At 41.2% G+C, this 288,358-nt stretch overlaps 2 protein-coding genes across 5 annotated transcripts; one reads left to right on the plus strand and one right to left on the minus strand.

Moving 5' to 3' along the window:
• Positions 1 to 33,344: 33,344 nt before the first annotated feature.
• Positions 33,345 to 87,322, minus strand: PLPPR4 (phospholipid phosphatase related 4). The gene is made up of 7 exons (XM_030573000.1): positions 86,708 to 87,322; positions 68,774 to 68,959; positions 57,864 to 57,993; positions 54,161 to 54,356; positions 48,680 to 48,737; positions 46,809 to 46,982; positions 33,345 to 37,111 (listed from the first exon to the last, which is right to left on the minus strand). The coding sequence occupies exons 1-7, from the start codon at positions 86,783 to 86,785 to the stop codon at positions 35,774 to 35,776; spliced, it is 2,160 nt and encodes a 719-aa protein (XP_030428860.1). The 5' UTR covers positions 86,786 to 87,322; the 3' UTR covers positions 33,345 to 35,773.
• On the plus strand, positions 81,110 to 237,264 carry PLPPR5 (phospholipid phosphatase related 5). Of its 4 annotated transcripts, none has more exons than XM_030573019.1 (7): positions 81,110 to 81,183; positions 161,299 to 161,373; positions 182,909 to 183,097; positions 208,904 to 209,036; positions 212,274 to 212,524; positions 227,768 to 227,887; positions 236,944 to 237,264. In XM_030573019.1, the coding sequence occupies exons 2-7, from the start codon at positions 161,305 to 161,307 to the stop codon at positions 236,974 to 236,976; spliced, it is 795 nt and encodes a 264-aa protein (XP_030428879.1). In that variant the 5' UTR covers positions 81,110 to 81,183; positions 161,299 to 161,304; the 3' UTR covers positions 236,977 to 237,264. The 4 variants fall into 4 exon arrangements, with proteins under 4 accessions (XP_030428879.1, XP_030428875.1, XP_030428876.1 ...); XM_030573015.1 differs by lacking the exon at positions 81,110 to 81,183 and adding an exon at positions 224,916 to 225,092; XM_030573016.1 differs by lacking the exons at positions 81,110 to 81,183; positions 161,299 to 161,373 and adding an exon at positions 224,916 to 225,092 and having other exon boundaries at positions 182,850 to 183,097.
• Positions 237,265 to 288,358: the final 51,094 nt, after the last annotated feature.

Raw genomic sequence — 288,358 nt, forward strand, 5'->3', positions numbered from 1 at the left:
ACCATTCTCAAAGATGTCACACCTTGCCTGACCTTCCCACCAAGGAAGATGCAAATATGTTTCCTAGATGAGCGGGAAGGTATGATTCTCCATTGCCTTGCATTTTATAGAGTCATTCACACCTGTGCAAAATGGGTGTAAAATGCTACCATTCTGATCTGATACTGGTTTACATCCATTCTGGTTAAACCTTCCAACATAGGAGAAAAGTACGTCCACCATAAGTGGACCTGTGCTGTTCCTTCAAAGCCCCAGGCACAGGGAATGTGCTGGGGGACATGTGGGAGCAGAAGGAGGAGACTCTATAACCCTGAGTCATACAAAAATATAGGCTGCTCCAATCTGGCAAGCCTGTAATAGGTAGCTCATGTAAAACAACTGTAAACTAGAGCAGCTTTCAGGGTTGCTCTAATTTGCTCCATCCCCAAATCAAGATAATACAAAGGTGATTTAAAGCCACCTTTGCCTCCTTACCCTTGGGCTGCATATTCTATGATGTTAAATAAAAATGCAACAGGCATGCTATGTAAATATTAAAGATAACATCTGATTATTTAGGTCAAATTGTGATGTACCTTGTTATTCTGGCATCCATGCCAACTCCCGATGCAGTTTTAACTAAGCTGCTTGAAAAAGCTAACATATGTCCTTTTTTTACAGCTCTCACTTGCTATAAATGCTCTTCATATTTGAGAGAGCTAAGATTATCTTTTTATGCTAAAGGTTCAATCTGTTCTTCATTTTTATAAGTTTGTAACTTAGATGATGATGATTTTCTATACCAGGAAATAACACCATCTGAATTATATATATATATGTATGTATGTACTGTGCTATAAAGTATCATAGTGCATTCAGATGCCTTTAGATCAAATCTTTTTACTATATTCTTTGTATCTCAGCAATGTCTGTATGCTTATGTTAATGTAAAGTATTAGCAATAGTGTATGTGGTGGGGGTGGGTTACAGTTTGCTTATTAAGTAAACAGATGAGAATAGGATTAGGAGAAGTGGCGGACGTGACTACTAAAATATATGTGCCCTCATTATTTTGGCTATTTTTTGTATTGTATTAAATCTTCAGTATATTAGTTGCACATATTTATTACAGTATTCTATAGGAAATATAAACTCCAGCACGTCAGCTGTTCTTTCACCTTCGTGCAAATGCTTACCGTCTCGGCAGAACTTCAAAAAATAATTATCAACAATCCAAGAGAAAATAAACAAAATATCAGTGGATGGAAATAATTGACTCAATTCAGTATTTAAATTTGAATTTTATGAATTGGTACAAGATACACAAAGTGTGCCCACAAGTGTGAATACTACATTTTGTATTGTTGCTACATTATATATCTGTGTGAGATGGGAATCAAGGTCTATTGGTTAGAACTCTGGACTGGCAATTAGGATGAAGTTTAAGGCTTGGTCTATGCTACATTCTTACTTGGGTATAACTACATTGCTCACGGGTATGACAAATCCATATCCCTGAGTGATGTAGTTATCCCAGTCTTAATGCCCTGTCAGGAGTGTGCAGAGAAATAATAATGTGGCCACTTTTTGAGGGCCACTTTCTCTGCCGCCCTGTGGCCTGAGGAGTTGGTCCCCTCGTCCATGCGGCCAGAGTTGCTGACTCAAGCCCTGTGGCTGTACGAGCTCTCTCTCCCCTCCTCCTCCTACTCCAGAGGAGTTCTGTGCCTCAGCCCTGCTGATTGGGGGGGAGAGAGGTAGTCTGTGCCCTTGCTTGCTCCCTGTGCATGCCCCTGCCCTCTGTGTAGACAGTGCTATGTTGGCGGGAGCGCTGCTTCTGTCGACATAGCTACCGCCTCTTGAGGAGGTGGAGTTAAGTAGACAGGAGCGCTCTCTCTCATTGCCTTAGAGCACCTTCACCAAATGTGCTACTGCAGCGTAGCTGCATCAGTACAGCTGTGCCAAAGTAAATCTGTAGTATAGACCTGCCCCTAGCCTCTGCTCTGCCAGGGACTTTGTTTTGACTTTGGGAACTTCATCATCTGTGTACGTCAGGTGTCCTATCTGTAATGTATATATTATGCTACTGTATATATCTCAAGGGGAGTAGTGAGAATTAATGTTCATAATGTGCCTTTGATCCTTGGATAAAGTGTTCTTTAGAGGTGCAATTATTGCAATAAGTTTAAAATAAATGGAGAGATTGGTGAATGCATACTAAAGACAACTGAAAAGCAAGACCCCTTCATTATCATAGGGTGAAGGAATACACATACATGCTTATCCATACGTGCAGCCCAGAACTCATGACTTTGAACAACTCTGAACTAAAGGAGATGCTCTTTTAGGGCATTAAATAGAATGAATTTGTGGAAACTAGGGATGTAAATAAAGTTTAAAAATAGTAACTATGTAACATATTAAAATTTTATCGGTTAAACGGTTAAATCTTGAGTTCACATAGAGGGGGAACTAGGGTGCGCGAGGTGCTGTAGCACCCCCACATTTTATGTGGGGCTCCACTGCTGGCCCCACGCCCCCCAGCAGTCCAAGAATGCCTCTGGCACCAAGCGATAAGTCATTCTGTGTGTGTCTGTATTTAAATAGTTCTGACAAAAACATTATTACAGTGTGGATGTACAGCTAAGCCATGGTAAGACAACCAACTATTCCATGCAATCAGCTATCTTTAAAATAATTTCTATAGTTAGAACCTCATTTAGTAAAACTCTTAAGCACATGCCTAAATGTAAGCATGTGGTTAAGTCTCAGTACAGATTCACCAATCCATCATAAACAACATGACAGTTCATTGCCTGTGTAAAGTTTTAAAATGAGTATTTAATCAATAGCCTATTGATTATATATAAATCATATACTGAATATCTAAAGGTTTTTTTTTTTAACTGCTTCATTTATATATTTGGCTTTCAACAGACCACCAGCCTAAAAAACCCTGCTTCTCTGCACCACTACTGTGAGAATCTGAAAGTAACAAAATCTTATTGGCTAATAAATCTGATCTAGAAGATAATGATGAAGAGGGAGATTAGAATGATATGAACAAACAGTAATTGTCCAGGAACTGTGAAATGAAGGAAAAGAATCAGTGCAATGAGGAGATAAGGATTATATTAATGATGAAAGTGGCTTGCCGGATAATAAAAAGGAATTATCTGGACATAAAGTGACAGATGGGAAGAATATATCCATGGAATAAAATGACAATGTTATAGTAATAAAGCCTTCAGAAGAGTTGAAGCCACTAAACTGCACAATAGTGAACCTACATAACTGTATGATCATTTCATTACAGTTGTCCTCCTTCCCCTCCACTTCCTTGCTGTCATTCATTGCTCTCACTTTTTTTACCTCTTGTTCCAAATTCTGATCTCATTTTAGCTCTGTTTTAAGACCACTGTAACTCTATTAACTTCAATGGCTGGACTCTTGATTTATATCCAAAGTAAGGCCCAATTCAGCAAGCGACTTAACCACATGCCAGACTTTGTGACTGTGTTTCAGGGAAGTCAATGGGACTACTCATGTGCATAAAGTTAAGCAACAGGTTTAAGCACTTTGCCTTGATTCAGCAGCATGAGAGGAGAATTGTCAGGGCCTGATCCTGTGTCCACTGAAGCTGGTGGAAAGGCTTTCATTGACATCAGTTGCCATTGAATTAGACTCTAAGGGCTCGTCTACCTAAATTGGAAATTATACCTCCAGCTCCAGTCTAGACTTATCCCTGCTAGCTCTTCTCCAGCCAGTGCACTAAAATTTAGAAGTATAGCTGTAGAGCACTTGAGTATGTGCCTATGTTCTCAGATGGGATTATACATGGGGCAGCAGCTCCTCCCAATTCTTGCACTATTGCAGCTACACTTCTATTTTTAGTGTGCTAGCTCAGTCAAAGCGACTGCATATACATCTACACAAGCTGAAGATCCTTCCTCCAGCTCCTGTAGAGACATATCCTTAATGAACAAAAATAATATAGAGGTATAAGGTGAGATCTTACAAGAAACGGACTGCCCTCAACACCTAGCAATCCTTCTCTTTCAGTAGCACACTACATAAAATAACTCTGGTTCATCTTTAGACTAAGATGAAGGATATCTGTGTAATTTGACTAATGAACAGGACACGAAGTATGTGTATATAACAAATGAAATGATAAAGTTCGTTTGCCAATCCCCCCCTATTTTCAATTTATTTCAGATGACCACATGGCACAACATTTCTTTGGAATTGGCAACCCCTAATTGCAGATCAGAACATGCACATCAGCACCTTCCAGCCTGTCCTAAGTGCCAGAAAATGCACTGTCCAGTATTATTCATTTCAATATGTTGCACACAACTGTACATTTAGCTTAGCATTGTTCATGGATGCAAAACCTATAATCCCTCAAGGTGCCTTGAAACCTACTATAGAGCAGTCTTCCTTTTGCATTAGCTTATTGTTTTTAGTTATATTATGAGATTTTTATTTTTTAGTTGGCTTGTTTGTTTTGTTTTTAGATAACACTCTTACTTCTCAGTAACTAAGACAACAGCCTGACTGATCAAACTTTGAAGACCTGACATACATCCAGCCTTTATTTTCCTCTGTAAGAGTGGGTCACAGAAGTAGGGCACGTTAGGCAGCAGTTTCAGGGGGGAGCAATGTTTCTGAGTTGCTCACAGTGCCACGTCACTTGGAGTTCATTTATCAGAAGGAATCGAGGACAGCAGCAAGAGACCTGCCTCAAAGCTGGATATTCAGCCTTAATTAATTCACAAGAACAGATAAGGAGCTGCATTTTAAACTAATGATCTGATTCTGAGCTTCCTGACACCACTACAACAATCTGTATTGTGTAACAAATCTCAGAGGAAGCCTAGTTTATTAGTATTCAGTGTTAACCTTTGCTTTAAGTACATATCTGAATCATGACAAATTGTCATTTCAGGCTCTTGTAAGTGGAACCACAGTCACTTTGACAAATATATTTCCCTCCAAACTGAGGAATAAAAGAGTGCAATGTTCAAACTTTCATCCAGTTCAGAATGTCTCTTCTCTGAAGCTGAATAGACATTCACAATGACCGTTTCTTTTAGGTACCAGTAAAGTCGGACAAAACTGGATCCTGTCAGGGGCTGAGCACCTTCTATCCGTTTTGGCTTCAGAGGGTGTTGAAAGTGCTCAGCACTGTTCAGAGCAAAGCCCCTATGGGTCACTGCGAATAGATCAGTCACCTGATGAATTTTGCTCTTTTCCTGCTCACAGAATCCCTAACAGCTGATTGCTTGGATATATTTGTTCCTCAACAATAGCCAACTATTACTTTTTTGCTACTTGTGTCTTGTTTTAACACTGTGGATTGATGGCAGACATTTCTGTGAATGTTTGCCGTTCCAGCTGTCTCTTACTTTTGATTGACAAAATAATATCTTGTTTCTCTTCCATGGTTGGATAAATGGGCAAACAATTCCAAAGTGAATATTTGCATATGCAGATTGAAATATGGGTATCTGTAAAAACTATTGCAGTTAAATTAATAAAAATACTCTACTAACAGTCAATAAAAATGTTTTAAAAGGTGGTAAAATATAATGCTGGACTGTGTAGATTATGACAGTTTTTACTGATTAATTTTGTATGAACTAGAGTAACTAAACAGCAGATGCAGAAAGACTGTTGCCAATGCATTATGCAGATCTATCCACAAGTTTATAAATGCTGGAGCCTTTGGGGCATCAACTTAAGAAGGTCTAAGCCACAATGACAGTGTTCAACACATGATTAATAATAATTAATAAAAGTCTCACAAGATTTTGAAGTTGAAATGGAAGTTTGGGTCCTGTGTCTAAAATGTGTGTGAAAGGAATAATATTTAAAAATCCCTGATTACACCTAGATTATGAACCTTTGGAACAGATCCAAGAAAATGTAATCCAATACGATTCCAGGAAAAACAAAGCTCAGAAAGCTGCTGACATCATTTTACTTTTATGACTGAATTTATTAACCTCATACAAGTATTATGGAGTCATTGGACGTATTGCACCAATTGTAACAGAACTCTAGTGGAGCTACTTTTGATTACATTGATAAGTGAAATTAAATTTGACCAGTGTCATATGATTTTTTTCTGCACACACAGCATTTATTTGCAAGGTGATAGACTGATCACGCCCAGGTTAAAGCAATGGAGATACATGTTACTTATTTTTCATATTTATTATAGTGGTATCTTAGGAACAACCAAAAGTGGGGACCCATTGTGCTAAGCACTGTACAAACACCAAGTACTAGATAGTCCCTACCTCAAGGAGCTTGCAATATACATAGACAAGACAGACACAGGTTGCAGGGAAAGGGTAGAACACACAAGCAGACTGAACAGTGTGATAGTAGCAAACATGACTTTAGTTCCATGACTTTTTGGGGGGAGGGGTGAGTGGGTTATTAGTTAAGAGGAGATAAACTAAATGGAAAGGAAAGGGAAAGGAGATGCTGAAGAGAAGAAGGGTCAGACTGTGAGGGAGGAGGAGGGAGAGCGGTGGAACCAACTGCCACTCTGCATGTAGTATATTATATGCAAATATATTATATGTAAGAGCACTTGAACTAAGATTTCTTATGTATTTCTTCCTACTGAGACCTACTGTAAGCTTACTCTTGACTACCTAAAAGTGATGTCAAGTGCAGTATTCCATCAGAAATGAGAACTTTTTGGTGTAGTATCTTGGACAGATAAATGACTAACGTTCAAAAGCTATCTGTTAAGGTTTTTCATTAGTAGTTGGAAATGTAGTCTGGTTAAAGCTATGGAATTGGAAAGGCAAAAATCTCTTTCATTGGGGGCCCTTCTGTTTGCAGGCTCTGCATAAAGCCAGGAAGAAGTTAAATCATGGGTCTCAAAAAGCAAGTGGCTTCCAGAGAGAAAGACTTGTGGGAATATGAGGGGAGGGGGGGTCACACATTCTCTGCTTTGGCAATTATAACTGAATAAAGTGTACATTCCCCTAGGCCACCCATAGGAAACTTGGGAGAAACTGTGAATTAACAAATAATGGTGACCTTCAAGCAGCTGATGAAACAGTAGACTATCAGAGTGTGTGGGAAAACTTTTAATGTCTGTGGATGTGGTGTTTTGTTAATAACGATTGGAAGATAAGTGAGATTTTCAAATGTGCCTAAGTACTTTGAATTTCAAGGCGTCTAAGTCACTTATTTGCTTTTGAAAATCTTACCACACTTCTTGGGGTCATATAGTTTCCTTTGGTTTGAAGTATGTGGAGTGAATGGAAAAAGCAAGAAATCTGCTACAATGACTCCAGATCTGGGCTCAGGGTAAGGATTTGAGCTGCATTGGGATCATCCAGCTTGTCTGTCAGCCCTATGGTATTTATTAAGAAAGGATTCTATGTGCTTAGGCTTCTGCAAATTTAGGATGGTGGGGGGACAGAGGAGTTGTCATTTGGGGAGAGCTGTGGAAAGGACATTCTGCATGGCCACAAGTTGTGAAAATTTCTGCAGGAGTTAGTCATAACATAATGATCATTAACTCCAGTGTTGTCCACACCACGCTGGCACAGACATGCTGCAATGGGTATGGGTAGGGTACAACAAAGGATCGACAAATGATCATCTGTGAATTATGAATCAAGTCTGAATTTCCAAGAGTAAGCATTTTCTTTTGAAACACCTTTCTTTGGTGTAAGTGAAATGACTCAGCCAAGAAGGAAAACAGTTCCTATTTTAATATTATAATTTGACTTTAGGATCCCATTATGGTAATCGATAAACCTAGACCAATTAAGGATGATCTGTTTTTGTTTTGTAACTATGATGAGACCAAGTTTTTTTGTTATCTAAATTATATAAAAATGAGGATCTATCCATGGAAAAAGAATCCGCAGAAGAATTAGAGGAGCGAAACCCACATGAATAAGATTCATGGTGCCATTTTAGTTTTAGCAGTAGTTGTTTATTATTAACAGTCTTTGGATACTTAGAGCTCAGATGCTAAGTTGTTAGGATAATGATTGTTATCATTTTTCCTGTACAAGTCAGGGTCAAAGGAAAAGAATTAGTAATTGTTATTCTTTGTAAGGATCTATTTATCTATATATATCTGATATCAAGAATTTTTTTTAAAACAGCCTGTGAGGTCTAATGGCATATTTTGTAAATTCTGCAAAATTAAAAATAAAATGGGAAAAATGAAGCTCCCTTCCATTATTATTGTCCTTTCCAGGAGGGGGTGTAAAGATGTTTAATAATATTTATTTAATAGATATTTATATCACTGTCACCTCAGAGGCCCCCAGCAGGATCAGGGACCCATTGTGCAAACAGAAGTAGACATACCCTTGGCCCCAAACAGTTTACAATCTAAGGTCCTGATCCTGCCACTGGATCCTCATGCACAAACCACCACATCTATGTGGAGCTCCACTGAAACGTAATGATACTCTGAATAGGCACAAAGGTTCACCTGTGGAGATTCAACTGCAGGATCACAGCCTCAGGGTCCAACTCTCCAAACCAGGGGAGGGCAAACTACGGCCCACGGGCTGGATCCAGTCAGGGCTTTCAATCTGGCCTGTGGGATTGCCAGCCCCCTGGCGCAGGCTCCCTGGCCCCGTGCTGCTCCTGGAAGTGGCCAGCACCATGTCTCTGTGACCCCTGGGGGTGGGGGGAGCAGAGGGGAACCATGGCCAATGGGAGCTTCAGGGGTGATACCCGCTGGCGAAGGCAGTATGCGGCGGAGTCATCTGCCCCACCCTATACTCACCCCTGCCAGGAGCCACTGTCAGACATGCTAGCCACTTCTGGGAGCAGCACAGGGCCAGAGCAGGCAGGAAGCCAGCCTTAGCCCCTGCTGCATGCCGCTGCCACCCCAGAGCTGCTTGAGGTAAGTTGTGCTGGACGGGAGCCTGCACCCGAAACCCCTGCTTTGAGCCCTCTGCCATACCCTCCTGCACCTCAATCCTCTGCCTTGAGCCCCTTGCTGCACCCTTCCTGCACCCTAACCCCTTGCCCTGAGCCCCTTTCTACACACCACTCCCCCCACACAAAATCCCTCCCACACCCCAAACTCCTGCCCCAGCCCTACATTCATGAGAGAGCCAAAGTGTGCCCCTATATACCTGTGAAAAACCCCTGGACTTTTTTTGGGTTGTTTAGGTGTAATTAAGGATGCATTCAGTGGTTTAGCAGAAAGTACTGGATTACTCAAATGGCATTTTCTTTCCAAAATACAGTAGGAAGCAAATTTAAGGAGCTTGTACTTCAGACAAGCTCAGTAAAGAGCTTCAGTTTATTGTCTACTAGCATTGATAATTTTGATATTGACTATAGCTTTATATGTCTCTTATTAGAGTGATTAGGGGCCAATCTCTGTAGACATTTTAGTTTTTTATATCTGTAGTAGCCTGTTGAAGTAAAATAGCAATTTTAGAACAAATGCTACATTGGTTGCTAGTCTAGATTAATGTTTGTGTTAAGGTTACAGAGAAGGAATGAAAGACAATTATGTTTTCAAAAGCTTTGACTGGATCTCTGCCATTGTAGATAATGACCCTGTATGTTTGTTAAGAAGTTTTCTAAATTAAATTATCTTTTATCAATGAGTAATTCTGATTTTCAGTAAAATACAAAAGCTAATCTTAACCTGACACTGTAGAAGATGTAAAATGTGTATGTGCAGGCAGTTTAGTGGGCTATGCTTGAGCTTCATTTTTAAGTTTGTTTTCTCGTACTGAATGTATATATGTGCAGTCAGTACGAAATAAGAATCTTAGAACCTTTCTCTGAGAATTTCCTAAATTTTGCATGTTTAAAGTTTTACCTATAACATTCTTTGGCCCAGTCCACGTTAGTTTTTTACTATGACTTTGTACCTGGTTAGAGACGTGGTCCCTTTAGCTAGTTACAAATAGTGTGGTTCAATTTTTGTCCATGTCTCACCTTATCTGCCATTACAACTATTTGTGCATCAAAACCTATCCTGCCTTCTGGGAAAATGTTGGCAGCTATCCTATAGTGCCTCAGATACTTTAACCAGCAGCTGAGAAAGTAATGCAATATGAGGTGTCCTGCTCCACAGAGAACTTTGAGGAAGGAGTATTGGCCAAATCAGTTATACAAATACGGTCAAGATACTTGTTTGCACTGCAAATTATAGAAAACCAAAAAATGGTTACAGGAAGAAGACAGCAAAATACTGATCTTACATGGCCTCTGAATGGAACAAAATGTGATTACCTAACCACAGTTCCTAACCAAATTTTAATCCCATTGTGTGTGGACACTTACACATAACTAGTCTTGTGGACTTCAATAAAATTAAGCTTGTTCATTAATATTTGGAGCATCAGCCCCTTGGTTAAAATTTTAATATAGATAGGACCTTCTGCAGTTGTACATGAAAAAGAAAATGATACAGGAACCTTAACTAAAAGCTACATCCTGTTTAGTCTGTGGATTAGGAATACCACTGAGCACTAGTGTTCTACTGCCCTTGTTCAGTTCTGATGGACAAGATGAGATGACCTTGGAAATTCATTCAATGTGACTGTTCCCGTTTTTCACATCCTGCCTCTCCATTGGAACTATGGAGCAATAATTTAGCTATTGGACAGATACAAACCCTGTTGAGTATTTCCACAGCTGCTTCACAGGCTGTTGGAGAGGATTTCTTCCTCTGTTTCTCATGAGCATGAGGTCACTGCCCAGTGCAGTTACTGAGGCTGGGTGCTGATCTGAAGATTTGGTCCTAGTATCCCATTAATGAACGAGTGAAAAATGGAAGCAGACTTGCAATTTTCTTTACTTACATATTCGCAGATCACTTGCCAAGATATTTGGACTCAGAACTTAAAGATTTCCGACCAGTAGGCCAATTTTACAGCAACTAAATTCTCACACATTGAAGGGCAAGAATCTATTCTCAATAACGACCAGAATAAATCAGTTGTAACTCCATTGACTTGATGTGTAAGTGCTGAATTTGGCACTAAAATACTTTCCTCACACTTTCTCCATTTTGTACATTTAAAAGCTCTAAGTCCTATCTTGGAAATGACATCTTGTGAAATTCACTTCTCCATCTGCTAGTATTTGCATGGCAATCTACATAATACAAAAATAGCATTGATGTTAGCTTTTTGCAAAAAGCTGTGGTGTCTTATTAGTAAGGCTGGCCAGAACACAAGAATTCTGTTCTACAAAAGAGTCAAGCTTTTGACATTCCACATCAAACGAAAACTTAGACCTTCCAAAATTGTTGGTATTCATTGCACTGGAGAGAGAGACACTGATTCTATAACTAGGTGCTTAGGGCACTCCCCTGCGAGTAGAAGACAGTTTCAAGCCCTGACAGAATGTGGTTATTCTAGGCTGGAGTGTTCTTGCATCAAAACCAATATATTTCTGTAAAAAGCTTTGATTTTGATGAATTAGTATTTTCTGACAAAAATATTTGTCGAAAAGTTTCCAACCACTTCTACTGGTCTATTATTCGTACCGCCCATATAGCATTAATGTAAACAGCTACAGCTGGAGATTCAATAGCAATGTCAAAATATTATTGCTGAAAGCTACAGTAACGAATAACAAAATCTATCTTAAGTCACAATACCAAATGCGCTACATCTTTGAAGCACTTTTGCTGTTAACAAATAATACATTATTTTAGTCCAGACCTAGTAGCTTGATAATATAGAACACTGGATATAATATGAATCAGAGTCTCTGGAACATCTTTCTTCATTTAGACTTGAGTCTTCTTTCATAGACTTCAGTTGGCTTTGGATCAGTCCCTATGTCCTGTTGCTAGTTTTTTGTTCAATTTCTTGGTAATAATTATTTTTGGTAGCATTTCTCTCTTCAGAGATCTGGCATGAAGGGTTCTTTGTGGATATTTTATGATCATAATTTTTTTTAAAGTGTGATTTACGGGGCAAAGGAAAGTATGGCTAAATGATTTCACAGATGTGTGAATACTTCAAGAATATGAATTTCTGATATGTTAAAATCTTTACTATTATTTTTAAAAATTAAATTTCATGGCCAGCCCAGAAGATTTTTCCAGGTGCAGATTGTGCATCCCTGTATTTTACGTTAGAATTAAACCCCAGGTTCTTAAACTTCTTAACAAATAATTACCCTTCCTCACACTATATATTTGCCATTCAAATTTCTCAGGGCCCTGGTAGTGTAGTAATAGATGTCTAGCAGACCCCAATTTGTCTGCAGCACAGGGATTCTAAAGATAAATGCTCTCAGAGAGAAATAAAAATGTTTCTCTTTTCATCTTCTCCACTATTCCCGCCTCACCTCCCGAAGCATCTTCAGGGGAGCTGAAGTAAAGCTGCTGTGAAAATGATCTGCTCCCATTTCTAGTCTCCATTTAATGACATAATTTGTATGGCTATCTGAGTACCTCACTTGTGAATGTCTGCAGTACCTACAAGGAGCCAGACTAGTTGAAACTCAGAGCTATGAGTCTCCAGCAGTCGTTACATAATAGGATTATAATAAGAGGCTGCAGCAGCCCTCTCTTCCCTTTCTCATAGTTGTTATCTACTTGTGTACAAGCCTATTTGAAGCTGGCACAAAGACTCTGGCTAAAGAAGCGGTTTAGTAACTGAGAAGACAAGTTTAATTTTTCATCTATGGATTACAAAATTAATTGTGGTATATTAAACACTGCCTTTCAGCTGAAAGACTGGCCAGACTCATTGATAAAAGCAATACTGGAGAAACTGCATTAAATTTAGTGGAAATGAAGTGGGGGAAGGAAAAAAGACAATAGTCTGTTGGCATGAGCACAGTTCAATGCAATGATGCCACTGAGGATTAGAAAGATGTAAACCTCTGTTGTTACAGTCTTCAGTATTTATTCAGGGTGGTTTGGATTTAGGTTAGCATTTGTCCTTTAATGGATCAAAGGTATGATAACATCTTTCCACCAAACTGCATAGAAAAGATGATTTGCCAGATTTTAGAGGCAGATGAATAATTATTTATCCTCTTATGAAGGCTTCTGTATATAGTATTTGTCAAGTATTTCATTCTCCTTGTGCTCTGTCACATTATATGTGTGTGTGGTATCCCTGAATGTAGGTAGGGTGGTTGTTATATCTTTTTATATGCAATAATTGTCACAGTTAGGGATGCAGAATTAAAAAGCTCTTAGAGCCTGAACTAAAGATCTAGTGTTGGCTAAAATGTTCCTTGCTTACAAGCAGATGATTCTATTTTCAGGCAATTCTGAAAGCAAGAGTTTATGTAAATGGGAGAAAGGAGCCCTCATTTTCCTTGCTTCCAGGGAAATGCTAGGAGAATTGCTAACTTTTCCTTCGTACTAGAGGGATCACTCACTTATGTTGTGAGGTGCCCCATTTTCAGGATTTCTAAAAATCTTTGCTAAAGAACTCATCTGATTTGCTCCTTTTATTTTGTATCTGGGAATGAAGATGGTCTGGGCCTAGTGTGATCAACGTTAGAGAGACCCAGGAGGATATGATGGTTGTGTCTGCAGGACATTGATATGGATTGGTCAGTACAATGCTATCAGTATCTGCTGAGATCCTGAGAGGAATCCAGAAGTGGTGGGTAGCCACAGCCAGTTTCAGAGTTGCCATATCTTGGGAGCAGAGCAAATTGGAGCTCTGTCAGCACAGCAACTCAGACCTAGCTGAGTGTCTTCAGCCAGAACTAACCTGCTATCCTAAGCCTGGTGTAAGAGAGTTTTTCCATTGGAGTTGGTGGGAATGAATGACCTAGTTCCTTTTTAAAATGCTTGGCTATATATTAGCCTCTATGATAAGTTGTAGATGCATGAATCTAAGTCATATTATTATTTATCTACTGAGCAATCACTAGCTTCTTTCTTCTGCAAATCACAAACACACAAGAAGACTGGCCCCTGCCCTGAGTATTTTACAATCTAAAGTAGGTAAAAACAAAATAAAAGGGAAGGCATGAAAATATAAGCAGGGCCTACTGAGGGGTTTTGTGGGAAATGAGGGGAGAGGACAAAAGGACTTGCTTTAGGGTTCTGCCATGTTTGATACAGCATAAGCTTCAGAAAAACAGCTACACTCTGGCTGTTGATCTACAGAACTCAAGCATACTGGGTTTCAGCTTTGCTAAATGGGTTTAGAGGAAATTGAGAAGAAGAGAGGGAAGTTTGTGTAGTGGCTGGCTCAGGAAGCCATGAGGCATACTCCGTTATGGTCTGCCAATCACCTTGGTGTATAAGAACCGAACATCAATTACAAAGACAGCATAAAAACTCCCCAAAGTTATGATTTTTTCCTTCCTTCAGTTTCCAAGGTGAGTGATTGTTACTGTATTTATTTTAGTAATGGGGGTCTATCACCCACAAATATTTAGATAAAAAGATATGAAAAATGAGCACAGATTGAATCATTCTAACTGAGAAGGAGAAGAGAGAGAGAGAAAAAGGACAAGCATTGAAGTGAGAAGAGTAGTAGAAAAAGCAGGAAGAAGATTTACGGCGGCATCTGCAGGAAAGAGATTGTTAAAGAAAATTAGATTAGCCAGAAAAGAATATAGGTTCTAATAAGGTTATAAAAAGAGAAACAATAGGTAATAGGATAAAGTGGTATGTATACATAAGAAAGATCAAGCATCATGCTTTAGCCACCAAGCAGGTGAGAGAGAAAAGAATACTCAAGAGTATGGGAGAAATCATCACTGTCACTCTCAAACTAACACTTCAACCTCCAAAGTTCAGGAAGTTGGTTTCACAGTTGACAACTCAGTTGTGAAACGGGTACAACTTATTATTGGCAAGATTGTCACTCATACTCTGTCTATGCAGGGGATTAAGAGGACATGAGTTGCTACCGTAATATTCTACATGAGCTAATCACATTGTTGATCAGTATGAACATGAGTGCGAGAGCAGCTGCAGATCCCCAGCTCCTGGGGATGGGGAAGCATGGGCAAAGAATGGGTGGAGTCTTGACTTCACCTATTTACCAGCTGAGCTGGTGTGGAGTGGGAAATAATCTGTGCTAGGTATAGTGCTGGGCAGGTTACTTTTCCCCAGAGCAAAGAGTAAATTGTGATTCCCGGCTGAGTCCAAATATTCCAAAGGTTAATGTAAGTGATTATGCATCTGCTTTCCAGCTCCAAACAGTATCAGCTATTCATTGCTGAGTCTCTGTTTGTAGAAAACAAACACAGGCAATCTGAATTAAGACAATAATGGCACAAATCAATATCTATTAAGTGCTGTCTTGGAAATTTCTAAGAAAAAACAACTTTGGCTAGGGCAAAGGGATTGAATAACTGTATTGTTTCCTTGCATCTGTGTAGTAAGGCATAAGAAATAATAGTGTGGATAGAATGGAAGAATCCAACAACTTTGAAGGAGGACACTGATAGGCCTTGGATACAGAAAACAGGATTTGTTTCGGTGAACTCCATGCAAGGAACATACCTCTAGGGGGTGTTCAGGTAGAGAAGGAGAAGCACAGTGAATCAGAAAACAGGCAGGAACTGCAAACGTTTTCATTTCAGTTTTTAATCCATTTTTGGACCAGCAGGAATGCATGGTATATTGTACAACTATTATTATTTATTTGTATTGTATCATGCCTACAGGCCCCAATCAGACCAGAGCTCCATTGTGCTAGGCACTTTACAAACATCGTTTAAAGAGAGATCCTGTCCTAAAAAGCTTGTAATCAAAGTTCTAGAAAGTTATTTGCAGGCATAAAGGTTTGCAGAATCAATGCCTAAATTAAGACAAGATGTACCAAACAGGTGCAACAAACAACAGTGGAAATGAGACAGGCAGGGAGAGGGTAACAGTGATAGATTTAGATGGTTACTCAGCATTGCAGTACACAGCAGAATTTTTCTTCTTCAAATATAAATAAAAAACAAACTGATGATATCAAATAATTCCTGCTGTCTACCTGAATGTAGCCTACTAAATTGGGCCTTTCTTAGCATGAAACAAAGATGTTTTGATTCCTGCAGTAGTTTAGCATAAATTTAATTATGCCAGTTCCAGCAAGATGACTGTTCTGTACCCATTGGCCCACCATAAAAATCTCTGATCCAGTTCACTGATTTATGCTCACAACAGAGGAGAAAATAGAAAAACAGTAGGAGATTTATCTGCTTCACTCTGATCACTGAATAGCAAGCAGCCTCTTCCGCTGGAACTGTCAAAATTGTTTGGAAGTTTTTTTAAAAAACTTTTAGAAATATTTCTATGCATTTTATGCATGTGTATGTTGTACTATTTTGATATATCATGTTTTGATTGCTTGCTTGGACATATATTGTTGGCAGAAGGAGCAACAAGACACAATTGCTTATCCAGTCAGTGAAGCAGAATGTGTATTATCTGCAACAGCACTATCCAGTGACTTCCAATAATTTTACATATATCAGTCTTTTTTAAAATATACCAAATGAACACTGGAGAACTGATGTTTAGTTAAGTTAGGTTAGTTTAGTTCAAATCGGGAATTAGAGCCTTAAACACCCGCTTCGTGACACTAGTTAGAGAGTTTGAGAGCGAGGAACAACTGGATACCTTCTCAATGTCCAATGTTGTCAATAAAGAATTCTGTTCATTACAACTGAGTCCTGCATCTTTATGCCACAAGAGGCCTTACGTACCTTTTCAAATTGATACAGATGCTGATGTTAAAAGAAGTACTGTATGTTGCAGACTTTCTATCTTAGATTCTTATATTGGTACCCATCACTTTAGTTTGTTCCACACACTTCTCAAAAGCTCAAAAACAACTGTTGTGATCTGTTTCTCATATAACATTTTCTACCCTCATCTCCCCCAGATCTTATTGGTAGCTAGGACCAATTCCATGAAGACATTGAAAAATCAAGACAGTGACCTTGAACTGGATTGTGTATTCAATGGAAAGCCAGTGCAGAGAACAGTGGTTTGTGTTGATGTGTTCTGTGACAGACTCAGCCAGAAGGCTATAAGAGGATAGTGGAAAGCAGGTATATCAGCCTCAGAATGAGCAGGTCCCTGTTCCCTGGATAGCCAACAAGGGCTCCTCCAGGCCAGTCAAGACACCTGATGCCAATTTAACCAGTTAAGGTCGTTAGGCTAATGCCGGCACCTGACCTCAGTTAACTGACAAAGGGTCAGCTAAGGCTGCTATGCCAATGGAGACAGCTGGAACCAATTAAGGCCCCACTTATACTGCTTTAAAAGCTCTCTTTTCCAGTCCTCTCTCTCGAGAGCAGCCCAGGTGAAAGGAGCTGAAGGAGAGGAAGCTTTACTGAACCCCGAGGTAAGGGTGAAGCTTGGAAAAGGGGGCCATGGGGAAGTTGCCCAGGGAAACAAAGCAGCATCAGTGGAGGAGGGAAGCAGCCAACAGCTGCTACCATTAGGGTCCCTGGGCTGGAACCCGGAGTAGAGTGTGGGCCAGGTTTCCCCCTTTCCCCCACTATGCTCTACAGAGATCCCTTGGAGGGGGAAACAGCCTTTGGTCCAGGCAGGAGACCAAACTGTGCCTACGGAGCTCTAAGGAGCAACAGAAACTGTAGCTATTCCACCTTCCCATCTCCCATACCGGCCTGTGATGAAAGTAGCTCAATAAGCTGTAACCTTTGCTGCCATACTGGGAAAGGGAGGTCATACTAAGGGCCTTAATGAGCTTCTGAGGCCACTGTATCTGCCAGGAAGCACAGGACCCACCAATACAGGCTCGGAGCTTTGTCACAGTTCCCAGTGACCTGTCTTGCTGAGCATGTGGGCAGTCATGTTCTAAACAAGCTGGAGGTTTTATAGGGTATTTAACTTTGTAATATATATTGAGAATTGCAATAGTCAATCTGAGACCCTAGGCACCCCTGTGTTCATACCCTGCACACTACTACAAATGATATTTGTACAAAAGATGCCTTGTGAGGTATCATTTGAAAAAACTAATAGCTCACTGATCAGTAATATCATTGTGGAATGTATGTGACAATGCTGTGCGTGGAATTATGAATACTCACTGTTATTAAGCCTTAAAGTCTGTGACTAGAAGATGTTTAAACCAGTTATGTCGGAGGAGTTGATAAACAGGTTTTCTCTGGACAAAGGAAAGAGTCAACACCTCAAGCCAGGTGCAGACAAATGTAATAGGCTCTTGATTTGTATCAAAGATTGCAGGAATAAAACATTTATTTTCTAAAATTGCAGCAGGAAGTATCACATAGGAGCCCATCAGGGGACACATTAATTAAAATAGAGTCAATGACCAGGAGGCAACAGCAAACTGAACCTCAGGGAATCAATTTGGCTCTGGAAAAAGAGGCAGACTTTGAGATCTAATGACACACAGAAAGACTAAGTAATCTTTTACCCGAGAAGACTCAGAAAAGTGCCTTGGATTCAGTGGGGATCCTGGCTAAGAGATAGCCAGCTGTTACTGGAAAAGGAAGATTGGTGAGGAAACTACCTTGAAAAAAGACTGTGGCTGTTAAGTTAGGTCTTAGCCCTCAAAAGTGTATTTACACTTTTGTTTGTAAACCTTTCTATCTTTATTCCTTCCACTTGGTATCACTTAACCCATGTCCTTTTGTTAATAAATGTGTTTTTATTTTTACTATAAACCAACTCAGTGCTGTTAGGTGCATTTATCCCAATTAATAAGCTGTAACAGTGACTTTAAAACAGAAGCAAACTTAACATCTGCTGTAAATGTACAGTGATAAGTGCTGTGCATTGTAGAGACACATCTCAGAGGTGGTTTGGGTCTGGAGTTTACTCACCGTTGCTGGCTAGGCAAGGGTGAGACTGGTGGACTCTCAGTGAATTTGCTGGTAAGAAAGACAGACTGGTGTAGCAGGGACCTGACACCGTCTAATCTCCATCAACTCTCACTCTTGCTGAGGCAGAGAGGTAACACCATGGTTCACAGCTCTGGGTATCCCCACAAGTGCATTATACAAGCTTAGATGTTAAAAAGAATGGAGCGCAGTGGCTAAATTTGAGCATACCTATGACAGTTTTATATAGTAGCAGAAGGGTTAATTCACTCTCTGGCAAATTAATTTCGTATAAAGCAAAGATCACCACTGGTAATTGGATGCTGATTGAATGCTCAAGGAGAAATTGTGTTTAAAATATATAATATATATATATAGCCTTTTTCTTTAATAGACAGTTACATATACAGTGATTTTTGAATTAGCTGCATATTTTAAAAGCATATATGTAGGTCAGTTTATTTTACCTCTTGGATAAAAAAGCATGGATTGAAGGTTGTTGATTTATTCTAAATATGATAGATCTGAGAGATTCGTATCCAAAGATTTCTACTTGCAGAAAATGCACTGTATTTTGGCACAAGAAATATGTAAACACTAAATACCTGAACTTCTGAATTATTAGCTTAATGTAATTGTACCTCCTAAAGTGGAAAGATGGAAGGTCCTTTCAATAATGCAGTAGACAGTTACTGCAGTTTATATAAAGTGATATGGTCAGCTCATGCTTCTAAATGTAAAAAAACATTAATGCATAACCTGCTGGCATTCTATACTGTTAAGCAACATCAAGTGAAATCTATGCAGAGTGAATTTAAATTAAACCTCTCATTTTGGTTTCACTGAAAAGAACAAAACTGAATAATTTTCTAACACACTGGCCCCTCTGCATTTAAAATTCCTCCAGAAACTGGTAAAACTCAGTGAAGCTTAATCCTTGATTAGATGGCTGGTAACATTTTTACATGTTTTCCTATTTAGGAAGTATAGTGAATGTCATGTACATAACCTAAATACTTTCATTAGAAATTATTCATATAACAGACATATTCCTACTTGTAAATGATTATATCACTAATTATATTTGAAGTCATAAAATCCTTTCAGGAAGCAAGAATCTGGTAAATTCACAATTCAGTATGTCTACCCCAAGCTTTCTTTTCAATGTACATACTCCAAACTTTCTTTAGAATTTAGGACTATATTGTGCCATCAATTTTTAAGCTGAATTTCTCATCGACTTTATTGTGGAATTCTGCCTAAAGGGACACTTTCAACCTGAAAATAACATTTCCATCTGAAAATTTTGCTATTTGTGTTTCAAGAAGCCTTTAAGGCACTGACTCTTCAATGACTTATGGGTTTGCTTAAACTTTATTTGTGTGACTAGTTTTTTTATTTCAGTGGCAGTAATCATATGCGGAAAGTGAAGCAAGTTCATAAGTAAGTTTGTTAAAACTGAAAAGGCTTAGAAACCCCGTCCTCCAAAATTTTCAGGTTGTTTACTGTGTTCAATTTACAGCATTTTGAATATAATCAGTTCCACTGTTTATTGACAGTCAATTGCAATTCTTGCCTCATACACTATCATAATGACATCACTCTCATGCACTCTTCTGGGGGGAACTTGTAGGCACATTTTGCTCCAGGACCTACAAGAGGGCATTTACCAGTAGCAGCAGCAGCAAAGCAGAAGACTGTAGTGATAACAGGCAAACATAAGTAAAGGGAGGTCTGAGAAGGTGGAGTGGGCATAAACATACTCGTAGATCTGCCTCTCCTGAATCTTAGCGTGGGAGGAGATAATCATTATAAAATGTTTTAAAAGAATATTTAAAAAAATCAGGAATGCTACAGAAAGGATATGCTCAAATAGGCATTTTTTTATTAATTAGTTAATTTAAAAAAGAATCAAGTTGTCTATGTCCCTTTAAAAACTGATTTGTTTTCTTTTTGATGTTGTAATTCTTAATTTTCTTGTTTCCCTATGAACTTTGACCATTTTCAGGGTTTGTTGTTGTCTTTTCAAGAATGAGAAGAAGGATCCCAACTTATAACAACTCCAGCATTAAGCAAACAGGCATATCTTTGTATGACTGTATAATATTCATGTGCTTAAAAAAATTGTAAACAGCAGTCACCAAAACCAAAAAATATGCAACAAATAATGCTTCTCTAGGCTACATTAAATGTAATAATGCTACAACTTTGAATGAATTTATACTTTTCACTCAATAAAAGTAAAAGGGTAGATGTAGGGCTTGTCTTCACTATTGGGTAAGTTGACCTAAGTTACACTACTCTAGCTACATGAATAACATAGCTGGAGTCAATGTGGCTTAGGTCGAGTTACCTTGGTGGTTTCACTGTACTGCATTGATGGGAGATGCTCTCTGGTTGACTCCCCCTATTCTTCTCGGAGAAGTCGAATACTGGGGTTGACCGGAGAGCACTCTGCCATCGATTTGGAGTGTCTTCACTAGACCCGCTACATTGATCCCTGCTGCATCAATTGCAGCCGTGTCGATCTCCCCATAGTGAAGACTAGACCTTAGTGTAGCTATATCCACTAGTAATTTATGGTAGCTGTAAAATAATATGGTTAAAAAATTACAGTACATTGAATATTGGGGAGAGGGATAGCTCAGTGGTTTGAGCATTGGCCTGCTAAACCCAGGGTTGTGAGCTCAATCTTTGAGGGGGCCATTTAGAGATCTGGGGTAAAACAACAATAAAATAAAATTGGGGATTGATCCTGCTTGGACTAGATGACCTCCTGAGGACCAACCCTGAGATTCTATGAAAATTTCCCCAAATTTGTTTACTTTGATGCAAACACTGGGCTGTACATACAATGGGCCATTGAGTACCCCAGGAATACATCAATTTGTTTAGTCTTTCATGTAAAATAGTAGGAAATGATCCACCTTCCACTGAAGTCAATGTGACTATTTCCATTGTTTGTTTGTTTTAATGGAAGGCAGATTGGTTTAATAAAGTGTTTGAGGTAAGTCACAAGAGATGAGTGATTATGTGAGGCAAAGATGAGATTTGTGAGTCAAATTTTGTGTGTGTGTGCAAGAGAGAGAATGGAACAACTCTTTTCCACCTCACTCTTGTTCCTGACTACTGCAAAGTAATGCTTATATATTCTTTATTAACTAAGACCCCATGTATATTTTACTGGTGATCAAAAAGATAAGTGCTTTCTCATATCCATTTTAGCATGCAAGTTCATTCTTGCTTTACAATAGGTTCATGCCAGTAAGAGTCTCCAAAGAAAATCATTCTATCCTCCTCTATTTGTCTACAAATGCACCAAGACTTGCAAATAAAATACCTATCTCCTTGAATTCATATGTGACTTTCAGGCATTTCCTCCCTGTTAGTGCAGAAGAGTGATTAAAAATGGAAAAGATGCTTTATAAATGGCTAAGCAGACAACTGGCATAGTTACCATAGAAACAAAGTACAGTGGTGGGAATCAACTGGTAACCAGAGAACTTTGGCTCAGGAGACAAAAGCATAAAAAATTAAAACCACAAATTTTTTCTATTTCACGGTGATGGTGGGACCCTAGAAATAGACCACTCAGCACCCTTCTGTAGATACCTGAAGAATGAGGCCAGTATTTGCCTATATAGGCTTAGAGGGTCATGTTGTCTCTGCTGAAATTTTCCACTTCTTTCCCCTGCTATTCTCCTCCCCCACCCCGAGTTGTTCTGATCCCTGGCAATACATAAGTTTAGGGTGTGCAGGAATCCCAGACTCTTCTGTGGAGGATAAAACAAGTCCCACTTAGTTTTTTGAGGGGAAAAATCAAAAAAAGCAATCCTGTAAACACAGTTTTCCAGATCCCACTGCTTTTGTGTGAGGCATTTCCTGACTGGGGAAGCATCCCGCCATTTTTAATCCTTTTCTCCTCTGATAAGAAAGTGACACCATGTATTTCCCAATCCATTTGTAATACTGCAAAGGAACAAGAGTTCTTGGTTCCCTATGTGAGTTTGGCTATGTTTTTGTATCTTTGCATTTTGTAAAATCCAATAAAGGTTTTTAAACAGAGAAAAGAACAATATTTACTTTTTTTTAAAGTGTACAATTAGATGTTAATGTGAATAGAACGAGCTCACCCACTGACTTCACACTGTTATGGTTTTCTTAAAGTTTGACATTATTATACTAATGACTAAATTTGTTCATCTGTCTTGAATCAAGGCATACTCCTCAACTCAAGATGAAAAATGGAGTCTCCAGTGTTTGGGTGCCAGACTGTTTGCCGTTCTCTAATCTGTCAGAGGGGTCAAACCAGGGTCCTAACAGCCCTGAGGTTGAGGAGGAATGTTGTCTTCTAGGGCCCTGCACAGGGCTCAGCACTGGTGCAGAGATGAATCACGACTATAGGGGCTTCAGCTGCCTGTTTTTTACATAAGAAAAGATATTGTTGACGTCAATGGAAGATTTTCTTGCATTAGGACTATGGAATAAGGGCATTATTCTGTGTTTCACATAGTCCCCACATAAGCAAAACTCTATTACCTTCACTATAAGTTTTCTCTGTGTAAGAACTGCAGGATTAACCCTATAGTCATATTTTTATTTCATTGGAAACTTAAAGAATTTACACACAAGATTTAATTGTCTTAATGTTTATTTAAAGCTTTGTTATTTCATTTCATATTGAGTTTTCAATAGATTACATTTTGTTATCCCTAGTATGAAGTAGGTACAACTTCCTTAAATTATAAGTAACTGTTACATGTCAGTTTAAGATTTTAAAATCAAAATTCTCATTGAACAAGAGGTGCTAGGTATAAGAGGCTGCTGAGCTGTATTTGTCTAAAATGAAGTAATGGTTCTGTACATCTATCAGGTTTCTCCATTAGGCTCCATTTGTTTCTATGGCAACAGATCTCTTTTCCATCACTCTAGCAACAGGTTACTGTTTGTACCAGCAAACCACTGAGATATTCATAACTTGCTTACTAATTTTCTGCTATTACGGTTTAACACTCACCATCTTTGCTAACAAATCCACTTTTTAATATCTGATCATGCAATGGGATCTGCTAACATGGTCAATGGGATTCTGAAAAGATCAGTCTTAATAGATTTCTTTGTGAGATCAGGGCATCAGTCATTGCCTGACTGTTATCAAAGAAAAATTGTTTGTATTTAAACAGAGAGACAGAACAAGCCATACAGTAATTCTGAGTTAAGCACTCCTCCGGGTGTGGGCAAGATGTAAATAGAAGACACGAACTATCCAAGAACCAGAATTGCATTTTTCAGCACCATCACACGGTCTGAAGTGTTATAATACTATAATTAGAGTGATTTTTAAAATATATATATATATATATACATTTTAAAATAATTGTTTAAAAAATGATTTCAAAGAACCAACATATAAAATAGCCCTTTAACGTAGGTTTTAAAATATTATTTTACTTGTGCATCCCTTCTGTATCCTCAGTCAGTACAGCATGCTCTGCTGCATTTGCTTATATAATGATTTTTCACATTTTCTATTAATATCAATGCAGTTCAATCTTTCAGGTTATTTAAATGGTGCAGGGCTTTGTTTAGCAAATCAGCTTGGTGTGGACATTTCTGCAATGGATTTCAAAACAAGACACTAGATTTGAATGTGTAAAAGAATGTATGTGTATAACACCCATCCAGTTTACGAGAGAGACCATTTTTGGGTGCCATGCCTGGAAAGAACTCCATCCAGGTGGGTCCTTGTTCCCATGTATTACGCCTTGCACAGTTGGGGCATTAAATTTTAAGGTCTTCAAGGCAGGAACTGTGTCTTTTCTGTGCCTCCCACAAAGGGGCTTGATCCTCATTGAGGTCTAAAGATTTAATACTGCTAACAGAAAACCAAATAAGATTCCAGGGGGAATTTAGAAAGACAGGATGTAATTACTGCAAGATAATTTTGGCCATGTCACCAAAATTAGTTCCTTTATGAAAATGGTCATGAATTTTCTATTTACCACCATTTATCAGAACCTTTTTTTTCTATATCTCATCTGAAAGGCAGTACCACCATATTTTGTTCTTTTCAGGGGAACACTAATTCAGTACTGACTATGGCCCAATCTATGCCTGTTGAAGCCAATGGCAAGCCTCCCTCAAGTGGGACTAAAATCAGGCCTTGTGGGAAAAGCACCAAATATTGAATCACCCAGACCATTTTCCACAGCATTTAGTGCTGTCCCCATCCAAATTGTAAACTAGCTTGATTCTGCTTACCTTATTAGTGTGTAGAGCTCACAGTCCAAGCTGGGATGTCTGCATTAATTAAACACAGTATTTGTTTCACTGTTGTTTAAAGACAAATTTAGCAGTTATCCTGAGTTATAGGGAAGTACAATGCAAATGTACATATAAAAACTCCAGTAGCTTTTCACTGTAAGCATCCGTCTCATTTTGTCAGTCTCCTGTTAATCTCAAGTCAAATTAATTAACACTCTTTCGTAATTGGCACTTACATGTTTTAAATCTTTTACTGACTTATTTGTTCTTGTTTTTATTTCACTTGTTAGATTAAAAGCAATTTCTCATCTGTGTCCAAGCCTTCCACTGTCAAAGCTCTGAGGTTATGTAAATGAGGCATATTGTTTATCTTAGTCTTGGATTCATGTGATTCCTTTTTTTCCTTTGCTTATTTTTCAATGAGTGTTATGAGCATTGTCAGAGGAATTAAGAAAAATCTGAACATATTAATTATCTGTTCACGAGGCTTGTTAAATCTCAGGTATAAATTTACTAAAAATTATCATTTTGGTTTTTGCTACAGGTGCTTAATCTTTTCTCTAGGAAAGCACTTAACTTTTCTCTTAGGTTCCTTTGAAAATCCTAGCTATACATGTTTCTTTTCTTATTTATGTCATGAACTGTCTGTTTATTAAATCTTTTACTATCTGTGCATCAAAAAGACCAATAGAAACAAAGGGAATTATAAGTTCCCATACACAGTGATAATGTTACAGTAGAAATGAGGGGCCATTTAAAAGTACCTGTTCCCTTAGTATCTGCACATATTATCCCTTTCAGCCAAGTGTTGTATTAAACTCAGTGTATCAGCTGTAAAATTAGGCTCACCAAACAGATTGTGGTGTTTTTACCTCTTATTTCCTGTAACAAAGTGGCTTGCCCAGGGACTAGAAAGCATGGTGCTAAGCCAACCCTAATTATTTTAGGGAAATCAGGTGACCTCCTGTTATGCTACACTATATACCAGGAGTAGGCAACCTATAACAGGTGTGCCAAAGGCGGCACATGAGCTGATTTTCAGTGGCACTCACACTATCTGGGTCCTGGCCACTGGTCTAGGGGGCTCTGCATTTTAATTTTAAATGAAGCTTCTTAAACATTTTAAAAACCTCATTTACTTTACATACAACAACAGTTTAGTAATATATTATAGACTTATAAAAACAGACCTTCTAAAAACGTTAAAATGTATTACTGGCACGCAAAACCTTAAATTAGAGTGAATAAATGAAGACTTGGCACACCACTTCTGCAAGGTTGCCGACCCCTGCTATATATAAAGGCAGGAAGCTGTAGGTAAGGGAGGAAGCTGAGGAGAATGAGCTATGCTTGGAGATACCACAGGAAGTAAGAAGGCTGCTGCAGGGCCTTGATTCAATAGGGGTAAAGCTGAAGCAAAGAGTAGGAGAAAGCTTTCCAGCTAGGGAGGCCTGGGAGAGATCTCTGCCAAGCAGGATGAGACTATAAAGGCCAACTGGGCTGAAAAATGTGTGAGTATGCATATTGTTTTTGGGGGGTGTTAATCAGAAGAAAAACATTGAACTGGGCTTGAGGCCAAGAGGGTTGAAGTGTAACAGAGGACTGAATAAAGTGGCCCCCCAAGATGGGATATTTTTTGAACTACCTGTGGAAAATGAGTTCTTAAAGGGCCCTGAAGAGGGGGAAAACAGAGGCAACATGCTGTAGGGCATCCTCAAGCCATGAGAGGCATTTGATTGTACAAAAGTCTCATTGATCATTGGAGCACCTTGTTGACAGATGTGGGATTATCCCCTTCTCTTTTATTTACTTTCTGAATTATACAGATCTGATCATTGAAGTACTACAGGCTGTAAATCCAATTATCACTGCTGATAAAGCAGGGCAATTAAACTTGGCATCTGAACCATGGCAGCTTACAGGAACTGAGCCTATTGAATGATCAATGCATGTAACAGTCCCATTATTGGCTTTCAACAACATGAGCATTCAGATACTACTTCCTACCAGAAACGCAGCCAGAAGCTATGCAAATAGGGAGAAAACCTAGGGATGTTTGTAGCAGTAGATGGAAACCTCCATGTTGGAATGATCTAATTATTTGAAAACTCTCCTCTCTGTTGGGACAAAGAGGATGATCCATTAGATAACATTGGTGAGTAAAAATACAAGCGAGGGTAGCCACTGATGCCTTCAGTAGGTCCTAGCTACTCTTATTGATGTGCTAGGGAATAGAACTTTCAGCCACTGATAACATCTCTGCATATTTAAAGCACAGCTGGCATGTAGCAGAGCAAAACATAGCTGAGAGTGATCGCATGGTCCAGGCTGGAATTCCATGCAGGCTTGAGATGCAAAAACTCCTGAGTTCTAGTCCCAGTTCTGCAAATGTGTCTCAGTATGTGATTGTGGGCAAGTCACATAACTCAGCCTGATGGAATACCAGAAATATATATATGTTGAATAATTTGTTTGACAAATATAGCTGATATTCATTGAAAAAGGATAATAATATTACTAGCAATAGAGCTGGTTGGATATCCCCAAAATATTACCTCGCTACATTATTAGATGGAAAAATGGCTCTACTTGCTTAATTAAATATTTGTCTATTATGACTCAGTGATCTCTACACAAGTTTTCTTTGCATGTCAGCATCCCCATGTGCAATATGCAGATAAATATTTTTTCCTACTTCACGGGGCATAGTGACTTCTAATGATTAATTAAATGTTGTCACAGTGCTTTGCAAATATATAAGAGCTAGAGGGTGACATGCCAATGTAGGAAATAGGCTGTCTGTGTTGCATTAGAGGAGATTGTGCCAGGTTTTCAAACAACTTATAAAACCCTGCCATTTTAAGTAGAGGAATTTTCCATTTTATTCATGCCACTGCAATCTTGATAACCCTAATGTATTGTAAACTTATATGTACCTGAATTTATTGCCATTCTAGGATACTTCACATCTTTACGAAAACATCATCTACCCATACTGGTATGTGGTCCACTATTTTACAAATGAAAGCACCAACAACCAATTATTGACAGATAAAGCACATGCTAACAGTGGATGTTGTCAAGAAGTCTTTTCAGCTGTGCTCTGTATATGCTTGTGCTGCTAGAGAAGCAAGTGTTTAACATGAATGTGTGGTATGAGCTATTGTTGAGCTGTTATTTATTGCAGTAAAATTATATCTTTAAGGCCAAAAGACTGCTGCTGTCTTCTACAGCTAAGCAGAAAGCCAAAGGGGAGGGGGAGAAGAGAAAAAAATACAAAAAAATCCTACAGGGTAAAAGAAAACTATTTGTTTTTAGTACTCATTGTGCTGTCATTTTCTCCCTAGAGAAACAGTAAACTAATCTATTGCCCTCGAATGTGTAACATTATCTTCTTTGCAATGATCATTGATTTAGATTTCTAAACACCTGAAGAGTGGTGAAGCAAAACAGATTTTATAATTACCAAGCTGAATGCTCTTCACATCCCTGTCAGTTCTTTCTCTACCTCCACACCAGTTAAAAGAACAGGAAAAAAAACCCATCACCTATTGGATACAATAAACACACGCTAATTTCATATCTGAATGCTTTGATGTAATGAGAATGGTGCTTTCAATTATGTTGTATTTAGAAAGGGCAGATATTTGACAGGTTTCAGATTCTTCTTAATGTTCATGTCCACCAGTTGAAGCTGTAATGTGGTTTGGAAACAGCTGGATGACAGTAGCACTAGTTGACAGTGAATAATCCTTGGTTTCTCTTGGAAATCAGAAGTACAGAAAACTATTACCTCAATCCTAAACTGGCCCGAAGCCACCTTTTGTGCCCACCCCTCTCCCACTTAGAGAAATGTTAAACTTTTTCCTTTCTATCACAGGCCTAATTAGGAGCATTATTTCTATACAAGTTAGGATACTGTAGGATTAATTGGCTGTATGAAAATTTTAAATGTAATTTTTTCTTGTCAGATACAAAGTAATTGCATTTATGTGCACAGTCATGATTCCAAAGGTTATTTATTGTTGGATAATTTGCAGGGATCAGGTATGGGTCCCAGAAATTTTGTCCCTCTGCTATGTCAATCAGTGTTTCATCCCATATAAAACTTCCAATGTGAATACTCATGCATGAGTTTAAGGTTCACTCTCTGCAGTACTCAAGTGCCATGAGCTTAATTCCTTTGGGGTCTCAAATGCCCTCAGAAAATGAACACAAAAGAGGTTTGAACATGGGTGGAGTGAGTTAATTATTCAATTCAAGGAAATAATTGCAGAAAAAACTGTTTTATTTGTCGAGCTTTAGTAAGTGGGTACAAGTAAACCAATTGGGGGCAAAGTAAGAATGACTTTGAATAATTTTCAAGGTTTGGATCCATGTGTATAAGCATTCCCTTCCCCATTACTTCCACTTGTTCTTTCTGTCCCATTTCCTCTTTATCTCCCACTGTAGACTGTCACCTACTGCTCAAATACTTGGGTATCATTCCTACTTCAGACTCCACCACATTCAGGCCCAGAGAAGTCCGTGGGAGCTTCTCCATTGACTTTGATGGGTTCAAATCAGGTCCTCAATCTTTCACTTCCCATTAACTCCATACGTTCAGTGCTACAACTGCCTGACATCCCCACCTCAGGTCCAATCTGAGTTTTTCCAAAGCTGCTCCTTTTATCTTACTGTTTTAGATTCATAAGGCCCAGCCGATCTGGTTGAGTTCTAAACTACTTCTCTCTCCCCAATTCCTGGCATCTGAGGGCCTCCTTTTTCCTATAGCATACCGGAGATCAATGCTTTATTAAAGCCACAAAATATGCAAGGTTCCTATTCTCTCATGCTTTCACAACGTCGCTCACAGATGGAGGAATGGATTTCTTTTATGAGAGGCATAACTGAATGTGTTACTGAGCATCTGACAAAGTGAGTATTCATCCATTATACTTCAATACTTCTGTTAGTTTATAAAATGGACTCTGTCGCTGAGCAGCTAAAGTGCTTGAAGAATTTACCATAGGACAGGTGAAGGTCTACTGGACTAAGGATGTTTATATAGAACAGTTGAAGGTTAGACACAATACTTCCCTAAATGTAAACTAGTTATTTTGACTCCACTCTTTAAAGCATGAGCTGAAGGCAATAGTGGGTAATGTACCTGTGTGTATGCACATATGGGTTGGGGTGGAAAGCTGTCATATTTTCCTTGTCTATGTATGGTTTTAAGCCATTTGTTAATGCTTGAGTTTTGATGCCTGATTCATGCTGAGCTATAGGATTTGTTAGATATCTTATCTATATTTTTGTCAACCTTGAATTTACTCAGAACCTCAAGCTATTTATGAATACTTGGTTGTAAAGGCTTTTAAAATATTCCTGCCAAATCAGATGTGCAGTTATGTCACGTAAAAGGTCTTTAGATTTATAGTTAAGTGATAACAGTACAATCTGGCCTCATCTGACTTCTCAATTCCAGGACCTTAGCGGCTTGCTTTAAATCCAGAACAAAATATGTTTAATAGATTCACTTTATTCACTCATGCCTGCAGATGCCTTGAACAGACCTCTTGGCATATTTAATTTGAGGCAATCAATGGTTTTTGTATTAAAAACCAGACACAGGAATAATTTATGAAAGATTGACTTCTGAGCCAAGTATATAGACTCAGTAAAACTGGAAATGTAGAGAAAGACATACTGGACCCAATTCTCCATGGCCCTGCACTCATGTAGTTATTTTCACCAGTGCAAAGTGGACATAACTATTCTGATTCACCAGTGTTTTATGAATTACACCCACTTTGCGTTTGGTGTTAAGGACTACAAGAGATGCAGGGCAATGGAGAGTCTTGTTCACTGGCTACATATTAGCTACATATTAACAGACCCTTAGTACTCAGAGGTCTAGTCACCTTAAGATGCAGCACCTGCAAATACCACCTCCACAGCCTTTTGCTTTTGTTTAATTCCCTGGCCTTTGGCATCCACACATACACACTTGCATAGAGCTGTAATGTCTCAGCTTGGCCTGGTGGAAACATACATGAGATAGGCATGGTGAATGATAATGTAAACTCAACTGAATTCACTTAGGGTCAGCACTTAAAAACCTTATCTGATACCCAATAACCACAGCGTAGGAGACCTGGGCCACCATTCCTTCCAAGACTACAAAACCTAAAGGCATGTCCATGCAGTTTAAAACACTAACATACTTGCATAGTCTATGCTATGTACTTTATTTAATGGTAACATTGTCCCTCATCTTTGTTTAGTGTGTGTGTGAAATATAAAAATGACTCCATCTCATGCATTAATTTTCCTTTCTTTTCCTTCCTGGTTTCATTAAACTTTTTCTTACCTAGAATGGGACATGGGCTATCTTCTCCTGGGTTTTCTTCAGCCATGACGGTTTTTCTTAATCTCGCTCTCTCTCTCACTGTGTTTCCTGTCTTTGCCTTCTTCGTTCCCATCCCAATAATCTCTTTCTACACCACACTTCTCTTTTCTAATTTACCTGATGAATCTATCTCTGTCTCTCTCAATCATCCACACACTTTCTAACTGCTGATTTTGTCTCTGCCCTGCCTTTGTTACATGTTTCTCTAGGAAAATGCTTAACTTCGCTGGTACTGGTAGAAGAGGAATTCTCATCTGCTGCTTTGCTTCTACCCTCCCCGTTTTTCTTTTCCTTCCATTGTACATACATTGTAAGTCCTGTCTTTCTGATTAGCTCTTCACAAGAAGTTAATTTTCTTATGTTCCACAACTATTAATTTTTGACATTTCTCAGTTTCCTTCTATGCCAACTTGATCCCCTCTCCTCGCCATTTTTGCATTCTGAGCATGATTGTGTGGGTAAAATTCAGCCTCTAAAATTGCATGACAACAAGCGGATAAACCCCTTTGCTTTTTACTGGTGAGAACAAATGAAAAACTGCACTGTCCCCTTTTGTGGAAATGGCATGTCCAATCGAAAGCACATTGATATCAAAGGCTATTTTTCCATTGACTTTAACAGGCTTAGGACCAGGCCCTTCATGTCTAGATTCACTGGCTTCACATTTTCATGTGGATTTTTTCACATAGATCTAAGACTTTCTGTCCTTAAGAAGTCCCTTATGCTTTCCTGTATATCTTAGATGGCATGGCTCATGGCTGGGATTAGCTGCCAGAGCTGCCAGATTTTACATTTCTTAAGCTACACATTCATGATGAAAAAAAAAGAAGGGGCCAGAAGTGGGGAAGGAGAGGGGAAATGGGAACTCGACTTCTATTGTGATACAGATGAAATGATTGAACTTCAATGAGGAATTTAATCTTTATTTTTATGATAGCACAATAAACTCACACAGTAGCATTGATCTGTACTTATTTAACAAAATACATTCTAGCAATTTACAAATTTTTCCATTTGAAAACACTGCATAACAGTTTATTAAACACAATATTTTATATATAGAATTTTCATTGAAAAACATATTTAATTTTATATTTCCAGTATTTTTTTTCTCAGTAAAGCACAGCCTAATAAAGAAATTGGTTACGCCTTTTGCAAGTAAGAAAAATTAGACCACTAAGAAGATGCCACTTGTCAATTTATTTCATCCATTTTAAATTAAGGTATTAGTGGAATGTAAACACAGGCTAATTTTACAAAAGGCTCCTTATCAGATATACATGCAGAGGTCTGAGTTCCAATGTATATCTTATTACATTTGTTTTCTAATGTAATATAATTTGATAAGCCATTATTAAAAAGAGTAGCCTTTGGCACTTTGAGTAAAAAAAGAATACCGTTTATCAATATTATGTAAAGAACAGAATTTCAGTGATTACACAAGTGCTTTAAAATCTTTTGTTAAGAAATAGGAAACCTTGATAGGAAAAATATCACACTGCACTTGAAATAATGCAGCAAATTTCAGAGTAGTAAAAGCAACATATGCTAGATGCCCATAAATGGCCCAACTAAAACCAAGGAATAAAGAGCAACCACTCCCACCAGAAACCCTATCATCTCCAAAACAGTTATATTGCCGGAGAGCATATTGTATAATTCTTGGTTTATTGCCAGTATTTCCAGTTGCAGTTTTCCATTTCTTTTTTTAGGTTCATCTACTTATGTCCCCCCTCTTGAATTTTTAGGCCAGCAATGACTGTCATTAAAGCTAATCCAACCTGCTCAATTGTGTACCCAAACTAAGCTAAAGCCAACAATTTTTTATTCAAGACAATCCATGTGTTTGCAATCATTAGGAAATGTGTAATAAAGGTTTGATATTAAATACCAAGGACTGAATACTCAATTTTATATATATATATATATATATATATATAGAAACAAAAACGAAACAAAACAAACCTTGTGAATATTATAATCTGAAAATGCATATTCTAAAAATTACTTTTCTTTTCTCACCGTTCCCTAGTTTCTGTGGTTACGTTCACCAGCTACAGTGCCCAATAGTAACACTCACCATTAGTAGCAGGACATTTCCTTAAACATAATCTGCAGAATTCACCCTTGGAATCTCAGAGGTGGGGCAGGGGCATCTTTGTTCAGACTGGCAGGGAAAACAGATATTGGCTCCATTAAGGGTCTCCCTGCCCCCTTCCTTCAGGGAGTTAGGGAAGGGGGAAGTATCACCTGAGATGGTGGGATGGCCAGCAGGGCTCAGGTCAATCATTGGTCCCTGTACACTGGAATGGGCAGGGCTGTGGGAAGAGGGTATCTAAGCCTGGGCCTTTGGCTGGAATTGCCTTTCATGCCTCCAGCCCCTGGGATTAGAGTAGGTCCTGGGATTGTTTGGTCAGCTGTGAGCATTGCACTAGACACCTTATTTGGGACTAGGATTTTTTCCCTTACTGCCAGATTGGGTTTTTTTGCCTCCTCCACAGCAGCTCAGTGACCTGGTGGAGTAGGTTCAAGCTGTTGCAATTTAGCAGGTGGCAAGTGTCCAGTACAGGTACTCGTTCCATAGGGACACAGCTCCCTCATGAACCAGAATTGGACGTTGATTTAGGGGGTGCCTTCCCCTAAAGCTGCTCAGGAGGAATGGGGCTAAGGCTCCTAATGTCTGGTTCAGCAGGAAGACAACCCCATATCATCAGCCCTTTAGCCCTCCTATGGGGGCTCCCATTGGGGTCCTGAGAGTTGGGGGACTGATCCACTAGGCGGAAATAATTAAGGAAGGAATAAGGACCTGAACTGTACAAGGTATTGCCTGGTAGTTCCCAGATGAACTAAATTAATAAAGTTGCAGCCTAATTACACCAAATCCCTTGCATCTTGTCTGTCCTTCTGTATGTCCAGGACAAAGCCATTTTAGTTTCCTTTAGAGTCTAGTTTAGCAATTCCTGGCAACACAGATTCCAAGAAGGCAAGTTATTTCCTCATATTATACAAGCATTATAAGAAGGATCACACCATTAGGAGTTCATCCATATTCTCTCCAGTGCCAGGACACAGCCCTCTTGATTCCTAACTAGAAAAAATGCCATGTTTAAGGAGGCTCTTATTGAGTCTGTCCCAGGGACCCCAATAGCACCTGAGGCACTCTGCAACACTCATGATTTGATTCTGCATACTAAGACATTCCACATTTAAAGCAAAGCATTATAAATAAGGATCCACTATGATAAGAGTGAAGCTTATGGTCGTTTTGTGCTAAGCTAAGCAAGTGAAGTGAGTATATCCAAGTGTGAGCTAAAAGGCTTATTAATCAATAGCTAGGGACTGATCAGGCAGTAGCAATTTCAGTTTTCATGGCTCACCTTCTTTTACAGCAAATTTATTTGCAGTTATCAGTGTCAAGCATTATCTAGTTAAAAATTAATAGAAAAAGATAAGGTCTGCAGAGAGACAAAATGAGCGCTTGTAAAAATGCTAAATCTGTATTATTTTATGTACTTTAAAAGATCCCTTTTAAAACAATACTTAAAACAGTTCTACAAGTTAGCCCACTAAGAAGAAGCCTCTTCATTAGTAGCACCTGTACTTAAAACAAAAGTTGAGCACCAGCAGCAGCAAAACTATTCAAACTAGATAATTATTCCACTCTAATGGAACGTCATCCACATATTTTTTGTTGCAGTAAACATTATTTCAAAGAACTACACAAAATCTTTGCAATCTTTTCGTATGGCAAATCCACAATAACAAAGCTGTAAATATTTCCTACTCTACATGAATGCAGCCAGCATCGTCATAATATTAGCAATATTACGTTTAAGTAACTGCACATCAATATGTCATGTGTTGGAGTTTAACGGGTATGTAAATTTTCAAAATATGTAAAGTTATAATCAGCACCATCCTGTATTAAAGTTTTGGTGCAAAATCTGCAAAGGTGAATATACAACACTGATACAGCCTTTGCTGTGAAAAATTCATTTGTCCTCAGACATAAATATAAATAAAATAAAAAAATTGGCACATTCAGGAAATAAAGTGTCTGTGTTCAAGACCATCATTTTGATTGATATCATCACCCTCAGAGAAATGTTTTTAGTCTGGTGAAACAAGTTGTAAGAAAACTCTTCACATTAGGTTCTTGCATTGTGCTTCCCCCCTCCCTTAATCGCATGAAACCCACAAGCTCATGCACATTATACATCAGCAATGTTCAACAATAGTCAGGCCGATGGTCAGTAAATTTGGCACATCAAGAATATTTCTGAATCCACTCAAAAAGAAATAGAGCCCAAGCTTTATCAAAATGTGTTAATTCTTGGTAATATGGATCAGGTGACATGTCTCCGTTCATTCTTTGTAAGCTCTTGTGGGGGATGTTCCTTTATAGAAGATGTTTCTGGTGTTCTCTGGGCTGCTCCCTCTTTCAGGGATTAAAATAATGTTACCTTTTCTTCGAAGTGTGGAGTCACGGCTCGAAGAGATGGACAGAGTTTCTGAGCCAATCTCACTTCCCTCCACTGGTGTGACTCTTATAGTGGTAATCCCATGATGGTGATGCTCACTGTTATCTATGTTACTTCTTTTCCTGTCACCAGACCCATAACTGTCTTTCAAGGATTCACAGCTCTCAGAGTCTCTATTGAGATCATTTAGCTCATAAATTTGACGAAGGCTACCTTTCTCAGGAGCTTTCCATTTCCAAGATCCACTCCCTTCACCTTCTGATGGCACCTGAATTATGGGTCTGTTATTTTCTGGATGGGCCTCAACTCTTACAATACCGCTGGGTTCATGATCTGTCAAGGTTTTATATCGGATGGCTCCAGTACAGGTGACTGTGCTGCCCTCTGAATTCTTAGGACTGCTCTGAAGCACTCCTTGCTGCTTTGACATGGCTATTACTTGCATGATTCTTGGCTGACTGTTGCTTCTACATGCAACGCTTTTCTCTGCAGCTTTCAGCCATTTGGCCCTAGCTGAACTACTTTTGGGAGATGTGTTTATATTTTCCTGGGTCTCTTCAGGAATATGGACTAGCTGTGAAGAACCAGGACGTGACTGAATAGAAACTCTTGGCCCGCCAGAAAGACTAGCATTATTACAACCTGGAATGCTGCCAGGCTGAATTTTCAGGTACTGATTGCTTGGGCCATGATGATCACCATTAACACCCACTCTGGATGGCTCAGAGCTTGATCTCATTTCAATAGCCCTTGGTGGTGAATGGCCAGTTTCAGTCTCTATTACTTGCAAAGACAATTTTCGACTTTCATTCTTATTCTTCCATTGAGAAAGAAGTTGCTTGGAACGGGCAGAATCCATTGATGCATGAATTGTTGCGTTTCGTCTAGCTGGATCTTCCAGTGATGGCGTGTTGACTCTTGGCAAAGTGTTGCTGAAAGTAACCATATTTTCCTTTCCCATGGGGCTTCGTGGAGTTATAATCTCTACATCAGCATTTGCTCTCTTGAGGTTAGTCAGGGATCCAGAATCTCTATGGTTTCGATTCAGAATACTCTCAGAATGGTGAGAGGAACGCCCGTCACTATGGCCACCATTTTTACCTGGTAAAATTCTGTTGGCATCTTGACTAAGGTCTGTCAAAGATCTTAATGGTTCTCTTTGCAGATTCTGGTGAAATACATTCTCTTCACTTGGTAAGAAGTTCCCCACAGCATACAGACCCTGACATTTGGATAGAAGCATTAGACAATTATGGAAAAACAAATATTTTCAGACACTTTAATTATACTTTCATGGCTTTAAATAAACAGAGAATGCATAATATTAATACAGCTAAATGGACACGATTTGTTCAGTTTGTTTTCTTTCCATTACTACTTAGCACCAATACAAATCTTATTCATTGTTCCAATTTTTGCCCTCAGTCCTGTACATGCAGGTATATATAAAGTGGTACCATTGTGATCCTTGGTTACACCCAGGTAGTCCAAGAGAATATCTGTGAAAAGTGAAGGATTATTTCCCCCCCTCCTACAAAGCAGCAGATATAGTACAAGGGAGAGTGTTTGTTTTGTTTTTAAAATAATGTTTTCACAATTCCTGGCCTTTGCTTAAGTAATGTTTACAGCTCCACAACTGTCTGCTCTGATTTACTGAACCTTGTTCCAGCCTGATTAGTTCTCTGCTCAATGGTTCTGCCCTTTCTACTGCGTAATGATCATGTAATACAATATCTACATGATAGAACAATTTATCAGCTTTGAAACAATTGGCTTCCAAGGTATCCAGAACTTCAGCAAGGTTTAGCTTCATGACGTTTAATCCATTCAGTGGGCCAGTTTGTAAAACAATATTATTAAATTCTCTCACTAGAATTTCTTTAAAACAGTCCAAATACTTGAGCTAATCACTCAGGTTAATTCTTTGCGCTACTTCCAGATCTGTTTGTAATTACTCAGTATTAACTTCCCCTCCACCCCCTCCCCATTGATTTTTACTTTTCTGGGCAGATTTGCTGGCTGCAGGGTATTTAGAACCACGAGTCTCTGAACAGTCTATCTGCACGCTGAGTCAAGAACATGCTTGAGTGTGTGTTTCAAACATAGGAACAATTCAATTTTTTTGTGAATGTTGTAAATGTTTACATGCACTTGTCATTTTAGGTGGCATTCAGTAGTAAATAAAACAGTTCCGGATCAGGTTGCAATACACAGGAACTGACCATTTTCATATACAGTGTGATTTCAATAGTCTATTCATGTTGGTGTTCCTTCTACCACTCTAAAAGCTACTGCCTCTCTAATATCATCCTCTGGTGAGGGCATTGCATATAGCAGAGGTTCTCAAACTTTTGTACTGGTGACCCCTTTCATATAGCAAGCCTCTGAGTGTGACCCTCCTTATAAATTAAAAACACTTTAAAAATATTTAATGCTATTATAAATGTTGGAGGTGAAGCAGGGTTTGGGGTGGAGGCTGACAGCTCGCAACCGCTCATGTAATAACCTCGCGACCCCCTGAGGAGTCACAACCCCCAGTTTGAGAACCCCTGGCATACAGCCTGTACTGTCATGTGATTATCACAGGGGTCGGCAACCTTTCAGAAGTGGTGTGCCAAGTCTTCATTTATTCACTCTAATTTAAGGTTTTGCGTGCCAGTAATACATTAACGTCTTTAGAAGGTCTCTTTCTGTAAGTCTATAATATATAACTAAACGCTTGTATGTAAAGTAAATAAGGTTTTTAAAATGTTTAAGAAGCTTCATTTAAAATTAAATTAAAATGCAGAGCCCCCTGGACTGGTGACCAGTTCCTGGGCAGTGTGAGTGCCACTGAAAATCAGCTCACGTGCCGCATTTGGCACACATTCCATAGGTTGCCTACCCCTGGATTATCATGTGACTGAACATCATCTATTTTAATATTATATTGAAAAGAATTTCTGACTCATTTTGGTTCATAACTGGATGCAGGGAAACATCTTCTCCTTACCCACACAGAACCCAGGCAAATTGCTGTCACTAGAATTCCTTGAGCACTGGGGAGGCTAGGGGGTAGCTAGCCTGGCAGCATTCTCCAGACAGGGGTGGTCTAGTTTTTCTGCTGCCCCAAACATGACAGTCAGGCAACCTTTAGTGGCTTGCCTGCGAGAGGTCCCTGGTCCCGCGGATTTGGCGGCTTGCCTGAGTGAGGTCTGCTCATCCCGTGGCTTCGGCATACCCAGGGCCGAATTGCTACCAAATCTGCAGGACCAGCTGACCTCCCGCAGGCGCGCCGCTGAAGGCAGCCTGACTGCCGCCCTCGCAGGGACTGGTAGGGCGCCACCCACGGCTTGCCGCCCCAGGCACGCGCTTGGAGCGCTGGTGCCTGGAGCCGCTGCTGTCTGCAGACTTAAGAAGACATAAACCAGTCAGACTGGGGATGTGTCCAGAGCCCCACTTCCTAGCACACACAACACCAAGCACTGAAGGTTATGTTTGTTATGCTTTTCACCAATGGGATGTAAGGAGAGCTAAGCCTTTCTTGAATCCTTCCAGCTGCTTCTACCCTGTATATGTGGAGGGCCTCAGAGGATCCCTGCTCAGGCAGCACAGTTCTGCACAACCTCCCCCACATGTTCCAATGATGTACAAGGGTACTACATTGCCCTTAGTTTGTTACCAACTTGGCAATAAGACGGTTACTTACCTTTGTAACTGTTGTTCTTCGAGATGTGTTGCTCATATCCATTCCAGTTAGATGTGTGCGCGCCGCGTGCACGTTCGTCGGAGAAACTTTTACCCTAGCAACCCAGGCGGGTCGGCTGGGCGCCCCCTGGAGTGGTGCCGCTATGGCGCCCAATATATATCCCAGCCGACCCGGCCACCCTTCAGTTCCTTCTTGCCGGCTACTCCGACAGTGGGGAAGGAGGGTGGGTTTGGAATGGATATGAGCAACACATCTCGAAGAACAACAGTTACAAAGGTAAGTAACCGTCTTTTCTTCTTCGAGTGATTGCTCATATGCATTCCAGTTAGGTGATTCCCAAGCCTTACCTAGGCGGTGGGGTTGGAGTGAGATGTGGCGATATTTAAAACTGCTACGCTGAAGGCCGCATCATCTCTTGATTGTCTGACTAGCGCATAGTGTGCGGTGAATGTGTGGACCGATGACCAGGTCGCTGCACGGCATATCTCCTGGATAGGCACGTGCACCAGGAAGGCTGCCGACGTCGCCTGAGCTCTTGTGGAATGTGCAGTGAAGTGGCTAGAGGGGGCACGAGCTAAGTCATAGCATGCGCGAATGCATGCGGTTACCCAGGAGGAAATCCTCTGAGAGGAGATTGGTTGACCTCTCATCCGTTCTGCAATCGCCACAAACAGCTGAGGGGACTTCTGAAATGGCATTGTTCGCTCGATGTAGAAAGCGAGTGCTCTACGTACATCTAAGGAGTGCAGTTGCTGTTCCCGCCGAGAAGAGTGTGGCTTCGGGAAGAAGACGGGGAGGAAGATGTCCTGGTTGGGATGGAAGGCAGAAACAACCTTAGGGAGGAACGCCGGGTGGGGTCGCAGGTGCACTTTGTCCTTATGGAAGACGGTGTAGGGTGGATCCACTGTGAGAGCTCTCAGCTCTGAGACCCGTATGGCCGATGTAATGGCCACCAAGAAGGCCGTCTTCCACGACAGGTACGTGAGCGAGCAAGTCGCCAGTGGCTCGAATAGCGGGAGCGTGAGCCTGTTCAGGACCAGGTTAAGGTTCCAGGTAGGAGCAGGGCGGCATACGGGGGGGTAGAGACGCTCCAGGCCTTTAACAAACCTGGCGACTAAGAGGTGGAAGAATATGGAGCGGCCACCCTCTCCTGGCCAAAAAGCGGATATGGCTGCTAAGTGTACCTTTAAGGAGGATGTCGCCAGGCCCTGCTGCTTAAGGTACCAGAGATAGTCTAGGACCGTGGGAATTGGGGCCTGCGTAGGGTTCACCCCTTGAGAAGTGCACCAGCAAGAGAAACGTTTCCACTTTGCCCTGTATGTTGAGCGAGTGGAAGGCTTCCTGCTGTTAAGGAGTATACGTTGGACCGGTGCGGAGCAGCTGAGCTCCGCCATGTTCAGCCATGCAGGAGCCACACCGTGAGATGCAGGGCTCGTAGGTCCGGGTGACGAAGCGTGCCGTGATCCTGCGTAATCAGGTCCGGGTGGAAAGGAAGGGGAATTGGGGGGTCCACAGACAGGTCCAGCAAGGCGGTGAACCAGTGCTGTCTGGGCCACGCAGGTGCGATCAGGATTAGACGCGCTTTGTCCCTGCGCAGCTTTAACAGGACCTTGTGCGCCAGAGGGAACGGAGGGAAGGCATACACAAGGTGGCGGGTTCATGGCAGGAGAAATGTGTCCGTGATCGACCCAGGAGAGAGACCCTGAAAGGAGCAAAACTCCTGGCACTTCCTGTTGGACTTGGTTGCGAAGAGGTCTATGTGGGGAAATCCCCACCTCTGGAAGATGGAATGGATGACATCCGGTCTGATCGACCATTCGTGGCAGAGGAAGGATCGGCTGAGTCTGTCCGCCAGCGTGTTCTTGACCCCTGGGAGGAAGGATGCCACCAGGTCTATTGACTGGGCTATGCAGAAGTCCCAGAGTCGAATGGCTTCCTGACATAGGGGAGACGAACAGGTTCCCCCGTTTGTTGATATAATACATGGCCGTTGTGTTGTCCGTGAGTACGGAAACACAACGGCCGTGTAGGTGTCGTTGAAATGCCTGGCAGGTGAGGCGGACTGCCCTCAGCTCCCGGACATTTATGTGGAGGGACAGCTCTTGGGACGATCAGAGACCCTGGGTGCGCAGGTCCCCTAAGTGGGCCCCCCACCCCAGTGATGATGCATCGGTTGTTAGAGTCACTGATGGTTGCTGAGAATGGAAGGGCATCCCCGCACATACTAGGGATGGGGTCAGCCACCAGTCGAGGGAGCGGAGAGGGTGGGGGGGACCGTCACCAATACATCTAGGTGGTCCCTGCTCGGGCGGAATACGGAATGAAGCCACGTCTGGAAGGGCCTCATTCGGAGTCTGGCATGCTTTGTCACGTAAGTGCATGCGGCCATATGCCCTAGAAGTGTGAGGCAGGTGCGAGCCGAGGTGATTGGGGATGCCTGCAAGCTCCGAATGATCACACCGATCGTCTGGAAGCGAGGTTGAGGTAAGTAGGCCCTGGCCTGAGTAGAGACCAGGGTCGCGCCTATGAAGTCTAACCTCTGTGTGGGGACCAGGCTGGATTTCTCGGCATTGATAAGCAGGCCTAGCCGGGAGAAGAGGTCCGTGATGGCCTCGACATGTCGTCGCACCTGCGACTGGGAGGACCCCTTCAGGAGCCAGTCGTCGAGGTACGGGAAGACGTGGATTTTCCGCTGACGGAGGTGGGCAGCCACAATGGCCATGCACTTGGTGAACACCCTCGGGGCTGTAGAGAGGCCGAAGGGCAGAACTGCAAACTGGAAGTGCTGATGTGTGACCGTGAAGAGGAGGTACTTCCTGTGCGGTGGAAAGATGGCAATATGGAAGTACGCGTCCTTCATGTTGAGGGCGGCATACCAGTCTCCAGGATCCAGGGATGGGATAATGGTTCCCAGGGAGATCATGCGGCACTTTAACTTTAGCATCCACTTGTTGAGGCCCCGCAGGTCTAGGATGGGTCTGAGACCTCCCTTGGATTTGGGGATCAGAAAATATCGGGAGTAGAATCCCTTGCCTCTCTCGCCTAGAGGTACTTCCTCTATAGCTCCCGCCGCCAGGAGGGAACGAACCTCCTGCAGGAGGGTTTGCTCGTGAGAGGGGTCCCTGAAGAGGGACCAGGAAGGGGGGCGGGAAGGGGGTGAGGAAGCAAATTGTAGATGGTATCCGTGCTTCACTGTCCGTAGCACCCAACGGTCTGATGTTAACCGGGACCACGCCGGGAGGAAGTGGGAGAGGCGGTTGGAGAAGGAAGGGGAAGGATCCTGTCTTGAGTCTGGTATGTCGTCCCCGGGTGCACCTTCAAAAGCTGGACTTGGGGCCTGGCTATGCCTTGGAAGGCCCTTGGTTTTGGCCTTCCTGGGAGCTGGGTTGGCGTCTGTTGAGATCCTGCCTCTGACGGGGTGGGAAGTATGGGCGCCGTGCTTGGGGCCTGAAGGGTCTATGCTGGGTGGAAGGTGTATGCATCCCCAGCGAGCGAATGATGACTCGATTGTCCTTCAGGTTTTGTAATTTGGAGTCCGTCTTGTCCGAGAACAACCCTTTCCCGTCAAAGGGTAGGTCCTGGACTGTATATTGTAGTTCCGGGGGTAGTGTAGAGGCTTGAAGCCATGAAATGCGCCTCATGGTAATGCCGGATGCCAGGGTTCTGGCTGCCGAGTCCGCAGCGTCGAGGGAGGCCTGGAGGGAGGTCCTGGCCACCTTCTTACCCTCCTCCATGAACGCGTTAAATTCCGTGCACGAGTCCTGGGGTAGCAGTTCGGCGAACTTACCCACCTCCGCCCATATGTTGTAGTTATAGCGCCCCAGTAGGGCCTGCTGGTTGGCCACACGGAGTTGCAAGGCCCCAGCTGAGTACACCTTGCGACCCATGAGGTCCATCCGCTTAGCGTCCTTGGATTTGGGGGCCGGTGCCTGCTGGCCATGCCGCTCCCTGTCATTGACCGACTGCACCACTAGGGAGGAAGGAGGAGGGTGGACATACAGGTACTCGTACCCCCGAGAGGGTACCATGTACTTCCTTTCCACTCCCTTAGCTGTCGGCGGGATGGAGGCTGGTGACTGCAAGAGGTTGTCGGCGGTAGACTGGATAATCTTTATGAATGGGAGGGCTACCCGGGTAGGAGCATCGGCCGAGGGGATGCTCACTACCGGGTCCTCAACCTCTGAGACCTCCTCCACCGGGAGGTTGATATTAAGGGCCACTCTACGGAGGAGGTCCTGGTGGGCCCTGAGGTCTATAGGTGGGGGTCCCAACGCTGATGACCCAGCCACTGCCTCATCTGGCGAGGAGGAGGAGGAGGATACTCCGGGGATGAGGGTATCCTGCGCAGTCTCTTGTTCTTGGCCTGGTTCCTGTTCGTGTTGCCCCGGGGAGTCTGGCGGCTGTTTGTCCGACTCGACCACGAGGGGGTGGGAAACAGTGGCCTCTGGCCCCCGATGCTCTGAGGCGGTGGAACGTGCCTGAGGCATGGGGGCACCCTGGGCCTGATGGTAAGCCCAGGGTGTCCAAAAGCCCCACTGTTGGGCCCCTGTGTCCTGCGGGTGGGGGTCTTGGAACACTCCCAGTGGTGCTTCGGGGTCCTGGTCCCGTTCATAATAGCTACCCACCTGGGAGGATGCTGACGTGCCCCTGGATGGCCATGGTGGAGCGGCAAAAGCCGGTGCCGCGGTACCGACCGACCTCACACCTCTGGATAGCAGTGACCGGTGTCTGTATCGGTGTTGAGAGCGAGACCGGGACCTGCGACCGGCTCGGTGCCGGGAGGTCGACCGGGATCGCGAGTGTCGTTGTCTAGATCTGCTCCTGGAGGTGCGGTGCCCACCGCGGTGCCGTGAGCTGGAGCGGTGCCGGGAGTACCTAGTTGACGCTCGGGACGTCGACCGGTGCCGGGAGCCCGACCGGTGCCGAGAGCACGATCAGAACCGTGGTGTTCGGTGCCGGGAGCCTGAGCGGTGCCGGGAGCCTGAGCGGTGCCGAGGCGATCGGTGCCGGGAGTCCGACCGGTGCCGGGATCGGGATCGACGTCGCGAGTCTGAGTGGCGCCTCAATGCCGAGCGTCCGTGGGACCGCGATCTGGAGTGGTGCCGGTCTGCTACACTGACCGAAGCTGGTCTGGTCAGGGTCGGTTTGCCCATAGAGCATAGTACACGCACCGGCGGTGCCGGGGGGGAAGGGCATGGTGCCTCGGTGATGGCGATTAGCTCTCTTGCCGCGGCGAATGTCTCCAGGGTAGAGGGTGAAGCGAGCTCTACCACGGTGCGTACCGGGGAGCTGCCAGGTGCCGGACTCGACGGCCCCTGCGGGGTCGGAGTTAACGGTACCGGCTTAGACGGTGCCGCGGCAGGTATCGGTGCCGGGCGATCCGCCTTTTGCGCAGGATCTGATTGTGGGGCGGCTGGTGGCGAGATGATCTGTGCCTTCGCCACCTTCGGCCTCGGGGAGAGGGAGCGGCTCTGGGCCGGTTTCGGTGCCGGCTTCTTGGTGGTAGCACTCGGTGCCGCGGTGCCCTTGCTCACTGGTTGGCTTGCGCTCGGTGCCGAGGGCGAAGGTGTCAGGGCCGCTTCCATCAGGAGCTGTCTCAATCTAATGTCCCGCTCCTTCTTGGTCCTTGGCTTGAAGGACTTACAGATCGGGCACTTGGCAGATAAGTGCGACTCCGCGAGGCACTTCAAGCAGGAGTCATGGGGTCTCCAACTGGCATGGGCTTGTGACAAGCCGAGCACTGCTTGAAGCCCGATGAGCTGGGCATGAGCTCTGGCTCCCGGTGCGGGGGTGGGGGGGTACCCCCAATCCCCTCACTACAACTAATAACTACACTAACAACACTAGATAACTGACTAACTAACAACTATATATCTATATATGTACAATAACAATTATAACTACTATATACAATGATAGCGAAACGAGCTGCTAGGGAGTGTGCAGGTCAGCGAAGCCGCTCTCCACAGTTCCAACGACCGACACGGGCGGTAAGAAGGAACTGAAGGGTGGCCGGGTCGGCTGGGATATATATTGGGCGCCATAGCGGCGCCACTCCAGGGGGCGCCCAGCCGACCCGCCTGGGTTGCTAGGGTAAAAGTTTCTCCGACGAACGTGCACGCGGCACGCACACACCTAACTGGAATGCATATGAGCAATCACTCGAAGAAGAATTATTGTACCTTGTGACGGACTCAGGCCAGAAGGCTATAAGAAGGTAGTGGAAGGCAGGTATATCAACCTCAGAATGAGCAGGTCCCTGTTCCCTGGATAGTCAGACAAGGGCTACTCCAGGCCAGTCAAGACACCTGATGCTAATTTAGTCAGTTAAGGCTGTTAGGCTAATGGAGACAGCTGGAACCAATTAAGGTCCCACTTATACTGCTTTAAAAGCTCTCCTTTCCAGTTCTCTCGAGAGGAGCCCAGGTGAAAAGAGCTGGAGGAGAGGAAGCTTTCTGAACCCTGAGGTAAGGGTGAAGCTTGGAAAAGGGGAGCACGGGGAAGTAGCTCAGGGAATCAAAGCAATGTCAGTGGAGGAGGGAAGTCGCTAACAGCTGCTATCATTAGGGTCCCTGGGCTGGAACCCGGACTAGACGGCGGGCCCAAGTTCCCCGCTTCCTCCCTCTGCATGATCTACAGAGATCCCTTTGAAAGGAGAAACAGACTGTGGAGCAGGCAGGAGACCAAACAGTGCCTATGGAGCTCTAAGGAGCAACAGAGACGGTGGCGATTCCACCCTCCCACCTCCCATACTGGCCTGTGATGAAAATAGCTCAATAGCTGTAACCTTTGCCGCCATACTGGGAAAGGGAGGTCATATTGAGGGCCTTAGCGAGCTTCTTAGGCCACTGTATCCACCAGGAAGTGTGGGACCCACCAATACAGGAATGGAGCTTTGTCATACTTCTTATGGGGAAACTGCTGCTTGTGAATAAATTATGCCTAGAAATGGGGCTTGGTGTTGGACACTGAGAAATTATGTTCCTTTCATGGGTGGAGAAAAGAGAAAGTGATGTTGGCACACCTGTTGTGCTGAAGCCTGCTGCATGAGGGCAGCCTAGGTGGGGTGTCATCCCTATGACAGGCATCCATTTCAAATGGAGAGACCTGCTTCCTGTCCCCCCTTTATCAGTTTATCTCCAGAAATGACACTTATGTAGAATTTGTTAGCCCACTGCAATCTGAATGACTTTTTTTTCTAAAACTTAGAACACATTCATGCTGTATTTACCAAATAGAGAGCAATTCCTCCTCCTATTAGAAAACCACAATAGACATCAACTGGATGGCTCTTGTACTGGGTGATTCGAGTCAGGCCACATATAATTCCACAGATGATAAATGCAAAGACGAGAAGAGGCTTCAGGAGTTTGGAGGAGTCGGTTAAAGTGGAATTGAAGTACATCTTGAAAAGAGAAGAAAAAGTGATTTATGAAATTTCAGATTGACCTAAGAGGACATAACTTTATTTCATGTACCGTTTCTTCAACTGAATACAAAGGAATGCCTGGTATATTCTTATTGCATCAGTTTTGTTGATTTTATTTTTAATTCTTGGTAAAACCCATTCAACTGCTATAGAAAAATCTTTAGTCACAATGGGACCACTTCTGAAGTCCTTATTCCTTTCCTAAGCCAAACTCTCACTGAAGACAGTGCAACTCAGACCTGAGTAAGGATTTGGTGTGTTGCAAATATAACTAGCTGAGAAGCTAGTGCTTCTGTAACATAGGAATTGTCCTACCAGATGAGACCCATCATCCAGCTAATACAGTGTTTCTGAGAGCAGTTAGTACCAGATACTTTAGAGCAGTGTTTCTCAGCCACTGGGTCATGATCCCTGGGTGTATGTCACAAAAAGCAATCACGATGTGCTGAAAATGTTGTTATAATCTAAAGCAAAGAAAATCTTGCTCCTCCACTTCCCTTAACTTTCATGGTCAAGTATTGTCTGTTGAATATGTAACCATGCACACAATTAAATTACGTAGACTTATCATGGTTAGCCTTAATTTATTTTTTACTCTTATTAGGATAGTAAGTGTACAGGGATGGTGAAATGTTTTGACTTTGAATAAGGAATCACTAACCTAAAAAGGTTGAGAAACACTGGTTTAGAGGAAGGTGCAAGAGATCCCACAGTAGGCAGATGTGAGGTAATCATTCCCTACCCTACCCCCAGGAAGGTTTAAATTTAGTCAGTAATGGTGGTGGTTGCTTATTTATTTGCATTGCAAAAGTGCTTAGAAGCCCCAGTTATGAATCAGGACCCCATTGTGCTAGGCACTGTACAAACACAGAACAAAAAGATAGTCTGCAGTAGTTGGTTTAAGCCCAGAAACATAAGGTTTCACATTGCTTCCAATCCTCTGTTAGCATTAACTCTAGATAGTTTTCTTGTTCACATAAACAGACACTTGCTCTTTGAATCTTGCTAAGTTCCTAGCCTCTGACCTGTGCTCCTCCTAGATTTTAAAAATTAAACATTCAACAAAGGCACAATTAACTATAAATTAGCCAGTCAATCCTATTGGTAAATATCAGTGGAGCTATTCACATCGAACAAACACATTCCTGACGTAAACTCACTGAAGTCAATGCAGCAATATCTAGGGAGAATTTGTCCCTTAGAGTCTAGAGTTTGGATGCAGTGTTTGAAGTAAGATGGGAGGAAGAAAGGAGGCAGGATATGTTGAGCATTATTCATGGCAAACTAAAATATCACTTTATAAGACAAGTATCATATTTTGTATGTGAGTAATATGAAGAATTAAATATGTTTTAATGTTACACTCCACTATAGAGGATATTGTTGCTAGATAACAAACTGCGTGGCACTACTGTGTCCCTACTGTACCTTTTATAGTAATATTTGTAATTTCATTTTGCTGTCTGGCTCGGAGGATAAGAGCTTATTTATTTCCTTGCTACGTTACAGTCTAAGTCACCCATGAAAGCTCATGCTCCAAAATGTCTGTTAGTCTATAAGGTGCCACAGGATTCTTTGCTGCAGTCTAAATCAAGTCACTTTACACTAGACTATAAATGACATTCTGACTTTTCTCTAGTACAAATGAATAATGAACAGAATTGATTACTTACCGAAATATATACAGCTGCAAAGGCTGCCAGAGTAGCATGTTGAGAAGGGAATGATTTTCTGCCAAAGAAGGACACTCAAATTATGCTTCTCAGTTCAAATATACTCTGCTACTGCTCATTTAAAAAACACATGGGGTGGTACAATTTTTTTTACTTTAAAAATCACAAGCAAATAATTTCTCTTTTATATTTTTTTCTAGGTCCCTATTCAGTATTCTGGGGAAAGGATCAGCTAAGAACTGAGTTAATAAAATAATCACATTTTGTTTTAAATATTCAACATCAAGTCATTTTCTGATATTAAAAAAAACTAATTAGATGCATGAAACTCTAATATATTTGATTTTTTTTAAATGGGCAAATATATATAATTACATTTCTGGATATTTTTTCATGATGGGTTCAATCCTGCAAAAGTCTGTTCATATGAGTCATGTAATTAATTATTCCATTGACTTCAGAGGGCCTTCCTTTTTGACTAAGACCTAATAGTAGGTGTTTGGATGATTGGGCCCAAAGAACTTAGTCCTGAGAGGTGCTGAGCACCAGCAATGACCATGTTGCGGATACGAGGCACCTCTCAGGATCAGAGCCCGAATAGATAAACTCAAAAATCTTATTTAAAAAAAAAATCTCACAGTAAACAGATTGGGATTTCTTTAATACTTTCTTTAAGTGATTAGTGACTGGAATGATTATTAAGGGAGGACTGCTACACATTATCTACCTTATTTTTTTCTTTTCTGTCAATATAGTTACTTCTGATAGAGGGGAAAAAGTGAATAATTTGTTTGAGGAACATTGTTTAGCCATCTATAGAGCTAGTCAAATAATGGAGTTTTATTATTTGTGAATAATTTATTCATCAGCAATATTACTTTACATCTAGTCAAATAATATTTGCAAATAATTAATTACATTATATATATCTCCATAATCTTAATCAATGAAGTTTATGGCTCAGATGTGCAGCACAGGTCAGGAAGCACTCTGCTTCTCCAAATGTTGGGCCATCTGAATGCCATTCCTGGGGGCTGCTCTAATTTGTGACTGCTGCCAACGTGCTGTTATAGTAACTGGGGGTTGCTGGGGCATGAGAGAGTTGTGGTCACACCCTGTTTTCCCTAGCTGTGCCCCCCATACAGGCAGTCAGGACGGTGATTAGAATAGAAGTTGCTACAGTGTCTCTACACCAACCAAGGATCACCCTAAGCAGAAGAGCTCCTCTGATGCCAGGATCCACGGGCTGAATAGTACAAAGTTGCCTTGCTGTATATGAGAAATGGGGGCCCATAAGTAAGACTGATACTATGGAAACCAGAAAGTTTCCTGAAATGTTGTAGGTGGTCTGGAGGAACAGGGTGAAGGCTTGATTTCTGCAGTGCTCTGACATCCCCCTAAATGTCTTCCTCTGACTGCATGGAGATCCTGCATCCTCTCTGTGCTTTCTTTCTCCTCCTTCCTCCCCATGTTACTGTTGTGAAAAGGAGGGAATAACAATGGAGCTTTCTTGTCTTAGAGAGGCAGGCTTATTGAACCTTCATTTGCTCTGTCTCCTGGTTCCTCAGATTCAGTTCCCAGTAGTTCCTGACATGACAGGGTCATGTATGGCAAAGGAACTTGGAGAAGGCATTTCAGGATAAAGTAATCCAGCCCCTCCACCCAACAGCTAAAGGAGCAGACCAGCAGGACAAAACAATATTAGAAGATTCCTTGAAGATGTCAAGATTGTGGGGGACTCCTGATTTTTGGCCTGATTCTGCAACTTGCTGGGGGTCCTCAGCTCCAAGTGATGACAGAGTTGAGTGCTCTCAGCACATTGCAGGATTAGGTCCCAAATAAGGAGCTATAATGAGGATGAAAGTTACAATGTGCAGCTTAGCTTCTATTATTTTGGAGCATTCGCAGCCAGGACCATAACAGCCATAGCTAAATAAAATTGTCACATCAGATATTCTGGCTCTTGACATTTGCCCTTTATGGTGGCATTTCAATCCCTTATTTTCTCTGAAAAGAAGAATAAAAAAGTCACAAGGGCATGAAAGGAAAAAAAAATACAGGGCTAGATTAATTTAAAAAAAAAAAGTCTGTTGGACAGCTAGAGTTCTCAACCAGAATCCTAGTTAAAGGTCTGTGGAAGATGAACAGAATGACTTTGGACAGCTAGAGTTCTCAACCAGAATCCTAGCTAAAGGTCTGTGGAAGATGAACAGAATGACTTTGAACCTTTAAAAAGCACTATAAATATAAAATGTATGTCAATTTGCTGTCATAAATATGCCCCCCTTAGAATGTTATAGAAATGCTAAGAAGCCTTTGTCTACAGTATGTCCTGGTGAATAAAAGAATTGGTCCTCCTTTGAGAGGAATTCTGCATTTTACTTTGTCGTCTCTAATAATTCTATGTACATGAACTCTGTGGGCCAAATTCAGAACTAGTGTGAATGCAACTCCACTGATCTGAACTTTGTGTCTAACAATTCCTCAGTTTTGCCTCTGGCTAAATAGAAATGTATGAATTACTCATTAGTAAGGTCAGAAATCTAGATCTTTGACTCCTTTGTAAATTCTCAGAGCCTTTCACAAGGAATATATGTGAATAATAAGAGTGGCATGGGGAAGAGAGACAAAAATCTTCCCTCCCCAGGACATGGAGCCTCTATAGGCTATGGTAGAAGCCACTCAGCTTCTTCTCCAATTTGGGTGAATGAAACCATATATTTGTGGTCTCCACATCTTTGACAAAGAGTCAGCTGTGCCAATGAACAGAAAGAGAGGCCTGAGCACAGCACTGGACCCAGCTCTATGAACTTTGACAATGTTCAGATCTGGATTTTAATTTTATGACTTTGATGTGTAACTGTGTCATTGTGTTATGATTTATTTTCTGTTTACTGAAACTTTTAGTTTCTTTGCATTCTGTGAAAGTGCAGGCTGTTACAGTGACATACATACAAAGCTCTCCCAGGGAGACTTTACTTTTGTTCTTTCTTGTTTTATCTTTTAATTTTAAAATGAAAAAAAATTGGCTGAAAATGTATGGCTCTTCTTTGTGTATGGAAAGCATGACATCCAGTATTAATGTGGTAGATACATTCAGGGTTCTGAAAGAAAACCTACTCTGAGAACAAGAAATAAGCTACCACTCAAAGGTATGAAATATAAACATGGGGTATAAAACTAAGGAAGCTATGAGAGGAAAAATAGTTCATATAACATGCAGAGTGTAAGAACACACAATGCAAAGGGGATAAAGAGGATTATGAAACAAAACTGTGAGGGTATAAAACTGATTAAGAAAACTAGAACTAACAAAAGGAGACAGAACTCGCCTATCATATGAATAAAATCATGGAAAGACACTTTGACTATAAACAGGGGAAGAGATTGATGAGGAAAGCCACTGGACCACTAAGTGATAAGAGAAAATTTATTTTCTCTATCAGCTGAATAATTACATAAATTCTTCTCTTTACTGTTCACAGGGGAGTCTGGAGGCTAGTTACCACAAATGGAAACAAAGTTTCTGGTGTATTATAAATTGAAAATGAAGGCCATTAGCAATCACCCAAAACAAGACTTGTATAAGTTAAAATCACTAAAGTCAGATTAATCTCCAAGGTTGGAGAGATTACACCATAAAACCTCAAAAGGGATGACTGAAGAGTCTGTTGGACCAATAACAGATATCTGATCACTCACACATGAGTGGAGAAGGACTTGAAGGAAGCAAAAATAATAATTAAGGAGAAGCCAGAAAATTGTAGGTCATCAAATGCAATCTCAGTGTCAGGAATAACATAGAGATATTAATATGAGATGAGATAACATTTCTGAAGAAATATGAGTTGAATAAAATTGGCCACTGGCTTCATAAACTATTCATCTGATGTGACAAATGTGATTGATGTTTTAGAGGTGATGACATGCAAAGTGAGGGGTGAAGTACTCTTCTGAAATTTCTAAAAGGCATTTGACACGGTGGACTAATAAGTGCAGCAAACACAGAACAGTAGATGCTCTACTTGAAAGGATAAAGAAATTACTTGGAGCTTGATCCTGCAAGGGTGGACCCATATGGAGCCCCACTGAACTCAGTGGGATTCCATGCAGATGCATGGTATTACCTGTTCCAGTCACCTAGCAGAATCAGAGCCTAGGTGAGAGTAAAGGCTCATGGGGCAGGAAATAACAGAGTGACGAATTTGTCGGAGCCAGTGCCCAGACCAAGCAGCTCCTCCAGCATGGCTGTACTACCCCCAGCCCTGCTCACTGGGGTGGGCACCAGGCTCACCGGCAGTTGTTCCTGGTCACACTAGTGTGTGCAAGCAGCTCACACGCTGCTATATTCCTATTCTATAATTTTGTGGGATCTCTTTTAGATAGCTATGTGTAAATTAGGAAACCATAATATAGAACATGCAAAGGAGTGCAACATGAATGATAAATAAGAAAGGAGAGTTAACCTAGTGTGGGAGAGCTAGGAAAAACTGGTGGTGTGTTCAATGGAGGTAAAGAGTTTTAAGAGGAGACGTGACTGCATTTTTCAAGAGCCTAACAAGTATAATTAGGGTAGTATAGATAATTCAAGATAGTTTCTTGAATTAAATGTCAAATAATAAGACTCATGGTGAGGACCAGGTGCATCAGAGCAATAGGATATAGAGCCCCCGATCTCTAGCAGTGACTGTTTTACCATCTGATGACTGCTGGCCTGTCTAAAATACGTTTGTGGTCTCTAAGTTCCCAGTGGTGTCCAGCATACATAAACTACTACAAATAGCGTTAACTTCCATGCTTGTAGGCCATCTCAAAGGAAGAGATCTCCCTGAGTGACCTGGGAGAATGAACTATCCTCTTGTCCCTAGACAGGTCAGGATTGAGGCTCATATTGGTTAGGGAGTGTGGAGAAGTTTGCAATGCTGCAATCTTTTCTTAAATAAGGGACTTCAGTCTCAATGTCTGTCAATGTCCCGACTTTAAACAAGCAGAAAATGCACAAAAAAGTAATAATGAACAAAAATGCAGTGGACTTCATGAACTAAGGTATAAGGAGACCTAAGGTAATGTGGGTATTTAGGCACGATCTTTCCCTACTCAGCATGTAGAACTTATGAAGACCCTATCAAGAGTAACAGTAGAAGCAACCCGTGTTGAAAAATGAATTAGACACTGTGCCTACTTGAAAGAGAAGAAAATTGTTAGTTAATAGTGGATACCACCACACTGTTAGGCACCCAAGTCTGAATACTCTTCAAAGTCTCCCTTAGGCCTTAGATATGTCGACAGTAAACTTAACTAAAGATCAACTTATTCACTGAGTTTTGTTATAAAAACTGTCAAACGTCACGCAGACTTGATGATAGTTACTGATTAAGTCCGGTAGGTGGGACTGATAATTAAAAATAAGAGTGAATACCTACATCCTTTAAAACCAAGTATGTGAGGAAAGATTATTACACAATGAAAGATGGAACTAACCTTCCACCATTGATGATTATGGGATCAGACCCTGAACAAATGTCTTCCACAATATAAGAATTTTCTGAGCAGGATACATTTAGGGATGTGTAGTTAGGTTTGCATACAGTCAGGAAATATGGTGTCTGATACCCTGTTGACAGCTGTATGATGTCAGTAATGAGGGCAGTAGAACAAAGGCCAAAGACATGAACACCTAGAAAGTAAAACAAACCAGCTGGTTAAACGTAGTTAAGATCATTGAATCAAATTCACAGCAACATAAGTAACCACAGCGCCATTGCATTCAGTGGTATTAAGCTTGCTTATGCCAGGGTTTAGGTAGGATTTAAGTGCAGTATTATTTAGTCTGTAAGCTTTTGGGGGCAAGGTCTGTCTTTTTTGTTCCGTGTTTGTACTATGCCTAATAACATCCTAGCCCATTATTGGGGTTCTTAGGCATCTGATAATAATAATGATAATAATTAATAATAAGCCTTTTGTCGGCCCTCTGGGCAGGGGTAAATTTGGCTTATCAGCTGTAATAAATTGTACAATGTTCCAGTATCAGATTGGAAAATATATATGATGTTATGAATATAAGAAATGGAGATTCTGTACTTTGGAAAATGTACTCTACACAGATTTCTATTTTTCTCCCCCAATTTTTTGTCTTTAACTTTAATAACCAATCATCTTGTTACAAGGATTTTTAATAAATCTATCAAACTGAGGTACCGCATAACCGGAAAATATCAAACCTAGTACCTATATTTAAGAAAGAGGGGAAAAGTGATCTAGGTAACTACAGTCCCATTAGTCTGCCCTCAATAGTATGCAAGGTTTTAGAACAAATATTAAAGTAAAGAATAATGAAAGACATTGACATAAACTGAAAATGGGATAAAATGCAACCCAGGTTTATCCAAAGTTGGTTGTGTCACACAGACGCGATCTTTCTTTAAGCGAACCGATCTTTCAGACTAGGAAAATGTGATAGATCTAATCTATCTGAACTTCAGTAAAGCATTTGATACAGTTCTATTTGGGAAATTATCATCTTACCTGGATAAAATGGGGATTATTACAAGAATTATGAGGTGTGTAAGGAACTGGCTAAAGGAGACACAACAACTGGTTGTGCTAAAAGAAAAACTATTGGGCTAGAGGAAGGATACCAATGAAATTCCTCAAGGATCTGTCTCTGGACCAATCTTATTTAATATTTTCAATAATTCATTAATCTGTTTATACACTGAACTGGCAGTAGATGAAATGGAAGTGATGACAGTGCAAGCTTTCTCACACTGCCCCAAGGATGGGCTACTCTCTAGAAATGAGAATATGCATGTTCATTCAATACTTGTTCATTCTCATGAGACGACAGTCTGTGGTGCCAAATAAAGCCAATTGGGATGTGTGGTGTTCTTTTGTTTTTCAGTATGGACATCTGTCTATTAGTAAGGGATCTGAGAGCACCATCCCACAGACCACCAAACACTAGTCAGATGGTAATGACTTTTGGGCATTGCAGACCTTGTCTGTGTCCATGCAGTGATTTAACCCTTGAATCACAGTGTCACTCTTTTTCATTACATTACAACAAACTAACATGTTTAAACTGCTCTTCCTGTTAAGAGTTTATCTATTGAAAAATGAAGTCTTCCTCCAAATGTTCTCTTTTTGTTACTGACTAATAACACTAGTATCTTGAATGCCAAATTCCTGACACTGAATATACATAGTTCAAGTAAATGTGGTTGCTTTACGGTGCATTTTTTCCTGCTTTGGATGAGTTTTAGATTTTTTTCCCTGATCAACTTGTACTGTTGAAAGTAGGTTTTTTTGCATTGGAGAACTGGAAGAAGGCTGAAGATATTGCTTTATCTTGAGATGATTAAATAAGACACATAAAAGAAAGATCAGATTCAGGGAATAAATTAAGGGTGAAATCCACACACCTCCAAAGCTTGGTTTGTATGGAGTTGCAGAGGGACCCCCTTAGGTGGGATAGAGCAGGATATGGAGCAATTTTGCAGCCCTCCTTGGTGGCTATTCTAGCCTTGCCAGAGCCCCCATCCCTGCTGCTCTTATGTGAGGGTTTCTGGCCACTGAATCTGTGCTGTTTATGGGTCCAGTAACCTCTTCCTTTTCCCACTCTACGCTTTCCTCCATTCCAGCATATCTGGAGCTGTGGTGAAGCCCTCCTCTGCTCACAAAACATTGCCCTCCTGCGCATCTGCTCTGCCCATGCAGGTTTATGCAGCACAGAAGACTGTGTTTTGAGCCTTTCATCCATAGGTGCACTTCATTCTACATGAAGGGCAAAGAATAACTTGTCAGTTCAAATCCAGTAATTAAAAACAAAAGAAAACACCTAATTGCCATCTCATGAATGGCTTACGTGAAATGAATGTGTCAGCCTTCATCCATTTTCTAGGAGATAAGGGGTAGATTCATAGAGATATTTAGGCATTTAACCTGCAGATATAGGCAACTAAGTTCCATTTTTAAGTGCCATTGCAATTCACAAAACTCCTGCTCAGCTGCCACCTAACGCTGTAGGTGCCCAAACTCAGTACCTAAGTGTTTGCAGTTAAAATTTCCTAGGCACCTATGTTTCTGTTTCTGAGTATGCGCACCACTGTCTCACTCTGTGTCTAGATGCCTATCTCCACCGCAGAGTGATTCACAAACCAGTGGAAGATAGGTGCTCTTCCACATAACTTGGGTGGAGACACAATCTGGTAAGCATATTCAAGGCCACCTACATCCACACAAAGCAGCCAAGGAAGAGGTTCTCCTTTATAACCTTTAGCCCAGTGGTTGGCGTACTTACCTGAGATATGGAAGCCCACTGGTTCAAGCCTTCCCTCTTCCTGATTAGGAGATGGGATTTGAACAGGCACCTACCACCTCTCAGGAGAGTGCTTTAACCACTGGGCTACAGGTTATTGTGTTGGGACAGTGGGGGAGGTCTCTCATCTCTGCTATTGAAGTTGCTCCACTTTAATAAAATAACTTAATAATTAAATATTTTTGGGCCAGAGAGTTAGAATGATGCTATGGCCTAGTGGTTAGGCCCCTCACCTGAGAGGTAGCATATTCCTGTTTAGATCCGTTCTTCTCATGAGGCAGAAGGGGGACTTGAACTGTTGATCCCCTACATTCCACATGAGTACTCTAACCATTGGGCATAAGGGAGGTCTTCTATATCACCTATGTCCTTTTGTGAATCCAGCCTGAGAGACCCACCCCATCCACACATGGAATATCAATTCCACTGATGTTTTCTGATTGGGCTATCAGCTCATCAGCTTTCTATTGTGTTGCTCATGATAGTGATTCTTGTTATAGAGGAAAAAGCATTCAAAATAAAACAAAACCCATACATCTTAACAATTAAATGTACTTTGAAAGGAGATAGGGGGTTGGTGGGATAACGATAAGCCAAATTATTGATTTAGCAACACTGATGATAATTCAATGGATGAAAGTGAAAAATGGACAACAGATGTGTTACATTATTGAATGTGCGTTTTTACTTTGCAATACCATTCGACAGTTTCTCTTGCACTTTTTTTTTTTGGCAGGATGAGAGCTGTGCCAATAACTGCCCTTTACTGTCCTAAAAGGCTAATTTAAAGAATAAAAAAACCTGTGTAATTAAAATAAAAAATATGTCACAAAAGGCATTTTTTGGTAACTAACACCCAAAACCCACCAACAAATCTGACAGCTCTTCTAAGGAAAGAGTTGAAGTTGCAGCCTCCCGCATTAATATTGGCCTCGGCTCCAATCCCATTTCTTCTTTTAGACAGGCAACAGTAGAGAATTCCTTCTCCTACCATTATCTGCAATGACAAAGGAGGTATTCATGGCATCGGTAGCAGTTATGCAGCAGATAGTGACTGGATTTTAAGGGTTGAAATATACTTATAATAGAACAAATAGCATTCACAGAAGTGGACTCGCTTTTAAAGAATTTCATCAATATGCAATTTCCCCTAAGTGAGGGCAGGCAAGAGGATGGCATTGACATTAAATATAAATGACATAAGCTCTTTAGGGCAAGGACCATCTTTTCATTGTGTATGTGTGTACAATGTCTAGTGCCTGGAACACTGGCCCTGCTTGGGGCCTCTAAGTGGCACGATAATATAAAAACTAATAATTAGAAAATGCTGCATTGTAAATGGTGAAAAGCCATAGAACTCCCATAGCATTTCTGGGGTGGATTTAGCACTCAGCCTTTGGCTGCCTGCCTGGCAATCCTTGGCAGCCTAAAATTCCATGACAGCTTGTTCTTCGCTATTGTGTAATGGGCTTGGTTTTTAACCAGATCCACTGCAGAGACTGGGGTTCTGTCCAGATAGCCATGTAAATTAAGAAAGTGAGAGAAATGGCAAGGCTACTGAGGAGTTAGAGTTGCACTAGGAAGGAGAGAGTAGCAGTGCAGATGAGTGGCTGCTTCACTCTACCCTGGTGGCCTCAGGGCAACCCTGCCTGTATGCAACCCCTCATCTCAGTTTCCCAAATAAAATCCACCCTGGGTTTCCAGTCCAATCACAACAGCCTTCCTTAGGGACTGATTTATTAATTAAAGTTCAAAACTAAATACAAAAGTCTTCTTTCCAGCCAGGTACAGCCCAACTCCCCTGGTCTGGGCAGAGTCCTTCCTGTGTTGGCAGGCTACTCCCAGTCCTTCCTAGCTGTACCAATTCCTCTAGTCTCAGGGTCTTCCATGCAGGAGCCTCTCTCACTCACTGCAATCTCACTAGGGCTTGCAGAGCTTATAGGAAAATTCCTGATTCCCCTCATGTGGGGTCATTCTGTAATCAGGGTTGGCTTGCCCAGGGCAAGTCATCCTGTCACCAGGAGGAAAGTGTGATGTTGCTCTATGGAAGCCATGGCCATGATCCTAAATTCCAGACACTCAGATTTATTTGATGTTTCTACTAAAATTCTCAGCAGTGAAATAGTTATGTCAGCAATGCTGACTAGAGCTGGGTGAATAAGTGATTTTTTTGATTTGCTGGCAATTTTGAAAAATCTTTAAAAAAATCATTTTGGGTCAAAACTTTTGGAGAATTGAAAAAAAAATGTGTTGGGGAATGTCAAATGAAACATTTTGTTCAACCTGAAACTAAATATTTTGTTTCACTTTCAAGGGTATTTTAAACATTTTTATATATATTTTTAATGAAATTGAAAAAAAATTCAAAACAAAAATAATTTCAAATTGAAAACTGAAATATTTCCTTCAGAAAATGTTGAAACAAAATGCTTAGACTCTTTCTTTGTTTTTTTACATAAACAATTTGGCAGAACAGACACATCTCTGCTAAATGTTTTAGTGTCAATGAATCTGCATTTTTCACCAAAAAATTTTGGTGGAAAAATTTTGTCCGGCTCTTATGTTGGTATGTATATTGTTGTTAGACTTCAGAGTTAACACTGCACTGATGTGAATGGGCAGTTGAGACCTCAGAACAGATTGATTGTTTATCTGCAGATTCGATAAAACAGCACTGTGTAAGGTGTGATTCAAAAGATTTGCAATTCAGCTGAATGCTAGAAACTTAAACATAAAATAAAATTAAGACTTAAACTATGCAGGACCTGATGGAACCATCAGACAAGTGCTGACGCATTGTACTATCTCAGCAAAAACCCCTGTGCATGCGGGAGAGGAAATTAAATAGGACAGCAGTTTCTGGACAATCAACCCCCTGCTGACCACACATTTGGTCTTAATTGAGTTTCTTTTTTTCCCCTAGAGCAAAATAAATGCGGTGATAATTGTGTCAGTATATGGGAAAGTCAATGGTAGAGGAGATGTAGAGAATTTTATTAGCTAAGAGTTAATTTCACAGGGTCTATAACATTATTATCCATCTCAGTATCGCCATTAGAATGCTAAATCTTTGTCCAGGAGCAAGCAATGGGATTTTAAATTAAAAATTTTACAGAATCTTAAATAGCTTTTGGCAAGCATCAGAGGATATTTGGCATGGGGAAAAAACCTGGAAAGATAGACCATCTTATGTTATAGAAGGGAAACCAGGGAAACAAAGCGGACAATATGGGGTAGTAGATTCAGCTGATCATGCTGCTGTCTTTCTTGAGAACTGGATTAATCATGTTAGAGATTAGGGCTGGCAAATTCAGCAGATTGTGAATTTGCTCTCCTTCTTAGGTAATCTACAGGACAAAAGCTTGGCCCCAGGCAAAGCCAAAAATTGTGCCATTTTACTAAATATTTTCTAGGACTTTTTATTTTATTTTATTTTACCTAACTGGACTGAGAAGGGAACAATATAAGGCTGCTCCTCTATTCTTTCTGCTTTGGTACTGTCAATCAAACTTGCAAACTATCTGATAAACTATATGATCTAACATTCTGTTACTCTGTGACAAAGCAGATTGCTCACTTTGTGCAACCTAACAGTGTTTAGCTGTCTAACATACATTGACAAGCTAAATCAACCACACCATATGAATTTTGTATGCTTTATAGTGCTTTTATTTTCCTTATAAGAGGAACAAATATTAGAGGCCAGATTTAAAGCCCATTGAAGTGAATGGGGGTCAGGTTGTCACTCCAGCAAATGCTGGAGATGCAATACCCATTCTGAGAGTTTAATACATATGTTTCACAGTGGTCTTGTCATTTGGAGTTACTAGAAAAAAATCCTGTGTGTGTGTGTGCGTGTACACGTATGTCTACACCAAGTACTGTCATTTTAGGAGGAACCTCAGGGTTGCAAATAAGTCCAGTTAAAAACTGCTACTGTTTTATGGAACTGACAGTGAGCAAAAATGAATGTAGTTTAAATGGAATGACACAGATTCTCCTAAAATAATAGTTTGGGAAAATAAGTTACTGGATGATACTGTGGTAAAGGGTATGGCTACATTTACAGTTGTACAGCGCTGGGAGTTACAGCTGTCTTCGTACAGCTGGGCTGGGGAAGCGCTGCAGTGTGGCCACAATGACAGTTACCAGCACTGCAGTGTGGCCACATTTGCAGCATTTGCAGCGCTGTTGGGAGTGATGCATTGTGGGCAGCTATCCCAGGGTTCAAGTGGCTGCAATGTGCTTTTCAAAATGGGGGGTGGGTGGAGTGTGACAGGGAGCATGGGGGAGACAGAGAGAGTGGATTTTTGGAGCTGACACTGTTCTCATCTCCCTGCCTTGCAAGTTCTAAGGACTGGAAGACACACAGCACCTACCTTGAATCATTTTAAAAGTTTTGACCGCTTCCCCCACCGCTCTCTTATTCACTAAATGCAAATTATGCACTCCTAAATAGCCTTCAGACCACATAAGCAGCTGCTCAACACGGACTTTCCCCTCCCCCTCTGCTGTGTGAGCATGCCTTTTCTCTCTTCAAGCAAACAGCTGTGAATATTCCAAAGCAATTCCCTTGCCTGCCTCCGCTCACTCAGCAAACAGGAGCTGTGTTTGTTTTTTAAATAAGCAGTTCGGGGGAGCTCGGAGTTCAGCCATTCTTCCGGTTTGTTGTGAGCAGGCATTCTGGGATACCTCCTAATACTCTGGAGGCCAATAACAGCGCTTTTGGTGGCCACACTTGATGAGCAGCGCTGCATCACCAGCGCTGCAATCGTTACACCCCAAGCAGACCAGGTGTACAGCCAGCGCGGCAGCCAGGGAGTTGCAGCGCTGGATGTGCCTTGCAGGTGTGGACAGTCACTAAGTTGCAGCACTGTAAACCCACCACCAGCGCTGCAACTCTACAGTGTAGCCAAGCCCAAAGACTATTTACTCTAAAGCAGTGGTTCTCAAACTAGGGACACCACTTGTTCAGGAAAAGCCAATGGGGGCTGGAGGAAGCCGCGTGGGCCGAGGGACGTGCCTGCCGCCCTTCCTGTAGCCAGGGCTGGCTCCAGGCATCAGCAGACGAAGCACGTGCCTAGGGTGGCATGTGCTAAGGGGCAGCATTCCATCTATTCTTGGGGCAGCATAGTCCAAGTGGCTTTTATTTATTTAATTTATTTATTGCTTCAGCAGTCTGAGTGGCTTTTTTTCTTTGCTTTGGCAGTTTGGGCGGCTTTTTATTTTTTTGCTTAGTGCAGCAAAAATGGTAGAGCTGGCCCTGCGTGCAGCCCCCATTGGCCAGTGGGAGATGCGATTGGCTGAACCTGCGGATGCAGCAAGTAAACAAACCAGCCCGGCCCGCCAGGGGCTTTCCCTGAACAAGCGGCGGCCCTAGTTTGAGAACCACTGCGCTAAAGGAAATAGACCTAAAACATACTCTAAACATGGGATAAAGCAAGTGAATATCTCACCAGATAACATAGACAAACTGATTCCTGTTCTTACTGTTTTTACCTTCCTAGGCCTCTGGGGAGGGATCGAGATTGGGGTTTCAGAAGGGATTTGTTTTCCTCTCCCTTTTCCTTTTTGTTAGCCATGATCTTTAAAAATTATTAAATATTGCATCATCATGATTTTGTATATGAGGAGTTTTTTACATGATATTGAGTTCCTGTTGCTCCCATAACCTAGTAAATTATGTACAGACATCTTAGGCTTCTGGAAACTGTATGTTACTTTATTGGAAATCCTGGTATGGTTCTTGGTGCTTCGCTTTATATATTGCATCTTTTGTATGAATTATGATTCCTCAGAAAATTAATGAAAATGTAAATACAAAATACTTAACTGTGCAACCTGAATTTTGCATAAGTATATTCTTTGTGCATCTAACTTCCTAGGATCTTTATTTAAAGGAAAGAATCAAAAAATGAAGAAACGTAAGTCCCTAGTTCCATAATTCACAGGCACCAGTGAGTAACAGCCAACTGGTGTGTACCATTGCCATTAGTTTCTGTTATTAATGCAAGCTAAGTATGCATTTTGGTACAAGGAAATGTACTGGTGTATGTCCTTATCAGTATGCATGAATTAAGGCATTCCGAGAGCTTGCTGATAATTAATTAAACTTTGAAGCTTCTGGACTTATTTTCTTCAAATTTGACTCAGTATTTAAGTCTCAAAAAGATTTTAAAAAATACTCGGACAATTATAGACAAGTCAAGTTTGGAGAAAATGGCTTCAGGAGTTTCAACATTATGAACGTTTAAAGTCAGCAAGATAGTTTTAAAAAACGCACAATGAACTAGATGCATGTACAATGCACCTTTCTTTTATTCCGTAATCCTAATTGATTTACACATCTATTTGACTTGATGCATGAGTAGTATCACTGACTCACTGGGACTACTCACGTGTATAAAATAATCTCACGTGTAAATCTTTGCAAGACCAGGGCTTAAGTATGCACTTGTTGATGACAACATTTTCTACTGCAAAGTATCATGCAATTTTAAAATAATCATAACTGGCAAATCAAAACCATCTTTTTTTAAAGCAAGAAAATGCACTAGTCATCAGTGAGGATTATTTTCAAAGTAGGTTTTAATTTTCAGCCTTTTTTGCATTTAGCCCTATCTAAAACAGCATTGTGATTAGAATTGTTTAAAATGGGAACGTGTTTTTTTTTGTTTTTGTTTTTTGCATTCTCACTGAACTGAAGCCTAGTCCAAGGGATTTTGCTCAGACTTAGGTTTTGTCTACACAAACACATAGTTCGCAGCAAGCTTTGGTGTAAATCTAAGTGTCCATGTGGACCCAGCTGCTATGCAGCAAAAATTTTCTAGTGCAGTGTAGATTTCACCCCAGATTCTTGTGATCTAAGTGTTGTACAAATGAGCCCTTAGAAAACATATTTTTCAGGCATATATAAAGTATTGAAAAATTCCATACAACGGGTGGCTGAGTAAATTATGAGCATATAAAATCAAGGGTTTAAAATAGGAACTGTTTTGCAATCGTAGAGCATTCCAGTTGACTGGTACATAGAATCACAGAAATGTGGGACTGGAAGAGATGTCACTAGATCATCTAGCTCAATCCATAGCCCCAGGGCCGGCTCTAGGTTTTTTGCTGCCCCAAGCAAAAACATTTTTGGCTGCCCTCCACAGCCCCACCCCAGCCCTCGGCTCTCCCCCCACCCACACCCCCTGCTACCCTAACCCTGGGCTCTCCCCTCCACCCCACCTGCACCCTCTGCCGCCTCAGCTCTGGGCTCCCCTCCACCAGTGCTGACTCTGCCCGCACCCTCCTCACCTCCAGCTGGTCTGGCACTGGCAGGGTCAGGGTAAGCAGTGAGGCTCCCGGGCCGTGCCTCAGCCCAGGGTCCCTGCAGCCGGGGCTCCTGCCTCCAGGAGTGGCTGGGACCCGGGAGGGCGGAGCTGGGGGGACTGCCCGGCAAAGGGCTGAAGAGCCAGGGCAGAGAAGCCCCAGAAGGAGTGAAGCCCCGGAGAGTGGGATACAGGCCCCGCATGGCAGCACCCCGGGCACCAGTCCCCTCTATGGCCCTGCTGCTGCTCCTGGCTGCTCTGCTGCAGTCCCTGGATGGTTCAAGCCACTTCTGTCATAAATAGATAGTTAAGGGTTAATGTCTCTTTTACCTGTAAAAGGTTAACAAACAGGGAACCAAAAACACCTGACCAGAGGACCAATCAGGAAACAAAATACTTTCAAATCTCGGTGGAGGGAAGCTTTTGTTTGTGTTTTTTGGGTTTTGCTTTGTTCTGTCTGGGTCCTGGAAGGGACTAGACGTGCAACCAGGTTTCTTGCCAATCTCCCTGCTACAGTCTCTTATATATTCAGAATAGTGAGTATTAAGTAGAAAGGCGGTTATAGTCTTTTGATTGTTTTCTGTATTTGCAAATGTGTAGTTTGCTGGCAGTATTTTAAATTGTATTTTGCTGGGGGGGCGGGGCTTCTTTCTACTGTTTATAAGCTGAAAGACCCTGTAACTTTTACCATCTAAATTACAGAGACAACTTTTTACTTTTTTCTTTCTTTTTATTAAAAGTTTTGCTTTTTAAGACCTGTTTGATTTTTTCCCCTTGTTGAGGCTCAAGGGAATTGAGTCTGTACTCACCAGGGAATTGGTAAGAGAAGGGAGGGAGGAAAGGGGGAATCCCTTTGTTTAGATTCACGGAGCTTAAATCTGTCTATCTCTCCAGGATAACCCAGGGAGGGAACGCCTGGAGGGGAAGAGAAGTGGGGGAAACAAACCTGATTTCTCTGTGTTGTGATTCAAGAAGTCTGAATCACAGTAATCTTCCAGGGTAACCCAGGGAGGGCAAGTCTGGGAGAGGCAACGGTGAGGGAAAGGGTTTACTTTCCTTGTGTTAAGATCCAGAGGGTCTGGGTCTTGGGGGTCCCCGGGCAAGGTTTTGGAGGGGACCTGAGTGTACCAGGCACTGGAATTCCTGGTTGGTGGCAGCGTATCAGATCTAAGCAAGTAATTAAGCTTAGAGGAATTCATGCTGGTACCCCAATTTTTTGGACTCTAAGGTTCAGACTGGGGAAATATACCATGACAACTTCGCCCAGCCCCAGCTGTGGCACTGGGGGGCAGCTGCCCTGCGGCACCTACAGGCGTCTCTGTGCGCCCTGTGGGGCAGCCCCCAGCCCAAGTGTCCCCGCTCAGAGCCCACCCAGCTATAAGGTGCAGGCACTGCTCCCCAACGCGAACCGCAGTGGCCCCAGGGCACTCCCCGTGCAGGACGTGCTGCTGCTGCCAGGGCTGGCTCTAGGCTTTTGCTGCCCCAAGCAAAAAAAAAAAAGAGATGGCCGGAATGCTGCCCCTGAAAATGTGCCGCCCCAAGCACATGCTTGGCTTGCTGGTGCCTGGAGCTGGCCCTGCCTGGTCCAGAGCCATGACTCAATAAGTCCTATGGATCTAGTATCAAAAAAGACATTGAAAACTCCTAATCTAGCATGGTTCTTCCATTCAGGCTAGAAGTGCTCCCAGAATAGAGATTACCTCCATTGAATGTGTCTGTTAATAGTCAGCTTTGGGGTAAATCCACTGAAATCATTAAAGTTCAGTGCACTTATGCCAAGACTGCATCCATCTCATAGTCCTTGAGCCTGTATGACTTCAGTATGACTCCTGCAGTTGTTCCCTGTAGATGCCAGTGTGAAAATCCATTCTGACAGAATTAAAATGAAAAAACAATGTAGTTACCCAGCCAATCTGTTTTCCAGGGGCAAACCTTCTGGATCCAGTTTAGGCAGCAGTGAATAAGCCCAAGATGGCCACATAAACAGCAACATTGCCAATCTCTTGTTTTTATCACAAGTGCCATGATATTTCATATTTTCTTAAAGCCCCTGCTGCTGAAACCATATTATTTACATGAGACCTATAAAAAGAAACCATTAAAAAAAAAAGCCCTCATGATTTTTAAGTCAATCACATGACTTTTTGGGTTCCACTCATGATTTTGAAAAGCTTGGGCTGGCAATACTGAAATTAGGTGTGTACTGACATGAATGATCCTGAGGAGGAATTCTTCGGTGAGATGGAAGAGACTATGGGCAAGAGAGGAGCAGCTGTTTAAGTATGATAAAGAATGCTGGTGAGCTTCCAACCAGTTTATGAACATGGTTGTACTTAGCAAAGTTCTCCCAGTGCATATACAGGGCCCAAAGGCCACTTTCAAGGAAATGTGTCATTCATTGAGTTGCACATTCAAAAAGGCAGGATATCTGAACAGAAGTAGTGACACAGATGTTAACCAGAGTGCCATACCTCTGTTTAAAAACTCACAGGGTGAAATCCTGCCTTCACTGAACTCCATGGGAGATTGGGCATTGACTTCAATGGGGGCAGGATTTCACCCCTTCTCTGCATTTCTATATATGTAGGGTCGCATTTTAGAGTTTTCACAATTTTAGATTCTCTGATAAAGCACAAAGGAATGAATTAATCCCTGGTTAAACTCAATGCAGTTAGGAATAGGGATGAATTTGTCAGTTGGCCTGCCTGTCCTTATGTACCAGAGGTAGCTATAGCGTTGTGGTATCTAAGTGCATAGTTCAATGAGCAAATGAGTGCCCCAGTAAAGCAGTATAGATAGCACTCTAAGTGTACATAAAAATAAAGTCTTTACATTTCATTTTAGCTTCACATTGTAATTCCAGCAGGGTTATTATACTAGTAAAGCTCAGACATTTTATTTCATTTACTATACAAAAGGGGTTGAATTGCTCATACACTGATATTTAAGTGCTGTATTTGGAAGATTCTGTTCTGTTAACAATTTGTTCTCCCTTTGGATGAGCCATTGAACTAATTTCTTTCTTGCCCGTCCTATAGCTTACAAGTTAGATACTCCAGAGCAGTTTTGGAAAGAATAATAAATAACCACAGAGTCATGATCAATATTAGATCACTGAAGAAACCTGGCTGTTATATCTAAAACTGCATGTGAGCCACTGCTGAGTGTAACCTGGCATCTCCATTTGCCAAAAAAATCCTGCTCTAGTGATCTCGCTCATTAACAAAACTATGAAAGGTCCTGTGCAAACACTATTTCATTCAGTATAATATATAGAACAGTGATTTATATAGGATGATGTTCACAAAGGGACAGAAGATCCATGCACGCCCTCTAACGTTCATGCCCATAGCAAGGAGGGCCTGGGTGGAACTCCACAGTCTCTCCTGTGGGCTACAGATGGAATTATCTTTATGCTAGTTTTAATTAGGCCAGTGTTAAGGAGTTTGTTTGATTGGCCAGTGGGTAGTCAGCAGGATCTCAGTTTGTGCAAATGAATGGTCAAAAACCACTGTGGAGGAGGCTGGGAAATGCACTGAATGAACAACCTTACACAGCCTACTTTTCATCCCAGGTGGTAAAACGTGAATTCTATCCCTCCCACCCATCTTTGTTCTCTGCACAAAGTCAAGTTGCTCAATAAGGGGTGAATCTCAACCATAATTGACTAGTGTGCTACTAGGAGTCATTTTAAGACAGTGTTAAGGTTGTTTGTTTTTTTTCCCCAAACTTTCTGCTGTTCCCAGCCTACACACAAATGTACTGGGCTCCATTTTGTTGTCTTTATACCCAGACAACTACCGTGAGTATTCACTTGGAATTGCAGATTGCTTGACATAACTCAGAGCAAAATTTGGCTCTGGCTCTGTAACCACAGAAATATTTACTTGACAAAAATGCTAGCACAAGTGAAAAGGTATTTGAAATCTGAGTAAAAGAGAACAAAATTAATTTGCATTTAAGAGTGTCCTCCATGATAGCCTTTGCCTGACTATGCATTCCGATCGGCATCTCAATATAAACAGTTAAGAAGGAAACTTTATTTACTCTCAGCCTTTTAAGATACTTTAACATTTCGTGTGTGTGTGTGTGAGAGAAAGAGAGAGAGAGAGAGAGATATTCCATTGTTAATTCCAATACAGTGAATGTTTTATTCTTATTTCATAACTGTACTACTACGGATTAATGGGTAGAATTTTCAAAATTGCCCAAGTGACTTGGGGACCCTAAACCCTATTAAAAGTCAATAAGAGATTTAAAAAAACACACTTTTTCTGTTGTAAAGTTTGGGACCCTATTAACACTTGTTATAGAAGGATAAAAATTGCATATTAAAACCTAACAATCAGATCATCAGCTCATGTAATTCACTGAGGTCAATGGAGCCATGTTGCTTTACAACAACTGAAGATCTGCTCATAAATCTTTTTTAAGGGGAGGCAAGTGAACATTCCCATAACTTACCGTGATTGCAGGTCCAGCAAAAGTCAAACTAAGCAACATCAGGAAGGGAACAGCCTCTTGTGTAGGTTCAATGTATGGCATACTCAGACTCCTGTCATAACAGCTGAATCCAGAGTGAACTGGCTTGAAGACATCAGTAAGTTCAAGAAAATAGAGACTAACAACAGAAGATGCCAGTATGGGCAACTGGGAAGGAAGGAAGGAAAAACAATTCATTGTTATTTCTTTGTAATAATAAAGCTAAACATTCAAATGACCCTATAATATTTTTGCAAAAGCAATAACCTGCAGCCCATGCCACTTCTCGCAGTGCCCATTGGCCGGGAACGGCGAACCGTGGTCACTGGGAGCTGTGGTGGCCATGCCTGTGAACAGTCAATGTAAACAAACTGTCTTGTGGCTCACTAGCGGGTCACAGGTTTCCCACCACTGCCTCAGTCAATTGAGCTGGTCAAACTATTTGTTGGAATCTTATTTCCCAAACAATTAGCCTTTTCATCTGCGAGACATTTCTGAACAGACTCTGATTTTTCAAAAGTAGGCTCCAACCCTGCAACATAGGGAATTCAGGATGATCTCTTCACATGTGTGGACCCCCAAGGATTACTACATACAGGTGCAGTGGTCAACTCGTTACAGGATTGGGGCCTCATTTCCTATTTATAATTGTTTGTCAAAAAGATTATACTAATATATGCCAACACATGGGTTGTTAATGAAGTCTGACTTTCTGCTATTTATAGTGAATGATTGTGCAGCTAAATCACATGGTATTGTTTCTGTTTCTTGCCTGAATGATGTAGTCATCAAAAGTTTAAAACACCCTTGTTCTTTTACATACGTTTTATAAGCTGTTCAATCAGACCAGACTTTACATTTGCTCCAGAAGTACACCAACATCCACCTTTTATCCTACTCAATGATTTGCTGTTTATCATTGTCTTTTGTTTAGGGTACTTCAAAGAGTTTTCAATTCACATGACAGTGTATATACCCCAGTCAATTTGAGTTCAATTTCTAAGGAAGATTTAGTGAGAAATTGTATCCAATGCTTTTCTTTTATATATACACAGAGAGAGAGAGAGAATTGCCTTCACCTATTCATTATGGGTGAAGGCTTTTTTCTATTAAAAAAAAAAAAAATTAACTTTGCCTGGCAGGATTTACTCCTGTAGAAAACACAGATGATTATGGGCCATAGTTCCTTTATCTAAGATGTTTAGTGATTTTATCCTTTAGAGATTAGTTCCATTAATTCATTAGTGACAAAAGTTAGACTTAAGGGGGAAACTTCACCCAGGCTCTCCATGAGCTTCTGAAAGCACCGGTTATATCAGAGGGCCCTCTTTGGCAGACAGTGTACCAGGGAAGCTGTGGGAATGACAAGCAGGCAAAAGCACCTTTCTACGAGGGTGCATGAAAGGGCCAGTACAGTCCACAAAGTGTCCAGTGGTGGTTGAGGGACACAGCTTGGCTGGGGCACAGCAGCTTATGATGACTCACTGCAGTGCATCCCCTTGTTTGTCAGTTTCCATTGATGAGGTCCTCACTGAGTGCTGAATAGAACGTAAATCTGCATTTACCCAGCATCACCCAGTGAGAAGGGCCACAGCAGAAGCACGCTGCCTGCCCTCCCTTAGGCTGAAACCCCTTGGGATGTAATGAACCTGGCTGACACAGGGAGCTGATATATCCTGAGACAGTGAAGGTAAATATGACTGATGGCACAGTAATTGCTAGCATTACTCTTCCTTCTTATTTTGAAGATGGCTGTTGCGTTTGCTTTTTCTCCACTTCTTAATATAGCTAAAAATACAAACTTACAAGGTCCACATAGACTTGCATATACCTACAGCATCATAAAGTGAAGATATTTCATAACACCAAACATGAATTATTCTATTTCCCTTGCAGGAAATAGTCTTCTATGCCAACACATCACACTGAGAAAATGTACAGTTTTCCTTCAGAACTTAATGTTCCACTGGATTATGCTGCTTTTGAAATCTTCCTTGCACATTTCATAAAAACAGATAAAATCAAAATGATACATTCTACTTATTTCCATTCTATAGTAATATGGAGTGAAGACTAGGAGTGCAAGGTATGTCAGGTGACAAGATAATGAATGATAATGTTTGTAAAGGGCAGTGGGAAACTGGCTGGATCCATTAATTGGCCATTTCCAAACTTTAAAATGTGTTTTTTAGTCCAGGTTTTTTAAAAAGAAAATGTAATTTTAGGTGTAGGGTGGTTGTTAGCTGGACTCCACTGAAACAGGGTTTATAATGGGGCTTGGTCTTTGAAAATAGCAGCTTTGCTTTGAAGTGCTACACAGTACAAAGAGCTGCAGAGTTTAGCTTGTCTTCAAAAATATTGCTATGAAAAATGCGCTGAAGGTAGTCTAAGGAATATCTTGTTCTCAGTGGTCGCGCTGATTGTGTTGTAATTTCATTTTTTAGGCTGATTGTGATTGCATAGGAAAGGAATGTGAATTGACATCCTGAGGAAGAGTGGGATTCCCAAGAGTGTCTTGAAAATAACACAAGAAATCCATTAGATTTACTTAAATAAAGAATAAATGCATCCAAATTGAATTTTGTTATTTCTGCCATCATTGGAAGTAGCAGTTTTTTAGTTAGATGAATTGTTTAATTCTCATCTCACACTGGGCACTCCAGAGAGCTCCCTTTGTTTTCAGTGGCAGTCTGCATTTGTAGTAATTCAGTATGATTGCATGGATATTCAGGAACAAGGAGCTTTCACTCTGTTTTCTCCCCTAGCAGCTGTAAGGGACAGTCACAGTCCCTGTGCTCAGGGGATTATTCAGACTGCTTCTGGGTGCACAAATATCTCCAGATGCGGTGGGAGGAGGAAGGCTTATGTATCCCTTATCCTCCCCAACGCACTCACCAAGAGCTGTGCAGGTGGGTTCCACTCCTGTGTGACCTGGAGCAAATCACATAGTCTTTTTGTGCCTCAGCTTGGGGGAGGTTGGGAGAGGTCCATTCAATGGAATGGTACAGCGTACGTGTTGTCCCCAACCACTGGAAAACTCAGAGAGGGAGAGTGGCACAATCCTACCTTAGCTCCACCGGGCCATTGCAGCTCTGCACCAATCCATTGGGGCTAAATACCAACACCTATGCCCACACACACTGTGATTTCACTGACACCACACATCATTGTTTAGGCAATCTGACACCAAAATCATTATTTAATTTGCATTACAGTGGTATCTAGGGGCATCAACCAAGATCAGGGCCGCATTGTGCTAGGTGCTGTACAAATCACATAATTAGAGAAAGTGGCCTCCAAGAGCTAAATCAACAAGGTAGGCAAAGGAATAATTATCCTACCTCTTGCAGATGGGAGCTGAGGCACAAAGAGATTATGTGATTTGCTCCAGGTCACACTGGAGTAGACTCAGATTTCTTGAGTTTTAGGGCAGTATGTTACCCACAAGTCCTTATTTCCTATCTGACTGTTTCCTACTTATATAATTGCATTTATATAGTGAGATTCAGCTATTATTAAATATGTAATATTTTATATAGTGATGTAGTATAATGAGTTAATGTACATACAGAACATTTTCCAAGGGATCGGCATTCTGCATATGCTAACTGCAGTTTTATTATTGCTAATTACAAAAGCCAGGAAACACCCACATTTAACAGTGATGCTTAGGAATCCCAACAAAAGATAGGACTCCATTGTGTTTTCACTTCTAGGATTACCATATTCTTTTGGAACATAACCACCCCCACCCAGGGCCGGCTTTAGGCCGATTCAGCCGATTCCCCGGAATCAGGCCCCGCGCCTAAGAGGGCCCTGCGCCTTAAGCGCCTTTTAAATATTTTTTACTTACCCCGGCTGCGGTCTGCTCCAGGGTCTTTCATGGCCCTGCTCCCCTGACCAAAGCGCCGATGGGAGCGCGGCTGCCCCGCAACCCTGCTCTTCTGGCCGGAGCCCCGGCCAGAGTGCGGCAAGCTGCCCCGCAACCCTGCTCTCCCGGCCGGAGCCCCGGCCGGAGCGTGGCAAGCCGCTCCGTGGCCACGGCTGGAGCTCCGGCCGGAGCGCAAGCCCTACCCTGCAGCCCTGCTCTCCTGGCTGGAGCTCTGGGCCCTTTAAATAGCCCCCAAAGCCCTGGGATAGCGGGGGGCTCCGGAGGCTATTTAAAGGGCCGGGGCTCCATCTGCCTCTGCCACCCCGTCCTTTAAATAGCCACCGGAGCCCCCCCGCCCTCACGTATTCTCCAGGGCTCCTGCGGCTATTTAAAAGGTCCGGGGGGGGGTAGAAGCAGGGGAGCCCCAGGCCCTTTAAATAACCCCCAGAGCCCTGGGATAGCGGGAGCCTTGGGGGCTACTTAAAGGGTGGGGGCTCCAGCTGCCTCTGCTGCACCTCCTGCCCTGCCTGCACCAGCCCTGCTCCCCCTGCCTGCAGCCAGCTCTGCATCCCATGTCCTGCCTGCAGCTAGACCCTACCTCCAGTCAGCCCCTGCCCTGCCTCCAACCAGCCTCATGTCCACTGCTGCCCTGTAGCTCCCAGGGCAGTAACCCTGCACACCTGCTTCAATGAGGGGGGCAGGGAGCAGCTGGGACCCACACATGTGCACACCCGCAGGGAGTGGCAGGGACCCACACATGTGCACACCCGCAGGGAGTGGCAGGGACCCACACATGTGAAATGGTGGTCATTAATAAGCAATCAATAGCATATATGATGCAATGTACATAATATATAATTGTATTATTTATATAGTTATGGAAAGTAAATAATACATGGAAGAAATAAAAGGCTTTTTTTTTACACTTTTTTTTTTTAGTCATCCCTGCCAGGGCCCCGCCGAAAATGTTTGAATTGGGCCCTGCACTTCCTAAAGCTGGCCCTGCCCCCACCCTCCCAAAAGAAAACAATAACTTTAAAGGCCTAATAACCCCTATGATACTTCCTCAGCAATACTAACAAATACAGTATATTGCAAACTGTCTATAAAAGTATGTCAGGTCCCATAGGATGTCTTGTTCTCATATCTTTTTTATCAACCTAAATATAAAATGCATCTTCAAAAAGGCAAAGACAATATAAGTATTTGTTCAGTATTCTAAATAATTCTAACTGGCTGTTTAAAAATATGAATATTTATTGAGTATTCTGCTTAGGGTAGCATTAGCATTGTAATTAGAGACATTAGCTTTTCACACCCTGAACAAGTCAGACATAATTAGATGGTAATAATGTGCATTGTTTTAATTACAAAATAGAAATTATTTTTCTTATTTCTAATTGAAATCAAAAAAGTAAACCCAAAGACCTAGGCTAAAGAGTCTTCATATTCTGACATGCTCAGTCGATTAAGAAATTTCTGACTTTTAACCTCCGCTCTGGATTATAATTTATCCCTGAAAATAGAATATCTGATCCAAACCTAGTGAAATCAATGGAAAGTTCCAATTGGTTTCAAATTGTATCAGGATCATAATCAGCCCAGTTAGGAGAAGAGCTGGTTACAAAACTTCAAATGTTGCCCATTTTTTGTCAGATTTTCATGAAAAAGAAACAACATCCTCTCCCCACTCTAGTTTAGCGGCTTTCTTAAGCCAAAGAGTTGTATTATTCATTACTATGATTATTATTATTTATATTGCAGGGGACCTAGCCCTATAATGCCATTCCCCAAAAAGCTTAATAAGAGATTAACATATATACAAATATTTTCAGGAGAAGAATAAAGACCAAATGCACCTTTGTGTTGCATGGTGTAGTCAAAGAAAAGGAGCTCTAATTAGCAAGACCCAAACCTTGCAGAAGGGGTCCCAGATCTGGTGGAAGCCGCTCCGAGAGATTTTTGAACTCATACATTGTTTTGAGTGCATGGGAGGGGGAAAAGCCAGGCACCAGCCACTCTGTACTGTGCCATACTCAAAGAGTAGTTATCAATGGTTTGCGTCAAACTGGGGTGGGGAATGTCTAGTCCCACAGGGATTGGTCCTGGATCTGGTACTAATCAATATGTTCATTAATGATTTAGAGCATGGGTCTCAAAGTCCCAGCCCGTGGGCCATGTGTGACCTCAGAACCAGGACCGGCGCACGGCAATTTCGCCGCCCTGCGCGCTGGTCCCGCGGCTCCGGTGGAGCTGCAGCAGTGGTGCCTGCGGAAGGTCCGGTGCTCCACGGCTCCGGTGGAGCTGCCACAGTCATGCCTGCGGGCGGTCCACCGGAGCTGCGCGAGCAGCCGACCGTCCGCAGACACGACTGCGGCAGCTCCACCGGAGCCGCCTGCTACCCCTTCCGGCAAAACTGCGCCCCCCAATTATTCTGGCGCCCTAGGCGATTGCCTAGGCTGCCTAAATGGTAGCGCCAGCCCTGCTCAGAACCTCCCCACTGCAGCCCATGGAGGAGAGACACATGCTGACAGCAATGTTGGCTGCAGGCACCGCCCCCCACAGCTCCCATTGGCTGGGAGAGAGGGACAGAGATACCATCACTAGTTGCTGGGCAGAGTCAACCATGGAGGGAGCATCATTAGTTGCCAGGCAGAGTCAGCCATGGAGGCAGTATCACTTTTTTCCACAATGAATATAAACAAGTCAAAATACCAAACACAACTATCTGATGCACACCTTGCTGCAATCCTGAAAGTTACAACTTCTCAGTCACTGAAGCCAAACATCAACAAAGTGACAGAACTGAAGCATTGCCAGATGATAACCCATGGTGTCCAGCCCTCAGAAAAAAAAAAGCAAGGTTAACCTTCCCCTTGGAGAATTTTCCAAATCAAAGCCTCATTTTCTCTGCAAGTGATGTTTGCTCTGAGTCACTAGCAAGCAAATATTGACCATTTCATAAAATGACACTGTCAAGACCTTTAGGACCAAAATATGTTTTCTGAAACAAAAGGAACGACACAAATAAAAAACTTGTTCCCAGTTGGAAAAGCCTTTTATTCTGCCAAAGAAAATGCAGTCTGGTTCCCCCAGTATGGCAGTATTTTGCTGATTCTCAGGGAACACAAAAATCATAAATTCCCTGACTAAAAAACTAAACACCCTGATGGTCAACTCTGGTTCATGTCTTTACAACAACTCACCTAGCAAATACTTCACACTGATCTTCACCTGCATGAAATAGTAAACCCTGTGGGCTCAGCTGGTGTAAAGGGGCACAGCTCCATTGTCTTCAGTGCAGTAGCTGCACAGACCCCAGCAGAAAGTTGATCCTCTATGTATCGATAATACTTTGTATGATGCATCTATGCAATCTTTGTGCTTCTTCATAACATGCTGTACTCTACAGCTGTTATTTGTAACCTATGACTCTCTTCATGATTGTAAAGCATTTGATACTATCTTATTTATTATATTGTTGTTGTGCTGGAGCGTGTGTGTGGCTGCCGGCAGGCATGTCTTAGATCTATAGGCTATGAAGTTGGTGGATGTGTTAGCTGCCTTCTGTCGAGGCTTAATGAGGGAGCAGTTAGCCTCTTCATTTCACAGAAGAAACCATCAAAGACAATGCCTGAGTAAAAGCTGAGCCATGTGGCCAGAGGGGTTTGCCTGTAGCCTGACTGCAAATGCAGGGGCTGGGGCACTGATTTGATTGCAGCTATCTGAGGCCAGGTTTACATATAAACTTACATCGGTATAAATTTCTTAGGGATGTAAAAAATCCACATCCCTGAGCCATGCAGTTATACTGACCTAACCCCTGGTGCAGAGAACGCTATGTTGATAGGAGAGCTTCTCCCATTGACATGGCTACCACTTTTCATGGACACGGATTAACTACACTGATGGGAGAAGCTCTGCCATCAGCATAGTAATAGCTTCACTGAAGTGCTACAGCTGTGCTACTGCAGAGTTTTAAGTGTAAACCTGCCCTGAGTGTGTGAAAAGAATGGGAAAGTGAGCAGATAGCAAGAGGAACCATGTGAGCATTGCCTTAGGAGGAAGCCAGCAGAGAGCTTTCCTTTGTGCAGAGTACAGGCTGGAAAAGACAGGCTTTGAAATTGTGAGCAAAGAAACTGCCTCCTCTGCCTCCTGCTTTTCCTTCCTACTGTGATCAGGGAAACAGGACTGTGGGTACATTCTACACAAAGAAACAAGTTTGCACCAAAGAAATATCTGACTAGTAGGACCAATCCAGCAAGGCCCTGAATGCTGGCTAACTGATTAGGCCAAAGGACAATGCTGTTTATTAATTTATTTAATACCATATATTGCAGCATCACGAGAGGCCACAACAATATGCTAGGCTCTGAAAATATTTAGTTATTTGTATTTATCACAGGTCTAGGACCCCAGTCATGAACCAGAACCCCATTGTGCTAGGTGCTGTACAAACACAGAACAGACAGATGGCCACAGCGCTGGTGAGTTTACAATCTAAATGACAAGATATAACAGATGGGTGAGACAGACAAATAAGCAAACCGGGGGGGATTTGGGTAGACTGGGTAACAAACATAGTAGGAAGTGCAGTATTCTGAGCTAGTCAGTAGTAGTGATCACAGTGTTCCACATGCCTAGCTGTAATGAGGTTGCAGTTTGTGCTTTATGGAATACAGGAGGACGGAGTTGGAGGAGGGCAATCCTCTTTTATCCTATCAAGTTCCAATAGGGAGACATCACCCTGGTGTCCAAGTGCCTTCCAGTGATGCATTAAGCAAAGTGAGTAGCATCTTTCATGTCTGATTCCTTTTTCATTCTTCTCCCAAGGATGAAAATGAAATACAATATTCTCCACCCCACCCCAATCATTTATGAATGATGTGCCGTGTGATTTTATTGTGAAGACTAGAGCTGAAATCTTGGCTCCATTGAACTCAATGGCAAAACTCCCACTGGCCTCAGTGGGGCCATGATTTCACCCTAGGTTTCTACTATACTTCTAAATATACCTGAATATGTATGTTAAAAACATTACACAACCTGAGATGAAAAAAAGGATGTCTATGAAAACATTACAGACTGTATGTGTATTGATTCTAGTACAGTATTTACATTTGGTGTCTCAAGATTTGTGGGGTTTTATTTGTTAGTTATTGTTTTATGCCCATTGTGAATGACACACAGTGAAGGCAGATATGTTGTATACTTTTTAAAATACCCTGTGAATACAATGTAACAATCGTCTTTAATACTTGTATGCATGAGTGCTTGCTTGCAGATATGGGGCCTGATTCTGAACTCACACAGTGAGAGCAGTATCCATTCCTCAGAATACATTAACAATGACAGCTTTGATTATAAGCTGTCATTTTAAATCATACATAGGGATGTCTCCTCTCAAACTGAGAATGCCTCGTTGGGGCGGGGGGTGGATGGGAGAAGACACATGACCTCTGACTGATATAAGAACTGCAGCCGTCACAAATTACTGGTGATTCTACTCCCATTTAAAACCAGCGGAAGTTTTATTACTGAGTTAGGCCCTGACCATGCAACTTTATTTCATGTGAGCTCAGGGATCCACCCACATGGATATTATTGCAAGATTGGCTCTTAATGGGAGCAGGATCATACTTTTTAAAATATAGTCAATTAAAGATGAAAACAAGTGTTCCTTTACTATTTTTCCATGTGGGTTTATTGCCAGCTATTCTAAACACATGGTATGTAGAAGAAGGACAGAAGTATTATCAGCTTTTGGTCTCCTCACTTGTTCCTACTGTAGCAGTGAAGTGAGGCAACTTCAGTACTGCACTGTGCCTCTTTCTCCATCGCTTACAGCTCCCTGTGAAGGTATTTCAGAATTTTTTTTTTCAGATTTACCCAAATACTGCACTTTTGTGCTGCACTTCAGATCTTTGGGCTCTGCTGCAGACTCTTTACTAAGGCCCAGATTTAGCAATATATGTGCTTAAATACCATTGACTTCAGTGAGACTTCTATGCTGAAGAGGGATTAAGGCTAAGCACATGCTTAAGTGCTTTGCTGAACGAGGACCTCGAGAGGCATAGGGACTGGTGCTGAGCACAGGAAGGGAGTGAGTCATGGAATCTGCCACGATGCTGCTTAGCCTCAGGATTTCAATGTGGAAATCTGGGCTAGAGTTAAAAGAACATGGTCCCCTTTTCTGGAATTGAGTAATATTTTAAATCATGTGTTTCTGAGGGGGAACTTTCTTTAAAGAGACTGCACACAATTATATATATTTTTTGTTGTCTGCTCCACAGCTTAGGAGGATCTTTGGGGTGGGCCCCAAGAGCAAAACTGCAAATGTGCTTAGGGCACAATATTCCCACCTTCTCTCCTTCTGATGAGCTGCTGGAGAGGCTGGCAGGATGGTGATGTGGAACACAGACATACAAGTGCATCCATCATGCACTTCTAGTGGTGCAGGGGGTGATGCACAAGGAGTGATAAATAGGTAGCAGTTGCTGGAGCAGGCTCAACTCTTGGGGGCAGCTGCCTGACTGTGCAGCAGACACCTCTGTCCTGGCCTCTGAACAGGGAGACCAGACAGCAAGTGAAAAATCAGGAATTGGGGTAGGGGGTAATGGGAGCCTATATAAGGAAAAGACCCCAAAATCAAGACTGTCCCTGTAAAATCAAGACATCTGGTCACCCTACCTCTGAATGTGATAGAAGTATTAATAAGCAGAGCTCTCCTTAGCATGCTTTGGCAAGGTCTTGAACATAATTCCTCCAAACAAAACTGACTCCTGTGCACCATGACCACACTTCAGGGCCAGCCAAAAGATTTCAGAGGTGCTTAGAGCTTCTTTCAGATACACACCAGATTGAGCTGACACATTTCACATAAAAAGGTATATGTGTGAGGAGAGTGAGTCATTAGGATGCCCTTCCCCAGCTTCCTGCTACTGCATGGCCCAGGTGCTTGTCCATTTCACCCCTCACAGTTGCTCACATGATTAGCTTAGGAATTGTAAACTGATGCTGCTATCTTCACAAGGTAAAGGGCTAGACATATGATCTTTATTGTAATGAAAGTGGAAATTCCCTTCATGGGATCAAATCATCAAAATGATTGTGTGCAGCTCATCAATGTTTCAGGTTGCTTTTTAATTGTTAATTTTATTTTATTTTATTTTTCATTTTTAAAATTAAAGATGCTTTTTCACTGCATTTAAGTTTTTAGGGATGCTCAGACTCCCTCTCTGTCCCAGCAGCAGCGGCTGCTCAACCATTTAAAAAAATTTGGGGGGGGCGCTTTTTGGCGCCCTCAAATCTTGGCGCCCTAGGCAACCGCCTAGTCCGCCTAAATGGTTGCACTGGCCCTGCCAATATTTCAATTCTTAATATTTTCCTGATACTGGTAGATCTTTCACTATGGACATATACTTCTATTTAAACAGATGCAAATTGAGCTTCCATGAGTAGTCCTCTCTTCCTTAGTTTTTAAAAATGAGGCTCAGATTATTCACGTATTCTATACAACTGTGAAATCTACAAACATAATTAAAAAATAACACAGTGCAGTTTGTGTGGAAGTGCACTGATTAATATGCACATCAGGTGAGTAGTGATCCACATCTCCAGATCAGATCATGTGATATGTGCTTCTGCAAAGTGTAAGACTCTTACTGTCATTATAATAGGGTCATTTTAAAATAATGTTTAAATATGTTTTAAACATTTTTATGAGATACATACTAATCCATCAAGGTTCTATTTCACAAATAGTGAAAACTGCAAAAAGTCATGAAATGTTTTATGCTGTGTTTAATAAAGTTTCATTAATTTTTCTGTAGGTTTTCTGCTTCCCTAGTCTTTTAGTCTAGGCCACATCCATCATGCCTGCTGCTCTAATTCTTTTCTGTATGTCTGTAGATTTCCTTCTCCTCACTTCTACAGCTTCTAACCCATGGGCCTGCTTCTCCATTTATCTACATCTCTGTAAATCAGGAATAACTCCACTGAAGCCACTAATGTAAAATTGGTGTAAATGAGAGGACAATGTGGCCCTGTAGCTCTAATAAATTAAGCTAGATAGGGCCTGATCTGATCTCACATTGTTCTTATGTTGAATGTAACTTCACTGTGTTTTCTTGAGTTGCTACTGATTGACACTGCTGTATATGAGATCAGAATCAGGTCCGCAATTTTTTTTTTAGATTGGAACTATCAGTAGAAATGCAGCCTAGCTTGCTATGTTACTATATAATCATATTTGGTCCAAGGTTACGAATCCTTCTAATAAGGAATATCGGTTACTAACATGAGTAGTCTTGTTGGCATCATGGTAGTAAATACTATGCCTCGCAGTAAGCGTCTGCAGGATTGGATTCATTGTCCTCTTCTTCTCTCTACCACGTCCTCATCCCCTCCCTTAATTGTAGTCTCTGCTTGTTTTTGTCTCTTTTTAGGGCTCAATTCTGCAAACAGATACTACTGGCCATAATAGTGCTCGTTCTGCTACGTAGTACTTGACTTCAGGATAGTAAGTACTGCTCCTCATAGTGAGAGTTTGCAGGATAAATCCTTTGGAAGGCAGAAAATCTGTTTGTTTGTTTGTTTGAATTTGCTCTGTAAAGTGCCATGCATGTTTAGGTTACATCAGTGACCACAAGGCCTCTTTTCCTTCCCGGCTTATGTATTATGGATAGTTCTATATTGTATGATTTTGGTTTTCCATTTTCTCCTGTTCCCTGGATACTTTTCTAGGCCCCTCCCTTTCCTCCAATGTTTGGGGAAATAATGCCTGTCTACAGTTTCCCATTATGTTGCTGATATTATCAGTGATAGATCTGCCTTCTTCCTGTGGCCCTGATCCTCCAGTATTTTCTGATTGACATTTCGTTATTTAATTGCACAGGTGAGAAAGCAGCTCCTCATGTCTCTTTCTCAAAGTACAAAATGAAACTAATTGTTGTTAGCCACAAGGAGCAGTGGCTTGGAACTTGCAACTAAGAATGGCCTGGGGGAGGGTAAGCCTGACCTGAGGGTAGGGCAGAATGGAATGGGAAGGAAATATACAAAAAGGCCAGATGTATAGAGGGGAGAGATTGAAAAAGCCCATTTTTCATCATTCACCTACTGAATTAAAACCTTTTTGCTACATTTGGAAAATCCCAAATTGTGTACATTTCAGAGCTGGCTAGTTAAATCTGGTCTCCTATATTCATGTTTACACTTATTTGGATGATGATGTTGTCTATGGTATGCAAAACACATCCACATTGTGTACTAATGCCAGTTAACCTCACAGGGCAGGCCTCTCTTGTTCCTTACACTGGTAAATCTCTTGACTTCAATAGAGCTATTCCTGATTTAAACACAGCTATATGAGAGGTGAGCCAGTCTCATGTTCTTTAACCAATCACAATTCAAAAATGTTTAAGCCATTTTCCTCCTCCTGCTAATGCCACCGCAGGGACTGTCAGGTGGTTGTTTCATTAATATCAGTGTTATCCTGTATTATAAAGTTCCAGGACCACAGTCTCAGGGGTCAGATTAGAGCTGGGTATATGTGGATAAATCATAGCTATATGTCTTACCACTAGAAACTGAACAGAAGAAGAGTTGGAAGGGGGAGGTGCAACCATAACAATTTTATAATTTGAATACTGTATACTCTGGACTCAGTCCACTTTTTCACAGTTGTAAATTAAGTCTACTGGATTTACTCTTGATTTACACAAGTGTAACTGAAAGCAGAATTTGGCCTACTGTCTCATCAAATATACCTGTCGTGGCTGCAGGAGAAAAGGAGAGAAATAGAAGAGGAGGACAATAGCTTCATCCCTAAACCTTTAGGGGAACTGGAGTTGGGCCCCAGTTGCAAAGTTTGAATCTCTGGATTTAGATCCAAATTTCCCTAAATATTGTATCTGTTCAGACTTGGAACTTTGGTTTTGAACAATATACGGACTGGGGCCAACCATAAAATTCAAATCTAAATGTCAATGTCCTCAGTGCTCCCAGGTGCTAGACATGGGCAAGGTGGAAGGATCATTTTTAGTTCTCCTCTCTACTTGTAGGGGTCTGTATCCTGACAACTTTCCTTACAACACATGAGGGCTGAAGCCCATTTCATCTGGTACACAGAAAGCCAATTTCTGCATAACAACATGGATATGCTAAAAACCTCTCCACTCTACCTCTACAACAGCAATAACATAGCATGCAAGATTCCCTTGCTTTTCTACAGTGACTATTAAACTCAATCCCCAAGCTGGACGTATTCCTGCGGCCCACCACTAATGAGGCTGGTGCACAGAAATACATACAAAATCTGTTTGCCTTGTCCTTTGCTACAAACAAGCAAAGAAGTGTGGGGTCTCCTCTCTTCTCTATAAACATATGCAACTCCCACTGACACTAATGGAATGTGCATAAGAAGGGGAGAGAGAGTCCTGCTTTGGCCCAATGGAGGTGGACCAATAGAAAATGGAATTTAATAATGAGTTTAAAAACAACTACAACAAAGAAATCCTAACTGTTAAGGACATGTGACATTCTGCAGTAATGCAGTTTGTCACCTGACAACATTTCCCAAAGTGTCTGTGCACAATGGGTGAAATTTTCTAATCCTACATAAAACCCAAGCACAATGGTCATACTTAAAAACGTATCTGTTGTCTTGGATAACCATCAGCAGTAGCTGTTTTCTCTAGGTCAGTGGATAGATTATTATTTGTATTATGGTAGTGCATACACTAGAGGCTCCAACTGAGGTCAGAGCCCCATTGTGCTAGGTGTTGTATAGACACATAATGAAAAACATGTCTTGCCCCAGAGAATTGCAGCCTAAATAGAAAAGACAGACAAAGACTGGAAGAAGGGGTATCCCCACTTTACAGCTGGGGAACTGAGATTCAGGGAGATTAAGTGATTTACCCAAAGTCTTACAAAGAGTGTGCAGTAGAACTGGGAACTGGACCGTTATCTCCTGAGTTTCAGTCCAATGACTTAGTCATAAGATCTGCAGCCTCTTTAGTGTGGTTTGCAATAATCACTATACAAAGTACAGGGAGTTTCTAAGGAATACTGTAAATAGATTCCAAGGCCAGAAGAGACCATTGTGAATATCTACTCTGATGTCTTGTATAGCACAGGGCAAGGAACTTCTACAAAATAATTCCTAGAACAGATCTTTTAGAAAAACATCAAGTCCTGATTTTAAAATTGCCAGTGATGACTAATTGCTAAATTGTTCTAATGGTTAATTACTCTCACCATTAAAAATGTACAGCTTATTTCCAGTCTGAATTTGTCTCTAGCTTCAACTTCCAGCCATTGGATTGTGTTATACCTTCATCTGCTAGTTTGAAGAGCCCACTGTCAAATGAGTATTCCCCATGTTGGCATTTATAGACTGTGATCAAGTCACCTTCTCTTTGTTAAGCTAAATAGACTGAGCTCCTTGAGTCTATACTAAATCCTGAGGTAATGTTATCCCAGGCAAAACTGATTTTAAGTGTGACCACTGTTCCTGGGCTATGTGCTGCTTTCAAAAAAATCATCCCACCACAATGTGGGGGCAAACCATAGAGCGGCTGCTACTCTCTATGTGTGCATGTGCGATGGGGGGCACTGGTTACTAGATATGCATCAATATAGAAGTGGCTTCTTCCCTTATCTGCCCCCTAAGCCCTTCTCAGTGATGGGATGGCCTCAGATAGCATAGATCCCTCTGCTCCAGTGTGAGAATGATAGAGAGGCCCCCATCTGTGTGGCTTCTCTACCCATGACCTCTTTCCTTGGACAAGAATACCAGAGGAATTGTGGCCCAGAAGGAGCCTTCCATCAATGGGTTCATTTCTACAATAATAAGACGTCTGTTACTTTAGTATCTAACATTCTCTGAAAAGTATCCCATTGTAGCGGGGTAGTCACCCACTCCTGCCCTGAGGGGCTTAGAACAGTCCAGCAGAAAGTTGTGGCTTTGGCAAGCAGCTCCCATGCTGACTGGGGAAGTAGGCACAGCTGGGAGCCACACTCAAACAGACCACAGCCGGCCCCTATAAAAAGGCTTTGAGCCAGGGGCACAGATACTTTCTCTCTGTACTTAGAGGGAGAAGGGCCTTGCTGCTAGGGAGTTGAGAAGGTACCTGGGAGGGGAGCAGTGCTAGGGGAAGGTCAAGGGAGCTGGGGAGCTCTGGCCTGGAAAACCCTAGGCTGTGGCCTAGTCTAAGGCTAATTGGGTACTGGGGGTGCAGAAGGCAGCCCACAGGTGCCAAGGCAGCTGGTCCAACCCCACCCTTACCTATTATGAATGGCTGAGATGCTGCAGTCTGCCCCAGTGAGGGGAAGCTTGATGGTGACTGGCAGTAGCCAAATACTGAGGTGGGTATAGTGGGTGGAGGTTCCCCTGAGTGGGGAGACCCATGGGAACTGTGGGGGTACTGCCTGGGGGCAGCTCCCAGAGAAACGAAAGGTCATCTGGTGTCCAGGAGGCACACGGGAGCCAAGCAGCAGTGGGACATTGGAGGCTGGAAAGCTAATTCCTGAGATGATCAGCAGGAGGTGCCCCACCATTGCACCTGTCCAATATTATTTTTAATATGCTTCATCTCCCTTGTCCTAGGCAACTAATAGGGAACTTAGGTGGAAGAGAGACAGCCTGCTACCACTTACAAGCCCCTCTCACACTGTATTCTCCTATCTCCCAGTATATTTAAGCAAGATTTTTAATTTCACCATTCAGACTAAAAATTATATTTAGCTCTTACACAGACCTCCTGTTTTTAACATTCAAAGTTCTTTCAGTGCATTATCATCAGCACACCCCATGAGGCAAGTACCACCATCCTTGTGTTACAGATGGGGAAACTAAGGCACAGAGGTGGAGTGACTCAGTAACTGCCCTACTGTTAGGGCAGATGCAAGCTGTGTTCGCTTACTATTCGGTTAACAAACACAGAAATGACAAACTCATTTCCTGAAGCTGAAACCATGTTTACTCTTGTACTTACTAGTGAATGGAGTGCTGTGAAAAGAGGCTAAAATCCTCTAAGCAATACACCAGTTCTGGAGCAGTGAGTGCCTGTGGAAGTGTAACTTCACCTGACATCAACAGAGGAGCCACGATGTGTTTCAATCTTTCATTACAAAATCTATTGAGAAACTTTCACTGTTTCAAAATACAAAGCGCGTGTCATTACCTAGCTGACTCTTACAGTCCAGGCACGTTACTGGGCCTGATAAAAACACAATACTGATTATTAAAAACTTTAAACTATATTCATTTTTTAAACATTCCTTCTACGGCATGACTTTTCTTTCCTGGACATAATACATGCAATGCCTGTTTGCATATAACCTCCTCTCTGAAACATGTCTTCCTGTTAAGATGATCCTGTGTCTGTGACATAGTTTCATTTAGCTGCCAGTCCATTAGCAAAATGACATTCTCAGAAATAATTCCCATAAAAGCACCACTCTGTATTTTGAAAGGAAGAGTTTAATCTCAAACCGGCTCTTCAGAATACTGATGGATATCTGGTACTGATTTTATTATGCAAAGCATCACCTACATATTTTACATGAAATGGTTCTGAAAGATTATCAAAATGAACTCCCTCTTTCTCGAGATGTAAAGAACATCCCTCCCCCCCGCCCCACCGTGGATTACAGCTCAGCTGATGTAGACCCATTTTCAGAACCAGACGTGAACTCCATGCAAATATATTATAGGCAAAGCTTAATTTTACCCCTGCTGAAATCCACAGCCACATACGAATCAGACCCAGAACACAGACACAGGCTGACACAACACACACTCATAAAGGAATGAGACAAACTGCCATACTCTCACATGCACAATACACAAATAGACCAGCGTGTACAGCTCTCTGTATTGCTAGTCTCTACATATTCGCCTAGGCAATGAGGAAGGCACTAACCGGAGCAGACGCCAGTGAAAGAAGCATGCTGTCAGAGAACAAAGTTGTCCTAAAATGCCTCTAACGATCTGCGTTATGCTAAAGCTGAAAGGACACAAGCTCAGGTTCTTCACTCACCTCCACAAAATAAAAGCAGGGCAATAGAGTGACGCTGTCCTTGGTCACTTTGCCTTTTTGCCTTTCCTTTGCAGACATGCTGGCTAAGGGGCTGGGCTCTTCTTTTAGGGATGGGGATGAGTGCTTCGAAGCAGGCTTCCTCTCCTCCCGCTTGTGTGGCTGTCACATGCCCCAGAGGCACCTCTGGAGAGCACAGCGTGAAGCTTCCCCCTTTGCAGCAATCCCCTGTGCCACACGCAGGCAGCCCAAAGCCTCTTCTCTGCGGGAGATCTCCTTCCTTCCTTCCCCAAAGCTGCTGCAATGGCTTCCACCCCCAGCACAGAGCCCTGGCTTCTCTGCCCGAGGAGGATTCGCTGCACTTACAGTCCTGAAGCTTCGTACAATATTCATGGGCTTGACGTCAAGAAACCTACTCCAGGGAAAAGGAAGGGGCCCCATTATCCTACAGGAGGAGGGGAGCGTGCTCCAGCCACCTTAACCCTTTCCCGCCTGGATCTATTGGTTTTGAGTATTCAGAATGGGTGGGGAAAACAGGTGGGCAGCAAAGCTGGGATCACGGGGAAGATGGGCAGGAAGGATGTAAAGTGGTAGGAGTTAGATGCAGCAGCTGGGAGGCAAGTGAGCCCTAAGATTCCTGGGGAGCACAAGGGGAAGGTATGTAGGAAGCTCTGAAAAGGGAATGGCCAAGTGCAGAAGGTGACTGTTGCTCCATGCCCGCCCCCCGCCCCCCCAGTGGGACATCGGGTAGCAATGATTCCCCACCTCCTCCATTGCTGGGACAAAAGTAGCTGCAGCAGGCCCCTCCTCACATGCAGGCAGGGCCGGCCTTAGGATTTATGGTGCCCTAGGCGAGATTATTAAACTGGTGCCCCTGTGCCTTATCTGCTCTTAGCAACACAAACATAAGCTTATAGTATTGGAAAACTTGCCACATTCACATTATTAAAACCAGTTAAACTTAATTAAGCACACTGTAATGCTGATGGACTAGCACTAAAGAAGCAAGCAGCACTATAGAAAAAATTCTGATATGACAGAATGATGCAAATAATATATATTTTTTAATTTATCAAAATTTTATTGGAAATTTATATGAAGAGGTATTGAAACAAAGATTTGTTTTTAATTAAAAGCAATCTTTCTGGCTATTTTGGCTGCAAAATCAGTAATAATGTCATCGTATGACAAAGACAAAGTCGTGTCTTGTTCGATCGCAAGAACGCAAGACCAGTCAAGCATTCCTGACTCATTGTAGAGCGGAGATAGTTTTTAATGAGCTTTAGTTTTGAGAAACTCCGTTCTCCTGATGCTACTGTTACAGGAATTGTCAGTAGAATACGAGTGGCAATATACACATTAGGATATATGTCAACAAGTTTGCGGGTATGAATAAACTGTACAATGTCCATCACCGATTTTGCATGTGGCAACATTGATGACAGTGTACTCAATTCTTCGTACAGTTCAAGTCCATTAAAATCAAAACTATCACCCTGCTTCAGGAGGCTCTCTAGGTTCTTGCACTTTGTCATTAGTTGCTCTTGTTTTCCTATTTCGTTGAATTTAGTTATGTCATACAAAAATCCAAACTGTTCATGGTGTACTTGCAAGGTATTAAACCTTTCATCAACAGCAGATACTGCTTTATCCATCACAACATTAAAAAATTCAACCTCAAATTTCTTTTCTGGATCATCTATGGGCATGATCTGCTGTACAGATTCTTCACAAAGAAGTGTCCCTGGCCTTTTAAACTCATATTAACTATGTATTTACTTTATGAAAGTTGGAGAAAACATTGTGAAAACGTAAAACATTGGCTGCCCAACTTCTGGGCTGGCAAAAGTTATACTGACTCACAAGGGAAAAAAAAGAGCAGGAGAATCTTAGTACAACATATGGTCACTCTATACCAGGGGTCGGCAACCTTTCAAAAGTGGTGTGCCAAGTTCACTGTAATTTAAGGTTTCTTGTGCCAGTAATACATTTTAATGTTTGTAGAAGGTTTCTCTCTATGTCTATATTATATAAATAACTATTGTTATTATCTGAGGTCTTGGCCACCGTTCCTGCTCAGGCCACTGCCAGCTGAGTAAATGAAACCCCAAACCGGCAACGGGCTGGTGGCTGGAACCCTAGACAAGGATCCCAGGCCCTGCTCAGCCCGCTGCTGGTCTGGGGTTCTGACCACCAACTCCTGCCAGCCAGGATCCCGGCCGCCAACCCCCCCTCAGCCCGCTACCAGCCTGGGATTCTGCTCACCCAGGCTGGCAGGAGGCAGAGGGGGGCTGGCGGCTGAGCTCCTGACTGGCAAGGGGCCGGCAGCCAGAGTAGCAGTAGGCTGAGTGCTGCTGGCATCCCAGACTGGCAGCAGACTGAGCCACTCAACCCCCCACCGGCCCTGCTCAGCCCGCCACCAGCCCACTCAGCCCACCACCAGCCCACTCAGCCCGCTGCCGGCTGAGTGAATGGAACCCCAGGCTGACAGCAGGTTAAGTGGTTCAACTGGCCTGCTCAGCCCACTGCCAGCCTGGGGTTCCTTGGGGGTCCCCAGGCCAGCAGCAGGTGCTGAGTGGGGCCGATGGCTGGTATCCCAGCTGGCAATAGGGCAGCAGCCGGAACCCCAGAGCAGTGATGGGCTGAGCCGCTCAGCCTGCTGCTGCATACCATCAAAAATCAGCTCACCTGCCACCTTTGACATGTGTGCCGTAGGTTGCCGAACCCTGTTTTATACACTAGTAAGGAGATGAGCATATTACAGTTGTTGGAGGGCTCTTATCAGGAGTAACAGGCTATAGGAAAGTCAGTCAACATTTTTTGTTTCTCTGATGAAAACTGACCCACTCCCTGTCTCAAACCAAACCTGTCACTAATAATTGTCAACAACTTAATTTTCTGTTTTTGGCTAAGATATTGATTTTTAAAAAAAAATATTGAAATTGGATTCAGGATTGTTAGCAAGAATTTTTGGCAAACAAAGTTGTTAAATGACAATCTAAATGGCAACACATTACTGCTTTCATGCTTGGCTCACCCCCTAGCCTGCTGGTCCAACAGCTGCAGTAGAGGAGGAGATAGGTGGAAAACTGCAGGACCCCAAAATCCACCTCTTGGGGTGCAGAGTGGCAACAGCAGCAGCAAACCCTCAGGTCCAATCACACACCAATGGGCACCGCCGCCAGCCCAACAGACCATGGTGAAGTTAGCACAGCATCTGATCTCAGGGACGGGGCACCCATGGAGCCACAGCAGCTCATCCTGCCATGTGCAGCTCCCCCCGGGTGAGATGGATCGCTGACAGCTGCCAGCCTGGGAGAGAGGCGTTCCCCAGCTAGGGTGGCCAGATCCAGATGTCCTGATTTTATAGGGCCAGTCCCGATATTTGGGGCTTTGTCTTATATAGGCACCAATTACCCCCACCTAGAGTGACCAGACAGAAAGTGTGTAAAATCAGGACAGGGATGGGTGGGGGTGGGGAGATAAAAGGAGCCTATATAAGAAAAAGACCCCAAAATTGGGACTGTCCCTATAAAATAGGGATATCTGCTCACCCTACCCCAATCCCCTATCCTGATTTTTCACACATCTGGCTAATCCTAACCCAGCCCTGTGTGACATTCCAATTCTGGCTGCCTGCAGAGGAAGTGAGTTACTTTCACTTTCATTCCTCAGCAGGGAGCCAGCCAGCCTCCCCTCCCCCCCAGCACCTCACTCAACCCAGCCCTGACGGAGGGGAGGGAGGAGGGAGAGAGGGGTGCCACAGAGCCTGCCTCGCCTCACCTCAGCTGGGGGGAAAGAGTCACACTCACAGGTGAGCTCCTTTCCCAATCCCGACCCCCTCCCCTTCCCAGAGACCCCAGCAGCCAATCCCATTCCTCAGACTGTGCTGCATTCGGCTCTCTCTAGGACCCAGCAGCCCTGCTTCTACACTGTCTGGGCTGCCTGCAGAGTGGTGCCCCCAGGGAGAGTGAGGCCCTACGCGGCTGCCTATTCTGCTTATGCCTAAGGACGGCCCTGCATGCAGGGTGTGGTGGCCTGGTGGGGAAGGCAGGAGTAATGTGAAGGTGAGTCCAGTGGTTCCTCCTCCTCCTGCCCCCTCAGCACATGGGAAAGAGGAGGCTGCAGTGGTGGGTAACCAGCAGGTGGCAGATATGCACATCATTGGCTAGGGAGATCTGTGTGCTTATTGTACAGGTGTGCCTAAGGCTGAAGGAGAGAGCTGAGAAGGACCTGCAGAGCTAGCTAGCTTTTCAAGAATAAGATCCAAAGTTGCAGTGCTCCAGAAGCATTACAATGGGGGAATTTTCAAGTGTCTGGGGCTACTTTGACAAGGTAACTGGTTTGGTCGATAGAGGGAATGTGATGGGCATAAATATACCTGGACTTTAGCAAGGCTTTTGACACAGTCGCACATGACATTCTGTAAGTAAGCTGCAGAAATGCAGGCTTAGTAGATTGCCATTAAGTGGATGCATACTAATAAGGAAGCATATGATATAATACTTGGTTGGCTGCCTGAGTGATCTTGCCTTTTTGGATGGACAATGAGCACTGTTGAGTCTGAGTGTCCCTGCTGGATGGAGGAAAAGGCACTGCACATAACAGCTTGTGTCTGTTTCCCACCTTGAAAATATGAAGAGAGCCTCAAGGCATGTAGTGCACTATGACAAGAGACTAGTATGTTAGGCAATTTTTGGAGGTGAAGATGGTAGCAGTAGTGGGCCAAATATCTTGGAGCATCCCACATGTCAGCGAATCTTTTAGAGAAGACGACTGGCTATCTTGGTGGATACATGCTGTAGGACTTGGGGAACACCAGAAGCACTCAGGCAATGGTTACAAGATGGATGTGATAGGAGGAATCACTTTTAAATATCAAAAGAAGCTAGCTCACAAAACTTCCTTGGTGAGACCAGGGTACGTCATCACATAGAAGAGAAGATGACCTCTGGCGTGGCCATGTTTATTTTGATCAATTTGGGATGGTTACACACAGCAAAATATTTCAAGAGTGGCAACGTACTGCACATGAGGTCACCCTAGCTAGTAAGAGCAGCAGTTTTTAGTATACAGAGCTAGAATTAAAGTTTGTGAATTAAAAAGATAGAAATCAACATCAGTATTTAGCAGCAAAACTTTGGACTCCAGACAGCAAATGTGCACATACATGCACTGAGAAATCTGAAAGCTATGCCTCAAGGCCTGGTGAGAGACAATGGAGAGAATAGACACAAATTCCTCAGGTTTGGGGGAATCTTTCTGTAAAGCATAACGGTGTCCTGGCACTGAGTATGTTAGTCACATAATATATTCCCGAGAGCCCACTTTTTTCAGTTCAACTTGCCATTAAGGGCTCAATCCTGCCTTCAGTTACAACCAAGTGGAGTTACACCACTGTAACTGAGCACATAATTGAGCCGTTAAAATCTGTATGCAACAATGACACACACTCACTGAAGGATCTTGTGCAATTTCTACCAATATCTCGAAAGGAGCTGAGTTACCATGAGCAATTGTTTCCATGGTGAAGCATGTTATTTTGGAATAATTTTTATTGGTCAAACCTTGCAGCCTTTCTCAGGCTAACTCCCATTGATATTAATGAGAGCTTTACCTGAGTAAGGACTACAGAAAAAACGTAGTATAGAACAAGTTCTTATTTTGTAATGCCCCTGAGCTGGAACCCAGAATAGGGGTAGGCCTGGGTTCCTCTATTGGCTGGGCAGTGAATGGGAAGACTGCCTGAGCCTGTGTGTCAGGCTACATTTTGGTACCCTGGAGAGGGGAAACATAGATAGTGACCTGGCCAGAGGGCCAAGTTATGAAGAGAAGGCTGCAGTGCCTGGACAGGGGGAGAATGTGGCCACAGGCTGTGAGCAAGCAGATTATTCTGAAAAAGCCTCAGACCTGGAAGGAGCTAATCCCCAGAGTGGCCAGGAAGAGGACCACCTAGTGGTGAGTGGGCCCCTGTGATGGGGTGGCATATAGCTGCACCATCCCAGGAGCAGAAAGGGAGTGTGACTCAGGTAGTCAGTTTCTTCCCTACTCCTCCCTTATTTCTGGGGGAAATAATCTGCTCCTGGCCCTTACTCCTAACTAGTAGCAGTTTACTGCTTCTTCATGTGAGTTTAGCTATAATAGCAGTGCATTATGGGATGTGGTGCTAAGGCTCAATCCAGCTCTTTCTGACCACTCTCTTCTCACCTGCATGGAGGGGGCACAGAGGGTATACATGTGTGGCATTCCCCAGCACACCTGAAGTGGATGTGCAGAGAGGCTACATGATAGAGTGTGTTGCTTTTCCTTTATGCTACTGTGCAGCCATGGAGGACCAGTCTACAATCTGACTCGAAATAAAACTTTTTCAGAGCTGGGACAGGGTTGAGTGAGCCCTGCTGACACAATGAAGCAGGTGACTCTTGATCTCAAGTGGGAGGCAGGTGTGGCCCTCTGGGATGAGGGCTGGGCAGTTTTTGAGGGGGAACTCTGGAAGTGGTAAAGCTGCTTGGAGAAGCTGTGAGCTGATCTCTGGTGTCTTATTCTTTATTCAGCTAAATGCTGGGAAAGGGAGTGGAGTGTGGCTTGTACAAAGAGTGAATACTGTTTGTGGAGAGACACCAACTCACAAGCAGTCAGGCATTTTAATTAAATCCACATGTTTGAGAAACTCTAGCTAAAAGTTGAGATCACGAACCAGTTAGTAGTTAATGGAGAAACTCCCCGATAGGGAAGTCCACTCACAGTAAGTGCTGCTCCATCAGTACTGCCAACCCCAAGTGTGGAAAAATCATGAGTAAGGCTCCAAAAACGTGAAATGGGCTTAAAAATCACAAGACTTCTTAAAAAGTAACAAATGTGGGCTTCATTTTGGTTTCTGGCCCATTAGGGCTCATGCAGGTCAAGTTTCCAAGCGTTTCTCCCCAACTGTGAGGGTTGGAAATATTGTATTTTTTTTTAAAATAAACTGAACATCTCACATAGCCAAGTGATTCCAGGAGTTGCAGCTTTAGGAAGTATGTCAAATATTGAGTCAAATGATAAAATCCTGTGAGCTGGCAAAAGAATAGCAACCAATCTCCAGGAATACCCCTCCTGGCTCTTGACAGTACACAATGACACCTTATGATGGCACAGAAAGAACAACGTGGGGAGTGCAGCATGTGGCAGCCAAATTATAGTTGCTTCCTACGCAGGTGCACTTGGAGCTCCATGCCGCTACTCTGGAACACCAATAGAAAGCAGCAGTAATTCAGCCCTGTGATGGGATGTACAGAAGAGAAGAGAGCAATTACCCCACCCACAGATGGGACTCAATGGCTGGTTAACAGCTGTGATATAGAGCAGGAGCCACCCTAGAGAAAATCTTTACAGCATCTGATGTGAGGGGAAGGGAGAAGCCACTGTAACCTTTGGGGTGCAATCCAGATCAGTGAGTGGCTGTGTTGCTCCTGCCCTGCAAGCTTGGGTGCCTTACAATGCCTTGCTGCAGTAGCTCCACCTAGGCCACTTACAAATAGTCTGCCAGCCTTCAAGTTGCACCCCTGAGTATCTGTGTGTAATTGTAGCCTGCCCCTCACACATGGGTTACTTTGGCTTTGACCACCCTTGATTGCTTCTGCAGGGTGATTGCAACACAATCCCAGTCTCAGCTCCCCCGGCCCCAAACATAAGTTCTGTACTGCCCAGTCCTCTTCTGCACAGTCCAAAGATACTAGCGCCATTGTCCCTTTAAGGGGATAGTACACAAGTTGCCACCTTAAATGGAGCTACCCAGACAATAATTTAAAACACTGCATTGGATCAAACAATAAAACAAGTTTATTAATAAAAGATGAGATTTTAAGTACATACAAATAATGAGGGATAAAAGTCAGAAATGGTTACAAGAAATAACACTTCCTAGTGCCTAATTTAACAAACTATACTTAAATCAAGACTAACACGGCTACCCTCTGATACTTTACCTAAATCAAGGTAATGTCCTTACCACATCCTTCAACAAAATGTTCAGGCCGCCTCCAAAGGTCAATGGCTGTTCCTTTTGTCATCTTAGGTGCAAAGAAATGGACAAGGAGAGAGAACTTGGGGTGTTTGCCCCTCTTTTTTATAGTTAGGCTCCCACTCATAAGTTATTCAGTTGAGCAGAAAGTCTGGTAGGAAAGCTGGATCATGCTGTTTTCTTTCACCTGTGTGTGTGGATATGAAGATTTTCTTTCTCTTCTTTTCATCTTGCTGTTTGACTGCTTACAGCAGTGGTCACCAACCGGTAGATCATGATCCTGCAAATGTAAACAAACTGTCTGGTGGCCTGCCAGCGGATTACCCTGACAGGCCGCAGGTTGCCCACCACTGGCATAGACTATCATCAGCAAACAGCATACATATGTTTCCTTCTGTATGTTCCTTATAAATGCTTATATACATACATCAGAGGGGTAGCCGTGTTAGTCTGTATCCCCAAAAACAACACGGAGTCTGGTGATATATATATACATAAGCTTTTGTGCATCTGAAAAAGTGAGGTTTTCTTACCCATGAAATATTATGCCCAAATAAATCTGTTAGTCTTTAAGGTGCTACTGGACTCCCTATTGTTTTTGTTTGTGCATTCACACACAGTATAGCTGCATGTAGAAGATCTGCATTAATGCTAACAGCTTTTGTGCCATGTTTCAAAGAGCTTTTGACTACAAAGCATCAGAGAAATATGCTCGACTCTAACAAAAGCACTTAATTAAGTTGATGAAAAAACTAAGTGCCATGAAACAGATTCGGGAAACAAAAGTCTTTGAGCTGGAGAATATCGCATCTCTCTGACTAGTCTATAGCAAGTAATAAAGAAAGGTGACTCCCATTGACTTCATTTGAAAAAAAATTTGAAAAAAATTTAAAACTCCCATACTGAGTCTTTAAAACTCATCCAGTGCCAAATCCTGGCCCCAGGCTATTTAGTCAAAGTAAACCAACTTTGTGAAAGAGCCTATGCAGATGCTGGAGGGAAAGTACCCTGAGGTTTAGTACCAGCTATAGAGTGGTGGCTGCTGTTTCATAGCCTGGGGAAGGATTCTTCCTATAATGGGTTGGATCACAGAGACCCACCGGAGCTGCCAACTGATGTGCCAAGACTACTTCTGCCCCTGCTTTCCCTGCCAGCTTAGGACTCCAGCACCCTCTCTTGTTGAGCCAGATATGCCAGTCTGCTCCAAGACAGACCCCGGGTCTGAACCACATGCCTCAAAGCTGCAGACTTAACTGAAAGCAACTTAGGAAGTGTTCCTGTCTTTAACACTCAGATGCCGAACTCTTAATGAGGTCCAAACCCCAAATAAATCCATTTTACTATGTATAAAACTTATGCAGAATAAACTCATAAATTTTTCACCCTCTATAACACTGATAGAGATGTATGCACAGCTTTTCTCCTGCCCCCTAGTATTAATACATATCTGGGTAAATTAATAAGTAAAAAGTGATTTTATGAAATACAGAAAGTAGGATTTAAGTGGTTCCAAGTAGTAATAAACAGAACAAAGTGAATTACGAAGCAGAATAAAATAAAACACATGAGTCTAAGCCTAGTACAATAATAAAACTGAATACAGATAAAATCTCACCCTCAGATGTTTCAATAAGTTTCTTTCACAGACTGGATGCTTACCTAGTCTGGGCACAATCCTTTCTCCTGGTACAGCACTTGTTCCAGTTCAGATAGTAGCTGGAGGATTTCTCATGATGGCCACCACCTTTGTTTTGTTCCACCCACTTATATATCTTTTGCGTAAGACAAGAATCCTTTGTCCCTCTGGGTTCCCACCCCTCCTTGTCAATGGAAAAACACCAGGTTAATGATGGATTCCAGTTCAGGTGACATGATCACATGTCACTGTAAGATCCCAAGCCTTCATTCCTCCCAGCCTGACTCACAGGAAGGCCTGCTTGCAAACAGAGCCATCCATAGTCAATTGTGCTGATTGATGGAAGCCATCAAGATTCCAAACCACCATTAATGGCCCACACTTTACATAATTACAATAGGCCCTCAGTTATATTTCATGTTTCTGGTTTCAGATACAAAAGTGATACATTTATACTAATAAGATGACCACACTCAGTAGATTATAAGCTTTGTAATGATACTTTACAAGAGACCTTTTGCATGAAGCATATTTTAGTTACATCATATTCACACTCATCAGCAAACTTTCATAAAATCATATAGAGTGCAATGTCACACTTCCCTCTGGCCACCCCATAACTCCCCTGCGCAAAAGCCACTTGCTTGGGCTGCATGCAGGGTCCATGATTAGCCCTTTAGCATCAATATGTAGTTTTGTTTGGTGTGGGTTTTTTTCTTTTTGTACTAAGCTTAGAAAAGATGATCTGATTAAAACAATAATCCTCACATGAAGAGAGAGCGACATATAGGAGTTAGGGTTCCCTGTGAATTGACAGCTGTTTTTTTGCTCTGTTTTGCTTATCATGTCAGAACTATTGTGCGTGTGTGTGTGTGTGTGTGTGTGTGTGTGAGAGAGAGAGAGAGAGAGAGAGAGAGAGAGAGAGAGAGAGTGTGTGTGCAAGGACTGAAGAATTGTACCCTTGCAATCACTATAATTTTCTGGAAAAAATTAGACCATTAACAATTTAATTTGAGAAACTTAATTCTACACTCATTGCCATGAGAATAATTAAGTTATGAATTAGCATAATAGAAATACCCTCACAGGGCTAAATATCTAGTTATCCCTTTTCCTTCTAATAACAAATGTAAAATGTCTTAAAATTAATTTTGCCAAATATGGTGCTGTTGAAATGGTTGCAGTATCAGAAGTCTACAATGTGTATAATGTGTATTATATATGAAATATAATATATAAAATAATTGCAAATCCGTGTATATATGCATAGGTGCATAGACACTGATTTGCAGTTGATGAAGGTTACTTAGGATAAAATGCTGTATTTTTATTTCTGCCTGTAATACAAATAAATATGTACGATTTGCCTATTTTGTGCTGAGGAAAATCTCTCTGAAAGCCCAAATGGGATAGAAGACAAGCTCTACAGATATAAAATTAGACAAATTTCCAGGCAAATTCAAGCATCTCAACAGCACTCAAGTAATTCAGCTTTAATAAATTTAATAATTTTGTAAAGTTATAAATGTTTTAATTTAGTAATATAAACTGACAATGTACTCCCCCCCCTTTTTTTTGGAAGGTCAAAATAGCTGTCTGAATGGATTATAGTCCTTTTGATTAGTGTTTTATCCACAAATTCCTCAATGATTTACTAGTTCAGACTGGCATGAAATCTATGTATCATTTGTTCCATAACTAAAGTTTAGCGGCTTAAGTATTTTAATGCCCCAGGAACTCCGAGTAAATCAATTTTCCCAAAGTCACTGTGGTCTTATGATTTAAAGAAAATGGAGAGCCACATTAATTTAATCTGACTCACCATTTCTCAACCTGCTAGTGAGGGTCAAAATTATTTTGACTTCTTAGAGCAAAATTAATCTCTGAGTTGTGTGCAGGAAAGATGGGTCATGGGGCACTTTCTGCTGCCCCTTACATGTGGTAGATCCAGACAAGGCAGGATAAGAATCTAGGGCCTGATCCAGTTTCCATTAGAGAGTAAAAACTTCTGACTTCAGTGGGAATTAGACTGAACACCAAAGATGCTCAATTGTGTGCTAATGCACCCAGTAGTGTTCCATGGCCCCTCATGAAACTGACTGTAGACAAAGTGCTGCCAAATGTACAAAGTAAACAAACTGGAAATAAAAGAGAGATACTGGTTTGCTAAATATTTTTTTTCCTTGCTCAGTTACAGGAATCTTACTAGCCATCTTTATATGTACAATTGTCACAAGAAGAAATGTGATTTTTTCAAATTGCTGGTGTCCCTTTAATTTAATAGTTTTCCATTGTTTTCACTGGAACTGGGTCAGGCCTGGTATGTTAAATTTTTTTATTTCCTTTACTGATGACAGAGGGTACCACTGAAAACCTGTTCAGAAGTCAGCTCACCTTGGCAATCTGATGAGTGCCAAGATCAGCTGCAAAGAAACTGACTCAATCCTGTGAGGTGCTGAGCTCTTTTATCTCAATGGAATTTGAGGGTAATAATCAACTTGGGGTCATATAAAAGAGATCAGACAAAATATATAAAAGTTGGTGGGAGGTCATGGGTTCTTTGCTCATCAATGATGGTGCCCCAACAACCAATGTGGTTATGGGAGTGGTGGTGGTGATGATGATGAACAATCAGTTAATTGTCTCCACCTCGACAATTGTGTCAGTGCTTGAGTCTCCGCAAAGTCCATTCCTGTCCACTCTTTTATGTTGTCAATCCAGATCTTCTTCTGTCTACCTCTTCTTCTCTTCCCCCATACTGTCTCTTGGAGGATAATCTTGGATAGGCCAGATCTTGTTACATGGCTGTACCACTTCAGCTTGCGCTTCTTCATGGTCGTCAGGAGGTCTTCATATGACCCAGCGCATTGGGTGACATTGTGGACCTCTTCATTAGTGATGTGGTTGAAATAAGAGATGCCCAAGATTTTACAGCAGCATCTCTTCTCAACTACCAGCATTTTCCATTCAAGTTCTGCCATAAGGGTCCATGACTCGCACGCATACAGAAAAATGGAGATGACCAATGTATGCAGCCGTTTCAGTTTGGATTCCAGGAAGATGTTCTTATTCCTCCAAACTGGCTTTAGTTTTGCCACTGCTGCTGTTGTTTGTGCAGTTCTTGCCCAAATTTCTGCCTTGGATCCCTCATCAGTGATCCCCCCTAAATACTTGCACCATTTCACTGTCTCCAGCTCTTGTCCACTGACTGTGATATGTGAGCTGGTCCCATCACGTTTGTTTGTCATCAGCTTGGTTTTCTCTGCACTGATTTCCATGCCATATTTTGTGGAGGTTTCATCCAATCATTTAACAAGGTTGGCAAGTTTATCTTCACTACCTGCCAGGCCATCAATGTCATCAGCGAACCAAAGATTCAAGATTGTTCACCCCCCAATGCTGACTGTGCACATATGATCTTCTAGGACATCAGTCACTGTGCACTCCAAGTAGATGTTGAACAGTGTGAGTGAAAGGATGCAGCCTTGCCAGACTCCATCACTGGTGCGAAACTACTCTCCTATTCAGCCATTGATGAGAACTGCACTGCTGGCCTTGGCATACAGTGGTTTAATGGTAAGAATAAGTTTATGATCACCGTTGTACTTCTTCATGGTTGCCCAGAGAAGCACCTGATTGAAGTCAACAAAGACATGGTAGATGTCCTGCTGGTGTTGCAAGTACTTCTCACATAGAACACGAAGGTTGAAAATCTGTTCTGTGGTACTTCTTCCAGCACAAAAGCCAGCCTGTTCTTCAGTGACAATATCCTTCGATTATGGCTTCAATCTGTTCAATATGACTTTCAACCTCACTTTGCTGGGATGGCTGTTCATATGTGTATCGCACGCATACAGTACCAGCAAAGGAGGAAGTTGGGCATTAATAAAGAAACACTTGAATTGATTTGGAAGCCAAGCTGTGTAGCCCAATAACATTTGGCAACCACACAGGGAGTTCCTCCACTCTCAGGTGGGGCTTTATGAATTAGATGCTAAGATCCGCAAAGGGAGGAGAGCTTATTGCTATGCCTGGATAAAAGTAAAAGAAGAAAATGGCTTCCACAGGCAGGCAGATCTTTTTACTGAATAAGTCAGCTGTTGACTTACTACAGAGCAAGGAGCCCTGACCCTGTGCATTGCTCAAGGCTATGGATCATTACAGCTGAATAGAGCCCTTATTGACTTGCTTTGTGAAAACTGGTACTGAGATAAATATTAAACCAATTTCAGATAGGATAATTTTTTTTCCAAAAACAAAGAATTAAGTGCTATTAAAATACACAGCAATCAACTGGTTCTTTATATGAAAGATCATTTTTAGCAAAACCCAGTGCTTTATGTATTTTAAATCCCAAATTCATGTGCAGGCTATTTGATCCTAGATAATGTTGTCTAAAATCTATTTCTTTTCTGTGGGCAAATAGATTTCAACCTTCCTTGATTTTCAGAGGTATCCTTGTATTTCACTGAAAAGGCATTTTCTCGTGTTTTTTCTCATTCTATTTTCACTTGGGGCTCATGGCGGTGATCCGGGTCTTCGGTGGCATTTCAGTGGGCAGGGCCCTTCAGTCACTCCCTGTCTTTGGCAGCACTGAAAGGCCCCCCACCGCTGAAATGCCGCTGAAGACTCGGACCACCGCTGGGTGAGTACAAGCGCTGCATTTCCCCCGCTTTCCCTCAGGCCCCCTGAATCCTCTGGGCGGCCCTATTTAGAGCAGGGAATGTCAAATTTTGAAAAGTAAAAAATAAAACAAACTTAATTCCAAACCCGTTCAATCCAAACTATACAGCAGTCTGGCTTTCCTAGGTGATTTTTTTTCCAGATGTCAATTCTTGTTCATTGAGGGATTTATTTGTTGGGATTTAGAGGGCATTGAAGATAAAACATCAGTATCAACATTTACTTAGCATAATGTAATTCTCAAATTTCCTTTTTATTTGCCTTGCTATATTGAGTGCTTTCAAGCTACAAATCCTAATGATAAATGAACAGGAAATTGTGAAGCATGACAAATTATATTATCTAAAATGAAAAAAGAAAACATCTTTCAGTAGACAGGATATGTTTGACACTGCTTTCGATAGAAGTAAAATACTTTGAAGTATAATGTGTTCATTTAACTCTCTGGATAGTGTTGGGTTTTATCTAATAACTTTCTGTTTCCAATCTGTAAAGAGAACCTCCCCCACCCCTTTTTAAAAAAAATTAAGGGACATACTTATTAGTGCAACTCTAACAGGGCCTGATCCAAAGCCCTCTGAAGTCCTATCCATTCATTTTCATTGGGATCAGGTTTAAACAGACTGGCTTTTGGAGGTTCCAGTGCAGAACACAGTTTCCTGCTTAGGGGACAAGCAGGGTACATTGTGAACTAATAGGTGAACACTTTGTTTACTTCTAGGACACCTGATGAATATGTATGCAGATGAATATATTATCTTGGGGCCCAGATGGAAACTGTTTGACTCTTACCTATTATCAACCAGTTTATTGATATCACAAAACCTACTAGCACTTTAAAAAAAATGTCTCAGCATAATGACCAAATTAGAGGGAATAATAAAAGATTAAAAAATAATCCTCAAGTAGGGTACTGCATTAGGATGATGGGAGGAAACATTGTTTTCCCACATATCACAATGTGAAAATGCTCTAAAACTGATGAAAGTCAAAATTACTAACTGTTAGGAAGGCCATTATTCTTGGAACATCGCTAGAGTGGGGAACACAGCTTATTAATAATAATAATAATGTAAAAAAAATCTAGCTCCTATATAGTGCTTTTCATCAGTAGATCTGTGTCATACAAAGGGGGTTAGCATCATTGTCCCTACTTAAAAGAAGGCAACTTGAGTGTCCCAGGAATATGTGTAAAGAGTTCAAATGTATCTGTATAATCTAACAAGAAAATACCCTCCTGTTATTACTTGTTTCCATTCCTTCTCCTTTCCCTCCCTTCCTGGCTCTCCTCAAGCCTCTACATCATTCTCCTTCTCCTACTGCCAACAAATGGGGTTGATGGCTCTTGTTCATCTCCAAGCATTCTTGTCAAGTGAGCCTTCCACACTGATACCAACCTTCTTCATGCCTGTTTCAGGGTCTCAAATCTCCTTTTTCCAGGTCTTCCTTGTCTTTGTCCTGTGACTACTAGCTCTTATACTCTGTGGCCAACATATCCCACAGATCATCATCTCACTTTACCAGCCATTTGTCACATTAGTTTTTCTGTGATGGGGGCTACTTTGCATCATGGTTCATACTGTTTCATTACATAGTCTATCAGGTCTCATCTTACTTAGCATCCAACTGAGCATTCTCATTTTGGTACTGTGAAGTAGTTGTATTTCTCTCTTCCTTATTGGCCAGAACTCCAACCCATACATCGTGACTGGCCTAATCATGATCTTGTATGCTTTGCTCTTTAGTTTATTTGTCATATTCTTATCACAAAGAACCACAGTTCAACACTTAAACCAAGGTATATAAATTGTTATATAGACTTTAACTCTACACAATCTAGTTTTACTGGCTTCTCATTGTCCCTCTTTATGAAGCATCACAAATATTGTGTTTTTTATTGGCTGATTCTTAAGCCCTGTTCTTCTAATGCAGCCCACCATAGTTCTAGGTCTCTTTCCGGTTCATATTTATCTTTAAGGCACAACATAATAATCTGTGATAAGCATGCTCCATGGAGCCTCTTCCTTAATATCTGTGTCAAAATATCCATTTAAAATCACAAATAGGAATGGGTGTAAGGCTGATCCTTGATGTAGACCTACCCTCACAGTGAATGACTCACTGTAACTGCTGCTACTTCTCTCTATTGTTGTTATCCTCTGTACATGTTCATGATAGACTGAATATATGCCTCCAGCAGATTGTACAACCACAGGGCCCACATACTGATTCTCTAGGAACTTTATCATAAGCCTATTCTAAATCCATGAACATCAAGTGCAATTCCTTGCATTTCTCCCAGGACTTCTGCTCCTGCAATGTTCAGGCTGCAAACACTGCATCCATTGCTGACTTTGGCATAAACCTGAATCAGTTATCATTTCATTGGTGCTCCAGCTCATCCCAAAGTCTTTTCTCAATAACTCTTTCCAGACACTTTGTTATGTAACTTGATGAGTCAGTAATTACTACATTCTTGCCTATCTTCTTTATGCTTGAAATAGGGACTAGCATGCTCTTCCTTTGCTTGTTGGGCATTTTCCAGTATGGCAAATGAAGCTGAAAAACTTTGTCATTATCACTACTTCCTCATGCCTCAGTTGGTACATTGTCTGGTAGCACTGTCTGAGTCTCTACCATGGTGATCAGTCTTGAGATTGTTGCTTGCACGTAATTCCCTCAACAACTGCTTTGGATTTTCTACACTGACCAGTTTCTTGTAAAATTGCTGCCACCTCCTAAACATTTCACCATCTTCCACCAGTACTCTTGTGTTTTCATCTTTGACATACCTTACAGCTGCCCAGTTCTCTGTGCTCCTTTGCCTAATCATGGCTAATCTATATATTCCTTTTTCATCTTCTTCCGTTAGTAGCCCTGTGTATAAGGCTTTAAATGCCTTTTGCCATTTTTTTTGCCATCTCATAAATTTCCACTGCTGTTACTTTCTGCCATTGCTTTAAATCTTTCCTTCTTCTTTCCTTCCTCCTGCACATCACTGGACAACCACTACATCTCCTTGCCATCAAATTTCCCACCTTTCATTTGACCACAAGCACCATGTGCGCTTTCTGTAGTGTGTATGTCTGGATATTTGGTATCCCCCCACTCATTGGTATTGTGGTTGGTTTGGTCATTGTCCAACCTTCATAGAACCTCATCCTTAAATCTCACAGCTTCCACCACCTTATCCTTTGTTGAGAACTTGTCTTTTGTACTCCACTAGTGTTTTCACCAAATGTCCCCACTCTCATGCCTTTTCTTTCTCTCACTTTCCTTCATCCCTCTTTTCCACCTCATTTCCCATTCCCCTCCTCTCCACTCCCCTGTCCTGCCCCCATTATACCACCCTTTCTTCTTTCTCTTATCTTCCCCTGCACTTTCTTCCCCACTCACTCTCTCACCTCCGTCTCACTTTCCTTTCTCCCTCCCCATCACTCACTCTTGCTCCTCCTTACCTTCCTCCCTTTTCCTGATTTTCCCACCCCTTTTTGTTTCTTCTCCTTACTCTATTCCCCATTTCCCCCCCACTCCATCCTCTACTTCTCTTATCCCACATCTCCAAACTCCCATTCTTCTCTTTGCTCCATACTGGAACTGGATCCTGGCTTGGTCACTCCTGGTTACAGACAGACAACCCTGCTTAGAGCAATTAGTTAACTGAGACAGTAAAGAGAAACCAGGTGACCCAGTTCTGAAAGGTGAGGAATAATATAACAACTCCACCCCCACTTGAGACCAAGACTATGCTTGTCTTACTCCTTTAAATATTAACCATGTCATGGTTTTCACCTGCTAATGTAATATTGTTTTGCACTTTGCAAAGAGAGTGAAGCTGGAGGAGCTGTCCACGGTAGGGATTTTTGTTGTTGTTGCACCATTCTCTTTCTCTCTCTCTCTCTTTTTCTCTACAGGATCTGCAGTCTTAGTTCTCTAGGAAACCAACTTTACATACAGCCTGCCCCCTGCTAGCTTTTCTGGCCTAGTAACCTCCATTACAGGCTGGAGGGGGGTCAGAAGCTGAGTTGTAACCAGCTGGTAGAATCGATAATAACAAAACAAGGACACTGGAGGCACTAGGGCAGCACTAGATCGGTAGGTCAGCCACCTTTTTAGTGCAACAAGATAAGGAACGAGGCACAGGAGCGCTCTGTAGACTGCAGTATCTCTGTTATTCATTAGAGTTTCTAAGGAGGAATATGCAGTTTCTAAAAGGAGATAGAATTGCAGGTGGATTGCCAAGTATCCTGCTCCTTTAGCTATCTTGCCTACATGGAGAGTTATTAGATATGCAAATTTAACTGGGTTTGTGTCTGCATACAATCTATTTTAATCCAATTTTAATATTTCCAAGTGTTTGGGAAAATACCTTAACAGCAATTTCAGGTCATTGCTTTTGCGAATTACTAGTGTTTATTAAATAACTCATATGTAAGTATTTCCATTTTACTGACCCAGCCGTTAATTAAAAAAATATACATAAGATTATGCTGGATATCATCGAGTACAAAATGAAAGAGACATTGTCAAGCATAAAAGATCAAAATTACTTGTTTCCTTTTTCCCAACTGACTTTCTGTTTTTAAGGGACCTCATCAACCTTATAATCCTACTTCTGTCTAGAATATTTAGATTCTATTCTTAAAAATATGCCTGAAAGAGATTAGGAGAAAAAAAATTCAGTTCAGGCTTTGTGTGTAGTCAGCTTAATCTTTTCCAGTGAGTCAGTTTTTCCTGCTGTTTCTGTGGGTAACAGTGGAGAGAACATTTCTAAAAATAAGAAAATGTGATGGTAAAACTTCAAAAATGACAAGGTGACCAGAGGCAGGTGTTTTACCTTAAAGTATTTGGGAAGTTGATTAGACTTCAAATTAATGGTGTCTCCAAAATAAGGGCTGTACAGTATGAAATTCCCTCATTCTCACATCCAACCAAATATTAACTATACCCTTAGGACAGGAGGTATAGATGCAGATGCTTCCGCTGAGTACATTCTTGAGGTCAAGAAAGTATAAAAATTTTGTATTGAAAGTAAAAACACAGGCATCTTCTCTGTAGGAGGTGACGCAAGTGTGTGGGGGGGAAGGCGGGGCAGGGGAGGAAGAGAATATGACATGACACACACAAAGCCAATCTGAACAGTTCTGTGTTTATGATTATTTGAGCATCTATCTGAGAAGCTTGGCTTGTCACACTTCTCAAAATGAAGAGCATGGGGCTGGGAGGTAGATTCTTGACTTTTCCTCTTTCTGCCCCTGACTTGATGTCTGTTTTGGGGCATTACGTAATCTCTCTGTATTGTGGATTACCCATTTGTAAAATGGCGGATAAAAATACTTTCTTACCTCAAAGGTGTTTAGAGGCTTAGCTAATTACACTTGGTGACGCACTTTGAGATCCTCAGAGGGGACATGCTTATGTCTGCCTGTTATTAATGACCCAAATCCTTAAAGGTGCTAAACACCTGCAGCTCCTCTTGGAGTCAATGGAAATGAAGGGTGCTCTGCAATGCTTGTAGGATGGTCTCAACAAAGTTAGGCCCATAAATAAAATAGTCTAAATTTCTCCTCTCTCTAAAGAACTTGATTACAGCCACAATCCTATTCCCACTGAAGCCAATGGGAGTTTTGCTGGCACAGGACTGATAGGACAGTTCACTCTTGTGCTGCATTTGCTTTGTGATGATTATGGTGCAAGCTGGCTGCAAAGTGGTCATAAGCCCATTCTGACTTCTCCAAAAAAAATCCTTAGCATAGAAGGGTTCCCCAATAGGTTCATAACCAGCATAGTCAGCTCTGTATCACCTCAGGTGGGAGTCAACAGTGCAGTTTTGCATGGGTACTGCAGGATTGGGCCCTATAATAGATATTTTTCTACAGCCAGTGGCTAGTTAAACAAAGTGGAGTCATTTTAATTGCACAAGGGGAATGCTTGTCATACAGATACGTCATGAAAAGTTGCAGATATGGGCTCTTACCCCTAACAATTCCATGAATTATGTGTTGCAGGCTGCCATTTAAATGTAGTGCCTTTCTTAAGGAAAAGGAGATGGGAATACAATATCAATTTAATAAGAGTATTTAGTTTTACCCCTTACTCTTTTTCTCAGTTTTCTTAAAGAGGTTTTCTTTCTAAATATAAAACAGATGATGGAGGAGATAAGTATCTATCATGTATCACTGGTATTTTCAAATGCGGCAGCTCTTTTTTTCTGCCTTCAATTTGTTCCTGTCATGGGAATGTGGCAAAATGACTGACCTTAGCAAAATAATGACCAGATATTGTGGAAATGCCATTTTTGAATAAGATCTGCTCTTTTAGGAAGATATCCTCTTTCATGAGCCATGTGCCATTGGAACACAAATCTGTACATGGATGTACAGTGCAGAGTGGTGGTGGTTTGTGTGGAGTTTTTTTTTTTTTTTTTTTTTTTTTTTTTGCTACTCAACTAAATATCATTTTATATCTTCCCTGGAATGCAGGGATGCTGCATTGTGGAATATCACTGTACATCACAAAGGTTCAATGAACCAAGAGGGATTTACATGTAGTATCACATATTGGACTTAGTGAGTGACCTTTCTTGCATTAAGGCTCAAATCCTGAGTCCAGCACCTGGCCTGAGTAGATTGGCTGTGCCAATAAATAAATGGTGCAGAAGGAGAGTGTATTCCCCTCTTAGGCTGCAGAGAGGTGGTGGAGTTACTCCATGAAGATTTTCAGTCCATCGGCAGGAATAGCTCTTCCACACCTTAATGTATCCCATTCTTCCCCTGTGATAAAAGGATTCATGCAGATCTCACTCCTTCTGGCCCACTCCTACATGGCTTCCGCCCACCCCACTGTGGACTGCTACTCAGTGGTGCTGTAAAATGTTGTTCATCTGCTGTAGAGGATGGCTTTGTGCTGCACAATGAGAAGTAATCCTCCTCCCCATATCCTGTGCGCGCGCTCTCTCTTTCTCAAATACTAGCACGGCCTGGGAGCCCTGTCCATTTCCACAGGAAGGGGGTAGGAAGGCCTAGTCTATCCCTATCTGCTCTTAAAAGGTTGGCTGCATTGTCTAGCTGTTAGCTAATAATTATTTTCCAGATGCTTAAATTAAAATTCTTGCTCCTATGCTCAGGGTCAAACTGAGAGGGGCTGGGAAGGAATTTCCCCCTATGTCTGATTGGCAGGAACTTGGTTTTTTGTTTTGTTTTGTTTTTTGGAGGGGTGGGGAGGAGAGTTCTCCTTCCGCTGCAGCATGAAGCATGGCTAACTTGCTAGGATCAAATGGTATATCTCACTAAATCAGCTCCCTGCCATTGCAGGGTATTTGGGCACTTGTTGACACCTTGCTCCATCTTGTTCTGTGCCTGTGATATACAACAGTTCAGGGTCCTAAAATGTGAAATGCTTAAGCCCTGGTCTACCCTCGGGGGAGGAAGGAGATCAATCTAAGTTACGCAACTTCAGCTACGTGAATAATGTAGCTGAAGTCGATGTACTTAGATTGATTTACCATGGTGTCTTCACCGCAGTGAGTCGACTGCTGCCACTCTCCTGTCGACTCTGCTTGCATCTCTCGGGGCGCTGGAGTAGGGGAGTCAATGGGAGAGGGCTCAGGGGTCAATTTATCGTGTCTAGACTAGACAAAATAAATCAATCCCCACTGGATCAATCGCTGCCTACCAATCCGGCGGGTAGTGTAGACAAAGCCTAAGTTTAACCCAAATTATTTGGCTCAATATAAGGACAACAGGGTGAATTTTAGTGGCCTGTGAGATACAGGTCAGACTAAATGACCTAATGTTTCCTTCTGGCCTGAAATTCTGGCTTAAGTGATGAATGAAAATAAGCTTGGTCTCCTTGTGGCTGCTAACATGAGTAAGACTACTGGTGAGACATATTTGACTATATCACAAAACCCCTACATTATTTGGCATTGTTAGCAATCTCTGCTTAAAGAGGCCTAGCAAGGCGCAGATTTAAAACAGCCTGTATGTTGTACATGAGAACTGAGTTTCACTGGTAGACCTGTGTAGGAAAGTATATACTGTACCTGTTCACATCAGATATAGCTTTATGTGCTACTAGTACATGGTTAGTCAGCCATTTAAGAAGTCTTCGTGCAAAGAAGGCAGGTTGCAACTGGACCATGGAATATTTTGTATAGAGACCAGGCTGACTAAATTATGTTTATGATGCATGGGGTAATACTATGTGGAATGGAGCAGTTAAGCTTACATAATGGGAAATAAATGCATAAGTGCAAGGTGTATGTTTGGAAAATGAGGATCATGTTTTGGTTTAGTACAGGGCCTATATGGCCTTCTCTGAGCCTCCAGACACATAGAATAGTCTTCATTAGACAAAACCTTTAGATCTTTACCAATCAAGAGGGGAAAAAAATTAAATGCAAACAACTTCTCTCTCAACAGCCCTACTGATATTTAGACGTGGACAGTATGAGCACAATAGAATGCGCTACTGATGCTGTTGTCAGAAGAGTAGGACTCAGACACCAAATGATTTCCCCCTACTGGAAAATTGTCCTATTTAGATTAGAAATATTAGGAAATTCAGCAAAATCCCCACTTCTTTTCTCCCTGATGCTGTGTCTACTCAAGAAAATTTAGGATTGGTGTTGCTCCAATAGGGTAGCCAACTTTCTAATCGCACAAAACCAAACACCCTTGCCGCACTCCTGTCCTGCCCCTTCTCTGAGGCCCCACCCTTGCTCACTCCATCCTTGCTTACTCTGTTGCTCACTCTCTCCATCCTCACTGACTTTCACTGGTTGGGGCAGTGGGTTGGGATGTGGGAGGGGATGAGGTCTCGGGCTGGGGGTGCAGGCTCTTGGATGGGGCTGGGGATGAGAGGTTTGGGGTGCAGGAGGGAGCTCTGGGATGGGGCAGAGGGGTTTGGAGTGTGGGACAGGGCTCAGTGCTGGGGCAGGGGGCTGGAGTGCAGAAGGGGGTTAGGGTTGCCAATTTTGGTTGGCAGTATTCTTGGAGATTTCATCACATGATATAATCTCTAATTAAAGATTAATGTGTAATTCCTGGAGACTTCAGGGCAATCCTGGAGGGTTGGCAACCCTACGCTCCAATAAACATAGGAAATATGTAGACCATAGTATACATAAGGTTCAGGCATTCTATGCCCCCTATCCCTAAGGTGGGCAAACTACAGCCTGCAGGCCACATCTGGCCTGCAGGACCGTCCTTCCAGGTCTGTGAGCTCCTGGCCGGTGAGGCTAACCCCCAGCCCCTCCCTTGCAGCCACGCCACCACGTGGGCAGCACTTTGGTGGGGTGGGGCTGCGAGCTCCTGCCGAGCAGAGCGGCAGCGTGTCTAGCTCCAGCCTGGTGGTGCGGCTGCCAGATATGCTGCTCTGAGCAGCATGGTAAGGGGGCCAGGACCAGGCCTGGGGAGAGGGGGAGTTGGATAAGGGGCAGGAAGTCCTGGGAGGCAGTCAGGGGACAGGGAGCAGGGGGTGGTTGGGTGGGGTGGAGGTTCTGTGGGGGGAATGGGGAACAGAGGGGCTGGATAGGTGTGGGGTCCTGGGGGGCCTGTCAGGGGGCAGAAGTGTGGATAGGGGCTGGGTGACTGGGATCAGGGGGTTGGATGGGGGTGGGGTTAGGGGGAGGGGCCCAGGAGGTGATGGTTAGGGGACAAGGAGCGGGGGGGGGTCAGAGGTTCTGAGGGGGGCAGTCAGGGGGTGGGAAGTGGGAGAGGGCTGTTTGGGGAGGCCCAGCCTTCCCTACCTGGCCCTCCATACAGTTCTGCAACCCCAATGTGTCCCTTAGGCTAAAAAGTTTGCCCTGCCCTGCCCTGCCCTATCCTTACCTTAGAGGATAGATAGGGAACATTGTGGTAAAAGCATCTATGCCCTGTTTACAATACAGGTTTAACTATTGCTAACACAGGTAGAAATTCACAGTGGTGAATTAAGGATCCTATTTTTTTTCTAGTGCAGACCAGGTCACACTAATAAACAGACTCCAGGAACTGATGCTGGAAGAAAGGCTACAAGACAATCAGAGAGCTCTTCTACAAAGCAAAACACAAATCCAGCATCCTGCTATGTAGGTTTCTCAACTGAACCTGTCTCTGTGGTATCTTGGGACATAGACCATCCCTAAAAATGAATTTCTTTCATTTTCTCTTGCTGCCAATACAATGAAAGCTGTCAGTGATGGTATGAAATCTAAGTAAGTCATCTCTGCTTACAGGAACGTGACTGAACTGGACTTGAACTTTAAACAAAGCCTCAGTAGCAGTTATAAGAAATGGCTGTAAAGAGAAAGTATTCTAATGAGAACTTTTGCTGTGTACTCCTGGTATGCATTTTGCAGTGACAATGACAGGTGGTATTAAAAACGTTTGTGCAGCAGAGGCTTGAGTCATCTGCTGCTACCAGTTCTGGTTCATTCGTGCTGACGTCTCTACTGTTGACTGACTAACTTGTGATTTTGCTACCATAAACATCAGTCCAAATTCATTCATATGTCATGGTCAAATGGAAAATTATCTCCTCCACATCCTGTAGGTCTGGAAACATTACAACTGATAGAGTAGACAAAGGACTCTTGCACTTCCACTTTTCTGCATTGGAAACTGTTGACTAATGGACTGTAAAGTCTAAAACCTTAATCTAACCTTCTGCCTTGGTTTGTTTACCCTAGTATATTATCTGAGCCAGTGTAGTTCTTGTAGGACTTTCTCCAACACCTATTCTAGTCAAGGGAGCTTCAAGTGGGATATGGTGGCAGAGATGATCACGCGATATAAAAAGTCCCCCTTGGACAGACATCTCAAACCAATAAGTAATAGTTATAATAACAAAAGATATGCAAAAATATATATAACAGACTTTAAGTGGCATCTGGCACTATAGGTATTGGGAGTAATTATCTAGGTTCTCACATCTCCACAGTATCTGGGCACTTGAATTAATTTGCAAATTGAAAGACAGTGAAATTTGAGTAAATTATGTGTTGCCAATTATTCTCTCATCTTTAGAAGGAAGAATGGCAAGGAGATACAAAACACAGATTTTTGCTATACTGGATTGAACTAGCAATGCATCAAATCCAGTATTCTGCCTTTAGCAGTACCTGGTCCTGATTCTTCAGGATAAGGGAAAAGGCAAACGAGTAAACAAACAAAAGAAAACCCCATAATGCACTCGACTTCCTGTCTGAAATAATTCTATTGATTAGATCAAAATGACTCAGTGTTTATGTAGTCTGAAAATTGAGTCTGTAAAACTGTTATCAAAGGACACTATCTTTATTGTGCCTCAATGACTTCCATGTAAAATATGTTCAGTTTACATAGGAAAATAATATTTTTTTACAACAGCCATCCTTGCAAACTCAGCCTTGGTTGGGAGAGTCAAGCAGAGTCTTTTCCTCTCCTGAATCATCACTAGCAATTAAGCTTGTGCACACTAAATTAATTCCCCATTTACACCTGTGCAAAATCAGTATCTTTAAATTATGCCGACACCTGTGGAGCACTGTTTTCCTTCTGTCGCGTTGTACAAAAGTAATTGATTTGAATTTAGGGCCTCATGCTTGCTCTGGATAGAGTGACAGCAGGGGTGTATGTGGAAAAGTTGCTTACAGCTCAGCTTTACACTCCCCTGATCCTGGGGCATTTCTGTGCTGGGCGAATTGTCCTGTGCTGTGTTGGAGCATCTTGGCAGCTACTTTAACTTACACAGGGGTGCAGTGGCTCAAAGGAGCTGAATACAAAACTGATGATCAATGTGACATCATGACTGTGTCTTCTTCCACCAGTTATGTTCTCTTTCCTTTATTGAGCTGGTAACTGAGTGGGAAATGGCACATATGCTTTTACTCTGGCTCTGCATCATCTGAGGATGACCCTTACCCTAGAGTGTTCTTCTATGAGCTGATTATGCTGGCTTTAGGACCTAATTACCCCAGTGGTACAGTGCAAAGCAGCCACACCTACCTGGAAAATCTGCTGCTTAGTGAACCACTTTTTGATGTTGCATGATAAATAGGAAGAGAAGCCAGCTCATTCTCTTAGCTCTTTTGGCTCCTGAGGGTCTTCTTCATAGGATTTTTTTAAAAGTTAAATATTTTTGTTACTGTCACCAGCAATTACCCTCAATACCGCCAAGGGCTGATCTATTGAGTAAGAAGCTGCCATTTTTATATAGCGTAGTAGTATGCTCTGAGGGTGAAATCCCAGCCCCATTGAAGTTCATAGCATATCTCCCATTGATGTCAATGGGGCAAGGAGTTTAAGTGTTGTATGGTGCCACTTTGCCTCAAAAATGAACATTAAATAAAATAAAACATTGTTAAAAAGAATTCTGAGGAAAAAATGGCATGAAAGAAAAAAGTCTGAAGGCAAAGTGAAATTCTATAAGGTCTTGTATTCTCCAGATACAAATACAACCCATTTCTGTCTAGTTAACTGATGAATGTTTTTACAGATTTTTGTTAATCTTCTAAAATAATAATTCATCTTTGGGAACCTCAGATTTTGACATATAAATGAGACTGATTTTAAAAAAAAAACCACATAGATTAATTATGCACCAATCTCTGTTACATTGTATCTTCTGAATGGAGAGAGAAAGGAAGAACTCAAGACTAGCGTAGCCATGAGTGAATATTCTGTGTCTCCACTCAAGTGAAGAGAACTGTCATAAAGGATCAGACATCACACATGCATAATATATTTTTTTCCTCCCACTGTTTTTCTGAATTAAAACTGATTATCATGGGGAAACTGAAAAAGAGAAAATTGAAAAATTCTAAAATATGTAGATATTGAAAGTTCTGAATGTTATTAAATGCATGAGTTTTATGTTATAAAGTGAGAACAGCTGTATGATGTATTCGCATTAACAATGTATACAGCCTGGATCTCTTATCTTAGTTTAAACCATTGAGGGTCACAGAAGAATCAAGTCAACTGAGCTAGTAAATATTTCAAAATTTCCTCATGATGTAAATTAATCAAAATCAGAGTCCATTCATTCTCAAGAATACAAACCTCTACAACCAGATTCTGTTCCAGTTGGTTACTGGTAAGCTCCCTTTGATTTCCCTTCCACCCTGTGTACTCTTGAATACAAAATGTTAACCCATAGTTGTTGCATCTTTCAGCATTGATATAACAAAGAAAGAAGAGAGCAGATCTTCAGCTGGTGTAAATTGATACAGTTCCATTGACCTCAGTAGTAGTATATGACTTTAAACCTTTTAAGGATCTGGCGAAGTGTCTCTGTATCTTACAGGTATATCTTTCTCTATATGTGTACAGATGTGCCCCCTCCATACCATATGTTTTAATACATATATGCTTTTATGATAGGTATCAATAAAGTATATAGTTTGGGTCAAGCCATGGTATATTAATTTAAAAATTCATGGCAAATCCAAGGCCATTTAAAACTCATACTCTACCCATAGTTTTTTGTTTGTTTTTTAAATCCTACATTATTGCTCTTTGAATCCTCTTACTCTGACTTTGTCAGCTACCCTCACTTTTTCAGAGCCAGTTAGTTGATCATAGTAGAGAAGATAATTTAATTTTTAGCCTTTTTTCCCCTGTGAAACTGAGATTTAACCACTTATGTACAGGCTAACACTTTTTTAAAACCTGGCATTATTTCTAGTGATGGAATAACCTCAAAAAGTTCAGTTCTGTGTGATGTAACCATGATTATCTGAGGCACCCAAACCATCTGAGTCTGAAAAATTAAATTAGAAGCAGCAAAAGACCAGACCACCTGCCCAACCCACCATTTTTAAGTGAAGTTAGTGCTAATGAAGAGCTCCAGAATGACATCCCTAGAGACTCATCTATTTTTATCCATAGATGAGGTACTGTACAGGTATCAGTAAAAGCTCCCCAAAATGCTCCACCAGTCTACCCAAACCTTGAGATGTGGAGGTACAATACCAAATATCAAGAAATGGTATTTAGAAATACCAAGGGCTTCACCTCACCGAGTTTTTGTTCTTTTTCCAGCAGGGCTTTTCTGCAAGAATGACCAAGCAGGGGTTTTGGCCTCCAGAAGCCAAAGATCACTCAAATCCTTAGCAGGGATCTGCTGCCAGTCAAAGCTACCTCCATGGAAGCTCTATGCCTCCACCTAAGCTCTGGAACCTCTGCCTCCCCTTGCACAGAAGTTCAGGGAAAGGCTGTGGTAAGGGAAGAGAGGGAACAGCTTTAGGAAAGTAAAGCACTATACCTAGGATGACTTGACTAGGCTGAAGCCATTTAGATCCATTGCTACCCTGCTGTGGCCATGCATCAAAGGACATGGACTATAATTATACTGTTTAATGTATTTATATTTTATCAGGGATGGTCTAGGTAATACCTACCCCTGCCATGAGTGCAGGGGCCTCGACTAGATGACCTCTTGAGGTCCCTTCTGGTCCTATGATATCGTTGTATGGAAGATAGACTTACTTTAAGAAGTGCTTTGCAGTAAATCAATATACATCTCAGTTTTGTTTGGTTAGGGATCTTTGATGCAGCAGATTGCTAGTAGAGGACACATTTAGGGACAGAATGTGTAGTTTACAATTGGAGCCTGTAGTGGTGGAGCAGTGCAAAGCCACTCCACCCAAGAGGGAGCACTAAGAGGTAGTGGGATGAATTTCATTCCCAAACAGAGTCAGAGTGCAAGGCCAGAAGGGACACCAGCTCACACAGTGTTACCTGCTATATATCACAGGCCAACAGCACCACCCAGCACCCACTCACCCACCAAGTCCCGAACTATTCTAATCCCTCATGGCACCAAAACCACACAATAGCCTTGTAAAAGGCTGGGGAACAGGTGCTTGAGTATCCCCTTATAGAAAAGGAATCCCCCGATAGCCTTTTTAGCCAGAGGCATGGCTACTTTGCACTGCCAGAATGGGATAACCGAGGGGAGAATCTTGCTCAAAGAATCTAGACTGAATGTTGGTCTATATTGACGTCAATGGAATTAACAGTCTGTGTTAAATCCTAAGGGTTAAATCCTCCAGTTCTTATTCAGTCAGAACTAGTGATTTGTATTTGTGTCTAAGATTAGGATTTCAGGGCACTAATATCTTGCTGTCAATTATACACATTTTCTGAGGTGCCCAATAGACTATCACATTCCATTTCCTAAGGATGGAGCCTTAGGAAATGAGCATTTCAGTCCTAAAAGATATTTCTTAGTAAACATCCTTTATTATTATTATAAAAAAGGGAAATCTTCATGTTATGAAACTGAGGGTTCACAGTACATCTAGTCCTCAGCTGTAGAGATCTATCAAAAGTACATTTTGTGTTTCAAATTGCCTGTGGTGTAATTATATTTTTTTTTACACAGGATTACAGTCACTTCATTCATATGGTGCAATAGCACTTAGGAATTGAAGGTCTCAGGTTCTGGATGAACCTTTTAAAAAGCCATTATGACTATATTCACTCAAAGTCATTTGCGCATGCCTAACTTAATTTATACACTTTTTATGGCCTGCTCAACGTCTCACTTTTTCTTAATAAAAATCAATCATAGAGTGGCAGGCAAGTAAGCTTTGAGAATAGCATGCATGTTTATGCCAAAACTTACTCTCTCGTCATTTAATTAGAACAGTTTGAGTAAATGGGCACCGTCAGGCAGAACAGGGAAAAATCCTTGTTTTTACTGGATTAGTAGAAAGCAAAAATGGTGGTGTTTCTGTGCCATGTTAGTCACTTCAGTAAAAGGCAATGATTGTCCATGAAATCGCCTTTTTCCTTCCAGTCCCCTCCTTTCTCCCATTCAAAATAAAATATGCAGCACTTTTGCCTACAGATCTAGACCAGATGAAAGTGGAAACAGTGCACCATATTGCATCCACCTCCACATAAAGGGTGATGGATGGCAGAAGAAACCTTGCTTCTCTTAAGACTCCCATGCAGTTGCTGGACACAATTTCAATCCCTTTTCTCCTCTGAGTGCAGGGGCTGCTATCTTTCGTAGTGGCTCTGTGGGTGGTGGAGGAGGAGTTGAGACCATAGCTCTCCTACTCTTTGCACAGACCAATAGGCCAGGTTGGCACTCAGGCACATCATACTGTGCTTTCTTAAGGGGGATAGAAGTGGGCTCGTTCACCTACACATTGACGAGCTTTGGGAGGGATTGGGCCTTACACAACATCCACTGGCAAGGAGTTCCACAGGTGTGAAGAAGTACTTCCTTTTGTTTGTTTAAAACCTGCTGCCTATTAATTTCGTTGGGTGACCCCTGATGCTTGTGTTATGTGAAGGAGTAAGTAACTCTTTCTTATTCACTTTCTCTATACCATTAATGATTTTATCAACCTCTATTTATCCCCCCCTTAGTCATCTCTTTTCCATGCTGTATAGTTCCAGTCTTTTTAATCTCTCCTCAAATGAAAGCTGTTCCATACCCCTAATAATTTTTGTTGCCCTTGTCTGTACCTTTTCCAATTCTAATATATCTTTTTTTGGAGATGAACTGCACAGAGTATTCGAGGTTTGGATGTACCATGGATGAACATAATGGCATTATGATATTTTTTGTCTTAGTATCTATCCCTTTCCTAATGATTCCTATTATTCTATTGGCTTTTTGGACTGCTGCTGACACTGAGCAGATATTTTCAGAGAACTATCCATGATGACTCCAAGATCTTTGAGTGGTAACAGCTAACTTTATGGGATCGTCATTTTATATGTTTATGTTTTCCAATATGCATAACTTTGCATTTATCAACACTGAATTTCATCAGTCAATTTACTGCTCAATCACGCAGTCTTGTGACACCCCTTTGTAACTCTTTGCAGTCTGTTTTGGACTTAACTATATTGAGTAATTTTGTATCATCTGCAAACTTTGTCATCTGTTTAATGGAGAACTTTGTTCTTCTGTGTATATCAATCTCTGCACATTTTTGCAGCCTTCAATGCTTTTCTTCATTTCTGTTGTTCTTTTCACTGATATTAGAACTGTGCTGGTAGTAGGTTTACCAACATTCTCCTCTAACAGTAAAATATATAGAACTAACAGAAATACACAGTAATTTGCACTGTGACAAGATCAAATAACTTTATGCCCATTATTTCAGCCTCCCTACTGTATATATTACTCCCATTATGTAAAACTGAGGCACAAAAGGTTAATGGCTGAAATCTATAGGAGTTACTGGGGATTGTCCCCTCTGAAAATCAGTCCAAAAGTAACTTACCTGATGCCATATAATGGATGAGTATAGAATCAGGAACAGAACTCAGAGGTCCTTATTCCCAGTCTCCAGCCCTAACTCTTAGAAAATACTGTCTCCATAGGAAACATGTAAGAAATCCCTCACTGGGAAAATAGAGTAGGCTGTTAGTATGTGGCCTGTCAAAAGACTCAATGGAGTAATGTCTGTCACAGGTTACTAGATGGTACAAAAGCATCTGTATAAAATATATTTAAATAAGCTACATTTTAGGAAGGGTGGTCATCCCATACTGTGCAAGGCAGATTTTTATTTTTGAATCAGATCCTGGCAAACTATTAAAATTGTAACGCAGTTATGTTTTGGGTTCTAAAAAAAATGGGCCCTACCCAGGCAAGTATATTTGATTTCTGGAAAAATACATGGCTCCTTTAATTCTGCTTCTGTGCAACTGGAGATGTTGTCATGGAGATGAGGATCTGCGATAGTGCTGCTCCACTTTTCTGGCCTTGTTCTGGGCCTCAGAGTGGAGGATTGTATTGTATTAAGGCTATAGGATTTCATCTCATGCCAGTAGAATGAATGTGATTAATTTTCCTTTCCATTTATTTCTTGGTCAACCTTTTTCGTCTATACAATGTGTGCATGCGTGCACATGCATGTGTGTGGGAGAAACAGAAGCCATACTGCTGAGTGCTTTTCTAAACGGCTCAATCTACTATGCAGTGTTTGCTTCACTGCACAGCAACGGCAGACTGCACAAAACCTTGGGAGATACTGCAGTGCTTGGTGATAGTTTAGAAATGCTTGCCACCTGGCGGTCGCTGTAGATAAATACGAGCAAGATGACTTTAATACATTGCTTTCTCTTTGTTTAAAATCATGGTGACCCCAATATTTAGATTCTTTGCATGGATTAAGACTAGATTATTTGGTTGTGGCTACACACAGGACCTAAGCAGTGATATGAAGTCTTCAAATCTGTTTTCAATGGTGTCATCATCACACTCATATCTGTAAACAATCTGTAACATAAAATGGAAATTTTATTGATAAATTATTGGATTTTTAAATTATCAATATTTTGGTTATCCAATTACTAAAGATTTTTCAGAGAGGAGTGTGTGTGTGTGTGTCTCTGTGTCTCTCTGTGTGTATGTAAAATATTTCAGTTAAGAATGATAGTTGTCTGAATTTTCCATGGCTTTAGCAAAATTCATTTAGAAACCAGAAGAACCTATATGCCAAACCCATTGAGTCAAAAGGTGTTGTTTTCTACAGTAAATCCACATCTTGCAGAAAGGTTAACATGCTATTAAGGGCATAGGTGCTAGAACTAAGGGTGCAGGGGATGTGGCAGCATCCCCTAATTTGAAGTGGTTTCCATCAAGTGTAGGGTTTCCTGTTTGGTTCAATGGCTCTCAGCATCCCCTCTACACAAATTGTTCCAGCACTTATAATTAATAGACGAGGCTCTTAGTATGTGGTTAGTTAGTAGCTGTTTATTTTAATCACATGACTTCTCTTTCTCCATTCTTACCAACAGATGTAAGCAGATGGACAATTAATATTAGGTTACATTTTAGTCATGGGTATTTTTAGTAAAAGTCACAGACAGTTAAAAATTCACAGCCAGTAACCTGTCCATGACTTTTACTAAAAATACCGGTGAATAAAACAGGACGACTGCCTGGGGGCCCCACGGGTGCTGTGGGAGGTGACTTGGCTGCTTGGGCAGGAGAGGCACAGGCTGTGGCATGTGGCCTGGGACCCCCTCTGGGGTTGGGGGTGGAGCTGGCAGACTCCCTACCTGGCTCCGCACTCCTCCTCCTTCCCCCAGCAACAGCAGAGTTTGGGTGTGGGAGGGGATAGGGGTTGGGGCATGGGACAGGGTCAGGGGACTCTGGGTGGCAGTTGCCGGTCCTGGAGGGCTCCCTGGAAGTGGAGACATCCCCCTCACTCAGCTGCTAGGCATAGGTGTGGCCAGGCAGCTATGTGAGCTGCTTCTGCCTGCAAGCACCATCCCCACAGTTCCCATTGGCTGTGGATCCTGGCCAATGGGAGCTATGAAGCCAGCACTCTAGGCGGATGCAGCATCCAGAGTTGCCTGGCCACGCCTCTGCCTAGGAGCTGAGTGAGGGGGATGTCACTGGTTCCGGGGAGCCGGCAGGCAAGCGCCACCCCCAGAGCCTGCTTCATCCCATCCTGTGGCCCAACTCCTTCCCACACCCAACCTCTGCTGTTGGGGCAGGGAGCAATGGTCCAAGATTGCTCCAGCAGCAGCCAGGCACTCTGGCCACTACAGAAGTCGCATGACTTCTGTGACCACCATGACAACCCACAGACTTAATGAATAACAATTTTATATTTCAAGAGCCCCCTTGTGGTCAGCTGTGCACTTCCACTTAAGGGCTTTCAGAATTATTACAAGTTAATATGGCTACATGCTAGCTGTAATAGTCTTCACTTGAGATAGCACTGTAATAAATAGCCTCTCTTGCTTTAATTCTGAAAGGACGCCATTTTAAAAAACATAAACTGATGACCGATAAGAAATCAGTTTATCTTGAACTTGAAAGTTCAGCTGTTTAACATGGCTAGCTCCTAATCAAACAAAAGGAACAGAGTTCACCATCAATTGTCTTACATTTTCGGCACCACACTTTAGTTAAGCAAAAGCATATTCTTTCAGGGTCTTGAATTATTACAGTTTGTCACAGATCCACAGGTTTAGTGCTATGCTAGTGGAAGAGTCTCTGGGAGGATCCCTTCAGTTTGCCAGATCCCCTAGAGATCTCATTCCTCCTCCAGGGTAAGCCAAGTGACTTCCCTGCTTCTTTAGGCTGGACCTCTGGTTCTTCAGCACCCCTACTTCACACTGTGAGCTCTGTTCAGCCAGTCCAAATGAGACAGCCCCCTAAGGGAGACTTGTACAATTTTAGGGAGGAATACACCTCCTCTGTCAGCATTTGCAGTGACACTCAGCCAGCACTGTAAAACAGAAGCATTTATTAGTTGATTGGAACACAGCATAGGAAGTCCTTGGTGAGCAAAAGAAAAAAAAGTTATAGAATGATCCATCCTGCTTAGCATAGTGCCCAAAGCCCTGTCCCTTTTCCCTAGTTCAGGTGTGTCCCCTGACTCCTCCAGCAGTCAACCCTTACAATCCCACTGGCATCTCCTAGTCCTTTGGTCCCCAGATGGGCAAATACTGGTTGGCTTCCTGCCATTGGTTGCTAGGTCTCAAAGTTGTGGTGACTGGATTTGTCATAGTCTTCTCAGATGCTCCATTAATATGGGATCTAAGGTCCAGACAGCTAAAACCCATTCACACCTATGTCTCTGAGCCTCTGCAGAGAGCAAACAACCCTTTTTACCTGTTCGGTAACCCTGCAACACGTAGAGGAAACCGAGGCATACATAGGATTCATTAAAAAAAAAATTACTAATCCCATTTCATCATAGTTTAATATGTGTGTATATATATATAATTAAAAGAAGCTTCCTTAAGAGTTGTTGTTGTGAATCTAATTCTCTTAATCTTGAATTAACAGAATAATGCTTATAGATGTATTTGATATAATAATGAAAGCTCCTCAAATTAATGGAATACAACCCATTATATCACATATGATCCTCTTCCCTGTTTAATGAAGAAATGAAGTTAATTTGCAAGGCCATATAAATATGCTCCAATATGTTATTTAATGCACTGAGGGGATGAGCATATTAGAAAAAAACTCAGCTAGATTGGACAGTTTAAATTAGATTAATATTTGAGAAGACTAATTAAGTGGAAAGACTGCTTTACTGAGCACAGTTTACTATGAACATTTGCTGTGCCTTAAGAAATCTTAGTGTAAAGGACACAGACAAGGCTCTGTCTTTTTAAAATCTGGCACAAATCTATTTGCATTGGCATTCAGAAAACACTTTTTGAATTAAATGAGTGATGAATCATGTTATGTAAATAAGGAGATAAGCGCTGCACAGCTGTAGCAAAAATAGATGCCGCTCCTTTGGAAAAATGGAATCTGATTTCTAATAGTTCATTTAATGGGCTGAATCAGTGCAGAGCTTGCAATATTCAAATTGTATAGAGTGTGCTAATGTTAAGGGCTTAATAGAGTAGGAGAAAGACCACTGCAAGGCAATTTTGGGGGGGAGGGGCTGTTTTTTTTAAATCAGTAAACTTGCAAGTTTCTTATTTTTTACTTCCAGGTTTTTCTCTTCACATATAAAAAACTCTGTGCTTGCAAATGATTTGTGAATGTTGACAGCAGATATTTTCTGCAATAGAAACGTTAAGTTCAGGAGGGAGAGATATGACTCTCTTCCATATAGAACGTGATATACATTTGCAGAAAAAGCCTCGGTATGCTTTGCATACAGAATGGTGTCAAAAATGTGTAAGCTTCAGGGCATAAGCTGATCACTAGCAGAGGTTGGGAAGAAATCCTTCCTTCTGTCAATTAATGCATTATTAGGATGTAATGCTTTCTGAAGCAGCAGCAATTGTTCAGACAGAATATGAGAGTAGATGGATTTCTGATCTGTTCCAGTATAGTGATTCTTATGTTCTGAAATCGCTACAGTAGGGAGAAAAAAAACCCCCAAAACTAAGAAACAAACAAAACTACAAATGTTGGTCCCAATCCTGTCTGCCTTACTTATGGAAGAAGCTCCAGTGAAGTCAGTTTGACCACTTACATGAGTAAGGTTAACAGGACTTAGAAAATAAATGCTATGGAATGTGATGGGGCAAGGTCAGATGAGTATAGAAAAATAGTGGGAGATAGATATATTAGCCCCAGGTTAAACAAATCCCTGGTACCAGGATAAGTAAATGGAAGCTGCTCCATGTCAATTAAGACACCTGGGGCCAATTAAGAGCTTTCCAGAAGGCAGGGAGGATGCTAGGTTGATTGGGACACCTGAAGCCAGTCAGAGGCTGGCTAAAACTAGTTCAAAGCCTCCAGGTTAGTCAGGAGTTGTGGTGTTGGAGAGATTGAGCTGTGTGCACTAGATCAGGTGCAAGGAAGGAGGCCCTGAGGTAAGGGTGAAGTAGAGCTTGAGGAAGTGGGGGGCTGCTGTGGGGAAGTAGCCCATGGAATTGTATGTGTCCTGTTCCTAAAAGGTCAGCTACTGTAGCTGATACTATGAGGGTCCCTGTGCTGGAGCTGAGGGTGGGCCTAGGCTCCCACTCCTTTGTCCCCCTGATTAATCACTGAGACTGGGAGACAATAGAGGCTGTGCAAAGAAGGATAGTTTCTCCTCCCTTCCCTTGCTGGCTTATGATGAAAATGGCTTAGTAGACTGTGACCCTTCCTTCTAGAGAGAGAAGGGTTAAGTGGAGGGTCACAGTGAGCCTCTGAAGCTAGCAAAATCCATCAGAAAATGCAGGACCCATGGAGACAAGGACAGAGCTTTGTCACAGGAACTAATATATATAAAGTTCACATTTTTATAGTAAAAGAAAATGTAGGCATATTTCACTACCCCTAACACCTTTCCCCTTCTTATGCCACCCCCTTCCCCCCCTCCCCCCCAAAAAAGCAAGAAGATATTTTACCTTGAAAATGGAGAAGTAGTCCACTAGGGACTTAACTAGTGGAATTGATTACAGGGAACTCAATAAGACCCAGCTCCTCAAAGGTATTTAGGCACTTAACTCCCATTGAAATAAATAAGAATTAGGTACCTAAATATCTTAGATGCTCTTGGCTGAAGATACTATGGTGATAGAGATCAGTATAAAACCTAAGATAGTTAGCATTTGCTAATAGCAAATATCTATGTTGGCTTTTGCATACTTAGAATTATATTGCTAAGGCATGTGACAGTATTCCTTAACTGTATCCATCGGATTAAGCACCAAATAAGTCACTCCGTACAACATCTTTGAATTCAGCTATCAGCAAACTTTGCTACCTTCCAAGACCCAAATGTGGGACAAAGACTACCCAAATGAGGTACATAAAGAAACTGTCCATGCAGAAAACTTAAAATGTGGGGGGATTAATCACTTTAGTGTAAATAACTTTTACTAAAGCAATGAGGAGTTCTTGTGGCACCTTTAGAGACTAACAAATGCTTATGCCCATATACATTCGTTAGTCTCTAAAGTGCCATAAGAACTCCTCGTTTTTGCTGATACAGACTAACATGGCTACCACTCTGTAACTCTTATTAGAATCTCTCATCCATGATTCTTTCTCTGATGAAAAGAATTTATAACATTAGGAGTTAAGTGTGGAACTAAGTAATTTTGGGACTAAAAATGAATACTAGCCATTGAAATAAGGCATGGGTGTAAAATCTCTCAATTTTTCCTTCAGGACTCTCTCAGAATGATATTGCTACAAGAGGGGCTAATCTAGCCCATAGAAAATGTCTATTCTGTTTTAGTTTAATGTTGGGAAAGAAACATCTACCTATAAGATTTATTTTCTAGTGGTGGTATTTGCTATAATATGTGCAATCAAATCTAATTAAACTGTGCTTCTCTGCATATCTTTGCACAGAATTCATCAGATTCAAGCACTAATCATTTCTATAACAAGAATCATAGAATATCAGGGTTGGAAGGGACCTCAGGAGGTCATCTAGTCCAACCCCCTACTCAAAGCAGGACCAATTTCCTGACTAAATCTTCCCAGCCAGGGTTTTGTCAAGCCTGATCTTAAAAACCTCTAAAGAAGGAGATTCCACTACCTCCCTAGGTAACGCATTCCAGTGCTTCACCACCCTTCTAGTGTTTGTTTAAAAAAAAAAAAAAAAAAAAGTTTTTTCCTAATATCCAACCTCCCCCACTGCAACTTGAGACCATTACTCCCCAGTGGTACCAGATGACAGAACAAGAACAGTCTAGATCCATCTTCTCTGGAACCTTCTTTCAGGTAGTTGAAAGCAGCTATCAAATTCCCATCATTCTTCTCTTCAGCAGACTAAAAAAATCCCAATTCCTTCAGCTTCTCCTCATAAGCCATGTGTTCCAGCCCCCTAATCATTTTTGCTGCCCTCCATTGGAGACTCTCCAATTTTTCCACATCCTCCTTGTAGTGTAGGGCCCAAAACTGGACACAGTACTCCAGATGAGGCCTCACCAATGTTGAATAGAGGGGAATGATATAGCATCAGCTTGTCAATCTACAGTTTGTTTTTTCATCTCAGGCAAAATTGGATTTTAAAACTGATTTGGATTTAAAGGCTTTGGCCTCATATGGATTTTTAAAAGTATTTTACGTTAATTTGGTGCTCTTGAGCTTGAGTGCTGGAATCAAGCATAAAGCATGCTAGTACCGTCCAAGCTCTGCCAATGCACTTCTTCAGCACCCTCAGTTCTGGGTCACTCCCAGCACAGACTACCAATCTTTCTGATCCATGCAGTGGTTTTGGGATATGGATCAATGTTTGCAAGGGAGTAGTTTTGAGACCACCAAATTCATTTCCCACTTGTAGGCAATACCATGATTTGCATCCAGAGCTAAAGGCAAGAGCATTAACCTACTCTACCATTTACCCTATGTATTTTGATTTTTACAGCTTTCCTTCTGCTTATATTTATACTGTACATAAAATTCTTTCCCTTTCATTGGATTCTGAAGTACCCATTCAACCTATGTATTAGCTTTTACTTGCATCAATTCAGTTGTTTGAAGTGTTATAGCCATGTTGGTCCCAAGATGGGAGAAGGTAAAGTAATGTTGGACCAACTTCTATTGCTGAAAGAGACAAGACTTTCAAGCTCTTTCCTTTCCCAGGCCTGAAGAAGAGCTTTGTGGAGCTCCAAAATTTCTCAGATGTTGGTCCAATAAAAGATTACTTTACCCACCTTGTCTCTTATTCACAGAGTCATTGGGTAATTTATGGATTGAGACTGAACAGATGACATTCAGATGTCCTTAACTTTTTTAATTACCCTGGGAAAATGAGACAATTGCCCCATTTTATTTTTTTAGACATTTTCCTGAGGGCCTTTCAAAAGGATGGTGGGGCAGATTCTCATCCCGGTCACCACTGTAAATGAAGAATATCTTTAATGAAGTCCAGTAGAGTTAATCCTGACTTATATCAGTATAATTCAGTTCTGTTTTATATGGGTAATTATATCACCTTCCCTATATCACCTTCCCTGTACTATCTCAGTACCTTTCAATTGTGTGTTAGGCAATGTAACCAACATGTGTGCATGTGGTTCATTCTCTAATTCTTTCTTCCAAGGAAGAATTGTGTGTGCAGCATAGTTTATTTTAGTAGGACTTTTAAAGTATCTACATACTGGTATGTGTTTATATTGGGGGAGGGAAAGCAAGGTTGAGGAAAGGTGCCTTGGAAGGTGATAAAATTTGTGATGGTCCTTAGTTCTTGTGGGAGTTTTCCACAGACTGAGACTCAGGTCTCAGAGAAAACTGTGTCTTTTATGGCAGAAAGTTCCATGTGCTTGAGGAGTCAGATTCGGATTGTCAACCATGCTTCACCCAGGAGTTTTTAAGTGATCTTTTAGGTATACTGGACAGAGATCATTGAGCATCTTGAGGATAAGAACAAGAGTTTGAACTTGACACTCTTCTATGGGAAGCTACTTCAGAGAAAGCTTTGATGTGGTCATGGTAGCCCATGTTGCTAAGGAGATGGAAAGTTGTGTTCTCTCTGGAGTTTTCTGAGGGCTGATGGCTCAGTACTCCAAACTATTGCATTTCTATCATCCACACAGGAGGTGGCAAAGAATATATACTTGAAAACCAAGTCATTGTCCTTCAGGATGTGACAGTTTCCTGACAAACAAGAGATGCTAAAAAGTGTTACTTGTAGATGATGCTGTGTGAGAACGTAGCAAGAAATCCAGAGGTACTCCTAAAGTACAGACTCAGTTGACCAAATGTGGATGTGTCAACCAGAGTTTACTGCTCCATGGCTGCAAATTCTTCAAAGTGCTTTCTTCTACCCACCAGCATCCCCTCTGTCTTGCTAAAGTTCAACTTCAACCAGCTGTGCCTCATCCATGTACTGATTTCAACCAAGCATTGGACCATCTTGGTGATAGTAGTCTTGTTTGCGATTAAGTAAACCTGTGGTGTCATCTGTATATTGGTGGTGCTTGAGTCAATATCCTAGCTACATGTAGATCTTAAATAAGACATGAGAGAGAATTAATCCTTGTGAAACTCCACAAGTGAGGGACTGTCATAAACAAATAGCTAATGGTTAATGTCTCTTTCACCTGAAGCACCTGACCAGAGGACCAATCAGGAAACCGGATTTTTTCAACTTTGGGGGAGGGAAGTTTGAGTCTGAGGTCTTTGTTTTCTGTCTGCCTGCTTTCTCTGAGCTTTGGAGAAGTAGTTTCTGCTTTATAATCTTCTGTTTTCTAAGTGTAAGGACAAAGAGATCAGATAGTAAGTTATATGGTTTCTTTTCTTTGGTATTTGCATGAATATAAGTGCTGGAGTGCTTTGATTTGTATTCTTTTTGAATAAGGCTGTTTGTTCATATTTCTTTTAAGCAATCGACCCTGTATTTGTCACCTATATACAGAGAGACCATTTGTATGTAATTTTCTTTCTTTTATATAAAGCTTTCTTTTAAGACCTGTTGGAGTTTTCTTTACTGGGAAACTTCGGGGAAATTGAGTCTGTACTCACCCGGGAATTGGTGGGAGGAAGAAGTCAGAGGGAGATCTGTGTGTGTTAGATTTATTCGCCTGATTTTGCATTCCCTCTGGGTGAGGGGGGGAAAGAGAGATTAACTCTCGGTAATTCTGTTCTCCAGGACTGGAAAACAGGGAGGGGGGGAGTCCCTCTGTTTAGATTCACAGAGCTTGTGTCTGTGTATCTCTCCAGGAGCACCTGGAGGGGGGAAGGGAAAAAGGATTATTTCCCTTTATTGTGAGACTCAAGGGATTTGGGTCTTGGGGTCCCCAGGGAAGGTTTTTCAGGGGGACCAGAGTGCCCCAAAACTAATTTTTTGGGTGGTGGCAGCAAGTACCAAGTCCAAGCTGGTAACTAAGCTTGGAGGTTTTCATGCTAACCCCCATATTTTGGACGCTAAGGTCCAAATCTGGGACTAAAGTTACTATTTGGGAGGTGTAGTTTCCCATCACTGTTCCTTGCATGTGTCCCTCTAATGGGGACATAGACCATTTTACTGCATGTCCTCTGGATGTCTTCTCCTTTTCTCAGGTAGGACAGCGGTATCTCATGGTCAACAGCATTCAGTGATGCGGAGAGATCCAGGAGGATGAGAATTGATGTCTGCCCTCTATCCACTGACAGCAGAAGATAATATAATGGGGATCAGAATCTGAAGCAAGGGGGGGGGAAATTGCTGCATTCCTGTTTTGTCACTGTGCAACCTCACTTTTAAATTCATTGTGTCTTAAAAAAAGATGTGCGGTATCCATGACACCCTTAACTTACTCAGATGGTGCTTTCATGAGCAGAAACTCCATAAGGTATTGTCATAAGCAACCTTAAGGACATCTGTAATTAAAGTATATAAATCACATCCCAATGACTTATGCTGCACATTTTTGGAAAGTGTGTGCAAGGATTTACCAAATTTATTTAGGACTAAGTGTGCCAAAATAATATTACTCAAGAAAATGCTACAAAACTGTTCAGGAAATAGCATTCAAATTGAATGAATGTCTCCATGTTTAACAAACACTATTAACCTCAAGAGGAGATGGAACAGGCCTTAATGGTAAAACTCCCAGTTGTCCTCAATGAGAGCAGGAATGGACCCTTATTACTATTATTAAATGTTCTTCTTTACCTTGGCCAGCAGTCTCATTGGTCCAGTGCACAAAAATAAGGTCCTTGCCAAGAACTAGCAAGATATCTCCTAAAGTACTTCAGGTATCATACCTGGCAGCATTTCTCAAATTTCAATGATCAGATTCCAATGTGAGTCTATTATTGCCACACACCTGGGGGAAGGGGGATATCTATTCACAAATATAGTCCTTTTTAATAATTACAGGGGGAAAAAAATCAACTTCTTTCCATCAATGGCTCTGTAATGTAGTCACAGTAGTATCTGCTCCTCTATAATAGCCACTATTTTAATAAAAATGTATAAAAAAATCTAAAAGCAAAGTTGATTATCTGAAACAGGAGTATTCATTTACATTGTTTTGTACTGAATTTTACTTCCACTCTGTGAAATTCTCTCATGGGACACTAGGTAGAACATAAATGAGTGGCTAAATTCAAGGCAGATCATAGCTCTGATCTGTGTTTTAAATGCCTTGAAAGTAGTAATATTTAATATAATGTTCTATGTGGTGAATTATAGTGTACCAAATTATGCAAAAAATATAGCTGGGTATAAATCTGCAGTGTATAATAATGATGAAGGTTGGGTGAACAAGTTTTCCATTATACAAAACATTAAACTGACTTTTCCTCAAAATCAACTGTGCATTTCTGCTTGGTCGATATAAGCTATATGCTACTTTTCCATCTATGCACATGCCTACTACAGAAATGAATAAGAATTGCAAGTGCAGCTTCAGGTAAATAGTTCTGCGGAGAGTCTAGTAAAACTCCTATGTCCCTCTTTCAGTAGCAGAACACAGTTGTACATGTTGGCTGGGGAAAGCATAACTGACCCATGTTAATTTGCTTTAAAGGTGGGGGAAGTGGTCACCACTACTGTGGTCAGAGAGAAAGCCCTGAGGAGAATAGTTAACCTTTTCAACTGATTGAAGTGGTTTGAAGCAGCAGGATCTGTCCGGTGGACTGAGTGAGGCAGTCTCATCTATTACGGCCTGGGTGTTAACAGCAGCTCTGACATTGATTTACTATGTGAACATCATAAATCATGTAAGGCTCAATCCTGCAATGGACTAAATACATTTTACTCCTGTTGCCATCAAGAATAGAAGGAAGGCACTCAGCTGCCTGCAGAGGCACTTTGAAGAATTTGGCCCATAATCTCCCTACCCTTCAGTTATCTTAAATCTTCTGCATACAAAAAAAAAAGGGAGGACAACACTACACTCATCCCCCAACCTTGAGCACCCTTAGACTGCTGCAAATCTGCAAATTACAGCTTGCAGTAACAGGCTCCTGGTATAATTAGAACTCCAGCAACATTCTATTCCCACTGGGCATACCCCTGACTCCACCATTCCTCATGGGGAAGATGTAGTGGAGTCCTTGGGTGGTATTAACAACAGGGGAATCCCCATGTAGCCAATTGAGCCAGAGCCAGGCAAAGTGGCTTTATTGAAGGCCAGAGTCTGGTTCATTGTGAACATGAATAACAGAACTGGGCCCTCAAGAGTAAGCATTGTTACCCTTAATTGGTGAGGGGGAGGAAGCAAGAGCTGGATTAACTGGAGATTTTGACTCCTATCTAGGTGCACAGAGGACTAAGGATTATTAATAGAAATGGGGCCTGGGCTTCCTCCAGCAGAACATTTTTTTGAAATATACATATAATCTGAAATAATTTAATTAAGGGTAAAACAAACCTGGTATATGCCATAGAACACTAACTAGCCTTTACTTAACAGTGTGCACCAATAGTTACAGAGAGTCTAAATCAGCTCCTGGATAAATGTACATAAACTCCATTGTAGATTTACTAGGTCTGATCTTAAATTGATAGGCATTGGTAGAGCTGCTGTAATTTCATTGATGCTACAGCAGCTGAGGATCATGCATCAATATTAGGTGAGAACTGGGTCCTAAGAGACATCATAGCTAATTATTGTCATGTTAGTATGCAAAGGACCAAATTCTTCTCTTCCTTTTTGCTAATTTTTATGCCAGTATGATATTACAGACTTCATTGGAGTTATACCTGATTTACACCAGCATGAGAGGAGGATCAGTGTGTTTGAAGTGTCTTTTTTGTATTTTGTTGCATTTCTGATGAATGTACAAATGCTGTGACCATTTCTAGACTAGCAAAACTGTCATGAGACTAGTAGCATTATGAGCAGAGTTGAGCTAGTTCTTTCTCAAATGCCTCACTCCCCCACCACCACCCATCCACCCTTTCCTTAGTGTGAGTGCTGAAGTTTTCTGTGGTTTATTTTTATGGATGTAGGTCATTGCACATTTTCAAGCACCACTAGCATCATTTCAACGTTTGTTGATAGCTAAACTAAAACATTTGGAATGCACACTGCTGAAGGTATGCCTTGGTTAACATGGCCAACATGACATTCAGATTCTAGTCCTTTGCATTCTCGTTCCTTTTTATTTAAGTTAGACTGCAGCTTCTGTGGACAAACAGGAAGACATAGACATTGCCCTGAAGAGTGCCTAGCACATTTTGGGCATTATTGTAATATTAATGAACAGCACTGTTAAATAATCCTTGTTGCCAAGTGCAGCTGAGCCTCAGGGTACAGCATTCTTTTTCACAGATAAACCCACAAATGCCATAAGAAAATATTAGCAGCATTTGCAAGATGTCTTTCCAACAGGGTTCAGTCAGATGAAAGGTTCATTTGACCCAAATGTCCACAATCTGTAATTTGGAGGAAGGAAAGAGTAACCACACTTCTTCAAAGAGAATAACTAAGAGGTGGTTTTTAATAAATTAAGATGTTCCAATAGCAGTACTTATTTGCTTTTGATCTTAAATGTTGACAGTAGTGGTGGGTGAAAATGCCTGTCTCTGAGAGCAAGAGAGTATGCAATTTTACATCTACAATGTGTAGAGAATGCCTGGTTTTTATAAGAAAACAACGTATCAGGTGGTAAATAGTACAATGATTTCAAAATATGCAATAATTCACATAAAAAATGCTGTCAGAGTCACATACTTGTGACAAAAGTTAAATGTACAGAATAAAAAAAGAAGCCTTTGCCAGGATACCTGTTATGGAAGAATTCATTGAGAACAAACACATTCCTCTCTAAATGGTAGTGTAAAGTCTTTCATTTTTCCAAGCTGTGTTCGAACTCTTTTTTAAGACACTTATGAATTACTTATATGTTCTTAGAAATCACCTTAGGACATACTGAATTTAGGCACAACTCCATTGCTCCAGAACTAGGTACAGGAGGCACCATAGCTCAGATACACCTTTGGGGAACACTTTCTTTCTTGCTTCTTCTAAGGGCCCGTTCAGCTGTGTTTGCCAGCGAATGAGGGGAAGCCAAAACTCATTCCACACTAAACACCTACCCATATACTCCAGGGTCAGGTAAGGGAATAGTCAGTCAGTTTGTACAGGGATGCAGTGAGAGTTCTTATTCCCCTTTAATATCTTTCACAGTCCAAGTCTCGATCTACAGCTTATAAATTAGATTAGATATGAATCAAAATGCAAGGACCTGACTCTGCCTATCGGGATGGCCCCTATGCTGAAAGTGTTGCAAAGGCACACACTGCCTCCTGCTGCTCCGGAGAAGCACAGCTCTCTTTTAGGAGCTGCCTGTGTGCACCTCATTCTTTATCAGGCAGCTCAGCTAGCTAGTGCATAGGTGGGGAAGTTGCCCGTCTCTTCCTCTCCATGCCCCTTTTAGCGTTGCTTGTGCCCCAAGAGATGCTAGTAGAGAACAGTTTCTGTGCCCATGGCTGTCACAGAAGCTACTCTGGATTTACAACAGTGTTAGTGAGAGTGAGATGCCGTATGTCATCTTCTATATTTATGTAGGGCCAAGCACACATTTTTAGAATCATTTATAGTATTGCAGTGGCACCTAGAAGCTCTGGTCTTGGACCATAAGTCCATTATGCTACACACTGTTCAGATAGAACAAAAATAGGTTCTCTGCTCCAAAGAGCTCACAGTCTAAGTATTGAACAAGAGACAATGGGTTGAGCAGAAGGAAATACTGAAACAAGCTGGTCAGCATTCAGTGGTTTCAGTTACACTTACAGTCCCCAAACTCTACAATCTCTGCAGGTAGGGAATCTCTCTTCTACAGGAGCTCAGTGTTATTCAATGGAATTCACCCCGCTGAGCTCATAGTCACTTGCAGGCCTGAGGGTAGTTTGAAGCTGCAGGACTGAACTGCAAGGTACTCCATAAATAACAGTGATACTTTAGCAGTATCGTGGTTTCTTTTCAAGTCTGCAATGATTCAAACTCGTTTGACAAAATACTCAAGACTATACCTTACTTGAAAGGAGCTGGACTAGATTTCTACCTCTAACATGTTTCTATGTACCATGGCAACAGTCACTTCAGACAATGTGACCAAAATAAGCACTGACTTCTGCATTATTTTTCCTGTTTACTAAATTAAATGGAACAGTGAAAGCTTAAGCTTTCATTCTGATGACTCAGAGCACCATACTAGAACTGATATTCTATTATTTTCCTTAGAGCTAGTGAATTTAGCCCTTTTTCTTTTGGTCAGTTATCTGAAAACAGATTGCAGTTTCTACTAATTCACTCATTGTGAAAAATTGTTCACCAAGGATTTTATGTGAACAGATTTTAGCCTGTGTTTTGTCCATGAATGTGTGAGTATACCATATTCAAGACTGATATTCCAGCTGTGTGACTGGTCACCCAACTCACATGACATCCAGTTTGTTCTTTGTCCAGTTTACCTCTTCTTTATAAAGGGCTTCCACCGATACTGAACATTATTCATGTTCCAATCAATCTTGAGTATTATTAAGGACTGGGCCTCAAGCAGTCTTGCTTAATGGACTAGAACCTAGCCTAATGTCCAGAGCCCAAATCAGGAGCCAAGTTGTCAAGTGCAGGGAGCAAGCCAGAGTCAGGAACCAGGAGCCAAGGGGCAGAAGCCAAATACCAAGTCCAGGCAGTGAGCTAGAACTAAACCTCAGGAAGAAGGAGCAAAGTGTTGGAACCAAAGTATTAGCCAGAGCAGTGACAGAAATCAAGATCTAGGAGCAGGAAGTGGGACCAGAAACACAGCTGTAGGCATAGAACATTATTAAGTAAAGGACCTACTACTGCTGCTGGGTTTAAGAATGTGCCTATGGAGTAATCAGCCAATGAGGAGACCAGGTTCATTAGCTAACTCAGCTGAGGGTAATGAGCTGGGTCTGAATTCAGCTGTGAGTCCCAGATGGGCATGATCCTGAAATTTACTTTTTGTGACTATTCCATATTAACAAATTTTTGCTTTCTCATATTCTCATTAAAATTGGTAAAAATGTGTGTGAACATTGCTGACGCTAAATTCCACATGGAGGTTTTTGAAATGCTTATGAGTTTTTAATTTTTTTTTAACCATTTGCCCAGCACTGATTTTATATCTGTAATTCACTGGTTTTGAGTTTAAAACAAAAATGAAAGATTCCAAAATACTGAAAAAATCTAGTACAGCTTCTAAAGTAACTGTCTGAAGGGTCATTCTCACATGGAACAACTACTGGGTCAGCCTAAAGGTCCATCCAGCCTAGTATCCTGTCTGCTGACAGTGATCCAGAGGGAGTGAACCTAACATGTAATGATCAAGTGATCTCTCTCCTGCCATCCATCACCACCCTGTGACAAACAGAGGCTAGGGACACCATTCCTTACTCATCTTGGTTAATAGCCATTAATGGACTTAACCTCCATGAATGTATCTAGTTCTCTCTTAATACATTTACATACAGTGTTCCAATAATGGCCTGTGAAAGGGGCAAAGCTGGCTCACCCCAGGCCCAACTTCCTGCTTTTCTGTGAAGGATCTGTGATGATGCACTCCCAGCCAATGCTATAGCCCTAGCATTAGAGTCCCTTTTAAAGTTATTTTGGAGAGTGGAGTGGAAGTGGGAATAGAGCTGGGGTTTCTTCCTAGGAGCAAATTGAAGGGAAGTTCCCCCTCAGAACTGGAAGAAAACTGGGATGAGGAGTGTCCATAGTCTAAATTAGAAGTGCAGGTGTCCTCCTGAGAACCTGGAGAATGATATGCAATGGGCAGAATATTATTCCCAGAACCTGTGGAGGAGCAGAAGCTAGGAAAGTGGTATGCCTGGCTGAGGTGACGTATTAGACCAGCCACTTACCAGTAAGCCTGCTACTCATGCATGAGTGGAGTTATTATTTAGAAACACTTACGAAGTACTGTAATAGGTCATTGCCCTGAAAGGCTTACAATCTGAAGGCGTGCTCCTGCAAACCCTTACTATGCCCCTGCTACTCGGTGAGTAAGCAGTAGTCCCTACATTCCATCCTAGCTGAGGAACTATGATCAGTCCCTAAACTCCATCCTAATTCTTGTCAGAGAAGTGAGATCCGGTAGCACACAACTGTTATGAAGCTAATTACTGCCTATAATTGTATGCAAAATATTGTAAGGGCACTAACTAGAATGTTAGTTAAACAGCACAGATGTTAGATAGCATACATGTTATTTAACTAGCAAAATATGGAAGGCTGCAGAATATGCTATGCTATTTGCAGGGCAAATGTACACTGTATGATTGATCTTGTGGGATGGGTGCTGGTATAACTTGCTAGTTTAGCAGCAATAGAATGGAGTTGCTTATCTGATACCTACATCATGGAGAAGAATAATTCTCTTTTAGCAGAAGAAGGTCCAGCAAATAACATAGATCTTAGCCGTCTGTTGCCAGATGGAAGTGTTCTATATCTGAATCACAGGCTGAGATGACATGTTTAGAAAATTAATCTTTAGTAAATGGATCCACTGTACAATAGTCCTTCAGATTATGCTCATGTACTCATGCTGTGGTAATATTTCCTGCTTATTTAGATCTCACTTTATAAGGTGGCTGTTTAATTATGTGTAGGTAGTGTTATTGAGGGGAGGGATAGCTCAGGGGTTTGAGCATTGGCCTGCTAAACCTACTGTTATGAGTTTAATTCTTGAGGAGGCCACTTAGGGGTCTGGGACAAAATCAGTATTTGGTCCTGCTAGTGAAGGCAGGAGACTGGACTCAATGACCTTTCAGGGTCCCTTCCAGCTCTATGAGCTAGGTATAGCTTCATATATTTTAAGCTGGCACTACATACTCAGTTCTTAGTGAGGTATTGCAGGGAGCATTGCGTGAGTAAGGATGCTGAATTTATCCCTAGAAAATCATCAGAGAATGAAAACACAACAAGGAATTCAATTTTTTGCTTTTATTTGCACTTGTGGAGTCTATGGAGGATTAGCACAGGTGCCCAGGATATCACACAAAAATCTATACTCTTTGGTAATCAAATAAGGTTCTTACGGTAAGTCACAGGACTGAGAGTCTGCCAAGGTACTTTCTCTTCCTGGCTCAGCCTTAGACTTGCTGCATGAGGAAAGATCTTATTTCTCTTTTTTAAAATTGTTTTGGAAATATTTACAGGGAATTTTCTCTATTGGTTTCATTCCCCAGCTCCATAGAATAGATTTTAAGTACAAACTATAGGATTAAGATTTGCCTTGATTTCACAAATGAAGTTCTCCTATGAAATTCTTTTACAGGTTAATCCCATATTAATTTGCCTGCTTGCAAATTGAGAGCATTCACCCTCATTTTCTTAACATAAAAATGTCCTTGCTAGTCTCAGTGATGCATCTTATTGGGCAGGGCCTAATCCTGTGTGCTACAAACATAATCCAGCGAAAGCCCTTCTTGGTGATGGCACTTTTGGTTTTATAACATTGAACTCTTGTGAGAGATGTTGATTTGGTTTTTGACAGGCTTTCAGATCCTCCAAATACTAATCTCTAGATAATGAAAGATATAAGAAAGAAAGGGCTGTAGTTGTTAGTTGATAGTGGAGTTATGTTCTTTCATGGTAATAAGATTGTCTTTCAATACCGATTTACTCTGTCTGTTTTACAGTCTTTTAAAAACTCATTTTATTTAAATCCAAGGAAGGAAAATATCACTTCACATAATTAAAAATGCACAATCGTCAGAATTCTAGCACAGGATAGGGAGACAAGTTTTTGTTCGGTGACCCCTTTTGTTAAGTGGGTAGCATGCCATTGGGGAGGGAGATAGGGCAATGGTTTTGGCTGCAGCGTCACCAATGTGCTGATAACATGCAGCTTTACTTTCCAATTTCTTTTGATCCAGATGGTGCAGGCACTTGGCTTTCTCACTGCATGGCTGAGACTAGGGCTATGATAAAATTTAGTTGGTTAAGGATCAGTCCTGACAAAAGGTGAGTCTGGTGGAAAGATACAAGTATCTAGAGAAAATGCAAAAAGACCAATTACCCTGAATATTGAAGGGGAGAAGTATCCAGAGTTTGTCAATGAGATTTACAGTTAATGGTTTCTCAGGCTACACTCAATCTCTATTGCTTTCTTCTGTCTGCATTTGGCAAAGAGATTGCAACTTTCACCCCTAATGTGGACCTTATTCATGCCTTTGTGACTTTCATTGTGATCACAATGCACTTCACATAAAGTTACACTTGAAGGTTGTCTAGAAGCTCCAGGTCATGCAGAACAAGGTTGTTCACCCTACTTGATGGTGCAAGTAAGTCATGGATAGTGTAGCCCATCTGTTAACATACTATGTAGACTTCACTGTCTTCCTAGTTTGCTTCTGGATTCAGTTCAAGGTATGGAGTTTCTTTTATAAAGCCTTATACGGTTTTGGGCTCTGGCTATCCTAAGAGATCACTTCTCTCCTTCTGTACAAGCTTGACAACCTATATGAGCTGAGTCACTTCTGCTAACCATCACTGTATATACCAGCAGTTTATAGAGGATTGGATGCAGAACATTCTTACTGGTGGACATTCAGTTCTGTTGTTCTGGCAAATCCTGAATTTAGTATTACTGAGTTCTTCCAGGCATAGTGAAAAGACAATCTTTCCCATTTTTGCTTTGCAACATTTTATAGCACAAATAGCGATTTGGAGATATGTCACACAGTTGCTCCAGTGCAAAGAATCCAACTATTTCACCAGTGAAAAATTCTAACCTATAATCTTCTCCTTTTCCTCATCTAATGTGAAAAAATATATGTGAACTTCTGATATTTGATTCTTTAAAGTTTCATCTCATATCAGCTTTGCAACACATGCAATTATGGTATGGAAGATCTGTGTTAGTAAACAGACTTCATCTCCATTTCCTTAGCTATTTGAAAGTGCTCTGTAGGCTGTGGATGTGATACTGCCATCTGATGGATGGTATTAGCTGTCTCTTTGCTCTAGCTTAGCATCTTTCCCTCCACAGATCAGTGCTGGCATCAACATCAGAGAAAAGAGTGATTTAATGTCTATACGAGCAAAATTTAAGATGTGATGGAAACTTTTTAGGAAAAAGAGGGAAAAAACCCAGCTCAGAATAGTGGGAAGTCTAAAGGGAGATTCATTCTTGATATCTAGAGTTCTGCTGCTGATCAGTCAAATGCATTCTTCAGTATTCACAGCATAAGTTACTCCTCCAGAAAGAATGACTTAGAAATACAGTAGCCTATATTACAAGATTTGTCCTGATCTTTTGTATAATGTAAGGCTGATCAAAGCCAAGATGGTATTGTGATTCAGAATAAATATCTAGTCAGCGAAGAGAGTAAATACTTTCTTCTTTTTATATGTGAAGGGGTCAGTTGCAGTTTGAAAAAACAAATTATGGGTTTTGTGTGTGTGTGTGTGAGGGAGACAGAGACAGAGAGACACACACAGAGAGAAGATGAGCTAGCTTCTTAAAGAGTTTTTCTTGAAAGGAAGGGGGATGGAAAGAAAAAGAGAAATCTTCATTTTCAGCCTTTTTTCCACGAACAGAGTGTCAACTTAAATAAAAATCAGTTAAAAAATCTTGTTCGTTAGCTCCTGTTAGGCATCATGATTGTATAAGTGCATCCCTTTTCTAGCATCTGTGCTATCACTGCCTATGAGGAGCAGCTGAGAAAGATTGGAGTGCACCAATTTACTATCCCCTTCAGCAGCGCATCAGTTGCCTGTGGAAATCAGAACAAAATCAGTGTTTGCCATGTGACTCTGTGTATTCAGCCTAACTGTAATCATAGAAATTAGAGATGGAAAAGACCTATAAAATAATCTGCTCCATCCACTAGCATGTGCAAGATTGTTCCTTCCAATTTATTTTTTGTCCTGTCTAATTTTAGCTACATCAAGTAATGGAGTGTCATGGTTACCGGGATAGTGAACCTTTGAACTCTTGTTGGTCTCTGAGTGCATCACCTCAGGTGCTTGGCCCTCTACCTTCACTTCTTTGAAGTGTAATTCTGTAATTCTCTTACTCTTAGGCCTGGTCCACACTACAGCTTTAAATCGATTTAAACAGCGTTAAATTGATTTAACGCTGTACCCATCCACACTACAAGGCACTTAAAATCGATTTTAAGGGGTCTTAAAATCGATTTCTGTACTCCTGCTCAACGAGAGGAGTAACCCTAAAATCGATATTACTATATCAATTTAGGGTTAGTGTGGAAGGAAATCGAAGTTATTGGTCCCATTCTTTTACTGAGCTACCCAGAGTGCACCGCTCCGGAAATCGATGGTAGCCTGGGACCATGGACGCACACCACTGAAGTAATGTGCCCTAGTGTGGACGCATAAAATCGATTTTATAAAACCTGTTTTATAAAATCGATTTTATTAATTTCGATTTTACTCTGTAGTGTGGACGTGGCCTTAGACAGGGTCCCTTACTCCTTTAGCTGGCTAGATCTTTATTCTAACTCACAATATCATCTTGGCTTTGATCAGTCTTACATTATATAAAAGATCAGGACAAATATTGTAATTTAGGATCCTGTATTTCTATGTCTGGGCCGGGTATGACATTGGAAAATCTATCTTTCAGGAGCTGGTAACTAGTGGATAACAAAGGTGACCAGGCTGCTTTCTCAAACCAAAGTATTGTTTAATATTAATAGTAGGATGAAGGCAAACCATAAAAGAAAAGGATTTTTAAAACAATAAACAGTCTATATGTATGTCTATCTTACCCTAAGCCATACCATCGTGTAGTAATAGGCCAGGTAGGGTTTTCTTTGTATCCGCTTGTTCTTCTGACAACTGCCTCCTGCCTCTCTCTGGAGAGTGACTTTTAAACTGTATAGTGCCCTTTTGATCTTTTGGCTCCCAGCCTTAGCAAAACAAGTCTTATAATTTGCTGGTACTTTTAGGTAGCATCTTCCCAGCTAATAGCTCAGGTACTTAATTACTCCTGCCATTACCTTCCTGCTAGTTTCCTACAGCCCTGCTATTCAACTGAGCAAACATGCGCATATAGTAAATCTTCCCTGAGCCCAGTATACATTCGTTATTAGAGATCAGTCCCCATGTCATTCACATGGAGTTTCCACTGTTTTGCTGACAAAATAATGCCACCATCTAAAAGATTTCACTGTCAGGCAATGTTGCCTTAAAGCTAGTTTACATTGTAAACATTGCAATGATTGTGTCAGGCAGCAAACCCAGGAGACATTGCAGGCCTGCCTGCATTTTGCTGAAACGAATTTGGAAGCTACCAACCATGTGTGCACTATGTAACATTTACTGGATGGGAAGGGAGGCAAATAACTAGTGATAACTTCAATAGAAAAGTTTAAGTGAAGAATCCTGCTTTGGCTGCCTGTTGGTATATCCATTAGAGTTTGAAGTCTTTCATGACATGGTATAGTTTTGGAAAGCTCTGAATTGTGCTTGGTAGTACAGTCATTGAGTTTCTGTAGTGCTTGTGCTGGTGTGCAAATACACAAAAGACTAGCATAGTTGAATCACCTCCGATAAACCAGTTAGGGAGAACACTTTCAGCTACATACATGCTAAAATATTATAATGAAATAGTTTCCAAAGTCACCATTGTAAAGGAAGAGTATGTTTTCCATAGATTAACAGTCAGATTCTGGCATTCTTACTCATGCCTCCCAGCCTGAGTAGACAGTGCTTCATGGATTAAGGTACTGCTTGATGTGAATAAGAGATTACTTCTAATCAGAAATTAATTAAAATTATATAGTATGAATTCTGCTGCTGATTTGTAAACAGAATTCCCCTTTGAAAATAATAGGGAGTTTTGCTTAATAATTAAATACATCATATATTTAGATGAATTGTTTTAGAATCTACCAAAATATTGGTTACTTGGATAAAAGCCCTGGAGACTACTGTGACATCAGAATGAAGTGTCCTTTAGCATGTTTATATTCTTATTTTACTGTATGTCAAAATGTGATGAGATTTTGACTCATAAAAAATTTGTAGTGCATACAAATTGCCTTTTATCAAAAGAAACAGAAGACAAGAGATTTATACTGACAAGAGCAATTTATTAAACTGACAAACGGATAAAATAACACAAAATCAAAGAAAAACTGATATTTTGCAGCATTTTCTTTTCAGATGGTATTTCCAGGAGTAATCAAACACTATTGTAGTTGATTTTAAATGCTATTGCATCACGGGTTCTGGAAAAGTTACGATGGAGCAGGTAACTGGTACTTTTCCTCACTCAGAACTCTCAGAGTGGAAAGATTTCAGAATTGCTCGCCAGCTAGCTACGATTCCTTTGGAAGAACATCTTTAACTTGCCTTATTCTGGCACAGCCGAACACTGTACATTGAGGAATTGGCTTTGTGAAAAAAACAGTTGCAAAATCATGAAAATTACAATAAACCTTGAAAAATAAAATACATGGGGGGGGGGCGCGAATCAATAAGGAACTGCAAGCAGTAAACTCTGACCCCAGTCCAGGAAAGCACTTAAGCTCCTGCGTAACTGCTAGCATGTGAGCAGTCCCCTTGAAGTCAATGGGAATAATCACATGCTAAAGTTCTCTTCACTGCAGTGTTAGTTTGAATTATCTACACTTGAGTTAACTTCTTTCGTGATAGTTCTCACACTGTAAAACAACACTTGAGCTACACGGTGAGCGTTTGGATTAGCAGCTGAGTCCCTACTACATAAGTAGCTTGACGGTTAGCAATACCGTTTAGCACAGCTTTAACCCATATCCCCCTGCGGTTATGTTTACCCTGCAGCTGGGAGTGTACCTCTTAGCCCAGATAGACAGATTCACACTAATTCTGCTTGAGGTAGCATGCTGAAAATAGCAGTGTGGACATTGTTGCATGGGCAGCAGCTCGGAATAGCCAATCAAGCTTGGACATAGGGATTGGATGGACTTGGACTCAGGAAGCTAACCTGAGCCACCACCCATCCTGCAACATCCAGCAGTGCTATTTTCAGCACACTAGGTCAAGCAGAGCTCGTGCTAGTCTATCTATCCAGGCTGGTAGACATGTCCTGACAGGCCAGCTAGCTTGAGTTTAAAGAAGCACTCAGCTGGAGCTAGAGAGTTTTGTGTGTGGACAGGAGTCAGGTTAAGGGCTACATTGGATTTGTGCCTCAAGCTAATACTGAGGCGAAGACAAGCCCCTAAAAGATAGAGAAGGGTATGTGATAGATAGAGATGGCATTATATGAACAACATAAGATACTGGAAGAAGTTGCTGTCCATTAGATTTTTCAATTACTGAACATGTATTTTTCCTGGTATGCTTGTTCCATCGTACTTAGTGATTATGGTTGCCAGGAGTCTGGTTTTCGACTGGAACATCTGGTCAAAAAGGGACCCTGGCAGCTCCGATCAGCACTGCTAACCAGACTGTTAAAAGTTTGGTTGGTGGCGGGGGGATGAGGAGGGAGCCTGCAGCAGCTCTCTTTGTGGAGCTTGCAGGCAGTGTGAGTGTCATAACATATTCCCAGATTTGGACTTTAGCATCCAAAATATGGGTGTTAGCATGAAAACCTCCAAGCTTAGTTACCAGCTTGGACCTGGTAAAGCTGCCACCACCCAAAAAATTAGAGTGTTTTGGGGCACTCTGGTCCCCCCAACAACCTTCCCTGGGGACCCCAAGACCCATATTCCCTGAGTCTCACAACAAAGGGGAATAAACCATTTCCCTCCCCCCCTCCAGGTGTTCCCTCCCTGGGTTCCTGGAGAGATATACAGAAGCAAGCTCTGTGAATCTAAACAGAGGGACTCCACCCTCCCTATTTCCAGTCCTGGAAAACACAAGTACCGAGAGCCAATCTCTCCCCCACCCCCACCCCTTCTTCCAGAGGGAATGCAAAGTCAGGTTAGTAAATCTAACACACAGAGATTTTCTTTTCCCCCTGACTTCTTCCTCCCACCAATTCCCTGGTGAGCTACAGACTCAATTCCCTGGAGTCCCCCACTAAAGAAAAACTCCAACAGGTCTTAAAAAAGAAAGCTTTATATAAAAAGAAAGAAAAAATACATAAAAATGGTCTCTCTGTATTAAGGTGACAAATACAGGGTCAATTGCTTAAAAGAAATATGAATAAACAGCCTTATTCAAAAAGAACACACTTCAAAACACTCCAGCAAGTACACACATGTAAATACAAAATAAAAAACCATATAAATCACTATCTTATCTTTTGTACTTACAACTGGGAAATAGAAGATTAGAAAAGCAGGAGGCAGAAAAATTCTCTCATAGCCGAGAGAGTACAGGCAGAAGACAAAGAACAAAGAACCCACACACAAAGTTCCCTCCACCCAGATTTGAAAAAGTCTTGTTTCCTGATTGGTCCTCTGGTCAGGTGTTTCAGATTACTCCTTTCCAGGTGAAAGAGACATTAACCTTTAGCTATCTGTTTATGACACGCCCCCCAAATTGCAGACAGTGGGGAAGCTCACTGGCGGCGATTTTCTCCTATAACTTTAAAATAAACAGAGTAATACAACACATGCACCTTTACATATACCACTAAGTATATAACTAACAGACTTTTACATTTAAAGAACACTTTTTAACTACTGGATTCTGGGAAACTCTCGCAGGAGAGAGCATCAGCTACTTTGTTAGAAGCTCCTGAGATGTGCTGAATTTCAAAATCAAAATCTTGGAGAGCTACACTCCAACGAAGAAGTTTCTTGTTGTTCCCCTTGGCAGTATGAAGCCACTTTAGGGCAGCATGGTCAGTTTGTAGCTGGAACCGCCGTCCCCAAACATATGGGCGTAGCTTTTCCAGGGCGAACACAATGGCATAGCATTCCTTTTCACTGACTGACCAGTGACTTTCCCTCTCAGACAGTTTCTTGCTGAGAAACACGACAGGATGGAAGTTGTGATCCATTGCTTCCTGCATGAGAACTGCTCCTATACCACGCTCAGATGCATCCATGGTTACCAGGAATGGCTTGTCAAAGTCCGGGGCCCTGAGCACAGGGTCAGACATGAGCGTTGCCTTAAGTTGAGTAAAGGCCTTTTGACACTCATCAGTCCACTTAACTGCATTTGGCTGGGTCTTTTTGGTCAGGTCGGTCAGTGGGGCAGCGATTTGGCTGTAGTGTGGTACAAATCGCCCGTAGTACCCGGCCAAGCCTAAGAAGGATTGAACCTGTTTCTTAGACTTTGGGACAGGCCACTTTTGGATAGCATCCACCTTGGCCTGTAGGAGGTTTATGGTTCCTCGACCTTCCTGGTGTCCCAGGTAAGTCACTCTGTTTTGGCCTATTTGACACTTTTTGGCCTTAACAGTTAGTCCGGCCTGCCTGATGTGCTCAAAGACCTTTTCCAGGTGTAGTAGGTGTTCGGGCCAGGAGTCTGAAAAAATGGCCACATCATTGAGGTAGGCAACTGCATATTCTCCCTGCTAGACCATCTACTAGCCTCTGGAAGGTGGCGGGTGCATTTCGCAGCCCGAAAGGAAGGACATTAAATTCATACACCCCCGCATGGGTGATGAATGCTGACCTTTCCTTGGCAGGTTCATCAAGCGGTACTTGCCAGTACCCCTTGGTTAAGTCTATTGTAGAGATGAACTGGGCACGTCCCAACTTCTCCAACAGCTCATCGGTGCATGGCATTGGATAGTTGTCCGGACCAGTTACCGCATTTAGCTTATGGTAGTCCACGCAAAAGCGTATTTCCCCATCTGGTTTGGGTACCAGAACAACTGGAGATGCCCATGCACTAGTAGATGAGTGGATTATACCCATCTGTAGCATGTTCTGGATCGCCCGTTCTATAGCAGCTTGGGCATGAGGAGACACCCGGTAGGGTGGGGTTCTAATTGGGTGAGCATTACCTGTGTCAATGGAGTGGTATGCCCGTTCAGTCCATCCTGGGGTGGCTGAGAACAATGGGGCGAAGCTAGTGCACAGCTCCTTGATTTGTCGCCACTGCAGACGTTCCAGAGTGGTTGAGAGGTTCACCTCTTCCACGCCACTGTCTTTTTTTCCCGTCGTAGTAGACACCGTCAGGCCACTCAGCATCATCTCCCTGGACTGTAAACTGACAAACCTGTAAGTATCTGGAATAGAAAGGCTTGCGAGAATTAATATGGTACACTCTGGGCTTTAGTGAGGAATTGGGAAACACTATGAGGTAGTTCACAGTTCCCAGGCGCTCTTGGACCGTGAATGGCCCTTCCCATGATGCTTCCATCTTATGGGCCTGTTGCACCTTCAAGACCATAACCTGGTCTCCTACCTTGAAGGAACGCTTTCTGGTATGTTTGTCATACCAGGCCTTTTGCTCTTCCTGAGCATCCTTTAGGTTTTCTTTAGCAAGGGCTAAAGAGTGTCGGAGGGTGCTTTGTAGGTTTCTTACAATGTCCAGAATGTTAGTTCCTGGAGAAGGCGTAAACCCTTCCCATTGCTGCTTCACCAACTGTAATGGCCCCTTAACCTCGTGACCATACACAAGTTCAAACGGTGAAAACCCTAAACTGGGATGTGGTACAGCCCTGTAGGCAAACAGCAACTGCTGCAACACTAGGTCCCAATTATTGGAGTGTTCGTTGATGAATTTACATATCATGGCCCTCAAAGTTCCATTAAACCTTTCCACCAGTCCATTGGTTTGATGGTGGTATGGGGTGGCAACCAAGTGGTTCACCCCATGAGTTTTCAATAGTTCTTTCATGGTCCCTGCCAGGAAATTAGATCCTGAATCTGTAAGGATGTTGGAGGGCCAACCTACCCTGGCAAAAATGTCCGTTAGGGCCAGGCACACAGTGTTAGCCCTGGTGTTGCCTAGAGCTACTGCTTCCGGCCATTGGGTAGCAAAGTCCACGAAAGTCAGTACGTACTGCTTTCCTCTGGGCGTCTTTTTTGGGAAAGGACCCAGAATATCCACAGCTACTCACTGAAATGGGACCTCAATTATGGGGAGTGGCTGGAGAGGGGCCTTGACCTGGTCTTGGGGCTTTCCCACTCTTTGGCATACCTCACAAGACTGGACATACTTGGCAACGTCCTTGCCCATCCCCTCCCAGTGGAAGGACTTCCCCAACCGGTCCTTGGTTCTGTTCACCCCAGCATGGCCACTGGGATGATCATGGGCTAAGCTTAAGAGCTTCCCCCGGTACTTAGTTGGAACCACCAACTGTTTTTGCGGCTGCCATTCTTCCCGGTGTCCACCAGAAAGAATCTCCTTGTATAAAAGTCCTTGGTCTATAACAAACCAGGATCGATTAGAAGAGCTGAGAGGCGGTGGGGTGCTCCATGCCGCCGCCCAAGCTTTCTGAAGGCTGTCATCTGCTTCCTACTCAGTCTGGAACTGTTCCCTTGAGGCTGGGGTCACCAGTTCTTCCTCAGACTGTGGACTTGGGCTTGGTCCCTCTGGAAGCGATGTAGGTGATGGGGTTGTTTCCGTTGCTGGTGAACTGCTCTCCACTGGTGCACCTGAGGGTATTCCAGGCTCTGGCTGAGCCTTTTGGGTATGGCTGTCTGTTGCTTCTGCCAGTTTTGGCTCGCTGGCACCGTCTGGCGTTGAGTTTGAAGATGTGGTTGCAATTGCTGGTGCTGGTTGCTGTTCCAGTTCTGGGCCTGGGACTGGAGGTGCTGTGGCTGTTTCAGTGGTTGGCATGGTATTTGGGTCCACTACCTCTGTCTGGGTCTCTGGTAACACAGACGAGGTGCCTGTGGACGGCTCAGGAACAGGAATGGGTCTGGAAGCTTGCCTGGTTTGGCTACGTATAACCATTCCCACTCGCTTGGCCCGCTTCACCTGGTTGGCCAAGTCTTCCCCCAGTAGCATGGGGACAGGATAATTGTCATAGACTGCAAAAGTCCACATTCCTGACCAGCCTTTGTACTGGACAGGCAGTTCAGCTGTAGGCAAGTCTACAGCTTGTGACATGAAGGGGTAAATTGTCACTTGGGCCTTTGGGTTGATGAATTTGGGGTCTACGAAGGATTGGTGGATAGCTGACACTTGTGCCCCCGTGTCTCTCCACGCAGTAACCTTCTTTCCGCCCACTCTCAAATTTTCCCTTCACTCCAAGGGTATTTGAGAGGCATCTGGGCCTGGGGATCTTTGGTGTGATGGTGGTGTAATGAACTGCACTCGGTTGGCAGTCTTTGGGCAGTTGGCCTTGATATGTCCCAGTTCATTACACTTAAAGCATCTTCCATCTGACTGGTCACTGGGTCGAGGTGAGTTACTGGAGACTGGTGAGGTGGAATAATAGGGTGTCTGTGGCTTTACTTGGGTTGTAGGTGGGGTCTTTGGCTGTCCTCGGTTGTAGGGTTTATGGTCAGTGTACCCCCTGGGGTATTCGCTCCCCTTGACAGTAGCTTTCTTGCTTTCTGCCACTTCCATCCATCTGGCTCCAATCTCCCCCGCCTCGGTGAGATTTTTGGGTTTTCCATCTTGTATGTACCGTGTTATGTCCTCAGGAACACCATCCAAGAACTGCTCCATTTGTATGAGGAGGTGCAGTTCATCTATGGATTTAACATTGTTTCCTGATATCCAGGCCTCATAATTTTTCCCAACATAGTAGGCGTGTTTGGGAAATGACACATCTGGTTTCCATTTTTGGTTTCTGAAACGCCGAAGGGCATGATCCGGGGTTATCCCCATTCTGTATCTGGCCTTGGTTTGAAAAAGTTTATAGTCGTTCATTTGCTCCTTAGGCATTTCAGCCGCCACCTCTGCTAAAGGTCCACTAAGCTGTGGCCTCAATTCTACCATGTGCTGGTCTTCAGGGATGCTGTACCCAAGACAGGCTCTTTCAAAATTTTCCAAGAAGGCCTCAGTGTCATCACCTGCCTTGTAGGTGGGAAATGTCTTGGGATGTGGAACCATAATTGGTGAAGGGTTGTTAGGATTGGCTGGAGCCTGTTGCTTAGCCTTTTCTAATTCCATGGCCTGTCGGTGGGCTTCCTTCTGGAGTTCCCACTCTTTCTCTTTTATTTCCAGCTGTTTTTGGTGGTCTGCATCTTTGGCTGCTTGTTCTCTTTTGTAGGCTGCCTCTCTGGCTGCTTGTTCTCTTTTGTAGGCTGCCTCTCTTTCTCTTTCTTTCAGCTCCATCTCTTGTAGTTTTTTTTCCATATCTCGCCTGTGCTCGGCTTCTGTGATTTGTGCTTCGGCCTCCATTTTTGCCTTAGAAGGCATGGTTTCTGTTTTCTTGTGTTGGGGTGCTCTCCGGTGTTTATTGTCTGAACTGCAGGTTCTCTGTTGCCTCCTTGGGTCTGCCTAGCAACAATGCCTTTTTCCCTTTCTTCCTCTAGCTAATCTTTTAAATGTAAAGTAAACCAGAAAAACCACTTTATTTGCATGTGTATTGTGCTGGTATTTGACTCCTAATGGGAGTGCTATTGTGTTACAAAAGACCCATAATAGTTCCTTAATGGTTCCTTGCTTATATGCAAGCCAGAAACTGCAAGAGAGAGCAGAGGAAAAAAATTCTCTCTGGTTCCTTTTAAAACCAAACTGTTTCTCTCTGCTTAAAAGCCCTAGCAGAGAAAAAGAAAATAATATATCTACTGGCTTCTGGATTCTGTCTTTCCCACAACGCTGCACACCATGTCATAACATATTCCCAGATTTGGACCTTAGAGTCCAAAATATGGGTGTTAGCATGAAAACCTCTAAGCTTAGTTACCAGCTTGGACCTGGTAAAGCTGCCACCACCCAAAAAATTAGAGTGTTTTGGGGCACTCTGGTCCCCCCAACAACCTTCCCTGGGGACCCCAAGACCCAAATTCCCTGAGTCTCACAACAAAGGGGAATAAACCATTTCCCTTCCCCCCTCCAGGTGTTCCCTCCCTGGGTTCCTGGAGAGATATACAGAAGCAAGCTCCGTGAATCTAAACAGAGGGACTCCACTCTCCCTATTTCCAGTCCTGGAAAACACAAGTACCGAGAGCCAATCTCTCCCTCACCCCCCCCCTTCTTCCAGAGGGAATGCAAAGTCAGGCTAGTAAATCTAACACACAGAGATTTTCTTTTCCCCCTGACTTCTTCCTCCCACCAATTCCCTGGTGAGCTACAGACTCAATTCCCTGGAGTCCCCCACTAAAGAAAAACTCCAACAGGTCTTAAAAAAGAAAGCTTTATATAAAAAGAAAGAAAAAATACATAAAAATGGTCTCTCTGTGTTAAGGTGACAAATACAGGGTCAATTGCTTAAAAGAAATATGAATAAACAGCCTTATTCAAAAAGAACACACTTCAAAACACTCCAGCAAGTACACACATGTAAATACAAAATAAAAAACCATATAAATCGCTATCTTATCTTTTGTACTTACAACTGGGAAATAGAAGATTAGAAAAGCAGGAGGCAGAAAAATCCTCTCATAGCCGAGAGAGTACAGGCAGAAGACAAAGAACCCTCTGTCTCCCTGTATAGAAGGAATCTCTTACTTCTGCCTGAAGCACTGGTGTGAAGTGAGATATCAAAGACCTTTCGGGGTGAAATTCACCTGTGGTACAGAGGGCCAGCTCAAGGCTCTCTGGACCATTTTAACGATGCAGAGGGACCATGCAAAAAGACAGCTGCCACACAGGGATGGTTGTATAACCCCTGCACTTTGCAGAAAAAGTCTTTATGCCAGCGACCACATTGGTGCAGAAGGCCAAAATGGAGGAGGCCAGGACAGACCAGGAAGGAGTCAGGTTTCCTCAGATCCTGTTGTCCCAACACACCCTGTGAAATTGGTGTGGGCTCACTTGCTCTGGGTTGCTAGAGGATGTTTCAGCTCCGCAGCCACTCTGCACTGTACCTGACATCAATGGAATCTTTGGGTCAGGCCCATACAGCCTGATCACTGATGCATTAAGATTGTGGTGTGGATTTCCGCCTTTATGAATATGTGGGTTTTGTAAGATGGGGAAACATATCCTCATCGCTTTTCTTTTTTTCTTCATTAAAAGCCCATGTACTTCCCTATCCCTCAGTGCCTCTGATAAGACTTGCTAGGTTTGGCACTTCAAGGTATTTTCCTGTTATAAGTTTTTTTTTTTCCTTCATAGCACAGTGACTTTGTTCTCCTATTTTCCTGGTACATTTACTATACCCCAGTTATGTTTTATGTCTGCCTTAAGGCAAAGAAGTACATTCTCATCATTCTAGGGCATATAAAAGCTACACATAACCCTAATGAATTTTGTTTATATTTAAGTACATTTGATTAGTTCAGAATGTTAATCTTTACATCCTGTGAATTATTCACACCTAATTTGCCTCTGGCCTGAGAGAAACTCACCCAGAAATTAAGAGATTTGTTATAGGGAATGTGTTGAAAGGAATATGCTAATTGTATCTCTCTACTGAATCTCAGATTTAGGGAAAACGATGGCAGAAGACAAGCCTTATTTTTGATGATTTGGTATGATTTTACACCCACTTTGCACTGGGGTAATGGACAATACAAGGAGAACCTAGATCATAATGGAGAACCAAGCCAAAGCAGCCTGCCTTGCCAGTGCTTCCATTTTTGTTTTTGTTTTGTTTTCTTAAGAAAATGCTGGGAGGGTAAGTAGATGAGCATGTAAATGACAGGTGCATGGAGCAGGCATGAAATCAATGGAAATTAGATGCCCAAATATGTCTAAAAACGTGGATCTTCATCTCTTTAAAAATGCAAGATGCTCAAATATCTCAGCAATGGGAGCCATAGGAGTACCTTGGATGACAGGCATTTTTTTCTGTTACTGTAGTGGCTATTCATATTTTACATGTTCATAGGTTCATGACAAATTTCAACACAACTTATGGGAACCACTTACCCAGAGAAGAATAGAACTAATTTGATTTTCATGTTCATTCCCATCTTTATCATGCAGCTTCAAATGGTAAGAAACTATATCCCATATCTTGCACTTCACTGTGAATTGAATATAGGAATCATACCCTGTTCTTAAAATAAAGGTTCCCTAGGAAAACTGATGTTTAGGCTTCAGCTCTGGCTTGTTAGCTGCAGTGGTGCTGCAGGTTTGGGCAGAGTGTGGGTGGGTAGCAGTGTGAGGTTGGTGTCCGGAGGTATTCAGAGTGGACAGTGCAGAGAAAGGCAGGATGCCTCCGTTATCATGTTCTGTGTGCTGGGTAATAACATGAGAGAACTCTGTTTCTAAAACTAAATGGGTTCTCTATGAAGGAAACTATTTACACAGATGCTGCAAAGGCAGCTAGCATTCAAACCATGGGCAGACAAACTGGCTCCTGGTGCCTCTTCCCACATGCCACCTCTGCTTCTGCCTCCAAGTTCCACAGAGGTTGCTCTATAGAGGCTGCTGAGAACCGCCTCAGAAGTGGCATTTATTTAACCTTTAAAAACAGGTGCATCTCGGGTTCCCCTCTGTACCAGTCTCCATGTGCATGCAGTGCTATGGCGGAGGGGGAAACCTGGGTGTGACTCCTAAGGACCTCTTGATGCCAACTACAAGAGGGCATAAATGGTGCATTAGGGTTACAGGGATCCCTCAGCCTTGTATTTTCATTCTAGTTCACCAGAATAATGTCATGTAAGACAAGCTCCTCCAGACAGCGGGTGGGAGACACATTTCTCCAGGTGGAATCATTGTGTGTTGCATGTCCTACAATAGGAGTCTATTTGCATTTGAAGTCAAATGCTAATGAAGAGCTGGCAGAGATTTGAGGAGGAAACTAGCAAGAAGAGGAAAACAGCAGGGAAGAGGGAAACCCTATCTTGAAGTGAACATCAAAGATCTGCTCTGGTATGTTTAAATGTGCAAAGAGACACCCAAGCATCCTTCATCTAGGAAGTAAATGTACAGTGAATTTGCTTCATTAAAAAGGGATTTCAACCAGTCTTGGTTGAAAATGCTGGAGAGAACTTTGGGTGAGATCAGCTTCTTTAGCTAGGAGGATAACTTGTTAGTTAAGTTTAGTCTCTAGAAAGTGGATTATGATTTGGTTTTATATGTAACCATTTGTTTCGACATTTCATATGGATTTTTTCTTGAATCTCTATTCTTTTTTAAATTTCTTTTTATTTTATAACCAACTCAAGTGCTGTGAGTAATACTGGAAGTAAGACTAGTAAACTGAGGATGGAGGACCTGGTATTTCTGTAGGTATCTGGTAATCAGGGGCTGGACATCACAAGGAGACACTTTGAAGGTGCTGCAGTACATGTGTTGTCAACCCGCAAGTCAAAGGCAGGGCTGAGTGGCTGTCAGGCTGGTTGTGTTAGGGAGCTAGCACCCAGCCAGTCCAGGCAAGACCCCCTGATGCTGAGGGCAATCCTGTGCGCTCCGAGAGGTAGTCACACTTGGACACCACTCAAATGACTCCTTCACACCCCCTTTGGGGCACTGAGAGCTATCAACGTTGCTGGACAATCATCCTTTGTATTTAGGGAGCACAAGCAACAATCTTGAGGCTGTGTCCTCTGTAGCATGCTGGAGAAAAGGCTCTCTGTGTGTTCCCATCTCCATCCTCAGTGAACCTCAACAGTCAGTAGCTGGCCCTTTAAGCTCCTCGGTACTGGGATTTTACTTTCTTCTGTTTCTTCTCTTAAGCATACTCTCCGGACTCAGTAAATAATAAATAATAGCCATGCTGGCCCCTCTTTTTAATGAGCTGACCCCTAGGCCTAACATTCTGCAGCCATATATGCATGTTTCTATAGGCTGGTTTAATAGCTTACATTATATAACAATGTCGTTTGGGAGGAGTGGGTCAATGGGAGTTTTGGCTGAGTAAGGAGTGACGAATTATAAACTTCAGGATTTGACCTTGGATGAATAAAAGTAAATTGATATATAAAGGAGCTGTCATTTTCTGCCTGTTGGTAAATATGCTCAGTCTTTAACAATCAGAGGCAGATTTCAGGTAACACGTGCCATGCTCCTTGTTTTATGAAGCATTTTCTTCTTCATTGCTTTGTGTAAACATGAGCCGAATGCAAACAGCCTTTGCTGCACTTGTTGTAATTAAATGCTGTCCTAAAAATGTTCAGAATGACAGGATCTCAATATCAAAGCTACCCACTCCCAGCCAGACCACTTTGAGCAATATGGCACTGATGAGGGCAACCGCTCATATGCACATCACCAGGTTCTCCCTAACCCCACTCACACGGGGGTCCATTAGGTACTGTGGGTCTCTGGGAACCAAACCACGGAGGCTTCACCCACTCACTGGAATTTGTTTTTCTAATGTTCCTTGGCAGTGGCTGGGTGACTCATCTCTTCAGTGCACTGCCTTCTGCATCCTCCAGTCCCTAACTCAGCAAAAAGCATGCAGAAGTAAAGCACAGGATGGAGGGAACTGGGAGGCAGATCATAAAGGAGAAGAACCAGCTGGCATTGTCTTCCTTATTAATGGTCTAAATAAGGGAGAGAATACAAAGAAATATTTGGGAAGCATGTAAGAATGAAATAGGAGAGAAGAGGTGAGGCGGAAGAGCTACATGGGGCAGCAGGGTAAAGAAAAGAGAGGACATGGGAAGAACAAAAGACTATTGATTTCTAGGATAATGAGGGGAAGCAAGACAAAGAAGCAAGGGAGAGAAACAGCAGAGAAAGCCAGGGAGGAGAGAAAGGAACACAACAAGGCGGCAATGCAGAATGAGACAATGAGGGAGAGAAGAGGAAGAGCAAGTGGCACAGGGAGAAACATGGAAGGGGACAAAAGGAAGTAAAAATGATATTATGAATGTAAATCTTATTTAAGGCTGGGGAGTAAGGTAAACATGACTCTTCTCCATTTGCCTTCCTTCCCAAGAAGAAAGACTGCTGAAAGTACCTGAAGAGACAAAGGAACCGAGCGGTGGGAAAGGCCAGAGCTGAGTCCAGACTGAGACAGAGGAGTCTAGGCTGTAAAGAGAAATAACTAGAACTCTAGCTACAGAATCTCTGCATCCTGCCTAATTCAACATTTAGAGTGAGAAATTACATTATGTAACTTGTTTCTTTAGTGAATCAAGCTTAGTTTGCATGTTTTGTTTTATTTGCTTAGTAATCTGCTTTGTTCTGTTTGCTATCCCTTATAATCACTTAAAATCCATCTCTTGTAGTTAATAAACTTATTTCTTGTTTATAACATAACCCAGTTTGTGCAATCCATATCACAGAATCATAGAATCATAGAATATCAGGGTTGGAAGGGACCTTAGGATGTCATCTAGTTCAACCCCCACTCAAATCAGGACCATCTCCCAACTAAATCATCCCAGCCAGGACTTTGTCAAGCCTGACTTTAAAAACCTTTGAGGAAGGAGATTCCACCACTTCCCTGGGTAACTCATTCCAGTGCTTCACCACCCTCCTAGTGAAAAAGTTTTTTCCTAATATCCAACCTAAACCTCCCCCACTGCAACTTGAGACTATTACTCCTTGTTCTGTCATCGGCCACCACTGAGAACAGCCTAGATCCATCCTCTTTGGAACCCCCTTTCAGGTAGTTGAAAGCAGCTATCAAATCCCCCTTTATTCTTCTCTTCTGCAAACTAAACAATCCCAGTTCCCTCAGCCTCTCCTCATAAGCCATGTGCTCCAGCCCCCTAATATATTTTTTATTGCCCTCTACTGGACTCTTTCCAATTTTTCCACATCCTTCATGAAGTGTGGGGCCCAAAACTGGACACGGTACTCCAGATGAGGGCTCACCAATGTCAAATAGAGGGGAATGAACATGTCCTTCGATCTGCTGGCAATGCTCCTTCTTATACAGCCCAAAATAGCGTTAGCCTTCTTGGCAACAAGGGCACACTGTTGACTCATCCAGCTTCTCATCCACTGTACCCTAAGTCCTTTTCTGCAGAACGGCTGCCTAGCCATACGGTCCCTAGTCTGTAGCAGTGCATGGGATTCTTCCATCCTAAGTGAAGGACTCTGCTCTTGTCCTTGTTGAACCTCATCAGGATTCTTTTGGCCCAATCATCTCATTTGTCTAGGTCCCTCTGTATCCTATCCCTACCCTCCAGCATATATACCACTCCTCCCAGTTTAGTGTCATCTGCAAACTTGCTGAGGGTGCAGACCACACCATTCTCCAGATCATTAATGAAGATATTGAACAAAACTGGCCCCAGGACCGACCCTTGGGGCACTCCGCTTGATACTGGCTGCCAGCTAGTCATGGAGCCATTGATTACTACCCATTGAGCCTGACGATCTAGCCAGCTTTCTATCCACCGTACAGTCCATTCATCCAGCCCATACTTCTTTAGCTTGCTGGCAAGAATACTGTGGGAGACCGTATCAAAAGCTTTGTTAAAGTCAAGGAATAACATGTCCACTGCTTTCCCCTCATCCACAGACCCAGTTATCTCCCCATAGAAGGCAATTAGGTTAGTAAGGCAGACTTGTCCTTGGTGAATCCATGCCGACCTTGCCTGATCACTTTCCTCTCCTCTAAGTGCTTCAGAATTGATTCCTTGAGGGCCTGCTCCATGATTTTTCCAGGGACTGAAGTGAAGCTGACTGGCCTATAGTTCCTCGGATCCTCCTTCTTCCCTTTTTAAAAGATGGGCACTACTACATTAGCCTTTTTCCAGTCATCGGGGACCTCCCCCAATCACCATGAGTTTTCAAAGGTAACGGTCAATGGCTCTGCAATTACCAACTCCTTTAGCACCCTTGGATGCAGTGCATCTGGTCCCATGGATTTGTGCTCATCTAGATTTTCTAAATAGTCCCAAATCATTTCTTTCTCCACAGAGTGCTGGTCAACTCCTCCCCATGCTGTGCTGCCCAGTGCAGTAGTCTGGGAGCTGACCTTGTTTGTGAAGACAGAGGCAAAAAAAGCATTTAGTACATTAGCTTTTTCCACATCCTCTGTCAATAGGTTGCCTCCCTCATTCAGTAAGGGGCCCACACTTTCTTTGACTTTCTTCTTGTTGCTAACATACCTGAAGAAACCCTTCTTGTTACTCTTAACATCTCTTGCTAGATGCAACTCCAAGTGTGATTTGGCCTTCCTGATATCACTCCTGCATGCCTGCATAATATTTTTATACTATTCTCTGGTCATTTGTCCAATCTTCCACTTCTTGTAAGCTTATTTTTTGTGTTTAAGATCAGCAAGGATTTCACTGTTAAACCAAGCTGGTCGCCTGCCATATTTACTATTCTTTCTACACATCGGGATAATTTGTTCCTGCAACCTCAATAAGGATTCTTTAAAATACAGCCAGCTCTCCTGGACTCCTTTACCCCTCAAGTTATTCTCCTAGGGGATCCTGCCCATCAGTTCCCTGAGGGAGTCAAAATCTGCTTTTCTGAAGTCCAGGGTCCATATTATGCTGCTCTCCTTTCTTCCCTGTGTCAGAATCCTGAACTCGACCATGTCATGGTCACTGTCTCCCAGTTCCCATCCACTTTTGCTTCCCCTGCTAATTCTTCCCATTTTGTGAGCAGCAGGTCAAGAAGAGCTCTGCCCTTAGCTGGTTCCTCCAGGACTTGCACCAGGAAATTGTCCCCTACCCTTTCCAAAAACTTTCTGGATTGTCAGTGCACTGCTATATTGCTCTCCCCGCAGATATCAGGGTGATTAAAGTCTCCCATGAGAACCAGGGCCTGCAATCTAGTAACTTCTGTTAGTTGCCGGAAGAAAGCCTCTTCCACCTCATCCCCCTGGTCTGATGGTCTATAGCAGACTCCCACCAGGACATCACCGTTGTTGCTCACACTTCGAAACTTAATCCAGAGACTCTCAGGTTTTTTTGCAGTTTCATACTGGAGCTCTGAGGAGTCATATTGCTCTCTTATATACAATGCAACTCCCCCACCTTTTCTGCCCTACCTGTCCTTCCTGAACAGTTTATATTCATCCATGACAGTACTCCAGTCATGTGAGTTATCCCACCAAGTCTCTGTTATTCCAATCACTGTGCCAGGACTTCCAGTTCTCTCTGCTTGTTTCCCAGGCTTCTTGCATTTGTGTATAGGCACTTAAGATAACTCGCTGATCATCCCGCTTTCTTAGTACGAGGCAGGAGTCCTCCCCTCTTGCACTCTCCTGCTTGCGCTCTCCTGCTTCCTCCTGGCATCCCATTTCCCCACTCACCTCAGGGCTTTGGTCTCTTTCCCCCGGTGAACCTAGTTTAAAGCCCTCCTCACTAGGTTAGCCAGCCTGCTTGCAAAGATGCTCTTCCCTCTCTTCGTTAGGTGGAGCCCATCTCCGTCTAGCACTCCTCCTTCTTGGAACACCATCCTGTGGTCAAAGAATCCAAAGCCTTCTCTCTAACACCACTTGCATAGCCACTCATTGACTTCCACGATTCATGGGTCTCTATCTGGGCCATTTCCTGCCACAGGGAGAATGGATGAGAACACCACTTGCGCTTCAAACTCCTTTATCCGTCTTCCCAGAGCCATGTAGTCTGCAGAATCTGCTCAAGGTCATTCTTGGCAGTATCATTGGTGCCCACGTGGAGAAGCAGGAAGCGGTAGTGATCTGAGTGCTTGATGAGTCTCGGCAGTCTCTCCGTCACGTCATGAATCCTAGCTCCTGGCAAGCAGCACCCTTCTCAATTTTCCTGGTCTGGGTGGCAGATAGATGACTCAGTCCCCCGAGGAGGGAGTCTCCAACCACCACCACCACCCACCTCTATCTCTTGGGAGCAGTGTTCGTGGAAGCCCCAACCCTAGGACAGTGCATCTCATTCCTTCCAATTGGTGGAGTCTCCTTCTGCTCCCTTCCCTCAGGTGTATCATCTAATTCAGTCTCCGCATTAGTACCTGTAGAGAGAACATGAAAACTATTGCTCACCTGTATCTGCATTGCTGGTACATGGGCGCTCCTCCTTCTTCTTCTGGAGGTCACATGCTGCCAAAGTTCTTCAAAATCCCTCTGTCCCCGCTGCGCAGCCTACTCTGATTCTTCAGAATGTTGTGCCCATAGAAGCATATCCTGACATCTGTCCAGGAAATCTTCATTTTCTCTTATACAACGCACTGTTGATACTTGTTTCTCCAGACCTCGAACCTTCTCTTCCAATATGGAGACCAGCTTGCACTTTGTACAGACAAAGTCACTTCTGTCCTGTGGAAGAAAGACAAACATGGCACAACCCATGCAGGTAACAACAGCTGAATACTCACCTTCCATATTGCCTTCCTGCTAAGAGCTTCCTCAGCTGTTGCAGTAACTACTCAGAGAAGCCATCTCCCAAAACAAACTCCCTCTGTTAGCCTCCGCTGTTCGCTGCTCCTGGTAGGGGGGCAAGAAGCTTTGCATTTCTCTCTTCATATTGAGGGAGAGGGCGAATTTTTATGAGCTTGTGCTGTGCAGATCTTTCTATACAGCCCAAGATAATATCATCTGGGGTTTACCTCTCCACCGTGGGTGTGCACATGAGTGCTGGCTGAATCCTCTCACACAGATCTGACTGCAGTCTGTGTCTGCAGCTGGGTGTGGTCTTGCCTCGGTGTGTACTGGAAAGGGGCTTGACAGCCTGGCACAGCAATCCAGTGCAAAAGAAAACCCAGGCTGGCAGGGCCGGAGGGCTGAGTGAGACCCCAGCACATCAGATGGCAACTCGTCATACATTCAACTTATCACAGGTCAGTAACAAGGCCAACCTTACCTAAATAAACTTGAATCACTTTTATTCCAGAATTAATGTCTTCAAACAGACTGGCACTGAAAAAAAAACTAAATCAGTTGTAATTCACACTTATTCTGGTGCAAGTTTGTGTGTAAACCTGTTCTTATTCCATCTACTGTAGAGCAAACAATCCTGACAATGTCAAAATTTCTAGTAAGCTCATGGAATGTATCAGGAACAACTTTTTGTTCCAGAAAGTGAAGAAATAACCAGAGGGGTACCTATTTTTTACTTGATTCTGACCAACTAGGAGGAATTACTAGTGAATCCAAAGGTGAAAGGCAATTTGGGTGACACAGTGATCATGAAATGATAGCTTTTGTGACTCTCAGGAAAGGAAGGCATGAGAGCAGCAGAATAAGGATAATGGATTTCAAAAAAATAACACTTTAACAAACTCAGAGAACTGCTAGCTAAGGTCCCATAGGAAGAAAATCTAAAGGAAAAAGAAGTTCAGGGGCACCTGCAGTTCCTCAAGGAAACAATATTAAAGACACAACTGCAACCTATTCCGATGCAAAGGAAAGATAGGAAGAATAGTGAGGCCAATAAGGCTCAATCAGGAGCTCTTTAATGACCCTAAAATCAAAAAGGGATTGTACAAAAGGTGGAAGTATGGTCAGATTGATAAGGAGGAGTACAAAAGAATATCACAAGTATGTAAGGACAAAATCAGAAAGGCTTAAGCACAAAATGAGTTACAACTTTCAAGGAACATAAAAGGCAATAAGAGGCTCTTTAAATACACTTGGAGCGAGAAAAAGATGAAAGAAGTGACAAGGAAGGCAAGCCAAAATAAGGAAAGGACAGGTTAAAAACTATTTAGATAAGTTAAAGATATTCAAGTTGACAGGTCCTGATGAGGTTCATCCTAGTGTACTTAAGAAACTAGCTGAAGCAATCTTGGAGAGGTTAGGAATGACCGTGAGGACAGGAAAGGTCCCATAAGACTGGAGAAGGGCAAATATAGTACCTATCTTAAAAAGAAGGACAAGGAGGAGAGGGAATTATATACCAGTCAGTGTAACTTCAATACTGGAAAGATACTGGAGCAAATGATTAAACAATCAATTTGTAAGCATCTGGAAGCTAATAGGTTTATAAGAAATAGTCAACATGGATTTCTCAAGAACAAATCATGCTAAACCAACTTAATTTCCTTCTTTGATAAGGCTATTGACCTAGTGGATGGGGGGGAAGCAGATGTGCGATATACTTTGATTTTACTGAGGTTTTTGACACAGTTCCAAATGCCATTCTCCGAAGCAAACCAGAGAAATGTGATCTAGATGAAATTACTATAAGATGGGTGCACAACTGATTGAAAGAATGTCCTCAAGGAGTAATCAATGGTTTTCTGTCATATTGGGAGGCTGTATCTACTGGGGCTCCACAGGGAATATCCTGGGTCCAGTACTATTCAATATTTTCATTAATGAATTGGACGATGGAGTAGAGTGTATGCTGATAAAATTTGCAGGTGACACCAAACTGGGAAGTGTTGCAAGCTCATTGGAGGACAGGTTTAAAATTTAAAATGACCTTGACAAACGGGAGATTTGGTCTGAGCTGAGCAAGATGAAATTCAATAAAAACAAATGCAAAGTACTTCAGATAGGAAGGAAAAATCAAATGCACTACTACAAAATGGGGAATAACTGTCTAGGTGCTCATACTACTGAAAAGGATCTGGAGGTTATAGTAGACCACAAACTGAATATGAGTCATCAACATGATGCAGCTGCAAAAAAAGTCTAATATGAGTCTATTGTGTTTAAACAGTATTGTATATAAGCTACAGGAGGTAATTGTCCCTCTGTTCTTGGCACTGGAGAGGCTCCAGCTAGAGGACTGTGTCCAATTCTGGGCATCACAATTTAGAAAAGATGTGGACAAATTGGAAAGAGTCCAGGGGAGAGCAACAAAAATGATAAAAGGTTTAGAAAACCTGACCAATGAGGAAATGTTAAAAAAACCGGTCTTGTGTAGTCTAGAAAAAAGAAGACTGATGTGGGCAGGGGACCTGATAACAATCTTCCGTTATGTTAAGAGCTCTTATAAAGAGGACCATGATCAGTTGTTTTGCACGTCCACTGAAGGTAGGACAAGAAGTAATGGGATTAATCTGCACCCAGGGAGGTTTTGGTTAGATATTAGGAAAATCTTTCTAACTCTAAGGATAGCTAAGCTCTGGAATAGGCTTCCAAGGGAGGTCATGGAATTCCCACCTTTGGAAGCTTTTAAAAACAAACTGGACAAACAGCTGTCGGGGATGGTCTAGGTTTATTTGGTCCTGCCACAGCACAGAGGGCTGGACTTGATCACTTCTCGAGGTCCTGTCTAGCTCTACATTTCTATGATTGTATGATTCTATAATTCTTTATTAATGTACACAGTGTCCTTTACTTCCTTCACAGGGGAACATGATTTCAAACAGCAGGCATCAGACTCAGAGAAGCTACACAGTTTTACCATGCTTCATATTAGTTGAGGTAAGAAAACACTTGAGATAAATTTGAAAAGTTACAAGGGATATTTTTCAAAGAAAGACCTCTCACCAGAGGAACATATTTATATTTATCAAAGTATTCTAACATTTTGGTACACATTATTTAATGTCATCTATTAGCTGACAATCACTTTTCCCTGTTATGAATAAGATTTAGGTCCCATAGTTGCAATTTTTTTGTTTCATTTTTAGTATGAAAGGGAAACAACAGTGTCCTGCATACTGGTACTTTCCATTTTAAGTGGATCACATCCTGGAGACTAAAGTACCTCTCAATAAGACCAGCTCAGACACTAGTGGAGGAAGCTTTCCCTCATTGGCTTGCTAATGTAATAATTCTCAGGACTGTACTTCTATAGTTCTTTTCATCCATTGATCTCAGAGCACTTTACAAAGGATGGTAAATATCATCCTCCCCGTTTTAAAGAGGGGGAAACCGAGGTGATGAGAGGTTAAGAGACTTGTTCAAAGTCATACAGTGGGTCGGTGGTAGAGATGGGAATTAGAGCCATCACAGGATAAATTCATAATGAGTACTTTGACAAGCTCCAAAGTTGGCTGGGCTGCCCCTATTTTGAGACTATTTTGAGGGTGCATGATATATTTATAATAGTCATGTCAACATTTAAGGTACTTCATATGTTTTACTCTGATGCTCAGAGACTGTCTTCACAGCAAAACAGGCAATGCTGAAGCACCAGATTACTGCAAAGTAATGCTCCATCTGTATTGTAACATGGCTTGGTTTCACCTCTGTGGAATAACCCAAGTTATATTATTTATAACATGGAAATCAAGAAAATGTTGCTATTTAGAAGCGCCCAAAGTCTTTATGGGCCAAATTACCTGCAAGTATAAATGGGTAAAGCTATTTTGAAGTAACTTGAGCTAAGCCCATTTATACTAGCAGATAATTTGCTCCCTTATTTTTTTATTGAGGTCTTTCTAAGCCCATACCATAGCTAACTCTCCTTAACAAGGACAGGGCAAGAAAATGTGGTTTTACTTTTTCCTCTTCTGTTTCCCTATATAAAAATCAGTTGTCCTACTGAAATTCCAGATTTCTCTGTATGCCTCCATCAACAGCAATCAGAGCTGCTCATTCCTAGTGTAGTTCCATGCCTGTAGAGAACAATGATCTGGCATACTTTGAATAGCACATGTTGTCTCTGCTCATGCATCCTGCAATTTCATCTCTGTGTTATTTGCTGGAGATGGCTTCTAGTTTGGGTGTGCCTCAAAGGTTGCTGATACAAGCAACACCATCAGCCAAGCATTTCAATAGGAAAAAAACTTCAACTGCTCTGATGCTATCATGTCAGTGAGAGCTATGACTGCGTAAAATAGTAAACAGTGGCATAAAAAGATATAGACAAAATTCTGCCCTGATTAACATACATATTTCATTTCATATATATATAGTTATAGTTATATCCATAAATACATTGTTACAGCCAAGAGAGGTCCAGGTGGCTAGAGTGCTTGCTTGGGATTTGGCCAGCTGGGTTCAGTTCCTGTTCCATCACAGACTTCTCGTATGACCTTGGACAAGTCACCTAGTTTCTCTGTGCCTCAGTTTCCCATCTGCAAAATGTACCTCCCTATCACACAGTGGTGTTGTGAGGATAAATGCATTGATGATTGCAAGGTGCTTTGATACTGTAGTGATAGGCCCATAGATAGATAGAAGGTAACATCATCTGCTGGAGGGAGATGGTAGCCATACGCAAAACAAAGAAGTCTTTCTGATGTGAGGGTTGTAATTTAAACAACCTTCCCTGTACAAGTTTCTGTCTCCTCTTTTCTTCTCCCAGCTACATTACTTTTCTCTTTTATCAGCACATTTTTAAAGTTACTTCTGTTTGTATGGTAAATGATTTCATTGTCTTGTATTATTTCTGTCACATAATTTCAATGAGTTTTGTAACTTGGCAATTTACATGCACTCCTTTCAGGCAATGTTTATGCTCTGCGGTGACATAAATCACTGCAGATCCATTGGCTTTCCTTGGTTGTGTTATGTTCCACTGAGACAAATCAAGCTACATGGCTTCCAGACTGTCAAATCTCAAAGAGTTTGGAGATCCAAAAACTCTGTTTGTGTCCTGATGTTATCTGTACAGTTTGCAACACAGAATCTACTACATAGAGTCAGAATAGCCCTGCAGCTAGGGCTGTAGACAAAGGGTCAGGAGACCTAGGTCTTATTCCGGAATCTTTGTGTGGGAATTTGGGGGCAAATCACCTAGCCTTTCCATGCCTCTGTTACCTCATATATAAAATGTGGCTAATGCGGATGACCTATTTTTGCTAAAGGCTTGGAGATGCATGGGTAAAAAGCACTATTATATAATATCTATACTCTACGTATAAATACTATGTTATTATTATTACTGTTCATCATCAAAGGCCAATGCATGTGTTGAACAGCTGTAACTTTTTTTTAAGCAACAGATAGGAGAAATATGTAATCTTTGAGCTCCTATTGTAGAGCGGAGTGAGCTGATGAAAAGGTTTGCCTTTAACATTCATTCTAAAAATCCTGTTTCACTTGTCTCATTTTTCCAGGAGAGGAAATTTATTCAATCACAGCCATGGAAGACAAGATAGGGAATAAATGATATATTTACTTAGATTGCAGAAGGGTTTAGGAAAAGGCTCGTGCAGAGGTGGGCAAACTACAACACACAGGCCACATCTGGCCCACAGGATCCTCCTGCCCAGGCTCTGAGCTCCCGGCCAGGGAGGCTAGCCCCCAGCCTCTCCCTTACTGTTTCCCCTCCCCTGCAGCCTCAACTCACCCTGCCATCAGCGCAGTGCTCTGGGCGGCAGGGCTGCGAGCTTCTGGGGCAGTGCAGCTGCAGAGCCAGGGCCTGACCCAGTGCTCTGTGCTGCGCGGTGTGTGGCTGTCTCCAGCCAGGTGGCCATCAGCCATCGGTGCTCCAGGCAGTACAGTAAGGGAGCAGGGAGAAGGGGGGGGTTGGATAGATGGCAGGGGAGTTCAGGGTGGTGGTCAGGGGGCAAGGGTATGGATAGGGGTTGGGGCAGTCAGAGGGCAGGGAACAGGTGGGTTGAATGGGGGCAAGAGTCCCGGGGGGGCAGTCAGGAATGAGAGGAGCAGTTGGATAGGGTGGCGAGGGGCAGTCAGGGTGGGAGTTCCAGGGAGAGGGACAGGGAGTGGAGGGGGTGGATGGGGCAGGGATCCCAGGGGGGTGTAAGGGGGCAGGAAGTGGGGGGGGCAGATAGGGGGTGGGGGCCGGACCATGCCTGACTCTTTGGGGAGGCATAGCCTCCCCTAACTGGCACTCCATACAATTTCTGAAAGCCAATAAAGCCCTTAGGCCAAAAAGTTTGCCTGCCCCTGGGCTAGTGGATACAGCTCAACCAGCCAAACCCCCTATGTGAAGGGGGAAGGAACAGCCATCCTGGGGGCTGCTGCAGCACTAAGGCTTCTGTTGTAGCCACAAAATAGCCCCTTGTTCCCCCAAACTCTGGAGTCCTAACCCCTGTGCAAAGCTCATTGGCCTGAGCTGTGTATTAGGGGGTAGTTTTGTCCCCAAGAGCGCACACAAATAACTAAATGACTTGCCTGCAACTTCATCCAATTTTATTTCAACAGTTTATTCTGCGATGAACTCAATCAGTGTGTAAATCCATCAGAAAATCTCTTCCTGAAAGGTGATGAATCAGTAATTTCTTAGCTGCTAGAATACATCTGGAGATAAATACACATCATCTTATGCGATGGGTTATGTGTCTTTTAGTGCCCCTTGGGGGCTGAGTAGAACTTCATGTCCTGCCACACTCCACCCCAGGAACTTCCTAAGAGCAAATCCTACTGACTCAGTCAGTGGTTGGGGTTTGCAGGGTTAATTTCCAGCCAGAGTGCACAAGTAGCTCAGATAGTCACTCCCAGCTGGTTTTCAAGTAGATACAGCTGAGCCTGTTTAAGTCCAGCTGAGCTTATAAAGGGATCTACTTCCTAAAGCCAGAGAAGAAAAGATGTGGGATTGGTCACACGTTAGATCAGGGAGCTCTGGAGATAAATAATCACTACTGTAGTTAGTTTATATTTTTAAGTTTACTCGAGGTAGAGCTGCATAGAAGAAAGGGAGATAGCACTCTTGTCACCATTTCACTAACCTATGACATTTTCATAGGAAGTAGCTAGGATCAGGAGGAAGAGAAAGGCAGGTGTTTATAATGGTTTAAATTTAGGGTATACAAAAGAGAGTTGCTGGGGGTGCTACAAAGTGGAATAAGAGCTCTCTCTTTCTGAGAGTCAGCTCCCAGGCCAAACTTTCTGCTAGTGTAATACTCTGCTCTGTCTTACTAGTATTTTCATATACCTGGTTATTTACAAACTGGGGGGAAAAATCAAAAGAAGCCTTAAAGTACTCTGAAAAGGGACACTAAAAATGCTTAGTGAAGTTCCACGTTTTCAGAGTCCCATTTGTGTCTCGACAAAACTTTGTTGAATTTTTTTATTTGTAAACAATGAGGTTGGGTTTTTTATTGTTTTTTGTTTTTTAAAATGCTAGTCTGTAAACTCCTTCTGATCTGGAAGACAAGCCGGGTTCTACTCTATACTTCTGGAACAAAAGATGTTAATGCAAGTGCAAAGTTGAGAACTCACTCAGTCATGCAATTCTGGAAGTTAAGGTTTCTCCTCTAGTGCTGACTCAATCATTTTATATATCATAGGGATATTGATGTCTTAATAATCTAGGCAATAATATATTAAAATTTACATTTCACAAGAAAAACATGAAAAGGAAATTGTAAATATGTGCATTAAGGCTCTGCTGAAGTTGTGACAAAATGTAACTTAAGGACCTTCCTGTGCCTGATTATCCTCCAGTCAAACCGGTGCAAATCAGTAAGTTAGTACTGGTGCACAGCTAACAAACCAGTGCAAGTCAGAGAAGGATCAAGTCTCTGACTTTAAGGTGCTTGATTTCTCAGTGTTAAGGATATACTGATGTTAAGTTATGCAGTATAATTTTCTTGTGGCCTTTTGGGTTGTTGGTTTCTTAGGGAAAAATTAGAAAAATCCCAATGGCATATCTTCTGGAGCTTACAGGCTCTTCTGGCTTTGCTGATAAAATTAAAAAATACTTTGACCCAGAACTGTTGGGCTTGTAGACTATGCACACTCCACCAGCTTTACAAGTTGAGCTCAAAAGTTCCCTGAATGGCCCTGTTGCTGCAGTATTTTTGATGGCTTAGATGCTCTGCAGAATCAGTCTGCAGAGTTTATGGAGCTCATATCCTATTTGAGGTTTGGGAGATAACAAATGCATCTTTAATTCAGCCACCAGTAACTGAAGCCTGCTTATCTTTCATTGTCAATGGAGTCTGCTTCAACTCGGTCATCATTTAATGAAATACGCATCCTTACAACACGTATCCTTAAATTAACTGTCTATATCTGAGAGATCCTTAAATATCCCTCCTTAATTGCCATGTCCTTAAATAGGTGCTTGTAGCACAGCTGTCTAAAGTGTCTTCTGGAAACATTCTTCCAACTAGTCCAAAGCATTTGCATACAATTACCTGATTTAAAGCCCTAATACTCACTGTCACAGGCTTGGGGCTTACATGTTCATGTCATTAAACTACCGAACTGGTACTGCTAAACAAGCCAAATGTGGAGTTTCTAGCTTTCATCTATTTTTGAGAAATGTCAGTGCAAAATATCTGACAGAATTCTATAGGAAAATTACTTTTTTCATCCTCACACTCATATACCTTTAAAAGCTGCTAAACTTTTTTTCTCTAATTTATATAATATAGGATAGAATTTGGCCTTAATTTTGACAGTCATTGCTTGCAAACACTGTAATATATATGTGTCAGAACACTGATTTTTGGTACTATTATTATTTGTAAGTCAGATGGTAGATCTATATTCTGCAACTTCCTATCTAAATTTCATGAAAATCTTGCTTCTGTGCACTTGAGACACAGGTTTCTCAGAATAGAGCCCTATGCTCTATTTCATCATGCTGATGGGATTACTCTCTTTTGCGTTTTGATCTTGTGGATCCTTTTTGTGTAGCTATAGAGTAATGGTTTGGGGGGGTTTTAATGTTCCTCAAGACATCCTGACATGATATATCTCTCTGCTTTGGTTCTGCACTCTGCAGAGCTCTTTATGCAATCGTTTTCCATTGAATCTTAAGTTTTCTCATAGATGAGCCCAAAATGACTTGAATAATTTACAGCTGACTCAATAGTATGAAGTCAATCTTATTCTTTACTTTACCCTTTGGGCTTTTCAGTATTTATTTTCTGTCTAGGAAAGGTATTTAAAATGTACTGCTCAAAAAATTGTCACAGCCTACCAGTCTGTTTTCCCTTTTTCCCCTGCTACCAGTACCTACATAACTGCTACCAGTACCTATTAATTGTTTCATAAATCTGACCAGTGGGGAATTTTATGTAAGATACAGTAATGAGTCCTAACAGAGCAAGTGTGCAACGGCTGTACTAATTTATCAGTGACATTGGTAAATAAACAAGGAAGTGAACAGAAAAGCTTATTAGTATGAAGCTCTGTCATAAATACCTGTCACTGCCATGCACTGGTTGCCTTTAAACAGCTTACATCATTGCTGAAGAACAGGACCAGACAAAAAAAAATGATTATTTTATCCAATTGAAAATACAAGGAAATATAAGAATTTAGGGAAAATCCTACTTATTCTCTCTCTCTTGATTTTTAACTGGGTAGGGCCTTTATTTCACATGAATGTTGACACCTCCAGTGCCCCTTCTCACCTTGCTTGATCATTGGTTCAGTTCTGAATCAGGGGAAGCATACCGCCTATTGAATCTCCAATAGCGCTTCCTGTCGCATGTGAGTTTTTCGTAAACATCTTGCATTCAAACACTAACTAGACCCAACCATATTTGGCTTATGAGTTCTGATGGGATCATAGCCCAGAAGGCAGAAGAAAGATGCAGAGGACACATGTGACGCATGAAACGATGAACAGCTCAGGTGGATCACATGGCTGATCTAATTGTAAAACTGTGCATCAAAGGAGTTTTATCACTGGGCCTTCAAAAATCTTGTTGGGGTCTGGTATGTGGAACATTTAATAAGTAGCACTCAGAGACAAATACATTCTTGGGAATTGAATATTGCTCCTACATAGTAACCATTCCTCCTTTCTTGAGATGAAAGCAAGAGCCATAGCCTGTTTTATTTTAATCCAAGTCTTTTGTACAACAGTGCCATATGCTGAAGCTGCAGGAATCACCTAGATTGCTTTGTGGACTGGATTATTTTAACTTATTGCTGGACAGACTTATTTGTTAAAAAGGGGGAAAAAATGATTCACTACTAATTTCAATAATTTATTTTGGTACAGTTGTATTTAAAAAGTTATGTAAGGCAATCAGTCTTCTGTTAGTCATTGCTAGATAGGAATAATACATTATTAGAAAACAAAGCCATATCTAACCATGTTTGATTTCAATTTTAGAAGTAGCAACAAATTATTTTTGGCAATGCACTGAAAAATTAAGCTTCCAAGCATATCTAATATGGAGATAAATATCAAAGAAGAAGATTTCAGCACTAATAATTCACTGAGAGCAATGCAACTATAACAGGAAAAGAACTGATGCTGATGAAAAATGGTAATTGTGCTAATCACTTTTTGTTTTTTTTGTCTTCTGACAAGAAAAGCACTGGAAGGCTGCCACTTGTTTGAAAATGGAAAAGCCCAACAGAACAAAATCATTCAATGAATGCTCTTTATTTTTAGAGAAATTGTCCAAAGCAATTCTCCAGTTTTGCTTTTGTAAGCTAGTCTAACCCTAGTAAGCAATAATTGTTTAAAAAATTTAAAGATTTGCTGAACAGTAGAGAACCAGCTGTGAATAACTGATGCACGTGAGACTCACGAAAGTGGTAGTCATCTCTCAAAGATGGTCAGCAGCGAGCTAACTGCCATTCAGTGTTTCTCCTGAACTACTGGTGTATTTCCAAGAGGAAAACAATTGAAGTAGTTAATACCAATGGAACCTCCCTCCCAATGTCCTTTTCCGAGGGAAATGGGCACAACAAAAGGAGGCACCAATGACAGCATGACTCCCTCAGGAGTTATACTGCCAGGGGAAGCAGAATTCCAGGGATCAACACCTCCTTAACACCCCTGAGTTCCAGTTTTCCAGGTTTTGACTCTCCCTGGCCCCTCCTCCCTCCATGACTCTCCAAACATTATGCATTGAGAGGAGCTTAGTAAGGAAACTTCATGACGAGGTGTACCTGAGTAGTAGTTTACCTCACTGGATAGTTCTCCTGGCAAGGGAGAATCTGAGCCCCTTACCACACTGATATGAAAAGAACTCTAACTTTCTTCTCTCTGTGAGCCGTGCACTCCTGATGTAACTTCTTGATATTTCTAGTAAAGTAATGATGAAAGGTTTTGTCCTTGTAACAGTACACGTGGCTTATAAATCTGATTACTTTGTATTTCTTTGAAACACTCATGTTGTCGATATTTCTCCTGGACACACACACACAGAGTGACAGGTTTAGCTGAAAGCATCTATTCAAGACATTATATACATTTGGCATTAAGAAGAAACTACTGACAGTGGATTTAAATTGCAGTATAGAAACAATTATAAACGTTTCTCATTCTAAGCCTCTCTACCTTTAAGGGAAGGGGTCTGGCAAGAATTCCCCAGTGTCCCCATTATCATTACTGTTTTCTCTGGAGCTGCTAGCTGCAAAGTCAAGAGAGCAAAATTATTAAGTATGGGGTGCCTGAGATCTTATTCACAGATATATGTATCTATTACAGACCCACAGCTAATACACTATACCTGATTTTCTTAAGCTTATTACTGAGTTTGGCATCACTGTATATCTATATGCAAGGTCAGTTGGGACAAATCTGAGATCATGCCCATTCCTCCTGGCTGTCGCTCTTTGCTAACTGGAATTTTAAATGTTGCTGGATAGAAATTCACCACTCAGCAGATCAGAGTAGTAAGGCAAAACATCCATAAACAGTGATCAGTTACTCGCAAGTGGGAAGCACATTGTAGGAGAGTCTTGTAGTGTCATCCCTGTCAGTTCATGGCTTCCTCAAATTTTTGTTACATTGGCTATAGAAAACTTTTTGTTATCTTTTCTTATACATATGTATTGGCCTTTAATTTCCTTATTAATTCTCCTTTCCTGTCAGTACAGGTTTTCTCCTCGTTCAAACCAGTCTTTTGTAGCTGCCTGATTAGTTTCTCTTCTGTTTTTCTTGCAAACAGGATTACTCTGAATTTTCTTACATATGCACAATTCTGCTCATGCTAAGCTGTTGAACTATTAGATCAGAGCATGCTCTGTCAGGCCTGAATATGCCTCACTCCCAACAAATGTGTTCCTAATGAAGTTAAATAATTGGGCATTAGGATGTCTAACAAGCTAAATAATTTGTTTTAAATCCAATTTGGTTCCTCTCCTAGTTACTATAAAGACAGCCTCAGCATGCTGTAAACTAACAATGACTTTATGGAACAATGCTAACATCATGAAAATATATGGCCTCCCTAGACACTTATATCTTTTTAGCAAACTGCCCATTACATTTTCCAAAGGTTATTTCATGAAGGCTTACTAAGGAGGACATGGTCCTGCAGTATTTATCTATGATATTCAGGTCTCCCATTTATTTTAATGTGTAAGTAGTTAAAAGAACAGAGTTCTAATGACATGACAGACCAATAAATATCATTATTTTAAAATGTTTCTACCTCTGAAAAGGTTGTGTTTTATATGTACAAGTCTTCCACACAGCATACATTTTGAAATAAATGATTCTGTGATAGTAGGTTAAAAATTATATCCTTTGTTGGGTTTATGTTGGCAAAAATTGCATGATGCTCCTTTCAAAGTCAATAGAAAACCATACAAGCAAGCTCTACCAGCTTCTTATGGACACACTAGAGTGTGAAGAAGTTTTAGCTGTGAACATCAAAAAAAACCATAGTTCCTTTTATCAAATTGCAATATCTCCATGATCTATTGGCATTTAGGAAGGAACAATAACCATTCCCTATTCAGATAAGAACATAAGAAAAGGACATAAGAACGGCCATACTGGGACAGACCAATGGTCCATCTAGCCTAGTATCCTGTCTTCTGCTACTGGCCAATGCCAGATGATTCAGAGGGCATAAACAGAACAGGCAATCATCAACTGATCCATCCCCTGTCATCTATTCCTAGCTTCTGGCAAACAGAGGCTAAGGACACTCAGAGTATGATGTTGTATCCCTGCCCATCCTAGGTAATAGCTATTGATGGACCTATCTTGCATGAACTTACCTAGTTCTTTTTTGAACCTAGTTATAATTTTGGACTTCACATGATCTCCTGGCAAGGAGTTCCTATGAATGACCAACCACTGAGTAAGAACATGATCGCCACAAAGAGGTGACTGGATGGGCTGAGCACTTTCTCAGTTAACATCAGCATAGATTTTCAAGTGGATAAAAGGCTAAGCTTGTAACCTTGATGTGATGACAGATACAGTGCATTTATGATCATCTTTATAATAGCAAATAAAAGATGTTTAAATAATCATTGTATTAATTAGTCTCATTCATAGGTGCCAACTTCCCCTCTTTCCCGTGGGTGCTCAACCCTCCCCCATGCTTGCAGTCCCAGCCCTTTTCTCCACCCCTTCAATGAGGCCCCACCCCATTTCCAATCCCTTCCCCAAAGTCTCCGCCCCCTCCCTCCTCTCCTTTATTTCAACTCCTTCCCCAAATCCCTGCCACAGTCATGCCTCTTCCCTGCTGCCTCCTCTGTGCGTGCCATGTTACCACTTCTCCCTCTCCCTCCCGGAGCACGCTAACACTGCCAAACAGCTGTTTGGCGGTGACCATGCAGGACACGCTGGGAGGTACGTGAAGGAGCGGGGACTCGGCATGCTCAGGGGAGGAGGAGGAGGAGGTGGGGTGAGGGGAGCTTGGCTGCCAGTGAGTGCAGAGCACCCACTAATTTTTCCCTCTGGGTGCTCCAGCCCCACAGCACCCACGGAGTCGGCTCCTATGTCATCATGTATTGTGAATGATCTGCAAATATAACTCTTTAGGAGAAGAGAAGTTGGATAAATAGCAACATTACCAGATCCAAATTGGTGAAATGAATTAAATAATATATAAAGGGAGTTTCATGAATTTGAACATAAGACCTTTATGTATTGTGCAAATGTCTGAACTAATTTTGGAATGTGTAAAACCTAGGCATTTAGATATATATCATGTAATGTATATAGTGCAGGTCAGAGTAATTTTTCAGTTCCATGCTGCCCTATTAATAAGGCAGAACTCTGCTTATATTAGCTATTGATTCAGCAGTGTGCTGTCCCAACATTCCATGCTAATACTAATGTTCCCTGGCCATTATTTCTTTCCCTAAGGAAAGACTCAATTACTATATATTCTAGGCTGATAGGACTTGGAAACTTGTTCTTAAATACTGAGGTTGCATATGCAATTTTTATCTAACAGGTAGTCCCAAAAAGTGAGCTAAAGTTTGCCAAATGCAGAGTAATTTACAATCTTAAATTCAGTTACATTTTATGTGATAGTAATGGAATGCTATCTACCAGTGATGACAATAACTTTATTGCAGTGGCAATAATTTTCCAATTAATTTTCTAATTTATAGTTCTTATAACTATAGATAACATTACCATTATGACACTCAAATATTCCAGTTACATGAGTATTCTGATTTCTGGGAAATAGTTTAAACTACTAGACATAAAACACTGACTTTATACATTGACTAAAAATCCTGTTTTTTCTTATAGTAAGAGTTTAACAGTGGGTATGCAAGTACAGCCTGTACATTTTTGGAAGATGTACAGCTCCTATATATAGGGCCCTTTCTGCTTTTCCAAATGTATTGCTCCATCCTGCTGAGAACTTGTACACAATAGTACTTTTCACTTCCACTTTCATCTGAGGATAGCAATGCGCTTTACAAAAATTAATCACTTTTGCCATGTGCATCATGGCTAAGTACTTGATGTGCTGTGACTGCTACTCATTATATCAAACTCCAATCACTTCTCTGTTACCCTGTCCTCCTTCCCATTTGTTTTACTTCCAGCTGCCATCTCTCCTCATATGCTTAGATTGTAAAACCCTGTAAGCTTTTCGGGAAAAAGTGTGTCTTGTTATTTCACATGTGCTGTGTCTAGCATAATGGGATGTCTATGAGCTACTGCAATACAAATAATACTAATTATTATTAGTCTCATCACTAAGTAATTAATAAATTCTGTTATTCCCATTTAATTGATGAATGGTGGGAAATTTAGTGTCTTGTCTAAGACCACACATTGGGAACAGAACCACAAACTGCTGATCTTCTGTCATATGTTCCACTCCCTAGAAAATGTTCTTCCTTATATCTTCCTCATTAAGGATATGATTCCTCAGGTACAGCTGTTTTGTAACTAAGAGCCCAATCCAGTTCCCAGTGAAAATGGCAGTAGTTTTTTCATGGACATAAGCACTGTTTAAATTCAGCCAGAGCTATCTGGAGCAGAACTCTGGTAAATATTTTCAAACCTTGACTCCAGCCTGATGCTCTTGTGCAGGGGTGGCCAACCTGTGGCTCTGGAGCCACATGCAGCTCTTCAGAAATTGATATGCGGTTCCTTGTATAAGAACCGACTTCAAGGCTGGAGCTAGAGGCGCCAGCTTTCCAATGTGCTGGGGGATGCTCTGCTCAACCCCTGACTCTCCCAGAGTCCCTGCCCCCACTCCACCTCTTACCACCCCCGCCCCTGATCCTGCCGTGTCCTTGCTCCCCACCCAATCCCCCAGAGCCTCCTACATGCCACAAAACAACTGATTGGGAGGTGCAGGGAGGGAGGGGAAGGCATTGATTGGCGGGGCTGCTGGAAGTGGGTAGTGGGAGCTGCTGGGGGGCTGCTGACATATGACTGTGGCTCTTTGGCAATGTATACTGCTAAATTCTGGCTCCTTCTCAGGCTCAGGTTGGCCACTCCTGCTTTTGTGCTCCTCAACTAGGGGGTCTGTGGCCTTCTGGGGAGCCATAAGCCAGTTTCAGGGAGTCAGCAGGGCCCTGTGACTGAAGCCCTGTGCCCTGGTGCACCCCTCCGTGAGGCTGAAGCCCTGAGCCCTGCTGCCCATGGAGAATGGGGCGGGAGGGCATGGTGGCCTCTGGGAAATATTCTCTGGGAATTTAAGCCTTGGACAGAAGTGGGAATTGGCTTAGGCTGTAGGTCAATGGAACTACTCATGTGAGTATAATTATTCATTTGCATAAGTGTTCACTGGATCAAGCCTTAAATTAGACCTGGATCAGATCGGCCAACTTCCCCACTGAACAATTCAAAATACCCTGTTGGTTAACTCTTAAAGATGTCTCAATTATCAAACATGAGAGAGAGAACTGTACATTTGACTTCTGAAGAGTGTAAATCCCAGCTGAATAACCCTGCAACAGTGAACAAAGTAGTGCCATTTGACTGGCTTTTTGTTACAAATGAAAAACAATGAAGAGGCCACATTCCAAGAAATGCACACTGTTTGTGTAGAGTAGAGAGACAAGATTGGAATTACAAGGGGGCTGCAGGTTTTGTATGGGTGCATTAACAGAACTGTGTGGAGGAAGCATTCACAATATATACCTTCATTATGCCTGGCTGTTGTCAAAACTATTACTTCCTCACCTTCATTTACATCAAATTCATTTTCATCAAATTCACCCACAACATGTTTAAAAGAAAACAGAATCCACAATCAGTATTTCCTTCACTCAACAGCTAGAGTAATCAGATATCACAGTTCATACAGGACACAGCTTTCATTTTCAGAGGACTGTCAATACTATTCCTCTTTACTTTCTCATGTAATCCGCATCAGAAACACTTTGTGATCCAAACCCCATGAAGATTTATCTAAAAATAAACATTCATCCTGCTATTTGCAGGAATTCCTGACTCAATCCCATCTGATAAATTAGGGGCTCTTACTAGTTATTTTTTCCTCTCCTGCCAGAGCAAAGGAACCTCCACAGATTTTGTGTGCTTTGCCTCTTTTCCTGCACCATACTAACAAAAAATACTCCCTATAGAAGAACTGGCTTAGCATAGCATAGGAATGTGGAACTGGAACAGCAATAGGGTTGGCAGATTCTGTCACTCTGGTAAAGAAAGTACTAAATAGGAGAATATATTTAGAAAATGGGGGGAAATTATTCTTTCAAACACACATACATAGCTCTAATTGCAGTTGAGGGGAACTGTGAGCAAAATTAGCCCCTCTGCATGAATCTCACAAGGCCTATGCAACTCAAGGCTTAAGTGGTGTGTAGACTTTATATAAGTCCTCTATACACTGGTGAAAGTCACCTTGTGTAATAACCACGGTAGAATTGGACCCTGATATTTCTTTGTTTTAACAGGAATGGGGTGGGAGACAGAAGGTCTCCTACAGCAAGATATTTTGACATCCATCCACACTATCCTCCCCATCCTGAGCAGGTTCCTACACCCTGCCCTGAATGTTTGTGGCACTGATGTCAATGCAGTAAGTTCAAATGTACACCAGTGTAGCTGAGGGAAAGAATTTGGACTATAGATTTAACAATGTAGCAGTAAATATGTGAGTAAGGACCCTACTCAACGTCCTGTGAAGGCTACTGAGTTGGATGTAGTCACAGTAGCTTGTTCATCCTTTCTGACTCAGCAGATTCCATTTCAATAAGTTATTAGCTTTGTTTCTTTACCACCTTTTGTAGCAATAATATGTTTTGTGGTTGGGAAATATTGTCAGAAATGATATGAGGCACCTGAAGATAAATGGATTTAAGTCTTCGAGTGGAATAGTGTCCTCAGTCTGAAGGTCACTATTTCAAAATATTACAAGAGAGTGAAGCTTCAGCTCTATTTATGGAAACAAACAAGAATCCATTAGGCCCTTAATGGGAAATATTTCATTGAAATTAATGAGACTATTCTTGAATAAGACACTATTTGACATAGGTTTTGTCACCCACTTTGTATCTGTGATTAGATGGGCAATTTGACCAATTCACTTTTTTATGCTATTTGCAGCATCTGAGAAACTGTTGGTCCTGGCCTTTCTCTGCCAAATTGCCATTGTATAATATTAGTATAAATTAAAGGAATGCTATAAGTAGAGACTATACTGAGTAGATTGTATTAATCACTGGGGTTGTGTCCTCGGTCTTGTATTTGTTTGAATTAATAAATATTTGCATATTTAACTGCTTAGCCAATAAATATTACATCCATAATATAATGTGTAGCTGGGTTTTACTTGATCGGCCAACACCGTATTCACAGAATAAAGCTAATTCTGTACAATATGTTTGTGTTTGTACAGTATATATGAACAAATGGGGAGCATGTTTATGAATATGAAAACCCAAACATCTGGTGGTATTGGATTCTTGCAGAGCCTGATCCTGTATCCAAAAGGAATCTCTAGTCATTTTTGTAAACTTTATTGCCGTATCAAACAGTTTCCTACTACACTGAAACATTCATAGTTTTAGAGGTAAACCATAGCAAACACTCTTCTAGAACTTTGGGTTAAATTTTAGATATTAGATTAAATCACTGGGCCTTAACCTGCCACTTTTTCTCATGTGAGTAATTCTTGCTCATGCAGGTAATCTCATTGACAACACTACAACTTCTTCTATGTTGACTAAGGTGGTCCTGCACCTGTTGTATAACAACTTCTAGAGGGCCTAATGAGAGGAAGAGACAGATTAATGGAAGATCTTATTGTGCTAAGATTCTAGAATACTTTCTTCAATTACATTTAAAAAAATGAGTTACTATATATTTGTGTTTGTTAAGTACAACACTGGATTTTGTTAGTCAAACAGTCAAAGATATTTGGACTTTGCTCCTTGTATCACAATATACCAAATATTTTGGACTGTTCAACCAACCATTTCATGGTATGCAAATACATTTTACAAGTTACTTTTTTTTAAGTGGCATGTTGATTTCTTTTGAAAAATTGGAACTGTGGGGGGCCAATTTTGCAATACCCTGTGCTCCTAGGATGCCAAACATTGGTCCTCAACTCCAGTACGATTTCAATGGGAGTTGAGTACTTATTAAGCCACAAGAATGTCTCTGTATAATATTGATAGTGGACTCCAGTACTCCTCCAGAACTCAGTGGTAGCTGCTACTGCTGCTGGAGTCGCATTCTTTTCCAGCTTGTTGATTGGCAAGAAGCATTTTGACCTTAAAATAAGTAATCTGAGTGATTTGAATCAGAAATTTATTTCTTTCATTTTTAAGATACTTCTGATTTAACAGGAGAACACACCCAACAGGCATGAATATCTATAATTCTGTAGTCTTGCTTTGGGGTTTTTGATTGTTTGTCCTGCCATAGTTAAGGTTGTTTGTCACCATTTATATTATAAATCATGTTTTCAGAATTTTATAACAGCCATAAATATTCATTCAAGTCTGAAACTTTGCTGTCAAAACCTCAGCTTAAAAGTTATTTTATGTTTTATATTTTTTTGCATAAAAATGTTTTAAAGGGTGGCTATTTTAAAACTATGAATAAAAAGGGGCAGGGGGAATTACCCCTTGCTTCTGCAGGCTTGCTTATCCTTTTGTAATTTAAAATATGCATCCATTTAAAATTGATTTTGGCTTGTCAAAGATGCAGGATTGATAGTCCTACAGAACTAAATCCTCTATGGATCCTCAGAATAGCTATAGCAAGGGCAGCAGTTGCACAAGCCTTGTTATGCTTTTTGCAAAATATTATTCTATAGTGGGTCAGATCCTTCATCAGGATTCTGATACTAAGAATCACAAGCAATTGTGGCTGTGAATATTCCATTTAAACATGTACAATTTTCCACTGGTATTGATTCAACTAATTAATAAAGTTTGCTCAGATCATGCACAATTATTCTCAATGAAAAACGTCTAGATTTTTCTATATAATTTCTCCACTTTTTGGAATCACAACTCCCCCGTGGAAGAGCTATCATAGTGACGACGGTAAACTCTAATTTGACTTTAGGGATACAGGATCAGACTCTAGTTCTGTAAACCTTTTAGTAAATTACTTATCCACTTGATAAGATTTCCATTAAAATTTAGGTTTGCTTGGTTGGAGTGGGTAGTTCATTCTCCATTTTCATTCGGACCTTGGCTTTTCTGCTGAGATAACCAACAGGGTGCTAATTGTGTAATTTTTTTTTGTGTGTGTGATGTACTGGGGACTAGATTGAGACAACTGAACTCAAATGAAAAATTTATATTGATTCAGCATATTAAATCCTATATTCCAGTTTGCTGTACAATATATTTAAATGTATCTGGAAGCCACATACTTTAGAGTGCCCAGCAAATATTTGACAGCATTATAGAGCAAAAGAAAAACAAGAATAAAGTCTCTTAATTGTAAGCATTTAATAATTTCTTTAAAGGCTCTATGTTGAACTTAAAAACAGCAGATAATACATTTATCACTCATATCAACAATGAAGACATAGCAGCTGTTGCCTGCTTGTTTTTCCCCAAACATGCATCACTCTTTTGCTACTGATGACTCCTCTGTACCAGCTTCAAACAGGCTCATTTTATCAGCACAAGAAAAAGACCATTTCCTGCCCTTTAATGAGTATGTGCAATGCCAGTTCTGTTTGCACATCCAGCAGAAGAATTTGTCACACAGCAGGTATTCCAGAATGTAGGATGCTCACAGATGTTGCATTAACTAGAAATTAAAAAGATAACATTCTCTTGGTGATTTTGTCCTGCTCCAATACACATTCCCTGAAATAAATATTCAATGTTACTTTAACATTAGTACCCGCAACAAGGAACATTTTACATTAGTAAAAGCCCCAAATCTTTGCTATATGGCACTACACCATATGCTCATACATTAAACATCAAATGTTGCCACTTTTCCTATGTCACTCCCAGTGAAATACATTGGAAGCTATGGGTCTGAACCAATGCCTATCAGTCAGTGGGAGTCTTTCCACTGAGTTCAAAGGGCATTGGATCAGGCTCTATAACAATAGTTATGTATATATTTAGCTAACTAACAATGCACATTGAGCTATTTTGACACAGATAGGTAGGTCACTTTCAGTGGTTGCTGGCAGCTGCACTAAGGAAAATAAAAGTATTCGGGCAGAGCAGAGTTCACCACTAGATGTCTCACTGCATGTTAACAGTTTATCTAACAAACTAATGAAATCTGATAAATACAAATGAATTCCTTTAAGGCCACTTTTGGAGAATAAGTTCAACATTGAAGAAAAATAGACTTGGTTTGCTCCACAGCTATAAAGAACATATTCTTTCATGCAGTGGTTAGAAATGAGTGCATGTAGACTAACATCATCTTGCAAGACCAGGATAATACCAAGTTAATGCTCCTGAACCCTGGAAGTAAACCAATTTTTCAAGACTCAAGTACAGCCAGTAGGAAAACACTCATATACTGCATGAATAGAGAAAGCAAATCTGGTTCTTCACAACTGAGATCAGACTGATTGCAGTTATGACGACGCGGTTCTGGCGGAACCCAACTGAGAGTGCCAATTCAGGACCAATTGCTTAAACAGGGCAGTCACAGCTCTAGGCTGGGGTTTTTCCAACCAGCCAGACAAAAATGACTTTGGTTTCACCCCACTGGCTAACCACAAGTCACACAAGCAATTTCCTTAGACACTCCAGTCTCCCAGTGTCACCACCAGTGCCACCCGTCCTGGGGATGAATGGTTATGAAAACCAACACCCCAGTAAAAGAAAAAGGTTCTCTTGATCCCAAAGGACCAAGCCCCAGACCCAGGTCAATATACACATCAGATCTTACCCACAAATCACGCTGTTGCCAATCCTTTAGAATCTAAAATCTAAAGGTTTATTCATAAAGGGAAGAAGGTAGAAATGAGAGCTAGAATTGGTTAAATGGAATCAATTACACACAGCAATGGCAAAGTTCTTAGTTCAGGCTTGTAGCAGTGATGGAGTAAACTGCAGGTTAAATCAAGTCTCTGGAGAACATCTCCCGCTGGGATGGGTCATCCATCCTTTGTGTAGAGCTTCAGCTTGTAGCAAAGTCCCTCCAGAGGTAGGAAGCAGGACTGAAGACAAGATGGAGATGAGGCATCAGCCTTATATAGGCACTTCCAGGTGTAAGAACACTTCTTTGTTCTTACTGTGGAAAATTACAGCAAAATGGAGTTTGGAGTCACATGGGCAAGTCCCTGCATACTTTGCTGAGTCTCAAGGCATATTTGCCTCCTCTCAATGGGTCAACTGTGTAGCTGATGGTCCTTAATGGGCCATCAAGCAGGTTAAGCAGAGCTAACACCAACTTGTCTGGGGTGTCACCCAGAACTACAGCACCAATTTGAAATACAGACAGTATACAGCCAATACTCATAACTTCAACTACATAATGATACAGACAGCATAATCATAACCAGCAACCCATAACCTGGTCTTAGACACCTTATATGACTCCCTTTACATAAGATTTGGTGCCACTACAGGACCTTGGTTGCAACCCATGTTCTATATGGTCCCAGTTTATATCAATAAAGTCACAGCAGTAACAAAGCCAAGTAAAGTTTTAAAATGAATTTAAGGTTAACAGTGTGGCCTTGTAAAAGACCGTTTGAGCTTTTTTACTACAGTCTCTGGCTTTTGTTCTTTTAGGACACAACCTTAAAGTTACTTATCTGTATTTACTTTTTTGGAGTTCTGATCTGAGAGCATAACTTTTTGAAGAATATATTGGTACATCTGTAAAAGAATTTACCGTTTTTGTTTAATCTTTAAAAGGCTTGCATTTTTAAATTAGAAGACTCCTTTTTCCATTTATATTGTAAGTGTGATTTCCTCAAAGGATGGAGCATTTATTTGTTTTATTTTATCAAGTTAAATATACATTGTCTTCTTTCAGGTAAGATCCTGGAGCAGCTTATATGAAGTAAATATACATATAAAGCATTTAAAGAACACAGTAAAATCATTTAACCATTGTACTGCTGTAGGATAGCATTGTTATAGTACTATTGAAAAGTATATTGTAGTTTCTGAGAATTTATTAGAAATTTAAACATTCTTAATGCCCCATCTCACTAAATATTTGTCCTAGGAATGAAGCTGTTTCACATAAGAAGCAGAGCATAGAAAGTGTATGCTTAGGGTCTGATCAAAGGCTCACTAAAGACAACGGAAAGAGGGCTGCTGACTTCAGTGGTTTTGGGATCAGCCTCTTCTAGTCCAACCTTGTTAACTAAATTAAAATTCGATAAGTCTGGTGGTGAAATAGGCTCTGGGGAGCTTTCGATCCATTCTGCTGCTCTCGCTCCCTCTCATTGCCCACTGGAGTGCTTCAGGTGGGGCTGTCTCGGGGGTCCTCTAGGGAGCTGCATCCACAGGCTGGCCCTAAAGAGACAGCATCAGTGTGCTTGCCTTGCAAACAAACTGCAATAGGGCAAAGTTTGGCGCAGGGTTTTGGGGGGCCCGCCCTTTGCTAAACTCCTTGGAATCCCGGTGCAGCATTTTGGAAAGCGAGGTTAAAGCAGATGATGAGCCAGAGGAGTCTGCCAGCGTGTGCGTGTGTGTGTGTGTGTGTGTGTGTGTGTGTCTCACGGGCTGGCATCGCTGGCTTGGAGGAGAGCTCCGCAACGCCAAGTCTAGCAAGCAGCTAGAGTGGAGGAGGTGGCGGCGGCGGCAAGGGCTGTGCACAAGGCTACTCCGCACGGGCAATTATTGCTCCAGCTGTTTGTACAAAGAAACAACATCCTAAGGGAGGAAAGGATTTGGCAGCCGAGGAGCCGCGATTGCGTTGCCTGCCCGGAACCGGGCTCGCGCGGACAGAGCTGACGGGCTCGGAGTGACGCTGGGATTCCCGCCCCCTCCCGCGGGAGGCTGGCGCTGGGCAGAGGCGTCAAGCACCTGCCCGGGGGCGGGCTTGGCTCGAAGGCTGCAGCCCCAGCGCCACTGGAGGGGAACCCTCGGCTCCGCTTCTCAGCCGGGCTCCCCGCTCCGGCGGCCAGGGGCTGCTCCCGGGAGGGGACCCGCCTCCCCCTGCACGTGCCCGGCCGGAGCTGGCGCTGCTGCCCGGGTCTAGCCGCCGCCTGCCCGCCCCCAGTGCACGAGCCTGTGCTCGGGCGGAGCCGCCTGCCGGGAGCAGCCCATGCGCAGGGGCTAGTGCCCTGCTGCAGCCGCCCGGCGTTAGCCCATGGGTCGAACCACTGCCCGGAACTAACCAGCCTCCTGCGCTGCCCATGTGCTCCAGCCTGCGCCCGAGCTCTGCCGCCGCTGCTGGCTGGGACTAGCCGCCTCCTCCCCCGGTGGATGCCGCCGGGGAGCGGGCGGAGCGCGCCGCCGGGGAGGGGGGCTGCCGCGGCCGCCGGAGCCGGAGCGCCTGCCAGTGCCGTGTGCGCTCACCAGCATGCTTTACTTCCAGATGGTGATCATGGCAGGGACCGTGATGCTGGCTTATTACTTCGAGTACACGGACACCTTCACGGTCAACGTGCAGGGCTTCTTCTGCTACGAGGGCTCCTACCGCAAGCCCTACCCGGGCCCGGAGGACAGCAGCGCCGTGCCCCCGGCGCTCCTCTACGCGCTGGCTGCAGGGGTCCCGGTGCTGGTGGTAAGCAAGAGCCGCTTCTCCCCTCCCTGTCTCCCCTTCTCAGTCAGGCGTCGCTCCGGGCCCGGGGCTGCGCTGCCCAGGCAGCGCCCGCGAGAGAGTGAACTTGTTGGCAAGGCGCCCCCGAGCCCGGGGACCCTGCTGAGGGGCAGCTGCGGGCTTTGGTGCAGAGGGCTGTGCCGAGGATCAGAATAACGGGGTGTTGCCTTGGTTAGTATGGATCTGCAGCCACCATTTGCCGTGGCTGGGAGCAGAAGAGAGCCGATTTCTTGGGGAACGGGTGCGGGGGTCTTTCCCTTTCAGTCCCTTCTAGGAAGTAGCCTGCTGCTTTCCCAGGTACTAGTGTGTTTGGGCTGCGGGTTACCCCAGCAATGTTAATGGAAACCAGGGGCAACAAAGCCTCCCAACGCCCGGGGACATTTCCTAACGTCTGCAGGGGAATCCTCCGAAGTTCATTTTTATCATGAATGTCTTAACCTGCTCCCTTCAGTTTGAAACCACAAATCGATTTCTTAAGGGGAAAAAAAGTGTATGCGTTTATTTATTTACTTCAAAGCATGTTGGGTTAGTCACCGATCAAATCAGCGAGCTATATTCCCAGAGCCTATGCTGCTAATGTCCACAAGCCAATATTTCAGCTATTGGTCATTAAAAGCTATATTTCTGTGCATTTATTTTCTGAAAGTAAGTTGATATACAAACTGGACTAGACAGTGCTCCCTTTAGTGCACTGAGTAGGTGGAAAATAAACCTGTGCACTTGTTATTTTAGTGTGGGCTTCTGTAAATAAGGTTTATGTAAGATTAATTTCAGTGGTTTTCTTCCTTTAGAAACATGCAAATGGAAACATAATAAAACATCTGCCTTTAAACTGATGAATGTACAAGTTGTAATGTCAGATGACAGGGACATTGGCATCATTTAGTAATCCCTGATCATATTGTGAAGAAAAGAGTCAGAGGATCAGCCAGGGGAGTATTTAACCATTTGGAATGATGGGGCACACAGGCAGGAGCTGCTCTTGTTTCCATAACACTAAAGACCAGAAGGAGCTTGACAGACAAGAAGAAAAGCTCTGGAGATTGAAATTGTTTATTTTACAAATGTATTCCCCTTCAGCAAGTTATCTTTAAAACACATTTGAGAATAAATTGCTTTCTCATTAAGCAGGTTCTGTCAGTAATCTCTAAAAACTAATTGCATCATGCCACTGTATTACTATTATGTTTCTGGTTGTGTCAGATCCTCCAACACAAAACCTTAGGGCCAAATTCTGCCCTCATATTGAAGGGTGTAATTATGAATGGATTTGATCCTTGTTTTCTAGGGATTGAAAGTGCACCCTGTGGTAACATGTGTTGTGTAAGTTTTTAGTCCAGGATTCATTTTGATTTTAACAAGTGTTAATAAAACAACCAATTCTGTCATTTTTTAGGCTGTAGGAAAAATATTTTGTACGTCTGGGTTATTTTTTTTTTGCTGTTTTCAATACCCAAATGTCTGTTTTGTTTTAAACTCTAACTTTTGCAGCAGTTTGATGATTCCTGGGGTTGTAGTAGGATTTGCTATAGCCCAAGATGGTAGTGACCAAAAATTATTAATATCTAACAGCCGTTTGGTGTTCTAGATAAAATAAATTGGTGATTTCCATTCATTTTCAAATAGTTCTGCATCTCACTTGGTATCAGTTGCCACCCTTGTCAATGACAGTATCACCACAATGAGCAACTGTGTTGTGGAGGTTAAACACAGATACATCGAGTTTACCCACTTCTTGTTTGGTACACCACACTGCTCTCTCCCAATAGCAGAGGCCCCTCTAGAAAAGTGTTTGAGACACATTGGCAGGTCAGGGCATGGAAGCTTGCACTGCAGTTGCCTATGCTGTACCTCTTCCTTGGATAAACAGGAGACTTCAACTTTGGGGATGTCAATCTGGCATCTGTAACAAACACTAAATTAAATTAATAAAGAAAAAATATTGGGCAGGCCTTGGGCTAAATTCTACTATGCTTCACCCTGGGTAATCCCGTTGAACTCTGTGGATTTTCATGGGATATATTTTAGTGCGCACTTTCAGCCCCATCATGCATATTATGGATGAGGCTCTTTTATTTTACTTTGTTGATTTGGCTTGTTTCTTTTCTGTGGAAGAAGTAAGGCTGTTTGTTCTTTGCAAATCCAAAAGTATTTTTTACCCCATGACCAGAGTCAACCATGGTGGAACTCCACTGATTGAGTTTTCCTAGGGATGAATTTGGGTCTTTGCTACTGTACTAAGCACTTCTTTCTGCCTTTGTAGTTCTTCCACGTACTGGTGTGCAAGAGAACTTTAAAATGAAATGCAAGGAAGATCACATGGCTAAATCTCTGCATACATAGCTGAAAATGTAGGATGATCAGGAAGATATATTTCCACAAATAAAGATATTAACCTTTTAAAAATGTTTGATATGGAAAAACTGTATAAACATTATCATGTTTGGAAGTGTGTAGGGAAAAGAAATCCCCCTAAACAGGAAACAAAATCCAGATGATACTCTTATTCATGCTAAATACTGGAGCTGGTTGGAAACTTTTGACAAAAACAATATTTTGATGAAAATGGGGAGGGGGTGATCACAAATTCTTGCAACATTTTTCTCTCCCATTTTCCAAACAGTTCTGAAAAGCACATTTTTTCATCCTTAAATTCACATTATTTCTACTTAAGCTGATCAAGAAAAATACCTTGGACTGAGTGGGAGGACATCAGGAAAAGCTCTCTGACCCACTTTGGTACAAGATGAGCTGGAGAACACTGTGGGGAGCCAACAGAGGGAAGCTTAAGGTATTCTTGGGGTGAAGATTGTTCTTTCTTTTTGTGGGAGAACATTTCTGACTGAAATGGGGTAAGTGCACTTTAAGGAGTGTTGGGGAGGAACTGCTGTGACTCAGATTTGGTGGGCAGGACCCCTGTTTTTTTGAGGAAGGGGCCTTAGGCCATAATGTGTTTTGCTGGTGGAGCTTCTCTTAATAGGTGTGAGAGAAGGCCTCTGTGTATCAGACTTGAGGTCAGCTGTGCTAAGTGTGGGAATAAGCGGGTTTCCCAGTGACTTTCCTCTTCCCTAATTCCTGCAGACCCTGCATAAGTGGCAAGAGCCAGTTCAAGGAGGAGCTTGTAATATGTATGTTTGTTTTGAATTGAATGAGTTGCAACACAAACTATCATAGTGTGTGTGTGTGTGTGTGTGTGTGTATATATATATATATATATATATATATATACTGTGTTTTACATAATATTTTAATAACATACAGAACATGTTGCTGCTAATGAGAAGTTCCAGGAAAGACCTATTCAATTCAGTAATAAGCAATTCATCACACATGCTTATACACATCCAGTGACTAGAAAGCCCTGTGTAGAGGTAGGGGCTGTAGCTGCTATTGCTTCCTATTGAATGGAGCAGCAGCTGTGGAAGGCCTGGGGTAAAGTCTAACAGCTGCTTGCAGGTTAGGGAAAATTTCATCACCAATGAGACTCCCATATTATAACTGTTTTATGTGGTCTTCTTGCCAGGAGATATGACTTTCATCTTATCAGAACATACTATAAGAAAGCAAAGTGTGTGAGGTGTGATATTGAGATCAGGCTCCATGCTATTCAATGTAGATTGCAATATTATTTGTAAACATTTCCCACTTTCAGTTATCCCTTTAGATGTAAAATCATGACCTATACAAGAAGACCTAGCTGCAAACAGGCATGCTGTTTGTACTGGGAGATATTAAGTCATATCTTTTTAGAACCCACTAAGAATACAGTTCAGTGCAAAATGTGGAAGAGGTTAAAATTATGAGATCTCAGCAGAAGAATTTAAATGGCCCCGGTGATGTGATGTGAAGATCAATGGATCTGAAGATCCAATAGATAGTCAGTAGAATCTATAGGCTTGGCTTTTCCTCCTGACCTTTTATGTGAGCTCCTTACTTTTGCTGGTTGAAGAAAAAAATGTCCAGAATGACACTTGTATCCTGAGAAATTATTAAAACCTTCTTTGTAACTTGAAGTGAAATGTAAATGTGGAAAGAGATGTGGTCTTGATTGATTCTATTTAAAAATATGAAAAAAAGAAACATAGAAATGATAAGTTTTGTGTTCAGTGCTATTTAAACCTTTTCCCGAAGTGCCAGATTTTGCTCAGCAGGCTGGTTGCTTTTTTAGACTTGTTATGACAGATGTAGTTTGAGAAATATACGTCAGTCTAATCCTTTAGCTTCCAGTGGAAATGATTTGTAGAATTCTCAGCTAGTTGCTCATGTGTTTTCAAAAGCTACAAAATGATCTGTTCTGCTCCATTTCTTTCTGGTAGACCTTAGTAGTATTTTGCAAAGGTCAAAATGATTAACTGAGCAAAAGAATGATTTTAGTGGCTACACACACTAGTGCATGTGATTGATCTTGACAATATTATTTAAGCAAACAATCAGTGTAACACAATGGATGATAGGAACTAATATTGTGTACTGACTGCTTTATATAAACTAGGAGGAGATGACACATTTTCATTAATACATTGTGTGAACACTAAGAGTTACCTCATGCTAATGTTGTTTGTTTTTTTATCCAATTAATAAGCAGATGATTACAGTACTTATTCATAAAACATTCACAGTTCTGTTTGTTTAGGCAGATTCCTAGCATATTCATATTTTCCCTGTAAATCAATTAGTTAGTAATTTGTATTTTAGCATAATCCTCTTAATATCATTGAAAAAATGAGTTTCATTTAGAGACAATATATTGTTTTTTTCAGTAGCCTGCATGAACTTTTTCATTGGTGCAACTGAAAGAAGTAACTAATGTCAAAGTCAGATACTGTTTGGGCTAACCTAGATGCAGAAGCTCCCTTCTCACTGCACTTTTGGAGCAGGGAGTTCTGCATCATATGTAATGCATATTGAAAAATAATAATTCCAAGTATACATACAAAATGAGCTGTTACCACTCAAGAAAGAGATCTTGGAGTCATTGTGGATAGTTCTCTGAAAATATCCGCTTAATATACAGCAGCAATCAAAAAAGCAAACAGAATGTTCAGAACCTATAAGATAAGACAGAAAATAGCATAATGCCCTATATAAATCCATGATATTCCACATTTTGAGTACTGCAGGCAGCTCTGATCACCCAATATAAAAAAGATATATTAGACTTGGAAACAGTACAGAGAAGGGCAAAAAAAGTGATTGAGGGTCTAGAACAGCTTCCATATGAAGAGAGATTAAAAAGACTGGGATTGTTCAGATTGGAAAAGAGATGACAAAGGCGGGGATATGATAGAGGTCTATAAAATCATGAATGGTGTGGAGAAAGTGAGTAAGAAAGTGTTATTTACTCCTTCAAATAATACAAGAATAGGCAGCAGATTTAAAACAAAGAAAAACAAGTACACATAATGCACAGTCAACCTGTGGAATTCCTTGCCAGAGGATGTTGTGAAGTCAAAAACTATAACAGCGTTCAAAAAAGAACTAGAGCAGTTCATGCAGGATAGGTCCATCAATGGCTGTTAGCCAATATGGTCAGGGATGCAACTCCATGCTCTTGATGTCTTTAGCCTCTGACTGCCAGAAGCTTAGAGGGGATGACGGGGGTTGGATCTGTTGATGATTGCCTGTTCTGTTAATTCTGTCTGAAGCATCTAGCACTGGCCACAGTCAGAAGACAGAATATCCAACTGATACAGACCATTGGTCTGACCCAATATGGCCATTCTTATGATCTGGAAAAAAACTATAAAACTTCACTTTTCACTTGTCTTTCTGTGTCAGATTACATATGTACTCTTACCAATGTGGGTAAGTTAATACATACTTATGGTTTACCAAGACCTGAACTCAGACCATATTGAGAACAATGAGAAAGAAGGGCTCTCCTAAGTATCACTACAGCTTTCATAGCTTTCTGCTCTTTCCTCAGCACATTTGCCTCTACAGGTTGCCAGTGTCTGAGTTGATCAGACCTGGGACTACTATATTTAGTTAAGACTGGTTGAAAATTGTGAGTCTGTGCATATGTGCTGTACATTGCCAGGACTGCTTCTATAAAAAGCCACGTGTGCACCTCAGTTCCTATTTTCTGTGCAGAGGCACAACTACTGTGGGTGGGGGAGTAGGGGGAGGAGACATGGGAGTCATATGCATCCTGTCAAAATTGTTTTCATCCTGTTGATGCCTCTTTCAAAACTGCTGCAGGTCTCATACATTCTCTCCTTCTTACACCTATGATTGATTCCTTGTGCTATTGCTCTGGGGACTGCTCCTGTGTCACCCACTTAAGAGTGTTCAAAATGTTCTTGTTAAAGTGTAGCTTTTAGTTTACTAGTCTTTTTATTATAGGCTTAGTCCTGTGTAATTTAGTGTAGTGCATTTTAAAAAGAAGAGTTGCTGGATTGTGTTACATTTAAGGGTGGGGGGAATTTTTGTTTTGGTTTCTTTTTTTTTCTTCTTGGTGCTTCTTAGAGGATTCAAGTTCTGCCACAAAATATTTCCTGGAGATGTCCCTAGTGAATTCAGTGTGCCATGGACAGGAAAATTTTTCTCCATTAATTACTCACTCCCAATCAGAAAGCAGAGCACCGTCACACTGAGTCCTCCATCCATTCATTCCATGCTCATCCATGGTACCAAGTGGATTTGTTTTTGTTTCTCTGGGTGCTTTGGCACCAGGGGAAAAATCAAAGCAAAAGAAAAGGAATACTTGATGTCAGAGATCTTTTAAGATACTTTAATACCTTTGAGTGTGGCACTAAAACCCTTAACATTTGAGTGTGGCCACAACATTGGGTTTCATGGCACGTGTACACTGAACTCATAGCTTTTCCTAAAGCTTATCCTGAAATCCACCCTAATATTCAATAAATTGATCAGAACTGAGGCAGGCTGATCTTTTTCATTCCTTGAAAAATACAGAAGTCACATTTGATGTCTTCTCTTGGTGCAGACATAGGGGCCTTCTGTTAGGATTCATATTCACCATTCTCCATGTTATTGCCTCCTTTGAGTCTTTCTGCTAGTAAGTGCTATATGCGCCGGTTGGAGCTGCTTCCTTCGACCTTTTCCAGGTTTAGACTTGGCCCATATGATCTATATAACTATAGCTGTGTCCTCCTCCATAGATCTTTTTATTAACACTGGTGAAATATTCTTCTGCTTTATAGTGATTCCAAAGCAGATGTCTCAGGGTATGTCTGCACAGCAACTAGACACCCACAGCTGGTCCGTACCCGCTAGCTGGGCTGCAGGGCTAATTCATTGCTGTGTAAACTTCCGAGCTTTTGCTGGAGTGTAAGCTCTGGGACCCTCCCACCTCATGGGTCCTAGAGCTTGGGTGCCAACCCAAGCCCGGAAGTCTACACAGCAATGAAACATCCCTGCAGCTCGAGCCCCGCAAGCCCGAGTCAGCTGGCACAGGTATCTAGTTGCTGAGTAGACATACACTTAATGATTCCTATACAGTCCCAAGGAGACTAGAGAGACTCCTTTCATTTCATCCCTCCTGACAGGAAATCAAGGAAATTGGATAATTGAGGCAGGAAGGCGTACACACTCACAGCTCCTTCTAGCAGGGCAATAAGTCACCAATTTCTGATGTCCCGGAAAGATCATCTTTTGTGTGGCAAGATGTTAATTACTGAGAGTCCTCCAGACAGTCAGTCATTTAAAGGTATCATCCAAGAAAGTTTGGATCAGTCCGAATGTTCTGTCGGGATGGTTTTTATACTTGGCACCCATCACTGTAATATCTGAACACTTCTGAGTGATATTCCACAAATAAATAGTCATACAACCTCATATTATAGTTGGATACCCAGCTCCTAAATAAGCACTGCATCTCCACTTTCACATCAAATGGAAATGTTTTTTACATGCGTATAATGAGCAAAATCTTCCTTCCTAATATATGACCTATCTAGTAGTTCTGAAACATCTTTGATTAGCTAAAGCTAATTTACAAGTGACTCCTTTGATGGTACTTTTGACAGCTATTAACACTTGACATGAAAAGCTAGCCAATAAAGCTCTCTTTCCTCACCAACTAATCAAATCATTCCCGAAGGGCCCCTGCATCTTTATACCCTGTTTAAATCCAAAATGCAACCATGGGATATGAATTTAATTTCCATATGCTGAATTTAATATTTAAACAAATCAGTGAATGACTACTACATTTCATTTGCTGAAATTGCCTTTTCTATTAACAATTGTCTCATCCAGACTAGTTATTCAGCTCCAAGCCCTTATGTCTCTACAGTACTTCCATCTTTATAGTCTTCTATAAGGACAAAACTTGTTTCCATTTTCACACAGAGGTTTTCCCCAAAGTGCTTTCAAGATTCTATTTGAACCAGCCATCTCAGCTTTAATTTCTTTTGTGTGAGTTTTTTTCCTTCATTCTCATTTTCCCAAGAAACTAATTTCCACAAATTCTATGTATAACATGCTATCAGTTTTTACCTGAGAGAAAAAGGAGTTTTAGAAAGTCTCCATTTTTCTATTTGGCACACGATGGTAAAACAAAGGGGAAATTTATACTGCATCAATTTCTGTGTGAAAGAATAGTTGCATTGCAAACTTTTTTAAAAATTATTTTTAGTTTACCACTCTCAAGATATCTTAAGGTTCATCCCACCAGATCTAAAGTAATTCAATACTTATTTATTGACCAGACAGGGTTATACCTTTTGGATTGTTGGCACAGATGTCAGGGCAAATACACTGTTTTAGAATCTCATTCTGCTCTCACTTGCACCCAGGTAAAACAAAGAGGCCAGTGAAGTTGTAACCTGTAAATCCAGGATACAAATCAGGACCTTAATCTTTCTTCATTGGGAGTCATTCAGTGCTGTTTGTTTTCTCCTCCTGTTGCTATTTTCTGAGAATCCAAGCCAACATAACACCACAAAAGATACTTACGGATATCAAAAGTGGAATTCATAATGCCCACTGTGCTCACTGCATGCAGTGCTCTGGAACACCAGCCAACTCTGGGCCATGTGTTTCATTCCATGGGATGGGTCAGGAGTCTCCGCTTTCAACAGCCTGTTTGTCCTTAAATGATGCACTTATGGTTAAGGGAGAATGTTGTGAGTTCAACTAATCCTGTGTATAAATTCCCAAATCACATGGCACATTGTTTGTTTTTAATCTAAAATGGAAAGTGAAAACTACTTACCATGCTAAGTAACTGTTATTCATTGTACATAATACAGGATTGAGGATTTATATAGCCATATGATGTGTAATAAATGAGAGCCAAAATAGAATTATAAGTAGCTTTTGCTATTTTTGTTCTGCATTGAAAACTATATATTTGAAATTTTGGAATTTACACACTGATCTCATAGGGTGCATTCTCAGTGGACACCATCAGTTTTCACATATGCTTCCATCATAAACAATACTAATACAAATAATGAATAATATATTTTGGGGATGCATATAAAAATCTAGCTGAGGCCGATAGGCCACTTCTCCAAAACCCAACAGTTCTGTGTGATGTCCTATTTTAAAAATGAATAATATCTGTGAACATTTTTTGTGACCCAGCCTTTAATATTCAGTTATGTGGATGTGACATGGTCTAGTGGGTAAGACATTAAGACTGGGAGTTAGGAGAACAGAGTTCTATTCTTGGCTATCACTAAACAGCTGTGTAAGTTTAAGAAGGTCACTTCATCTTTCTGTGGCTCAATTTCCACATGTGTAACATGGGGATACTACTTATTTTCCTTTGAAAAGTATTTTCAGATCTACAATTGAAAATCACTATATAAAATATCTGAGATTTGATTATTTTAATTTAATTTAGTTTACTTGTCTGATACGTGGTACAGGACATTTAAAAATAAAGGTCCTGATCCCACATGTGCATGCTGTTTCATGTGATTTCATGGTCATATGGAAAATAACCCTGCAATACTATGATCATATTGAGTCTAATCCTGTGATCCTTCCTCAGGCAAACTTTTCACTGACTGGAGATTCAATTTATACTGAGAAATAGCTGCAATTTTTTTTTCACTTGTAGTCATAAGCAATGTTTAGTATAATTTTAAATTGCTTCTATTCTGGGCATCTTCCTCCATTATAAATTACAGTAGTTGATCTTTATTAGTTTCTAAGGATATTTCTTTTTGTTTGTTTATGGGGTTAGGGAGAATGAATGCAAACTTTCTCTCACAAGGCAATTGGGAACTTTGATAGAAATTATAACACACAGCCTTTCAAGAATTGGTATCAGCCCATTAATGTGGTTTGCTGGTTTTTCTTCTCTACATAACATTCTTAAACACTGTTTTGGTGGCTTTAGGCATGTGGGTGGCATGCAGTCACTAAAGGAATCTGACTCATGATTTCATTGTCACTCAAACTCTGAATAATTTTGTGAACATTTTCTTTAATCAGCTAGTAGCCTGTCTCTTTTTTTATTCAAGAATAATGTTGGAATCAGTAAGTGGAACTTTCCATATATAGTTGTCTTGGATTGTAAAAAGGATTTCTATTATATAGCTATAGCAACTAAGGTCCCAGTTGAAGAAAACACACTTGAGTATTTACGTATTACTCTATCCTTATTACTTAGTTATGTGCAATTAGAAAGCTGTTTGTTTGTATACATAATTAAAAATTAAAACCATAAAAGATTTTTGATCCTCAGTGCCATCGTTTAGATGGTATTGAAGTCTTGCTCGTTCTAAATAAGAGTGTTATCTCTGGTAAAACCAACTCAAATCATCTTCTGGGAGCTGAGGGAAAAATAACAATGTATTTATGTGAAAGTGAAACCATTACAGTTAAATAGAATGGTAAGAAATGCTATTGCAGGGCTGGCTCCAAGTTTTTTGCTGCCCGAAGCAAAAAAAATTTCCCGGCCCTGCCCCAACTCCACCCCTTCCCCACCCCATTGCAACCCCTTCCCCAAATCTCTGGCCCCACCTCCTCCCCCGGGTGTGCCACTTTCCCCTAAGCCTGGGAGGGAGGAGGGGAGAAGCAGAGCGGTGGCGCGCTTGGGGGAGGAGGCAGAGGTGAGCTGGTGGGGGGAGCGGTTCCTCTGCCCCCCCAGGGTTACTTCCTGTGGCCCTCCCCACGCCCTCTACTGCCGCATCTCACCTCTGCTCTGCCTGCTCCCCTGACTGCATTGCCACCGCTCTGCTTCTCCCCCCGCCCTCCTAGGCTTGCTACGGAACAGCAGATTCACGCAGCAAGCCTAGGAGGGAGCGGGGAGAAGCAGAGCGGTGGCGCATTCGGGGGAGCAGGTGGCAATGGAGCGGAGGTGAGCTGGGGGGGGGAGCAGTTCCTCTGCCTCTCCCCCAAGGGTTACTTCCTGCGATCCTCCCCACATCCCCCACCGCTGTAGCTCACTTCTGCTCAGGGCCGGCTCCTGGCTTTTTGCACCCCAAGCAAAAAAAAAAAAAAAAAAAAAAAAAAAGCTGGAGTGCCACCCCTTGGAAAGTGCTGCCTCAAGCATATGCTTGGAAAGCTGGTGCCTAGAGCCAGCCCTGTGCTATTGATAGATTGTATGCAGTGTTGTAGCTGTGTTGGTCCCAGGATATTAGTGAGACAAGTCGGTGAGGCAGTATTTTCTATTGGACCAACTTCTATTAGTGAGAGAGACACGCTTTCAAATTTATACAGAACTCAAAGTCCTGCAGAAGAGCTCTGTCTGAACTCAAAAACTTGTTTCTCACCAACAGAAGTTGGTCCAATAATTGATGGATTGCAGAATTCATAGGATAGGTCTTAGGAAGGAGGAAAAATATTGTAACTAATTTTCAAAACAACATTTTTGAATATAAATATGTATATCATTTCGCTGGCAGAAAACAGCACCCTTATATGGCTATATCATGGAACATTTGGCTCATTTATCTTTGCTATAGCTTCACTGAAGTCAGAAGAGATGGAGCAGGGAGGAATCTGGACAGTTCTGTAATTGGAATAATTTTTCACAAACAGCCCTAAAAGGTTTAAATGTGGTTTTGTTTGTCCGCTAGAGTTTGAGCCCTAACCTAGGAAAAAAGGGCAATTGTGGCTTTTTCTAGAGCTCCATATAAGGGGCAGCTAGTAGCTTTGCTCTTCTACGAGCTAACCAGGAACCAGACTGAGAGTCACAATTTGATTGCTGGTTCTCTGGGATGGGGGAAGTACTCTGCATCATCTGGCACAGATGACTTCCTCTGATGCATTGGCTCAGTTGTGTTTATTAGAGCATTGTGTGGGAAGGAAGCAGGGAGTTGTCGCAGGAAAGTGGACAGAGCCTTATTTCACTCACATATACGGAAGGGAAAGAAGTGTGCCTGTGGCGGCTTTCCCTTCCACACCCACTCTTCCTCAATTCCCTGTGCAGCAGCATAGTTAGGTCACAATTTGCTAAATGTGTTTATAATTCTAGCTAAATATGTTTGTAGTTCTTCGAGGGGGCGAGAGAAGTTGTCTCATCTCTTGCAAGTAGGACATGAGTTTGTAGTATTAGAATGTGATGCACAAGATGACTTAAGAGAAGGAGAAGATTCAGAATGCACATCAGGAAATATTGCAAAAAGCCTCAGAAACAGGTATAGAGCCTGATGGAATCTGTCCTCTGGAAATAGTGAAAGCCAAACAAGGACAATGAAAGAGCCATATAGTCACCCAGATGGAAAAGAATGACAAGGCTGGAACACCAAGAAAGAGGTAAATCTTCTGTAGTTTATACCATTCAAAGTGACAGGCAGATGGAAACACTACTGCTGAATACTTAAACACCTGAAAAAAATCATAATATCACTGAACATATATAAACACCCAGCAGCACAACACTGCATTCCCAGAACACCTGGAACTCCTCTTTCCAGTGAGAGCTCTGTCTGTCCAAAGTTTGAGAGATTGGGCCAAATGCTGTGTACACACACATAGAAATTATACATTTTAACTAAATATCTGTTTATCTTCACAGAGAGGAATAACTCAAGCCACAATAAAGTCTGCATTGAAGCCCATCCATTTCACAACTTTTCTAGCCCTAGTACTCTAATATAGATATAGTTAGGTGTTCATTAACATACTTGTCTCCATTCAACACTTGAGTTTTTCTCAAGACATTTGATATACCCAGCCACATCTAGTTACCATTATTTTACAGCTAAATAGAAAATGTATGTTCTTTGAAACTCTTTGAAAGGTAAATACCATTTGCATTGTTTTATGAAGTAGACAGAGAAATACACAAACACTGAAGAAAAGTAACAAGACTTACTCAGCTCACCTTAGTATGTAACCTTTACAGTATTTTTACTGTAAGTCCACGTATCTAGAAAAAGCTGTTTTGCACTCCACTGTCTTGGCAGTAAAGTGCATGATTTTCTTTTTGCAAGGCCTCTTCTATGCTAGAAATGTTTGCTAAAATTTCCCACTGTTGCTATTTCTGGTTTTGTTCCACCAGTGAGTCACCCTAATGAAGGTACTTGCGACCTCTAGGATTTTAAGTATTGTATTAAGTAAACCTCTAAACTGGATTGGATAACATGTCGCTTACAATGCCAGTAGCCATCTGGAGCCCTGTCTAATCCAACTTTCTCACTATTCCTACCACCCAGTATAGCTGAAGCAGTGGTAGTAATAGTGTGAATATTTTTTTGGCAAAAAAGTCTAATGTAGATATACCCTTTAGGTTTCTTTGGCCTGTGGGGGAAAAAAAAATGTTGAGCCATGCTATTTTCTCATGTACTCCTAAATTAAAGTAAATACCAAAGGTATTTATGCTACTGGTATGTACTGTACTATAAAAAGACTTATTGTATGGATTAGTTAACTACCGTTACATAATTAAAGTAACCATTAAAGTCTCTAATGCTCATACTATAAATAACTCTTTGCTCCCATTTCTGTGCCTTCATTAAAATTTTATCTCTAATAAACATCACTTCAGTTTACTCATTTATTATAACATTCTCAAGGGAAATAATTGGACACAGTGAAATTATAGCTCTTCAAGTGTGGAGGGAAAAAAAGGACTGCAGGAGGATGATCTTACACTGTTGTGTCTATACTTTATTAATCAGTACCACTGAACCTGTTATTTTTGGGCTGCTAGTTTGTTGTTTTCTAGTCCTCTCCCTTCTGGTTGGTACATACTTATAGCATCTCTTCTAAAATCCTGGCCCACTTTAAGTCAATGGGCGATCTGCTCTTGACTTCTGTGAGGCCAGGATTTCAGCTGGGCTCCTTCTGTGTGTATCAAACATCTAATAAAGATTGCAATCTCATTCCCTCTTCAGGGTTCATTCTTCTATCTTTTGCATACATTAGAAATAATAATGTCATCTGTATTTCAGTGTTGGGTTATTCATAATTTTACTGCTGCTTTTGTGCTCAAGATATAGTATCTTTGAGCATATGATCAAAGTACAGAAGATAAAATACAGTACAGTTGAGATTTGACTAATAATTCCATACCATCAAGTATTTCTCCATTAGGGATGTTAGTGTGTCTTTATTCATCTCTAGTTATATTTTGTCCTTCTGCAGCAATTGCTTAATTGTAAGGAAATACTTTAAGATAATTACAAATGATCATGAGCAAACCTCACATTTTTGTCAGATCTCTTCTGTTTGATTTATGTGAACTATTAGACTCCTTCCCCATAAATTGATACTTAGTCCTTTATTAGTATGCTTTGCTGGCATTACTTCAGCTAGTTCTTGGGACAGCATTCGTTTCTAGAGCTCATGTTTCAACCCTACATTTTATTTGAACTGTTTGTCTCATCCCTAATTGCAAAAGGATTTAGGGGGCCAGTCCTCTTCCCATTGAACTCATTGGGAGGTTTATCATTGACTTTAACAGGAAAAATATAGATATATTGGGTTGGTAATTAGACAGTAGCCTTAAGATACGTGCATAGGGAGAGAGTTTTATACAGAGGCCCTTATAATTAGAGCAGTGATAGATGTGTGGCTTCAAAGGAAGCAGTTATGTTGTTCAGAATATAAAGACGACATTTTGCAAAATGGTGACTTTTTTATTATTACTTTTATTTAAGCTTCTTTGCAATCATGGCTCAAATAATAATTTACAGTGACAAACAGGAGCCAAGAGGAAGTATAAATATAGGCTTTGCAGATGCATTTGTCTGGCATGAAAAGTCAAAGCAACACTAGTGACAAACATCAGTCAGGTGGGCAGCATCATTTGTTTAATTCTAATATTAGAGCATAATGTGTTAATGATGCAGGGTACAGTGTCTGATCCTTCAGTCTCAATGGCTTGAGTAAGCACTATATGATTTAGCCCCATATCTGCAAAATATATGTAAATTCAGGCAGCAGTTCCATCCAGGAAAGGTCACAGCAGATACTTACCAGTCCCCAGGTAAATCACTAGTAACACTAGCCCCACTCTCTTAAACGCACTAGTCAGAGACACACATGCCCACTAGAAAAGTGGTCAGAATAGGAGCAACATGTCTAGACACTGGGGAGATGTTTGGGGATAGGAGGTAGAAGAGGAGGGAAAATTAAAGGGGAAGGATCATGTCTCAATTTCTATAATGTATTTTAAAGTATGGCGGGGCAGTGGTAGTCAAGAATCCCAGAAGTGCTTTGTTTTTCCTCTTCTTGAGAAAATTGGATTATTAGAATAAGCAGAAGATAGGCAATGTCCAAAATTGTGCCGTTACTGAAATTAGTTTCTGGCATGCTGCATTTCAATGGCACTGTTGAAGCAGGAAGTACCACCGTTATCAAAGCATCACACAAGACAGGACTCATGGGGAGGGAGGTACTTTTGAAGAGAGAGAAAGTTGTCACCCCACGATTTCTGTTCAATTTCATTTGGACTGGGGAGAAGCTGGTGTGAATTGAGGACAGGATGAGAGGCAGGAGATCCAAATTTTCTATCTCCCACCAAACCTTCAGAGCATACAGAACAGGGCAGCAACATGCAAGATACAAACTCCCCAGTTAATTTGTGACCAGTTTTCCAGTTGCGGAACAGTGTTTTAGCCTGCAGCTTGTTAATATTACATGACTGAGGCCTGGTCCACACTACAGCGTTAAATCGATTTAACGCTGTACCCGTCCACACTACAAGGCACTTTAAATCCATTTTAAGGGCTCTTAAAATCGATTTCTGTACTCCTCCCCAACGAAAGGAGTAACCCTAAAATCGATATTACTATATCGATTTAGGGTTAGTGTGGACAGAAATCGAAGTTACTGGTCTCATTCTTTTACTGAGCTACCCAATGCACCGCTCTGGAAATCGATGGTAGCCTAGGACCATGGACGCACACCACCAAATTAATGTGCCCTAGTGTGGACGCGTAAAATCGATTTTATAAAACCAGTTTTATAAAACCGGTTTTAATAATTTCGATTTTATGCTGTAGTGTAGACGTGGCCTGATAGGTTTGCATAGTTAAGCATGTCTAAAACAATGTCACCAATGCACTTTATTAGGCACAAACAAATCTTTGTGCCCCACCAATTTTGCATTCAATCACCACGTTTCCCAATGTCCCCCAATGTTAACTTGGCGTAGCAATGACTTGCAGCATTCATGCCTTTCTCTGAGTCCCATTTGCACTGAGTAAGTGGTAATGACCACTGATCATCATGCCACCGCTCCCCTTCCTCACCAGTTCTATTTGTATAGGGAGTTGATTATCTACTCTGCCTCTTGTAATGTGACATTCCAGAATATGCTCCTTGTCCCAGCAACATGTAGCTGTTCCAGTGACAATTTTAAGAGAGCAGCCTGTTGGGGCCTCCATATAGCAATCGTAGGAGCATCCCCATAGTGATTCCATAGTGTTTTATCCATTTTGTATTCATCCAAGAAGTTTCCATGCATAACAGACCACTGGATGCTGCCTTTTTTGACAACAGTACAGAGGGCTAGACTGTGTCTTTTAACTCAGAGTCTTGAATAGGAGAAGTAGTGCAGAACCACACTGTTGTAAGAGGTATAGCAAAGAGATTATTCGTCAGACAGGTAGAATCTCTCCAAGGCTGGTCCTTGCACAAAGGGCTTATTGTTCCCTCTCCACCTCTGCGTGATCAGGCATTAGCATCTCAACATCTAGCCCATGATGTGTACATTTCAGAATAAGACTTACACTCTTCCCTTATGCAATGGTCATGTAAAGGGGATTCTCATAACTGCATTAGAAATAGCCTAAATCTAAATCCTCATAACCATATCTAAAAATGGCCTTTTATGTGTCTGAACTCTGGCCTCAAATGATGCATTTCCCGTGTTGGAATTATTATCTGCTATGCAGCGAACTCATCTCTGGGGCCATATGAACATTCCATAGGGAATGGGAAGGTACTCACAGATAAGTGCAAAAGATCAGAATAAGAAAGCTTTTAGCCACAATGTACTTCAAAAGATTCTGTTTCATGCTGCTGAAATATAACAGTATAACAAATTATTGTAATTCAAAGGCTGAGGGCTGAGTGACAAAGCTGGTCACTTTATATTTTATAAAGTGCTTTCTCATAGCATTCCCTTGAAGTCCTCTGGTTATAAAATGTCTGATTAATATGCACTTTTCACCTATAAGCAGGAGTAAAATTTGTATAAAGTGAACAACTTTCAATGTTTTTACATAATGACCAATTATACCATATATCATAAAGTGAGATAAAGAGTATTTAATGCCATTAGAAATAGTTAGCTAATTTACTGACTGACATGCAACTTACCTTTTCCTATATTATAAAAATTGTGCGAAAGCTGCTAATATTTACAAATCTAATTTTATATACTACTAATAATTTTTCAGTGATAACTTTAAATGCATTGAACTGACCCCCTTCCTAATTATGGATAAGGCGCCACATTGAAAAATGAAGGCTATTTTCCAAGTTTTCCTTGCAGCTCATTTACTGATAAATTGTGGAATTCTTTTTTGCGTCATCTCACAACACATGCTGAGTGGTTACTCAATGTAATTATATTTCTACATGCTGAATGCCACGTGGATTATTCTCTGTATAACTACCAACTGACACATTTCCTTCAGAAGAATTTTTTTTCCTCAGAACTTTTGGTCATATTTACAATAGAAAATGTGTTTAGAAGGAAACTAGTGATGGCTTTCTCAGTCAGTTTAAACAAGCAAGAAGCAATGAGAATGAGGAATCCACAAAGAAAATGGCCTCGAGGGAAAGCTCTGCATAATGAACTTTGAAATTGCTACTGTTGGTAATACTGCCACTGCTTTTCCTGCCAGGGCTGTCACCTCATAAGCCAATTTTAGTTTAAAGGAGATTGTAGAGTTAGTCTACAAAATCATTAAGACCACAGTTTGTGCTGCTAGATTTTACATGCTCTATAGGATGTTGATGTCATTCAGAAGTGAATATTGCTGTCACATGGAGGTGAATGCTGGCCAGAAATGCAACACTATCTTGTTTTATTTTAAGAAAACAAATCTGAGGGCAGATCAGCAGCAACAAGACAAACCCCTTAATCCTGCAGCCCTTTCTGTGAAAAACTCTTGTTGAAACCAATGTGAGGGCCTGCAAGATAAGACCCACATTTTGCTGAAGTTATTTCTCCCACAAAAAGCATACTAGAAAGAAACATTCCTCTCTCCATCTTCAGTAAGATTTTTTTAGCCTGGGCTTTTTCCTCTCACAAATCTGGAAGAAAAGCAGGACTTGTGAATTCAGGCATGAGGTTCTTGTGCTCTGGTCTCTGGACCATGGTGATAAGGTGGTCAGGAGCTCTTAGTGGACTATATGGTGCTGTCTGTCATTAGGTTTGTTGCTGTTGAAGTCAATGGAAAGGCTTCTAGTCACGTCAGTGAGTTTTGAATCAGTCTCATTGTTTCCAGCTGAGACAAACAGAACTGGTCGGAGAGAGGAATGAAATGAGGAGCAGAAGTAGACAGTATCATTAGTATTTTCAAGAAGGACAAAACACTTAGCACATTAAAGAACGTGTCACATAAATATTTTCCCAGAATTATTTTTGCATGTGAGCAATTGCTGTAACTGGAACATAAACATAAGAATTGACATAGTGGATCAGAACAGTGGTCTGTGTAGTCTAGTGTCCTGTCACATACAGTGGGTACTATCTGATGCTTTATTGGGAGGTTTAGTAAATCCTAAAGTAGGCAGTAACAGGAGAATCTGTTCCTAGAACAATTTCCTTCTAATCTCCTAATATTATAATTAGATAGTCTTAGCTGCATGAATGTTCAATCTTTTTTTTAATCCTGCTAAATATAACCAGGGTGTTATGCAATCATGAATGAGAGAGGAGATAAACCAAATAACTGTGAATGAGAGGGGAGGTGGTCCACAAAAAATCTATCTGTTAGGATGTTAGGAGCCATGTGCTAGATTAATTCATCTCTGTATAATTACCAACTGATACATTTCCTTCAGAAGAATTTTTTTTCCTCAGAACTTTTGGTCATACTTACAATAGAAAATGTGTTTAGGAGGAAACTAGCGATGGCTTTCTCAGTCAGTTTAAACAAGCAAGAAGCAATGAGAATGAGGAATCCACAAATAAAATGGCCTCGAGGGAAAGCTCTGCTGTCTGTTGTAAACAGTAGAGCAGAGATCGACAACCTCTGGCACTCGGCTCACCAGGGTAAGCACCGTGGCAGGCTGGGCCAGATTGTTTACCTGCCGTGTTGGCAGGTTCGGCCGACCGCAGTTCCCACTGGCCATGGTTTGCCTTCCCAGGCCAATGGGAGCTGCAGGAAGTGGTGCGGGCTGAGGGATGTGCTGGCCACAGCTTCCTGCCACCCCCATTGGCCTGGGACGGCGAACCACAGCCAGTAGGAGCTGCAATTGGCCAAACCTGCCGACACAGCAGGTAAACAAACTGGCCTGGCCCGGCAGGGTGCTTACCCTGGCGAGCCGCATGCCAGAGGTTGCTGACCCCGCAGTAGAGGAAGGTAAAGAAGGTCGTGTGTTTATGGAGTTAGCAGAAGGTTATTTCTTTATCCAATATATTGAAGAACCAGTGAGATCACAGCTATTGTAGATCTAATAATTGGAGTGAGCCAGGTGTATTGTGATATTTCAAGTTAGAAAAGGGTACCGAATTTAGGACCTCTGGTGTTCGGAATATACCATATGAATGGTAAGGCGATACAGAAAATAGATATCTAAATGTACACACGATGCTAAAACTGAAAGGCAGATGAGTGCCAGTGTAACCTGACTTGAGAAGATTTGGATTGTTTAGGAGATAGCGTCAGAAGATGACTAATGCAGAAAAAACTGAAAGAATTTTGGCAGTGGGAGCTAATCTAGGAAATATGTGCTAAATGCTACATTCATCCTGAAAATGAACAGTAAAAGGACTTACGTTGTAGAACACTTTTGAATCTGTGGGACCCGTGCATAACAGCCAAGAAAACAAGCAAGGTATTAAGTTGTATCAAATGAAAGTAATATTGTTTGACTTCCCTCCTCTCAATTTAAAGAACTGGATGTAGTATGGGTCATTCCACAGGAAAGATATTTGCCATGGAGATTAAGTGTAGGGGAGAGAACTTTGCCTATGGGTTACATCTAGTGCCCTTTCTTTGGATGATTCTTCTTTTCCTGTATATGTATGTCTCTGCCTCTCTCTCTCTCTCTCTCTCTCTCTCTCTCTCTCTCTCTCTTTCTAGAAATCTTAGTATTCATAATGAAGTTTGCAACATAACATGTAACGTACATATCCTCTGCAATCTATCTTAATGCTTTATATGGCTCTCATTATGATAGTATCTGAGTACCTCACAATCCTTTAATTACAACAGTCCTCTGAGGTAGGAAATTATCACCATCCCAGTTTTACAGATAGCAGAATCGCTTCTGGCCATCTTTCGTCTGATGTGGAGAACTGGAACTCTGCCAATCCCCTGGAAGGACAATATTGTGATCTAACTCTATAAAGGCAAGAGACCACAAAGTGAATGTAAGAGCTACAGGCCGATCACCTTGCTCTTCATTCCAGGGATGGTGTTTGCACATGTTTTGCTGACATGCCTGGAGCCTTTGCTACATCAGAAGCATCGTCCCCAACAGTCGGATTTTACGAGGAACAGGTCCACATTAGAGACCATTTTGACTCTTCGCTTGTTTTCAGAGATACACTGTGAGTTGAGGAAGCCCCTGCAGGTAGCATATGTTGATCTTAAGGCTGCATTTGATTCAATAGACTGTGTCACATTATGGAAGACCTTAAAGGGTATAGGTATCCCAACCACTCTTCTGGACTTGATTAGAGAGCTACATAATAGAACCACTGCCTGTGTTCATCTGGGGAACCAGATGTCAGCGTCTTTTAAATCAGTATCTGGTGTCAGGCAGGGCTGTGTCTTGACCCCTGCACTCTTTTGGATTTTGTAATGCAGCAGTCTGTCATTTCCATAGGCATTGAGCTTGGTTCTCTCTCACTCACAGACCTTGACTACGCTGATGACGTTGTTCTCTCAGTACAGAGCCCAGAAGGTTTTGTGAGGCACTCCAGCATATGGAGGAGTAGTCATCTAAGATTGGTCTGCATGTTTGATGGTCAAAGACAACACTGCAAAATCTAGGACCAGGTCCACCTGTGACTCCAATCTCTTTGAACAACGAAACCATTGAATCAGTTTCCAGCTTTCACTATCTGGGTTCTATCCTTACCAGCTCCTCCAGTTCTCACATGGAGGTTCCCCCTTGGATTGGCATCGCAGCATCTGCCATGGGCCATTTACAATGGATACGGAATCACCATCATCTTAGTATGACAACCAAGTTCAGGATTTATTCAAGCTGTATCCTTCCCATACTGTTGTATGGCTTCGAAACATGGACACTACGCTGCGCAGGCTTTCAACACAAAATGCCAATGTCATATACTGGGCATAAAGTGGAATGACTTCATCTGTAACGCAGATGTTTATGGTCGTTTGAGTCTAGAGACTACTGGGCCATTGTCCACAAGCGGCGCCTTATGCTTTTTGGCAAGGATGCCACAAGACATTCCAGTGAACGCCGTTCTCCAGGTGGCTTCTAACATCTAGGACAAAATTCCACCAACTGAAGGGTGGAGGCAGCCCAGGGGAGACCCCCTATTACATGGGTTCATCAAGTCTGTTCTGATGTTGGACTCTCAGGCCATCAAGCCTTTGCAATTGCTCAGTAACAGACCAAATGGCAAACGATCACTACAGCCAACTGTCTGGCAAAGTACTGAAGAAGAAGAAGTAGTTGTTTTACAGACAGGAAACAGGCACAGAGTCTGGGCGACTTGCCCAAGATCATACAGGAAGACTGTGGCAGAGAAGAGACTTAAACATAAGTCTCTCAAATTCTAGGCTAGTTCCCTTAATCGCTTGCACTGTCCTTCTCTTGCTAGCCCTACTAAGACAGCCAGGTAAACCGCATTTTGACTTAAGATGTGAATTTTCCAAAGAAAATAAATTTTACACTAAATAAAATATTCACCATATATAGGTCTGTAAAAATCTTTGTTTTCCTGATACCTTATACATTATAATTCCAGCTCAACAGGCTCTTCTAAATCTAGGATTCATTCTTTAATAACTATAATAATTATAGAATCCATCCTTGACATCTGAATTTTTGAATGTGCTCTTCCCTTTAGTGGTCCAAGCTAGCAAGCATATCTCAGACAAAACAACCTAGTGGATACTGCTACTATCTTCTCTGTCACTTTTTCATCGCTCTCAGTATGTTTGTATCCCTATCAGTGCTATAAGTCCCTATATCAATGCTATGATGGCCCATGGACAGCAGGATAATTATTTACTAATTTATTTAACAGAATTATTCATTTTGGGCTTTGAACACTATCAGGAAAAATAATTTTTTGCAGAGTTATTGTGGGGAGGAAGTACACAGATAATCACATTTAATTCAACATACTTGGGATAAGCTTCTGTCGTACCCTCCCTTTACACACCTTCCCCATGCAAAGCTGGGCACTGTAGCAGCCTCTGTAATAGGGGAATTGCAGCGATTGCTCCTTCTTAGTCCATACTGGGCATTCAAATCACAGCAAAGGGGCAGGGAGGCAGTGAGGTCATGGCCCCTTTGCCTCCATCTCTGTAGAGATGCTACTCACATGGAGATGGTAGGACGAGGGATGTGTGCAGTACTAAGATGGAGTGGGGAACAGAATCTGGCCCAGGATCTGCTTTGAGAATCTGAGAGGAGAATTACCCTATAACAGCAGAGTTGTGCCCATGTAGAAAGCTGCAGAGAGGGAAGAACAGCTTATCTGAGCTGCCAGCACAGCTCTGTCACCAAACTCTCAGAGAAATCCATCAGCTTTCAGGCCTTGGAGGAATACAAATGGCTGCCTGTTGTGCACAATGACCTATTCCACTAATTGTACATTATATCTGAGGGCACAGAGCAGGACCTGGCACATCAACAGCTCTGCTTACAGCAGAGTTCTTAAACTTTCTGACCCCCGAAACTGCATATCAAGTACCAAAATAACTTATTTCACCTCAGAAGCAGAATACTATCGCATAATATGCTATGAAGACTTGACAAGAAAAAAGCAGTCAGGTCGGTCTGAAAATGAACCGTTGCAAAACGAAATACATGCGATCAGATGTCTTACGAAAAGCTTGAATAATGGTAACAGGAGAAGAAATTGAAGAAGTGGAACATACATATATTTGGGCCAAGAAGTTAATATGCGCCAAGACATGAACGGAGAACTCTCGCAAAGGATTCGGGCAGGATGGTGTGCATTTAATTCCATCAAGGACATTCTCAAAGAAAAAATCGACAAGACCACATGTACAAATATCTTCAGTTCAACAGTGCTGCCAGCCATGCTGTATGGCAGCGAAACGTGGGCACTGATGGAGAGAACAGCGGCTGTCGGTAGTTGAAAGAGCAATGGAATGAGCTATGTTGGGAATTTCCCTTCTGGATCATATCCCAAATGATCATATTCCACTGTTGTTGAAAGCAGATATAATAAGATACAATGGGTGGACCACATAGCGCAGTTCACGGACAATAGGTGGACTGCAGTCATTACTGAGTGGTACCCGTGAGAACAGAAAAGACCACCTGGTTGGCCTCCAAGAAGATGGGAAGATGACATCGTAAAACATTTCGGACGAACGTGGAGAAGAAAGGCAAGAATGTGAGAAGAATGGTGGATGTGTTGTGATCGGTGCAGTCTTAATGATAGTGAAGACCAGTCGATCCAGGTGACCCAGATGAGGTGAATATGCCATGAGTAGCAGTTGTCTTTGCCTGGCCTACCAACAGAGATAGGAGTTTCAACAGGAGAACCATCACTGCTTCCTGTCAGGGTTCAGATACAACTAATAGAGACAAGCTGCCAAGTGATGGGCAAGGGTGCCTGTCCCACATAGAAACATGAGATACTTGGAAAGCCTGATTCTCCCATGGAGAAGCCCCAGCTTTCCTGTAAACCAAGAAGGGGAACCCATATTTATGCCTCCCATGGATCAGCAGATTCAGAGATACTAAGCAACTTTGACGTTGCAAGCATTAGCAGAAGGTTCTGCATTCTGGTGTGATGCTTTTGTGAATAATATAGTTCACAAAGCTGTTCAAAACCATTTTGTGGTTTTAAAAAAGATTAATTATTTCCTATGTGAAGATTTTTAAAAATTTGGGCCATAATACAGCATTGTTTATTTGAATAAGGGTTGCTGTCTTTCCAGAATTTAATAGCAAGGCACTTGGTATACTGCTTTTCATCCAAAGTTCTCAAAGTGCTGTGTAAATAGGTATACGTGTTGATATCCCGTTTATGTAGATGGGTTAACTGAGGGCAAACAGGTAAAATGGTTTGCCTAAGATCACATAGTGAACTGAACCCTGGCAGACTGGTATACAGTATCTCAACCCTATACTTCATTCACTAGACCACCCTTACCCCCACAATACTGTACATGGTGTAAAACATCAGTACTCTATATAAAAAACTTCAGTTGTATATACACATGCAGATCAAGAGCAGTGTATAGCCATATGGTAAAACAATGTACACTTTATGAAGATTATTTTAAATTTCAACTTGGCATTTGTTTAGTGTTTCTGAATGTTTCAGTTCTTACTGACAGAGCTGAAAAATGTGTGGTCTAAAAGCATTTCAAATATAAATTCACTTTGGTGTAAAGATTGTAAAGTGTGAAACAGGGCCCAGTGACTGTTCAGATATCAGCAATGACATTTTGTTGAAGTGTGATGAACAAAGCTAATATCGAACTTGACAAACTCGCTTAGCAAAATAGGCAATCATTGTCCCTTAAATACCTACTGTGGCCAAACAATCCCTGATGTGAACAGAAGCTTTAGAGTGAGTATTTTCTCTGTGATCAAATGACTTAGGGCCTAGTCTTGCGAGGTGCTGATTGCCAATTGAAGTCAATAGGATTTGAGTGTTCAGCACCTCACAGCATCAGCCCTTCACTCCTGATCCTTTTACACATATTTCAGATATTATGTAGTCTGTGGCTCTTAAGAATTTATTTTCCTGAAAACTGGGTCGTGAGTGTAAGTGTCAAGTCTCTGTTATGAAATGTTATCCTCTTTTTTTTAATGCAAATACATTAAAACAAGCTATATGGCATGTTTCCTTCACAAGTAGATTAACTGTGCAGGACTTGACTCCCTTATGTGGGTTTCTGTTTGTTTTTCTTGTCCTATCTTAACCCTCCCCCAAACCAAACAAACAATCATCTCTACATCATTAGTATTTATGCTTGCTGAACTCTGATGTATGGTGTCTTCCCCTTTTGTTTCCCTCCTTAGATAATCATTGGAGAAACTGCAGTGTTTTGTCTACAGCTAGCTACAAGGGATTTTGAAAACCAAGAAAAAACCATATTAACTGGAGACTGTTGTTATATAAATCCACTGGTGCGCAGAACCATCCGATTCCTTGGTATGAGCAAAGTTAATGCTTTTATAGTTTAATGAATGCAAATAGTCAATATCATAAAATTTCAAATAAGGAAAAACTTTGTAACATGAAATACTTTATATATAATCCTAGCAACACATATAATGGGTCTCTTTGCCGTGTATGCACTCCTCTGTAGACCTAGCACTGCTCTTTTAGGCAGCCAGTGGGAGTTTTGGGTGAGCAGTTATTATTAGCAGCAGCACAGATAGCAAGAATTGGGTGCCGGCAGTGCTTGATTTGTGCCAGGGCTTGCCAGGGCTCAGGGCTGGCTCCAGGGTTTTTGCCACCCCAAGCGGCGGGGGGCGGGAGGGTGGGGAGCTGTGAGTGCAGCTCCACCATGCCGCTTTATTCTTTGGCGGCAAGAGGGACCCGCTGCCGAATTACCTGGACGTGCCACCCCTTTCCATAGACCGCCCCAGGCACCTGCTTGCTGCACTGGGGCTTGGAGCTGAGCCCTGGCAACTCTAGGCTTGGCAATTCATAGCCCCAGCATCCCTGGGCTTGCTGCATCAGTTATGAATGTAAAAACGTTGCTTGAGCCCTGGAACCTAATTGCTTGAACCCCAGGCCCCTTTCATTACAAATTAAGCACTGGGTGCAGGCCAAGTGAGGGGTAGAGACATGGTCAGCAGATTTGCAACAGGGTAGATTGGCTGACCAGCCCACTGCAGACAGGGTGTACAGATGTATCTCAGCTCCTAGGGCCTTTAGCTTGGCTGCCAGCAAAGCATGCACATGTGCCTAACTTGAAGTCAGTCGGACTTAATCATGTGCCTAAAGCTAAGCACATGCTTAGGTACTTTGCTGAATCAAAGCCTGAATTACAGTTTTTTACACCTTGGGTGAACCTCTGGCTCCACAGAAGTCAATAACAAAACTCTCATTGACTTCAGTAGGGCCAGGATCTCAGTGCCGCTATTTAGTGCAATGTAATCTTTCATTGGGGAAAAAAACACTTAAAATATCCATAAAATAGTTTCCAAATGTCACATTTTGGAACCTTTGAATAAATATGGAGATGCTGTAGCAGGGCTCAGTTAGGTCTGTTAGACACAGCCCTGAGCAGGAGGTGATGCCTCAGGGATGCACAATCCCTCCCTTATTGCTCTACTGGGTAAAGGGAGAGCACAGCTGTGCCATTCTTTACAGCCTGAAAGGTTCTGTGACATCTCTATCTTATGTCAGAGACTTTCATTCCAGCTGGCTAGTAGATTTATACTAGCAATAATATTGAGCTTGTAGAAATCATTAAGGACCAGACTGTGCTGGGACTTTGTATGGATCTATGGGGATGGGAAGGAATGGTGTAAAGGAGCTACCCCCACTCCACTTGGTTTCTTAATGTAGGGACATGTATAATCTGTGCCTGCACTCCTTCTCATTCAATGAACCCTCGAGTGCACAGAAGCAAAGAGCAATTTGAGAGTAGGAAGGAGTAAATTTTACTGTTCTTTAGGGCCAGTGAGGGGGTAAGGCCAAAGCCATGCATCTTCTTCACCTTCCGACCCATTTGGGAGCAGTGTGCCCCTGGTGGACTGAGGGAGTCCTTCCATGCAGAGCCACACAGGCACAATCCACCTTGTAATGATTTATAGCAATCCAAAATGAATAATAATTGGTATGGAACAGTAACCATATGGACTTACTGTCTCTGAAGTTAAGAGGTGTGAAGCCACCTCAAAAATAATTCTGGTTCTTCTAAGTTTTTCTGAGATGTCTTAAAAAAAAAAAAGTGGTCATTAGCAGCACAGGTACTTCTGCAGCCCTCTCCTTGGTAGTATCTAGGTGCCTCACAGTCATTAATACATTTGTCACAACACTCTGCCAGATAAGGAAGTAGTATTATCCCAATTTGTACATGGGGAACTGAAGACACAGAAAGGCTGAGATGACTTGTCTAGGAAATCTGCGGTTGGGCCAGATTCTGCCAAGTCTTAGGCTAGTGTTCTAATCACTGGATTGTCCTTCCCTCTAGTGCTAGCCACTGTTCCCAACAGGAATGGTAAGAAACATGATGTGTACATCACATAGTAGCAATTATCCTTTAAATAGTCAGATAAATGTATTTCCACACTTATAAAACAATGCATATAAAAGGCTAATACTTCACTGATATGTGTTTCATGATCAATCCTATGGCATAAATAATTTCTCAAAAAGACATCTTTACCATGCTATGCTGATGTTTTGATAAACATGCCATGCACGGAAAGGTACCCAGTGGTAGACAGTTGAAAACGGCTTGTGTACAGCTATATTAAATAATTCATCACTTCAGCTAGTTTATACAGTTGAAGGGAAAAAAGAGATGCTTGTCGAAAATATGTGTGGTTCCTAGTATGTCTTAGTTATTGATCCAGGCCAGACTTTCCTGGTTCTTGATTGGTGTGTTGGATGGAAAGCTGAAAGAGCCTGTCCACTGTCCCTTGCACTGCCGCCCATGGGCCAGACAAGTTGCAGTCCCCATGCTCCAAGTGCAAGTACCGCTAGTTACCCCAAAAGGTTAGAAAGAGGTAGAGCTAGGATCCTCTTCTCAACCATAAGAGCTAATGAAGCAGGCAGCCTGCAGAAGGAAAGAACATACTGCATCTTTCTAGAGGGTGAGGCGAGGCTGAATTTCTCCAAAGCACTGAGAGTTTCGGGCACCTTCCAGTGCCCTTGCAAGGCTGTGCAGGTATGGACCATCTCCAGCACAAGCCTGGAGCTTAATGCCACCATCTGACCCTTAATATGTGTGAAGTGCTTTAAGGTGTCTTGAATGGCAGGACCTATTAAAGGTGTAGAACAGCTTCCATGTGAAGAGAGATTAAAAAGATGGAAATGTTCAGCTAGGAGAAGAAGTGGGAGGGGAAGATATGATAGAGGTCTATACAGTCATGAATGGTGTGGAGACAGTGAATAAGGAAGTGTTAATTTCCCCTTCACATAACACATGGCTATTAACTTAGATGGTCAGGGATGCAACTCCATGCTCTGGGTGGCCCTAAGCCTATGACTTCCAGATGCTGGGATTGGATGATGAGATGGATCACACAATAATTGCCCCATTCTATTCATATCCTTTGAAACATCTGACAGGATACTGGTCTAGATGGACCATTGGTCTGACCGAATATGGCCATTCTTATGTTCTTATGTATTATTCATATAATAATAAATAATAGAGCTACAATATAATGTACTGGAGTAGGAAATTAACTTTGTTTTCCTCTTTAGGAATCTATGCATTTGGACTGTTTGCTACAGATATCTTTGTAAATGCTGGACAAGTAGTAACAGGGAATCTAGCACCACATTTTCTTGCACTTTGTAAACCCAACTATACAGCACTTGGATGTCAACAGTTCACACAGTTCATCAGTGGTGCACATGCCTGTACTGGAAACCCAGATCTTATTATAAGAGCCAGAAAAACATTTCCATCCAAAGAAGCAGCTCTTAGTGTATATGCAGCTACGTATCTGACTGTAAGTACATCATACCATGTAATTTCATTGTACTTTGAGCATAGTCTGTATATTAGCAATCTGAGATATTTTATTATTTTTTAAATTTAAGATAATTATCAATAATAGGTCACATATCTGAGATTTTCCATCCACTAAAACTTAGATGTGAAATATTGAGGCTCCTTTGAAAATTTGAATCATTAGGCCAAATTCTGCTGTCAGTTACATGGATACAACTCTCACAGGCTCTAAAAGTAGGGAGATTATAAGGAAAAAACTGAAGAGGAATTGGTTTTATGAAAAGGAAAATATATTTCATTTTTGTTTTAAAAAGGCAGTTCTGCCATCTTAAGTAATGGAATAAAACAGTGGTCAAAGAGAGAGCCCCACTGGGTGAAATTCTGCACTCACATTAGTATAAATTGTGAGTAACTCCATTAAATTAAGTGGAGTTACTATGCATTTTTGTGTGCGCATCTAATCTAGTGGTGTCCAGCCTGAGGACCAGACATCTTTTAGAAAGACAAAGCAGCCGTAATCAATACTTTGGAGCAGATTTCCTGTCCTGGTCTTCTCTTTTTGTGCCACTCAGATGTTGGTGCGAAGGGAAGGCATCTGTAAATCCCTGCTGGGGTTCAGAAGAAGCCAGGTGAGCCCTTACCCTGCTCTCTTGGCCAGGGAAGCAGGGAATGAAACAGCCAGAACCAGAACTGTTCTGTTCTTTCCTTCCTCTCCTGTGACATAGCTGATGGCCAGCAGGGGAACTGCTGAGCATCTGTTGCAGGGCAGGGACAGGAGCTGCTCTGGGTAGACCTGGATCGCACCAGAACTGCGGCAGAGGCTGTGGAAGAAGTGGTGGGAGGTAGTGAAGGAGGAAATAGCAATGAGACTGATTCAAATGATACAGTTTAAAAATCATAGAGTATAGCTCACAGAGCACATTTTCAATTCATAGCCAAATCCACATTTTTCTTAATATAAAAGTAGCAAAGAGTCCTGTGTCACCTTATAGACTAACAGATGTTTTGGAGCATGAGCTTTCATGGGTGAATACCCACTTCGTCGGATGCATCCACGAAAGCTCATGCTCCAATACATCTGTTAGTCTATAAGGTGCCACAGGACTCTGCTGCTTTTACAGATCCAGACTAACATGGCTACCCCTCTGATACTTCTTAATATAGTCACCTACATGGCCTCACTTCAGAGTCTCTTGGTCTAAGCTCATAACCTAACATCTGAGCACCAAGACAAATGTATAGCTCTGTGGTCCTCACAGGCCTGAATAGATAATTTCTTCATTAAATAAACTATTGCCTTCAAATGGGGTAGTCTTTGCTTTGGATATGTTTATTTTTTAAGCTTAATTATATTTAGAAAACCTTTAGTGAGCTGACAACTGATATTTGTCAATCAAATTCCTACTGGCAGGCATCGCTTTATGTCCACTGACCCCTGAGTGCACTTTGAGTGCACTGAGTACCTTCTTGTTCCTAGAGTACCTTCGTGTGCTTCTAGAAAATGTTAAGGCCAACAAATTAGTTTCCAGCACTAAATGTAGCATTTACAAATAGTTCCTTGAGTACACTAGGAGCATTGATCAATATCACAAGGAGAGTGTTATCTGCAAATAAGTAGGGAAGGAAACGGTAAAACATCCATCTCAACTGTAGGAGAGAGCAACACTTATGTTCAGCAGTCTTTCTTGCTTTGGGGACATACCTGAGGCATTATTTCATACATTTAAACTTACTTCTATATCTGCTTCAAGCTATTTTACAAAATACTTGTAATTTTACATTTTAATTGCTCCTATTTGTCTTATCCATCTGTAAAACTGTACCCAGTGTAACCATGAGTCACAGTAACTAAAGAAAACCAGCTGCTACAACCACTGCAGAGGAAAAGAAAAAAAAATACATTTTTTTAAAAAGCCAAACAATTCTAGACTAAGTTTCTTTAAAAAATTTTTCATGATTTTAAGGTCCAATATCTAGTGAATCATCAGAGTGAAGGATAAAAGCTTTATTTCACAAATCACTAATGTTTCCAACTTTCTAGTTATATAGATCATTTTGTTTGTAGCCCTGACAGTTCGTAAACTCCCACTGGTCCAGACCTGAATAATGCAAGTCCTGGTCCTCAGACCTGTGTCATTTTCAATTCTTACCCTTATTTGATCTGAGAAAGAAGAAAACATTTTTATTGTAAGGTATATTAAGAAGAAAAAACTGGTAGCTATGAGGGAAAACGGATTAATAAGATTGGAGTGCTTGAAGTATTTCTAGTGCAGTTGGTGTGCAAGTGTGCAGGTGACAAGGTCAGAGAACTAAATAAATGGGGTTTATTTCATGTTTTCCAGGTCTCTCTCTAGCTTCAGAAATACTACATATGTCTTTGCATAGTATATATCAGTATAGTTAATTATACTACAATGCTATAAAACAGTGACATAAATTGAATTCTGAATTATCTTGTGGTGGATCATATGTATCCACTGAATGATCATGATGCAATTCACACCCTGAGTCATGACACAACATAGGGAGAAACTTATCCTTTTAATTTTTTTAAATTCATATTTCCTGCTTTCATAATTTATTTTATAAAAGTTTTGTGGTGTGCGTTGTTAAAGCTAGAAAGCCCAGTTCAGTACATGTAAGGGTAAGAAGTGTAATGTCCTGGAATTTGGGATGGCTGTTCCTGATATTTATATATACCCACTTCTTGTCAGCTGATCTCCCATAGAGTTATTCACTGGGGAAGAGTTTTAATTTGTGTCTGGGGCTCCATGAGAGCCTTGCTGGCAGGGATAGTCAGAGGATGCACAGAATCAGTTATGTACATTACTCAACCAGACTGACAGGAGCGTTATCATTACTGGAGTACTGAGCTGAACTCTTCCCTCTGCTTTGTTTGTTTCTAGAAGTATTATTTGGGAATTGTTGCAGAATCCCAGTTGTTGCTTCCTTTGCATTCCAGCCAGCTATGCACTAAACACACTTTAGGATATAAACAGGCAAGGAACTATTTCAATGATTTCACCCTAATAGCAGGTGGAGTAAACAAAGCAGGATTGATGTGATTTTTACCAATGAGTGTGTTTAAACCTAAACTCAGGAACCCTACTTGTGCTATCTTCTATCTTGGTCTGTCAACAAACATCTATGGCCCCTGTCACCTAGTATCTGAGCAGATTGGTTTGTTAACAATAGCTTATTTTTTGGCTAACTCATTTGCTGTGTGTGTTTTTTGTTTTTTGTTTTGTTTTTGCACGTGGGCGGTTGCTATGGCAACTCTGAATTTCCCTCCTGCTGAAAGCACAGCCTTCTCAAACAATTTTATTTCTAACATTTGAACCTTTCTTTTACTAGGGACTTCTCCAGAAGGCCTTAGCAACTGAGATGTTGGACTACAGTAATGTGGTCTGATGGCTTCCCCGCCCTTCTCCAAACATGGACGATTGCAATTATTCAAAACTTACCCTTTTCCTAGGGTTCCCCCCTCCAAACAAAACTCAAAATGAAACAACACAAAATTCAATCCAAACCTTCTATCTAGGCTTGGGTACTCCTGGGCTTCTTCTTTAAAGATTACTCAGCCCATAGACTAGATCCTCTTTTAACAAAGAGTCACTCCCCATCCCTAATATCCAGTTATGGTATGAGTCACCTGCCTCAGTAGAACCTCAGAGTTATGAACACCAGAGTTACAAACTGACCAACCACATACCTCTTTTGGAACCGGAAGTACACAATCAGGCAGCAGCAGAGACCTCCAGAAAAAAGCTAATACAGCACTGTACTGTGTTAAACATAAACTACTAAAAAAAAGAGAGAAAGCAGCCTTTTTGTTCTGCATAGTGAAGTTTCAAAGCTGTAGAAAGTCAATGTTCAGTTGTAAATGTTTGAAAGAACAACCATAACATTTTGTTCAGAGTTAGGAACACTTCAGAGTTATGAACAACCTCCATTCCCGAGGTGTTCGTAACCCTGAGGTTCTTCTGTAAATCATCAGAACCCTTTCCCAACAGATCAACCCTGCTAACACTGTGGGATGTGTCAGGTGACCATTGCCTGTTAAACATAAGAAAATAGTATCACCAGAATTTTGGCATGCAAACAAATAGCAAAACCTAGTAGAATACGCTGAAACTTTGTCTGGTCTCATTAAATTGGGGGCATATTAAAGTACATCGGTTATGAAAAAACATAAATATATGCATAACTGAACACATGAAAAAGTAGTCATGGGTCTTTTGGCTAAAATTTCAAAACAGTATATTGGGATCTCTCTTAGACTTTAATGAGTCTTGTGGCTAACAACTATCACTCTGCTTTGAAAATGGAGGGGCTGATCTTTGCAAGTTGCAGCTTGGGAGAGATTTTAGTTCCATTTGTGAAATTTAAAATGTTTTGGATTTAGACATCTGAAAAATATTCAGACCATCTTCAGTTTTGTTCTGTTTTTTTTATTTTATTGCATTGGTGAAGGCCATTAGGCAAATGCAGTTTGAGATTACGGTGCAGTGACTCTAGCAATATCTAAAATGTTAAGATCTCCTAGATCCCTTTCTAACTGGATCTAGACTGGATATGGCAAGGAATCATCTCAGGACATTTTATTTGACTTCTTGATACTGGACAAAACTTTTTGATCCACTGAATACATTTGATACCATTGATTGTGAAGTGTTGACATGGCTGTGATCTAAGCAGGGATCAAATTTGGTGTAAAGTGGCTCCATTCTTTCCTCTGAAATTCTAATGTTGGGGCACTTGATGTTCTGTCCTGGGAGATATTCATCATCCTTCCTGTTTAATGCACGTTTAAGGCTGTGGGAGGAGACAGTGAGGAAGTTTGAGTTCCATTACCATCAATATGATGGTGACACTGACCTCAGTGTCTCTCTTATCAGATCCAGATGGTGCAGTCTTCCAGCTTTCCCTGTGTCTGCTTAATGGGGTCTGGATAATAGCTTTCCGAAGCTCAGTCCAGACAAGATGGAGCAATGGTGGTAGGTGATGAGAAAAATCTAGATGTGATGGTGGTATTGGTATTCACAACAATGAGAGAGAGAGATGAGGCTGTCCATGGTTTGTTAGTAAAGTGTACAACACAAAGGTCCTTTTGAATCTTTGGCTGCTCTTAGAAGTCAAGTGGCAGCAGTATCCACACATGCGATTTATTTCCAATAATGGGCATGACGATTAAAATCTTTCCTCTCTGATACTGATCTTGCCTCAGATATTAGATGCCTCTGTCACCTTCAGGCTGAATGACTTCAATGGTACTCTATCCGGGGTTGGGACTACACCTGAAGACCACTTGGTGTCTTCCTCCAGTTCCCAGTGTGGCTGCCAATTTATTACTGGTGTGTTTCATAATGAATAGGTGACACCTGTGCTCCATTGTCTGAATTAGCTTTCAGTTTGGTTTGAGTGGACTTCAAGATGTTAGTTTAGATCTACAAAGGCTATGGTCCTGGCTCCATAGCTGGCCACCTCTCTCCTTGTGTTATTCCCTACCTGTTGAGATCAGATTAGGTACACCAGTCCTCAGATTTACACACCTCAAGGCTCATAGCAGAGCATTTTCTCTGAAAGCTCTGGAACTTGCTCTCCCCTTTGACACAAGAGGCTGATTTTGTGGGTATTTAAGGCACATTGGAAGGCACACCTTGCACAAGTTTTGGCCTGAAGGGAGGACTGGAGGAAGCTGAGGTGGTTCTTTGGAACTGTGATGTTAGAGTCCATGTTTAATGTTTGTTTGTTTATTTAACTAATGTATTTCAGTATTGCTTGTCTTCTTAGAGAAGTCTGAAAAGCACATTGTATAACTCTCGTGACTCAGTAATTAAAACATTGGAGACTAAACTGAGAATTAATAATTTAGGAGTGCTATGTGTGTCAGAAAATCCTGAACCCTAAATCTGGTGGTTCTGAATAATTGATTAGCACAAATTCTAAGAAATTTTACAATATTATACTTAATGCCTTCCTCAGAAAAGTTCCCAGAACTCTCTCTATACTTGCACTCTGAGCATCCCTAAAATGGACAAATAAGATTTCTAGTAATGCCTTATATTTGCAATGCTATGGAAGAAGTGTAGGTTTGAGTATGGTCACAGAGGAACTGAGGAATTTTCTGTAGGTCTTGCAACGCTTTTGTTTGCAGCAAGGCTCAAAAGATTGGAAAACAGACTTCTTTTCTATTTGCCTTAAGGACACGGCCATGGAGTTACTCCAGGATTGAATTTGGCCCAATGATTATTGTGTAGACCAAGAAGTTGAAGACAGCTTCCAAAAGAATGTCAGAACAGGAATAGGGTTCCCTGAGCCTGCAGTGTGGTGATCATTAGTCCATTTACTTACCTACAAATCTTTGCATTCCTTTTTATTGTTTTCTTTTATCTGAGTATCCTGCTTCTTGCAAATTCAACCTATATTGTGGTTGGATGTCCCACAGATGGTGCAGATATGACCACTTTTATCTGTACAGTCCAGAAGTTGCCTGTTTCTACACAGTATATTAAACAGTCATATTCTAGACTGTTGGAACTTTGCCCAGAGTAAGTGACAGCACATTGATTCCCTTCCTTTTCACCCTTGCTTCATGGGGGAAGTAATTTCCCACTGGTCCATACCAATGACTACCCTGCCCTGCACACCATTACTTGGCACCATCTGCTTCAGCATTGGAGGGAGTGCAAGGGGAATAAGCAGGCAGACAGCGCATCCTTCCCCTGGCACACCTGGCTGTAGGATCTGGGGAGGTCACTCAGGAATGTAAGAGTATGTGTACTTCTCCCCTTTAGGCTGTGCACCCTCACAGGGCTTGATTTACAGTCTAGGACCATCTTAACTGTGAAGAGACTTCAAACCATGGGATGTCTTGATCCAGTGTGTGTGTGGAGGGTAAAGGAGCATAGGATGTAGAGTCATTGGAGGAGAAAGTCTAGAGAGAGCTCTTACTATAAGCTTGCAGGTCATCTGTCCTGTATTTGACACATGGCTTCTTTTTTAATCTTCATTTGTATGTTTCTAGATTGTTTCATTTACCTCATAATGTGCGTGGACAGAATATATAAAACCTGTATTTTGTTTCATATTGGGCAGAGTTGTCACACTCTTGGCTGGAAGCTTTCCTGTTAAAATCTTAACATGTACAATATATATGATCATTCTTCTCCTGGTTAGATCTTTAAAGACACAGTCCTAACAGCGGTTTGCATTTAACAGGTTTTTTTGTATTGGGCATAACAGTGAAGATGATGATGATCATTCTGACCTCTAGTGGCAGAAGCGATGAATTGCGGTATTGATGGTTATAACCAATTCTTAAATTTTGAAAATAACAAATGTGTAATATATATTGTTTGGGAAAAAATATACAAAGTTCTTTCTAAAAGAAAGATGCACATTAATCACTATTTGACTACAGAAAGGCATTATGGATTTATAAGAGGCAGGTCTTCCTTCTATAACTTGCCAGAGTGTCTCAAAACCATTACAGTCCCATGAGATCAAAGGAAAAGTAATGAATATGCTATATTTAGGTTGTCACAAAACACTTGATAAGTTTTGACATAACCATTGGAAAATATATGCATGCAAGGCAAAATAGCTTTTTTGGTAGAATCTTGATTAAAAACAAGGAGCCTAGTGAGATTTTCAGAAGTGCCTAGGTACCTAAGGCCCATATCTTTAGGTGCCCACATACCTTTAAAAATCTGGTTCATAGAAAGTAAGTGGGGTGTTTTTTTTCTGAAGAGAGGTTACCAATATAATACGCTATTGGCAGGTTCTGAAAATATAGGTATCAAAAGTACAATTTCCTTTATAGCTTATGACGCCAGCATGTTGTTTTGATGAACTAGCATCTAGAAAATGAACTAGCAAATATTTATTTTTGGAAACACTTGGCTCTAGATATTTCTTTCAGTTTATGAAGTAGCTTTGACAACCTGAATTCCAATACCGTGAAGATTGAAGGCAAAATGAGTGTTTTACTGAATGTCTAGTAAATGTTTGTCTACAAAATCACCATGACAAGTCACTTTCTTACTGCCCTCATGCCATATGCAAAGCAACTTCTTACCCCGACACAGCTCGATCCATGTTTGGGAAAAAACAAGATTAGCAATAGGAAGAGTACTGCTGATCAGGATTTAACAAGGAACTGATGCAGCAAGAGAGAGGAGTGCGGTCTGTGATAGTTCTCTCGTGGATCATCTCAGGACACTTATCCTTGATATTACATAAATAATCTAATCTGTTTATTAGCCCTTTTGCTAAACTGATTACTTTACAAAGTTTGGGTTTTTTATTTTTAATTTCCCCACATTTTTATCCTTGAAATAAATTGAAATACTTTTTCAGTAAGTAACTTTATTCATCCAACATCATTCAGCCTCACTAATGAGATCACAGGTTTAATTCACTGAGCTGTTTTTCCTTTGTTGAGATGAATTTATTATTTATTAAAATTAATATTTGTGTAAACCTTAGCAAAATAGGTCAGCGTGTTTATTGTTTTGTTTAAATTATTTCTTTATTCTGTTTAATGCCACTTTGCTTCAGGACAAGGATAAAGACTCACACGGTTATCCTCTGATACAGGACAAGGAATAGAAAGCATATTTAATTATATTGTGTGGGTGTGTGTGGGGTGTATATGTATATATTGCAAGGCTAATCTTTGAGTTAAATGTCAGAATATATTCCTCCAAAACTGCAGGAAATCAATGTTAGAAACGGATGGTTGTGATTCCTAGTTTGTAATGTCTACAGAGAACATTGCAAATTTGAAATGCCCAATGGACAGGTTCCTATTTCCCCTGATTCCTTAGCTGTAAAAGCAGTTGTGCCTGTGGTATACAGACATGGTAAAAATGGTGACCATTCTGGCAAAACTCTCAAGTTACCATTGTGAAGAATGCCAGGGGCATTACCATTTTGATTGTAGTTATCAGTGGGCCCAGTAGTTGGAACTTATTGTTAGTTATCCAAGTAGGACAAGGATACATATAGGTCCTGATCCTGCAGCACTTTCTGACTCAGGCCACACTCCGATTTGTTCAAGTGGGTATTTTGCCTAACTAAGGAGCTCAGGAATGCAAAGTGCTGCTGAACACTTCCTGCAAAGTATTGAATCTAGAAGGGATTTAAGGGGCCTTGGCTTGCACTGTCACTTGCCTTTGGAAAAGTCATTTATTCAGTTGATATTTGCTTAGAAGTAGTCATTTTGACTTAATACCCTATGGTGCAGAGTAACCTGCTGCCAGCTCTCTGGTCAAATCTATCTCAACTGTTTGAATTCTTGTGATCCTGCTGTGCACTTAAGATATTGCTTTATTTTCCCTGATCTCAGGATGAATGGAGACCTATGTTACATGGTGTGGATCGCAGTGATTGCTCAGTACTAAAACACCCAGTAAGTCTGGTGAACTGACATAGAGGGTCACTGGGTCATCCAGACCACATTGTACTTGAAGTGGATTTGGATGTTCAGTACCTGAAAAAATAGCTGACAAAAAAGTGCTGGAAGTTTAAATCATTATTGTCTCATCGATATTTGACCTCAGTACTGTAGCACACAGAGAAGTGAAGATAAAAGGAGATTCGATGAAGGGAAAAACATGTTTTCTAAATGAGAAAGAGAGGAGGAATGGGAGTTGGAAATACAGCCTAAAATGCTTATTCCCATGGTCTATTCTATGCCTGCAATAATTGTATATATAATGAATTCTTGCTGTACATCATCCATTTTATGCTGGAGGTCAATGATGAGCAATTTTAAGTAGCATGTAAAGTATGTTGTGTGTGTCCTGCCATGATTTTAAGTTTCCTAATTTGGCTGTTGATTTTTTCCTCCATATTATGTTTCTCTCTCTCTCTCATGTTTTAAGCGAAGTACTTGGCATTTATCATGTTCTGTCTGTGGATCTATAGTGGCAAACACACATGTCCTTTGTGACTGATGATTTTTGTCTTTAGAGAGCACACTGTAGCTCTTGGTTTGAGGCTTGGATTCAAGATAATGGGAGTGGGGTTGTGCCTTTGGCACAGTCTGACTATTATCTCCTATGCTTAGAAGTCATGGCTCACCATTGCTCCCATAAGGATAGACCCATAAAATACTTGTCTTATCTTCTGACTGGATTATTGCAGTGCTGTGTGAGAGGCTACACCTTAAAATCCGTTGGAAGCATCGGGTAGTACAGAATGAGGCTAGCCATTTGTCGCTCATAGGAAATATAAAGCATCAGTTCTCCAGTTCTGCCTACCTATTTCCTTGTGTAATTCAAGGTTTTGGCTTTCATCCGTGAAGCTCTAAATGGCTTAGGTCTGTAGAAATGATTATTTTATTTTGAATTCTACACAGGAGAAAAACCTTTTTGTCAAAAATGAAAAAGTTTTGTGGTTTGGAATTTTTCTGATTTTAGACAAAAAGTCAAAATTTTCTGCAGAAAGCAAACACATTTATTGAAAAAAAATTGTTTTGTCGAAAACCCAATTTTCCAATGAATAGCATGGATGAAAAATTTTCGGCCAGTCATAGAAGCTACATTAAACAGCTTGGGGGAGGACTGGAAACGGCCTTCTCAGTGGAGAGCTTACAGCTCTGGAATTTACTTCTGTGGGTCTACTGGAGCCTGAAACCTTGTATGTATCAGGATAGTAAGCAGTGTAGCTACTCAGATGTAGCTACATCATCACAAACCACTAGTGTAGACATGCTACACCCTCAGAAATCACTGCTCACACCACTGCCATGATGACTGTACTAGGGGTTTACACTGATAATGTTATATAGAGATAACTAGGTGCTCATAAGTGGAAATAGTTTAGGAAAATTTGGCATGCGAAGTTGCTGTTGAATACAAAAGCTTCAGTTTCTACGTCTATTCACCCAATGGTATTTATTGTCACTAATTGCCTTCAGTGTGCATTTGAGGAGTGCAGGTATGCTATCCAGCCAGGATTACAGAAATTTAGTCCTGGTCGTGGTGGTGGTATAATTCTCGATGTTATTGGTAAATCCCCGTGTACCATCAGATTATGCAACAGACAAATAGACAAGTCTCCCTTTTTAAAGCTACTCACATGCTGGTGTGTGAGGGACAGGCAATTGCCTAGAGAGGTCAGAAGCTTTGCAGGACAAGCATTTTCTCCAGTACTGGCAACACCAAGCATTCAAAAACCATGAGTCAGCTGCCTGAGAAAAAGCCTGAGACTGGCATAAAATCATGAGATTTAAAAATGATACATTTTGGGTTCTTTTTTTTTTATTTGCCTTCTGGTTTTTGAGCCTTTAAAGATTCATGTTTTCAAGATTGTTTCCACAATCATGAGAGCTAAATACTTGCCATTATTTTTAATGGAGATTGAGATTCTAGCATAATCCCATGACCCCACGAACACCAACTATCACAAGACTTGCAATAAAATCACATGACTTCGTTACACTGACTCCTAAGATGCACAAGAGAATGGTTCTCTTCTGTATGCTTTTGAAGCGTCACTAGAATAAAGCTAGGCTGACTCTGGAGGTGGGACAGCCAGGTCCTCCTCACATAGCATTGGAGCTGTGGAGATGTTAGCGACCTGTGAAATCCCTGAGCTCTCACTTGTTCAGCTTTAACTTTACCAACCCTGTAGCCAGAGCCTCATTCCCAGTCTTCTCAACACCCAGGCCAGACTCTCAGGAGACCCTCTCTTCCTCCTCACTACTGCTATGCACAGAGTTTAGAGCTAGTTCATGCCAGTAGTTGGAAGGGGATTTCTCTACTGTGCCAGGCCAAACTCTGAACAGCAGGTGGCTTGTGGGTAGAATTTTGCACTTGTACTGGGCCTTGAATTATAATTCCTGAGGTTTTGCTACATATTGTATAACAAATATACTGCATGGTATGTGAGGGGACATTGCATATTGTTAAAATGCTGCTGTTCCATTTCACAATATGAAAGCTGAAGATTTTGCTAAAACACTGCAAGATCAGCGTTTTTTTGTTTTGTTTTTAAAATAACTGGAGATTAGTATGTTTCCACTTAGCAAAATTTAAAAAAAAAAAAAAAAAAAAAAAGGAACGAGAGAGAGAATGTAAAGCAAAATGCATAGGGAAACAAATAAGGAAAATGTACATTTGACAGCTATGTAAGATTTTTAATAGCCATATCATATGCCACTCTTATTTCTAATGACTGTAATGCTAAATCCTCTGTAAAGAATGCACCCATTTAATCTCTGGGTAAAAAGAGAATGAAACTAGTATGTACTGCATAATGAGCCCTACTTTTTTTCTCTATACAAAAATCAAAGTATGCATAGTTGTCTTTTTCCAACCAAATTACAAAAATTTCCCTTAGAGGTTATAGTCTTATGCTTCATTTTTTCTAATTTTCAGATGTATATTACCAACACAATAAAAGCCAGAGGAACAAGGCTTGCAAAACCTGTTCTGTGCTTAGGCTTAATGTGTTTGGCATTTCTTACTGGTATCAACAGAGTAGCCGAGTATCGAAATCACTGGTCAGATGTGATAGCAGGATTTATAATTGGAATATCAATAGCAGTGTTTTTGGTAAGTGCATATATGTGTGTGTGTGTGTGTTTGGATGTGGGTGAAAGAGTGACAAAAGGTAAAATCTTAGCCCCATTGAAGTCAATGGCGAAACTCTCCTCTACTTCATTGGGTCCTGGATTTCTTACCTTAGTGATGTTGCAGTTCAGGTGTCTGGTTTGTATATTGCATATAAAAAGATGCCCTTTTTCTTGTGGGGCTGGATGCACCCATATTCTGACACCCAGTTCACATGGGCAAATATCTACATCACATTAAAGAATTCCATGTGTAAATGTATGCTGTAATGGGAGTATTGATGCCTTAGGTTCTTTTACAGGAAACTAAAATGCCAGACTTCGAGGCGGGCCTCAGTTTTTTAATAAAATGCCAGTTTTCATAGATGCATAGATTTTAGAACAGAGGGCATAGAATTTCATGCCATACATCAAGTTCCTGCATCAAGCCCATAACTTGTTGAGCTAGGGCATTTCTTTTAGAATGACATCCAATCTTGATTTTCACTATACAGTATTAAAGTGCCTTATTAGCATTATCAATCAGTTGCTCTTCATGGCAAAAAGAAACAAAACAACAACCTGGTAAATTTACTTTGTATTCATATATATTTAATTGAAAATTATGTGGTTTACCAGAATAAAAGACTTAATTTAACTTTAAATCCTATAGAAGCCGACAAAGAGTGATTTAATGTATCATTTTCTGTCATTGCAAGTGTAGCCATTAGTGATGCTGCAATTGGAATCTGGTTTGTATATTCCATATAAAAAGGTGCCCTTTCTCTTTTGGTGAGATTTTTGGAATTGGATGCAACTTTATTATGATACCCAAATCTCCGGTCTAAGTTCATATGGACAAATGTCCATATCACAAAACCACCACCACTCTTTAACACTTTTATTGACGATCTCAATAGAGAATTGAAGTTTGTGAACGGGCACAGATGCTGATCTACACACAAATTCCTTATAGGTCTGTCTCTCGGACACCTTTCACTAATACTAAATTCACCCTCCCAAATGTTTATATATTTTTTCCCCTAAGAAACACTTTGGATGTAATCTTTGGGTATGACCAAGCTACACTGGGCTCAGAACCCAAGGAATGTAAAACCATCACCCCACCTTCAGCCTTCCTGATCCTGGAGATACATTTGAGAGCAGCCTTAGGGCTTCTCTAAATTATGCTCCCCCTCCCCACCAACCTTTTCAGGGGTGGTCCTGTTAGCTCAGGATTCAGGGAGGGAGTGTAGGACACTTGGCCACATACACCTCATGCCCCAGAGAGCCAGGAATAGGTGGCTTTGAGCGATCACATGGGAAATACTCTAAGAGAATTCCTCACCTGCTGTTTAAGCCAGCTCTCTATCCTGCTAGCACCACAAGGGAACATGTACTTGTTTCACATATTTCAGTGCTAATGCCAGACAGCATGAGTCCTTATAAAACTGGTAGGGACATTAGATTTAATTAGATTTTGGAGAAGATTCAGTGGTAAAACCCCCAGCACTGCAATGTTGTCTTAGTAGAAACAATAAAAAATTGTGGTGTTTAATGTTTGTTTATTCATTAGCTGTTTCTGGGGAAGAGAAAACAAGCTGTACAAACTTGTGTGAATATCATTCTTATATTCAGACAATTGTAGAAATCCTTCTATTTGATTAAGTATTTATTTAAAGAAATAAATTACATTCTACAATAAACGTGAAAAAGTGCAGTGCATTACGTATTAATTAGCTGTTGGAAAGAGAATATAAATGTTTATCAAGACATTTAATTTATACTCTACTAACTGCAGGAGCAATTGTTTAACATTTTGAAAAATGTCTTTCAAAGTAGTCAATTGTCACTAAAATCATTTCCACTCTACACAAGTGCTGCAATCCATTTTGAAAAGCCAAGTAAGTGAACAAGTTGAGAACATGCTATACAAGCAATAAATAAAATAAAACAACTGATTTTTATAACCATTTCTAGAGGAAGTATTTGTGAATGCTCATGTTGGTGTCAGGATAGTACCAAATGATAAGCATTTAAATTATACTGTGTTAGAAGCACTGTCATGGACTTCAATATTTGCTAATCTTTATAGGAATTCAGTGTTATTACTGTACTTTTTGTGCATTTATTTCATAAAACTTAATTTGAAAATATACTTAGTTTGAGATTAAAATTACTATAATTGGCCTCTTATTCTTCCAGATCAGCAACAGATTTTCTTTTAGGAAGATCGTTTGTACTATGATATTGCATGTAACCATATATTGTTTAAAATTATATCATCTTGAAATACTAAAGGCTTTTTGTCAACATACATTTGACTAATACACTCACATGATTCTTTCAGTCAGTCTAGTTAACTTAGTCACATTTATAATGTTATCTTTGCTAGAATTACTATGCCATTGCTTCTGGTATAGTGAGTCCACTCCTGACTTTTCTACTTTGGTAAAATGTTCATTGAACTCAGGATAGTTTAAAAATAATTAGTATTTAGAGGGTTAGATACAGTAGGACAAACTGGGTATCTTTATTTTATTTCATTGATATTTCTGTTCTCCTACAGTAATCTCTTACTAAAGTCAGTAGGAGTTTTGTCTGAGTAAGGAGTTCAGGATCAGGCTCAAATAAGTAAAATGCTTGTTCATTATTCTAACTACGTTCTGGCCTTTTTAGGTTGTATGTGTGGTAAATAATTTTAGAGGAAGACAACCAGAACATGAAAATTCTCATATGGATAATCTGGCCCAGATGCCAATGATCAGCATCCCTCGAGTAGAAAGTCCTTTAGAAAAGGTAACGTCTGACCAGATGGTTTCATTTTAAATACCGAAATGTGATGGTGATTTTGCTAACTTTTCTGGATTGACTGAACATTGACGCGTGTATCCTGTATCCCAAACTGCCTCGATAGAGTGGTAGGTAGGAAATGCTATATTTAAGGAGTGTTTATGTTTTGGAAGCAGGGAAAAGAACATATTATGAGACACATGAGGCTTCCCCTTTGAGACCCTTCTAGCAATTGTGTTTCAGGAATGATGCAAAGTCGGCCAACCCCTAGACTGGATTACGGCAATGTGCCCTTCTCGCAGCCATGCCTAGTGATGCCACAGGCACATTGGGTCACGTATAATGTGACTGTGAAACACCCCAGAGTAAATGGGCAAAGGGGGGAGCACATGCTACTTGCATCTACCATTTATTCCCTTTATGGTTTGGTTACATTGGAAACCAATCCACTTCTCATGTTCCATCTCACCAGTTCAGGTCAACTGGGTGTTGAATTAACATCCCTCAGATTTAGGGCTGAGTGCTGGTGTTAGGATGCTGACAGTAAGGGACTTTGAGGTGAGGAGATTTGAGGGTGAAGATTTCAGTGACTTCCTTAACAATGTTAAATTGATTTTTTTAATTGACACTGACACTAAGTATTCAGGCTGATAGTGGGTGGAACATGGAGCAGTTGGAGTCATGAAATCTGTGACCCAATCCCCAGGTTACATGTAGGGTTGCTATGCAGCTGCTCCAAGCCAACTGCATAGGGTACTGGGGCTACTTATATACATAAAAGCACATGGTTAAGTGTGGTCAGTGCAGTGACCTTTTCTGTGACATGTAGGAGTGCACAGCTGCCCTGTGCAGCTGTTCAACCAGTGGATCCCTGTGTAGGGCTGAAAAGGTGCAGGGGGTGTAGCGCTGGTCTTGTATACTCTGACAACTTTCACCTCATGTACAGAACTCCTATTCAAGTAAGTAAAAGTTTTGGGTATGTTAACTTTGCAGAGCAGGTTCAATAATATCTTTGCTTCAGTAAGGACTGCAAGATTAGGTCTAATTCCTGAATGAGAGTGATGATAATGGAGGATAAAATGGTTCATACCCCAGTGGCACAGTAACGGAGAAAAGCTGTGGTCTCTTGCCAAAACAAATAAGATTTTAGATTAGCACGTACTAGTGACAGGATCCTTGGGTAAATCAGAATGCTTGACATGAATAACTGTACTAAATTCTGTATTTAAAATTCATGTTAACTTGCTGTACTAAAAAATTTGCTTTTGCAAAGATGCTGTTCTGTTATATAAATTTTAGGTATGGCTACACCAGAACAATTTTGTTAGCGAGCAGGCATTGAAACAGATAGCATAACTAAGGAACGACAATACTTCAGACATTTTTACCTAAAGGAAAGTTTGAACTACTAATGCAAATTTTAAAGTAAATCTAATTTTTATAATGAGCTTTTCTGTCATTACTTGTTAAAATCTTTTCTCTTCTCATTTGAAGACAGTAAACAACTTCATATCCTGCAGGACACTAAAACAAAGATTTCATTGGCATTCACTTTAGTACAAATTAGTATTAATTTACTTATTTGTTTTAAGCATAAAAAGTGCATTTTTAATCAAGCCACATCACATGTCCATCATTTGAGAATGGGACCCCCACCCCCCAAAACAAACAAACAGAAAAAGTTTGCTGCATGAGACCCTAGTTTCTGTTTCATTTCCTTGGAAGAGAAAGCAGATATCTTTTCAGAATTATCTAATATGCCTTTATAACCACATGTGTCTAGGTCAGTTGTGTTGAGTTTTTGTTATAAGGAGGTCACAGGCTCATTTGCTTTGACAAGCATTTAGTTGATGAATATATATCTTCAAAATAATCCATTCAATAAATTCTCTATCAGGTGTCAAAACAAAACAAGATGTTAGTTGGCCTAGAACAGACTGTGTTAGTAGAAGAAAACATTCCTTGTTTTTGTGCTGTGCTCTCCTAGGCTCAAAGCCAGTGAGGCAGATAAGGAGCCATCATAGGTCACACATTTTGACTCTGCATAGAGCTGACCTATTCATCAGAAATCCAGTCAGGCCACTGAAACCTCTCTCTCCTGCCTGCTCTGGGGTGAAGATTTCATGGAAGCCAGTGTTTTCTTCCTTGTTGTCCCTCTTCCATCTCATCCAATAATATCTGTCTGAGGATTAATTCAGGCAAGGTAGATGTGATGATGGTGGATTGGGTGAAACCACTGGATGAGTTTGCGAGCATAATACCTTCATCCTGGCTGAGAGAACGTTTCCACCATTTGTGAGTGGTTTGGGACCCTGTAACTCTCCCTCTCCAACTCATATTCCATCCGCGGAGATCAGTGGTGCATTCTCAGGTTGGGGGATAGCAGCAGGTGTTTTCCACAAGAGTCCTCAGCATTGTAATTCATTTTCCTCCTGGCTCTGCCCAAGCCCAGGGTTTGCTGCAATGCCACCTTGTCTTTCAGACTCTTAGGCATGTTAGGGGTCCTGAGGTAGAGAGGCTGAAGACTGACGGATGATTTAGGCAGTGGGAAAAGCATCTTTCTTTTTTCAGAAAATAAGTTAATTGGAAGATTTGTAATTGGAAAATAGTCTTGTATTGAAATTTTTAAATTTTCAGTGGTGTGATTTAAATGTTTGGAGAAACCTACAGTTCTGGATAGGATCCAGAGAAACAGTCAAATAGTAATTCATAATTAATAATAAATAGTAGAGAGATGTGTAAAATTAATCTAATTTATGGCTAGATTAGTTCAAACCCCAATCTCTTGGTAGATGCTTTTATTATCGACTTGTTTGTTGTTTTCTAGCTAACCTCTTATAATATGGTCTTCTCTGGAGACAAAGGCAAGCTTGAAAGCTGGCATGCACGATGCTTTTTCCTTCCCTTACCTGTTGATAAGTGTGTACAAAATTAGATTATCCTAAATCTAAATCCTGACTTTGCGTGTATTGGAATATTGGAGTATCTCTCTTCCTTATTATCAGTTTACATGCTGCTGTAGTAGTACTCAGGATAACTTAATGACAGCAAATCACTACTGTGCATGACTAGAACTCTGACAGGATCCTGTTGCCATGGACCAAGGCAGTGCTGGGGAGAAACATTTCAATGATTCTGTTTCTCTTTAATAAAGAAAAAAAAACTAAAATGGAGCCATTTTCTTGCTTAAAACTGACTTCATTTGTTGCCCCAGTGGAAGGAGTGTTTGCTCATCCATCCTAAAATTATGTATTAATTTCTTCCCATAAATGAAGAAAATATACTGTCACTTCTATGCCTGGAAACTCCCTGATGTTCTGCTACCAGGGTCAATACCTATATCTGTGATGCAGTATTCTTCACATAAGGCTAGGTGGCACCCAGCACATTCCTAGGTGGCCAGTGGAGGTGAGCACACAGATCCTTCTCCACTGCAACCACTTGTGCTAGGACCAATACAGTTCCAGCCCCTGCACTCTTGTGACCATAGTGAATGCTCCCTGTTGTCATCACCATGGGCACGAAAAGGGAAATGGGAGAAAGGAGAGCCATATCTCTGCCACTCCCCACAGCTCCATGGCAGCTGGCAGAGATGGCCAGCTGCACAGAGGAGCTTATATTGCTCCCTTGTATGACTTAATAATGAGCAAGCTTCCTTGTGTGTGCACCTATTGGAGACATTATACACTTATGTGGAATTTTTCTTAGCAAGCTGAATTGAGCCTAATGGCAAGGAAAGGTTATTAATTAGCTAGCAAGTCTGTTTAATTGGGATGCTTGGAGGTGATTAAGCAGTGCTGAAAGAAAGATATCCCATCTTTGTGATGCTCAGAAGTTGTGGGTGCGGTGTCTCCCCTCGAAGGATCATTGACAGTGCTGGCTCAGCAATGCAAAAATGCTGTTTTAAACTTAGAGTTGAGTACGTTTATCCTTAGAATGCTAAGATGAAGTGGTTTTATTATTATTTAATTGGGAGGTGTAAGTATTGAGATAGCCATACATGTAATGCATATTTGAACGTGTGGACAGATCTGTTCCCACTAGCATGCCATCTAACCAGAATGCCTGGGTTTAAATTTTTTAGGAGAAATTTTGCTGACCTTTTGTGACCATATGGCCATATCTTGATCACTCAGTATGTCAACAATATGTACAATAAACACAGGAGAGAGCACACTCAAAAAAGGATAGAAAGCAGTTTAGCTCCAAATTTTACTGAAATCAAGCATCTGACTATATGTTCCCATCAGACCTTTCCTACGGTTAAATATCTACTTCCAGGCAACTGTGGTGTATGTAAAATAGTTTTATTTCAAATGCAAATGACATGATCACACATCTGAGTTTCAATAAGCAGTACAGTGAAATAGCAGTTGAACAAAAGAAATGTGAAAATATGTTTAATGTGATTTCTGTAAAAATACATATTGTAGGTATTACGGAATCCAGATATTGATAACAATCAAGAAGACCGTTTAGAACAAAACTCCTTCAAAGCACACCTTGTTAGGTTCTTCTCCTGGATAACACGAATGAATCGTTTCGAACATCTTCACATAAGGCAATAAACATATGTGCGCAGAAGCGCACTAGTGTGTTGGAGTGTGGCTTTAAAGCAAAGGCACATATAATGTATGTTAGCCTTCTGTGCAGGTTTAGAACTTTGCAAGAAGTAGCATTTCACTGCGGGATTACTTGCGTTCTCTAAAAATGCCTCTTTCCTGTAGAACCAGGAGATATTCTTTTGTGTTGGGACTAGGGTGACTAGACAGCAAATGTGAAAAATCGGGATGGGGGTAATAGGAGCCTATATAAGAAAAAGACCCCAAAATTGGGACTGTCCCTATAAAATTGGGACATCTGGTCACCGGAGCTGGGACTTAAATATGGGAGAGCTAACTTTCTGTGACTACAGAATTTTTCTGAATTGCTCCTTTTAAATTTTTCTATTAATTTTAATTTAAACTCCACCATTCTAGGCAGTGTAAGAACTTTTTTTTAAAGTGTCTTTGAAAAGAGAAATTTTGTTGCATAAATGGCTATTTTTAAGTATTCACAACTATAGTAAAGACTTTTTATGGAATAGAAAAGAGGATGTCCTACTCTAAAATGTGAAATCTGTGTAAAGGAAAATACAAAACGTAAGTAAGATGTGGAATCTTTCATGTACAACATGCACTTGATCAGTCTGTAGCAGGGTATAAATCAAAATGAAATACATAAAAACATGCTACAAAACGTGGGATTTTTTCCCCAGAAACCTGCACTCAAGGTTTAACTTTTAGCATTTCACTTTTCATTGGTTTGAAGAAATAATTACAAAGCATGAAATGTTTAAAATCTTCTCGTTTCCACAAACTTCACACAGTCAATTTAAAAGAAACTTCAGCAGTTTTACACATTGGTACACTGTTTTGTGTTAACAGAACCCAACTGTATCTTAATTATTTTGAGCACTGAGTAGTATAACTATTTCCCATGGAGTTTGAGGATTTGAGCTCTCATGCATGTATTTTTGCTTGTCTGTTGCATCTGTGTGTGCCTTTCCTGGCATTGTTGCAAATTTCATACACTGAATTCTCTGTCATAATAAAGCTAAACTGAAGTAAAAGGACAAGGTAAAGCAACTGAAGAGTCACTTATTCTAGAGTGCATCTGCCGAAATGCCACCGAGAAGCGGCAACGTCAATAGGGGTCGCCGCTGACAAGCAGCGGCATTTCAGCGTTGACACCTCTGGATGACGCTGCTTCTTGGTGGCGTTTCAGTGGATGTTCGTCCGCCGGACAGTACACGGGTGCACATAGATGCCCCAGCAGGCGCCATGGCACCCGTGGGCACCGTGTTGGGGACCACTGTTCTGGGAAGAGTCTATTTTTCTCTAAATACCATCCTTCATCATAATCTATGTATGAAAAGACTACATATGAAAGCACAAAGAGTGCCACACTTGCACGCATCAATACCAGTCAGTCCTGGCACAAGTAAGGCATTACTTTTTGATCCATTTAAAATGGCATCTTGCAAAATCCATTGAAAATAACTGGGCAAGTTTTCAGGATGTTCACAAGATCCACCTCTCCATAACTGCAGGTGATCCTAAGTTAGCAGATCTTGCTGAGGATCTTGTGCAGGAATTCTTCTGCAGTAGGATAGCTTTTGCCCTAAGACCACACAGATGCACCCCTGTGTGTATGATCTAGTGGTTTGGTGACCAGCTGGTTTTTAGAGGTAGGAGGATGAAGCTACTGTCATTTGCATTCTCTTCTCCTTAAGTAGTAGGTATCCACTCCTAAAGTAATGCCACTTGAAACAGCATTGGACTCTCTGCATTCTCTCTCTCTCTCGCTCTCTCACACGCACACACACACCCCTCTCTCAGAAAGGGGGATTATGCACAGTAGCTATGCTACCAGAAGAGTAGCACAGGTGGATCAGTTATCTGCAGGACAGTGTGTTCCCTTTCCTGGGGATCCAAAGGATCTATGGTTTTGGAAGGCCATAACTTCTGCTTCCTCCACGCTCCCAAGGAAAAAGATGTTCATGAAACTCAATGTTAACCACCAGTCTGGGTTCCACTAACCCCTGCATTGGATACTTTTGTGGAAGAGCACTGCATCTCTAGAGTGAAAATCTAGCCAATTTCAAAACAATGAGCTAAGCAGTTTCAGGTTCTACACCTTCTACACCAGAGGCACTAGAGTGCCCCTGCCAGCGTATGTTTAAAATGTTTCCTTTTCTCTATTGCTATGTGAAAAATCCACATAAACAACAGTAGAAACTGAATATTAATATAAAGTATCATCAAGTATGCGAAGGGTAAAGTATTCAAAATTACCTAAATCCTGTTTTCTGAAAATATCACCTAAAGAAAAAAGAGTAAATATTTTTTGCTAATCTCTTTCAATTGGGCGTTTGCTATAACAATAGAAAACAATTTTTAGACAGCAATCAGATTAAGTTGACAGTATAATTTTTCAGGTCTAAATAGGTGTTAATATAAATACAGTGGGCCAAATTTCGTAATCCCCTATAACTGCTTTGGGTTCAGTGGGGTGGCACAAGCATAAGTAAGAGCAGAATTTGGCCAAGTAAGTAAATAGTTCCCTGAGCTTCATCTTAATATGTTGTCTTCCATTTAAGAAATATAATTTTATTTCTCTTTTGTGACAACAGTCCAGAAATCTCTGCGAAGTATTAACACTGTTAAGCTCTGAAAACTTCTTCACATCAAGTTCTGTAGTAATCAAAATGATCATTAGAGAAAGTAATTTGCTAGCAGACGTCTAATCAGTTTTCATTTGCATAAAGCATTTTTGTTGTTTTTGAGTAAAATTAAAATAGAGGCTTTACAGAAATCCAAAGTCCCACCAATACAAAAGCTTTTCTTTTTTATTCCAGTTTTTTTTTAAAATCATAATAGAAATATGGGTTATTTCCCCTCCCCCCACCAAATAAAACATAGTTATGTCCCTTTGCTGTGCTGTGAGGCCGGGAACAAAGTCACCAGAATGACTGGGATTAGAGAGAGAGGGACATAAGGTGTAATGGTGGGATGTTCCATCTCTCCACTTTCAACGGGTAACTACTACATTCCCTTCCATGAAATGCCCCTATCCCCATAGGAGACTGGCCTAGAGGAAGAGCTAAGGAATCTGCACTTTAAGCAGCACCTTTCCTCTCCTGCACAGATTAAATTCCTTCTAAAAAGTAAAGAGGGTGCAATATGAATGAACCTTATGTGAGCTCAGAACCCTGTCATCTGAGTCACAAAACCAGCCCACAGCCTAAGAGCAACTGAGAGCACAGTTAGGAATGTTACTGGCAAAGGGAGATGAGGCTGGAAGGGGCACTGAGGAGAGTCAGACTAAGTGACAGTAGGGTAAGGCGCGTACAGAGTCTTTCATATCCTTTACCCATTTTTCTTGCTTTGCACTGTCTCCACATTACTTGTGGTCCTACTGCTGGGGGATATGAGAAGGTGGCAAGAGAAAAGATGTGATCCTATAGCAGTACACCAAAATCTGCAGTACTTCCGGTTTAAATTTTCCTCCATGCATTTTCACATGGGAGGAGATGCATAGGGCCCTATAGCAATAGGACTGTGTTTCATTTTGTCTGTTTAAAACCTGTTTCACAATGGTGGTTTAAACAATTCCTTAGAAAAGAGATTGTATGTTGAAGACAATAGGAGGTGAGAACAGTTGGTCCCACAGAGTAGGCTTTCAGTGCCTTGCAGAATCCCACCACTAGGGACCAAACACAAACACTTCAGCAGGTGTGTGAATGAGACTCATGAGTCAAGTTACCCACCTGCATAAATGTTTGCATAAGCAGTCTCAGACTGGAGCATGACAATGGACAGCATAATTATTCTGGACCCTTCAGGTTTTGTTTTTTTTTTTACTGTGTAGTGTTTTAAGTAAAAAGTGAAGTAAAATCTGTTACATATATACACACACATTTTTAAAGAATACACTTGTTGAAGGAAGCAACAGAAGAACATTGCAAATGATGCTGCAATGGTTCTGAAGAAGTAATTTTTAATATGTTCTATGAACTAGCGAATTCTAGCATTTCACTACTTCATTCCATGCCATCTGGCTCAAAGGGAGCAATTAAACTTAAAAAGAAATGCAACATTAAAATTGTATTAACACTAAAACAGAATACTATCAGCTGTCAGGCAGCAGTTTGCATTCCCAGAAATTTAGCTTTTAATTATAAATAAGACAGCAGTAAAATGACAACTAATTTAATTATTCAAATTGTTATTAAATGAAAAATGCATTAAAAGCTAAAATGTTGTAGAACTATACCACTGAATTATTTTGTTCGCTGTACTTATGTATACCATTTTTGCAATATTTAAAAAAAGATTTGCTATGGGAAGGGATGGACAGCCTTGCAATTAGAAACATTTTTAGTTACATTGTACTACAAAACTCTCCAAGCCTGAGAATGTTTCAAAAGCCAAAAATAGGACTAATCTTTGTTATGATTATTATACATAGCTAACTGTGTGCTTTTGTTTGGTGGTTTTTTTCCTTTTTTAAACTTACAGAACCACATCACGGCCTTTGCAGAAGTCACATGACGATGAAGCTGCCATGTATTCACTACACTGGACATCATCTCTTTTCACAGTCCACTCATAATAACTGAAGCGTATTGAAAATAAGAGAGTAAAAATTGTCTGATTTATAACTTGATTTTTACGACATTAAAACTACATCAACATTTGAAAACTGCTTCTTAAATATTAAAAGTTCAATTTACTTTCCAACAAAAGCATTGCACCATTATTTATGTATTTATTTATGGAGTAGGGGGTGGGAAGGAATCTGAACACTAGTCATGTTGTATGACAATGCCCTCTCTAGCCTTTTTTTGGCTATTTATCATTTTAATTATTCATATATGTATTCAGCAGTACATCATTTTCTGATTGATTTAGATTTTTAAAATCTGAGTTTTTAATTCAGCATGACATTGTTTCCATTTGAGCAGATTTCAGTGTATGACATTTTTTTTAAAATTATGTTCTGTACTAAAATGCTGTTTGCTCATTATATTATGCTGTATTTCACTTAAGATATCATTCATATCATATGTTACATGTAAGACTGGTGCTTCTGCTTTTGAAGAGAAAAATGCCAATTTTTACTGTAATAAGTATTGTATCATAATTAAAAGTTTATTTGGATATTTTCCTGACTTAAGTGTAGTCCAGTGGTTGATATGTAGTTCCTGAATGTCTTGGATGATGTTCATTGTAGCTAGGATAAAGGACATGACAAGAGTATAGAAATTCTGGCTATTGGTCTATATCCTTTTTTAGTAATGATTTCTCACTCTGAGTTACGGGCTCCATTCCTCGTCCCAGGATATCTTAATTTTTTCTGTAACTAACATGAGAAGTACAGCTATTGCAGATCACTGAAACTACATGGAGTCTATATTCTCCCTCCGAGTATGTGTTATGCATGCTGGAAGTGTATGTGTCAAGATGAATGGGCGAGAAGGAGAAGGGGAAACTAGCTTAACAAGCAATTTACATATTTCTGTACCCTATGTTTTTGTTTCAGGGAATTTGTGGGACATGTGGCTGCATAAATGTAAGAGGTACATTTGGCCCAATGGGCTCAAGATATTTAGATACTGCTGAGTTCAGGGTTGTCAATGATCTTTTGGCCCCTATGTGCCTAAATCCCATTTGAAAATGAGATTTAGGGTCCTAAATCAGTTAGGTGTTACAATGCTGAGTGCAGCACCTAAATACTTGACATATTTCTAATTTTCCAACAATCGCTGTAGTTTATAATTGAGAACTTGACTTGTCTTTAACTTCATGCATTCATATCTTCTTTTTCCACTTATTAGTGTTCATGAGCATATCAAACCTACCCAATGGAAAGGCAATCCAGCTCTCCATTAATGCTGAAGTTGGCCCATATAGAGTATTTTATAGAGGTGGAGAGCCCAAAAGGGTTTGCAGCTGTTTGATAGAGTGTATGCTTGACCTATCTCTGAAGACTTAGCTTTGGCAACTTCAGATATAATGCTACAGTTATTCACAGATCAAGAATAGCAGTGTTGGTAGATCTATTGAGACAAGCTGAGCATGCTAAGCCTTACATTTTCCACACTTTTAATGCCTATGCACTGGCCAGTGGTGGAGGCTGCCCAACCTAAAACAAACAAACAAAACCCCTGTGATGTCAAGTGTACATTATACGTTTAAACCTATACTTTCCCTTCACTTGGTCAATAAAGGGAATGTCCATTTAATCTCTACTTTAACAACCTAAACACTACCTGGAGAACAGAGCAGGATCACATAGTGTGAATATTATTTGAGTAGAACAGAGAACAGATCATACACTTACCAAGCTAACCTGAAAATCCAGAATAAAGATGCATGGAAGTGAAAAAAGCAAGAATAGAGCCCCTAAGCACCACAATGCTACTTACACTATTGACAACAATGTTCATTAAAATATCAATTGTTTAAAAAAAGTAGTATTTTTCAAATGTGTGTACTACCCTGCTAAATACACTTACCTTCCTTCCTCTAGCTGTTTAGGAGCCAACCCACTAAAAATGGTTCTATGTGCAGCTTAAGTGAAATCACTTTTTTTTTTCCATGGTATTGATCCTGCAGCTTTTATATAATATTACCAAGGGGCTCTTTTATGTTGAGCTTTTTTTTTTAGCATATTGTGTATATTCAACTTGTAACTGGGTCTCTCCCCCCGCCCCAGGAATCTTTGCCAGTCAAGTAATTGGGTTAAATTGATCAGATGTTTTTGTTGTGAACTAACAGTGGATAAACAAAAAGCAACACACTCCTGTGTACAGGAGCAGTGCCAGGGTTTTTGGCGCCCTAGGCGGGGGTCCTTCCGCGCTCCCAGTCGTTGGTGGCAATTCTGCGGTGCGGGTGGTACTTCCGCACTCCCGGTCTTCTGAGCAGTTCAGCAGCAGGTCCCAGAGCGAATGAAGGACCCGTCGCAGAATTACCACCGATGACCCAGAGTGTGGACGGACCCCCTGCTACCAAAATGCCGCCCTCCCAAATCCTGGTGCCCTAGGTGACCACCTTGGTCGCCTAAATAGAAGCACCGACCCTGCCTGTGTACTGTATTTTTAATTTTTTTTCATTTGTAGGTACAGTATTTTTTAGACAAGTAATCTGGGACAGTAGTCAGTTGATAGTCTACAAGTAAATAAGATGAGCAGAGTAATTTAAAAGTTGATGTTGACTGACTGTCTTCATTATTATAGGATGCACTAGAATTCCATGATGTATCTCCACAGTATTTAACTAGTCTTCATCTACGGTGTACAGCAGAGGGGCTGGTCTTATTGCACTTTAGGTATCAGTCGGTAAACTTGCCCACCACTTACCAAGTCATTTATCTCTTTCTTTACCCTGAGGGCTTTTTTTTAGAATTTTAGAAGTACACGGTACCATGCAGGACTGAGAGTTCCAGACTGAGTAGTTGTCATGACCCTCCTGGAAAATATATTAGCTAGGCCAGTGTTGTTCCCAGTAAAATATATTGGATGACTATAAAATGTCAATTATTTTCAAATGGAACTGTTTTCATGAACTCTTGATGGGCCTGGTTTGATTATGATGCAGAACACTCCAGTGCAGCAACACTACTTGTATGTTTTAAAGAGATGCCTAAAATGCAGAAACCAGCTCTGATGCTATACTTAGATTAGATTTTTATCAGAAAATGTAAGCAAACATTGATTTCACCAAACACATACAAACCAATGGAAAAATATCTTGATCCATGATCAAAATTTACAGCTATGCAAAGGAAGAAAGACACTACTTGAGAACTTAGTGTTTGATTTATTATTATTTATTATTATTATTATTATTATTATTATACATTATTTGTATGTTTTGATATGTTGACAATTTTGTGCTTTAACAGTTATAAACCTTAACTTCTTGAATCTCAACATCTGTCATTAAATAATTGTCTGGTGTCCCTCCCCCCATAATTTTCTCCAAATGTGAAAACTTATATTAATTAAAATGTAAACAATTCTTAAAAATAAACATCCATCAAATTTATATTAAAAAAATCAAATTCTTCCAAGCTTATATATGCTCTGCTGTGTCACTACATGGTGAAATTCATAAGGCATATGGGGACACCAGCTGGGCTCATATCCATACCATTTTAGATGGCTTGATATGTATCCTGCAGTTTGTTTGTAATCATGAAATGCATAAGACGTATGCAGACAGCATCTGGACTCTCATCTATTCATCTTGTAAAAATGTTCGTTTTTAACAATATATATTAAAAGGGAATAATGTTACGATTTTTCAGCTGCAATTTGCTTTGCTATTTGTTGCTTCTTCCTAATTCTACAGCTTTCCGGGATCCTTGCAAGTGCAGCAATGTGCTTGTCGGTCTATTGTCACATTCTGCTAGCAGGAAGCTTTTTGCAGTCTAGCAAATATTTAATTTTGGTATTTCTGTAGCCTGTCAGCAGAAAGTCGGGGCAATACATTGTATGGACAGATAATAACCATCTCCATTAGCATAATAAAGAGAAATGACCTGTATGATGTGGGAGGCAACAATGAAGATGGAGGAAATGGAAAATCAGACTTACTTCTTAAAGATGCAGCTGATAGATTTATTTAGGCACATGATAAACACACCAGCAAGTGAGCCTGGTGGGAGGAGCCCAAGTTGGCCCGCCATTACAGCTGCAGTCTGCTTCATTCCCTGGCTCTCTTCAGTGGAAAAACAACAAAAAGAGATGCTACTGTGTACTGTATTTTTTAGGAAATAAAATAATTTATCATGATTTTTTTTCAGGCCAGTGACTCCTTTTCTTTTGCCTTTAGCACCAAACTTCTCATGATCACCTCATCATTAATCTCTCATATATAGCAACATCCAGGTTCCAGTACACAGGATACATAGCTCCCTGCACACTATTGCTTTATCAGAGCTTGGGCCAAGCACCTGCATGGAAGCCCTAGAAGCACTCCAGTATGTCCAGCATACCACTTTTGAAACCAGTCTCTTCGCTGATGTCCACTAGTCCTGACTACCTGGCCCCAGCGGTAGCTGAAATCGTCAATGCTTTCAAAGAAAGAGAGCTCCCAGACACCTTCAAGAATGCAGTAGTTCAGCCAGGGTCTTGTATTGGCAATCAGTGCAAGTACTTTGTATTAGAAGGTTATGTAACTGTCTTTCTGACAACCCTCCCACAGCAAACCTGGGGATGACAGGTTGTTTTACTTTCACTAAATACATTCCAGGTATTTCACATTTTACTTGGGGGGAAAAAAGACAAACAATGTGTTTGATCTATAATTCTTTGTCAGCTTGTCAGAAATACATGCCATTGGGAATGGACACTGTAGACTACGAGCATTATTTATTTATGTACTCCAAAACCAGAGGTAACTTTCCTATCCAGGAATCTGGCATTAGTAAGATTGCTGTCAGCTATGCACACTGAAATAACAGGTAAATACCCAACATTTTAATTTTATAACTTCTGAAGCAGTGCTGAAAGCTAAAATCTGCATAATTTTACTATTAATTATTATTAATTATTACTACAGTCTGTTCATGAAGACCATGGGCTCTTCATATGAAGAGATGAAAAACATTATCTTAACTAAAGTTCATTTTGAGGGATGTCACTCGTTTTACTCCGAGTTACCTACATTCCCACAGAATTTGGGGACCTCTTTCTTACACTGTACAGTATTTAAATAAAGATGATGAGGTTAGAGTTATTTATACTAGCAGGTGGAATCCCACATCATTTTAAGTCTCCTCAATTAGGATTTTTTTTGTATTTCCTTCATTTTAGGTCTATGTCACTCATTGTGTCTCACGTTTGGGCCTTGGCTGGATGCAGACTCCATATGTGCTGCTATAGTCAAGCACAGCTGAAATCCTATCAGAATGCTCTCTCTACGTGACCCACTAGAAAGGAAAGCAGTATGATCACCAGAGGAACTCAAGTTGAACTCACTCACTTGTTATGGTCAATGGGTGAAATTGAGCCCTATGCACAGACCTGAAAAAGTCCCAAAAGCTACACTAAAACTTTAACGTAAAGTGTACCCACTCTAACCCAGTGTGGTTCTTTGTCCCTTCTAGTGACCAGGCCATGGATAGAAGCTGAAGAATCTGCTACTGTCTCCAAGCAGCAGATGCTCATGCTTTTAGAGCCAAAGTTCAATTCCAACCATAGACTTCATTACAAGGGGTGCTCTATGTGGGGATATGAACTGCTATGTACCTGTAATAATGTTGCTGCCAGATTGTTTGCAAGGATTGAACCATGGACCTCAGGATAAAAAATCATGAGCCTCAACAACTTAAGCTAAAAGGCCCATCTCCATGAGCTTCGAGACTCAAAAACCTCTCTGGATAAGCCAGTCCAGGAAACAAAGCATGGGAAGTGTTATTTACCCCTTCACGGAACTCAAGAACCACAGGTCACCCAATGAAATGAATAAGCAGCAGGTTTTAAACAAACATAAGGAAATACTTCTTCACACAATGCATAGTCAACCTGTGGAACTCATTGCCTGGGGATGTTGTAAAGGCTAAAAGCATAATTGGGTTCAAAAAAGAATTACATACATTCATAGAGGATAGGTCCATCAATGGCTATTGGACAAGATGGTCAGGGATACAACCTCATGCTCTGGTTGTCTCTTAACCAGTGATTGCCAGATGCTGGGACTGGACGATGTGGGATGGATAACTTGATAAATTGCCCTGTTGTCTTCATTCCCTTTCAAGCATCTAGCACTGACCAGTGGTAGAAGACGGGATACTGGGCTAGATGGACCCAGTACGGTTGTTCTTATAGGGTTACGTAAGACAAAGTTTCAGTGGTCCATAAGGCTCTATTCTGGCCATCGGAACTGCGGTGAATTTCACCTAATTGTTCACCCTATCAGTACTGTAGTTTCAGTATACATGACATTTTAGAGGAATATACATACCAATAAAAAAGGAAACACTAACAGAACATTCATCTTCTTCACTTCCCTTTTAATATATCAACACCTTTGAAGTGTGCTTTGGGTTCATGGTTCCCCACCTGCACCCTTTGTTTCTGACAGCTGCATGACTTTCTCATCAGATATTACATATTGCTGTGTCACGTTATGTAATAACCAGCAAATGTACTTGGGGCTCAGATATTTGCCAACAACAAAATGCATTTTCAAAATATTCATGCTCTAAACAAATATGGAAGCAGAAAATTATGAAGAATTTTCTTTTCATTTTTTTAGAGGGGTAGAACAAAAGAAGACGTGGCACTCGAAAGAAGCAATAAGAAGTTAAGCACATTTTTATAATAAATTCCAATTGGATAATCAAGGTAGAAAGCCTAATATAAATGAAGTTTTAGAGAATATCGTATACACCAGTCAATAGGGAAGAATTTTCTATACAACTGATAAGGTTAAAATATCATCAAAGTACCTTAAACACATCCTAGATTTTTGGATCTGACATTTGTGTTACAGGCACAAATATGGACTGGGTTTGTGCAAAAGACTGTGACAAAGAAGACAAAGTTGTGTAAGGCTGGGGGCTTTTACCTTTATGGAGTATGGCAAAAAAGGAAACTGGTCAAGACAACAGTTCAGAGTGGATTTTATGACTTGATTTTGATTTCACCCAGGTTTTATGCTGCTGTAACTCCATTCACTTCAATGGAGTCATTCCAGATTTACGTGGGCGGTTTCTTTAATGATTCGGGTCTGGCCTATGTTACAGACCTCTTCATCTACATGTGTTATTTGCAGCTCATACCATATCAAACAGTCAAGCGTTATAGTTGTAGGATGGTTTTGCAATGATCATGGGTGGAACAATCAAGGGGGAGGCCAAAGACTCGGTATATTGACCAGATATCAGCAGTCCTTAGAGAGCTCTCTTTGCATGACAGCCATGCATACAATGGCTATAAAAGTCACTGACCCAAAATAGAGAAGTGCCAAGAAAGAAGAAGACCATATCAAACAGCCATTGCATAAGCAGGATTCCCACTTGCAAGTGTAACTAAAGATTTACTAGACTGTCAGAAACAGAGTAGAATTAAAACAGCTTGTGTGCTCTGTTTTTGAGAAATCCACTTTTTGCTACAGTGTACCACCCCCACATTGACCGAATCTGGAGATTTTAGCTAAGCCTCAAACATGGACCACCATCTAAACATACGATTTCTTAGCAATACCCCAGCTCTAACCAGAATCTGATTTACACAAGCACATGCCTGCATTCGCAGTGGCTGTTAGTACTGCTTCACAAATGCATTAGTTATAGCCCATTTGGGAAATCATGAGACAGTTGAGGTATACATTGCCATGAGACAGCCTATGATCCAGTGTTGGATGATGTGACAACTATCCCACATCCTTCCCTTTTAGTTAAATAAAACGATGGCAGACGTTTTAAATATGCCCTTCCACGGTGTTGCAGACCATTGATTATGGTCCTAGGCCTCAGAGATGATTTTTATATGCAAGTTGCTATGATAGTGTTGTCTCTTCTGATAGACCTTAGTGTGATGAGAGGTTAGAGCTGATACAATATGTCAGTGCAATCAGTGGTTGTTGCTACCGCATAGGAGTGTTCTTTCACTTAGTAAGTGGACAGTAGAATTATTATGCAAACACAGAAATTATGCTTCTACTTTCACTTAGTAAGTGGACAGTAGAATTATTATGCAAACACAGAAATTATGCTTTCTAGAAACTTCAAGACATCCTGGTATAGTCTATTTACAGTGCAGTGAGAGTATGCTCTTGTGCCTGTCATTTCTGAATCTTGGAGTAGTAGGTGGATGCAATTTCCATTCACTCTCTGCAACAGATGCTTTTATCTTTCATATGTCTAGTCCTTATTCTTGATTACTTTTCAAACTTACTCATTCTTCCATATTGACCTTTTATTGCTCTTATTGCCAGACGGCACAAAGAGCCTTGGAGTGTACATTAATCTAGCTTTAAAAAATTTTCCGTTTCCTTTTGGTGCCATTCCTCTCCAGTGCTTCATTCCACTCAGTTTACACTTTACATTCTACTTCAGTTAGCGTTACTTACATGTACTGTCTTCTCCCCTTTTCCTTAACATCTTGGCATTTGTCTTAGAATATATCATAAACAGCTACCTAACTTTCTCAGCACATTTCTATGTATTCCCTATAGGGAAATTTAGGTACTACTGAAAATACCTCAACTTTCCAACACTTTTGCACTTTCTTTTACACAGCAAAATCCATATAGCCATCACCTTTATTTTCCTTCAAATTCTTCCTTAACACAGGTAAAATCCAGCCTGCTGATCATGGCTAGAGAAATGACAAGATGTGACAGTCTTTCTTCTGTTTCTTTCCCTTGCCTGTTCCCATTCCTTATTCCTCTCCTGCTATGCCATTCTCTCACCCTCCTTTCATCCTAATGAAAAAAGTAAGTAACAAAATGGCACCATTTCATAACCATATTTATTTGCTTGCATGCTGTATCCCTGTCTGCAACTCTTCTTCTGTTTGTTTCTTTTAAATTGTAAGCTCTGCGGGGCAGGGACTGTCTATAGCCATGTTTGTACAATGTCTAACACATTGGAGCTCTCATCCTACTTGAGACCTTTGGATACCATAATAATGTACCTTTCTCTAGCTAAGCCAAATTTGGTATCCCACCCCTGTGCAGTATATTTGGCCACAATTCAGGAGCTGATGCTAGCATTGCTTGAGCTGCAGCACACAATCTATAAATATGAAAGCAATAAGATTGGATGCATAAGCATTTTTTAAAAGCTAATCAACAATATTGTTTATAGCTTTGGAGGGAGTTTAATTTGAGTGGGAGAAGAAATATGAAAAAAAACAAGAAAAAGGTTAGGAAAATACTAAACCACGGATATTAATTTCTTTTAAGAACAGTTGCTTATTAAAGCTATTCAACAGAAACTGCACCAACTAAGGATTCATATGTATTCCAACCAAATTCAAATTCTTCTTTGTAACTTTTTGAATCTTTTTATTAAAGACACCGTGTTAGTTTCCATAAGGGCAAATGGATTTCTCTCATTTTTCTGTGACTCGACTTTTCTCTATTGAGAAATTTCCAATTTACGTAAACTGAACAAAAGAACGAATTGTCAGAATATATTTACATAACATGGATTTGTTTTCTTAGTGGATCTTTCCTGGACTGAACCCTTAATGAATGCAAAGCACAGTCAAATGGAGTTTTCATTTGATACGGACCAAAATCAGGAAGTCCTGGTTTTATTTAAAAGAAAGAATTTGGGGGTAGGGAGTTCAGGGAGGAGAATAACCAGTGAAGGAAACCCTTAGTTAACAAACACACTACAGTAGATACAGATTACAACCAGGCAGCTTGATTTACAATAGCAATAGCAACATGTTACTGACTTCAATATTTTAAATTCCATCAAAGGAGAACAAAAAGTTTTCTAATTATAATAGTTGAGGATCTTCTGGATAAAACAAATGGGATAATTAGATCCCAGTTTTATTAATAGTATTTAGGGTTCATACTAGAAAGTATCATGATTGACAAGTTACTTTTAGAGAAACGGGGGGAGGTATTTTCAGGTGCAAGGTAAAGGGGCTCTAGAAGGACAGTAACTGCAGCTGGCTAACACTAACCTCCAAGAGAAGTTCTGTGGCTTTATTGGGCATGCATGTTACACAATCTTCTGGGACTCTTAAATACGAGAAGACTCTGAGTGCTCACAATGAGTTGGTCTATTCAAAAAACAAGGTCATCTGGTGTGTAAAGGGGAAAACATAGTAAGTGATTTGCTTTTGCCCCTGAAGAAGCAGCCCTTTTCTGGCTGCTGAATCCATACAGCCCATGGAAGTTACTAAAGAAACTTGCTACAAAGGAAAAGGTTAGTTGGAGGGATGAGAGAGTCTCAACCTACTCTTTGTTTTATTCCCCACCCCTAACAAAACACAGTAATAGCTGTGGTGGTTTCTTCTTTGGGAGCTTTCCTTGTAGCTTGTGAGGCACTCTGAAGTGTATCAGCACCACAGTAAGGAAAGGGCTAAAAGGAGGTTAAAGCTGCTGGGCCAGAGAAGCATTACCCACTTTTGCTGTTGCTCAAAGGCCAGGGGAATGGAAGCAGACAGTGTGCCTCCAAAACACTCTGGCTAGACCTGGGATGGAAGGCAATGGCCAACTGTCTACTGCCTGAAGACACTGATGAGCAGAGTAGACCTGTCAACAGATCTTTAGTGTATGTCTCCACCCTCAATATCTTACCTCCTTCAGTTCAGTCACATCACTACAGTGGTTCAATGGAAATCATGCTGCAGCCGGATTGCTCACTGTGTTGAAACAACATAATATCACCAAATTAGTTCTCCTTGACCATCTCTGCAGCTCTCAGCCTCTCCAGTCCAGCTGGCATGCGACTCTTCACCTATGCAATGTGTTGCTCAGGTACAGCTCCTCCCATAGGCTGATCAGTGTATTTCCAATTGCTAAACATATCCTGGCTGGCCATCTGCTTGCCTACTTGATTCCCCTCACTGCTACAGTCCCAATCTCATGAATTCCTACAACCTCTCCTTGAATAGTGGCACCTCTAATCAATGAACTCTGGGCCCAAGTCTAACCAGGGACAGCTGTAGGGTTTTTGCTGCCCCAAGCAGGCTGCCTTTGGCGGTTTGCCTGCGGAGGGTCCGTTCGTCCCACGGCTTCAGGAGGTCCACTGAAGCCGCGGGACCAGTGGACCCTCCGCAGGCATGCTGCTGAGGGAAGCCTGCCTGCTGCCCTCATGGCGCCAGCAGAGCGCCCCCCACGGCTTGCTGCCCCAAGCTTGGCGTGCTGGGGCCTGGAGCTGCCTCTGAGTCTAATAGACCTGTTGTTTAATATGGATGTAGGTTGAAAGCCATTGGATCTATCCAAACAAAAAACAAGCTTGCAAAGAAGGAACTAGGTGGGGCCTGTTGAGCTGTCAGAACCTAAACAAATGTTAGCCTTTAAAACAAAAGTTGTTCTTAGGAATGCTCTAGGAAAATATTCACAAATCTGCTGCAAAAATCAAAAGCAATGGCCTCTTGTCTCTAAAATGCTTAAAGTCATCTTATTGTTCTTCCTGGCCTCTCTGAGGAATAGTATGGCTGTGCACTGTGAAATAATCAACATGTTCTGCCCCAGAGACAGTGACACTTGAATGCTGGATGAACTGATGTATGAATTGGGGCCAGGTACCCAGGGGTAGGCAGTACACTAGCTCCTTACTTCTACAATGCCCGTTCCATATAATACAGACTGGTGGTCACGCAGAAAGGAAGTGGAGGGTTCCTTTTCTGAGAGGTCACTAAAGTCTTCAGGCAACTTGGTCCAGTCAATTTCTTGCCTGCTGCCACTCAGCTAAGGAGGATGCCTCTCCTCTGAGACACTCCATCTCCTGCTATCAGCTCCCCAGTGCTGCAGCTACCATTTTGGTTGTCAGAGAAAAGATTCAAGTGTTAGTCTGGATCTGTATAAGTTTCTCTAAAAGTAACATGCATCTGACAAAGTGGGTATTCACCCACGAAAGCTCATGCTCCAAAATGTCTGTTAGTTTATAAGGTGCCACGGGATTCTTTTCTGCTTTTAGGAAAAAGATTGGTGGCTTGAGAACTCCCCTCAAGTTCTATGCAGCCCACTTGGAATGCACATTAATGCTTGGGCTCTGTGTAGAATTTGGCAGATAGTTGAAGTACTCTGAGATCCTTGGGGATGAAATTAATTATATTTATAAACATACAGTGGCTAAACTGGCTCATCTGTTCACAATGATTATATTATTATTATAAAAAGCAGAATCTACAAAACAAACTGGCACTTAGAAAAGTGCCAGAGAAGAAAAGTCTGAAAATATCAGCCCACTTCTCTATGGCAGTAAATATGCCTCAGAAATTAATGAGAAGAACTAGTTTATAATGGAGTTCAGACTGACAGACGCAATAGCCTATAAACTACATGAACCACAATAAGGAAGTCCCAAGTAAATTTTATCAAGTCAATTTTTACAAATATCAGTAGTAACATAACATGATATTTGCAAATCCTGCAGTCAGCTTAACTGTACCTGTCAGGAGTCTATGAAAATCCTCAGTAACATTTAAGATTTTCCAGACCCAGATTTCAATTTAAATAGGGGAAAAATAGGATTAATTGAAGGATAGTCAAAAAATCTCAATGTTAATGTCTACATGTCAGAGTAAGAAACTACAGATCAGCGAACTGAAAAAGTGGCATTACACAGATACTAGAGATGCCTCTTAAGGACTCCACAAAAACACAAAATGTGGTAGGAAGTCTCAGATGCCAGTTCAACTGACTTGTGCTCACACTACAGGGCTAAAAATAGCAGCATAGATGTTCCCACTTGGGCTCTGAGACCCAGCCCCTGGCCAGGTTTCAGAGCCCAAGCTCCAGCCAGAGCACGAACATCTACACTGCTATTTTGAGCCTCATAGCGTGGGCCCCACAAGCCCAACTCAGTTGACCCAGACTCTGAGACACACTCTCACAGGTTTTGGGGGTGTTTTTTTGCATTGTAGACATACTCTCTTCAGTCTACACAGTAGTTGTTCAGGCCAATCTCCACCAGCAGAAGCATTCATCTTGGGTGCCCTCATTGTTATGCAAGTGATGCATGCCGTTTTTTGAAACGTGGGCAGGTGTTGTGAAGTTTTTTCAAAGCATTCCCTTGGCACAGAACACAGCCAGTGCAAATGAAGTGAAGACAGGAAGAAAGAATCCATATAAAAGGAGAGATGAAAAGTGACTAAGTAAAAATGGCATTTTCTTACTTCACAGAGCAACACCCTGTGTGTATTCAGCAACTGCTCAGTTTTTACTATTCTTTTCTCCTGTATAGTAGATAGAGCCAAACAATTATGGACCAGTGAACCTGAATTTTATTCTATTTTGTATATCAACAGCATAATTGCTTACCAGAGTCCAATGAGTTACACCTGTGCAAATCTACTGAAGTGAATGAGGATTGCACAGGTACCTGACCTGATCAGCTAATGACTCATAGACTCTAGCACTGGAAGGGACCTCGAGAGGTCATCGAGTCCAGTCCCCTGCCCTCATGGCAGGACCAAATACTGTCTAGACCATCCCTAATAGACATTTATCTAACCTACTCTTAAATATCTCCAGAGATGGAGATTCCACAACCTCCCTAGGCAATTTATTCCAGTGTTTAACTACCGACAGTTAGGAACTTTTTCCTAATGTCCAACCTAAATCTCCCTTGCTGCAGTTTAAGCCCATTGCTTCTTGTTCTATCATTGGAGGCTAAGGTGAACAAGTTTTCTCCCTCCTCCTGATGACACCCTTTTAGATACCTGAAAACTGCTATCAGGTCCCCTCTCAGTCTTCTCTTTTCCAAACTAAACAAACCCAATTCCTTCAGCCTTCCTTCATAGTTCATGTTCTCAAGACCTTTAATCATTCTTGTTGCTCTTCTCTGGACCCTCTCCAATTTCTCCACATCTTTCTTGAAATGCGGTGCCCAGAACTGGACACAATACTCCAGTTGAGGCCTAACCAGCGCAGAGTAAAGCGGAAGAATGACTTATCGTGTCTTGTATACAACACACCTGTTAATGCATCCCAGAATCATGTTTGCTTTTTTTGCAACAGTATCACACTGTTGACTCATATTAAGCTTGTGGTCTACTATGACCCCTAGATCTCTTTCTGCCATACTCCTTCCTAGACAGTCTCTTCCCATTCTGTATGTGTGAAACTGATTGTTCCTTCCTAGGTGGAGCACTTTGCATTTATCTTTATTGAACTTCATCCTGTTTACCTCAGACCATTTCTCCAATTTGTCCAGATCATTTTGAATTTTGACCCTGTCCTCCAAAGCAGTTGCAATCCCTCCCAGTTTGGTATCGTCCGCAAACTTAATAAGCGTACTTTCTATGCCAACATCTAAATAGTTGATGAAGATATTGAACAGAACCAGTCCCAAAACAGACCCCTGCGGAACCCCACTTGTTATACCTTTCCAGCAGGATTGGGAGCCATTAACAACTACTCTCTGAGTACGGTTATCCAGCCAGTTATGCACCCACCTTATAGTAGCCCCATCTAAATTGTACTTTCCTAGTTTATCTATAAGAATATCATGCGAGACCGTATCAAATGCCTTACTAAAGTCTAGGTATATCACATCCACCGCTTCTCCCTTATCCACAAGGCTCGTTATCCTATCAAAGAACGCTATCAGATTAGTTTGACACGATTTGTTCTTTACAAATCCATGCTGGCTATTCCCTATCACCTTACCACCTTCCAAGTGTTTGCAGATGATTTCTTTGATTACCTGCTCCATTATCTTCCCTGGCACAGAAGTTAAACTAACTGGTCTGTAGTTTCCTGGGTTGTTTTTATTTCCCTTTTTATAGATGGGCACTATATTTGCCCCCTTCCAGTCTTCTGGAATCTCCCCCGTCTCCCATGATTTCCCAAAGATAGTAGCTAGAGGCTCAGATACCTCTTCTATTAACTCCTTGAGTATTCTAGGATGCATTTCATCAGGTCCTGGTGACTTGCAGGCATCTAACTTTTCTAAGTGATTTTTTACTTGCTCTTTTCTTATTTTCTCTTCTAAACCTACCCTCTTCCCGTAAGCATTCACTATACTAGACATTCCTTCAGACTTCTCAGTGAAGACTGAAACAAAGAAGTCATTAAGCATCTCTGCCATTTCCAAGTCTCCCGTTACTGTTTCCCCCTCCTCATTGAGCAGTGGGCCTACCCTGTCCTTAGTCTTCCTCTTGCTTCTAATGTATTGATAAAAAGTCTTCTTGTTTCCCTTTATTCCCATAGCTAGTTTGAGTTCATTTTGTGCCTTTGCCTTTCTAATCTTGCCTCTGCATTCCTGTGTTATTTGCCTATATTCATCCTTCGTGATCTGACCTAGTTTCCATTTTTTATATGATGCCTTTTTATTTTGTAGGTCACGCAAGATCTCATGGTTAAGCCAAGGTGGTCTTTTGCCACATTTTCTATCTTTCCTAACCATCGGAATAACTTGCTTTTGGGCCCTTAATAGCGTCCCTTTGAAAAACTGCCAACTTTCCTCAGTTGTTTTTCCCCTCAGTCTTAATTCCCATGGGACCTTACCTATCAGCTCTCTGAGCTTACCAAAATCCGCCTTCCTGAAATCCATTGTCTTTATTCTGCTGTACTCCCTTCTACCCTTCCTTAGAATTGCAAATTCTATGATTTCATAATCACTTTCACCCAAGCTTCCTTCTGCTTTCAAATTCTCAACAAGTTCCTCCCTATTTGTTAAAATCAAGTCTAGAACAGCTTCCCCCCAGTAGCTTTTTCAACTTTCTGAAATAAAAAGTTGTCTGCAATGCAATCCAGGAACTTATTGGATAGTCTGTGCCCCGCGGTGTTATTTTCCCAACATATATCTGGATAGTTGATGTCCCCCATCACCACCAAATCTTGGGCTTTGGATGATTTTGTTAGTTGTTTGAAAAAAGCCTCATCCACCTCTTCCACCTGATTAGGTGGCCTGTAGTAGACTCCCAGCACGACATCACCTGTGTCTTTTACCCCTTTTAGCCTAACCCAGAGACTCTCCACACTTCCGTCTTCTATGTCCATCACCACCTCAGTCCAAGTGTGTACATTTTTAATATATAAGGCAACACCTCCTCCCTTTTTCCCTTGTCTATCCTTCCTGAGCAAACTATACCCATCCACACCAACATTCCAGTCGTGTGTATTATCCCACCAAGTTTCAGTAATGCCAATAATGTCATAGTTGTATTTATTTATTAGCACTTCCAGTTCTTCCTGCTTATGACCTGATAAGTTTATCTGAATGTTCTTACTCGTGATGATGTGCAAGAAGCCAAGAACTCAGTTTGATTCGCAGAACCCAAGTTGATTTTAATGGGCTGGCAGTTACAAAAGTATCTTTTTACATGTAAACAGCACATTTGATCTGGAAATCATTGGGAGATAAAAAGTATAGAATCCACAGTTCTAAAGATTCACTCTTCATAGTAGAAATGTACTTTAAAAACTATTTTGTTATGGAGTGGTGCTTTATTATTTTGTAATGATAATAGTTCCTCTGGGTGCTTATTTTAAGTTCTTATACTTCTAAATTTGTATAATTTTGATATTTTTATATTGACTGTATAAAACTGTCTTTGATTAGAGCCTGTTCTAGAGATTGGTGAGCAGGGCAGTTACCATGGATGCCAATTTCTGGGGGGCCACACCACAACATTGAGCTGCTGGGCTTTTTTTTTTTTTTTTAAAGCTTGGTCACGGGGTAGGAGCAGGGCAATCAAATTACTTTCTTCCCTGGCTGGCAAAATGGCTAGGGCCACTTCTTACTGTAATCTTGTGTTTGTACATGAGGTCAAGTTGTTACTTAATATATGCATCCTCGTTTTGCTTACTTAGTATATGCATCCATTTGAAAGAGGGCAGGGGTAAGACAAATGAAGTTAGGAGAGGGGGATGTGAAATCACGGGGTGGGACTGGCTATGATTGAAAAGCTTACAGTAGTGGGGCTACTGCAGAAGCCAAACAGATGAGAGGATGCCAAAGAAAATAATGCAAATAAAGCTAAGGTCACGCTTACTTAGAGGCCAATCAGTGACTACATGGAGGGATGTAGTACACAGGTACGTGACCAGGCTCCACTTAACGGAGAAACAAGCCATGGACAGGAAGGAATGGCAACATAGTACTGCTCCACATGTCTACAAAGGTGCTTTGGGATGAAAGTGGGAGAGGTTATGTCTACACTTGGAGACGGAGGTATGAGTAGACATCCTTCCTTGCACTAGCTTGCTAAAAATAGTAGTTTGGCTGTGGTAGCATGGGTAGTAGCAAGCAATAGCATGGACTAGCTGTGCTGCATACACACTCAGGGGTCTGGACAGGTTTCTACTTAGGGTAGCTAATCTGTGCCACTACGCACCGCTGCCCATTCTACCAGAGCTCTATTACTATTATCAGCATGCTAGTTGCATATGTCTGTTCGAGCTAGGAATCACAGCCCTAGCTAATAGTGTAGATGCAGCCAGAGAGATGCAATCTAAAATCTTTACAAGTAGCACCCTTACTTTCTGTCTGCAAATTTAGGCCAACATTTTCAAACATAGATACCTGAAGATAGGCCCCTACATCCATATTAGATATGAAGACAGAGGATTAAGAACTGAAATTTTGGATTTGTGATTTAGGGACTGGCAGAATTATAAACTGTTGCTGTAATGTTCATTGTACAGGTATTCGCCCTAAAAGAGAAATTTCCTTTAGTCTCCATTATTTACCTCTAACCTGAGAAATGTAATCACAAAGTGTTGACCTACCATAATGGATTACTGTGTGTGGCTCAGACATACCAGGAGGATTTTGAGATACTATATGTGTTACTCTACCAGTCTATAGTTGGGATTCAAATCAAACTCCTGGTTAACACACCGTGCAGCTCCAGAATGTACAGAAAGCAAAACTCCCAATGAGAGCAGAACACATGCAGAACAGACTATCTTGGAAACATTCCTAAGTGTGAGGCAAATAAAGAGCTAAACGATGCCACATTCGAACATGGGTGTGCAAGAGTGGAAAAGAAGGGCACAAGAAGTCTTCTGACCCCCCCCGCACCCTCTGCCAGGAGCTGACATAATCCCAGTCCTTACCCAGAATCTTGGATGCACTACCATGCACCAACTGTATTGGCGGAATGGGGTCTCCAGCCTTACTGTCTTGGGGGCAGTACTATTTGCAGTCTCATACTAGGCTGTGGAAGCCAGTTCTGCAGGCGATATTTTCCCTACGCAAACAAATGACAATATAATAAACAAAATTACATTCCATGGTTTGGATTTTAAAAGAGACTAAGGGAGTTAAGTACCCAAATCCCATTGCATGTCAATGGGAGTGGGGCAGCTAATTCCCTTAGGCTCTTTTGAAAAGCCCAGTCTATATTATTAGCTTAAAAGGCTCATGTCCCCTTATATATAATAGCTGTCTACAATTCTAGGATGCCCCCTTAAATTGTTTACTTTGGGGTCAGGAGCTCCCAAACCAAAAAACCAATAAACAGAGATATTTCTCTCTTATAGGAGAAGCAGTAGCCCGCGCAACATTCCACTATAGAAAGCTAAAGGCAGGAGACCTGAGTTCACATTCCCCTCTCTGCTGCAGACTTCATGTGAGACAGTGAGCAAGTCACTTAATATCTCTGCCTGTTTCCCTGTCTCTAAAATGAACTTAATACTTAGTACATACAGAGGTATTGTGATTTTCATTTTGTTAATACCTGTGATGTACTTTGAGATCATGAGATGGAGGTTATTATAGAAGTGCAACGTATTCTTATTACTATAATCTTAGAGCTATATGAACAATTTGCTTGACCAAAAAAAAAGTTTTTCAGTGATCTGGATAGCTCAGGGGATTAGAAATGGTAATGGGGCAGGTAGGTCAGCCAAGGTCAACAGGAAGTGAAAGTTACTGCCATCTGATGGCTGTTCAGTGGCAGATGTGAAAAACTGACAGCCCTGCAGTTTTAAATTCTTTATATATGCATAGACCAGGTATTCAAGCTTTCACCCATTTGCTTCAGCCGTGAAAAAGAACAATTATTGGTAGAAGTGAAAGGACAATTTCCAAGCCCAGTCAATCCTTGGCCTCTCTTTTGGAACAGTCCAAAAAGCACTACCAGTCCTTCAGGAAGTGGACTTAGACCAGCTTTATAATGTTTCATGTGCATTCTGAAGAGCTGTCGGATAGTAGCGTTCAGTCACTAATCATCTGTTTTACTATAATTTCAAAACAATTACATTTAAAACCAATCTGGTTAAATGATGTCCTTGCTCTGAGTTCTTGGATACCATAACTGAGCCCAGAGCAAGTTTCATTGTTTTAAACCAATGAAAAACTGGATTTTAAATGGAAATTCTATCAGTTAACTGTAGTTGTACAAATTGTACCAATTGTATCTGTGTGCCTATAAGCATTCGCCTCATGGATAACTTTTCTTAATGCTATTTTGACATATTATACCATCACCATCCCCAAATAAGGTTTCACTCCTGCAAAGACTGAGGCATGTACTTAATTTTAAGAACATGAATATTCCCTGTGTGTTCAGGATCAGGGCCTACATTAATTTTTAAGACTACATTATTTTATATGCCACAACCATTCACTTGTAAATCCAATTGATGTCTTATTAATGTCTACTTATTTAACATACTTACCATAAATTATGCCTCACTGTTCAGTACATCTGAGTTTTACACTTAGTCTTATTTTAAACAACACCAGCATAATTAAAGTGACCTATAAAGGCCCTGATTCTGGAAGGTACAGAACATCCTTCTTGGATGCAATTAAGAATCCCAGCTCTCATTAAAATCAGGAATTAACCCTGAATCTATGTAGCTGCTAGATCATTTTCATATAACAAATTAACTTTGATAAAAACTTTTAGCATTTTTTTCACAGCATGCAACTCCTGCTTCCATCAGACGTACCTGATGTATAGAAGTTTAATGCTAACACTAGTAGAGTATTCTTATTGTATTGGCAATAGGTGTGTTCTGGCAATATTTTAATGTAATGTCCCAACACTATAAATAATTCGGGGCAGTATTCCAAAGTGTACTTGTAGTTCAGTTCTCTTAATAGGATAATCTATGATCTGCAGCATTTCTAATGGTGCATTGTGTGTTTACAAGCTAAGATATCACTTGGAAATAAAAAGCAGATTTCAAATACTTCTAAGCAGTAAATCAGCAAAGAATGATGTTCATCCTGCTCTTTACTGCTGATGCTTTTCCCTTTAGAGGTATTCAGATCATCTCTGGGCCTGACTAGTAGTTTATAGATGATAATACCAAATTCAACTATGTAGTTTTGTTCCACACACTATCTCCTTGAAACAGCAGGGTGGGTGGTGAGCCAATTAGACCATGTGGAATTTTTTGTTTTTATTGATTCAGTGTCAAATTCCCTCTTATACCAAACTGCTGCCAAATGAAGAATTAATCATATTAGAGGAGTTAGAAAACACAGTTCACTCTCTCCTCCCTCAGGGTGGAGGGAAGGCTTTATGTACGGTCAGGGGAAAGGGGAAAAATTATCCTCACTTCATCTCACATGTGATTCACAATTCATTGCAACAGATTTCCTAGTAATTATTTTAATATTTATTTAGAAAACTAGATACAATATGTCATTCAGAACTATTTACAGTTGTGGCTGTGGTGCATTTTCTTTGCTCAAAGGTATTACAGCAGTCTTTGTCCAGCATTCCAGGATGGCCATTTTTGACAACTGATACCTAATTTTCTGTCCTATATTTGGAAGCAATTCTGAGCTATGACTCAAATTTTACCTCTTAGATGCTTTCCTGGAACTTCAAGGAAGAGTTGTAGCTAGTGCCGAGAATGACAGCCAACTGGCAACTTCTCTGAACTTGGCAGAGTCTTGTCATTGGTGCTTTTGGATGAAATATTTTCTTGGCAGCTTTGTGGCTTCCACAGGGCTCATTAGACTTTCTGTTAGGAAGATCTAAAGTACACTGCTGAATTCTGTCATGAAGAGGAGGCTTCAGTTTCTTGATGGAACTGCAAAGTCTGTTTTTCTTTTCTTTTTTTATCTCTGACTTCAGAACTAGGTCTTTTACCTTGCAGCACATGCCGGGGCAAGTGCCTTTTCTTTCTATGGCGTTTATCACCAGAATTGTATTTTGATGCTTAGCACACAACAGAGGGCTTAGCACTACTGTGTATTTTACAATAGCAACACTTCCTTTAGACAGATTGTGTGATCCAATTTAACCAGAGTTTTCCTCATGAGCAGCACATCTGAGTTCCTGATTTCTGAGAGATGAACAGTCCAACAGGATTCTTTGTATGCAGTGTGTTTTAGCCATGTTGGTCCCAGGATATTAGAGACAAGTGGGTGAGGTAATAGCTTTTATTGGACCAACTTCTGTTGGTGAGAAAGACAAGCTTTTGAGTTTACATAGAGCTCTTCTTCAGAGAAGTTGTTCTTCCTCAACAGAAGTTAGTCTTGTAAAAGATATTACCTCACTCACCTTATCTTTCAGTGTTCTTTGTCTGCCTCAGTGGTAAAGGAAAACATTTAACAAAGCTGTCGTCCGTTTCATGACTGTGATATTGCCTTGTTTTTCAATGTTTGGTGAGCAATGTGCCTTGCTCACCAAATGAGATGATATAAAAATATCACTTTCATTAAGATGTTTGCATTTTGCTTTGAGTAAAGTGAAACTGAATATTTCTTCTGGAAAATCAAACACACCTTTACAAAGAAAAGGAAAAATGACTGGAAAATAAACAGTGACACTGTACTAATACAGAAAACCTTACAGCAATGCTTCTCAATAATAGTACCAATAAACATTTCATAGTGAAAAGATTAAATAAAAGTGTGTCAGCAATTTATATTCACTAGCATAACAAATGCATTATATCATCATTAAGCTGAGTGTACAATTTGAAATGACTAATTTGTCCAGTGAATTCAGCCTTATTTATGGATTTACTTGATGTATTCATTTTTCAATTAATTATTTTGCAAATAGAGGGCCCGGGAAATTTCCTTCTGAGAAAAAACTGAAAAGATTGAAGCAGTGTAGTTTAGAGAGGAGACAAATAAAGGGAGGACTTGATACAGGTAGAGAAAATAATGCATTGCATTTGAAAAAGTAGATAATTAACTCTGATATATTTGTGATACAAGAACAATGGAATTAATTAACCTACGGGACCCATTGCCATAAGGTATCAGTGAGGCTAAGCAATTAGTAGGATTCAAAAAAGGATTAGATACATGTATGCAAACATCCACAATTATACTAGATATGGCTTTTTAAAAGGTACTTCAAGGCATAATCCACCCACTATCTGATACGATGAGATTTCTCTTGTGGGAAGATTATTCCATCATTGTCTACTATACACCTTATTGTGTAGAATATGGTACTGACGGCTTTGAGAGAGGCTACTGAACTAAATGGACCACAGGTCTGGTCCAGTTTGACAATTTCTGTTTTCCAGTGTAAATGTTTTACTTCTCTGAATTGATTGGGAACTGCAAGTATGTATTATTCACAACTAAAGCTGTGCTGGTTAGTTGCGACTGGTCAGATCAGTGACATGGTATTGTTTCTGCTCTATGACTGGATATGTGCAAAAACCTTTCAGAGTACATACAGGTGCATGAATGTTTCAAATTCAGTTTCCATGAACACTTGTGCAAGTGACTTTGTTATTCACTTCTGCAAATAGTCATGCCAATAAAAACTGATTGCAACAATCTCAGTGTCACAGAAAGCCAACACAAAAGGGGTTGAGCAAAGTCAAAGGACATTTATTTTAAAATTCTAGCTAATGCTTACAAACATTTATGTAGTATTCATCCAGCTCTCTTTGCTTGAATGCCACCATTGTAACTGGGAGAGGGCCTCGTGTATGATTATGAAATCTGGTATCCAGCTTGTTCTGTTGACTCTGGATATACTGCAAAGCCCACCTTTTTCTCTCTGTTATTTGGGGCAATTGGAGTTGGGGGGGTAGGTTGGAGGTTTATTGAGATGCCTGCTGTGCAGGGGACAAATTTTTAATTTATCTTTATCTCTGCTATTTCTTCTGGTTGTTTCTCCAGGCAACCAGCATTACTTTAGTATACAATGATTGTATTCTTACCTATATAGAAACACCTGGAAATCTTTCAGGCCATAAATGGCAGAAATGTAACAATTTTTCTTTAAAACCAATATTTTAAAGGAGAGATGTCAGGAAAAAGCCATTTTATTAGCCTTCCAGCAGGGAAATAAGTTTTCACAGATCTCACTGAAGCTGATCAGAATGCACTTATTTTCAGATGAAACCTGATTAGTCACCAATATTGAACATAAAAGATATACTGCATCAGCTGGATTTCTCATTTACATAACAATATATTATTTATTGCAACAGTACCACAGAAAAACAATACATTATACAATTAACATTGTATTAATAGGAATTGCTTTAATAGTCTGAAAAAAAGAATGGATTAAGACTGTAGTACAATGGACAAAACCTAGATAATTTCAGGTTGCAAGTTTTTAAGATATTACAAGAAATCAGATAATGTTGATTTTGTTTGCAATGGTGTGATTCCAAGTGTATAATACTCTCACTTCCACTAAGTGCTTTATGAGGAAGGATTCCAGGATTGGACCAATCGTTTTAGGGAACTAGAGTTTATTTTGGTGTTATGATCACACGTTGATATAATGCTTTTCTAATACATCATTAACTGAATAAAACAGAAAAAAGTAATAACATATATTCAATCTGGTTAACGAAAAACTTGGTTTAACTGAGATTAAAATTACTTCATTAAAAACAATTACACCGTAATCTCTTCATCAAGAGTTTGTCTTTTGAGATTGTTTGGGGTGTCCTGGAAATCTGAGTAAATTGAATATGAATTAGACAGAGCTGATTGAGAAATTAGTGACCAAATAAATCATCCAAGAATAGTTTGCCATAAAGTAAAACAGGGGATAATGTTTTACAGCCCAGTTACTGAGTACCCATAAGTTCCATTTTTTATTTAGTTAATTACAACATGTACAGTGGTGAGCATTAGAAAGTGTTTTCCCTTCGGTGAGATTCCTCACTGCCTGAAATTGTAAAATGCTCACTTGGTTACCATACAACGAAGCTCCTTAATTACTCCCTGTATCTCCAAAATCCTCCTTGCTGCCTTTCCACTTTCCAACTGTCTTTGCTACATGAACGATGCCATGTTTTCAAAGACTCTTAGTTCACATTAATATAATTAGAGCTGCAATATTTTTATTTTCTTAAGGTTTCATCTGTCAGGTTTTTTTATGTTTTACCAAGTGCATTCATGTAACAAATGCCACAGGCTACAGAATCGTTGCTGTTACGATGCTGCTATGATTAAGAGTTAGGCAGCAAATTAGAAATGCTGAACTGAGCCTTTGATTAATCAGTAGCAATAACTATAAATGTCACATCAAAATAGCCCCCTCCACACACACATACATATTATATTTCATGCCTAGCTCTTTTGCTGTGATCCTTGCTGTTCTGTGTAACAATGACTAGGTAACCAAAATATGGTCCAGTGGCAGAAAGCAATAAACAGTTTCCCATGAAACATTATGCAAATTAGGTAAGGATTTAAAAAAAAAAAATTCAAATGCCCTGAATCTATAACATTAGCCAAGGCACACACCTGTTTAATATATTTGATTTCTAACAGTCTACACTATTTTTAATGTACAGTCTTGTGCTATATTAAAGCTCTAATCAGGTCTTTTAATGTATGGTCCAGTGGGGTATACTAGCTAGTCAGAAGGGATCCTAGTTTTCCATAATAAAATCCAAAACTCTCTGATAAAAAACATTAAAAAAATGATTTAAATGAAACATTGAACCTTAGTGTTTCTGCCCACACTTTATATAGGTATCAGTTGTACACAAGGTTTTATTGATATGTTTACAATTTTTAAGCAAGTTCAAAGCCTACCAGTGCCATCAATCATTATAATAAAATAAAGTTAATAGAGTTGCAATTTGGATTTCTTACATATACCAAATACTTCAATATCTGTAATCTATATTTTCATAAAATTGGGAGTGGGATTTTAAACACCAAAAATGCTGGAATCGTCCAATCACAGTGCATTGTCTTTACTGTTGTTCATGACCCTGCTGTTTCAGCCTCTTGTTTTCATTCAGTTTATATATAGCGCTTTCCATGTGTTCTACAATTGTCTACTTTTGAACATAATCTATAGCTTTGCTGCATACAGAACAGAACAGCATGTTATAATCAACGTGGACTCTATCCTTGCCAAATTCAGCGATATGGTCTCTAGGGGTGATTTTTAAGTTTGCAGCATCTTTTCATAACTTTAATTACTCAGATCTGGAGGCTGAAGTGAAATTTGAGATGAATTAACCCCCTATATGCCATTGAGTAATTTCTATATGCCAGAAGCAGTTTATTGGCATAAGTTTAGTTAGGTAAATTTAAAGCACATTCAAAAATCAACCACAAGGAGGGAAGTTGCAAGCATTGAATATGCGACACTGGTACTGTCAGTAAAATGTAGTTAATATATGTTTTAATATTCTCACAAAATGCAAAAAACTAAAGATGCTCTGGAAAAAATGCAAATTCCATGTTTTTCCATCAGAAATGGATGGCTAGGATCCCTGCTAATCAGTTATAGTTAATATGAGGGTATATGAGATAAATGTAACTGCTCACATGGACAGCACCTTCACACGTGGTTGGTCTGAGTACGCATGTGGCTGAGAAGCCCAGTTCCTCTGTGCCAAGGTATCAGGCATCTGATAGCATTATGCCTGAGCTGTACTGTGCTTTAAGACATCACAGCTGGGGGAGTTCTCAAAGCACAGAAACACTGGGACTAGGGTTCTTGGCTCGCCTCGTACACCAGCGCCATATAACATAGTGCTCATCTCTCTAACATAGCCCTCAAACACAGCCCATTTTCTCCCCCAGGCCATGTACATCCACCCTTTCTTCTGCTCTCTACCCACCTGGCACCCTCACACACCACTCATCCCATGCCTTCCTCAGAGATGACCACTCCCACTCCTCATTCCATTTGCACTATTTATGGTAGTCAGAGGAAGTGAGTGAGCAATGCGGAGGCTGATGGAGAAGGAGGGGAAAACAGAGATGTGCACGAGGGCTATGTGTGATAAAAATGTTTATGTTAGCAAGACTGGTTCATAGTGAAAGATGAGTGGAAGGAGACCAGTCCCTGACGCTGATGTTTCTGTGCTTTCAGGACTTCTGTTCTCCTCCCTCAGCTGTCCTGGTGTAACGCCAACAGACCCCAGTCACCAGCGGGTGAAATCGAACCAGAGACCTCTGGAGCTTAGTGCATGAGCTAAAAGCCAACTAGGTCTTAGCTAGGGCTGCAGAGCAGACTCATTTAACTCTCTCGCTAAGTGGTCTCGATGTACGATAGCAAATGTACAAACTTCAAAATTCCTTAGCAGCTGTGCAAACAGAACAATACATTTAAGACATTCTGTTTTAAACATGCACATGGATAACTGAACTTCAAAGCAAAAGCTCAGTTAATTCTTTTATAAGGATGCAAATTATTAGTGTGACTTCTCACCAGATTGGGAGCTTCACAGAACAGCCTGATCTAAATCTTCCCTGAGGCAAGTGCACAGTTGGGGGTACTTCTGTTAGTCTAATCCATATTTTGGAAACTCTAGGCTACGATTAGTTTTGCACCCTGGCTCTAAGTAGAAGTTTTCATCTTTAAATGCCTACTAGTACAGTTCTAAAATGCAGTTAACCTCCTCCTATATCCTGTTTATTTCCAGAACAAAGCATCAGAGTTTGGTCTCATTTTCACTCATGTAAATCAACAGATGTGAGATTAAAATCCGGCTCATGGATTCGGCATATTCTGGAACACATGTGATGTACAAAGGCTATGTATAGTGGACAGCATTCAGGAATGCATAACAAAAGTCCTTTTGTTGGGTTTGCTACATGGCAATAAATCTTATAGTCAATGACTCTGGAATGGGATAGAAGTACAAGCTAATCTTTCAAGAAAAGGATATATCATCAGTATGGTATTCTGAGAATTAAGTCCATAAATTCCATCAAGAACAATAAAAGGATCTATATTTAATACCCAGTGGTGCTCTCAATAAAACATTGCCCAGAACATATATATTATGTTCAGCTTCTTATACCACAATCAAACTATGTTCACAAGCCCTTTGAACATGTTTCATATTTGACATGGCATCCATATTTCCTGTTGAGCCTTTAGAATTATCTTACCTGGTGAAATTCTGCCAGAAACTAACCTAAACTTGCAGTTTTGTCCTATGACGACTACCATTTACATTAGCAGTTCAAGTAAACATTTTGGGCCTGATATTGCAGTTCTTGCTCATGTGGCAAGTTCCACTGGACTCCATAGGACTACGTGTGTAATGGCTGCTGTCATAAACAGATAGCTAAGGGTTAATGTCTCTTTCACCTGAAGCACCTGACCAGAGGACCAATCAGGAAACTGGATTTTTTCAACTCTGGGTGGAGGGAATTTTGTGTCTGAGGTCTTTGTTTTCTGTCTGCCTGCTTTCTCTGAGCTTTGGAGAAGTAGTTTCTACTTTCTAGTCTTCTGTTTCTAAGTGTAAGGACAAAGAGATCAGATAGTAAGTTATATGGTTTCTTTTCTTTGGTAGTTGCATGAATATAAGTGCTGGAGTGCTTTGATTTGTATTCTTTTTGAATAAGGCTGTTTATTCAATATTCTTTTAAGCAATTGACCCTGTATTTCATCACCTTAATACAGAGAGACCATTTGTATGTATTTTTCTTTCTTTTTATATAAAGCTTTCTTTTAAGACCTGTTGGAGTTTTTCTTTACTTCAGGGAAATTGAGTCTGTACTCACCAGGGAATTGGTGGGAGGAAGAAATCAGGGGAGATCTGTGTGTGTTGAATTTGCTAGCCTGATTTTGCATTTCCTCTGGGTGAAGAGGAAAGTGCTTTTTGTTTCCAGGACTGGGAACGGAGAGGGGGAGTCACTCTGTTTGGATTCACAGAGCTTGTGTCTGTGTATCTCTCCAGGAGCACCTGGAGGGGGGAAGGGAAAAAGGATTATTTCCCTTTGTTGTGAGACTCAAGGGATTTGGGTCTTGGGGTCCCCAGGGAAGGTTTTTCAGGGGGACCAGAGTGCCCCAAAACACTCTAATTTTTTGGGTGGTGGCAGCAAGTACCAGGTCCAAGCTGGTAGCTAAGCTTGGAGGTTTTCATGCTAACCCCCATATTTTGGACGCTAAGGTCCAAATCTGGGACTAAGGTTATGATAGCTGCATATTGGGATTACCATGTAGGGTTGCAAGATTGGCTCTGTCTATGAGATTCAGCTGCTTACAGAGGTGGTAAAGGGATGACATTTTTTAATAGGGACATTTCCTAACCATTGGAATGTTTGTCTTTGCTCAATTTCATTTCACTTACTGACTCCTTTTCCCATTTACCTGGGATGGGTGGTGTCCACAGTTCTCTGCATCTCCTTCTGGTCCATGGTATTGGATTATAGGTCTTGGACTTCAAACACAGATGCCCACTTTGATACCATATTTACCAATTCTTCTTTGCTAGCACCCAAAAGGGCCAGACCATCAGCTTACATGATGTTTCTCTGTGGCTCCAGAGGCTTGGTTCTAATTAACTCTATAATCAGGATGAAGATAAGTGGAATCAACCCTCAAAATTCCATGTATTGTTACCACCTTAGTTTTCAGAAGGGTACAGCTTCTCTATCACCTCCTGTCATAACATTTTTCCCAGATCTGGACCTTAGCGTCCAAAATATGGGTGTTAGCATGAAAACTTCCAAGCTTAGTTACCAGCTTGGACCTGGTAAAGCTGCCACCAGCCAGGAATCTATACAGTGCCTGGTGCATTGTGGTCTTCCCAAAACCTTCCCTGGGGGACCCCCAGACTCAGATTCTTTGAGTCTCACAACAAAGGTGAATAAACCATTTCCCTTCCCCCCTCTGGTGTTCCCTCCCTGGATTCCTGGAAAGATATACAGAAGCAAGCTCTGTGAATCTAAACAGAGGGACTCCACCCTCCCTGTTTCCAGTCCTGGAAACACAAGTACTTCCCCCCTCAACCAGAGGGTATGCAAAGTCAGGTTAGTAAATCTAACACAAAGAGATTTTCCCCCCTGACCTCTTCCTCCCACCAATTCCCTGGTGAGCTGCAGACTCAAGTCCCTGGAGTCCCCACTAAAGAAAAAACTCCAACAAGTCTTAAAAAAGAAGGCTTTATATAAAAAAGAAAGAAAAGGACATAAAAATGGTCTCTCTGTATTAAGGTGACAAATACAGGGTCAATTGCTTAAGAGAAAAAAGTGAATAAACAGCCTTATCCAAAAAGAATACAATTCAAAACACTCCAGCAACTACACACATGTAAATACAAAAAAAACAATATAAACATATTGTCTAACTATATTTGTACTTACAACTTGAAAACAGAAGATTAGAAAGGCAGGAGACAGAAAAATCACTCTCAGAGCCGAGCGGGTCAGACACAAGACAAAGAACAAAGAACTCACACACAAACTTCCCTCCACCCAGATTTTAAAAAAGTCTTGTTTCCTGATTGGTCCTCTGGTCAGGTGTTTCAGGTTACTGGTGTTACCCCTTTACAGGTAAAAGAACGTTAACCCTTAGCTGTCTGTTTATAACACCTCCACTTTCTGAAGGCCTCCTCCCAACCACTTCAAAACCCCATACACCAGCTCCTGTGGAACCAAGTCATATGCTTTCTCAAGATCAATAAATGGTAGATAGCAGTTATTCCCTCCATGTATCATTCTTTCAAATTTCTGTCTCATTACAAATATTGCTTCTGTACTACTCCTTCCATTTCTAAAGCCATACTGACCCTCTTATGTTTTCCTCTACCTTGGACTTCCACCTTGCCTTCAGAACTCTCTCAAGCACTTTGAGAAGCTTATTTAAGAGAGTGATGCCTGACAGATGTTTGGATCATTTGTATCACCCTTACCCTTCCAAAGAGGCACAATCAGGCCAGTTCTCCAGTCTTCTGGTACCCTAGCTTGTCCAAGAAAACATATTGTAATCTGTGAAGCCACTTTACTCCAGTATCTCCAACAGCCTTGATCAGATCAACAGTTGGCTCATCTTTGCCATTCTTCAGCTTTTTCAGTGCTGCTTCTACCTTGTCAACAGAGATCAATACCTTTTCCATAATTGTCAGCAGTGCGTACACTCACAGCTCTTTCTTCTAAATTAGCAACCTTTGGAAACTTTTTTTTTCCATCTCTGGTTAGTGTTAGTCACCAAACACCAATGTCTTTGCTAAATTAATGAGAAGAAAAATGAATAAATAATGCAAGTTTCTGCATCTGGTGTGTATGCTTGAAGATAAAAGAGGAGGAACTACCTTAGTTTGGACATTTAGGTGCTTTATACCCACACACACACACACACAGGAAAACTAATTGAAATGAAGAAAAAATTCTCTTGTTTTGAGAAAACATACCATATGTATTCAAAAGTCAATTCAAAGCTTAGCCATCTAATGCAACCAGAATTTCAATGAAAAGCTATATAAAAATCTAAAGCAAAGATTTTCAAAAGAGAGTAGTGATTGTGGCCACCCAACTTGAGATACCATAAAAGGGCCTGATTTTCAGAAAGTCCTGGGCATTTCTACTCTTAACACACTGACACAGATGTGTCAATATAGCATGAGTGTGTCTGAGAGGGAGAGATACCAATTATTGTTCAACTAAATGCTGTCTTGTCTCTGCATCTCACTCGTTTAACAGTTTATTTATTTTTAAATCTTAGGAACATTGTCAATTCTTCAAAGTTAAAGATCCAGTCCCGGCTATTTAGAGGAGGGGTCGGCAACCTTTCAGAAGTGGTGTGCCAAATCTTCATTTATTCACGCTAATTTAAGGTTTTGCGTGTCAGTAATACTTTTTAACATTTTTAGAAGGTCTCTTTCTATAAGTCTGTAATATATAACTAAACTGTTGTTGTATGTAAAGTAAATAAGGCTTTTAAAATGTTTAAGAAGCTTCATTTAAAATCAAATTAAAATGCAGAGCCCCCCAGACCAGTGGCCAGTACCTGGGCAGTGTGAGTGCCACTGAAAATCAGCTTGCATGCTGCCTTCGACACATGTGCCATAGGTTGCCTACCCCTGGTTTAGAGGGTGAAAAATTCAAACAGGGATCCAGCTCTGCATACGAGGACATTTTCTTGGGGAGAAATTAGGGTGAACAAACTTCTTGGAGCTCATTTTACAAATCTCACACACTATCGGTGAGTCAGATAACATCTTCTTTCTTGTTTGTAGTGTTGTTTTAGCTGTGTTGGCCCCAGAATATTAGAGTAAGGTGACCAGATGTCCTGATTTTATAAGGACAGTCCCAATCTTTCAGTCTTTTTCTTATACAGGCTCCTATTACCCTCCACCCCATGTCCCGATTTTTCACATTTGCTGTCTGGTCACCCTCTAATAGAGAGAGAGGGAGGGTGAGATAACATCTTTTATTGGATCAACTTCTGTTGATGGAAGAGACAAGCTTTACCAACGTTATTTTCACCATGGAGAGAGGGAAACAGCGGGGTCCCCCAAGGATCTGTACTGGGACCTGTGCTGTTCAACATATTCATAAATGATGCGTGAAAAAGCTGGGAAAAGTGAGGTGGCAGAATTTGAAGATGATACAAAATAACTCAAGAAAATTGAGTCAAAATTTGACTGTGAAGAGGTACAAAGGAATTTCACTAAACTGGGTGACTGGGTAACAAAATGGCAGATAAAATTCAGCATCAATAAGTGCAAAGTAATACACATTGGAAAACATAATCCCAACTAAACCTATAAAATGATGCTGTTATCACTCAAGAAAGAGATCTTGGAGTCACTGTGGATGGTTCTCTGAAAATATCTGATCAAGCTACAATGGCATTCAAAAAAGCTAACAGAATGTAAAGGAACCATTAGGAAAGGCATAGAACATAAGAGAGAAAATTTCACAATGCCACTGTATAAATCCATGGTAAATTCACACCTTGAATACTGTGTGGAGTTCTGGTCACCCCATCTGAAAAAAGATATGTTAGAAATGGAAAAGGTACAGAGAAGGGCAACAAAAGTGATTAAGGATAGGGAACAGCTTCTATAGGAGGAGAGAGTAAAAAGACTGGGAGTGTTCCGCTTACAAAAGACACAACTACAAAGGCAATATGACAGCATTCTATAGAATCATGACTGGTATGGAGAAAGAGAATAAGGAAGTGTTATTTACCCCTTCGCATAACTCAAGAACCAAGGGTCACCCAATGAAATGAATAGGCATCAAGTTTAAAACAAACAAGTATTTCTTCATGCAGTGCACAGTTAACCTATGAAACTTATTGTGAGTGAATGTTGTGAAAGCCAAAAGTATAACTGGGTTAAAAATAAATTAAATAATTCATGGAGGATAGGTCCATCAATGACTATTAGCCAAGATTGTCAGGGATGGAACCCCATGCTCTGGGTGTCCCTAAGCAAGTGACTGCCAGAGGCTGGGACTGGATGACAGGGCATCAATCACTCAGTAATTGCCCTATTTTGTCCATTCCCTCTGAAGCATCTGTCACCAGTCAATGTCGGAAGACAGGATACTGGGCAAGACAACAATTGGTCTGACCCAGTATGGCCATTCTTGTGTTCCCGTGTTCTTAAGCTTTTGAACTTACGCAGAGCTCGTCTTCAGGTAAGAAGATGATCTATGTAAGCTTTAAAGCTTGTGTCTTTCACTGCAGAAGCTGGTCCAATGAAAGATATTACCTCACCCACTTTGTCTCTATCTTCTCTCTTGACAGTTATAAACCCATTTTTTCACAGCCAGTTCAATTTTATTTAAGAAAACAAACATGTCAGCTAGAGGGAAGTTTGTGTGATGCATTAGTATTAGAAGAACACCTCCTAGCTGGCACAGATGAGTGTCCAGGACATGAAATACAAAACAAGTATATAATAATCACAGTCTCTCTACGTTTTTCATTCTGCCCTTTTTGCTCCATTCTCCGCTCTCTATTTTTCCTCATTGGATAGTTTCCTCCTGGCCCTTTCTTTGCTCCCTTTTCCACAGTATTTCTAAGCAGAACACTAACCAAAGAAGCCTCAAGCCTGACCTGAACTTTCAACCCCACAGTGCTATTAAACAATCAATTTGTTAGCACCTAGATGCAAATAGGGTTATAAGGTCAGCCTGAATTTGTCAAGAACAAATCATTCCAAAATAATTTCCCTCTTTGACAGGCTTACTGACCTACTGGATGGGAGGAGAGCAGTAGATGTGCTATATCTTGATTTTAGTAAGACTTTTGACGCAGTCCCACATAATATTCTCATAAGAAAATTAGAGAACTGTCGTCTAGATGAAATTACTATAAGTTGGGTATACAATTGGTTGAAAGACCATACACAAAGAATAGCTATCAATGATACGTCTTTGCAGTTTCACAGTGAATCTAGTTGGGGCCCACAGGGGTCAGTCCCGGGTCTGGTACTGTTCAATATTTTCATTAATGACTTGGATAATGGTGTGGAGAGTATGCAGATAACACCAAGCTGGGGAAGGGGGGTTACAAGCACTTTGGAGGACAGGATTAGAATTCAAAATGACTTTGACTAATTGGAAAATTGGTCTGAAATCAACCAGATGAAATTCGCTAAAGACAAGTGCAAAGCACTCCAACAGAGGTTGTGGATTCCCCATCATTGGAAATTTTTAAAAATGGGTTGGACAAACACCGGTCATGGATCGTCTAGGTTTACTTGGTCCCAGGGCCACCCAGAGGTTTCAGGGGGGCCTGGGGTCTTTGGCTGCAGGGGCCTCCCACTTTGGCAGTAATTCGATGGTGGGGGTCCTTCTGCTCCGGGACTTGCCACCGAAGTGCCCCAAAGACCTGTGGCAGGGGCCCCCCGCTGCCGAATTACCACCGAAGACCCAGCATTTCGACGGCAGGTCCCACTTCAGTGGTAATTCGGCAGCGGGGTGGACCCCCTGCCACCCAAGACCCGGAGCGGAAGAAGCTCCGGGGGCCCGGGCCCCATGAGAGTTTTCTGGGGCCCCCAGAGCGAGTGAAAGACTCCCCTCCAGGGCCCCCAAAAAACTCTCATGTGGGGCCTGGGGCAAATTGCCCCCCCCGGGTGGCCCTCCTTGGTCCTGCCTCAGCACAGAGGGCTGAACATCATGACTTCTTGAGGTCCCTTCCAGCCCTACTATAGCCCTTCTATGATTCTCTATTTGAGGGGCTTTCAGCATGTAGGTGAGAAAAGTTTAACCATCCCTAAGTACAGCTCCTTCCTCCTGTTTGAGAAAAGGAGACTAGGTGCTGGTGATTTCTGACAGCAGAAAAGTGAAGATGTATATGGGTGACTGGAGAAGAAGAGTTTAGTAGCAGACAAAGGTGGTGCTATATAACAATCCCAAGAACATCCAGTGGTAGTAACAGCAGCAGTCTGGTAGAAAGGACTAATATTCCAGACTGCTCATTTGAGATTGTGAAGATAATGCAACTTTTTCAAACTAATGTCATCAGTGGTCCCAAAAGACCACATAATAGCCCCCATACCTGTCTGATTGGTGGGAACACTAAAAACATCCTCCAAGGATTTTCTGGAGTTATTCCCATGCAGCAGCACCATTGTTTTATGATGAGGAAAAGAACTACTGCAGCCAGTGAAAAAGCCCAAAGTAATATATAAGTGCTTATCACTGACACACTAACAATCATGAGAAGGGAAAGCAAGGATGACCTTCAGCAGCGACAAGACAAGGGGGATGCAGCTTCCCTTACTGGCCTATTAGCAGGATTTACCAACAGAAAGCACCATTTCTGAGCCAGCAAGGCAGAGGATGACAGGCAGCAACTGACACTATCCTTAGCAGGAAAAGGAACACAGATGGAGAATGGATTAGTGCCATACTGCAAACCCAACTGCCCCACCCCCTTCCAGGAGTTTATAGTGCTACTGAATTATCTTTTTTAATGAAAAGCAAATGCTAAAAGCCAGTGGAGCCATGTGCAGCATCCACTGACAGGCATGGCCTGCTGGCACTTTCTTTTTTAAACCTGGCATTTAAAATCACTCAGACAGATGGAACAAAAGTATGTAATAAAATCTGACATTTCATTTTATCATCTATATTTGTTAAGTGAATTCTTATGATCATTCCCATTGTCATCAGTACTGAAGGAGAATCAGAATCTGATCGTTGCATTTAATATAAATCTGATATTGTTTCCCTAGGCCAAACAGAAAAAAATAGGTAATTATTAATTACACACATATATGGTAATGTCACCAATGGGCTCGTGACAGCTTCATTTATTAATGTAGGTCTGGCTTGACATGTTGTTAAACATGGGGGAGGCATCATTTCTTGGAAGACAGGATTAGGGAGGGAACTAGGCCAGCAGATTGAAAACAGTTTGTGCTAAAATAAGTAGATGGGTCAGGAAGCTAAAGGACAGAATGTCTGAGCTGGCTAAGATAAGAGGGAGAACACCCAAGGAACCATTTACTAAGAACAAGATAACAATAGACCAGAGAAGTCAGGAGCTTAAAGATGAGGTAAAGAGTAAAGTCAAATATGGGCAGCATGTGGATGGAGCATGCTGTACAGGGACTGGTTCCTGCAAAGTAACCAAGCCAGTCCCAAAACATGATGCAATATATAGTAAATGTAATGTGATATGTAAATGTATATGAAGGAAGGGGGTTTCTGGGTAACTTTAGATGTGTGGTGGGCTCTGTCCCCGCCCTCAAACTCTTGACCCTGATCAACTCAAGTGTTGTTTGATTGTATGACAATAAAGAAGCTTCAGGAACAAGTTTGGAGTCGAGCTGAATTCTTGGAAACTGAGTGCTTAAAGTCTTGAAAGCTACTGAGTAGAAAAGGTCTCGGAGGCTACCTCAACAACTAACAGTAAAACTAAAATGGTACAACAAAAGATCACAGCTCTTAATTACTGTTTGTTTGATACCACCAAGATCTCTCAGTATTTATCTTCTGGCTCATAGTTTTTTCTTGTATTTAATTTGATGTAACAAATTCATATGAAAATACAAGAAAAAGGAAGATTTTTCTCTGTTGTCTAACCTGTCTGCCTTCAGTATTTAACAGAGTGACAGCATTTCTCTTCAAAATACAATGTCATTTTTAATACGCTGTCCCTCCTTCTCAATGCTCTGCTCCATCAGAGAATGCCCAAAAGATCTCTGGAACAGCTACAGAATTAAACACAAAATGGAAGCTTACAAGTGGAAACTTGGACAGATGACTAGGGAGGAGTATAAAAATATTACTCAAGCATGCAGGGGTGTAATCAGGAAGGCCAAAGCCCAATTGGAGTTGCAGCTAGCAAAAGATGTGAAGGATAACAAGAAGGGTTTCTACTGGTATGTTAGCAACAAGAAGATGATCAGGGGAAGTGTGGGCCCCTTACTGAATGAGAGGGGCAACCTAGTGACAGATGATGTGGAAAAGGCTGAAGTACTCTATACTTTTTTTGCCTCTGTCTTCACAGGCAAGGTCAGCTCCTAGCCTGCTGCACTGGGCAGCACAGTATGGGGAGGAGGTGAGCAACCCTTAGTGTTGAAAGAACAGGTTAAGGACTATTTAGAAAAACTGGATGAGTCTGGATTTAATGCATCCGAGAGTACTGAGGGAGTTGGTTGATGCAATTGCGGAGCCATTGGCCATTATCTTTGAAAACTCGTGGTGATCAGGGGAGGTCCCAGATGATTGGGAAAAGGTAAATAAAGTGCTCACCTTTAAAAAAGGAAAGAAGGAGAATCCGGGGAACTATAGATCAGTCAGCCTAACCTAAGTCCCTGGAAAAATCATGGAGCAGGCCTCAAGGAATCCATTTTGTAGCACTTGGAGGAGAGGAATGTGCTCAGGAACAGTCAACATGGATTCACCACGGGCAAGTCATGCCTGTCCAATCTCATTGCTTTCTATTATGAGATAACTGGCTCTGTGGACATGAGGAAAGTGGTGGATGTGATATATCTTGACTTTAGCAAAGTTTTTGATACAGTCTCCTACAGTATTCTTGCCAGCAAATTAAAAAATATGGATTGGATGAATGGACTATAATGGTGGATAGAAAGCTGGCTAGATCATTGGGATCAACAGGTAGTGATCAATGGCTCAATGTCTAGTTGGCAGCTGGTATCAAGCGGAGTGCCCTAGGTGTCAGTCCTGGGGCCAGTTTTGTTCGACATCTTCATTAATGATCTGGATGATGGGATGGATTGCACCCTCAGCAAGTTCGCGGATGACACTAAGCTGCGGGAAGAGGTAGATAGGCTGGAGGATAGGGATAGGGTCCAGAATGACCTAGACAAATTGGAGGATTGGGCCAAAAGAAATCTGATGAGGTTCAACAAGGACAAGTGCAGAGTCCTGCTCTTAGGATGGAAGAATCCCATGCACTGCTACAGGGTGGGGACTGACTGGCTAAGTGGCAGTTCTGCAGAAAAGAACCTGGGGATTACAGGGGGCAAGAAACTGGATGTTAGTCAACAGTGTGCCATTATTGCCAAGAAGGCTAATAGCATATTGGGGTGCATTAGTAGGAGCATTGCAAGCATATTGAGGAAAGTGATTTCCCCTCTATTCAACACTGGTGAGGCCACATCTGGAGTATTGTGTCCAGTTTTAGGCGCCCCACTACAGAAAGGATGTTGACAAATTGGAGAGAGTCCTGCGGAGGGCAATGAAAATGATTAGGGGGCTAGGGCACATGATTTATGAGGAGAGACTGAGGGAACTGGGATTATTTAGTCTGCAGAACAGAAGAGTGAGGGGGGATTTGATAGCAGCTTTCGGGGCAGTGCTAAAGAGGATGTTCTCAGTGGTGGCATATGACAGAACAAGGAACAATGGTCTCAAGTTGCAGTGGGGGAGGTCTAGGTTGGATATTAGGAAAAACTATTTCACTAGGAGGGTGGTGAAGCACTGGAGTGGGTTACCTAGGAAGGTGGTGGAATCTCCATCCTTAGAGGTTTTTAAGGCCCTGCTTGACAAAGCCCTGGCTGGGATGATTTAGTTGAGGATAGTCTTGCTTTGAGCAGGGGGTTGGACTAGATGACCTCCTGAGGTCTCTTCCAACCCTACTCTGCTATGATTCTATGAATTGCTTTCCCCAGGATTGGTATGGTTGTCAACATTCAGATTCCTTCCCATATAACTGCACTGTATTTAACTTTCATTTTTATTAAGGAAAAGCTAAATCTAAAGGCTAATACTTTCCAGTTTACCATCTGTAGCATAAAGAGAAGGTGAAAAGTTGACCCCAGCACAAGCACTGCAGGCTCCTGCCAAACCAATACTTTCACTTAGAAAATTGGCTCCCCCACCCCTTTTCCACTCCATCATGGGTTTCAAGAGCAATCATGCCACGTAACATTCAATAAGAGCTAAATTGGGAACACTAAGCACTATATGATTGAGCTTTAAATAAGCAGTTAAATTAAAAGCAACCATCAGATGTATGGGAGACAGTGTTTTGCAAGCAGTTTTTAAAAGAATACATAGATCAAAATTCCAGTGGGCCTGCCTTGCATTTGTGAAACCAGTTTGCACCTGATACAATGAACCTGCATGTCTTTTGTGCAAGTACAGTTCACTGCAGAGACAAATCTTCTTGTTGTTTTTATTGCAGTAGCACTTAGGATGCCCAGGCTTGGACCAGGACCCCACTGTGCTAGGGGCTGTATAAACACAAATCTAAAAGGCAGTCCCCTACCCTTGTCATCTTTCTTGTTTTTGTCATCTTTTGTTAGTACTAACCATTTTGGGTTTTTTATTAGGAGTTATTCCATTAGCATACACATATTTTAAAATATATTTGTACTCACCTGCTCCAATTCGGAAGTTCTTTCCCTTCATTTTCCTTTTGACACCATGTAATATTTCTGACATCAGCACTAGAGTTGGGTGAATAATTCATACTGAGTAATATATTGCCTCTTTTTCTACTCATGAATGGTCCATAATGATATTCCTGAAATATTTATTATTTGAAATTGAATTTTTAAAATAATTCTTGGTCTATGCATTGTTTGCAACTAGAATTAAAAATCCAAGCAGTGTTGATTTGACATTTATGTCATCTGGTATGTTTCTGGTTCCCTGAATGGATGTAAGTACCTCTTGTAATCAAGTATCAGAGGGTAGCCATGTTAGTCTGGATCTGTAAAAGCAGCAAAGAATCCTGTGGCACCTTATAGACTAACAGACGTTTTGGAGCATGAGCTTTCGTGGGTGAATACCCACTTCCTCCAAAACGTCTGTTAGTCTATAAGGTGCCACAGGATTCTTTGCTGCTCTTGTAATCAAGTTTCCTGGGCAAATACTAATAACTACCATTTAGAAATTCACTTCCTGCAAATATTCTGCAAGAGTCACTTGAAATGCACAGTTTGGGAGAACATTCCAGCAAGTAAGATCATGTGGAAAGTGACAGTCAAAGCAAAATCACTGAATAACTAGAAGAATAGACAGAAAAAAATGTTGCTGTATTTATCCAGCTATAGTTGGCTGACTGACTAGAAGTCTGATGCCTTTATTTACCTACCTCCTTTCCCACCTTACCACTAAATAGCAGCTTAGCATGTATTATTGGTTATCCTAATAACCAAAAATAAAATGCTTTCTTTTTGACATGACTACGACAGGCAAACTATCTCTACCAATCCACACCATTCTCTATATAGGTTCTATGCTATATGGGATAGACTTCCAAAACTTCCCTTTAGCTGTGTGCTCCCCAAAGCTAAAACCTTTCCTCACCCAGTTACAAATGCCCATGTCATCTAAAGTACTGAAGCTGCATCACTAGATAACATTTAGATCAAAATGACATTTAGAAACAGTATAATAAAAATATGGAGTTTTTATTTTACAGGAGTCTTGAAAAAATGACTTCCCATGAACAATGATAGCCTGATATGCCATTAGGACATTCTAGGTTGTTTTAAAAAAAAATGAAGATAACTTCCAGTCAACAATAGTTTGTTGTGTGTAGAAGTGTTCAGTCAATAACTGAAGGGTACGGTATTAGCAGTTGCAATGTTAAGATTATTTGAATGATCAATCTAAGCATCTCTGACATAATGCAATAAACCAAGAACTACTGTCCATTAAAGTTTGAAGGCTGCTGCTTTGTTGAGCAATAATGTATGGAGATTCTCATTAAAACTATCAATTGACTGATATGGTAAAACAATAAAGGGGCAGGGAATGCCTCAACATACAATTTGAAATCTATGCTCAGCAACAGGGTAACCCTGTTGCCCAAATGCCAATGCACTAGCATATAGTTTTTGCAGTCCTCACTGATGAGCAGCACACAGACAATGGTCCATATTCCAAGGTGGTATCATAGCTGGCTGAAGGTTCACAAACAAAATAATTTAACTGAAAAATTGTGAAAAAAATATTATTTTGTTTATTGTTTTTCAGCATAACTACAAAAAGGGAGATTTGGTCAATCTCAACTTTGTTTTTTCCTTGCTGCCCCTCTGCTCCAGTTTTTATTTCATTTTCCCCTTTCCCCTATATTTTTAGTAACAAAATGGAAGAAAAAAGGGTAAATGAGGACACATGCCAATAATAGAAGTTTTCTACAAAGATTTTTCATGGAAAAAAGCTCCAAACAAAAAACCCCCATATTTTTCAAAACCTGTAGAATCACAGACATATAGAGCTGCAAGGGATGGCAAAAAATTACTTAGTCCAGTCCTCCCTTCCTCAACACACTGGGGCGAGATTAAGTACAAAATTACTTCAACATTTTATTAAAATTCCCACCCCCTCACCATTTGTCAATCTGCTCTATGTATGAATGAGTCTAAGTCAGTGTCGTCCACTAGATGGCCAGTCAGAAGAAAGTGTAACTGAGGGTATGTCTACACTACGGGATTATTCCGATTTTACATAAACCGGTTTTATAAAACTGATTGTATAAAGTCGAGTGCACGTGACCACACTAAGCACATTAATTCGGCGGTGTGCATCCGTGGTCCGAGGCTAGCGTCGATTTCCGGAGCGTTGCACTGTGGGTAGCTATTCCGTAGCTATCCCATAGTTCCCGCAGTCTCCCCCACCCCTTGGAATTCTGGGTTGAGATCCCAGTGCCTGATGGGGCAAAAATCATTGTCGTGGGTGGTTCTGGGTAAATGTCATCAGTCATTCCTTCCTCCGGGAAAGCAACGGCAGACAATCATTTCATGCCCTTTTTCCCTGGATTGCCCTGGCAGACGCCATAGCACGGCAACCATGGAGCCTGCTCAGCGTTTTTTTTACTGTCACCGTATGTGTACTGGATGCCACTGACAGAGGCGATACTGCAGCGCTACACAGTAGCATTCATTTGCCTTTGCGTGACAGCAGAGACGGTTATCAGTTGTTATGTACCATCTGCTGCGCCATTTGAGGTGACAGTTATCTGTCATTCTGTACCGTCTGCTGCTGTCATGGGTGCCCCTGGCTGAGGTCGGCTGGGAGCGCAAAGACAAAAATGGGAATGACTCCCCAAGGCAATCCTTCCTTTATGGTATCTAAAAATAGAGTCAGTCCTGCCTAGAATATGGGACAAGTGTACTAGAGAACCAGTGCATCAGAGAACCAGAGAGCACAGCTGCTCTGTGTCAGATCCTGCAGAAATGATGAGCTGCATGCCATTCACGGGGGGTGTCCCTGCAACAACCGCATCCGTTGCTTCCCTCCTCCCTCAACCTTCCTGGGCTACCGTGGCAGTGTCCCCCCCATTTGTGTGATGAAGTAATAAAGAATGCAGGAATAAGAAACAATAGCAGTTGGAGGCTGCCTCCCCCTCATTTTATTAGTCCATGCAGGACATTAAGCGGTGTGTGGGGGAGAGGAGCCCAGCCTCCCGCTGCTATGATAGTCCAGGCAGTACAGAATCTTTTCTTTACACATGAAAGGGAGGAGGCTGATGGAGCTCAGCCCCTAGTTGCTATGATGAAGACGGTTACCACCCGTTCTGTACCATCTACTGGGAATGACCGGGAGTCATTCCTATTTTTACCCAGGTGCCCCTGGCTGGCTTCACCTGAGGCCAGCCAAGAGCACTCAGCAGATAGCAAGCATATTGTACCGTCTGCCACTAGGGAGGGAAGAGGAGCGGATACTGCTCTTTACTGCCACAGCATCGCGTCTACCAGCAGCATTCAGTAGACATAGGGTGACACTGAAAAAAGTCAAGAAACAATTTTTTCCCTTTTCTTTCACGGGGGGGAGGGGGTACATTGACGAGCTATACCCTGAACCACCCCGGACAATGTATTTGACCCTACAGGCACTGGGAGCTCAGCCAAGAACGCAAATACTTTTCGGAGACTGCTGGGGACTGTGGGATAGCTGGAGTCCTCAGTATCCCCTCCCTTCCTCCCTCCCTCCCTCCATGAGCGTCCATTTGATTCTTTGGCTTTCCGTTACGCTTGTCACATAGCACTGTGCTGTGGATTCTGTATCATAGCCTGGAGATTTTTTTCAAATGCTTTGGCATTTCATCTTCTGTAACGGAGCTCTGATAGAACAGATTTGTCTCCCCATACAGCGATCAGATCCAGTATCTGCCGTACGGTCCATGCTGGAGCTCTTTTTGGATTTGGGACTGCATCGCCACCCATGCTGATCAGAGCTCCACGCTGGGCAAACAGGAAATGAAATTCAAAAGTTCGCAGGGCTTTTCCTGTCTACCTGGCCAGTGCATCTGAGTTCAGATTGCTTTCCAGAGCGGTCACAGTGGTGCACTGTGAGATACCGCCCGGAGGCCAATACTGTCGATTTGTGGCCACACTAACCCTAATAAGATATGGTAATACCGATTTTAGCGCTACTTCTCTCGTTGGGGAGGAGTACAGAAACCGATTTAAAGAGCCCTTTATATTGATATAAAGGGCCTCATTGTGTGGATGGGTACAGCGTTAAATCGGTTTAACGCTGCTAAAATCAGTTTAAACACGTAGTGTAGACCAGGCCATAGACTCCCCTAAATATTATCTCTGAATTTGGTGCAATGGAATATTTATTAAAAGGGCTACTTTATCATTTCAAAATAGTTCCTCTAACCTGAAAAATGGTAGATAAAAACAGTTAAATAAGTTTATGATGTTTGTTAGCTCAATAAATGTCTTATTTACAAAAACTGTCAGACACACATCTCCTATTCACTGGAGAGTTCTCAGTGTTGGCATGCAAATTCTTCTTTTTCATGTCTGCTCAGAAAAGCAGTTAGTTATACCCTTACGTCACAGAAGTGCATGCTACAACTTAAGAAACAGAAGAGACTATTAGGCTCAACAAATTTGCCCCTTTCCTCTCTTGCACATTTTGTAGGAGCCACACAACACTGGGAGCGTGTGCCTTCTCATCGTCCAAGTCTGCTCTAAATTACATCTTGGTCTGATGTCCTCCAAGGGGCTGTTCTTCAACTAGCAATTATTGGTGTGCACCCTTCCAACTGGCCATGGCCCTACACCAGGACCAGGAAGGGCCTGGCATGGGCTAGTTATTCTCATTATACAGTACCTGAATACTTCCCTACACTGGGGGTATGCTCAGTTAAGCTGACTTTTAAGGCTGCTTTGTGTTGCTAAAGTGTTGCAAGGAAGCATTAGCAAAACTAAAGATCTGACTCTAAGAATTTAGACCCAGTCATTTAAAAATTATTATTTTACAAAGGGAGAAAGAATCCTATAAGTCAGACTGCTCAATTTCCTCAGACTATCCAATACTTTGTCTTCTGACCTAAGAGTAAGCTTGAGAAATGTCAAGCAGTGGAGCTGCCACTTCACATACCAGGACCAGTGCTACAAAGGCCAGCCCTGCCCCTCAAGCCCTGATTGGTTAGGGCATGAGCAGAGAGGTGGAGCCATCATCATCTCCACCAACTCCTTCCCACTCAACACTAGAGAGCAGGCAGGAAACCCCACCCCTAGTTTCCTGCTGCCACCTGTCCTCCCAATGGAGGGTGGGAATGCCACTCTAGAAAAGACTGTACAGATTGAGGGATTTACTGCTGCTCAGGGATACAGCAAAGAAAGGCTAGAAGACATGGAATTTGGAACAACTTGCAATGGGAAAGCTAGCAGAAAACTAGCAAGTGAAGAAAGGGCAGAGGAATTCTTTCCCAACCTCAACTATAGAGTATCTGCCATAGCAGCATAATACACAACCATACAGCTGTTAAAAACAAAAACAGACCTCAAAAGAGAACAATTTGAGTCCCCAATTTTGCAACCTGTTCCACATATGGCTGTGGAGCAAGTGGTAGGACTGGAGCCTATACCTCTTGCAATGTAGTCTGCAATTCTGTTGCTAAGGAGTCAAATGTTCAGATATGGTCAGTGCAAAGCAAAAGCTAGTAACTGAATTTGTTTGAAGACATAGCAGACATCAGACATTTACGGCCATGTCCACACCATGTACCAACGTAACAACAGAAGCATAACATTGTGCGGACTGAGCAGAAGTACCATGGCCATGGAATAGCCATTCAACACTTAAGAAGTATGCTGTCCAAAGTGAATTCTGCAAATGTTGAATATGAACTTCATGGGTTTTGTTTTCCTGTTTCCTCATTGAATTCCAAAACAATAAGTGCCATTGCTCACTATCCAAACTAATTACAGGGGATTCAGTATTAAAGAAACCCCATTTTCATTTAATCTCTGACACATTGCATTTAGTTGTTGGTGTTGTTTAATAACTGTATTCTTCTTTTCTTAACAAAAAATTCAAATTTTTAACATTCTCTTCTTTCATTACGGGTTCATAATCAAAAGCTGCTGTACCTTCACCCTCCCCCTTTTCAGGGTTAATTTAGGGGGGGGGGAAATTGTCCTAATTATAAGAATTTAGCTTTCTTTATAAAATGGATATTTAAAGATCTGTTTACAAGATTACAATCTGAAACATCATTCAAAAAGAGGGTGAAATGATTACATCCTTCTGGAGAACATCTAGCAGCGAAACAAGCATTTGTAGCTGCTGAACTGCCCTATAATTGAAACTTCATTGCTTCCCCATTCAACACATGTGCTACTGATGGAAAACAGCTGAGATACAATGGAAAATGCTACACAAAAATCACCTACCCAAACTTTTAGAAATTAACCTCAAATATTCTGACCAATACTGAATTGTCGACTCCTTTAATGAACCATTTTCCCTAAACAAATTTATTAATTAGAATGCATGACCTGTTTAAAACACTGTTTATTAAGCGATATGATACAAAGCCAACTGAAGTCAAGGGACTTTTAGAGCCAGATCCAAAAAACCACATCTTTTATAGCTATCTTTTGATGGCCTTTGATGAAAAGTTGAAAATTCAACTTTGGGATTTCCATGCATCCAAAAATGAATGGCTGTGAAAATGAATATCAAAATTCTAGATTAAAAAGATATTTCAACAGTTAATATCCCATAAGAAACTCTGACTTTTAGGTGATTGCTGATTGAAAGAGCAAAGTTCAAATCTGGAATGTTTATGCTTTGAGCAGCTCGAAATGGGTGGGGTATCAAATATCAAGAGTTAGATCAATGGGAACATAGAAATGAAATATTTGGGTGCCAATTTTACATATATACATGCCACAAATATATGTACTATACATGCTGAGTTGGAAATCCATGTGATAAATAGCAGAGTTATGTGGTGAACTGCATTTATAAAACACTTTTGACCATCTCACCTGCACTCTGATCACTAATCCACCTCCACCGGACTTATTCTAATATTTCAAACCTCTAAGTAGTTTCAAACAACCATTTAACAATTCTAAGATAAATATGAGCCATAAATGTTCCCTTCCCCCCCTCAACAGATGTGGAATTTCCCCAGTGATTGGCTTCGGCTTGGCTATCTAGATTATTATTTGTATTACTGAAGGACCTACGAGCCCTAGTCATGGAGCAGCACCCATTGTGCTAGGCGCGGCACAAATATGAACAAAAAAATGGTCCCTGTCCCAAGGAGTTTACAATCTAAGTATAAGACAAGAGACAACAGATGGATACAGACAGATGTCCCAAGGAGCTTACAATCTAAGTATAAGACAGAAATAACAAGAAAATATTGATAGGCAGTGGTCTCAGAACTAGCTGTTGTCAAGACACATGCAGGTAGAAATGGGACCAATGAAAAGGGGAAAATCCGTTTTCCAATGAATTACACAACATTTGTTTCTAGCCCTCTATAAATGTTAGTGTTTTTTTCCATTGTTTAGTTATAATGTTCCCTCTTCTCTTGAGTTCTTGAAGTAGGTGTTAAGATAGATATGGGATACTTGTTTATAAGCGGAGGGATCCCAATCCTATTTTCAAACATTTCTGAAAATGCTTGGAGATTGTTTATGTACTATATGTGTTATATATAGAATACATTGTAGTGTGATTTTAAAATCTTTATTGATACTCATTTGTGATGACTTACAAAACTCATTCATGATTTTGCCACTCATGACTGAGGCAGCCGTCTCAGAGAAGTGTCTATAAAGACTTTATACTATATCACATCATATTTATTCATTCACAACATGAGAGGAGAGTGCACATTATTTTTCTTTCCCACACCTACCAGTATACTCAAAACTATATTATTTATTTAAAACTGCATCCATCTGAAGCTCTGGGCACCAAGTAAATGATACAATATACACATTGATACCAACATCCAAATACAATATTCTCCCAACAAGCCTATCTTAGAACTCGCTCGTAACAACATACAGCCAATTCAGCTCATGTTCTCAAAAATAACTTGAGAGAAAAGATGGGCTTTGTAAATATGATCTATATTCAGGCTCTGGAAAACCTACAGGGTAAAATAAGATCCACAGTTGAGGGCCCTTCTCTGAAAATCTCTCCTCTCCCTATTAAACCTGGAGTGGTTAGAACAAATATTTTGCCTGCTCTCAACCACTACAGTAGAACATTGGGAGACTGTCAGTCTCTGAGGTAGCCAGAACTTAATTTAAATATTAAATACTCACTGCTCCCTGAAATAGAGGTAGAGTTTGTACATAGAGAAAATGAAAATGAAACATACTGGATAAAAGTTCCCACTAAAACAAGCTAGCACAGCTCTTTATAGCTTAGCCAGACGGCATCTTCGTTTTACTTCTACTGGATTGCTTGCTATCCAACACTAGCTTTTCCTGAAACAATATAACTGTGCAGTGCTAATTATTTATATTATTTCGGTCTATTTTGCTGGAGAGAGATTTCCAAGGAAAATATGCATAATCTTACAATGTATACATTCTAAAACAATATAACTAAATCAAAATGCAGATACATATTTCAAGGGCTTGACATATAAAATAAGGAAAGCATTTCTTCTGATTTCTGTGCCCTTGTTTTCCGAAAAGTAGATAAATGCTACTAAGGGCGAATGAATGTATATACAGCAATCATTTTGATCATCTTTGCCAATTTGCAAAATATGGCTCTCTGAGTAATGGAAAGAAGAATTCCCATAACAACCCTTACATCATGTGACCCAAATGCAACCTCTGAGATACAAACTCATGGAGCAATTCATATAAATTAGGAGCAAGAACTCTTACAGTTAAGAGTTAAACTCTTCTATGGGTCTATAGCACTTGATCAGCCCTTCTTATCAGCTAATTGATGTTTCCTTTTCCCTTCTCCTCTCATCTCTGGTAACCTCACCTATATCTGGAATCCTCCTCTCTCCTTCACCATGTCTGCATCTTCTCCTACAGGTTGGTTGTACAGGGAGCATGCATGTGTTCCTATGTACCTGTTATGACCCTTTAAAATTCGGAACTGTGGTCACAGAACACATGATTAGAGCCCACAGGTGACCTACAAGAGGGCAGATATAAGGCTTCCTTCCTCTCAAACCGAGCAATAGAGAGGAGAAATCCAGGGTCAGGAAAGCTCTAGTGTGGGTCTCTCCACAGTAGCCAGTCAGAGCGTGTCCTTACCTGTCCCTCCTGGTAGAAGTGGGAGAGCTTTGAGTGGCTAATACCTAGTATTTGGGTTTATTTACTCTTGTTTGAAAATAAAACCAGTCATGAGGAAAGGGCCTTGGATTAAACTGTTAGGAGCTTTATTCCACTTTCTCCAGCTGGTGAGTTTGCCTACCAGCCTACAAGGTTCCTATTTAATCCATACTGCTTCCATAAGGCCTTTTATAGCCCAGAGAGCTGTTGCTTGCTATGTTTACATAGACATGTGATGAAATGTCAGTAGGCCCAAAATCTATTTCCTAAAAATAGACTTGGCAATAGTCAGGAAAAATAGGAGTAAAGCGAAGTGAGAAAACTCAGAAGCAAGCTGGAAATAACCCTCAGTCAAAATGTAAACGTTTTGGTCCAAACTGGTTTTTACACTTCTTTTAAATAAAATGTTAATGTTACTAGTATGGTATTGATGTAGATGCTAAGATGATGTTTAATATTAGATAGCCAACGAGAAAATAGAAAATGTTTAATGATGGTAGTAGATATATAGGTATGATAAAAGGTGGATTTAATGTTAATTAGCTAAGGGGTGTTATGATAGTTGATTATAAGAAGGTTAGCATGCTAATTTTAGATTACATATACCCAGCCACCATCAAGGTACCGTTAGAAAGTATACCCATTCCCCTCATTTAGGGACTGATCAGTATAGATGCATCATTTCATCTTAGAATTTGAGTATCAATATAGTGTGTGGTTATTGCCTAGATGGGAATTGTAATGCTTGTTTATTTAATATAAAATACTTAAGCAAAGTCTTTAAATTTATCACTTATTGTATCATTCACAGTCCACCACTAAATTAAATTATCTGAACCGCTCTGGAGGATCAAACCTTAAAGAATTCAGTTTGGTTCTATTCCTTATTTTTAAATTACTAATTGGAAACACATTAATCTAAGGTTACACTTTGAACCTAAGCCTTCTGTATCCTGAAAATCAGAACCTTTGTCCATGAGTCATTAAGTACATGCTTAACATTAAGTACACTGCTTCAATGGAACTTAAGCAAATACATACTGAGTGCTTTGCTGAACTGAGGCCTTTGAGATCAAGTATTACTAACCAAAGCAACTGTGTGAGCTTATTGTTTTAACTCTAGTCCTCCTTTGCTCCTGCTCAGCATTTCTCTCTTCTAAAATTGTGCCTTAACATAAGATCCAACCCTGCAAATCATCACCTGTGTGTATAATCCCCAAATACAATGAGTGCTAGTCAAGAATCTGGCAGTTGAGGATTGGAGGACTGCTATTCAGCTGTATTTCTTTACACAAGAATTGATTCTATTCATGCTATTTAGTCAAATTATTCAATTTGCAAATCACTGTTAATGTTCAGTTTCTCCATTTTGAATTATATGATGTATATGCAATTAATGCTGAAAAATGATGGCATGTCTTTTGGTGGGTGATGTAGCTTCTAAAACAACTGTTATTTTCATAAATTGGGTGTTCTATTGTTTATCAGCTGGATAGGAATTATTTCTTTAAAATAGTTTAAAAAGTCAATTAAAGTTTAAACATTATAAATACAACTACACTTTGAAATTTTTTTTTACCAACTAAAAATTGTCTCAAAAATCCAAAGAAGAATACACACATTAAATGTTAAATTATATACCAGAAAAAAATTCCTCAGAGGTCATCATCTGAATGTGTACTGATCTGTGAGTAGACAATCTGGACGATGAGGTCTTAGAGAACATTAAGGGTCAGCTGTATTTCACTGATTCTTCCTTGCTCTTCTCAGAAGTAGATCAGAGAGATGCATATACTCCCAGATATCTAGTAATACCTACGGGCATATATGCTGATATATTTCATACATATGCATATATTTTCCTGTGGTAATATACTATTTCCATCTCTGCATCAAGTTAAGACATCCCTTGCCCCCTCAGCCCAAAAAAAGATATATGCATTACCATAATGCAGAGATTCAGGATGGCTGGACTTTCCACTTTAATCTCAGTATTATACCTGCCACTTTTCACAATGCTATAGCACTTTTGATTATAACTCCCATCTCACACTGTAGCTGCACCTGTGTGCAGCACCCTCCTAAAGCTGCAAGGAACTTCTGCTAATACAGTGCATGTTCCTTGCATCTACCTCTCCAGAACCTGCTGGCTTAAAGTCATTACGAAAGCTGGGTCCCTTTTGTAGTAATATAAGGCCACCCAACATTCTTTTGTCATCCTTAGTTACCTTTTCTGGGCAGGGATAGAAAACATGGGTGTTTAAAACACCAGTTGCTGCACCAAGGGTAGTGCAACCATGGAGAAAAACGCTAGTGAAGAGAAGGCCTTAGTGGTGACCTTTGGTATAAGTGTAATTCTGTATCTTATTGTGCTCTCATGTAACAAAATACATTATTACTGATAGGTTTTTGTATTGTATTTTTTTAATCTTCTAGCAACTGTGTTGTCAGATACCTCTGAGCATGCCCACCCACACATAAGATTGTACATTGGTTGCTTTATCTATTTTTATTAAAGATTTAGGATGCTAAAAAGGAACATATCTACTACACCAAATGTATAATAAATGTGTATGCCACTATATGACTGTTACTGATATCCTGGTTGGATTACACAGTGAATTTTTTGATATGGGAGAGGGAATCCTCATTTTCTATAAGGGAAGAAAACAAGGGAGATGCAGTATATTATTTGTGAAGGTCATGAAAAATGTTAGCAAAACTGAGACACAAAAATATAAAAGCCAGCAGATTGCCAATGAATAACTTTAAGCTAAACACTGTAGTAATACAAAATTTCCTATATATCTGTATGAGGGACATCTTAGAAACTCTCATCAATTTTTATTCATTTAAACTTTCACAGGGCTCTCTGCCTTCCTTCTCAAGAAGTGCCTCAGAAGTTTTTTTTTCTCTTCTCATTCAGTTTTAATGTAGTGACTGTTAACTAAGGACTCAAGGTGAATGCTTTCTGCTATGAAAATAGGCAATTAAAATATGTAAACAGCATCATGTATACATGTTCTGCAATAACAGCCTCCTGGTTCAAGAAGGAATCAGCCATCTACCAGTCCACATACACTGTAAGTGGTGGTAAACACCATAGCATCTACTGATGGCATTTGTCCTTGGACTGCAAACGCAGGAAAAAAAAGGCTCATGAGCAGGCTGGATTCCTTGCTGATGATAGAAGCCCAAATAGCAACAACTCTTAGGAAAG

The sequence above is a fragment of the Gopherus evgoodei genome, chromosome 8, assembly GCF_007399415.2.
Source record: "Gopherus evgoodei ecotype Sinaloan lineage chromosome 8, rGopEvg1_v1.p, whole genome shotgun sequence".
NCBI classification, from domain to species: domain Eukaryota; kingdom Metazoa; phylum Chordata; order Testudines; family Testudinidae; genus Gopherus; species Gopherus evgoodei.

What these genes read in the sequence shown, in the direction of transcription:
- PLPPR4 (XM_030573000.1), bottom strand. Translation starts at nt 86,785, where the DNA reads ATGTCTGCAAAGGAAAGGCAAAAAGGCAAAGTGACCAAGGACAGCGTC. An exon ending in ATAATCATCAATGGTGGAAG is followed by an intron (nt 48,738 to 54,160) that starts GTTAGTTCCATC and finishes CTTCTTTGGCAG; the next exon opens with AAAATCATTCCCTTCTCAAC. An exon ending in GAGGAATTGCTCTCTATTTG is followed by an intron (nt 37,112 to 46,808) that starts GTAAATACAGCA and finishes TCCAAATGTCAG; the next exon opens with GGTCTGTATGCTGTGGGGAA.
- PLPPR5 (XM_030573015.1), top strand. Translation starts at nt 161,305, where the DNA reads ATGATTTCAAACAGCAGGCATCAGACTCAGAGAAGCTACACAGTTTTA. An exon ending in CAGAACCATCCGATTCCTTG is followed by an intron (nt 209,037 to 212,273) that starts GTATGAGCAAAG and finishes TTTCCTCTTTAG; the next exon opens with GAATCTATGCATTTGGACTG. An exon ending in TAGAAAGTCCTTTAGAAAAG is followed by an intron (nt 227,888 to 236,943) that starts GTAACGTCTGAC and finishes TTAAACTTACAG; the next exon opens with AACCACATCACGGCCTTTGC.